The sequence below is a fragment of the Notamacropus eugenii genome, chromosome 5 (genome assembly GCF_028372415.1).
Source record: "Notamacropus eugenii isolate mMacEug1 chromosome 5, mMacEug1.pri_v2, whole genome shotgun sequence".
Lineage (NCBI taxonomy): Eukaryota > Metazoa > Chordata > Mammalia > Diprotodontia > Macropodidae > Notamacropus > Notamacropus eugenii.
In genome coordinates, this window is record NC_092876.1 from 1,792,601 (window position 1) to 2,046,585 (window position 253,985).

General features: G+C 40.6%; 3 protein-coding genes, 3 long non-coding RNA genes and 1 pseudogene across 17 annotated transcripts; 3 read left to right on the forward strand and 4 right to left on the reverse strand.

Moving 5' to 3' along the window:
- Positions 1-18,919: 18,919 nt before the first annotated feature.
- On the reverse strand, positions 18,920-31,056 carry LOC140508111 (sulfotransferase 2A1-like). Its single transcript, XM_072615881.1, has 6 exons — positions 30,117-31,056; positions 26,233-26,441; positions 23,378-23,504; positions 22,577-22,671; positions 20,432-20,612; positions 18,920-19,942 (listed from the first exon to the last, which is right to left on the reverse strand). The coding sequence occupies exons 3-6, from the start codon at positions 23,502-23,504 to the stop codon at positions 19,824-19,826; spliced, it is 522 nt and encodes a 173-aa protein (XP_072471982.1). The 5' UTR covers positions 26,233-26,441; positions 30,117-31,056; the 3' UTR covers positions 18,920-19,823.
- Positions 31,057-48,503: 17,447 nt separating this feature from the next.
- LOC140508093 (sulfotransferase 2A1-like) lies at positions 48,504-90,734 on the reverse strand. Of its 6 annotated transcripts, XM_072615852.1 has the most exons (9): positions 90,613-90,732; positions 81,604-81,773; positions 78,518-78,712; positions 74,656-74,864; positions 71,781-71,907; positions 70,983-71,077; positions 70,714-70,812; positions 68,847-69,027; positions 67,349-68,365 (listed from the first exon to the last, which is right to left on the reverse strand). In XM_072615852.1, exons 3-9 carry the CDS (start codon positions 78,657-78,659, stop codon positions 68,247-68,249), a joined length of 972 nt encoding a protein of 323 aa, XP_072471953.1. In that variant the 5' UTR covers positions 78,660-78,712; positions 81,604-81,773; positions 90,613-90,732; the 3' UTR covers positions 67,349-68,246. The 6 variants fall into 6 exon arrangements, with proteins under 6 accessions (XP_072471950.1, XP_072471953.1, XP_072471954.1 ...); XM_072615849.1 differs by lacking the exons at positions 67,349-68,365; positions 81,604-81,773 and adding an exon at positions 48,504-49,249 and having other exon boundaries at positions 90,613-90,733; XM_072615853.1 differs by lacking the exon at positions 78,518-78,712 and having other exon boundaries at positions 90,613-90,733.
- On the forward strand, positions 53,738-179,548 carry LOC140508122 (uncharacterized). 3 transcript variants are annotated; one of them, XR_011968303.1, is made up of 4 exons: positions 53,738-53,991; positions 177,739-177,869; positions 178,846-179,035; positions 179,210-179,548. It is a non-coding gene; the product is annotated as an uncharacterized lncRNA (long non-coding RNA). The 3 variants fall into 3 exon arrangements; XR_011968304.1 differs by lacking the exon at positions 53,738-53,991 and adding an exon at positions 173,660-176,819; XR_011968302.1 differs by lacking the exon at positions 53,738-53,991 and having other exon boundaries at positions 176,826-177,869.
- On the forward strand, positions 90,808-95,144 carry LOC140508126 (uncharacterized). Of its 2 annotated transcripts, XR_011968309.1 has the most exons (4): positions 90,808-90,975; positions 91,465-91,526; positions 91,622-91,701; positions 93,091-95,144. It is a non-coding gene; the product is annotated as an uncharacterized lncRNA (long non-coding RNA). The 2 variants fall into 2 exon arrangements; XR_011968308.1 differs by having other exon boundaries at positions 91,465-91,701.
- LOC140508119 (uncharacterized) lies at positions 101,223-173,368 on the reverse strand. The gene is made up of 4 exons (XR_011968297.1): positions 173,352-173,368; positions 171,159-172,355; positions 102,073-102,294; positions 101,223-101,338 (listed from the first exon to the last, which is right to left on the reverse strand). It is a non-coding gene; the product is annotated as an uncharacterized lncRNA (long non-coding RNA).
- LOC140508098 (sulfotransferase 2A1-like) lies at positions 130,101-161,402 on the reverse strand. Of its 4 annotated transcripts, XM_072615864.1 has the most exons (8): positions 160,772-161,047; positions 153,326-153,495; positions 150,228-150,422; positions 146,400-146,608; positions 143,509-143,635; positions 142,708-142,802; positions 131,080-131,260; positions 130,101-130,590 (listed from the first exon to the last, which is right to left on the reverse strand). In XM_072615864.1, exons 3-8 carry the CDS (start codon positions 150,367-150,369, stop codon positions 130,472-130,474), a joined length of 873 nt encoding a protein of 290 aa, XP_072471965.1. In that variant the 5' UTR covers positions 150,370-150,422; positions 153,326-153,495; positions 160,772-161,047; the 3' UTR covers positions 130,101-130,471. The 4 variants fall into 4 exon arrangements, with proteins under 4 accessions (XP_072471965.1, XP_072471963.1, XP_072471964.1 ...); XM_072615862.1 differs by lacking the exons at positions 153,326-153,495; positions 160,772-161,047 and adding an exon at positions 161,266-161,402; XM_072615863.1 differs by lacking the exon at positions 153,326-153,495.
- A 13,398-nt stretch (positions 179,549-192,946) lies between the features above and the next one.
- On the forward strand, positions 192,947-208,601 carry LOC140504289 (proline-rich protein 11 pseudogene; annotated as a pseudogene).
- Positions 208,602-253,985: the final 45,384 nt, after the last annotated feature.

A 253,985-nucleotide genomic window follows, 5' to 3' on the forward strand; every position in this document is an offset into this window, starting at 1 on the left:
TTCCTTACTAGACACAGCTCATTCTGACCTTTAGCTGTTCTTGAAATTGTTTTGAAAAAACATGCCACACTTCTTTATCCTTCCTCTCTCCCCTGCCTTTGTTTCTATCTTCCGAATGTGTCTTTTAAGAATCTAATTTGGGAAATGATTTTGTCTCGTCTCAATATCAGTCTATTTAGAATAGACAACTGCTATTTTCCTCCAGCATTGCTTTTCTTTGTAGATTCTGTGTTTCATTCTTGAGAGCATCATTCCTTCCTGGCTGCATTCTCTCTAGAATTTTATTCCATTAGATGGTAATAAACTTGCCTGCGTGTTCTTTGAAGTCTGCTCTTTCAAATTATAGGGCTTTAGGGTTCATGTCAGCTTTCTAATCTGTTGGTATTTCACCTTGCCTCGGGGCCAGCACTTGGGTTGAATGAGAATATTTAGCTAGGACTGGATGTCTATGATCAGTCCAGCCCTCTGCACCACACATTATCTCCATCAATCTCACATCCCATACATCTCTTCACTTTACAATGGTAATATCTGTTATATGACAATGTTTGCTGTGAGGGTGTATCCACGAAGTTTTATTGAATTTAGGTACATGGAAGACAGTGTTGGTGATGAGACACACAAGTCTTCAGTAGCAAGTGACCATTGTAGTTGCTGTTTCCAACTCTATTTCTCCCAAGAAATCCCTGTCATGTCTAGTTGTCTGTGCTTGCCCTGGCATGAAAGTCACCCAGAATTATAAGGTTGTGCTTTTTTGGCACATTGATTATGATTGTCTGCAGGTCTTCATAAACACTTTTCCTTGAACTTATCAGTGTTTATCACGTGGGAGTTTATGTACTGATGGTGGTGGTATGGTGCTTCCCTGCAAGTGGCAATTGCATGGCATGAGCCTGTATTTCATATCTATTAGTTGGAATGGAAGCCTGTTGACTAACTTAGTTTTGATTGCAAAACCTACATCAGCTTCCCAGCACTTCTTATCACTGTGGCCACTTGAAATAAATGTGTATCCAGCTCCAACTTCATTAAGCTGGCCTTCCTTCACCAGTCTTGTTTCACTCAGGGCTGCTATTTGGATGTGATGCCTGCTGAGTTCTTTCATAACAAAAACTGTTTGTCCTTCAGGTCTACTGATTTTTGTGCTGTTCATAAATGTGCACACATTCAACATATTGATAGTGAATGGAAATCTCATTGCAAAAGGTTCTGTACATTTGTTTGTGTTTCAACTGCAGGGTGGGATCCTCACCTACCACTGTAAGCAGACCAGTGCAAAGTGAAGCATACAATTTTTAGGCCATTTTTCCAGCCCCTTCTTCATGCCAGGAGGTGCTTATTATAGTCCTTCAGTATGCAGCTCAGACACCGAAAGAGCTGCCAAGTCCCACTACTGCTTCTCTCCAGTGAGATGATCCTATGACCAAGGTCTCCTGTGTTGTGGCTACAGCTCCCAACTCAGGAAGCATTAGCCAATTGCTTTGTGTGTTAGGAGCAATTTCCTATCCCTTCTCCTTTTGCCAGTTAGGCTAGTTTTTCCTTACCTCTGGTAGCTAACATCAGCCACTTGTCTGCAGGCCCTGATATGCACCTGGGAAAAGGAAACTGCACTAGGCTGAATCAACTCAACAGGTACTTCCTAGGTAAAGTTTTATTTATGGTTAAGTGAAACTTCATTTGTAACCTACTGAATAGCCAGCACATGTCTCATCTTGTTCCAACCCAGAACCTAATCTTCTAAGACAGCAGACTGTGTCAACCTCCAGACACCCTCTAATTCCACTCCCTAACATGGTGGCTTTCCTATCCACTATTCCCTTCTGATTATGTGTCCCCCATTAGAATGTAAACTTCTTCAGCTTATGACCTGTCTTGCTTTACATATTTGTAACTCCAGCACTTAGCACAGGTACATAGACTGAGTACTTAAATTAACATTCATTAGTACTTCTTTTTATCCAAGTTTTATCCCTGATATTAGGCTCTCTAGTTTATCATCTTGATATCTCCACTTTAAAAAGTTATCTATAGGCATTTGAAGGTATAGGTTTCACTCCTTTCTTGGATTTTGTTTCCTGTAAACTCCTGAGTGTCTCATCTCTAGTATTTTTCATACATTTGAGCTAGAACTAGATCCCAATTAGTGCAAACAAAGAATCCTATGAAGTGGTCTCATGCATTTCAACTTTCAGTATTCAAAGTTATCATTATGTAAAATATAGCCATTGGATGCAGCCCAATGGAAATATCCAATCCGAATTTGGACCATCTGCACTCTTTATAAGATTCACACTAACCAGGACTTGTCTGTAATTCTCTATAGTCTCTACTTTGGCCAATACAGGTAGACAGTTTCCCCCTTCACCCTTCCTTTCCCATTTTAAATTCTTCAGATTGCAGAACTCATTTGTTGGGAGATTATTATTTTGTTATTTTAAGCAACAAATGGTCAAGAAACCAATGGACCAATAGTGACAGTAAGTGTATATCATTTTGAAAAGTATTCAGCATGACCAGATTGGAGTCATTGCATTTATTTCAGAGAATGAAACATTGTTGGAAGTTATATAATTTTTTATCATTATTAATTTAGTGAGCAATTATTACAATAACCATTATATCAGCAGTAAGAAAATACCTACCACATTCAGCTTTCATTTATGTCTGGCATACTCAAAATCACAAGTTTAAAAGGACATTCCACAATAACATGCAAAGTACATCTGTCAAATATACCACCAGCACATTGAACAATGGACCCCACTGGAAGCATTCCTTTGGAAAGAAGCATGGAATGCTCTGAAATCTCTCACATTACATTTCCTTGTGCTAGCTCTAGCAATGAAAGTAGAGAATGGAAAGTTCGGGAATGGGGATAGAGAAGCGAAGCCTGAATTCTCTTTATCTGCAGATCATATATGGGTGTATGAGAGAACACCGGATCTTCCCCAGCTCATCTCAGCATCGATTCCATGGGAACAGGTCCTGGTCCAGCCCTTTCATCTTCTCTAGGTATAACTGGTTATATGTTTCCATCTGGGTCACTGTGAAGTAGTTTTTCCAGTCTCCACAGATTTCTGTCACATGTGGAATGAGGACAACCGGTTCTGGGGACAGATCTTTAGTGATCATCGTTTTCCATAACATTCTCCCTCCTTCTATAACCCAGAAGAAGGCACTTGGTGGACCTTTAGTGACTGACATTTATGGTACAGCACCTTCCCTGCAACCAGAGAACGCTTCCCTCCATCGTTCATCATTCACGCAGTATGGACAATGAGTCTGCCTGACCTTAGCTATTTCTCTTACTCCTCCTTTTCTCTGACACAGGAAAACCTGGTGGAGGTTTTCTTGCATTCCATACGTACTATGTCTGAGTGCATCGTTGCATTGACATCTGCTACTGTCTATTACACAGATGGAGCAATGCCTTTGGCCGCCTTCTTTCTGTCCAATTCTTTGTGATTCACACCTTCTCTTTATGATGCCTAGATATTAGCTTGAGGGGAAGCGAACCACTTATTTCTCTCCCTTGGGACCATAGACCATTTATCCTCACTTTTTCTCATTATCATTATTTTGAAAGGTTCCATGTTTTCTATTGGTATAGCTTCATTGTTTTCCAGGATGTGGGTTTTCATAGTCTGGAAAGAGGCATTCTGGATGACTGAGCTGATTTCTTTCTCACTCAGCTCCTTGCCCAGGAACTGACAAATCTTCTCCACATTGGCCTTAAGATCCTAGTGGGAAAACGCAGCCTATAGGGATGCCAAAGTCATAGAAAAAAGAAAAGGAGGGAAAGAGGGAGGCCAAAAGTCAGAAGGAAGATGAGGGAGAGGATACAGAAGAAGCAGAGAAAGAAGAGTTGAGTGAAAATATAAGAGTAACAAAAGCAGAAACAGAGATTGTAGGAAAAGAGAGAAAGTAATGCCTGAAGTGAAAGATCTTAGAGGAAGAGAGAAAGGACTAAGTACAGGGAGAAGAAGCATTGGAGAGGAAGCAGGAGGGAGTGGGTGTTGCAGGGAGGACAGGATCTGAAGCAGGAATGTGAGGAGATTAGAAGAGAATTTGGAGGTCCAGTGAGGAAGAGGAATAGGAAGTGAAATAAGAAATTACAATGAATGGATGAAGAGTTGGTGCAGGAGGTGGAAGTACAGAGAGAAAAGAAGAAAAAGAACTGGAAAAAAATGGGAGAAAAGGAGAAAGCAGGAAGAAGATATGGAGATAAAGGAAAAGAAAATAGATGTGATAGAGCAAAGATAAGAGAAAACAAAGTAGAAATGGAGGGAAAGAGAAATGAAGAGACAACAGATAGGAGAGAATGAAAGAATGAAATGAAAGGAAAATAGAAAGAAGAGCAGATGACAAAGAAATGAAGCAAGAGAAAACAGAGAAGAGATAGCAAAAAAGTGAAGGGAAATGAAAACAGGAAGAAGAAATGAAGAGAAAGAAAGTAAAACTCAAAGATGAAATGAAGGGAAAGAAAAAGGAAGAGAAAACAGAAAGAAGAGTTGGAGCAAAAAGAAAAGGAAAATAGGAAGGAGAAATGCAGGAGAAAATAAGAAAAAGAGAGAGAGAGAGAAAAAAAGAATATAAGGACAGGTGAAAGAAAAGAAAGGAAGAGAAAATGAAAAAAGTGAAAGGGAAAGAAAAAGGGTGAGAAAACAGGAAGGAGAGATTGAGAGAAAGAAAGAGAAAACAGGAAGAAGTAATGAATGAAGAGAAAAAGTAAGCTAAAAGAGCTGGATGGAAAGGAAGTAATGAAGAGAAAACAGAAAGATGAGATAAAAGAAAATAAAGAAAGGAAAGGAAAAAGAAGAAACAGAGGGAAAGACAAGGAAAGAGCAAATAGAAAGAAAGATGAGAAAGAAATAAAAAAGAGAAAATAGGAAGAGGAACTTGAGGGAAAGAGGAAGAGAAAAGAATTAGATGAGATGGAGAGAAAGAAAGGAAGGGAAATGGAAAGAAGAGATGGACAGAAAGAAAGAAAAAGAAGAAGAAGTTGAATGAAACAGAAAGGAAAAGAAAACTGAAAGAGAGATGAATGGAAGAAAAATAAAGACATGAAGTGAAGAAAGGAAGAGAAAAGCTGAAGAAGAGATGGAATGGGGAAGTTGAGGATGATAAGGGGATGGGAAAAGGGAGAGTCACCCAATTAGGAGGAGAGAAGGTGGAGAAAAAGAAGGAGAGAGGCAGACGAATTACAGAAATTGGGGAAAGGAAGAGCAATAAGGGAAGGATGTATGGAAGAAGGCAAGAGAACTCTAAGTAAGTAACAAAAGAGGTAAAAAATGAAGAGGGAAGAAAAGTACCTGGTCAGAGAGGCAGAACAGTCAGGAGAAGAAAGAGAAAAGGGAGGAACAAAACCAGAAAGACAGAGTAAAAGTGGTGGCGGAGCCAAGATGGCATAGTACAAGCACGTATCTGCTCGAGCTCTCCCAGAAAAGCCCTTAAAATGCCTATAAAAATTACTCCAAAGAAATTCCAGAGGAGCAGAAGCCACAAAATGACAGGATGAAACAAATTTCCACCCCAAAACATCCTAGAAGGCCAACAAGAATGATCTTTCATACCAGGCTCAGAGCATACCCCAACATGGGCTGTGTGGCACAGATAGGAGTACATCATGGGCAGCTGCTGTGCTTTCCAGATTTCTCAATCCACAATCACCAAAGACATGTTCAAAGGTCAGTGAGAAAGCTCTTTCACTTGGCTGAGAGGGGAGTGAGGTCTGCACCCAAGCCCAGCTCCAGACACAGCCTCAGGGCTGTGGTAGCCATTGCTGCATTAGCAACAGGTTCTGGAGCTCTAGCACTACAGATATTGGGGGAATCAAGGTGCTGGTATTGGTCTCAGTCCTCAGTGGTGGTGAGGAGGAGGACTGACATGGCAGAGGTGGTGGCAGCTGTGGAGAGGAAATACTACTCGCAGTTCCAGGGCAGAAAAGAGTACTTTCAGTTGCTCAAAGACCAGAGAACAGGCAAGGAGAGTAGGAAATACCTCTCCTCTGACTATCTCACTTTGGAGGAACTGAGAACTTACAATTCTCTAGAGATATCTAAGAGAACAGGTGCACAAAACCTCTGAAGTTTGGGGTAGTATGCCCTCCACTTGACAAAGGACTCAACAGTCAAGTCATTGGCTGGGAAAATGTCCCAAAAGGGGAATAAATAAGACAAAAGAAAGTTACTTTCTTGGTAAAAAGAAGTATTGATTTCCCTCCTTGCAGATGAGGAAGAGGAGAGAATATAAGTAGAAGACCAAAGCATACAACTGGAGGAAGAAAGCAAGGTCAAGGCTTTTATACCCAAAGTCTCCAAAAAATAAGCAATAGTCTCAGGACATGGAAGAGCTCAAAAAAGAATTTAGAAAATCAAGAAAGAGAGGTGGAGGAAAAATTGGGAATAGAAGTGAGAGTGATGCAGGAAAATCATGTAAAATGGGTCAACAGCTTGCTAAAGGAAACTAAAAAAAAAAAAACCACCCCAAAAGTACTTCAGGAATAAATGGGATTTCAATGAAATAGAGGACTTCCAAGCATTCTTATTCTCCAGAGACCAGAATTGAATAGAAAATTTGACTTTCAAATAAAAGAATCAAGAGAAACATGAAAAGGTAAACGGGAAAGAGAACCCATAAAGGGTTGAATTAAAGTTGAATTGTTTACATTCCTTTATTGAAAGATGAAGTTTGCAACTCCTGTGACCTTTTTAAGTATTATGGTGGTTTGAGGGAATGTATAAATGTACGTATGTGTGGTGCTGATAGAGCACCATGTTTTCGTGGTGTAAATTATTAGACCGAAGTTTGCACAGGTAGCAGAGAATTGATCCATACTTTGTTGCATCTCAGTTTCAGAGGACGCACTGAGTGCGCAGTCGTCTGCAAACAGAAAATCATGTATCAGCACTCCCTCCATTTTGATCTTGGTCTGTAGCCTTTTCAAATTGAAGAACTTACTATATGGGTGATGTCTTTTGATTCATGTGTAAATTATATTGCAGAGTTGAATGAAGTCATGAAGTCCTCAGCCTCAATCACTCCTTCAGAGTCATCATAGTCCAATGCGAGGACAGTGTCAAGAGGACTGGAAATAGCCCAGGATACAGTGGACGACCTTGGTGTCTTCGGTGTCTAACCAAGCTATAAGCCCTCTACATTGCCTCTTTCATCTGCCTTCAAGGCTTTTGAAACAACTTGTTCTCATTCACCCATTCCACCAAAGGAAGTCTTCACATGCTTGGGGTAGACACTTCAGGGAGGACCAGTACCAGTGCCAGTACCTTTGGTGTGATGGCTGCCCAGCCCTTTTCAGGGCTCTTTCCACCTTTGGTGTCCACCTGTTCCACCTAACTCTCACCTGTGGCTCCAAGAAGTTGCAACATGAGCAGTGACCACACCCCGGTAAACCGTTTTGGCAGATGGGACAAACGGTAACCCCTTGGTGAGTTAGGGGGGTGTCTACCCCAAGCATGTGAAGACTTAATCTGGTGGGATGGATGGATGAGAGCAATTGGTTCCAATGGCCATGAAGCAAGAGACGTGGAGTGCTTAGAGCTTGGTTAGACACTGAAGACGCCAAGGTCATCCATCCACTGCATCCTGAGCCATCGCCAGTCATCTGGACTCTGTCCTGCCACTGGACTATGATGACTCTGCAGGAGAGAGTGAGGCTGACTTCGTACAACTCTGCCTCACTTAAATTCAATTTAAGCACGAATCAAACGATAGACAAGTGATGAAGCAGCAGGTACGGATATACTGTGAGCTGTAGTCACGACCCTGCACAGAGGAGACCCAGGCCATAGGGTCATTTGTCACTGGAAGCAGCAGGGGCCTCGGGAGCCCCCTGGGTGTCTGGGCAGCCTTTAAAGGATTGCCTGCTCACCTCCTGGTGTGAGGAAGGGGGTTTCAAAAGGTGCCCTAAACATTGCCTGCTTACCCGACCCTGGCCTGATTGCCAGCGGCAGGTGGAGAATTCCACTATGAGGTCGAAACAAATAAAAATGTATGAAAACATCTGCAAAGATGATTCCACTCACCATCAGCACAGGGAACGTGCACACACTAATAGACAACACAAAATCCAGTCGACCTGAAAGAAGAACTGCTCTTGTTGCAAGAGAACTCAACAGGTATCACATCCAAATAGCAGCCCTGAGTGAAACAAGGTGGGCAAACGAAGGTCAGCTTACTGAGGTTGGAGTTAGAAAACCTTTTTCTGGAGTGGGTGCAGTGAAGGGAGCGCCATGAAGATGGCGTGGGTTTTGCAATCAAAACCAATCTAATCAGTAAGCTGGCATGCCTGCCAAAAGGAGTGAATGACAGGCTCACGACAATGCAATTGCCACTCGCAGGAAAACTCGCAGGATGATGCCATCATCATCAGTGCCTATGCTCCCACCATGACAAACTCTGATGAAGTCAAAGAAAAATTTTATGAAGACCTAGAGACCCTTATCGTCAATGTGCCAAAAGAGGGTAAGCTTATCATTTTGGGTGACTTTAATGCTAGAGTAGGCTCAGACTACCAGACTTGGCAGGAAGACCTAGGGAGGAATGGAGTTGGAAACAGCAACAGCAGTGGTCATTTACTGCTGAAGATTTGTGCATCACATGACCTTCCCATCACCAACACTGTCTTCCGTTTACCTAAACTCAATAAAACCTCATGGATGCACCCTCGCAGCAAACACTGGCGTCTAATAGATTATGTGATTGTAAGAAGAAGAGATAGACAAGATGTGAGAGTGACAAAGGCAATGTGTGGTGCAGAGTGCTGGACTGATCATTGACTTATTCTTTCCAAGCTAAATATTTGCATTCATTAAAAGCGCCTCCCCCAAGGAAAAATGACTACCAGGAGAATTAATGTCAACAAATTAGAGCTCTTCTCTGAGTGTGAACAGTTTGCTGTTGACTTGGAGGGAAAGTTGAGCTAACACACAGTTGGCAACAGTGGAGTAGAAAAGGAGTGGGCAGTGTTCAGAGATGTGGTGTACAGCACTGCATTTGCTCATCTGGGTCAGAACACTCGCAAACACCAAGACTGGATTGATGAAAATGATGGGAAAATTCAGAAACTGCTAAATGAAAAACGACAGGATTTACCAGCAGGATTGTTTATTCACCTCTAAGAAGGCAGCTTTTAATTCCATCAAAAGCAAAGTACAAGCAAAGCTTAGAGAGATGTAGGATTCCTGGCTCAATAAGAAGGCAGATGAAATGCAGTTTTATGCTGATAGTAACAATGCAAAGCTCTTTTATGATTCTCTGAAAGTTATTTATGAACGAAAAACCTATGGTGCATCACAACTACTCAGTGCTGATGGAGCCACATTCATTAGTGATAAGGACAGGATTCTAGAGAGATGGGCTGAACACTCCGTAGTGTTCTCAATAGACCATCATTAATCAAAGCTGAGGCCATTGACTGTTTACCTCAGGTTGAAATCAGTTCCTCCTTAGCTGAACTTACATCTGAAGAAGAGATTTTGAGAGAGATTAGGCTCCTTTCAAGTGGCAAAGCAACTGGTGCTGATTCTATTCCACCTGAGATTTACAAGGTAGGGGGACCACTGCTCATACAAAACCTGACTGAAATTTTTCAGGTTATATGACAAGAGGAGATTATCCCCAAGGAGTTCAAGGAGGCCTCCAATGTCCATCTCTATAAGCGTAAAGGGAATATATTGTCCTGTGACAATCAAAGGGGATCTCTGTCTTAGTTATTGCTGGAAAAATTCTTGCTAGAATCCTCCTTAATAGGCTGGTACTTCACCTGGAAGATAGTTATATACCTGACAGAAAGTGTGGCTTCAGAAAGGACCAAGGAACAGTCGATATGGTGTTTGGTGCCCGACAACTCCAGGAGAAATGCCAGGAGCAAAACAGACGTCTGTACACAACGTTTGTAGATCTGACCAAGGCCTTTGACACTGTTAGTCGTGAGGGCTTATGGAAAATTATGTCAAAATTTTGTTGCCTGGAGAATATTGTACATCAATTTCATGATGGCATGTTTGCCTGGGTTCTGGATAGTGGACAAAGTTCTCGTGCCTTCCCAGTCACCAAGGGAGTGAAACAGGGCTGTGGGCTTGCTCCCAAGCTTTTTACCATGCTTTTTTTCAGTCGTGTTGACAAATGCTTTCAATGAGGATCAACACGGTATCAAGTTCGAGTACCGTACTGATGAAAAGTTCTTCAATTTGTAAAGGCTACAAGGCATAACCAAAGTGGAGGGAGCGTTGGTGCATGATTTTCTGTTTGCAGAGATTATGCACTCAGTGCAACCTCTGAAGCTGAAATGCAACAAAATATGGATCAATTCTCTGCTGCTTCTGCTAATTTGGGCCTTATAATTAACACCAAAAAAAAAACAAAACAAAAAAAAACCAAACCAGGTGCTCCATCAGCCACCACCACACCATCGACATGTGGAACCTTCAATTACAACAAATGGAGAAGTTTTGAATGCTGTGGATTAATTCACTTACCTTGGTAGTGTGCTTTCCAGGGATGTACACATTGACAATGAAGTTGATGCATGTATTGCCAGAGCTAGTTCAGCGTGTGGGAAGCTCTGAAAAAAAGTTTGGGAGAGAAGAGGTATTAGACTGACTACCAAACTGAAGGTCTACACAGCCACTGTGCTGACCTCATTGTTGTATGCCTGTGAAACATGTCCACCAGCGCCATGCCAGGACACTGAATCGTTTCCACTTGAACTGCCTTAGGAAGATTCTAAGGATCATCTGTCAGGATAAAGTACCAGACCCTGAAGTCCTTGCTGGAGCTGAACTGCCAAGTGTTCAAACTGTGCTTCAGAGAGTGCAACTCTGATGGGATGGCCCCGTTTTTCAAATGCAAAATGTACGCTTGCCAAAAAGACTATTTTATGGAGAACTTCCATAGAGAAGGCGATCACATGGTGGCCAGAAGAAACGATACAAGGACACTCTCAAGAACTTTGGGTTTGACTATGCAACATGGGAGACACTGGCACAGGATCGTTCAGCATAGGGTGCCCACATAAGAAAAGGTACTGTGCTCTTTGAGCAAAGCAGAATTGAGACAGTGCAAAGAAAATGCAGGATGCTCAAATTGGGGATATTCACCCCAAATATTCACACAGACTATCTGTGCCCAACCTGTGGTAGAGCATTCTGAGCTCTTATTGGTCGGATCAGCCACAGTGGGACACACTGAAATTTCACTTGACAATGGTGATGTCATTTCGGTCCTCTTGGAAGATGAAGGACAACAACCAACCAACCAGCCAACTACTAGGGCTATATCTAAATGAGAGAAAAAGGGGAAAAGAACTTGTGCGTACAAAGTTATTTATAATGGCTCTTTTGAGGGTGTCTAGGAATTGGAAATTAACGAGATGCCCATCAATTGGCAAGTAGATGAACAATCTATGATGTATGATTGTAATGCAATATTATTGTGCTATTAGAAATGAGAAGTAGGATAATTTCAGAGAAGCAGGAAAAATTTACATAAACTGATACAAATTGAAGTGAACAGAACCAGAAAACATTGTACACAGTAATAACAATATTGTATAATGAAGAACCGTGAATGACTTGGCTCTTCTCAGCAGTACAATTATACAAGAGAATTTGGAATGACTTATGATAAAAAAAATGGTATACACATCTATAGAAAGAACTGAGTTTTTAAAATACATATTGAAGCATAATATTTTCTTCCTTCCTTTCTTCTTTCATTCTACTTCTTCCACAAAATGAAAAATAAGGGAATTTTTTACATGATTACACATGTTTGACCTATATTTATTTACTACCACCTCAGGCAGTATGTGGTGGGGAGGTAGATAGAATTTGGAACTGAAAACTTCTGTTAATATGAAGTTAAATTGTTTTTGCAGGGGAGATGGCATCAAGATGCCAGAGTAAAGGCAGGGACTGACCTATTATCTCCCCCAAATCCCTCCAAATAACTTTAAAAATATGACTGTAAACAAATTCTAGAACAGGAGAACACGCAAAAAGATGAAGCGAAAGAAATTTCTAACCCAAGGCAACTTGGAAGGTAGGCAGAAAAGGTCTGTTGCACCAGGGTAGGAGAGGATTGCAGTCCAGCACAGCTACACCAGCCCAGCCTGGGCCAGTAAACCCGGAGCAGGCCTCAGGGTGAAGGAATCAGTGGCAAAAGTGGCAGTTTTCAGACCACTCAGTCCACACACACCAAAGTCAACTTGGAATGACAGCAGGAAGACTCTGCTGCACCTGGGTTAAGAGTGGAGCACAGTGCAGAGCAGGCTCCATCAGCACAAGCTGGCTCTAACTACCAAGGAGCAGGCCTTTGGAGCAACTGAGTCAGCAATACCAGCAACAGGAGCTGATTCTGAATCTCTGAGGGCACAGACAGTAAGGGGGGGGGTGTCAAACAACTAGTCAGAAGGAGATTACAGGAGTCTTCCTGCTAGCACTGAGGCAGTATTCTGTTGCTTTGCCCATACTCGATCTGGGTTGCACTCCTGAGTGGCAGTCTAAGGGCAAGGGGGCACGCTGGTGTAGCAGAGCTTGTGGAATCAGTAGAGGGGGTACCCTTTTCACACTTTCATGGTAGAAAAGAGTGCTTGTATTCACTCACAAACCAGAGAGCAGATCAGGAGGCAAGAAAACACTACTCCTTAGTTGACCCCACCTTGGAAGAACTGAAAATTCGCATATCATTAGAAGTATGTCTGAAAACAGCTGGACAGAACCCCTGAACCTTGGGAATGTGTACCCTCCACCGTGGAAACAACTCCCTATTTTAACAAACAGTTAAAAACCAAATAATTGGCTGGGGAAACGAGCTAAAAACAAGGGAAAAAATCTGACTACTTAAAATGACTATGATGACAAAGGAGATTAAAACAGACTCAGAAGACAACAAAGTCAAAGCTCCTACATTCAAAGCCTCCCAGAAAAATATGGGTTGGTGTTAGGCCATGGAAAAGATCAACAAGAATTGTAATAATCACGTAAGAGTAGTAGAGGAAAAACTGGAGAGAAAAATGAGAGTGCTGCAAGAAAATCGTGAAAAATGAGTCAATGGCTGGGTAAAGGAGACATAAAATTAATGAAGGAAACAGCACCTTAAAATACATACTAAGCCAAATGATAAAAGGAGTTCAAAAGACCAATGAGGAGAAGAATGCCTCATGAAGCAAAATTGGCCAAATAGAAAGGGGGATCCAAAAGCTCACTGAAGAAAATGATTCCTCAAAAATTAGAATGGAGGAAATGTAACATAATGATTTTATGACAAATGAGGAAACAACAAAACACAACTGAAAGAATGAAAAAATACAAGAGAAAAATAGAAGAAAAGAAAAAATACAAACCCAACTAACCAGGAAAATAAATGTAGGAGAGATAATTTTAAAATTCTTGGACTACATGAAAGCCTTGTTAAAAAAATGAGCCTAGACATCATCTTTTAAGAAATCGTCAAGGAAAAGTGCCCTGATACTGTAGAACCAGACATTAAAAGAATCCACTGATCAACTCCAGTCAGAGAGCCCAAAAGGAAAACTGCCAGGAATATTATAGCTAAATTCTAGATTTCCCAGGTCAAGGAGAAAATACTGCAAGCTGCCAGAATTCTTCTGAGGGCAGAGACAGAGCTAGACTAAGAGAAATGGATTTTAGTTGCAGCTCAAACTTGGACTTTCCATGTGTCCTAGGGCAAGTCACTTCTCTCCTCCAGGCCTAGGGTGATAGCCTCTCCATTGACACTAGGTGGTGGGGAGGAGGGTACACAAATTAAAAGTCTCTGGATATTATAAGTGGTCACTGACTGCTTTGTGAGAGGTCATGGTGATTCATCATCTAGAACTTTTATGTCTATTGAGTGACAGGGTGATTGTGCAATATTCAAGAAATTTTCAGTGTTTCATCTATAAACACTGACATCTACGACCTGTTCATGGCCTTGGAAGTCACCAATTAGTTCATAGTGACAGGACTTTGCAAACAGTAAAGTGTTTTTAAAATGGTCATGGAGTTTTGCCCACAGAGACAGGAGTCTGCACAGGATAGCCCTGAGCAGATTGTAAGAGGGTGTTGTACACTATAAAGTGCTTCATAGGTGCATATTAATGGCCTCTGTAGATGACACTGGGCTTTGAACCACGTGGGTCTTTCAGCACTGTAGAAGGTTAGCAGACTTGCTTCAGACAGAGGAAAGGGGTTGGCAAACACTGGAGATGTAGCTGGGACCGTAGATGGCATTGGAACATCACAAATTCTAAAGTGCTGTGCATACTGTCATCTGATTTTCATAAAAAAAATCTGTTTTCATCCCAGGCCTCTTAGGATGTGCCCAGCAGGAGCCTAAAAAAGCTTCTGTCCTAGGTGGGAGGAGGGAAATGGGGGAAAGGTGTGAGCAGCCTCTGGATCAAACCTTGTAATGTTCCTTTTCATCCTTGACTTTTGCTTCTGAATCTGGATTTAAATTTAGATCTTTCTGAATCCAGACAAACTACTGCAGGTATTGTGGCATTTTCCTCATGGCCTCATGTACCACTCAGCTCTTCACTTCATTAGAATCAGACCTACTTATTCTGAGTCATACAACAAGAAAGTATTCATTGCACAAAGTAATTTTTTATACCAGCTACTGCTCTTCCCCAGTGATTCTCATGGCACACTACTAGACCCCCATTCAGCCATCCCTTCTGTTGAGGTGAAAGGCATGTTTCATGCTGTTGTCTCAAAAGAATTCAGACTCAGATTGTCTCCAAACCAAGTAAATGTGTTAACTTGTGGTAAGGCACCCAGTTGCCTCTTCTTCAGAAGGGATGCAGCAAGGCAACTAGGAAAAGCTAGGGGTTTATAAAGAGAAATACTGCCATGTTGGCAGGAAGATGAAGTAATTAGGGAGAGGCAGGAAAGAGGCTGAAGCTCAGAGATCCATGCTTGGGAATTCCCAGCATACAGTACCATTCCCCTGGGGAAAGGTGGGCCATTGCAATGTACATGAAATGCTTATGAGCCAGGGTCACTGAACTGTGATTAAAGAGCAGTAATGCACAGGTCCCAAAGTGGGGAAAGTGCTTTCCTCAGTTTCATGGTCAACATCCTGTTTAGACCACGTATGGACATTACAGGTTTATTGCTTATCTTGTGTCTGTCACAGGAGATTACTGTCTTCCTTGATTGGGGCCCTCTCATATAATGGGTCCATACCAACAACATAGTGTTTTACTGAGGTCCAGACACATTACTCGCCACCTTTGGCTTTGAAAGAGTAACCAAATTTGCCTTAATTTTACTGGAAAGCAAGTATCAGCCAAGCATGGATGTTGTAGGAGCAACTCCCAGTCCCTAGTCCTCATACAAGTTGTTCATTTAAATGTCTTGAGTCTATTTTGGTGGCTTGGATGGCTCTGGTAGCTGAAATCACTTCCTGTTTACTGAGTTATACCCAAAAGATGCTCTGGACATGCGTGCGTTCTTGACTATAGACCATGATGGGTAAGTGGAAGAAGGAAGCTTTACTCAGCTGAATCAACTCTGGGAGTTCTCAGTCCCTCTCCTTGATAAATATACTTCTATGAAAAGTTTTATTTATAGCTAAATAAAGATCCTTTTCTTAACTGTTGAACACTCTATCAGTGGCCCAAGTCATTCAGACCCAGAACATAAGAAACCATGATAACAGCCTGAGTTAGCCTGCTCCAAACACTTTGCTTCTCCACTTGCCTCCTGTGTGTCTCCCCTAACCCCCACTCTCCTCCAACTATGTCTTGCCCCACTGAAATGCAAACCCGTCCAATAATGGAAATAACATTATCTATTTGTAGCTCCAGCACTTGGCATGGTGCCTGACATAATAAATATTTCAATTCTCATTCATTCATTGTTCTACATTCTTTTTTATTTCAGTGTCACTCCTTGTTTTAGACTCTCTGGTTCATCTTCTCACTACCCATACTTTAAAATTTCTCTCTAGACATCTGAGGGTTCAGGTTTTACAACTTTCTTGGATTTTGTTTCCTTTCAAATACTGAGTGTCGATCCTTCTCTTATCATTTGAACTACAAATGTGTCCCAATTAGTGCAAATAAAAAGTAGCATAAAGTGGCTTCATGGACTTTGTCATTACTGAATACTATAATTTTGTAAAATACTGCCTTTGCTTCCACCACAATTGAAATATTCAACATGAATTCGAATTATACAGCTCCTTTAAAACAATAATGTTTCAAACTGACCAGGATTTGAATACTTTTCTGTTATCTCTACCTTGAACAATATAGATAGTTTCCTCTTTCCATCTTTATTTCCAAGTTACAGCTTTTCAGATTACATTTGAAATAATCAAGAAAAAAAGCATTCCTGAAATTCTTTTTGAAGTGTAATTCAGCCCTTGTTGGGAACTTGATGTTTGGCTATTTTAAGGCAGAAAGGGAGAAGAAACCAGTGGATCAATTTCAGCCAATTCAGTTCTGTCAAATTCTTCATGATTCCATTTGGGGTATTCTGTTTTTATGCACATTTATTAATTTTAGTTTTAATAGATAGAATAAAACAAGCATTCCCTAACAGTGTATTATAAAAAGAGATGCTTGCCCATGAAACTGTAAAAGTCTTATGTACATTTTGCTATTCCTTTTAAACATATAGCAAAATTGTCATGTAAATTTGTTCCTTCCTTTCCCATACTGCTGAAAAGATGGCAACCATTAGACATAAATAAATATATGCATGTACAATTATTCTATACATACATTTATTTACCCATTTTTTCTCTGCATGTAGACCGTGTCTTTCATCATATGTCCTTTATACTTAGTTAATAAATAATAGTCAACATGCAGTATTTGTTCAAAGACATTCTTAAAACAGTATTGCTGTTATGCTATACAATGTTGTCTAGGCCCTTCTCATTTCATCAGTTGCTCCTGGGTGAACCAAGCCAATATAATAGAAACGAAAATTATACCTAATTTAATTTACTTATTCAGCGCCATACCAAAGTATCAGAAAATTATTTTGGAGAGCTAGAAAAGTTGATATCAAATTCATCTTGAAGAACAAAAGGTCCAGAATATCAAGGGAACTAATCAAAAGAAATGCTAAGCAAGGTGGCCTAGCTCTATCAGATCTCAAATTGTATCATAAAGCAGCATTTATCAAAACCACTTGGTATTGGCTCAGAAACAGAAGGGTAAGCAAGTAGAATATGTTAGGTGCTCAAAACACAGTAGTTAATGAATATAGCTATCTACTGTTTGATAAACCTGAGGACCCCAGCTTCTGAGACAAGAACTCACTATTCCACAAAGTTGCTCGGGAAATCTGGATAATAATGTGGCAGAAACTAGGCATAGACCAATGCCTGATACCGTACACAAGAGTGAACTCCAAATGGGCACATGATCTAGATATAAATATTGATACTATAAACAAATAAGTGGAGCAAAAAATAATATGTTTATCAGATTTGTGGAGAATGAAGAAATTTATGAACAACAAGAGATAGGGAACATTATGAAGTGCAAAAATGGATAATTTTGATTGCATTAAGTTGAAAAGTTTTTGCACAAACAAACCCAACGGAACTAAGATTAGGAGGGAAGCAGAAAACTGGAAAAGAATTCTTTCAACTAGTGTCTGTGATAAAGGCCTCATTTCTAAAATACATAGAGAACGGAGGCAAATGTGCAAGAATACAAGTCATTCCCCAATTGATAAATGGTCAAAGGATATGAACAGGCAGTTTTCAGAGGAAGAGATTAAAGATACCTATAATCATACGAAAAAATGCCCTAAAACACTATTGATTCGAGAGATGCAAATCAAAACAACTCTGAGGTACCACATCACACCTATCAGATTGGCTAACATGACAAAACAGGAAGATGATAAACGTGGGAGAAGATGTGGGAGAGTTGGAACACTAATTCATTATTGGAGGAGCTGTGATCTGATCCAACATTTCTGGAGAGCAATTTGGAACTATGCCCAAAGGGCTATAAAAATGTGCATACTCTTTGACCTAGCAATACCCCAAGGTATTATAAAAAGGGGAAAGGGTCTCACATGTACAAAAATATTTATAGCAGTTCTCTTTGTGGTGGCCCAAAACTGGAAATGAAGGGGATGCACATCAATTGGGGTACGGCTGAATAAATTTTAGTATATCAATGTAATGGAATGCTATTGCTCTATAATAAATGATGAACGAAGACTTCATAAAGGCCTGGAAAGATTTATATGATCTGATACTGAGTGAAAGGAGCAAAACCAGAAGAACTTTGTACACAGCAAAAAACACAATGTGCGAGGATTTTGTCTGGTAGATTTAGAACTTCATGGCAATGCAGGGACCTAAAAAATTCCCAAAGGTCTTTTAAGGCAGAATGCCTTCCACATCTAGAGAAATAACTATGAAATTCAGTAGCACAATGTAGGAGATCATCTTCTTTTGTATTACGTTGTGGTTTATTATATGATTTCTCCCATTGATTTTAATTCTTCTATGCAATATTACTATAGTGAAAATGTATTTATAAAATTATATGCTGCATCAGGGAGGTAGGGGGCAGCGAGGGGAGAAGGACAAGGAGGGAAGGAAAAAAGTCTAAGTTATATGGTAGTGATTGTAGAATACTGAAAATAAAAAAAAATTCAAAAATTAAAAAAAGAAAAACGGAAGACTATATATATATATGTATATATATATATATACATATATATATATATAATAAAGCAAGTATTCCCTAACAGTGTATGATAAAGAGGATGATTGCCTGTAAATGACACTGTAAATCTATGATGTACAACTTGCTATCCCTTTTAAATGTGTGATAAAATTGTCATATATATTTGTTTCTTGCTTTCCCTCTTGCTGAAGAGATGTCTACCATTAGACACAAATAGATGTACGGATGTAAAATTATTCTATACATGCTTTTATTTATCCATTCTTTCAATGGATGTAGATAGTGTCTTTCAACATTCATCCTTTATACTTCGTTTATAAATGATAGTCAACATGAGGTATTTGCTCAAAGACATACTTAAAACAATATTGCTCTTACTGTATATAATGTTCTCTTTGACCTCATTTAATTCTTCATTATTTTATGCAAATTTTTCCATATTTTTCTAAGATCACTGTTGGTTTTACCTATTGAAACGGTGTGCCATTTCTTTGTCTGGATCATTTTATAAATTTGGAAACTGAGGCAAATTTGGTCAAGAGATTTTCCCCGGGTCACTCAGCTAGTAAGGATCTGAGACCATATTTGAAGTCGAGGATTTCTGACTTGAAGTCCGGTGCTCCATTCAATGAACCACTTAGCTCCCCCCATGGATCAGTGGATCAGTTGCTCGTTCAAAAATATGGCATTGTCAGAACATTTGCCCCTGACCTCTTTGGTGTTATTGCAGTTATCTCTGGGATACAAAAAATGTTTAACATTATAGAAATTCAGCATAATAAATTTAATGAAAGGTGATTACAATCACCATTACAGTAGTAGGCAGAAAGAGGCTTATCACATTGAGCATTGATTTCTGTTTGAAATAGTCAAAAGCACAAGATTAAAAGAAGCCTTCTACAATAGCCACCAAAGCACGACATTCAAGGGAGAATTAGCGGGATCAGTAATGGGACCACCCCTAGAAATTTTCCTAGAGCATGGATGCTCCAAGTCTCACACAATACTATTTTTTTCTGTGAGCCATACAAATGCGAGAAAGAAAAAGAAAGTAGGAGAATGGCGATAGGAAAGTGGAGGCAGAATTCTCTCTATCTGCCTATCATATATGGGTGATCTTCCACAGCTCATCTCAGCATTGATCCCATGGGAAGAGGTCCTGGTCGAGCCCTTTCATCTTGTCTTGGTACACCTTGTTGAATGTTTCCATCTGGGTCACTGTGAAGTAGTTTTTCCAGTCTCCACAGATTCCTGCAACATGTGAAGTGGGGGAAACATATCCTGGGGACAGTTCCTTTGTGATTGTGTCCTTCCATCCTATTCTACTCCCCTTTACCCCAGGAAGGAGACATTGGGTGGTTTCTATTGATGGACTTGTGGTCAGGTTACCTTTCCCTGAAAGCAGGGCAATCTTTCCTGCCTGTCTCATTCACAGAATGTGGATGCTAAATCTACCTCACCTTACCATTTCCCCTTACTCCCTGACTTCTCACTTTTGCTCTGAAGCATGAAAACCCAAGAAAGGTTTCCAAGGACTCTGGGGCATCCTATCGCTGAGCAGGTCACAGCAGAATCATCTTGTACTGTCTATAGTGGAGATGGAGCAAATTCTTTGACTGCCTTCGATCTACTTTGAGATTCACACCTTCTCTGATCGTATTTCTGAGACCTAGGTTTCAGTTGGACTGGAGGGAACTCTCCTGTATAACCCTCTAATCGCCCTAACCCATTCCTCCTTACCTTTTCTCATTATGATTGTGTTGAGAATCTCCATGTTTTCCACTGGTCTAACTTCCTGTTCTTCAATTATGTGTTTTTTCATGACTTGGAAGGAGGCATTCTGTGCAACTGAGCTGATTTCTTCCTCACTCAGTTTCTTGTCCAGGAATCGGCAAATCTTCTTCACACTGGCATGAACATCCTAAGAAAGAATAGCAAGGGGACGCACCAGCTCAAGGGACACACAGAAAGAAGGTGCCAACGGTGGGTGGGAGCATGCAGATGACAACACCTATGCCTATGTGCAGTATTCATGTTCTAATTTAGTTTGGGAATTCCTCAAGGTAATTCCTGTCCTTTACCTTTCTTTGGATCTTCAGTGCTGGGTGCAGAGTAAGTTGTTAATCATTCTCACTGACTGAGGTTAGAGGCTGAACTGGAGGTCATGTCTGAGATGAGGTATTAGGTGTGGAAAAGGCTTTGTGGAAGCTGTGGCTTCAGGAAAGCCAGGAAGCAAAATAGAGAAAAGGGGATGATTCCATATACGGAGCAGCAGCAAGTAGAAAGGAACAGATTGTGGAGACAGAGTCACATGTCAGGAACATTAAATGGGATGTAGGAAAGGGGACAGTTGTGTATTAAGAAGCTACTGTGTGCAGGCAAAGGCTCAGAGCTTTACGATTATTAACTCATTTGATTCCCATGACACCTATATGAGGTGAGTGCTATAAGCCTCATTTTACACCCTTTGAAATTGAGGCAGATGGAGGTGAAGACTTGTCCAGGGTCACACAGCTAGGAAGTGTCTGAGGCCAAATTTGAATGAAGGTCATCCAGACTCCAGATTCAGCACTCTGTGCTACTAGGTGCCTGGGAGACCAGCACCTCTGGATGAAAGATTGCATGGGGAGGGGGGAAGGTGTTGGAAGACTGGAAAGGGAAAGGGGCTAGGTTGTAAAGGGCTCTGTATAGCAAGGTGAGTATTTTCAAGTTGGTTTCAGAGGCAATAAGGAGTCACTAGACTTTATTGGGTAGGGGAAAGATGGGGCCAGATCATAGTTTTAGGAAAATCCTTTTGTTGGCTGAATGCAGATTGGACTGGACTGGGAGAGACCTGAACACCACCCCACCTCCCACCCCTGCCAGGAGACTATGGGGGTATTCCAGGTGGGAGGTGATGAAAACTCTGATCATGTTACCCTCCTACTCAGTAAACTGCAATGGCTCCCTATCACCTCCAGGATCCAATGAAAAATCAACTGTCATTCAAAGCCCTTTCACAATCTCCACCCATCGTGCCTTTCAAGTCTTCTTATACTTGACTCCCAAATATATTACCCGTGATCCAGTGACACAGCCCTCCTGCTGATTCCCCAAGCAACATTTTCCATATGTGACTCTGGGCACTAGGTCTGACGGTCCCTCATGTTGGGAATGCTCTCCCTCCCCTGCTCTGACTACTGACTTTCCTAGCTTCCTTCAGGGAACAGTCAGGTGGCAGAATAGATAGAGTGCTGGCCCTGAATTCAGGAAAATTCATCTTCATGAGTTCACATCGGGACTCACACACTTCCTTTCTTTCTGATCCTGTGCGAGTCTCTTGACTCTGCTTGCCTCAGTTCCTCATCTGCAAAATGAGCTGGAGAAGAAAATTGCAACGCACTTCAGGATCTTTCCCAAGAAAACCCCAAATTGGGTCACACAGAGTAAGACGTGAGTGAAATGACTGAACAACAAAAGCCCAGTTGCTACAGGAAGCCTTCCCTGACCACTCTACAGTCCGTTGCCCTCCATGTGGTGAATGCATCCAATTTATCACATACAAAATGCATACACAAAGATATGTACATACATATACACACATATGTTTGCTGATACACATACAAACCATGCATACGTATGGTTTGTATGTTGTGTACACATTTAGTCTGTGAGCTCTTTTAGGGCAGGGAGTGTCTTCTACCTTTCTTTGTATTCTCAGTGCTGAGTTCAGAACCTGGCACAAAGTACATGCTTCCTAAATCATTATTGACTGAGAAAACATGCAAACAACTTTACAGAAACAAAATTTACACAAAATAATTGAAGGTAACTGAGGGAGTGAAGTCACTAGTGTTAATGAGGACCCCTGAGAAATATGAAAAAGAAAACAGAGAGGAAGCTTGCCTGATGGAGTTCCTCATAGGTTAGGAGCAACAACTTCTCTGAATCTCTCCAGGACAGCCATCCTTTGATGTGGTCAAACCAAGATCCATAATTCACTGGAAGAGAATTGGGAAAGACAGATGGGATGAGGTCATTTCTCTTTCAGACATTCATAAAGTGCTTATTCAGTCTCAGATGCCGGCCAAAATGGCAGTCCTGGAGATAGAAGTAAGTTTTTCCCTGACGTGACAGTCTAGGGGAGAAGGGCGTGGTTCCCAGACCCAGAGAAATACTACCCTAAAAAATGCTGGTAGGGGAAAAGCCATAAGGCAGTCACGGGGCAAGTTTGGGTAGGTGGAGTCCTCAACCCTGGGGATCTTGCCAAGGATGGTAGAACTTAATGAAGATGTCTAGTTGAGTTCCCCTGTGAAGGTGACATTAGAGTGCACCAACAGGAGATGATCTGTATTTCAATCAAGGACCTGAGGTGGTCTCTTGGGACTCTGCCCCTTGGAAAGCACTAATCTTAGATTGAAAAGACATGGGCTCAAATACAGGTCAGCTCTGCAAATTTCTTGGTAACATAAGTTTGGGAAACTCACATCCCCAATTGTTCCCCCATCCCTCTTCCCTAACATGGGGCTGACAGCCCTTTCACAGTCTCTTTCCCTGAACTACTGAAAGAAATGTGCGTCCTAGTGAATGAAAGGACACCTTCAATACAGGGGATTTCATTATACTGTCAGGGAGTATGAAGAGGAAGAAGAGAGAGGGGAGAAAAATGGGAGTAGAATCTGGTTCCATCATTCCCCACTCACTCACAATGTCCTTGCAGGAAGTCCACAAATAAGTGTTCAAATGTTGACGGTTTCGAATAAAATGGTAACTGATTGTTGAAATGGTAAAGAGATGTAGTGACATCTTTCGGATTCCTGGCAACATAGATCATCTGAAAAAGAAAATGGAACAGTAAGAGTTTGGCACAACCATTTTTTTTTTCAGAAAGCCTCTAGGATAGAGTGCTCTTGCAGCTACTCTTACTCACTCCTTGTATGCCATCTGTTCAGTTCTGTGCCTGAAATTTAGTAGGTGCTTATAAAACGTTTATTAATTGATTGACGCTTGAGAAGAAATGGGTACAAATATCAAAATAAGTAGATGAGCATTCTTTGGAATGCACTGCATAAAAGCCTTTTATGAATATTCAGATGATGGAAGAGGACACAGAGAATGCATACCAGCCCCCAAAATGAGAATGAGTAGCATGTTCAAGGAAAATGGAGGGCAAAGGACTAGTCAGGGGAGCCCAATCAGAGTGAGGTCTTCAACCTCCCAGAAGAATGGGTTTAGAGATGGTCCTGTGAGAGCCTCGGTATCTCCGCAGATGTGCTAGATATCAAGAGGGCCCTCCGTGAGAGTAGACACAATGGGTGAGATCCTCGACCTGCCTCTTTTTACAGCTTCAACCTAAGTCCTTCTGCTCCTCTTCCCCTCCAGTCCTCCAGAAACATTAGAAAAGTATTGTGAACCACTAGAAAGCAATTAAATTGTAGTTCTCAGGTGCTGGCCAATCTATGAGACTAACATTAGGATTATGCTTTCAACCCCATGAATATTTCACAAAAAAGGTCTTGGTGAAGATGTCGATAATTGTCAGACCCAGATGATTCAGATCTTCACTTCTGTGATGGAGCAAAAATCAGGAGTTGCCCAGGGTGTCGGGTACAATGGGGAGAAAAGGTCAATTTGCAAACTATTAAGAAAAACAGAGAAACAAACACCATAGGACAATGTGAATTTTTATGTGAACTCTTTCCAAATGGTTTTCTTCCATTCAGTTTTTTCACCTCCTGAAGTATCTCAGACATCAGATCTGGATGATAATTATGCAGATTTCCAAATGGTCACCTCTCACCTTAGCTTCTGTGGGATTCGAAGACTACTATCACATCCTATAAGAGAAGGGAGCAGGAGGATAAAAATGATAATGATGTTGAAGATGATGAAAAAAAGGAAACTCCAAGGAAGAAAAGAAGTAGGAGGATAAAAAGGTGGAGGAGGAGGAGAATTAAGTAAAGGAGAAATAGAACGAAAAGGAGAAGGGAAGGAGAAGGCAGTGAAGGGGAAAAGGGAAGAGGAAGGAAAGAAGAGGAGAAATGAGGATTGTGATGAGGAAAAGGAAGGAAATGAAGACATGGTCCATAAAATGGATGGAAGAAATGGAAAGAAGATCAAAACCCAGTGGTACATAAGGAGCACAGTGTGGATGTAGCCTGGAGCACTGTCTACATTGAAATAGTCTGAATAAACCTCTTAGCTACACAGGTGTCTTTTTATTTTCTTGGTGAAATCATGGAAATAATTTTTTTTTCAAAAAGGGGGCGAAGATAAAATGAATATTGAAGAACCAGTTCAGTATTTGACCTCCTTTTATCTCACATTTTAATGTGATGATTTCCTGCCAGATGAGTGGAGCACAGAACATCCACCAGATTACATCTGTTGTGACATCATGTTGCTCTACTGAAGTCAGGTATCCATTAGACGGTTGCTATGAAAATTATTGATACTGTTCAATGAGATCAATTTGGAAAAATAAATCCCTCTGAAGAACTGAACGTGGTATTGTTTTTGCACGGGACTTGAAATGGCTTATGTCTGCGAGTAGCAGTGTCTTCTTTGTTAAAGAAATGAAGTGACTTATACTAACTAGGAGACATGATATATTTGGAAGTTTCATTGTAGAAGAGACTAGTAAATGGCTAAGAATTTCCAGGAAGGAAATTTCTGATATTCCTGTCTGAGTGCTGATGGATTTTTGAATTTAAATGAGACATAGAGATCTGCAAATAAATTTAAACATTATGCTAACTTTATAGTTTATCACTGCAGTGTGAAAAGAAACTAGTATTTCGGAAAAAGAAGAATAGTCACTAGGACATCTGCACAAATGGCTTCCCAGCTTCTGTCTAAGACAGACAGACAGAGAGAGAGAGAGAGAGAGAGAGAGAGAGAGAGAGAGAGAGAGAGAGAGAGAGAGAGAGATTCCAGTACCTCTTGAGGAAGACCACTCCATTTTCTGAGAGCTCCAGTTTTTAGGAAGTAGTTCCTGACATCTACTCTCAACTGACTCCTTTGGAACTTTCCCTCATCGCCACTGAAACTCTCCTCTCAGAGCTAGGCATGATAAATCAAACCTCTCTTCCACATGATGACCTATCAGATATTTGATAAAGACATTTTCAGTCTCCCTTAACTCCCTCACTACTACTCCTTATTTTTCAGCAAGCCTCCTCAGTTCGTCCCAGATTTGCCCTTCTCCAGTTCAGTCTCTGGCCTCCTTCGAAAGCCATCCAAATCAGCTTCATACTTCCAACTTCTTCCCTTTGACCTTCTAATTTTTCACATTCTTCTCCCAACTTTCTCCACAGGACCTTTGTCCTTGCTTGTCAGAAGTGAGAGTGAGCAGTGACATGATCAGAGGGGACATTAAGAAGGTGGTTAGGGGTGTGCAGAAAATGGGGAGCAGAGAGATTTCTCTGTCTGCCTCCTCCCTTCCCTGAATTCCTATGTATAATGAATCAAGAATGTAGAGCCAGCTTCTCTCTTTTCCGTCATCCCTCCAAATGCTTGTTATCTGTTGCTTTCACTTCTTATCAGAGGCCTCCTGTACTCACCTTGGACTTGCTAGTGAAATAGGACTTAGAGAAGAGCTAGATTGGGAGATGGGAAGTGAGAATCCGTGGGTCTGACTGATTCTTGATGATTTCACTCTGATTTGTAAAATCTATCCAGGGAGAACGTTTCCAGTAGGGGACATATCTGACCCAAAAAGAGTCCCCTTTTGAGTAGATCAGGCTGAGAATATCTATCATCCAGTGGGTTCCTATAAGTAATAAAAAGGAAGGAGAGGTCTCATGAATATTTCATCCACAGAATGACAGACCCTCAGAGGTAGGAGAGATCTCACAGGTATCAATCCTGCCAATACTGGAACAAGCCAATGAAAGATTTCCAGGCAGCGAGGCAAGAAAGACTGCTCAGCTCTACTTGAGACAGTGCTACTTGTCAATATTTCTGTGACATGAAGCTCAAATGTGCCTGAAGGTTTGAATGACAGCACCAAAGAGTGTCAAGTCATTCGACAAATATCTCTCGTGCACTTACTGGATGCCAGGCTCTGTGCCGAATGATAAGGATTCAAAAGAAGGCAAATGCACATTACCGTCCCAATTGAAGCTCACAGTCTAAGCCAACTTTTAAATAACTCAGTTCATATAAGTGTCATAGGAAATGGAGGAAAGAAAGTCTGAGAGAATGAGGCACTGGTCATTGTGACCTTCCAGGAAGGCGATTTAATTTAATCTGGCAGGAATCCAGAGTATCTAAGAGGTAGAGGTGAGGAGAGAGCCCTCTTGGCACAGGGAACACAGCTAGTGATGTGAGAAAGACTTCATTTGCACCTCTGTACTTTTGAAATCAGTATTAATCAGTTCACTCTGATTCCATAGGCTTGTGATTATAATTATGCATATGCCTGTGAGCTGTGAACTGAACAGTGAGCTGTGAGCTGTGAAGCTGAAGATTGTAAGTTAACTGCTTATTCATATGAAGTTAACTGGAGGCCCTCCACCCTTGCTTTTTCTTCTCATGATGACCAAGCCTAGTTTGGCACGAGGCACTCAATTACACGGAAAGTCCTCCAGTGTATTTTTCTACTTCTGGGCCATTCTCTCTTGTCCAACATGAGCAGGTGCCCATCTTACAACCACTTAGTGAAGATGCCCCATGGCTCACTGAACCTGAGACTGTCCACTGCCCCACTGCAGACATACTCTTTCAAAATGATATGTCATTTCTTGACACTTGAAGCAAGATATATCAACTAATAAGACTCTTTTCTTTGTATAGTGTCTTTATAGAGCTCAGGTATGAAATATATCATCAAATCTTGTAAAATTAATGACCTGGAAGAAAAGGGCTTCTCAGATCATGAGGAAGATCAGGGATTCACTTCATGGGAGGGGACCCTGGACTCTTTAAGAAGAGTCCTCTTTAATAAGGCCCTTGTTCTGAGCCCTGCCCCAGTCTCTTTTATTGAAGATTGCCCAGTTTTAATAGTCATGGTGCAAAGGTTATGGTTTCAGAGCTGTACTGTGCTTAGAACTGGAAAAAATCAGCTTGGGGTGCCTGATTTCTTGTTGTTCACAATCATGCCTGAGGTGGGCCTTCGGGTGAGACTATGTGAAACTTACCCAGCAACTAGACCTGCATGGAAATGTTGATGAGACATGCAAGAAGGAGGAAGTAGGAATGGTTATGTTTCATCTCTGATGGGATAGGAAGGACAAGAAAAGAATTCTGGAGTCATGAAAGCTGGAAAGTGCTTTATCAGAACGATGGGAAGAAAAGGGTATGTTTTTGCCTCGGGGGACACCATAACCAAAGACATGCAAGGAGTCTGGCAGGGAACTTTTCCAGTGTTGGGGGAATAGAAGTTCAGTGCCTAGCCCATGTGCAAGAGGCAGCTAAGTCCTCTACCTTGTGGGTCCAAGGACTTGAGTTCTAATCCCTGCTCTATAATTTCCTTAAAAGCTAGGTTCCCTTGAAGATTTCTTGGGTGCTGAAGTTAACAAAGAATGAGATGTGTAGTTAGGAGAACCTAGATCTGACTCTTGGTTTACATGATTCATTCTGTGGCAGATTTTCTAGAGTCCAGACAGTGCCAACTGCTATTGCCACTAAGAAAAGCTCAGGGGAGAAGCATTCAGAAGAAGACATCTGGAGGTTTCCAAGGAAACTCAAGAGCCATACAGAATCATGGTTAAGGATCATTACCCTTGTTGGCATCCATTCTTATTTACAGGGACTGCAAATATTTAATTGGTGGGAAGATTTTGAGGGTGGGGTAATCAATTTAATTGGATCATATATGATGGAAGACTGTGTCCACAGCTGAGAACAGGACTGCATCGTTCCATAGAGGACATCTTCATGTCCACATCTAACATATATCTGATTTCAGAACTTATTTGAATAATTTGGAATAACGTGGTATTTCCCTCCCAAAGGAATTGTATTTAGACAACTGCAAGTGTTTCCTGCATTAGGCTCCATTGTTGATGGTTTCTTCTGAGTCCCCCGAAGTTTTGCTGTGGTCTCTATGAGATGAACTCAAGGTTTGCTCATTTCAATAAAGAGTTTCACTCAAAGCTGTTTACTGAGCAAATCCTACATCAGCATCTAATGAGTCAAAGCATGATTGTGGGGGCATATTCTTGAAGAGATTCTGTCTGAGGAAGGCCAGAGATGGGAGGGCTGAGCCTTGGGTTAGGTTAACAAGGTCAGTTATTCCACAATGGGGCAGCAGGCCTTGACAAGTCATGAATTCCCCATCACTGGGGAATCTCTGACTGGAATGACATGTGTTCAGAGATCTTGTATGTTCTAGGGGATACCTGCTAATGTAGGGACAGCGTTAAATGACTCCTAATTTATTTCTTCCTTGGAGTGTCTGTGAATCTCTCTCCATGTCCTTCATTCTCCTGACACCCTCTCTGCAGAGAAGGAAGGGAGAAGATTTAGAAGAAATAGAGAGCTAAGCAAGGATGTTAAAGGATATTGAGGTGGTGGATGTAAGAGCAGTGAGGCAGCATTATGTGTTTTAGGGAGGGTGTTTGGGTTCAAACCCTGCCTAAGTGTTTTATAGTTCCTTCACTACTACTGGGATAGAGTCTCCTCATTTCAAAGTGAAAGACAATACTCACAGAACACATCTCAAATGTTTGTTGGGAGAGCTGAAAGCACTTGGTGGTCTTCAAACATATAGAAAAATGGGAATGTCACTAGATTAAGAATAACCTTCCCGGGAAACTCTGCTGTGTCACTTATAGCACTTGTCCCCAAGTCTTACTAGTTCACCTGCCAGGAACTCTGCCTCTGAGACTCACCCATCATTATTCTAAAGCTTAGTACTGCCATTTTCTCTAATGCTTTCCATGTGGTACATTTCCTTGTTCCCTTGAAACAGGAGCATGAATCCTACTTGACTCCAGTGGGGTGGCCTGAACATTTCTTCCTTCAAAGAGGACTGAGGGCACAATAGTAAGATCAGTGTTGGGGTTCCAGTTCTACAATGTCTATAACCTCTAGTCATACTTTTCCCTTCTGGGGGCTCAGAGATTCTGTTCATACCTGGGGTTCTTACCCTGGAATTCGTGGACCTAGAGAATTGACTGTGAAGTTATTTCAGGAGATCCGTGAACTTGATGGGGGTGAAATTATATCTTTGTTTTCTCTAACTTCTTACTGAATTCAGCACTTCTTTCAGTTATTTAAATTCTTATTTGATAAGGGGTCTGTGTGCTTCATTAAATTGTTTCCCAGATGGGACAGGACACACTAAAGGTTGAATCTTGACTCTCCAAGAAGGAGCCTGGGCCAAGTGGAGATTCAAGTCCTTTTCTTCTCTCAACACTAGGGACAAGCATGTGAAGGGACAGCAGAAATTTCCTATTTTAACCCTCTTCCCCCCCTCTGAGTTGCCAACCGTGTTCTTTACCTGACTTGCAGTAGGTCACTATAATGACATCTTTGTCTCGAAACTGAAACTCATTCCGCATCCTTTCAATGGCCTCTACATCGTACATTTCAGGAAGGAAGGGTATCCCCTTCAAAACCTTAAACTTTTGGGGATTCTTCATGCAGGTAGATCTCTTCAGGTTGAGTGAGTGTTGTCTTCTGCCACGAGGAATAGGTGAGCATGAACACATATGACAAGAACGAGAAGTATTAGCTGAAAAAGAACACTTTCCAGACTGACTGCATAGAATGCGTATATCTTCAAGACTGATGGATAACTGTCATGGAGAAGAGAGATTACACATGGTTATTTTGGCTCCAGGGGCAGAGTGGGAGGACACTCCAAAGGCTGACTTGGGGTAGATGTCAAGAAGCACTTTGTAATGATTAGATCTATGGCTGTTAATTATCACTGATAATCATCTCTGATTAACTTTCACAAAGGAATAGTTCCTGAGAAGATACGATGTGAGCAGAATTACAAACATGCCCATGAAATGGGACACACTCTCTCCTCTAAAACCTTCACCCTTAGGTAGAGTGGGCTTCAGGGTACCCTTGCTGCTACCTAAATTTCCTCCCACCAGGTTCACTTCTGAATGTCACAGAGCTAAACGGAAAGACAATTTAGCAACAGAAGTTCCTTTGCTCTGCTATTCTTGGTGGATCGACTGTCTTGTACTACTGGACTCATAAGTTTAGACAAAAAGCAATTGTATGACCATGTATCCTTGGTTCAGTAGCAATGAAGGTCCAGAAACAAGCAAGATACTGCTTTTTCTAAGACCGTATTGTGAAAGGCTGTTCTGAGGAACTTGGAGCTGTGTTATATTTCTTTGTCCTTTGTTCTAGAATAGGACCAGGGACATAACAGCGTGTCTTGTCTTGTGCATGAATTTGATTTAGAAGAGACAGACTTACAAAGAAATGGCACAAGAGAAAACTGAGAAGAGGAAGCAGTAAAGACAAGGGAAAAGAAAATAGGTGGAAGAAACAGAGAGAAAGAAAGTAAAATTTGAAGATGAGATGGGGAAAGAAAAAGGAAGAGAAAACAGAAAGAGGAGTTGGAACCAAAGGTAAAAAGGAAAATATGAAGGAGAGATGGAGGGAAATAGAAGAAGAGAAAACAAGAAAAAGTGAAGGAAAGGAAAGAATATAACAATGAGAGATGAAAGAAAGAAAATATAAAAAGCTAGAGGGAAAGAAAAGGGATAAGAAAAGAGGAAGGAGAGATTGATGGATAGAAAGAGGTAACACAAATAAGTCATGAAAGGAAAGGAAATGGAAATGAAAAGAAGAGGTGGAGGGAAAGGAAAAATGAAGAAGAGTTTGAGAGAAAGAAAGGAATGAAGAGAAAATCCAAAAATTCGATTAAAGGAAGTAAACAAAGGCAAATAACAGAGGGAATGAGAAAGGAAGAGAGAATAGGAAGCAAAGGTGAAAGGAAAATAGAAAAAAGAAAGAAGAGATGGAGGGAAAGAGAAAGGAAGAGAGAAGAGGAAAATGAGATGAGAGAAGGAGAGGAAGAGAAAATATAAAGAAGAGTTGGAAAGAAAGAAAGAAAAAGAGGAAGAAGTTACAGGAAAGCGAAAAGAATAGATAACTGAAAGAAGAGATGGAACAAAGAAAGGAAGGAAGACAAATAAAAAGAAAGATGAAGAGAAGGATAAAAAGGTAGAGAAAAGCTGATGGAGAGTTCTAATGGGGAAGTAAAGGGATGACGAGTGGATAAGAAAGGGCACAATCACCCAATTAGGAAGAGAAGAAGTGGTGGAGGAGAGGAAGGAGAGAAGGAAGAGGAATTATGGGAAATGATGAAAGGAAGAGCAGTAAGGAAAAGATGTAGGGAGAAATGCAAGAGGACTATGAGGAAGTGAAAAAGAGAGGTAAGAAATGAAGAGGGAAGGAAAGGACTAGGTCAGAGAGGTAGAACAGTAAGAAGAAGAAAGAGAAAAGGGACGAATAAAACCAAAAAGAGCAAAAGAAGAAAAAGATCGAAAGGGAAGAAAAGTAGACATAGAGAATGAATAAAGGAAAGCCCAAGAGATTCTTGGGGAAGAGAAAGGAGGTCATTCTCCCTGAGGAATGTGAGAGCTCCTCCTCACGAACTCACAACCAAACTGGAGGAAATCAGCCTTGTGTGCCTGTCGCAGGGAGAAGCTTCTGACAGATATGGAAGCATCCTGTAAAGAACGCTGGACAAATGCAAGGATCTTTCCATGGAAAGGAGATTCAGAAGGAGGGGAGCTGACTGGAGCAGAGGATGGATCCGAGACCAGTGCTGGTATAGACTCTTAAGTACACATACTGTTTTTAAAAATAACTTGCCACATTATACCCTGATACCTTCAGAAACAAGAACTGGCTTATGAAGTCTGACTAAATATGATTCATTACTCCTGGCTATTTATCAGCCCGTCTGTTAATGGATAGGTTGACAAACTGACTTGATAATCGAGCTTTCTCGCTGGGACAGGTGGTCCATCCAATTCCCAGTTGTTTTTGTCTGCTTTACCCTCCTTCTTGACCCAGCAGCAGCTTACTGACTATTCACTGAACAAGACCCTTCAAATTTCGCCTTTCCCCCATTCTTGGAATGCCTTCTCTCCTCCATTCTGACTACTGACTTCCCTGGCTTCCTTTAAGTTTTAGCTTAAATCCTACCTCCAGAAAGTCTATCCCAACCCATCTTGGTCCTAAGGCCTTTCTTCTGTTGAATATCCCCAATTTATCACGTAAACACACACACACACTCACACACACACACACACACACAGTCATGCATTCTTGTTTCTACAAAATTGTTTGCATGTTATGTTCCCCATTAGACTTTGTGCTCCTTGAAGGCAGGAACTGTCTTTGGCCTCTTCTTGTATCCCAAGCTCTTAGCTACTACCTGACACATGATAGCTCCTTAATGGACGTTTGTTGACCTACAGATACAACATACAACTGTACAATCAAGATACATATATATGAGAAATTGGGAACAATTGAGAGAGAGAAGGCAGTAGAATTAATGGGATTCCTTGGAAAGATGAAAAAGCAAAGGAACAGGCACCATACCTGATGAAGTTCCTCATAAGTTAAAAGCAAGAACTTCTCCGAAATTCTCATGGGCAGCCATCCCCTGATGTGGTCAAACCAGTACCAAAACACAACTTGAAAGGAAATGGCAAGGAGCCCAGGTCGTCTGTTTCATAGATTCACAAAGTGTTCACTTCTCCACGGATTTGCTGAGAAACAGTCATGGAGAAAGAAGCAACTTCTGCTCTTACGTGACTTTGAAAATCATTTCAGATCATTTGAACACCAATAAAGACCAAAGCCTGAACTAATCAACCAGACACTCGTTAATTTGCTCTAAAATTGCCCTTTCCTGTGTCAGCAGCTTTAAGACCAGGTCAGGGTGACCAGGGATATTCTTCCGGTTTGTAATGACTGAAGTACAGGATGCCTGGAACCACATCTAATCTTGAATAATGAGACTTCTCTTATCTTGGTATCCTATGGATATCCTGGAATTATAATTTCAGTGTACACTGTCGAATGTCTTGTTTTATTTTATTTGCAATTTATTCAACTAAGAGGATTCCTTCTTATGATATGGTTGAACATATACGGACATGATCAGTCTCAGGGAAACAGATATCCTGAGTTGGGATTGTCCTAAAACATATACACAGGCTTGTCATTTTTTTTATCAGGCAGTCAGATTTTACCTGACTACCAACAGGCTTGTATTCTGTTAGCTCTAAGGGAATTAAACAGTATGAATTTATATATCACCTACTCTGTCTGCCTCTTTACATCAAAGTTTCAGGTCAAGAGATACATTCTGGAATGGGAATGGGACATGCTTCCCAGTCACAGAGCAATGTCACCCAACAGAAGCCTAGCTGGGTTAGGGTCATGAGGAAGTCACTGGAAAACTTGGGCCAGATACTGTTCTCAGCCTGAGGGATCTTGGCAAAGATGGTGGACCATAAGAGAGATGTCAGATTGACTTCAGTGGTGCAAGCAGCAATTAAATTTTACCGTTGAGGAGGTTGGTGAACGAGTAATGCACATTTCAGTCCAGACCCCTGAGCTGGTCTCTTGACACTATGCTTTTCAGAAGGAGCTCTGGTTTTAGATACAGAAGGTGTGGGCTCCAATGTGGGACAAATCTGCAATTTCTTGGTTATATAAGTTTGGAAAAGCCACTTTCACAGTCTGTATCCTCACCCCTCTTCTCTAACATAGGGGATACAGTCCTAGTCCTGTCTCTAACACTAAGCTATTGGGAGGAATGTGCCCCCCACCAAATGGATGGGAATCTATCAAATAGAAACTTTCATTATGATGCCAACAGAAGGAAGGGAGAAAGTAGAGAAAAAGGATAAGGAAGGGAGGTAGGATGTGGTTCCACCATTTCTTCTTCACTCACCATTTTCCTGCACAAATTTCTCAAGGAAATTCTCAAAACCTGAACATGACTGAATAGTGAAATCTTATTTCTAAAATGGTACGAACAACAAGGACATCCCTTGAATTCCTGGCAACTTAAATAATCTGAAAGAGAAATAGAAACTTTCGGAGGTCAGCACATCCATTTTCCTTCCCCATGAAGCTTCTCTGGTAGGGAAATCATTCCACCTGCTCCTTGAAGCTGTTGTCTCCTTGCACTCCTTACATGTCCAGTGTTTAGCCCAGTTCTTGGCATGTAGCATTTATTGACAGACTGACTAAATGATTTCTGGCAGTCGTTGCTAATGGGCAGATTCTTCTAACTGTGCCTCATCTGCATGTAACTGCTGAGTAAAGTGGACCACCCGTGTTGGGAATATTTCATCCTTCTCCTACAGGCATTAGGACACCTCCTCACTTTCTGGGCTGGCTTTCCTTTCCCGAAGTGCTCTCTCAATGGGAGTTCCCGGTTCCCAGAGAAAAATCACTTTGGAATTAGGATTACACTTAGATTCTGTCAGAGTCCTAGGATTGATCCTTTTCCAGGGAAAATAGTTCTCTCACTTAACGCTTTAGTTCTCAAATCTCTACCAATGTATTTCCATTAATACAAAGCCGCTATTCACAATAATGTCACGATTAGGTATTACATATGCTCATTTACTTAGCAATAAAGAAAAGGAAGGGAAAGGAAAGCAATAAGCATTTACTAGACAACATCTTAAAATAAACGAATGACACCACCCTGCCTGAAGACAGTGTTCACTTAAAGGAAAGATAAGAATGTATCTGTCAGGGCTCTTGAAACTCAAATCAAAATAATTTTCAACTGAAAAGTAGGATTGGGGTGTGGAAGCGGTAGGTAGGAAGTAACAGAAGGGACTCTTATTCTAAAAGGAGTTAAAATTATAAAGAAATCCTGGAGGCACAAAGGGAGAGAATTCTAGGGACAAATTGAGTGCTTATCAAATGCTTTGTGATTGATTGACTACTGAGAAGAAAAGGAAATATTCATCACAAGAAGCAGATGACAATGCTCTGGAAACTTCTGTGATATTTTTTAAAAATATGTACAGAAAATGGAAACAAGGACAGATCATATAGAATGTACACTAATACTCAAAGTGAGGCTGCATAATATTATCCAGGTATATGGGAAAAAGCAAGTTGGGGAGGGGTAGAACATCCTAATATCTACAATTAGCCTGAAAAATTCATTCAGAGATCTCCCAGAGAGTACAGTTGTTCACAGCTCCTCAGGTACCTCAAATCTCAGAGTCCCCTGGAGGAGTGGGCAGACAAAGGATATGTGATGAGCTCGACTTCCTTTTTCCACTGTCAGTCTGAGTCCTGACTCCATCTCTTCTTCCCTTGGTTATTCACCACCTTCTCCTCCTCAAACCTTCTCCTGGATCCTATCTTTTCTTCCTTTAACTGAAATCCTCCTTCAAAGAACTCTAGCGTTACAGAATGGAAGAGATTGAAGGCACTACAGCAGCCACGAGGTAAAGCCCCTACATTGATGGAACATTTGTTCCTCTAGCGCCAACTCCTCATGATGATGCCCCCTTCTCTTCCTCTTGTTTCTCCTTTTCTCCTGTTCTAGTTCTGTGATTCACAGCCTGCATAGGAATATGGTTCAAGTACATGATCAACCTATTCTGAACTACCTGGAAGTATTAAAGCAAAGTTCTTAGATGCCGATCAACCCATGCATGTAATGTTATCATTTCATTCTGAAGCCACTGCATTGTGAAGGAATTAATGATGGCATATTGTTAGGGGTCAGAGCCACATGATTCAGATCTGCGCGATGAACCAAAATTTGAGGTTACTCAGAGCGTTGGGTGAACTGAAAACAAAGGTCACTTTGATGACTATTCAGGAAAACTGATGTATAGTCTGAACCAAAATGAAAAAACTGAAAATGCACCTAAATTAATGTATTTAGTGCCATACCAAAAAAATCATTTTTATAAAGCTCAAAAAAAAAAAATAACAGAATTCATCTAAAATAGTGGAAGATCAAGAATATGAAGGAATCAACGAAAAAATGTGAAGGAAGGTGGCTTTGCCATACCGGATCACAAACTGCATTATAAAGTGGTCATTGTCAAAAACAATTTGGTCCTGACTAAGAAGCAGACTGATGAATCAGTGGAATAGATGAGGTACACAATGCATTATAATACATGACCATAGTAATCTACTGTTTGAAAAACTCAAAGGTCCAAGCTTTTGAGACATGTTCATTATTTGACAAAAATTGCTGGGAAAATCCTAAAACAGTAAGGCAGAGACTAGGTATAGAGCAATATTTCACACCGTATACCAAGGTAAGTTAAGAAGAGTACATTATTTGCACCTAACGGGTGATACATATGCAAATTAGGAGTGCAAGGGAAACTTTACCTTCCAGATCTATGGACAAGGGAAGAATTTAGAATGAAACAAGGCATGGAGAGAAATACAAAATGTAAAATGGATAATTTTGACAAAATAAAATTGAAAAGGTTTTACTCAAACAAATTCAATGAAAACAAAATTAGAAATAAAGCAGAAAGCTAGGGAAAAAAATTATAGCAGGTATCTATGATAAAGGCCTCACTTGTCACATATAAATATAGACAAACGAGTTAAATTTCTAAGAATAGAAGTAATTCCCAAATTGCTAAATGGTCAAAAGATATGAAAAGACAGTTTTAAGATAAAGAAATCAAAGCTTTCCTCAGTCACACAACAAAGTGTTCAAAATCATTACTGATTTGATAAATACAAATTAAAACAATTTTCAGGTTCCATATTAACTTTATTGGATTGGCTAATAAAAAGAAAATAAAAATAAGAAACATTGGAGGGGAAACTAATGCTCTGTTGGTGGAGCTGTGAAGTGATCCGATCATTCTGGAGAGGAATTTATATCTATAGCTAAGAGACTAGGAAACTGTGCGCAGCATTTGATCCTACAATGACACTACTAGGGCAAAATCCAAAAGAGAAAATAGGGGAAAGAAATTGTGCAAAATTATTTATAACAACTTTTTTATGGGTATCTATGAATTGGAAATTAAGGGGATGGCCATCAATTGGCAAATGGGTGAGCAATCTGTGATAGATTGTTGTAATGGAATGTCATTGTCCTATAAGAAATGGCATGTATGATAATTTCATAAAAACAGGAAAAATTTTCACAAATGGATACAAATTGAACAAAACCAGGAGAAAATTGTACACAGTAATAATAACATTGTACAATGAAAAACTGTGAATGACTTGACTTTTCTCAGCAATACAATGATTCAAGAAAATTTGGAAGGACTTATAATAAAAATTGATATCCACATCTAAAGAAAGAACTGACTTTTTAAAATACGGACTATTTTTCTTTAATTTTTGTTCCTTTCTTCCTTCTTCTTTCTTTCATTCAACTTCTTGCACAAAATGTCAAATAGGGGAATATTTTACATGGTTGCACATGTTCGACCTGTATCAGATTTCTTACCATCTCAAGGAGTAGGGGAAAGGGAGACATGGATAGAATTTGAAACTGAAAATTTCCATTAAAAACTAAGTGAGTTAAAAAAATTTTTTTTTGCAGAGGAGGTGCAATTAATATGGTACAGTAAAGGCAAGGAGTGACCTGGGTTCTCCCCCCAAACCCTCTAAATACCTCCAAAAATATAAGCCTAAACAAATTCTAGAGCAGCAAAACATGCAAAAAGATGAAATGAAACAAATTTCCAACCCAAGACAAGTTGGAAAGGAGGGAGAAAAGGTCTGTTTCACCAGAGTAGGAAAAGATAGTAGTCCAGCACAGTTACATCACCACAGACCAAGGTCAGTGAACCTGTAATAGGTCTCGTGGTGACTGAATCAGTGGCAGAAGTGGCAATTTCCAGACCTTTCAGTCCATAGACACCAAAAACCACTTGAAAAGTCACCAGAAAGCCACTGCTGCACCTGGGAGACAGAGGAACACAGTCCAGTGCAGGCCCCATCAGCACAGCCCTGCACTTAATAAGGGAGAAGCTGGTCTTTGGAGCGATTGAATCAGCAGTAGTAGCAGCAGAGTTGCTTCTGAAACTCTCAGTGCACAGACAGTCATGAGTGTCAAACAAGTAGTCAGAAGGAGATTATAGTGGTCTTTGTGCTAGCACTGAGGCAGTAGTCTGCTGCTTTGCCCATACTTAATCTGGGTTGCACCCCTGAGTGACAGTCTCAGGGAAGGGGGAGAACTAGTGTGGCAGAGATTATGGCATCTGTAGAGGAGGTACCCTTGTAACACTTCCAGAAAAGGGTGCTTCTGTTCACTCACAAACCAAAGCAAGGCAAGGATAGAAGTAAATACCTCTCCTGAGATCCTGGCACCTTGGAAGAACTGAAAATTTACAGATCCCTAGAAGTATTGCTGAAAACAGCTGAACAAAACCCCTGAACCTTGGGAAAGTGCACAATCCACCATGAAAACAGAGCCCTATTTCAAGAAACAGTTAAAAGTCTAGCAATTGGCTGGGGAAATGACGAAAAAACAGAAAAAAATCTGCTGATAGAAAGTTACCATTGTGAAAAGGAAAATGAAAACAGACTCAGAAGAAGACAACAAAGTCAAAGCTCCTATATCCGAAGCCTTCAAGAAAAATATGAATTGATATCAGGCCATGGAAGAGCTCAGAAAGGATTTTGATAATCAGGTAAGAGAAGCAGGAAAAAGAAAAATGAGACTTCTGCAAAAAAGTCATACCTCAAAAGGCAGAATTGGCAGATCTCAAATTGTATTATAAAGCTGCAATTATCAAAACCACTTGGTATTGCCTAAGAAACAGCAGGGTAGATAAGTGGAATAATCTAGATACTCAAGACACAGTAGTCAATGAATATACCAATTTATTGTTTGATAAATCCAAGGACCCCAGCTTCTGGGATAAGAACTCATTGTTTGACAAAAATTGCTGGGAAAAGTGGATAACAGTGTGGCAGAAACTATAGATAGACCAATGCCTGACACCGTACACAAGAATAAAGTCCAAACGGGTACATGATATAGGTATAAGGATTGATACAGTGGACAAATTGGTGGAGCAAAGAATAGGATATATATCAGATTTGTGGAGACTGGAAAAATTTTTGACTAAAGAAGAAATAGAACGCATTTTGAAGTGCAAGATGGATAATTTTGATTACATTAAATTGAAAAGTTTTTGCACAACGAAACCCAGTGCAACCAAGATTCAGAGGCATGCAGAAAACTGGGAAAGAATTTTTGCAGTTAGTGTCTGTGATAAAGGCGTCATTTCTAAAATATATGGAGAATTGAGCCAAATGTACAAAAATACAAGTCATTCCCCAATTGATAAATGGTCAAAGGATATGAACAAGTAGTTTTCAGAGGAAGAAATTAAAGATATCTATAGTTACATTTAAAAAATGCTCTAAATCAATATCTATTAGAGAGATGCAAAGCAAAACAACTCTGAGGTACCACATCACACCTATCAGGTTGGTAAACATGATAGAACAGGAAGATGATAAATGTTGGAAGGTATGTTGGAGAGTTGGAACAATAAATCATTGTTAGTGGAGCTATGAGCTGAGCCAACCATTCTGAAGAGCAATTTGGAACTATGCCCAAAGGGCTACAAAAATATGCGTACCCTTTGACTCAGCAATACCGCTTCTAGGACTGTATCTCCCAGAGATCATAAAATTGGGAAAGCTCCCACATGTACAAACATATTTATAGCAGCTCCCTTTGTGGTGGCCAAAAACTGGAAGTCAAGGGGATGCCCATCAATTGGAGAATGGCTGAATAAATTATGGTATATGAATGTAATGAAATACTATTGCACTATAAGAAGTGATGAACAGGAAGACTGCAGAGAGGCTTGGATAGGTTTATATGATCTGATGCAGAGGGAAGGGAGCAGAATCAGGGGAACTTTGTGCACAGCAAGGACCACAGTGTGAGAGCTTTTTTCTGGTAGACTTGGAACTTCATTACAGTACAAGGCCTTGAAAAGATTCCCAATGGTCTTTTAAGGCAAAATGCCTTCCATATTCAGAGAAAGAGCTATGGTATTCAATAGTAGAAGGTAGCAGACCGCTTTCTTTTGTGTTACGTTTTGGTTTGTTATATGATTTCTTCCATTCATTTTAATTCTTCTACACAGCATGACTATAGTGAAAATGTTTTTTAATAGCAATGTATGTATAGAACTCATATAAAATTGTATGCCATCTCGGGGAGGGAGGAGGAAGGAGGGGAAAAAATCTAAGTTATATGGTAGTGATTGTAGAACACTGAAAATAAATAAAATGAATTTTAAAAAATTTAAAAAGAGAAGCAGAATTGGTCAAATGAAAAAGTAGATCCAAAACATCTCTGGAGAAAACAATTCGTTAAAGATCAGAGTGGAGCAAATGGAAGCTATGATTTTATGAGATGCTAAGAAACAATAAAAGAAAACCAAAAGAAATGAAAAATAAACGACAAAATATGGAGGAACAAAGAAAAAAATAGAAAAACAACTGACCAAGAAAATAAATGCAGGAAAGATGACTTTAAAATTCTTAAATACCTGAAAGTCTTGATAGAAAAAGCAGCCTAGCCATCATTTTTAAAGAAATTGTCAGGGAAAACTACGCTGATAAATTAGAAGAAGGTATTAAAAGAAACCACTGGTCAGCTCTAAAAAGATATCCCCAAAGGAAAACTGCCCGAACATGATAGCCAACATCCAGAATTCCCAGAACAAGGCGAAAATGTTGCAGGCAACCTGAATTCAAGCATGGTGGATCCACAGTCAGGATAACACAATATTTAGCAGCTTTTACATTAAAGGATAAGGAGACTTGGAATATTACATTCTGGATATCAGAGAAGACAGGAAGAGAATCAAGAATCTCCTACCGAGCAATACTGAGTATAATCCTTTGGGTGGGAAGGAGAATTCAAAGAGACAGAGGATGTTCAGTTATTCTTGATGAAAAGACTAGAGCTGAACAGAAAATTTGGATTTCAAATACAAGACTGAAGGGAAGCATAAGACTATAAACAGGAAAGGGAAATCATAAGCAAACTAATAATGTTAAAAATGAATATATTTCTACATAGGAAGATGATATTTGTAGTTCATGTGAAGTGGATGTTATCCTCGCCCTCCCCCCCCCCCCCCGAGCCCTGGGTTCAGAAATGTCTGTTGAGTTTCTAGGCAGCGTTGGGCCAAGCCACTTTCTTTTGTGCCCCCTTACCTAGCAGCGCCTAGTAGCCCCCACTCTCTGTTGTAGCAGGCACTCTCTGTTGTGCCCCTTTGCCTAGGCAGCCACTCTCTGTTGTGCCCCTTTGCCTAGGAGCCCACTCTGTTTTGCCCCCTTGCCTAGCAGCAACTTGGAGATATGTTTGCTGTCAAGGCTGTACTGGGAAGTGCCGAAATACTTAAAAGGCACGCACACACCTTGTTTGGGGCTGCCTCCTCTGGGTTTCCATGAGACAGCCAGTGGTTAATAAAGACGCTCCCAAATTTTCAGTTGACTCTTGCCTGTGCTTTGTCTCGGTCCGTCCATTTCACATGCAATGTTTCTTATTATTAGGGTAGTTAGTAGGAATATATATAGACAGAGGGCACAAGTGTGAGCTGAATATGGTGGATGATATGTAAAAAGTTAAATTAAGGGATGAGACAGAAATGCAAGGGAAGAAAGAGGAAGGAAGAAGTGGAATGGGGTGTAAGAGTAATTTAAAATGGAAAAGTTTTTCTATTTAATTAATAGGTTCATATGCTCTGCTTTCATCCCCTGGAAGCCTAGATCACATGTGGTGGGAGGAGCTTGCTGAAGGGGTGGAACAGAAAGCATGGGGAAGAACCAGGAGGAAAGAAGTAAGTGGGATCAGGTCAGAGGGGAAAGAATACAGGCCAACTGACACAGGCCCAAATGACACATTGTGACAGTTGACAATTGAGAAATCCCTGGCTGGGGGAGGGGAGGTTTGAGAACGACTTTACCTTTTGCAAAGAAGTTTATTAACTTCTTGTTCAACATGACGAAATTCGCTTTCTGGTTCTGGGATTTGACTTTCTAGTGCTTAAGTAAATGTTTTTCCTCCTCCTTGTATATGGAGAATCCTTTATTTTTTTTGTTTGAGAACTACACTGTCATGATCAACACCAGCGCTGTGAATATTATCGTGGCGATATGTTTGACATCACAAACAGGATCGCTAAGTCCCTATTTGGAGTCAGAAATGATTTAGAGGAAGACATTAATATAGTAGGATGGGAGAATTTTCTGTTTTCCTCACTAGCAAGGGAGTGGGCTGAAAGTACTGAACTGGACCTTGTGAAAACTGGGAGGAGAGGTTACAGTAGGGGGAACCTGGAGATTTGGAAAGATACTTGCAAAGAATACCAATAAGACTAGGGAATGAGTTGGCAGGAATAAGTAGTAGAAGCTGGATATTACTAACAGCTTAACATATTATGTGTAGAAACAGGGATCAGCTGCTTGAGGAAAAAAATCAGATAGAAAAAAGAGTACAAGAACAGTTTTGCGGGGTCTCAGGAAGAAGGAAAGGCTGCTGATTTCACTCAGAAAAAGCTGAAGGCTAACAAAAGTAATTCACATCTGATCTTTGTACAAACCCAGCCTAGTTGCTACAGTGGCAAAGGAAGTGAAATAATTTTAAAGGAAGAAGTTTCTCATTCAGAAGTATGCCCAATAGTGACACAGAAACAGGGGAACTAAGAAGGTAACCGTGTTTAGGGAAATAATTGAGGATTTTACTCAGCCGGAAGTCACAGAAATTTTGAGTACATTCACCCAAAGGACGGAAGAATCGTTAATATCTTGGATGGTGAGAACCAGTGATGAAGGAGTTGGAAGAATAGCTACTGATTCCATAGAGTGCGTGAAATTGATAAGTATTAGTTACAATCCTTTTGTACACAAACTTTTAGAGATTACAATATTCAAGGAGGTAGCAATACAATTAATCTGTTATCTTTGGCTGCAGAAGGCTGCAATAGGCAGTATCCTACTGACTCTATGTGCCCTAGTGGAGATGGACCCTGGTATTTACTTAGGGACTGTATAAGAAAGTTGAAGTAATGAAGACTGCCATAATGATCAGAAATGCAGCTGCATACTATGATATGCTTTTTTCAGTTTACCATAGCAATATAACAGTGAAAATGGCTCCTCCTACTTACAAGCACTTGATTTTAACTCTAACAATTGAGGAAATAGGGCACCCTCTTCAGAGGTGGTGGACAAGATGTCACAGTTAGGTGACTTAGGAGACTGAGAAAAAGACAATATTGTTAGAGAGAGAAGAGTAAATAGCCAGTGGATTCAAAATCAGAAAAAAATGACAAGGAGAGAATTGCTTACTGCTCTACTGAGATCAGGGGTAGATTGTAGAAGCATAGATGGTATTCCAACTCATGAACTATGAAGAATGTACCGAGAAAAGGGAGTTGATACTAGATGAAATAGGAAAGTAAGAATTAAACATATAGAAGCTGCTGAACCCTTGTATCCCATTTGTAGCACCTTCAGGGAGAATAGGAAGTTGGCCAAACCCCAGCTCAGATTACATTTAGCAGCTCGAGGAATGCATGTGTTGACTGGAGTGATTTATTCTAACTATCAAGGAGAAATTATTGTAACTTTCCAAAATTTAGATGATGGACCCGAATGGAGCAGGTGTATTTAGAAGACCCTCAGGGAGTAGAACAGGTATATTTAGTGAACACCTCTCAGGGGTCACTTTTGTCAGCTCCGTTTTTCTCACCGAATCCTGAGAAACCAAACAATAGAGATTCTGGTTTTTTTCTTAAAATTCTTTTTGTCCTACGAGATAGTCCTTGACAGAGACTACCTCTACTCACTTCCTTATCTCCTTTCCTAGACATTACTCAATGCTACATGACAGTCCTTCAACAGAAGTTGCTCGCTCCCTTACTCCCCCTTTTCTAAAAGCTACTCTTGTATACTTCTTCCTTGTTGTTGCGGTAGGTTTTCCATGGATAGATTGTACCTTAAAGGATCAGCCAATGGACTAAGAGGAAGGGGGTTAGGGTGGCGGCATTGTGCTCAGGGTCTATAAAAACTGCTGTGCAGGGCACACCCTGACCCTCCTCAGTCTTTGCCATCTTGAGCACAGGCGGGAGTGCCCTTTCTCGAGAAATCTGAATAAATATCTTTCCTCTTTACTTCTTTGATCAAGCCTAATTTTATTCAGGGAGTCATCCCACACAATTTTGGTGAGTTGGCCAGGAAACTTTCCTTTTCCTCGGAGTTTCTCTGATAGCAAGTAGGAGGCAGACACCACACCCGGTTTCCTGGTGGCTCGCAAGCCTGGTGCCTGGGGAATCCTCCCTGAGAAAAGAAAGTCCCTAAAAGAGTCCTTCACCCAGCAAAAACGAAATAGCGCAGCTCCAGAGATAGGAAAGATCAAGGCCACCAGATAAGAGTAAAACCAAGTCGGTATCGTGAGTTTGTGCACACAAAACCCCCCAGATAAGCCAGATCTGTGAGATTTGGCACTCTAAGTGGTTAGAGTCCGTAAAACTTCCTAGTCAACACCACTGAGCTCCTGGATAAGCCTCCCACCTAAGAGGTTAGAGTCCATAAAGTTTGGATAGGAATAGCCCTAAACTCCCACTTAAATGGTTAGAGTCCATAAAGATGGAGAAGACTAACTAAGGAGAGTGGTGGCAAGTTACCTGATGTGCAGGCTGATCGTCCTCTTGGGTCTCAACTTAGTAATTGGAATGAACTACCAAGTATAAGGGACAAGATAAGAAGAAAATGATTAAGTATTGTTGTTTAGTTTGGGCAGGTACTCAGCTTGGAGGAAATGTCTTCTGGCCAAAGGAAGAATCCTCCAAGGACTGGGACTGCCAAAAATTTATACCTATATGTACACTCTTGTTTTGTTCAATGTTTTGTCTGTATATGTTTTGTTGATATTTCTGTGTGAATGAAAGTCTGTGTCTCTATTTTATCTGACACTTTGTAAGGTTGTAAATTTAACCAGACAGCCAGCAAGAGCAGAAAGGCTGAGCTGGACTGTCCTTGATGGAGGGACAGGCAGGGAAGGAATTCAGCTTTTTCTCTCAGACCAAAGAAAGGCAGGCTAATCAGCACCTAACCATTTCCTCCCTTACCCAAAGGAGAAATTTGTGTGTAATGGGACACAACAGAAAGGTAATTGAATTCGTTCTGATCGTATTTGTAATTATGAAGAGGTGAAATGTGTCACTCTTAATTTAATGTTTAACATAGGGTATAATTTATGAAAGTCTGGTGGAAGTAAGTTGAAGATCAGCAAAGAAAAACATGTCACGCAGGCAACTTAGAAAAAGTGCTGAGAGTTTTAAATTTAGGTTTAATAAGGTCTTGAAGTTAAAGTTGGTACTTTATGTTCAAATTGGGTCAGTATAGCTGATACCAGACAATGGGTTTTAAATGGCAAAAATAAATAAATAATAATAAGAAGTTTTCTGGGGTTTTTTTAAGTGATTACATTAGGATAAGAAAATGGGTTTTTCTTTTATTTTATTTTGCAGAGGGGGAGGGTAAGAAATGTTACTTTCTTGAAAGTAAATTGATAGACATTTAACTCGCTCTAGTTTTTCAGGTTTGGGGTATGACAAAATTGTTAGGCATTTTATTTTTATTTGGAATATAAAGGAGAATAAAGGTAGTCTGAGTAAAAGCAAAGAAGAAAAAATAATGGTGTAAAAAACCAGGAGATGGGAGAACAACAAGCTCATGCGCTTTCAGTCACACCCATCCCCTTATCAGTTCAGAAGATTTGGGTATGCTGAGAAAACCAAAATTTGTGATTTGATTGGAAAACTGACAGAAAATTATTGTGTTTGGTTTTGGTTGTTGTTCTTCATCTTCGAAGAGTACCAAAATGACACCACCATTGTAAACTGAAAGTTCAGTGTGTGTGAATGTGGCTGATGAAACCAATACGAGCTTGGAATGCTCTACCGCAGGTTGGGCACAGAGAGTCTATGTAAATATTTGGGGTGGATATCTCAAATTTGGGCATCCTGAGTTTACTTTGTGCTTTCTCAATTCTGCTTTGCTCAAAGAGCACAGTACCCTTTCTGATGTGGGCACACCATACTGAGCGGTCCTGTGCCAGTATCTCCAGTGTTGGGCAGTCAAATCCAAAGTTCTTCAGAGAGAGACCTCGAGAGTGCCCTTGTATCATTTCTTCTGGTCAACATATGATCACCTGCCCCTTGCAAGCATATATTTTGCATTCGAAGAACATGGCCAGCCCATCAGAGCTGTGCTCTCTGAAGCAGAGGTTGAATACTCGGCAGTTCAGCTCGAGCAAGGACTTCAGTGTCTGGTACCTTATCCTGCCAGGTGATCTTCAGAATATTCCTAAGACATTTCAAATGGAAGTGATCTAGTTTCCTGGCATGGCACGGGTAGACTGTTCATGTTTCACAGGCATACAACAATGAAGTCAGCACAACGGCTCTGTAGACCTTTAATGTGGTAGTTAGTCTAATACCTCTTCTCTCCCAAACTTTTCTTCAGTGCCTCCCAAGGAGTGATCTAGCTCTAGCAATGCGTGCATCAATCTTATTGTCAGTGTGTACATCCCTGGAAAGTACACTACCAAGGTAAGTGAACTTATCCACAGCAGTCAAAACATCTCCATTTCTTGTAACTGATGGTTCCACGTATGGATGGTGTGGTGGTAGCCGATGCAGCACCTATGTTTTTTGGTGTTAATTATTAGTAAATTTAGTGTTAATTATTAGGCCAAAATTAGCACAGGCAGCAGAGAATGTGATTGGCAATTGTGAAAATTAAATGAATTATTGTTTCCAAGTTCCCTGCTTGGAGGGTAAGTCAAGTCCACCTTGTCAATATTGCTTCAGAATGAATAAGATCTCTTTTTACCAAGGCTAAAGACAGTTAACTTAAGCACATTAGAGGCTAACATAATTTTTAACTTTTTCAGATAGGGAAAAAGGTTTTTTACTCTATCTGATCAGGTGATAGAGTGTGCCCATGTGGTGGGAAAGAGATGAGTTATTGTGCAAAGTGATGTGAAAATGCATTCCCCTGAATGGGTTAATGTCTTTTTTTAAGTTTTAAGTAAACTTAAACAGATTTAAATTTTTAAGGAAATCTAAATGTTGTTATATTAAAAATGGCATTGTTAAATTAATGATGAACAGGGTAAAAAAAAAGCTATTAGAAATTCTGTGCAAGAGTTTCAGTGTTGTAGAATTCCTATTGACAAAATGAAGATCCTAAAAAAACCATATATTTTTATATATGAGTGTGATTTTCAAGCCAGTTCCATCTAAGTATATATTAAGTATGTTAAGAGGTGTAGGGTGTGTTCAAGGAGGACCAGCACTTTTGGAGTATTGGTTGCCGAGACTTTTTCGGGGCTCTTTCCACCTTTGGTGGTCATCTGTTTCACCTAACTTTCACCTGTGTCTCCAGGAAGCTGCACCATGCGCAGCGATCACATCACAGTATACCTTTTTGGCAGACAGGTCAAAAGACGTTGAGGGTAACCAAGGTTTCCCAAACCCATTGGGGAGGTTTGGAGGTGTCTACTACAAGCCTGTGAAGACTTTCCGTGGTGGAATGGGCAGGTGAGAACAATTTGTTCCAGCAGTCATCAAAGAGGCTGATGCAGGTACTGTGGAGAGGTGGAGGAAAAACGAGGAAGAAAAACGAGTGATGCAAGAAAATCATGACAAAGTAGTCAACAGCTGGCTAAAGAAAACCCAAAAAATGCTGATAATACTCCAGAGAAAATATGAGATTTCAATGAAATAGAGAACTTCCAAGCATTTTTGTTGAAAATACCAGAACTGAATAGAAAACTTGACTTTCAAATAAAAGAGTCAAGAGAAACATGAAGAGGTAAACAAGAAAAAGAAGCCATGAGGTATTTATTGAAGCTGAATTGTTTACTTTCCTACATGGAAAGAAGACATTGATAGCACCTGAGACTTTTTTCAATATTAGGGCATTTAGAGGGAATATATATGTATATGTGTGTGTTTGTATATACGTGTACACACACACACATATATATGAATATGTAGATATATATTTATATACATACACATGTGTGCATGTGTGTATACATGTGTGTGTATATATGTGTATATACATACACACACACACACATACACACACACACACATATATATGTAGTCTTCATCAGTAAATGAACATTGCTGTTTCCAACTCTATTCCTCCCCAGGACTCTCAGCTAAGTCTCATAGTCTGTGCCTACTCTAGTATTAATGTCACCCGGAATTATAAGCTTGTCCCCTTTTGGCACATTGATGATAAGGGATTCTAGGTCTTCATACCATACCCCAGTAAACCAATTAGGCAGATGGGACAAACCAGGTTGAGGATAATCAAGGGATTTCAAACCTATTAAAGAGTAAGGGGGTGTCTACCCCAAGCATGTGAAGGCTTCCCCTGGTGGAATGGACATATGCATACATTGTGTTCCAACCGCCATGAAGGCAACTGAAGGAGGTGATGTGGAGCTCTTAAAGCTTCGTTAAACACTGAAGACGCCAAGGTCATCCACTGCATCCTGAGCAAACACCAGCCATCTTGACTCTGTCCTGCCACTGGACTATGATGACTCTGGAGGAAAAAGTGAGGTTGATGACTTCGTGCAAACTCTGTCTCACTTAAATTCAATTTACCAACAAATCAAAAAACATCATCCATAGCATTTCAGTATTATGCCTCAAAGTCCTGTGGTCATAAGCAAGTGATGAAGCAGCATGTGTGGATACACTGGGAACTGTAGTCACAACCTTGCACCCAGACTTGCCAGGCCATATGACCATATCTCACTGGAAGCAACAGTGGGACTTGGCAGCCCCCTGGGTGTCTGGGCAGCCTTGTAAGGATCGGCACTGCTCAGGTCGTGCTGTGAGGAAGGGGCCTAGAAAAGGTGCCCTAAACATGGTCTATTTACCCAACCCTAGTCCGATAACCGCAGCAGGCATGGAATCCCCCCCCACACACAAAATGTATAAAACAAACGAAAACACCTGGAAAGATGATTCCATTCACCATCGGCACATGAAACATGTGCACACTAATAGGCAACACAAAATCCAGTACACCTGAAAGAAGAACTGCTTTTGTTGCAAGAGAACTCAACAGGTATCACTTTCAAATAGCAGCCCTGAGTGAAGCAAGGTTGGCAAATGAAGGCCAGGTTACTGAGGCTGGAGCTGCATTCCTAGAGGGGCGCAGTGAAGAGGAGCACTGTGAAGCTGGCGTGGGTTTTGCAATCAAAACTAGTCTAATCAGCAAGCTGCTATTCCTCCCAAAAGGAGTGAATGACAAGCTCATGACAATGTGACTGCCACGCGCAGGAAAATTCCATGCCACCATCATCAGTTCCTATGCTCCCACCATGACAAAGTCTGATGACGTCAAAGAAAAATTTTATGAAGGCCCAGAGGTCCTTATGGTTAATGTGTCAAAAGAGGAGAAGCTTATAATTCTGAGCGACTTTAATACTAGAGTAGGCTCAAACCACTAGCCTTGGCAGGAAGTCCTAGGGAGGAATGAAGTTGGAAACAGCAATAGCAATGGTCATTTACTGCTGAAGACTTATGCATTGTATGACCTTCTCATCACCAACACTGTCTTTCCTTTACCTAAATGCAATAAAACGTCATGGATGTACCCTTGCAACAAATATTGACATCTAATAGACTATGTGAATGTAAACAGAAGAGAGACAAGATGTGAGAGTGACAAAGGCAATGTTTGGTACAGACTGCTGAACTGATCATAGATTTCTCCTTTCTAAGCTAAATATTTGCATTCATCAAAAGCAAATTGCCCTAAAGGCAAAATGACTACCAGAAGAATTAATGTCAACAAATTAGGGCTCTTCTCTGAGAGTGAACAGTTTGTTGCTGACTTGGAGGGAAAGTTGAGCCAGCACACAGCTGGCAAGAGTGGAGCAGAAAAGGAGTGGGCAGCTTTCAGAGATTTAGTGTACAGCACTGTAGTTGCTCATCTAGGTCAGAACACTCACAAACACTAAGACTGGTTTGATGAAAATGATGGGGAAATTCAGAAGCTACTAAATGAAAAAGGAGAACTACGCAAGATTTACCAGCAGGATAATTCATCCACCTCTAAGAAGGCAGCATTTAATTCCATCAAAGTCAAAGAACAAGGAAAGCTTAGAGAGTTGCAGAATTCCTGGCTCAGTAAGAAGGCAGAAGAAATTCAGTTTTATGCTGATGGTAACAATACAAAGAGCTTTTATGATTGCCTGAAAGCTATTTAGGGATCAAGAACCTATGGCACATCACACCTACTCACTGCTGATGGAGTCCCATTGATTAGTGATAAGGACATGATCCTGGAGAGATGGGCTGAACACTTCCACAGTATGCTTAATAGACCATCATCAATCAATCCTTAGGCCAGTTTACCTCAGGCTGAAATCAATCCCTCTTCAGCTAAACTTCCAAGGCAAGTCAAAATTTCGAGTGCCATTAGGCTTCTCTCATGTGGCAAAGCACTTGGGGCTGACTCTATGCCAGATGAGATCTAGGAGGTAGGGGGACCATTGCTCATAGAAAAACTGACTGAAATTGTCCAGGTAATATGGCAAGAGGAAGTTATTCCCCCAGGAGTTCAAGGATGCCTCCGTTGTTCGTCTCCATAAGGGTAAAGGGAAGGGATTATCCTGCGACAATCACAGGGGGATTTCTCCCTTAGTCATTACTGGCAAAGTTCTTACTAAAGTCCTCCTTAATAGGCTGATCCTTCACCTGGAAGATCGTCATGTACCTGAGAGCCATAGTGGCTTCAGACAGGACTGAGGAACAGTCAACATGGTGTTTGCTGTCCAACAACTCCAGACAAAATACCAGGAGCAGAACAGATGTATGTACACAATGTTTGTAGATCTGACCAAGGCCTTTGACACTGTTAGCAGTGAGGGCTTATGGAAAATGATGTCAAAATTTGGTTGACCAGAGAAGTTCATCAATGTTGTATGTCAATTTCTTGATGGCACATTTGCCTGGTTTCTGGATATTGGACAATGCTCTCGTGCCTTCCCAGTCACCAGGGGAATGAAATAGGGCTGTATCCTTTAGAGGCCCATGAAGAATGGCCCATTTTGGGGACTTTAAAAATAAATATTATCTTATAGTTAGAGTTATACTGTGTGCCTAGAAGGAAAATGGGTAGAAGTTTCCTACATATTGTCCCTTATCGAGCTCTCAGAACATTGTTCTCAGGAGAAATTGTGAGATTCTTACAGTTAGAGCTGCCCCCCCCCCCATTAAAGAGCAATGGGGGTCAACTGGATTTGGCCTTCTCCCCCTCCCCTGGCCCAAGTATGTGTCTTGCTGATGTGTGACCCTCTGCAGCTCCTCCTCCTGAGGAGAAATCCTTTTAGGCCTCAAGTCCCTCTCCCACGGTACTCTCTCGGGAATCTCCCCTGTTGACCCCTATATTTCCTCAGCGAATCTTTCCAGATCCCTTCACCTTGCAGCCTAATCTGATCCAAGCAGCACTCCCCAGTCCCTTCCTCACAAGAATGGAACTTCCTATTCCCACAGTGCCCCCAGGGCTATTCCCCTGAGGGAAGTTCCTACTTCTAGTGGAAAAATTACGGCAAGGAAGTATCTAGGTTCGCATATAGCCACAGCCATGGATAGAGGGTGAAGGGGGATGAGTCGGAATGCAGAAGTCAGTCAGTCGCTGTCTGCACTTGGTAAGACAGCCCATTCTGACATGAAAATGCAATTGATTTCAACTGAAGTTTATTGTTCGTGTTTATGGCTAAAACAATTTGGTTATCACTTATGGAAATTGTAAGTTTGTTGTTTGTAGTTCTAATGTTAAAACCTAAAGTTGGTATACTGTGTGTGTATGTGTGGAAAGGAGGAGTGCTCAGGCTAGTCAAAAAGCACAGCCCCAGCAGCTAAGGAGATTGTATAAAAAACTTGCTTTGGAGGGAATTTGAATATGTGAAGAAATGATCTCCAGTGATTGACTGTTTCTGAGTCTGGTTGTAAAGTAGAGCAGATATCTATTTGGGTTCTTGTTTTTCATCTTTATGCCAGGTTCCTATAATCAAAGCAGATAGTTTAAGATGTAAGCACAAGGCAAGTAGTGCAATCTTACTGTTTTCAATTAATTGGGTAGATGGGTACTTGGGTGTGAATGGGACATTCTTTCTGAATGTTATAGGAATAATTAAGTAAAAGAAAGGAAGCTAAAGTATAAATGACATGTTGTTTCATTGTTCCACAGAGTAAGACTGAGATTTAAAATTAACTGTAACTGTATGAAACTGTTGAGGTTGGGGGTGCTTGTGATCTAAAAATGGTGACATGTGGAGTCCTGGTCAGATGAATTCAATCCAAACCTTCTTTCACCTAAGAAAAGGTCAAAGTTTGTTATCTTATCATCAGAGGAACTTAAGAGAGAGTCCAGAGGTGGCCCAAGGTGGTTCCAGGGATGATCTTGATGGGAGTGGACAGTAACCTGGAGATTTGGATTTATAGAATCCAAGATGGGAAATAGAACAGAGGTTTGGGCATAATGATAAGGAAGAATCTATGGGCCTCTAAAGAGACAGACTAAGTAGAGAAATCTAAGGAGTTTTCAAAGTGAGGTATTTCCAGGGCTCTTTTAGCCAAATGGAACTAAAACTCCTTTGCAGTAAGGGACAAATGTCCCAATTTGGAATATTGTCGTTACCTATTACAAAATGATGTAAAAGCAATTGGTATTAAAACAATTGACTGAATCAAATTACTGAGACTGAATCAGAGACAGCTTTAATTAGGGGGAAAGAATTTGTGTAGCTTAGAGGCAGGTAAACTCTGGTAATATTTGCCATTAATGGAAAATTAAATGTTTCTGTTTTGATTTGAATTCATTTCATGAACATAAGTTGAAGTTAGTGTTTGAAGGTCTATGCGTAGCTCATTCTTTTAGGATGAGCAGGGTTAGAAAGGTAGAGAGAAGCTTGGCAAACATGTAAATTTAGAACAATAACGTGGTTTAAATGATGAATTTGATTTTGATTGTTATCTAATCAGGAATTGGAACATGCAAACAAAGGCATGCAAGCGATTTAAGACTTGCTTCCAAAGATGTTCCTTAGCCAATGAGAGATTATAGTCATATCTGAAACTGATTATTGGAGTTTGCTATGTTAAGATTTTATGGGGTTATTAACAGACCATTCTACTGAGTCTAATTCCAGGTGTGGATAGCAAGAAACCATTGATCCATGATGCCACTGAGCCTGTGAGATGGGGGTATAAACTGCAAAGGTGATCTCATGGGAAGACTGGGGAAAGAACTGTTCAATCTGGGCTAAGGTAGGATTTTCCTGACTCAATTTCCCCACTGACACCTGGTAGACTTTAAGCCTGGCTGAATGCCAGTTGACAATCTACTTCTACCTAGGCTTGACATAAAATTAGGGAGAGGTTCCCCTGAAATATCCTTACTCTTAATGACAATTTCCTATAATCAAAAGTTTTGTAAGGGTAATATCTGATCTATGAAATAGTAGATTGTTGGGAGGGGAACATCTAAGGTTAAGTTCAAAAATTAAGCTATTAGGCTTAGGATTTTAGACCAACAATAATATGTTATAGTCTTTTAATTCTTAGTACTAGTATGGAGACAATCAGATAAAGGGATTGTGAGATTAGCATACGTAGTTATTATGTTGTCTCAGTTGGTTAATGTGAATTTCTTGAACGTGACAATTGACCAAAGTTCCAATTCTGATTTTGTAAGAATGGTAAGTGTATAAAGCTTAGGAATGATCATCTAAAATTATATTGTATTAAGGTCAGTTTTGTAGGAGAGTGGACATCTGGATTTCTACAAGAAAGCAAAGGAAAGAAGATGCTGAGATTCTGTGCTGAAGATGGCTTGAAGAAGCATCACATGACCAGAACTTGGAATTATTTCATGACGTGATATGTACTGTGTTAATAACGACTATTTAGTGTATTTGTCTAAGTACTGGAGTCTGTTATTGATTCCTTTGTGAAATTTCATGAAGGGGACTGCCCCTCGCCCTACTTCCATAATTTGTCAATGCATCAGTCAGACTCCTACTCGAGTGAAGGGACTGGTGCCAACTCCGACCCAGTGGACGGTGGCATCACAATATCCTGGAACCTTAAAATTTGAAGAAGGGGACTGAATCCTTCATGATGGAAAAGACTATTGTGGGTTTATTCTTCCTCTTCATTGTTAAACCTTTTCTTTGTTTTGCTGCAGGTATTTTAAAGTATACCGGAAATGGTGTGAGGAGTGTTTAACTGAAAAATAAATATCTTACCTTTCTTTTAAAAAAAAAAGAGGGATTGAGTGAAACAAGTATATTTAGTGAAGACCCCTCAGGAAGCAGAGTAGCTATATTTAGTGAAAATCTCTCAGGGCCCTTGTGTCAGCTACGTTTGTCTCACCCAGCCCTGAGAAACCGAACAATAGAGATTCTATTTTTTTTTCCTTAGAATTGTTTTTGGGCTATGAGATATTCCTTGACAGAGACTACCTTTATTCACTCCCTTATTTCCTTTCCTAGACCTTACTCAATGTTACGAGACAGTCCTTTAACAGGAGTTGCTCACTCCCTTACTCCCACTTGTTCTAAAAATTACTCTTGTACACTTATTTCTTGTTGCTGGGGTAGATTTTCCGTGGATAGACTGTACTCTAAAGGCTCAGTCAGTGGACTAAGAGGAAGGGGGTTAGGGTGGGGGGATATTGTGGTCAGGGTGTATAAAAGCTGCTGTGCAGTGAACACCCTCTCCCTCCTCAGCCATCGCCATCTTGAGCACAGGCAGAAGTGCCCTTTCTCGAGAAATCTGAACAAATATCTTTCCTTTGTACTCCTTTGGTCAAGACTCTAATTTTTTTAAGTGAGTTGTCCCACATAGACCCATATGGTTTTGTAAAAATGATAGAATATTTCAAGTGGTAATTATTTCTTATGAAACAAGACCACTTGTGACAACTAACCGTCCTCCTGAAATAACGAACAGAAGAACTGAAGAACTGAGTTCTACTCATAGAATAAAATCGGGAGCGAAATTATGGGTAAAACAGGAGCCAGATGATGTTCCAAAGGCAGCGGAAATTATAGCACGTGGGAAACATAATACCATAACTGTTGTTTTTCAGGAGAGGGTGATCACCAAATTGTACCCTTAAGTTATATATTCTACCATGATTGAGACTCCAGAATCACAGCTGAACCTATATCTACCCTGCTTCTGATTATTGTTTCCTTGTTTTGTTTATTTATTTGCTTGTCTTTTGTCTTTTCATCTGTTAAACCTGTGTGCTAGATTTTTTTCCTATAGGCTTAATACCCTCCACCTGCAGATGCCTGATCTTTTAAGAAGAATATCATGTTATATTCATGACATTGATGTGTCATCTCTGGACCTGAATTTGGCCAAACTTCAGATGCCAGCTAAAGAGCTGACCTCTCAAACGGGAACTCTTGAGGCATGGACAGCTCTACCTCTAATCTCAGCAGGAATTAGTAGTGGAAGAAGAGATCTTCGTGCCTTACTCCAAGATTTTGAACCCCATTTCTGGCGGAAAATCAGGGGGTCCTTGTAATACCAGTTGTCCCACCGACCTATGTAATAAATATGAAAGACCTTGGGGCCACATGTAACAATAGTTTAAAATGGAAAAATCTTTCTATTTAATTAATAGGCCCATATAATCTACTTGGATGCCCTGGAAGCCTGGGTCACATATGGTGGGAGGAGCTTGCTGAAGAGGTGTAATGGAAAGGGTAGAGTGGAACCAGGAGAAAATGAATGAGTGGGGTCAGGTCAAAGAGGAAAGAACACAGGCCAAGTGACACAGGTCAACTGACGCACTGTGACAGTTGACATTGAGAAAGCCCTGGCTGGGAGAGCGGAGGTTTGAGAATGACTTTGCCCTCTGCTGTGATCATGTTTATTAACTTCTTTATCACCACGATGTATTTTGTGTTCTGATTCTGAGAGCTGACTTTCTGGTGCTTAAATAAATGGTTTTATTCTGCCTTCTATACAGATAGTCTTTTACATTTTGTGATTGAGAACTACGTTGGAATATTCATAGTCACCACCAATGCTGTGAATATTGCCTTGGCAGTACATGGGGTGAATTATTTCATTTAAAAGAAGCATGAAAAAGTTTTTGCAGTGGAGGAGAAATGGGGATGGTGGAAGGGAATGAATGATCCTTACTCTCCTCAAAATTGGTTGAAAGAGGGAATAACATACACATGCAATTGTGTATAGAAATCTGTCTTAACCTACCAGAAAACAGGAGAGGAAGGAGAAGACTGGGAGTGAGAAAGGAGCACAGATTGGGGGAGTAGGTAGTGAGAGGAAAATATTTTTTAGGAGCGATAGGGTGAAAGGAGAGAGAAAACAGAATAAATAGGGAAGGAAATGATAGGATGTGGGGAAATAAGGTTAGCAATAATATCTCTGAAAAAAGTTTTAAGTAAGTTTCTCTGACAAAGTCTTCCTTTCTTAAGCATATAGAGAAATGAATCAAACTTATAAAAACAAGAGCCACTATCCAATTGATAAATTATCAAAAGATTTATCTTTGTAATATGAAAAAGTACTCTAACTCACCATCAATAGGCAGCATGCAAATTAGAACTAATCCAACGATTTTACAGGGCAATTTGGAATATACAAAGGGATATAATCCAAGCATACCCTTTGACATAGCAATACCACTAATAGGTCTGTATCCCCAAAGAGAAATAAAGCAAAAAGGGAAAGGATCTATATGAACAAAAATATTTATAGAAAGAGGGGGAAAACCATCAAACCCTATAGATATGACCTGAATAACATCACTTATGAATACAAATTGTGGGGTATGAATAGATTTAAGGGACTGGATCTAGGAGATACAATGCCTGAAGATCTATAGACAAAAAAATAGTGTCCAGAATGCAGCAATAACAAAAAAAATATTCTAAAGAAAAAGAAGGGCAAAAATGCAAAACGACTGTCTAATGAGGTTTTACAAATAGCTGAGGAAAGAAAGAAAAGAGGAAAAGAAAGAAGAAAGTGAGAAATATACCCAACTGAATGCAGAATTTCTGTGAATTGCAGGGAGATATAAGATTTTTCTCACATGAGCAATGCAAGGAAAGAGAAGAAAACAATAGAGTGGCTAAAAAAGAGATCTTTTAAAGAAACACCGAGCTATCAACGGACAGTTTTATGTTAAAATGGGCAAGACAAAAAACAAAAACAGTAGGATGTAAGTAAGGTGGCATGGATCCAATTCACAAGACCCTAGGATCAATCGCCATAGAAAATTTCACAGTCCTTGTCTATCATTATGTAGCCAAAATAAAATCAAACATTTGATTTTAACCTGTAAACACCCCCACAGTGCACTCCACGACCTCATTGTTAACATGTTCCCTTCTTTGTCTGTTTCTTTATAAATCAAATGAACGTTGGTCAGTGATTGTGGAATGTGAAAGCAGAAACTTTGTCTCAATACATCACCACTGAGAACTCGGGGCATGTCATAGTGGTGGATGCTACTATTCTTATCAGCCCCTGTGAGAATAATTAGACAGGTGCTGTAGGAACTCAGCTCCCCTATCTCCTCCCAACTTGCTACCATTGCTAAAAATAAAGTAAATTAACTTTATTCCACTGCTGTCTTTCTTTCTCCTTGGGTTCAGAGTAAACCTGCCAGAAGTTGGAGCCCAGGAGCTCCTGTGTTATATAGGAATTTAATCCACGCAGAAGAGATTAAGGATAGGTGTCAGGATTCAAGAAAAAAAAAGAAGTAGAGAAGAAAGATCTTAACTTGACCAAAAAGCAAGATTCTGTGATTACTGATCTAGAACTTGACAATCTCGAAAATGATAACAAGTGGGTCGTGCTAAAAAAGATAAGGGTAGCGATACTATTTTCACTTTTTTTTCTTTATTATGGTCTTTCCCTTTTGTTCTGATTCACCCTTCATAATATGACTAATGTGGAAATATGTTTAATGTGATTTACAAGTTATGCTCTACATGAAATTGCTTGCCGTCTTCGGGTGGGTAGTAGGGAGGGAGGGAAAGAGGAAAATATTGGAACTCAACGTCCTATAAAAGTGAATGTTGAAAGTTATCTTTACATTTGTTTGGAAAAAATTAAATACTACAACATGGGGAAAATTTTTAAAAAAATAAAAATCAGGCTAGTGAGGTAATGGAATTGCAGTCTGAACTATTTAAAATCCTAAAAAATGAAGCTGTTAAAATGCTGCCCTCAATATGCCAGCAAATTTGCAAAATTCAACATGGCTGCTAGGTTGGAAAAGATCAATTTACATCACAATCCTGAAGAAGGTCAGTGCCAAGGAATGTTCTAATCACCAAACAATTGCACTCATTTCACACGCCAGTAAGGTAATGCTTCAGATTCCACAAGATTCACTCCAGCAGTATCTGAACTGAGAATTACCAGAAGAGCAGGCTATTATTCAACAAGACAGAGAAACTAATGATCAAATTGCCAGCATTCACTGAATTACGGAGAAAGCAAGGGAGTTCCATAAAAACATCTACTTATTCTTCATTCAGTATTCTAAAGGCTCTGACTGTGTGAATCACAACAAAATGTGGCAAGTCCTCAAAGAGATGAGATTACCAGATCATCTTACTTGTCTCCTGAAGAACCTGTATGTAGGCCAAGAAGCCACAGTTAGAAGTGTACATTGAACAAATGATTGGTTTAAGACTGGAAAAGTAGTATGATAATGCTATATCTTATCACCTTATTTATTTAACTCATGTTTTGAGGACATCATGTGAAATATCTAGTTAGATGAACTGAAAGCTGGAAGAGTTAAGGTTGTTGGAAAAGATATGAAATCTCCTAAATGTAGACAATACTTCTCAGATTGAAGAAAGTGAAGAGTAATTAAGAAACATCTTGATAAGTGAAAAGTGAAAGATATAAAAGGTGGCTTGAAGCTCAAAATAATAAGGTCTTGACAACAGATTCCATCGCTTCCTGACAAATAGAGGAAAAAATGAAAGCAGTGTCTGATTTTATGTTCTTAAACTCGAAGATCATGGCAGACAGAGACACTGGCTTCTTGGAAGGAAAACTATGGCAAATTCCAACAGCATACTAAAAAGTAGAGACATCACCTTGAGAACAAGGGACTGTATAATCAAAGCTATGGTTTTTCCAGTTGCAGTGTATGGCTATGAGATTTGGAGTATAAAAAGGTGAGTGCTGAAGAATCAATACTTTTGAAATGTGGTGCTAAACAAAACTTTGAGAGTCATCCTTGACTTTTTAGAGTCACATCACTCAACAGTTAAAATAATCCAGGCTATTCACTACAAGGTCAAATACTGAAAATGACGTTTAAATGCTTTGACCATGTAATGAGAACATGGAATTTATGGGAAAAGAACTTGATGTTTGGAATCATTGAAGGAAAAGGAAAAGGGAATAGCAGAGGATCAGATGTATAGATAATATCATGGAAAGAATGAACATGAATTTGGAAGGCTTCAAAAAATAGTGGAGGATAGATAATAGCATGTCATTGTCCATGTGGTTATGAAAAGGCCAGCATGACTGCGTGGCTGAAAAACAAATGAGAAGTCTCAAGATTGGTATTATATCTTACAGGAAAAGGGATAAGGATGAAGACATAACAATGAAGAAGGAGGAAGAGGAGGAGGAGAAGGAAGAGGAAGAGGAGGAGGAGGAAGAGGAGAGAGAGGAGGAGAGAGTCTAATGAGAAAACTGATCAAGAAATTGAACTGAAGAAAGACTAAAACTCAGCAGTAGATGAGTAACGTTGAAGCTGTGTGGATGTAGCCTGGAGGATTCCTGTGTTGAAACAGCCTCAATAAAATCTTAGTCACCTAGGCATTTTTTGTCTTTCTTGGTAGAATCAAGTAAACGATTTTTGTTAATGAAAAAAATTAAGACTGAAGAAACAAATGAGGACCTTGTTGAATTCTAGTAAGTATTTTAATAGCACGATTTCCCACCCTATATGTAAAGCACAGAACATCCCCTGAAGCATGTCCATTTTGAAATCATATTGCTCTTGAGAAGTCATGTAGCCTTTAGACTGTTGCTTTGCATATTATCCAGACTGTCCACTGAGATCAATATTGGATTTAAAAATAGATTTTCTAAAGAATTGAACACAGTATTTTTCAATCAGGAGTTAAAATTGGCTATATCTGCTTACACTAGCAACATTATCATTCCTTCGTTATAAGAATGACGTGATTTATACTAACTAGCAGACATAATGTATTTTAATATTTCATTGGAGAAGAGACTAGCATATGCTTAAGAATTTTCTGGAACGGAGGACAGAGTTAAGATATCAGAGTAGAAGTAAAGACTTGCTACACATGTCCCCTCTAACTCAATGAAATATCTGTAAAAAAAAAAAAAAAACTCTAAGCAAATTCTGGAGCTGCAGAACTCACAGAATGATGGAGTGAAGAAAATCTCGAGCCCAAGACAACCTGAAAGACTGATGGGAAGTGTCTATCCCAGCACACTGGGAACAGAGCACACCCAATGCAGGGCATGGCAGCACAGACAGTACCTGACAGGGATCAGGGGAATGAATCTCTGGCACCTGTGGCAGCTTCCAGATTTCACAAACCCAAAATGCCAAGTGCAAATTTGAAGGTCACTGGAAAATAACCTGTTGGATCTGTGTGAGAGAGTATTGTAGTCTGGTCCCAGCCTCAGAGGGGGTGGAGGACCCGTGACTGTCACAGTAGGTGCAGAGCAGGAGCTGTTTTTGGAGCTCTAGTACCACATATTGCAGAGGGATTGAGAAGCTGACAGTACACGTTCTCATACCCACTGGAAGCAGAGAACTACCTCGAGGAAGAGCTCAAAAGTCAAGTAAATGCCTGGGGAAATGAGCAAAAATTGGAAAAAAGATTCAGACTACAGGAACTTACTTTGGTGACAGAGAAGACCAAAATATACAAACATCAGAAGGCAAGAAAGTCAAAGGTGTGAAACTATCTGCCAGATGAGCCAAGGCACACCAAAAGGTGGCAATCCCTAGTCTTCATTTATTTCCCATATAAAGTCCCTTTGTTGTCTGAGATATGAGCCCTGGAAGGTAAAGGAATAGCTTAAAGCTCATGTTTTCGACTCTCCCTCCCTTTCTCTTGTTTCCACACCCTGCTCCTTAGCTGACTTGGGCAGGTCAATACAAAGACATTTTTGTTCTGAACCTCAAATTCATCCTATATTCTTTTAATAGGTTCCACGTTGTGAAATCTGGAACCGAGAGAGATTCCCTTCCAAAACATGAATTTGCTGGCATTCTCCCAGCAAGAACATCTCATCTGATTTTCTAAGTGGCCTCTCCCAGACCCTTCTCACTGTTGCTCCTGTTCCTGCTTCCTTACCTTTGCCCATGTTGCATACACCACATCCCTTTTGAGTACCAAAGGTCAGTGTTGGCTCATTGAGAAGCTTTGGAAGCTGGGGTGCCTGGGATAAGAATGGTTAAGGCCAAGAAATCTGAATCCTAAGTTCTCCTTTGATAATGCAAAGTTGGAAAAGATAAAAATTTGCAGGTCCCTGGAAGTATTTCTGAAAGTAGCTACGTAGAACACCTGAAGCACTGGACAGCACACCACCACCATCTTCCCTAGAAGCAGAGAACTACCTGGACAAAGAGCTCAAAAATCTAGCAGTGATTGGGAAAATGAGCAAACAGAACAAAAAATGTTGAGCTATAAAATCATTCTGTGGTAAGAAAGATTAAAATATACAGCCAGAAGAACACAACAAAGTCAAAGCTCCTACATCCAAAGGCTCCAAGAAAAATATGAACTGGTGATAGGCCATGGAGGAGGCCAAAATAGATTTTGAGAATCAAATAAAAAAACTAGAGGAAATATTGGGAAAAGAAATGGGAAGAAAATCAGGAAAAAAGAGTCAACTGCTTATTAAAGGGGATCCAAAAATGCTGAAGAAAATAACACCTTAAAAAATAGACTAACCCAAGTGGCAAAAGAGACCCAAGTAGCCAATGAGGAGAAAATTGTCTTAAAAAGCAGAATAGACCAAATGGAAAAAGACGTTCAAAAGCTCACTGACGAAAATAAATCCTCAAAAATTAGCACGAAGCGGTTGGGAGTAAATGACGCTATGAGAAACTAAGAAATTAAAAAACAAAACCAAAAGAATGAAAAAATAGAAGACCATGTGAAACATCTCTTTGAAAAGCAATTGACCTAGAAAATAGATCCAGGAATGAGAATATCAAAATTATTAGACTACCTGAAAACCATGATCAAAAAAGGGCTTAGTCATCAGCTTTCAAGAAATTATCACGGAAAAGTGCCCTGATATTCTACAACCAGAGGGTAAAACAGAATTTGAAAGAATCCACCATCTGCCTCCTGAGAGAGATCTCAAAAGGAAAACTCCTAGGAATATTGCAGTCAAATTCCAGAAATCACAGTTCAAGTAGAAAAAATTGCAAGCATCCAGAAAGAAACATCTGAAGTAGTGTGGGACAAAAACAGGATAACACAATGGCTAGTAGTTCTACATCAAGATATTAGAGGGCTTGGAATATGATACTCAGGAGGTCAAATGAGCTAGAATGAAAACCAACTATTACCTCCCCAGCAAAACTGCGTATAATCTTTCGGGGGGGGGGGAAGCAGAGGGAGATGGACATTCAAAGAAATAGACCTTTCAAACATTCTTGTCGAGAAGAGCAGAGTTGAATAGAAAATTTTACTTTCTAATACAAGAATCAAGAGAAAAATGAACAGGACAGAAAAATCATAAGGGACTTACTAAAGTTGCACTGACTCCATTGAGAGTGTTCTCAGTATTAAGGTAGTTGGAGGGGAGATACATATATTAATATATATATACATATATATATATATTCACACACACACACATATATATATATATATGTATATGTGTGTTTGTCTGGATGTACATATATGTATGAATGTATGTATAGACAGAGAGCACAGAGTAAGTTGAATATGAAGGGATGGTATTTTAAAAATAAGATTAAAGAGTGAGAGAGAAATATAATAGGAGAAGGAGAAAAGGAGAAATACAACGGGGGTAAATTATATCACATTAATGAGGCAAGAAAAACTTTTACAGTAGTTGATGGAAGAAGGTGGAGGTGAAAGTGAATGAGTGAACCTTACCTTCATTGGAATTGGCTTAAGAAGGGAATAACATACCCAGTCAATTGGGGGAGAAGTCGATAAGAGGGAGTGATGATAAAAGGGAGGCCAGATTGGAGGAGGAGATGATCAGAAATAAACACTCCTGAGGAAGGAAAGAGTCAAAAGAGGAAATGAAATAAATGGGCGGTCGTATAGGATAGAGGAAAATATAGTTAGCCTTTCACAGCATGACTATTATGAAAGTATTTTTGCATGTTTGCCTTGTCAATGAGAGTGGGTGGGGAGGGAGGGAGGGAGAGAATTTGGAGATCAAAATTTTAAACACAAATGTAACATATAGCTTTTACATGCAAGTGGGAAATGAAAAGTACAAGGAATGGAGCATAGAAATCTTACTTTCCTACAAGGACGTGAAGGGGAAAGGGAAGAGAGAAAAGGGGTGTAATAGAAGGGAGGGAAGATTGGGGGAAGGGGTAATAAGAATGTATGTTGTCTTGGGGTGGATGGAGGGGAGACATGGGGGAAAATCTGGAACTCTAAATCTTGTGGGAGTGAATGTTGAAAACTAAAACTTAATTAGGTTTTAAAGAGGAAGAAAAAAGAGGGAGAAAAAACCCATCTTGCTGTCTTTGAAGTGGCAGTTTCTTGTAACTAAGCCTGCTTCAAGAGAGGCATCAGTCTCCATAAATGCCTGTACCTGGATTAGAGGTGGTCTGACTCTCAATTCTTTGACATGATTCTACCCAACGTATCATGAAACTCCACCAGTTTTTTGTTACCTTGGGTGGGTAGAGTTTAAAGCTCAGTTGTCTTTATTTGAAAGCAAAATGAACTGTTTTCTGTAAGGGGATAAACAACAAAACTTCCTAATAAAATTGGAAGTGAAACAAGGATTTCCAAAATTACCAGTATTATTTAGTCTTGTTCTCCAAAGTCTAGCTATAGAAATCGGACAACAACAAAAAAAAAGAAACTGAAAAAATAAAAACAGGCTGGAAAATGAGCAAACTACCAAAAAGAAAAGGTAATCATACGTAGCTACTATGGTGACAGGGAAGATCAAGATGCAAACTCACAAGAAGCTATTGGTGTCAAAGCAGCTATGAGCAGAACATCAAAGAAAAATACAAATTCAACATGAGCCTAAAAAGAACTACAGGAGAAGATAAAGAAAGAAAATAAAAATGATATTTAAAAGCAAATAAGAATGGTGGAAGGAACATTGAGGAAATAAATGAAAGCAAAGCAAAAAAAAAAGACATGAAAAGAGAATTAATAACTTTCCCATAATGCTGAAAAGATGGCAACCATTAGACATAAATAAATACATGCATGTACAATTATTCTATACATACATTTGTTTACCCATTTTTTCTCTGCATGTAGACCGTGTCTTTCATCATATGTCCTTTATACTTTGTTAAAAAATAATAGTCAACGTGAGATATTTGTTCAAAGACATTCTTAAAACAATATTGCTGTTACGCTATACAGTGTTCCCTTGGCCCTTCTCATTTCATCAGTTGCTCTTGTGTGAAGCAAGCCAATATAATAGAAACGACAATTATACCTAATTTAATTCACTTATTTAGTGCCATACAAATCAAACTATCAGATAATTATTTTGTAGAGCTAGAAAAATTAGTATCAAATTCATCTTGAAGAACAAAAGGTCCAGAATATCAAGGGAACTAATGAAAAGAAATGCTAGGCAAGGTGGTCTAGCTCTACCAGATCTCAAATTGAATAATAAAGCCGCACTTATCAAAACCACTTGGTATTGGCTCAGAAACAGAAGGGTAGACAAGTGGAATACGTTAGGTACTCAAAACACAGTAGTTAATGAATATAACTATCTACTGTTTGATAAACCTAAGGACCCCAGCTTCAGAGATAAGAACTCACTATCCCACAAAGTTGCTCGAGAAACCTGGATAATAGTGTTGCAGAAACTAGGCATAGAGCAATGCATGATACCGTACACAAGAGTAAAGTCCAAATTGGTACATGATCTAGATATAAATATTGATAATATAAAAAAATAAGTAGAGCAAAAATTAATGAGTTTATGAGATTTATGGAGAATGAAGATATTTATGACCAACAAGAAAGAGGGAACATTATGAAGTGCAAAAATGGATAATTTTGATTGTATTAAGTTGAAAAATTTTTGCACAAACAAACCCAGTGGAACCAAGATTAGGAGGGAAGCAGAAAACTGGGAAAGACTTTTTGCAACTAGTGTCTGTGATAAAGACCTCATTTCTAAAATATATAGGGAACTGAGTCAAATGTGCAGGAATACAAGTCATTCCTCAATTGATAAATGGTCAAACGATATGAACAGGCAGTTTTCAGAGGAGGAAATTAAAGATACCTATAATCACATGAAAAAATGCCCTAAAACACTATTGATTCGAGAGATGCAAATCAAAACAACTCTGAGGTACCACATCACACCTATCAGATTGGCTAACATGACAAAACAGGAAGATGATAAATGTGGGAGAAGATGTGGGAGAGTTGGAACACTAATTCATTATTGGAGGATCTGTGATCTGATCCAACATTTCTGGAGAGCAATTTGGAACTATGCCCAAAGGGCTATAAAAATGTGCATGCTCTTTGACCTAGCAATACCCCAAGGTATCATAAAAAGGGAAAAGGGTCTCACATGTACAAAAATATTTAAAGCAGTTCTCTTTGTGGTGGTCAAAAACTGGAAGTGAAGGGGATGCCCATCAATTGGGGCATGGCTGAATAAATTTTGGTATATCAATGTAATAGAATACTATTACTCTATAATAAATGATGAACAAAGTCTTCATAAAGGCCTGGAAAGATTTATGTGATCTGATACTGAGTGAAAGGAGCAGAACCAGAAGAACTTTGTACACAGCAAAAAACACAGTGTGTGAGGATTTTGTCTGGTAGACTTAGAACTTCATGGCAATGCAAGGACCTAAAAAATTCCCAAAGGTCTTTTAAGGCAGAATGTCTTCCACATCCAGAGAAAAAACTATGAAATTCAGTAGCACAATGTAGCAGATCATCTTCTTTTGTATTACGTTGTGGTTTATTATATGATTTCTCCCATTGATTTTAATTCTGCTTTGCAATATTACTACAGTGAAAAAGTATTTATAAAATTATATACTGTCTCAGGGAGGTAGGGGGCAGTGAGGGGAGAAAGACAAGGAAGGAAGGAAAAAGTCTAAGTTATATGGTAATAATTGTAGAACACTGAAAATAAAAAAAATATTCAAAAACTAAAAAAACAAAAATGGAAGATAAAATACATATATAATAAAGCAAGTATTCCCTAACAGTGTATAATAAAAAAAGATGATTGCCATGACTCTGTGAACCTATGATGTGATGTACAACTTGCTATTCCTTTTAAATATATAGTAAAATTGTCATCTATATTTGCTTCTTCCTTTCCCTCTTGCTGAAGAGATGGCTACCATTAGACACAAATAGATGTACAGATGTAAAATTATTCTCTACATGCTTTATTTATCCATTCTTCCAATGGATGTAGATAGTGTCTTTCATCATTTATCCTTTATATTTCGTTTATAAATGATAGTCATCACGAGGTATTTGCTCAAAGAGATATTTCAAACAATATTGCTCTTACTGTTTATAATGTTGTCTTTGTCTTCATTTAATTCATTATTTTGTGCAAATTTTCCCATATTTTTCTAAGATGACTGTTGGTTTTACGCACTGAAATGTTGTGCCATTTCTTTCTCTGAATCATTTTATAAATGTGAAAACTGAGGCAAATTTGGTCCAGAGATTGGCCCGGGGTCACTCAGCTAGTAAGGATCTGAGACCATAACTGAACTCGAGTCTTTCTGACTTGAAGTCCGGTGCCCCATTCAGTGAACCACTTAGTTCCCGCCATGGATCACTGGAACAGTTGCTCATTCAAAAATATGGCATTGTCAGAACGTTTGTCCCTGACCTGTTTGGTATTATTGCAGTTATCTCTGGTATGCAAAAAATGTTTAACATTATAGACACTCAGCATAATAAATTTAATGAAAGGTGATTACAATCACCATTACAGTAATAGGCAGAAAGAGGCCTATGATATTGAGCATTGATTTCTGTTTGAAATACTCAAAGGCACAAGATTAAAAGAAGCCTTCTACAATAGCCCCCAAGCATGACATTCAAGGGAGAATTAGTGGGATCAGTAATGGGACCACCCCTAGAAACTTTCCTGGAGCATGGATGCTCCAAGTCTCTCACAATACTATTTTTTGTGTGAGCCATACAAATGCGAGAAAGAAAAAGAAAGTAGGAGAATGGCGATAGGAAAGTGGAGGCAGAATTCTCTCTATCTGCCTATCATATGTGGGTGATCTTCCACAGCTCATCTCAGCATTGATACCATGGGAAGAGGTCCTGGTCGAGCCCATTCATCTTCTCTTGGTACACCTTGTTGAATGTTTCCATCTGGGTCACTGTGAAGTGGTTTTTCCAGTCTCCACAGATTCCTGCCACATGTGAAATGGAGGAAACATATCCTGGGGACAGTTCCTTTGTGATTGTGTCCTTCCATCCTATTCTACTCCCCTTTACCCCAGGAAGGAGACATTGGGTGGTTTCTATTTGTTGTCAGGTTACCTTTCCCTGAAAGCAGGGCAATCTTTCCTGCTTGTCTCATTCACAGAATGTGGATGCTAAATTTGCCTCACCTTACCATTTCCTCTTACTCCCTGACTTCTCACTATTGCTCTAAAGCATGAAAACCCAAGAAAGGTTTCCAAGGATTCTGGGCCATCCTATCGCCGAGCAGGTCAGAGCAGAGGCATCTGGTACTGTCTATAGTGGAGATGGAGCAAATTCTTTGACTGCCTTCGATCTACTTTGAGATTCACACCTTCTCTGATCGTATTTCTGAGACCTAGGTTTCAGTTGGACTGGAGGGAACTCTCCTGTATAACCCCCTAATTGCCCTAACCCATTCCTCCTTACCTTTTCTCATTATGATTGTGTTGAGAATCTCTATGTTTTCCAGTGGTCTACCTTCCTTTTCTCCAATTATGCGTTTTTTCATGACTTGGAATGAGGCATTCTGTGCAACTGAGCTGATTTCTTCCTCACTCAGTTTCTTGTCCAGGAATTGGCAAATCTTCTTTACACTGGCATGAACATCCTAAGAAAGAATAGGAAGGGGACGCACCAGCTCAAGGGACACACAGAAAGAAGGTGCCAAGGGTGGGTGGGAGCATGCAGATGACAACACCTATGCCTATGTGCAAGATTCATGTTCTAATTTAGTTTGGGAATTCCTCAAGGTAATTCCTGTCCTTTACCTTTCTTTGGATCTTCAGTGCTGGGTGCAGAGTAAGTTGTTAATCATTCTCACTGACTGAGGTTAGAGACTGAACTGGAGGTCATGTCTGAGATCAGGTATTAGGTGTGGAAAAGGCTTTGTGGAAGCTGTGGCTTCAGGAAAGCCAGGAAGCAAAATAGAGAAAAGGGGATGATTCCATATACGGAGGGGCAGCAAGTGGAAAGGAACAGATTGTGGAGACAGAGTCACATGTCAGGAACATTAAATGGGATGTAGGAAAGGGGACAGTTATGTATTAAGAAGCTACTGTGTGCAGGCAAAGGCTCAGAGCTTTACGATTATTAACTCATTTGATTCCCATGACACCTATATGAGGTGAGTGCTATAAGCCCCATTTTACAGCCTTTGAAATTGAGGCAGACAGAGGTGAAGACTTGTCCAGGGTCACACAGCTAGGAAGTGTCTGAGGCCAAATTTGAATGAAGGTCATCCAGACTCCAGATTCAGCACTCTGTGCTACTAGGTGCCTGGGAGACCAGCACCCCTGGATGAAAGATTGCATGGGGAGGGGGGAAGGTGTTGGAAGACTGGAAAGGGAAAGGGGCTAGGTTGTAAAGGGCTCTGTATAGCAAGGTGAGTATTTTCAAGTTGTTTTCAGAGGCAATAAGGAGTCACTAGACTTTATTGGGTAGGGGAAAGATGGGGCCAGATCATAGTTTTAGGAAAATCCTTTTGTTGGCTGAATGCAGACTGGACTGGAGTGGGAGAGACCTGAACACCACCCCACCTTCCACCCCTGCCAGGAGACTATGGGGATATTCCAGGTGTGAGGTGACGAAAACTCTGATGATGTTACCCTCCTACTCAGTAAACTGTAATGGCTCTCTATCACCTCCAGGATCCAATGCAAAATCAACTGTCATTCAAAGCCCTTTCACCATCTCCACCCATGGTGCCTTTCAGGTCTTCTTATACTTGACTCCCAAATATATTACCCGTGATCCGGTGACACAGCCCTCCTGCTGATTCCCCAAGCAACATTTTCCATATGTGACTCTGGGCACTAGGTCTGACGGTCCCTCATGTTGGGAATGCTCTCCCTCCCCTGCTCTGACTACTGACTTTCCTAGCTTCCTTCAGGGAACAGTCAGGTGGCAGAATAGATAGAGTGCTGGCCCTGAATTCAGGAAAATTCATCTTCATGAGTTCACATCGGGACTCACACACTTCCTTTCTTTCTGATCCTGTGCGAGTCTCTTGACTCTGCTTGCCTCAGTTCCTCATCTGTAAAATGAGCTGAAGAAGAAAATTGCAACGCACTTCAGGATCTTTCCCAAGAAAACCCCAAATTGGGTCACACAGAGTAAGACATGAGTGAAATGACTGAACAACAAAAGCCCAGTTGCTACAGGAAGCCTTCATAAAACACTCTACAGTCCGTTGTCCTCCATCTGGTGAATGCATCCAATTTATCACATACAAAATGCATACACAAAGATATGTACATACATATACACACATATGTTTGTTGATACACATACAAACCATGCATAAGTATGTTGTGTACACATTTAGTCTGCGAGCTCTTTTAGGGCAGGGAGTGTCTTCTATCTTTCTTTGTATTCCCAGTGCTGAGTTCAGAACCTGTCACAAAGTACATGCTTCCTAAATCATTATTGACTGAGAAAACATGCAAACAACTCTACAGAAACAAAATTTACACAAAATAATTGAGGGTAACTGAGAGAGTGAAGTCACTAGTGTTAATGAGGACCCCTGGGAAATATGAAAAAGAAAATAGAGAGAAAGCTTGCCTGATGGAGTTCCTCATAGGTTACGAGCAAGAACTTCTCTGAATCTCTCCAGGACAGCCATCCTTTGATGTGGTCAAACCAAGATCCATAGTTCACTGGAAGAGAATTGGGAAAGACAGATGGGATGAGGTCATTTCTGTTTCACACATTCATAAAGTGCTGACCCAGTCTCAGATGCTGGCCAAAATGGAAGTCCTGGAGATAGAAGTAAGTTTTTCCCTAACGTGACAGTCTAGGGGAGAAGGGCATGATTCCAAGACCCAGAGAAATACTACCGTAAAAAATGCTGGTAGGGGAAAAGCCATAAGGCAGTCACGGGGCAAGTGTGGGTAGGTGGAGGCCTCAACTCTGGGGATCTTCCCAAGGATGGTGGAACTTAATGAAAATGTCTAGTTGAGTTCCCCTGTGAAGGTGACATTAGAGTGCACCAACAGATGACCTGTATTTCAATCAAGGACCTGAGGTGGTCTCTTGGGACTCTGCCCCTGGGAAAGCACTAGTCTTAGATTGAAAACACATGGGCTCAAATATAGGTCAGCTCTGCAAATTTCTTGGTAACATAAGTTTGGGAAACTCACATCCCCAATTGTTCTCCCATCCCTCTTCCCTAACATGGGGCTGACAGCGCTTTCACTGTCTCTTTCCCTGAACTACTGAGAGAAATATGCGTCCTAGTGAATGAAAGGACACCATCAATACAGGGGATTTCATTATACTGTCAGGGAGTATAAACAGGAAGTAGAAACGGGGGAGAAAAATGGGACTAGAATCTGCTTCCATCATTCCCCACTCACTCACAATGTCCTTGCAGGAAGTCCACAAATAATTGTTCAAATGTTGACGGTTTCGAATAGAATGGTAACTGATTGTTGAAATGGTAAAGAGATGTAATGACATCTTTCGGATTCCTGGCAACATAGATCATCTGAAAAAGAAAATGGAACAGTAAGAGGTTGGCACAACCATTTTTTTTTCAGAAAGCCTCTAGGATAGAGTGCTCTTGCAGCTGCTCTTACTCACTCCTTGTATCCCATCTGTTCAGTTCTGTGCCTGAAATTTAGTAGGTGCTTATAAAACATTTATTAATTGATTGACACTTGAGGAGAAATGGGTACAAATATCAAAATAAGTAGATGAGCATTCTTTGGAATGCACTGCATAAAAGCCTTTTATGAATACTCAGATGATGGAAGAGGACGCAGAGAATGCATACTAGCCCCGAAAATGAGAATGAGTAGCATTTTCAAGGAAAATGGAGGGCAAAGGACTAGTCAGGGGATCCCAATCAGAGTGAGGTCTTCAACCTCCCAGAAGAATGGGTTTAGAGAAGGTCCTGTGAGAGCCTCGGTATCTCCGCAGATGTGCTAGATATCAAGAGGGCTCTCCATGAGTGAGTAGACACAATATGTGAGGTCCTCGACCTGCCTCTTTTTCCACCTTCAACCGAAGTCCTCTGCTCCTCTTCCCCTCAAGTCCTCTAGAAACATTACAAAGGTATTGTGAACCATTAGAAAGCAATTAAATTGTAGTTCTTAGGTGGTGGCCAATCTATGAGACTAACATTAGGATTATGCTTTCAACCCCATGAATATTTCACAAAGATGGTCTTGGTGAAGATGTCAATAATTGTCAGACCCAGATGATTCAGATCTTCACTGCTGTGATGGAGCAGAAATTAGGAGTTGCCCAGGGTGTCAGGTACAATGGGGAGAAAAGGTCAATTTGCAAACTATTAAGAAAAACAGAGAAACAAACACCATAGGACAATGTGAATTTTTATGTGAACTCTTTCCAGATGGTTTTCTTCCATTCAGTTTTTTCACCTCCTGAAGTATCTCAGACATGAGATCTGGATGATAATTATGCAGATTTCCAAATGGTGACCTCTCACCTTAGATTCTGTGGGATTCGAAGACTACTATCACATCGTACAAGAGAAGGGAGCAGGAGGATAAAAATGATAATGATGCTGAAGATGATGAAAAAAAGGAAACTCCAAGGAAGAAAAGAAGTAGGAGGATAAAAAGGTGGAGGAGGAGGAGAATTAAGTAAAGGAGAAATAGAATGAAAAGGAGAAGGGAAGGAGAAGGCAGTGAAGGGGAAAGGGAAAGAGGAAGGAAAGAAGAGGAGAAATGAGGATTGTAATGAGGAAAAGGAAGGAAATGAGGACATGGTCCATAAAATGGATGGAAGAAATGGAAAGAAGATCAAAACCCAGTGGTACATAAGGAGCAGAGTGTGGATGTAGCATGGAGCACTGTCTACATTGAAATAGTCTGAATAAACCTCTTAGCTACACATGTGTCTTTTTATTTTCTTGGTGAAATCATGGAAATAATTTTTTTCTCAAAAAGGGGGCGAAGATAAAATGAATATTGAAGAACCAGTTCAGTATATGGCCTCCTTTTATCTCACATTTTAATGTGATAATTTCGTGCCAGATGCGTGGAGCACAGAACATGCACCAGATTACATCTGTTGTGACATCATGTTGCTCTACTGAAGTCAGGTATCCATTAGACGGTTGCTATGAAAATTATTCATACTGTTCAATGAGATCAATGTGGAAAAATAAATCCCCCTGAAGAAGTGAACATGGTATAGTTTTTGCCCAGGAGTTGAAATGGCTTATGTCTGCGAATAGCAGTGTCTTCTTTGTTAAAGAAATGAAGTGACTTATACTAACTAGGAGACATGATATATTTGGAAGTTTCATTGTAGAGAAGACTAGTAAATGGCTAAGAATTTCCAGGAAGGAAATTTCTGATATTCCTGTCTGAGTGCTGATGGATTTTTGAATTTAAATGAGACATAGAGATCCGTAAATAAATTTAAACATTATGCTAACTTTATAGTTTATCACTGAAGTGTGAAAAGAAACTAGTATTTCAGAAAAAGGAAGAATAGTCACTAGGACATCTGCACAAATGGCTTTCCAGCTTCTGTCTAAGACCGAGAGAGAGAGAGAGAGAGAGAGAGAGAGAGAGAGAGAGAGAGAGAGAGAGAGAGAGAGAGAGAGAGAGAGAGAGAAAGGGGGATACTCCAGTACCTCTTGAGGAAGTCCACTCCATTTTCTGAGTGCTCCAATTTTTAGGAAGTAGTTCCTGACATCTACTCTCAACTGACTTCTTTGGAACTTTCCCTCATCGCCACTGAAACTCTCTTCTCAGAGCTAGGCATGGTAAATCAAACCTCTCCTCCACATGATGACCTTTCAGATACTTGATAAAGACATTTTCTGTCTCCCTTGACTCCCTCACTACTACTCCTTATTTTTCAGCAAGCCTCCTCAGTTCGTCCCAGATTTGCCCTTCTCCAGTTCAGTCTCTGGCCTCCTTCCAAAGCCATTCAAATCAGCTGTATACTTCCAACTTCTTCCCTTTGGCATTGTAATTTTTCACAGTCCTTCTCCCAACTTTCTCCACAGGACCTTTGTCCTTGCTTGTCAGAAGTGAGAGTGAGCAGTGACATGATCAGAGGGGAGATTAAGAAGGTGGTTAGGGGTGTGCAGAAAATGGGGAGCAGAGAGATTTCTCTGTCTGTCTCCTCCCTTCCCTGAATTCCTATGGATAATGAATCAAGAATGTAGAGGCAGCTTCTCTCTTTTCCGTCATCCCTCCAAATGCTTGTTATCTGTTTCTTTCACTTCTCATCAGAGGCCTCCTGTACTCACCTTGGACTTGCTAGTGAAATAAGACTTAGGGAAGAGCAGGATTGGGAGATGGGAAGTGAGAATCCGTGGGTCTGACTGATTCTTGATGATTTCACTCTGATTTTTAAACTCTATCCAGGGAGAACGTTTCCAGTACGGGACAGATTTGACCCAAGAAGGGTCCCCTTTTGAGTCGATCAGGCTAAGAATATCTATCATCCAGTGGGTTCCTATAAGTAATAAAAAAGAAGAAGAGGTCTCATGAATATTTCATTCACAGAATGACAGACCCTCAGAGGTATCAATCCCGCCAAAACTGGAACAAGCCAATGAAAGATTTCCAGGGAGAGAGGCAAGAAAGGCTGCTCAACTCTACTTGAGACAGTGCTACTTGTCAATATTTCTTTGACATGAAACTCAAATTTGCCTGAAGCTTTGAATGACCTTATCAAAGAGGGTCAAGTCACTCAATAAATTTTTCTCGTGTACTTACTGGATGCCGGGCTCTGTGCCGAATGATAAGGATCAAAAGAAGGCAAATGCACAATACCTTCCCAATGGAAGCCCACAGTCTAAGCCAACTTTTAAATAACTCAGTTCATATAAGTGTCATAGGAAATGGAGGAAAGAAAATCTGAGAGAATGAGGCACTGGTCATTGTGAGCCTCCAGGAAGGCGATTTAACTTAATCTGGCAGGAACCCAGAGTATCTAAGGGGTAGAGGTGCGGAGAGAGACCTCTTGGCAGAGGGAACACATCTAGTGATGTGAGAAAGACTTCATTTGCACCCCTGTACTTTTGAAATCAGTATTTATCAATTCACTCTGATGCCATAGGGTTGTGATTATAATTATGCATATGCTTGTGAATTGTGAACTGAACAGTGAGCTGTGAGCTGTGATGCTGAAGATTGTAAGTTATCTGCTTATTCATAGGAAGTTAACTGGAGGCCCCCCACCCTTGCTTTTTCTTGTCATGATGACCAAGCCTAGTTTGGCACAAGGGACTCAATTACAAGGAAAGTCCTCCAATTTATTTTTCTACTTCTGGGCCATTCTCTCTTCTCCAACATGAGCAGGTGCCCATCTTGCAACCACTTAATGAAGATGCCCCATGGTTCACTGAACCTGAGACTGTCCACTGCCCCACTGCAGACATACTCTTTCAAAATGATATGTCATTTCTTGACACTTGAAGCAAGATATATCAACTAATAAGACTCTTTTCGTTGTATAGGGTCTTTACAGTGCTCAGGTATGAAATATGGCATCAAATCTTGTAAAATTAATGACCTGAAAAAAGGGGCTTCTCAGATTATGAGGAAGATCAGATATTCACATCATGGGAGGGGACCCTGGACTCTTTAATAAGAGTCCTCTTTCATAAGGCCATTGTTCTGAGCTCTTCCTCACTCTCTTTTATTGAAGATTGCCCATTTTTAATAGTCATGGTGCAAAGCTTACAGTTTCTGAGCTGTACTGTGGTTAGAACTCGAAAAAATCAACATAGGGTGCCTTATTTCCTGTTGCTCACAATCATGCCTGAGGTGGGCATTGGGGTCAGACTATGTGAAACTTACCCAGCAACTGGACCTGCATGGAAATGTTGATGAGACACGCAAGAAGGAGGAAGTAGGCATGGTTATGTTTCATCTCTGATGGGACAGGAAGGACAAGAAAGGAATTCTGGAGTCGTCAAGGCTGTAAAGTGCTTTATCAGAGAGATGGGAAGGAAAGACTATGTTTTTGTCTCGGGGGACACCATAAGCAAAGACGTGCAAAGAGGCTGGCACGGAACTTTTCTAGTGTTGGGGGAATAGAATTTTAATGCCTAGCCCATGTGCAAGGGGCAGCTAAGTCCTCTACCTTGTGGGTCCAAGGACTTGAGTTCTAATCCCTGCTCTATAATTTCCATAAAAGCTAGGTTCCCTTGAAGATGTCTTGGGTGCTGAAGTTAGCAAAGAATGAGATGTGTAGTTAGGAGAACGTGGATCTGACTCTTGGTTTACATGATTCATTCTGTGGCAGATTTTCTAGAGTCCAGACAGTGCCAACTGCTATTGCCACTAAGAAAAGCTCAGGGGAGAAGCATTCAGAAGAAGACATCTGGAGGTTTCCAAGGAAACTCAAGAGCCATTCAGAATCATGGTTAAGGACCATTACCCTTGTTGGCATCCTTTCTTATTTACAGGGACTGCTAATATTTAATTGGTGGGAAGAATTTGAGAGTGGGGTAATCAATTTGATTGGATCATGTATGATGGAAGACTGTGTCCACAGTTGCGACCAGCACTGCATTCTTCCATAAAGGGAATCTTCATGTCCGCATCTTACATATATCTGATTTCAGAACTTATTTGAATAATTTGGAATAACATGGCTTTTCCCTCCCAAAGGAATTGTATTTAGACAACTGTAAGTGTTTCCTGCATTAGGCTCCATTGTTGATGGTTTCTTCTGAGTCCCCCGAAGTTTTCCTGTGGTCTCTATGAGATGAACTCAAGGTTTGCCCATTTTAAAAAAGACTTTCATTCAAAATTGTGTACTGAGTAAATCCTACATCAGCATCTAATGAGTCAAAGCATGATTGTGGGGGCAAATCCTTGAAGAGATTCTGTCTGAGGAAGGCCAGAGATGGGAGGGGTGAGCCTTGGGTTAGGTTAACAGGATCAGTTATTCCACAATGGGGCAGCAGGCCTTGACAAGTCATGAATTCCCCATCACTGGGGAATCTCTGACTGGAATGACATGTGTTCAGAGATCTTGTGTGTTCTAGGGGATACCTGCTCACGTAGGGACAGCGTTAAATGACTCCTAATTTATTTCTTCCTTGGAGTGTCTGTGAATCTCTCTTCATGTCCTTCATTCTCCTGACACCCTCTCTGCAGAGAAGGAAGCTAGAATATTTAGAAGAAATAGAGAGCTAAGCAGGGATGATTAAGGATATTGAGGTGGTGGATGTAAGAGCAGTGAGGCAGCATTATGTGTTTGAGGGATGGTGTTTGGGTTCAAACCCTGCCTAAGTGTTTTATAGTTCCTTCACTACTACTGGGATAGAGTCTCCTCATTTCAAAGTGAAAGACAATACTCACAGAACACATCTCAAATGTTTGTTGGGAGAGCTGAAAGCACTTGGTGGTCTTCAAACATATAGAAAAATGGGAATGTCACTAGATTAAGAATAACCTTCCCTGGAAACTCTGCTGTGTCACTTATAGCACTTGTCCCCAAGTCTTACTAGTTCACCTGCCAGGAACTCTGCCTCTGAGACTCACCCATCATTATTCTAAAGCTTAGTACTACCATTTTCTCTAATGCTTTCCATGTGGTACATTTCCTTGTTCCATTGAAACAGGAGCATGAATCCTACTTGACTCAAGTGGAGTGGCCTGAACACTTCTTCCTTCAAAGAGGACTCAGGGCACAATAGTCAGACCAGTGTTGAGGTTACAGTTCTACAATGTCTATAACCTCTGGTCATACTTTTCCCTTTTGGGTCCCAGAGATTCTGTTCATACCTGGGGTTCTTACCCTGGAATTCATGGACCTAGAGAATTGACTGTGAAGTAATTTCAGGAGATCCGTGAACTTGATAGGGTGAAAGTATATCTTTGTTTTCTCTAACTTCTTACTGAATTCAGCACTTCTTTCAGTTATTTAAAATCTTATTTGATAAGGGGTCTATGTGCTTCATTAAATTGTTTGCCAGATAGGACAGGACACACTAAAGGTTGAAGCTTGAATGTCCAAGAAGGAGCCTGGGTCAAGTGCAGATTCAAGTCCTTTTCTTCTCTCAACACGAAGGCCACGCATGTGACGGGACAGCAGAAATTTCCTATTTTAATCCACTTCCCCCTCTGTGAGTTGCCAATCGTGTTATTTACCTGACTTGGGGTAGGTCACTATAATGACATCTTGGTCTCGAAACTCAAACTCATTCCACATCCTTTCGATGGCCTCCACATCGTAGATTTCATGAATAAAGGGTATCCCTTTTACAGCCTTGAATTTTTGTGGATTCTCCATGCAGGTGGATCTCTTCAGGTTGAGTGAGTGTTGTCTTCTGCCACGAGGAATAGCTGAGCATGAACACATATGACAAGAACGAGAAGTATTAGCTGAAAAAGCACACTTTCCATACTGACTCTGAATGGAATGCGACTATCTTCAAGACTGATGGATAACTGTCATGGAGAAGAGAGATTAGACATGGTTATTTTGGCTCCAGGGGCAGAGTGGGAGGACACTCCAAAGGCTGACTTGGGGTAGATGTCAAGAAGCACTTTGTAATGACTCGATCTATGGCTGTTAATTATCACTGATAAACAAACATCTCTGATTAACTTTTGCAAAGGAATAGTTCCTGAGAAGATACGATGAGAGGAGAATTACAAACATACCCATGAAATGGGACACACTCTCTCCTCTAAAACCTTCACCCTTAGGTAGAGTGGGCTTCAGAGTACCTTTGCTGCTACCTAAATTTCCTCCCACCAGGTTCACTTCTGAATGTCACAGAGGTAAAGGGTAAGAAAATTTAGCAACAGAAGGTCCTTTGCTCTGCCATTCTTGGTGGATCGATTGTCTTGTACCACCTGGCTCATAAGTTTAGACAAAAAGCAATTATCTGACCATGTAGCATTGTTTCAGTAGCAATGACGGTCCAGGAAGAGGCAAGATACTGCTTTTCTAACACCATATCGTGAAAGGCTGATCTGAGGAACTTGGAGCTGTGTTATATTTCTTTGTCCTTTGTTCTAGAAGAGGACCAGGGACATAACAGCGTGTCTTGGCTTGTGCATGAATTCGATTCAAAAGAGGCAGATTTACAAAGAAATGACGCAAGAGAAAACTGAGAAGAGGTAGCAGTAAAGACAAGGGAAAAGAAAATAAGTAGAAGAAACAGAGGTAAAGAAAGTAAAATTGGAAGATTAGATGGGGAAAGAAAAAGGAAGAGAAAACAGAAAGAGGAGTTGGAACCAAAGGTAAAAAGGAAAATATGAAGGAGAGATGGAGGGAAATAGAAGAAGAGAAAACAAGAAAAAGTGAAGGAAAGAAAAGAATATAAGAATGAGAGATGAAAGAAAGAAAATATAAAAAGCTAAAGGGAAAGAAAAGGGATAAGAAAAGAGGAAGGAGGGATTGATAGAAAGAGAAAACAAAAACAAGTCATGAAAGAAAGGAAATGGAAATGAAAAGAAGAGATGGAGGGAAAGGAAAAATGAAGAAGGGCTTGAGAGAAATAAAGGAATGAAGAGAAAACCGAAAAATTAAATGAAAGGAAATAAATAAAAGCAAATAACAGAGGGAATAAGAAAGGAAGAGAGAATAGGAAGCAAAGATGAAGGGAAAATAGAAAAAAGAAGAAGAGATGGAGGCAAAGAGAAAGGAACACAAAATAGGAAAATGAGATCAGAGAAGATAAGGAAGAGAAAATAGAAAGAACAGTTGGAAAGAAAGAAAGAAAAAGAGGAAGAAGTTACAGGAAAGAGAAAGGAATAGAAAACTGAAAGAGGAGATGGAGAAAAGAAGGAAGACAAATAAAAAGAAAGATGAAGAGAAGGATAAAAAGGTAGAGAAAAGCTGATGGAGAGTTGTAATGGGGAAGTAAAGGGATGACGAGTGGATAAGAAAGGGCACAATCACCCAATTAGGAAGAGAAGAAGTGGTGGAGAAGAGGAAGGAGAGAAGGAAGAGGAATTATGGGAAATGAAAGGAAGAGCAGTAAGGAAAGGATGTAGGGAGAAATGCAAGAAGACTATGAGGAAGTAAAAAAGAGAAGTAAGAAATGAAGAGGGGTGAAAAGGACTGGGTCAGAGAGGTAGAAAAGTAAGAAGAAGAAAGAGAAAAGGGAGGACTAAAACCAAAAAGATAGAGGAAAAGAAGAAAAAGATCAAAAGGGAAGGAAAGTGGACATAGAGAATGAATAAAGGAAAGCCCAAGAGATTCCTGGGGAAGAGAAAGGAGGTCATTCTCCCTCAGGAATGTGAGAGCTCCTCCTCACCAACTCACAGCTAAACTAGAGGAAATCAGCCTTGTGTGCCTGTCGCAGGGAGAACCTTCTGACAGATATGGAAGTATCCTGTAAGGAACGATTGACAAATGCAGGGATCTTTCCATGGAAAGGAGATTCAGAAGGAGGGGAGCTGACTGGACCAGTGGATGGACCCGAGACCAGAGCTGGTATAGACTCTAAAGTACACATACTGTTTTTAAAAATAAGTTGCCACATTATACCCTGACACCTTCAGAAACAAGAACTGGCTTACGAAGTCTGACTAAATATGACTCATTCCTCCTGACTATTTCTCAGCCCCTCTGTTAATGGATAGGCTGACAAACTGACTTGATAATCCAGCTTTCTCGCTGGGACAGGTAGTCCATCCAATTCCCAGTTGCTTTTGTCTGCTTTACCCTCCTTCTTGACCCAGCATCAACTTACTCACTATTCGCTGAACAAGACCCTTCAAATTTCGCCTTTCCCCCACTCTTGGAATGCTCTCTGTCCTCCATTCTGACTACTGACTTCCCTGCCTTCCTATAAGTTTTAGCTTAAATCCCACCCCCAGAAAGTCTATCGCAACCCATCTTGACTCTAAGGCCTTTCTTCTGTTGAATATCTCCAATTTTTCACCTAAACACACACACACATTCACACACACACACACACACACACACACTCATACATTCTTGTTTCTACAAAATTGTTTGCATGTTATGTTCCCCATTAGACTTTGTGCTCCTTGAAGGCAGGAACTGTCTTTGGTCTCTTCCTGTATCCCAAGCTCTTAGCTAGTACCTGACACATGATAGCTCCTTAATGGATGTTTTTTGACCTACAGAGACAACATACAATTGTACAATCAAGATACATATATGTGAGAAATCCGGAACAATTGAGAGAGAGAAGGCAGTAGAATTAATGGGGATTCCTTGGAAAGATGAAAAAGCAAAGGAACAGGCACCATACCTGATGAAGTTCCTCATAAGTTAAAAGCAAGAACTTCTCCGAAATTCTCATGGGCAGCCATCCCCTGATGTGGTCAAACCAGTACCAAAACACAACTTGAAAGGAAATGGCAAGGAGCCCAGGTCGTCTGTTTCATAGATTCACAAAGTGTTCACTTCTCCATGGATTTGCTGAGAAACAGTCATGGACAAAGGAGCAACTTCTGCTCTTACGTGACTTTGAAAATCATTTCACATCATTTGAACACCAATAAAGACCAAAGCCTGAACTAATCAACCAGACAATCGTTGCTTTGCTCTAAAATTGCCCTTTCCTGTGTCAGCAGCTTTAAGACCAGGTCAGGGTGACTAGGGGCATTCTTCCGGTTTGTAATGACTGAAGTACAGGATGCCTGGAACCACACCTAATCTTGAATAATGAGACTTCTCTTATCTTGGTATCCTACGGATATCCTGGAATTCTAATTTCAGTGTACACTGTCGAATGTCTTGTTTTATTCTATTTGCAATTTATTCAACTAAGAGGATTCCTTCTTATGATATGGTTGAACATATGCGGACATTGTCAGTCTCAGGTTAACAGATATCCTGAGTTGGGGTTGTCCTAAAACATATACACAGGCTTGTCATTTTTTTTATCAGGCAGTCAGATTTTACCTGACTCCCAACAGGCTTGTATTCTGTGAGCTCTAAGGGAATTAAACAGTATGAATTTACATATCACCTAGTCTGTCTGCCTCTTTTCACCAAAGTTTCAGGTGAAGAGATCCACTCTGGAATGGGAATGGTACATGCTTCCCAGTCACAGAGCAATGTCACCCAACAGAAGGCTAGCTGGGTTAGGATCATGAGGAAGTCACTGGAAAACTTGGGCCAGATACTGTTCTCAGCCTGAGGGATCTTGGCAAAGATGGTGGACCATAAGAGAGATGTCAGATTGACTTCAGTGGAGCAAGCAGCAATTAAATTTTACCGTTGAGGAGGTTGGTGAACGAGTAATGTACATTACAGTCCAGACCCGTGAGCTGCTCTCTTGACACTGTGCTTTTCAGAAGGAGCTCTGGTTTTAGATACAGAAGGTGTGGGCTCCAATGTGGGGCAAATATGCAATTCCTTGGTTATATAAGTTTGGAAAAGTCCCTTTCCCAGTCTGTGTCCTCACCCCTCTTCTCTAACATGGAGGATACAGTCCTAGTCCTGTCTCTTTCCCTAAGCTCTTGGGAGGATTGTGCCTCCCAGCAAATGGATGGGAATCAATCAAATAGAAACTTTCATTATGATGCCAACAGTAGGAAGGGAGAAAGTAGAGAAAAGGGATAAGGAAGGGAGGTAGGATGTGGTTCCAACATTTCTTCTTCACTCACCATTTTCTTGCACAAATTTCTCAAGGAAATTCTCAAAATCTGAACATGCCTGAATAGTGACATCTTATTTCTAAAATGGTATGAACAACAAGGACATCCCTTGAATTCCTGGCAACATAAATAATGTGAAAGAGAAATAGAAACTTTGGGAAGTCAGCACATCCATTTTCCTTCCCCATGAAGCTTCTCTGGTAGGGAAAACACTGGACCTGCTCCTTGAAGCTGTTGTCTCCTTGCACTCCTTACATGTCCAGTGTTTAGCCCAGTTCTTGGCAAGTAGCATTTATTGACAGACTGACTAAATGATCTCTGGCAGTCGTTGCTAATGGGCAGATTCTTCTGTCTAACTGTGCCTCATCTGCATGTAACTGCTGAGTAAAGAGGACCACCCATGTTGGGAATATTTCTTCCTTCTCCTACAGGCATTAGGACACCTTCTCACTTTCTGGGCTGGCTTTCCTTTCCCCAGGTGCTCTCTCAATGGCAGTTCCCGGTTCCCCGAGAAAAATCACTTTGAAATTAGGATTACACTTAGATTCTGTCAGCGTCCTAGGATTGATCCTTTTCCAGGGAAAATAGTTCTCTCACTTAACACTTTAATTCTCGAATCTCTACCAATGTCTTTCCTTCAATACAAAGCTGCTATTCGCAATAATGTCACGATTAGGTATTACATATGCTCATTTACTTAGCAATAAAGAAAAGGGAGGGAAAGGAAAGCAATAAGCACTTACTAGACAATATCTTCAAATAAATGAATAACACCATCCTGCCTGAAGACAGTGTTCACTTAAAGGAAAGATAAGAATGTATCTGTCAGGGCTCTTGAAACTCAAATCAAAATAATTTTCAACTGAAAAGTGGGGATGGGGTGTGGAAGCGGTAGGTAGGAAGTAACAGAAGGGATTCTTACTCTAAAAGAAGTTAAAATTATAAAGAAATCCTGGAGGCACAAAGGGAGAGAATTCTAGGGACAAATTGAGTGCTTATCAAATGCTTTGTGATCGATTGACTAGTGAGAAGAAAAGGAAATATTCATCACAAGAAGCAGATGACAAATGCTCTGGAAACTTCTGTGATATTTTTTAAAAATATGTACAGAAAATGGAAACAAGGACAGATCATATAGAATGTACACTAATACTCAAAGTGAGGCTGCATAACATGATCTGGGTATATGGGAAAAGGCAAGTTGGGGAGGGGTAGAACATCTTAATATCTTCAATTAGCCGGAAAAGTTCATTGAGAGATCTCCCAGAGGGTACAGTTGTCCGCAGCCCCTCAGGTATCTCAAATCTCAGAGTCCTCTGGAGGAGTGGGCAGACATAGGATATGTGATGAGCTCGACTTCCTTTTTCCACTGTCAGTCTGAGTCCTGACTCCATCTCTTCTTCCCTTGGTTATTCACCACCTTCTCCTCCTCAAACCTTCTCCTGGATTCTGTCTCTTCTTCCTTTAACTGAAATCCTCCTTCAAAGAACTCTAGCGTTACAGAATGGAAGAGATTGAAGGCACTACAGCAGCCACGAGGTAAAACCCCTACATGAATGGAACATTTGTTCCTTTAGCTCCAACTTCTCACTATGATGCCCCCTTCTCTTCCTCTTGTTTCTTCTTTTCTCCTGTTCTAGTTCTGTGATTCACAGCCTGCATAGGAATATGGTTCAAGTACATGATCAACCTATTCTGAACTACCTGGAAGTATTAAAGTGAAGTTCTTAGATGCCAATCAATCCATGCATCTAATGTTATCTTTTCATTCTGAAGCCACTGCACTGTGAAGGAATTGCTGATGGCATATTGTTAGGGGTCAGAGCCACATGATTCAGATCTGTGTGATGAACCAAAATTTGAGGTTACTCAGAGTGTTGGGTGAACTGAAAACAAAGGTCACTTTGATTACTATTCAGGAACACTGATGTATAGTCTGAACCAATATGAAAAAACTGAAAATGCACCTAAATTAATCTACTTAATGCCATACGAAAAAAATCATTTTTATAAAGCTCAAAAAAAAATAACAGAATTCATCTAAAATAGTGAAAGATCAAGAATATGAAGGAATCAATGAAAAAATGTGAAGGAAGGTGGCTTCGCCATACCGGATCACAAACTGCATTATAAAGTGATCATTGTCAAAAACAATTTGGTCCTGAGTAAGAAGCAGACTGATGAATCAGTGTCATAGATGAGGTACACAATGCATTATAATACATGACCATAGTAATCTACTGTTTGAAAAACTCAAAGGTCCAAGCTTTTCAGACATGTTCATTATTTGACAAAAATTGCTGGGAAAATGACAAAACAGTAAGGCAGGGACTAGGTATAGACCAATATTTCACACCGTATACCAAGGTAAGTTAAGAAGAGTACATCATTTGCACCTAAAGGGTGATACATAAGCAAATTAGGAGTGCAAGGGAAACTTTACCTTCCAGATCAATGGAGAAGGGAAGAATTTAGAATGAAACAAGGCAGGGAGAGAAATACAAAATGTAAAATGGATAATTTTGACAACATAAAATTGAAAAGGTTTTGCTCAAACAAATTCAATGAAAACAAAATTAGAAATAAAGCAGAAAGCTAGGGTAAAATAATTATAGCAAGTATCTATGATAAAGACCTCACTTGTCATATATATATATATATATATATATATATATATATATATATATATATATATATATATATACAAATGAGTCAAATTTCTAAGAATAGAAGTAATTCCCAAATTGCTAAATGGTCAAAAGATATGAAAAGACAGTTTTAAGATAAAGAAATTAAAGCTTTCATCAGTCATATAAAAAAGTGTTCTAAATCATTACTGATTTGATAAATACAAGTTAAAACAATTTTCAGGTTCCATCTTAACCTTATTGGATTGGCTGATAAAAAAATAAAAATAAGAAACATTGGAGGGGAAACTAATGCACTATTGTTGGAGCTATGAAGTGATCGAATCATTCTGGAGAGTAATTTAAATCTATAGCCAAGAGACTAGCAAACTGTGCATACCATTTGATCCAGCAATGCCGCTACTAGGGCAATATCCAAAAGAGAAAATGGGAGGAAAGAAGTTGTGCAAAATTATTTATGACAGATCTTTTGTGGGTATTTAAGAATTGGAAATTAAGGGGATGCCCACCAATTGGCAAATAGATGAGGAATGTGTGATATATTATTGTAATGGAATGTCACTGTCCTATAAGAAATGGCATATATGATAATTTCATAAAAACAGGAAAAATTTTCACAAACGGATACAAATTGAGCAGAACCAGGAGAATACTGTACAAAGTAATATTAATAACAACATTGTACAATGAAAAACTGTGAATGACTTAACTTATCTCAGCTATACAAAGATTCGAGAAAATTTGGAAGGACTTACAATAAAAATTGATATCCACATCTAAAGAAAGAACTGACTTTTTAAAATACAGACTGAAGTATACTATTTGTCTTTCAATTATGTTCCTTCCTTCGTTGTTCTTTCTTTCATTCAACTTCTTGCACAAAATGTCAAATAGGGGAATATTTTACATGATTGCACATGTTTCACCTGTATCAGATTTTTTACCAACTCAAGGAGTAGGGGAAAGGCAGACATGGATAGAATTTGAAACTGAAAACTTCTATAAAAAAGTAAGTGAGTTAAAAAATTGTTTTTTGCAGAGGAGGTACAATTGACATGGTACAGTAAAGGCAAGGAGTGACCTGGGCTCTCCCCCCAAACCCTCGAAATACCTCTAAAAATATGACCCTAAACAAATTCTAGAACAGCAGAACATGCAAAAAGATGAAGTGAAACAAATTTCCAGCCCAAGACAAGTTGGAAAGTAGGGACAAAATGTCTTTCACCAGGGTAGGAAAAGATTGCGGTCCAGCACAGTTATATCACCACAGACCAAGGTCAGTGAATCTGTAGCAGGTCTCGTGGTGACTGAATCAATGGCAGAAGTGGCAGTTTCCAGACCTCTCAGTGCATAGACACCAAAAACAACTTGGAAAGTCAGCAGAAAAGCTCTGCTGCACCTGGGAGACAGAGGAACACGGTCCAGTGCAGGCCCCATCAGCACAGCCCTGCACTTAATAAGGGAGAAGCTGGTCTTTGGAGCGATTGAATCAGCAGTAGTAGCAGCAGAGTTGCTTCTGAAACTCTCAGTGCACAGACAGTCATGAGTGTCAAACAAGTAGTCAGAAGGAGATTATAGTGTTCTTTGTGCTAGCACTGAGGCAGTAGTCTGCTGCTTTGCCCATACTTAATCTGGGTTGCACCCCTGAGTGACAGTCTCAGGGAAGGGGGAGAACTAGTGTAGCAGAGATTATGGCATCTGTAGAGGAGGTACCCTTGTAACACTTCCAGGGTAGAAAAGGGTGCCTGTGTTCACTCACAAACCAAAGCAAGGCAAGCATAGAAGTAAACATCTCTCCTGACATCCTGCCACCTTGAAAGAACTGAAAATTTACAGATCCCCAGAAGTATTGTTGCAAACAGCTGAACAAAACCCCTGAACCTTGGGAAAGTGCACAGTCCCCCATGAAAACAGAGTCCTATTTCAAGAAACAGTTAAAAGTCTAGCAATTGGCTGGGAAAATGACGAAACAACAGAAAAAAATCTGCTGGTAGCAAGTTACCATTTTGAAAAGGAAAATGAAAACAGACTCAGAAGACAGCAAAGTCAAAGCTCCCATATCCGAAGCCTCCAAGTAAAATATGAATTGATTTCAGGCCATAGAAGAGCTCAGAAAGGATTTTGATAATCAAGTAAGAGAAGTAGGGAAAAGAAAAATGAGACTTCTGCAAAAAAGTCATGCCTCAAGAAGCAGAATTGGCAGATCTCAAATTGTATTATAAAGCTGCAATTATCAAAACCACTCAGTACCGGCTAAGAAATAGCAGGATACATAAGTGAAATAATCTAGGTACTCAAGACACAGTAGGCAATGAATATACCAATCTACTGTTTGATAAATCCAAGGATCCCAGCTTCTGGGATAAGAACTCATTGTTTGACAAAAATTGCTGGGAAAACTGGATAACAGTGTGGCAGAAACTAGAGATAGACCAATGCCTGACACCGTACACAAGAATAAAGTCCAAACGGGTACCCGATATAGGTGTAAGGATTGATACAATGGACAAATTGGTGGAGCAAAGAATAGGATATTTATCAGATTTTTGAAGACAGGAAAAATTTTTGACTAAAGAAGAAATAGAACGCATTTTGAAGTACAAGATGGATGATTTTGATTACATTAAATTGAAAAGTTTTTGCACAACCAAACCCAGTGCAACCAAGATTCAGAGGCATGCAGAAGACTGGGAAAGAATTTTTGCAGTTAGTGTCTATGATAAAGGCCTCATTTCTAAAATATATAGAGAACTGAGTCAAATGTGCAAAAATTCAAGTCATTCTCCAATTGATAAATGGTCAAAGGATATGTACAGTTTTCAGAGGAAGAAATTTAAGATATCTATAGTCACATTAAGAAAATGCTCTAAATCACTATCGATTAGAGAGCTACAAATCAAAAAACTCTGAGATACCACATCACACCTATCAGGTTGGTAAACATGATAGAACAGGAAGATGATAAATGTTGGAAAGTATGTTGGAGAGTTGGAACAATAAATCATTGTTAGTGGAGCTGTGAGCTGAGCCAACCATTCTGGAGAGCAATTTGGAACTATGCCCAAATGGCTACAAAAATATGCATACCCTTTCACCCAGCAATACTGCTTCTAGGACTGTATCGCCCAGAGATTATAAAATTGGGAAAGGTCCCACATGTACAAATGTATTTATAGCAGCTCTCTTTGTAGTAGCCAAAAACTGGAAGTCAAGGGGATGCCCATCAATTGGAGAATGGCTGAATAGATTATGGTATATGAATGTAATGGAATACTATTGCACTATAAGAAGTGATGAACAGGAAGACTTCAGAGAGGCTTGCAAAGATTTATATGATCTGTTGCTAAGGGAAGGGAGCAGAATCAGGGGAACTTTGTGCACAGCAAGGACCACAGTGTGAGAGCTTTTTTCTGGTAGACTTGGAACTTCATTATAGGACAAGGACTTAAAAAAATTCCCAGTGGTCTTTTAAGGCAAAATGCCTTCCATATTCACAGAAAGAGCTATGGAATTTAATAGGAGAAGGTAGCAGACCGCTTTCTTTTGTATTACGTTTCGGTTTGCTATATGATTTCTTCCATTCATTTTAATTCTTCTACACAGCATGACTATAGAGAAAATGATTTTTAATAGGAACGTATGTATAAAACTCATATAAAATTGTATGCCATCTCGGGGAGGGAGGAGGAAGGAGGGGAAAAAATCTAAGTTTATGGTAGTGATTGTAGAACACTGAAAATAAATAAAATTAATTTTAAAAAATTTAAAAAGAGAAGCAGAATTGGCCAAATGGAAAAGGAGATCCAAAACATCTATGGAGAAAACAATTCGTTAAAGATCAGAGTGGAGCAAATGGAAGCTAGGATTTTATGAGATGCTAAGAAAAAATAAGAGAAAAACAAAAGAAATGAAAAATAAAAGACAAAATATGGAGGAACAAAGAAAAAAATAGAAAAACAACTGACCAAGAAAATAAATCCAGGAGAGATAATTTTCAAATTCTTAGATACCTGAAAGGCTTGATACAAAAAGCAGCCTAGCCATCATTTTTAAAAAAATTGTCAGGGAAAACTACCCTGATATTTTAGAACAAGGTATTAAAAGAAACCACTGGTCAGCTCTAAAAAGATATCCCAAAAGGAAAACTGCCCGAACATGATAGCCAACTTCCAGAATTCCCAGAATAAGGAGAAAATGTTGCAGGCAACCTGAATTCAAGCATGGTGGATCCACAGTCAGGATAACACAATATTTAGCAGCTTTTACATTAAAGGATAAGGAGACTTGGAATATGACATTCTGAATATCAGAGAAGACAGGAAGACAACCAAGAATCTCCTACCCAGCAAAACTGAGTATAATCGTTTGGGTGGGAAGGAGAATTCAATGAGATAGAGCATATTCGGTTATTCTTGATGAAAAGACTAGAGCTGAACAGAAAATCTGGATTTCAAATAGAAGACTGAAAAGAAGCATAAGACGGTAAACAGGAAAGGGAAATCATAAGGAAACGAATACTGTTAAAAATGGTTATATTTCTACATAGGAAGATGATATTTGTATTCATGTGAAGTGGTCATCATCTCCCCCTTCCTCGCCCCCCCCGCCCGGAACTACGGGTTGAGAAATGTCTGTTGAGTTTCTAGGCAGCGTTGGGCCCAGCCACTTTCTTTTGTGCCCCCTTGCCTAACAGCGCCTAGTAGCCCCGCCCTCCCCCGTTGTAGCAGCCACTCTCTGTTGTGCCTCTTTGCCTAGGCAGCCGCTCTCTGTTGTGCCCCTTTGCCTAGGAGCCCACTCTGTTGTGCCCCTTTGCCTAAGAGCCCACTTTCGGTTGTGCCCCCTTGCCTAGCAGCAACTTGGAGATATGTTTGCTGTCAAGGCTGTACCAGGAAGTGCCGAAATACTTAAAAGGCACACACACACCTTGTTCGGGGATGTCTTCTCTGGGTTTCCATGAGACAGCCAGTGGCTAATAAACACGCTCCCAAATTTTCAATTGACTCTTACCTGTGCTTTGTCTCGATCCGTCCATTTCGCTTGGAGGCCCCAGCGAGATAGCCTTTGGCTCTGTGCACAGGCACCTGTCTGTGCTTTTTCTTGGTCTGTTCAACGGAGACAGCCTTTGGCTCTGTGTGCACAGGCACCTGCCCGTGCTTTTTTTCGATCCGTTCAACCGAGACAGCCTTTGGCTCTGTGTGCACAGGCAAACCATCTGCCCTGGACTGCTGGACTGGGCTTTGACTTCGGGGGGGGAGGGGGCCACCGGGCTTGTTGTTCCCCGGCCTTGATCTCAAAGCACAGCCATGAGAACCAGGCTCCTGGTAGCAAAATTCCTCTGATCTGGCCATTTTGAGCGCCCTGTCTGTCTTGGTGAGTACTCTTGTAGAGTAAGTGGCCAGGCTGGACGCAGGGGAAATGCCCTTACTGACCTGCACGGGATGCCGCGTGAGAGTCCTGATCTGGCTCTCCTGTATTTTGGGTTTTTGAAAGTCCTGACTACTTGACTGACTCTGCATTCTGTATTCTGTCTGGCTCTCCTGTATTTTGGTTTCTGAGAGTCCTGACCACTTGACTGAGTCTGCATTCTGCATTCTCTCTGTCTCCTGTTTTGTGTTTTTGTTTGAGTCTGGACTGTCTAACTGAGCCTGTCCGTGCCTCTTGGTTTGTGTTTTCGTTTGAGCCCCAGTTTAATCGGACTTTGTGTCTTACTCTCCTTTCCCCGTCTCATGGGCCAAAAACAATCAGGTCCCGAGACCCCGTTGCAATTCATATTAAAATGTTTTAAACATTTCCAACAAACTGCAGCTGGTTATGGGTACGAAGTCTCCAAGGAAAAAATTAACTCTATTCTGTCAACAGGAATGGCCCAACTTCGGGGTGGATTGGCCACCAGAGGGGACTTCTGATAAATCCATTGCAGGGTGGGTGCAGATTTGATTCCCCGTCCTAACTCTAAGGTCTCTCTAAGGCCTCCCCACACACGGGTAAGACCAGTACTTCACTCTTTCCCCTTCAGCAGGTACCACCAGCCCCGGGGACCGTTCGCCCCTTTATGGTGTACGTCCATTTCTCTACTATATGGGATAAAACCAAGAGGTAATTATTCTGATCATAGTTTAAGTGAAACATGTCCCTCCTAATCGGATGTTTAAGACAGGTCAGAATTTGTTGTATTATTTGACACGAAGGCAAATTGGGAAAATGCGTAAATCTGAAAATGAAAAGAAGACACCTCAGAGATAAGGCTTTGAAACTCCCAAGTGGAAAGGAGGAGACTAGGCGCCACTGGACTTTGTTCCACAGCATCCCTCACTTCCACTTGCAGTTTCACAACTTTTTCTTTCAAAAACATTTATAAGGAGTGGACACAGATGCAAAATTTTCTTGAGTAAAAGTTAGAACCATCAAGATTTTAATTTTACTCTATAATCCAGAAATGGTGTTAGAGAAAGCAATTTGTAATCTGAATTTTGTTGAAACTAAAAGATGTTGGAAAAGTTGTGTAAAGTCAGTTATGTTATTTAGAAAACCAGGTATTTTCATATTTGCCTGTTAAAGAAGTTACAGCTAAAAATTTGTTGTTTTAATGCTAAACCTGAAATTGTTAATGGATTACTATGTGTGGAAAGAAATGAATGGAGTAATAATTTATTGACACTGGTTCTGCCCATTCAGAACAGTCCTCCTGCACGTTTGGGGTTGGCAGGTATGGGATCCATGCCAATTCCTTTTATTTTGTAAAACTGCCAAGGCCCCTTTCATGTGGACAAGGTCATCAGTCCTAAGAAAATTGTTTGGCTTATATAATTCATAAACAATGAATGTGACTTGCTCAAAAGTTGTAATACATAGAAAGGATTTTTAACAATTGGCTTTTATATTAGGACAAGTTTTAAATTTGAGAAGGAAGGATCTTAAATGAAATCTCTTCTGTATGTGAGTCCTGTTAATCTTCATTGCTTATTTCAACTTCATGGGAATACAAATAACCGTATTTGGCTTTAAGTTGGGATTAGTGAAATTTGCTGTTTAAGGTAAAAGCATTTGGGACCATAAATATTTTTGTTTAAGTTTGAATTTGGGTATAGTTGTCTGCATTAAATCAGTATCTGAAAGAATATGCCACAAGTTACTCAGAGGGACTGTGATCCTGCATCCTGTATTGTTATCAGGTGAAATTTGTATCTAGAGAGGAAACACCGAGGGGACAATTCTGGACTCAGTTTAGGATGGGATCCTCCTGGTCAGTTTCCCCACTCTGTCCTTTTATAGAGGAATGTTTCCCACCTGAGTGTCCCTGAGTCTGGCTATAATCCAGATACTGCATGATTGGAAAACTTCACTCCTATCTGAATTCAAACAGAGTCAAAGATGTTTCTTAGCCAGTGTGAAATTATTGTCATATCAGAAACCTGATTATTGGAACTTGCTATTCTAAGATTTCATGGGACTTTTAACTGACTGTTTTTCTGAGTCTAACTCCAGGTATGGATAGCAAGAAAGGTGGTCTGAGCCTCTGATCCATGATGTCAGTAAGCCTGTGAGATGCTGGTATGAAGTGCAAGAAGTGATCTCATGGTAAAGGTGGGAGAACGGCTGTTCAGCCTGGGCTGAAGTAGGACTCTTCTGACTCAATTTCCCCACTAAGACGTGGTGGATTTTAAGCCTGACTGAATGCCAGCTGACAATCTGCTCCTGCCTGGAATTGTCATGAAGTTGACGAGATATTGTTTCCTTCCAATGTCCCTACTCTTAGTGGCAATTTCCTACAGTCAAAAGTTTTGTAAGATTAATATCAGATTTATGAAATAACACATTGTTGGTAGGGGAACATCTGAGGTTAAGTCTAAAATTAAGCTATCAGGTTTAGGACTTTAGACTTAAAAACAATGAATTAGGGTTTTTAAAAAATTTCTAGTAATAGTGTAGAGACCATCGGGTTAATAAGACTTGTGAGGTTAGCATACATAGTTAATCATTATTTTGTCTCAGTTGGTTAAAAGAAAAATGGTTTCTGGCCTATGTTATAAATGCTTTAAAAGATCTGAATGTTAGATGTAAATACTGGGTTCTAATGTGGATTTCTTAAACATGACAACTGGCCAAAGTCCCAGTTTTGAATTTATAGAATGATGAGTATATAAAGCTTAAGGATGGAATCTAAAATGGTAGTAAGGTCAGTTTTGTAGGAGATTGGACATCCGAATTTCTACAAGAAGATAAAGAATGTGCAGAGATGCTGTGCTGAAGATGGACTGAAGGAGCATCTAGATCAGAAAACCACATCAGATGATGTCCCTTCCCAGATGAGATGGAACCTCTGAATGGACAATTCATTGATCTACATTTGTATCTTAAATCTCTGTGTCTGTACTTATAACATGGGATAGTCCCCTTGTAAATGTATTCATATGAAGGGGATAGATGAAGGGAAGAATGTATAGGGGAAAGAATGTGAGGATTGTATTTAATTTTAGAGATTGTCCATGATTTTGTTCAAATTTGGTCTTCTCCTTTAAAAGTATGAAGGAGAAGAAGCAGTGGCATGAGAGTATGGAAAGTGAAGGAGATCAATTAACAGATAATCTGTATTAGTAGTGGGGTGGAAAGTCTCCAGAAAATTTCTCTTCCATGAGGCCTTTCTCCTTGGATACCTGAGTTTCAGGTATACGGGGCTTGTGGATGGTCATTTGGTATCCCCCCCGCTTACCAGCTACCAGCTTTCTTTGTGAAAGTGCTCTGGGCTGTAGCTGAAACTTGGAAGTTATTCAAATCTCTCCATTGTTTGTTGTACTGTTGCCACATCAGCACTACCAGTTCTTCCTTCTCCCCCTCCCCTCTTTTCTAAAGCCACATCACAGTTAAGTCAGATATTAGATGAGGTAATTGTATTGGGATAGGTGAGGATTTCCCTGGATTTGCCTAGTTTTTGGTGCTTAGATTGTGAGCCTGCCTCTGAGCCAATGGAGAGGTGGGATAGTGGGGAGGTGGGATTCTCTGCGTTAGGGTATACACCTGTCTCTCGGTCTTCAATATTTACGCCACCTGAAGAGACTGACCAGAGATCCCCTTATGTTGAAAAATTGTGCTCCAATTTCTGTATATCCCTTTGGCCTCTGATGAGTACCCCATTTACATGAAAAGGTGGGAGTGAAGTGGACATCATCGCCCCCGCCCCGAGCCAGGGGTTGAGAAATGTCTGTTGGGTTTCTAGGCAGGGTTGGGCCCAACCACTTTCTGTTGTGCCCTCTTGCCCAGCAGCTCCTAGTAGCCCCCTCTCCCCCCCCCCCCCGTTGTAGCAGCCACTCTCTGTTGTGCCCCTTTGCCTAGGAGAGCACGCTGTTGTGCCCCTTTGCCTAGGAGCCCACTCTCTGTTGTGCCCCTTTGCCTAGCAGCAACTTGGAGATGTGGTTGCTGTCAAGGCTGTACCAGGAAGTGCTGAAATGCTTAAAAGGCACACACAAACCTTGTTCGGGGCTGCCTCCTCTGGGTTTCCATGAGGCAGCCGCTGGCTAATAAAGATGCTCCCAAATTTTCAATTGACTCTTGCCTGTGCTTTGTCTCGGTCCGTCCATTTCACTTGCAATGTTTCTTATTATTAGGGTAGTTAGTAGGAATATATATAGACAGAGGGCACAAGTGTGAGTTGAATATGGTGGATGATATGTAAAAAATTAAATTAAGGGATGAGAGAGAAATGTAAGGGAAGAAAGAGAAAGGAAGAAGTGGAATGGAGTGTAACAATAATTTAAAATGGAAAAGTCTTTGTATTTAATTAATAGGCTCCTATGCTCTGCTTTGATCCCCTGGAAGCCTAGGTCACATGTGGTGGGAGGAGCTTGCTGAAGAGGTGGAACAGAAAGCAAGGGGAAGAACCAGGAGGAAAGAAGTAAGTGGGGTCAGGTCAGAGGGGAAAGAATACAGGCCGACTGACACAGGCCCAAATGACACATTGTGACAGTTGACAATTGAGAAATCCCTGGCTGGAGGAGGAGAGGTTTGAGAACGACTTTACCTTTTGCAAAGAAGTTTACTAACTTCTTGGTCAACATGATGGACCTTGCTTTCTGGTTCTCGGATTTGACTTTCTACTGCTTAAGTAAATGTTTTTCCTCCTCCTTGTATATGGAGAATCCTTTATTTTGTTTGTTTGAGAACTACACTGGCATGATCATAGTCAATACCAGTGCTGTGAATATTATCGTGGAGATATGTTTGACGTCACGAACAGGATCGCAAAGTCTCTATCTGGAGTCAGAAATGATTTAGAGGAAGACATTAATATAGTAGGATGGGAGAATTTTCTGTTTTCCTCACTAACAAGGGAGTGGGCTGAAAGTACTGGACTAGGTCTTGTGAAAACTGGGAGGAGAGGTTACAGGAGAGGGGACCTGGAGATTTGGAAAGATATTTGCAAAGGATACCAATAAGACCAGAGAATGAGTTGGCAGGAGTAAGTAGTAGAAGCTGGATTTTACTAACAGCTTAACATATTTTGTGTAGAAACAGAGATAAGCTGCTTGAGGAAAAAATCAGATAGAAAAAGAGTACAAGAACAGTTTTGCGGAGTCTCAGGAAGAAGGAAAGGCTGCTGATTTCACTCAGAAAAAGCTGAAGGCTAACAAGAGAAATTCACATCTAATCTTTGTACAGACCCAGCCTAGTTGCCACAGTGACAAAGGAAGTGAAATAATTTGAAAGGAAGAAGTTTCTCATTCAGAAGTATGCCCAATAGTGAGACAGAAACAGGAGAACTAAGGAGGTCACAGTGTTTAGGGAAATAATTAAGGATTTTACTCAGCAGGAGGTCACAGAAATTTTGAGTAAATTCACCCAAAGGACGGAAAAATCGTTAATATCTTCAATGGTGAGAATCAGTGATGAAGGAGTTGGAAGAATAGCTATTGATTCCGTAGCCTGCCTGAAATTGATAGGTATAAGTTAGAATCCTTTTGTACACAAACTTTTAGAGAGTACAATATTCGAGGAGGTAACAATACAATTAATCTGTTAGCTTTGGCTGCAGAAGGCTGCAATAGGCAGTATCCTACTGACTCTATGTGCCCTAGTGGAGATGGACTCTGGTATTTAGTTAGGGACTGTATAAGAAAGTTAAAGTAATGAAGACTGCCATAATGATCAGAAATGCAGCTGCATACTATGATATGCTTTTTGCAGTTTATCATAGAAATATAATAGTGAAAATGGTTCCTCCTACTTACAAGCACTTGATTTTGACTCTAATAATTGAGGAAATAGGGCACCCTCTTCAGAGGTGGTGGACAAGATATCACAGTTAGGTGACTTAGGAGACTGAGAAAAAGACAATATTGTTAGAGAGAGAAGAGTAAATAGCCAGTGGATTCAAAATCAGAAAAAAATGACAAGGAGAGAATTGCTTACTGCTCTACTGAGATCAGGGGTAGATTGTAGAAGCATAGATGGTATTCCAACTCATGAACTATGAAGAATGTACCGAGAAAAGGGAGTTGATACTAGATGAAATAGGAAAGTAAGAACTACACATATAGAAGCTGCTGAACCCTTGTATCCCAGTTTGTAGCACCTTCAGGGAGAATAGGAAGTTGGCCAAACCCCAGCTCAGATTACATTTAGCAGCTCGAGGAATGCATGTGTTGACTGGAGTGATTTATTCTAACTATCAAGGAGAAATTATTGTAACTTTCCAAAATTTAGATGATGGACCCGAGTGGAGCAGGTGTATTTAGCAAAGACCCTCAGGGAGTAGAACACGTATATTTAGTGAACACCTCTCAGGGGTCACTTTTGTCAGCTCCGTTTATCTCACCCAATCCTGAGAAACCAAACAATAGACATCCTGTTTTTTTTCTTCAAATTCTTTTTTGTGCTACGAGATAGTCCTTGACAGAGACTACCTCTACTCACTTCCTTATCTCCTTTCCTAGACATTACTCAATGCTACATGACAGTCCTTCAACAGAAGTTGCTCGCTCCCTTACTCCCCCTTTTCTAAAAGCTACTCTTGTATACTTCTTCCTTGTTGTTGCGGTAGGTTTTCCATGGATAGACTGTACCTTAAAGGATTAGCCAATGGACTAAGAGGAAGGGGGTTAGGGTGGCAGCACTGTGCTCAGGGTCTATAAAAATTGCTGTGCAGGGCACACCCTGGTCCTCCTCAGTCATTGTCATCTTGAGCAGAGGCGGGAGTGCCCTTTCTCGAGAAATCTGACTAAGTATCTTTCCTTTTTACTCCTTTGCTAAAGCCTAGTTTTATTAAGGGAGTCGTCCCACACAGTTTTGGTGAGTTGGCCAGAAAAATTTCCTTTTCATTGGAGTTTCTCTGGTATCAACTAGGAGGCAGACACGACACCCGGTTTCCTGGAGGCTCTCAAGCCTTGTGCCTGGGGAATCCTCCCTGAGAAAAGAAAGTCCCTAAAAGAGTCCTTCACCCAGCAAAAACGAAATAACGCAGCTCCAGAGGTAACAAAGATCAAGGCCACCAGATGAGAGTGAAACCAAGTCGGTATCGTGAGTTTGTGCACACAAAACCCCCCAGATAAGACAGATCTGTGAGATTTGACACTCTAAGTGGTTAAGAGTGCGTCAAACTTGCCTAGTCAACACCACTGAGCTCCTGGATAAGCCTCCCACCTAAGAGGTTAGAGTTCATAAGGTTTAGGTAGGAATAGCCCTAAACTCCCACTTAAGTGGTTAGAGTCCATAAAGATGGAGAAGACTAACTAAGGAAAGTGGTGGCAAGTTACCTGCTGTGCAGGCTGATAGTCCTCTTGGGTCTCAACTTAGTAATTAGAATGAACTACCAAAGTATAAGGGAAAAGACAAGAAGAAAATGCTTAAGTATTGTTGTTTAGTTTGGGCAGGCACTCAGCTTGGAGGAAATGTCTTCTGGCCAAAGGACGGATCCTTCAAGGACTGGGTTTGCCAAAAATTTAAACCTATATGTACACTCTCGTTTTGTTAAATGTTTTGACTGTATATGTTTTGTTGATATTTCTGTGTGAATGAAAGTCTGTGTCTCTATTTTATGTGACACTTTATAAGGTTGTAAATTTAACCAGGCAGCCACCAAGAGCAGAAAGGCTGAGCTGGACTGTCCTTGATGGAGGGACAGGGAGGGAGGGAATTCAGCTTTTTCTCTCAGACCAAAGAAAGGCAGGCTAACCAGCACTTAACCATTTCCTGCCTCACCCAAAGGAGAAATTTGTGTGTAATGGGACACAACAGAAAGGTAATTGAATTCGTTCTGGTCCTATTTGTAATTATGAAGCGGTGAAATGTGTCCCTCTTAATTTAATGTTTAACATAGGCTGTAATTTATGAAAGTCTGGTGGAAGTAAGTTGAAGATCAGTAAAGAAAAACATGTCACGCAGGCAACTTAGAAGAAGTGCTGAGAGTTTTGAATTTAGGTTTAATAGGGTCTTGAAGTTAAAGTTGGTACTTTATGTTCAAATTAGGTCAATATAGCTGATACCAGACTATGGGTTTTAAATGGCAAAAATAAATAAATAATAAGAAGAGGTTTTCTGGGTTTTTTTAAGTGATAACATTAGGATAAGAAAATAGGTTTTTATTTTATTTTATTTTGCAGAGGGGGAGGGGAAGAAATGTGACTTTCTTGAATGTAAATTGAGAGACATTTAACTCGCTCCAGTTTTTAAGGTTTGGGCTACGACAAAATTGTTAGGCATTTTGTTTTTATTTGGAACATAAAGGAGAATGAAGGTAGTCTGGGTAAAGGAAAGAAGAAAAAATAATGGTGTAAAAAACCAGGAGATGGGAGAACAACAAGCTCATGCGGTTTCAGTCACACCCTTCGCCATATCAGTTCAGAAGATTTGGGTATGCTGAGAAAACGAAAATTTGTGATTTGATTGGAAAACAGACAGAAAATTATTGTGTTTGGTTTTGGTTGTTGTTCTTCATCTTCGAAGAGGACCAAAATGACATCACCATTGTAAAGTGAAAGTTCAGTGTGTGTAAATGTGGCTGATCAAACCAATACGAGCTTGGAATGCTCTACCACAGGTTGGGCACAGGGAGTCTGTGTAAATATTTATGGTGGATATCCCAAATTTGGGCACCCTGAGTTTACTTTGTGCTTTTTCAATTCTGCTTTGCTCAAAGAGCACAGTACCATTTCTGATGTGGGCACACCATACTGAGCGGTCCTGTGCCAGTATCTCCAGTGTTGGGCAGTCAAATCCAAAGTTCTTCAGAGAGAGACCTTGAACGTGCCCTTGTATCATTTCTTCTGGTTAACATATGATCACCTGCCCCTTGCAAGTTCTCCGTAAAATAGTCTTTTTGGCAAGCGTACATTTTGCATTCGAAGAACGTGGCCAGCCCATCAGAGCTGTGCTCTCTGAAGCAGAGGTTGAATACTTGACAGTTCAGCTCGAGCAAGGACTTCAGTGTCTGGTACCTTATCCTGCCAGGTGATCCTCAGAATCTTCCTAAGACATTTCAAATGGAAGTGATCTAGTTTCCTGGCATGGCACGGGTAGACTGTTCATGTTTCACAGGCATACAACAATGAAGTCAGCACAACGGCTCTGTAGACCTTTAATGTGGTAGTTAGTCTAATACCTCTTCTCTCCCAAACTTTTCTTCAGTGCCTCCCAAGGACTGAGCTAGCTCTAGCAATGCGTGCATCAATCTTATTGTCAATGTGTACATCCCTGGAAAGTACACTATCAAGGTAAGTGAACTTATCCACAGCAGTCAAAACATCTCCATTTCTTGTAACTGATGGTTCCACGTATGGATGGTGTGGTGGTAGCTAATGGAGCCCCTATGTTTTTTGGTGTTAATTATTAGTTAATTTGGTGTTAATTATTAGGCCAAAATTAGCACAGGCAGGAGAGAATGTGATTGGCAATTGTTAAAATTAAATGAATTATTGTCTCCAAGTTCCCTGCTTGGAGGGTAAGTCAAGTCCACCTTGTCAATATTGCTTCAGAATGAAAAAGCTCTCTTTCTACCAAGGCTAAAGAGAGTTAACTTAAGCACATTAGAGGCTAACATAATTTTAAACTTTTTCAGAAAGGGAGAAAGGTTTTTTACTCTATCTGATCAGGTGATAGAGTGTGCCCATGTGGTGGGAAAGAGATGAGTTACTGTGCAAGGTGATGTGAAAATGCATTCCCATGAATGGGTTAATTTTTTTTTTAAGTTTTAAGTAAACTTAAACAGATTTAAATTTTCAAGGAAATCTAAATGTTGTTATATTAAAAATGGCATTGTTAAATTAATGATGAACAGGTTGAAAAAAGCTGTTAGAAATGCTGTGCAAGAGTTTCAGTGTTGTGGAATTCCTACTGACAAAGTCAAGATCCTAAAAAAAAATCATATATTTTTATATATGGGTGTGATTTTCAAGCCAGTTCCATCTAAGCATATATTAAATATGTTAAGAGGTGTAGGGTGTGTTCAAGGAGGACCAGCACCTTTGGAGTAAAGGTTGCCGAGCCTTTTTCGGGGCCTTTTTCGGGTCACCTGTTTCACCTAACTCTCACCTGTGGCTCCAAGAAGCTCCACCATGTGCAGTGATCACATCACAGTATACCATTTTGGCAGACAGGTCAAAACAAGTTGAGGGTAACCAAGGTTTCCTAAACCCTTTGGGGAAGTATGGAGGTGTCTACTACAAGCCTCTGAAGACTTTCTGTGGTGGAATGGGCAGGTGAGAACAACTTGTTCCAACGGTCATCAAAGAGGCTGATGCAGGTACTGTGGAGAGGTGGAGGAAAAACGAGGAAGAAAAATGAGTGATGGAAGAAAATCATGACAAAGTAGTCAACAGCTGGCTAAAGAAAACCCAAAAAATGCTGATAATACTTCAGGGAACATATGAGATTTCAATGAAATAGAGAACTTCCAAGCATTTTTGTTGAAAATACCAGAACTGAATAGAAAACTTGACTTTCAAATAAAAGACTCAAGAGAAACATGAAGAGGTAAACAAGAAAAAGAAGCCATGAGATATTTATTGAAGCTGAATTGTTTACATTCCTACATGGAAAGAAGATATTGATAGCACCTGAGACTTTTTTCAGTATTAGGGCATTTAGAGGGAATATATATGTATATGTGTGTGTTTGTATATACGTGTACACACACATATATGTGCATATACAGATATATATTTATATACATACATATGTGTGCATGTGTGTATACATATGTGTGTGTATATATGTGTATATACATATACATACACACACACATATATGTAGTCTTCATCAGTAAATGAACATTGCTGTTTCCAACTCTATTCCTCCCCAGGACTCTCAGCTAAGTCTCATAGTCTGTGCCTACTCAAGTATTAATGTCACGCGGAATTATAAGCTTGTCCCCTTTTGGCACCTTGATGATAAGGGATTCTAGGTCTTCATACCATACCCCAGTAAACCAATTAGGCAGATGGGACAAACCAGGTTGAGGATAATCAAGGGATTTCAAACCTATTAAAGAGTTAGGGGGTGTCTACCCCAAGCATGTGAAGGCTTCCCCTGGTGGAATGGACATATGAATACATTGTGTTCCATCCGCCATGAAGGCAACTGAAGGAGGTGATGTGGAGCTCTTAAAGCTTCGTTAGACACTGAAGACGCCAAGGTCATCCACTGCATCCTGAGCAAACACCAGCCATCTTGACTCTGTCCTGCCACTGGACTATGATGACTCTGGAGGAAAAAGTGAGGTTGATGACTTCGTGCAAACTCTGTCTCACTTAAATTCAATTTACCAACAAATCAAAAAACATCATCCATAGCATTTCAGTATTATGCCTCAAAGTCCTGTGGTCATAAGCAAGTGATGAAGCAGCATGTGTGGATACACTGGGAACTGTAGTCACAACCTTGCACCCAGACTTGCCAGGCCATATGATCATATCTCACTGGAAGCAACAGTGGGACTTGGCAGCCCCCTGGGTGTCTGGGCAGCCTTGTAAGGATCGGCACTGCTCAGGTCGTGCTGTGAGGAAGGGGCCTAGAAAAGGTGCCCTAAACATGGTCTATTTACCCAACCCTAGTCCAATAACCGCAGCAGGCATGGAATCCGCCCCCCCCCCCCCCCACAAAATGTATAAAACAAACGAAAACACCTGGAAAGATGATTCCATTCACCATCGGCACATGAAACATGTGCACACTAATAGGCAACACAAAATCCAGTACACCTGAAAGAAGAACTGCTTTTGTTGCAAGAGAACTCAACAGGTATCACTTTCAAATAGCAGCCCTGAGTGAAGCAAGGTTGGCAAATGAAGGCCAGGTTACTGAGGCTGGAGCTGCATACACCTTTTCCTAGAGGGTCACAGTGAAGAGGAGCACTGTGAAGCTGGCGTGGGTTTTGCAATCAAAACTAGTCTAATCAACAAGCTGATATGCCTGCCAAAAGGAGTGAATGACAGGCTCATGACAATGTGATTGGCACGCGCAGAAAAATTCCATGCCACCATCATCAGTTCCTCTGCTCCCTCCATGACAAAATCTGATGACGTCAAAGAAAAATTTTATGAAGACCCAGAGGTCCTTATGGTCAATGTGTCAAAAGAGGACAAGCTTATAATTCTGAGCGACTTTAATACTAGAGTAGGCTCAAACTACTAACCTTGGCAGGAAGTCCTAGGGAGGAATGAAGTTGGAAACAGCAATAGCAATGGTCATTTACTGCTGAGGACTTATGCATTGTATGACCTTCTCATCACCAATACTGTCTTCCCTTTACCTAAATGCAATAAAACTTCATGGATGTACCTCTGCAGCAAATATTGATATGTAACAGACTATGTGAATGTAAAGAGAAGAGACAGAGTAGATGTGAGAGTGACAAAGGCAATGTGTGGTACAGACTGCTGAACTGATCATAGATTTCTCCTTTCTAAGCTAAATATTTGCATTTATCAAAAGCAAATTGCCCTCAAGGCGAAATGACTACCAGAAGAATTAATGTCAACAAATTAGGGCTCTTCTCTGAGAGTGAACAGTTTGTTGCTGACTTGGAGGGAAAGTTGAGCCAGCACACAGTTGGCAAGAGTGGAGCACAAGAGGAGTGAGCAGCTTTCAGAGACTTGGTGTACAGCACTGTAATTGCTCATCTAGCTCAGAACACTCACAAACACTAAGACTGGTTTGATGAAAATGATGGGGAAATTCAGAAGCTGCTAAATGAAAAAGGAGAACTATGCAAGATTTACCAGCAGGATAGTTCATCCACCTCTAAGAAGGCAGTATTTAATTCCATCAAAGTCAAAGAACAAGGAAAGCTTAGAGAGTTGAGGGATTTCTGGCTCAGTAAGAAGGCAGAAGAAATTCAATTTTATGCTGATGGTAACAATCCAAAGAGCTTTTATGATTCCCTGAAAGCTATTTAGCGATCAAGAACCTATGGTACATCATACCTACTCACTGCTGATGGAGTCCCATTGATTAGTGATAAGGACATGATCCTGGAGAGATGGGCTGAACACTTCCATAGTATTCTTAATAGACCATCATCAATCAATGCTTAGGCCAGTTTACCTCAGATTGAAGTCAATCCCTCTTCTGCTGAACTTCCAAGACAAAGCGAAGTTTCAAGGGCCATTAGGCTTCTCTCATGTGGCAAAGCACTTGGGGCTGACTCTATGCCAGATGAGATCTAGGAGGTAGGGGGACCATTGCTCATAGAAAAACTGACTGATATTGTCCAGGTTATACGGCAAGAGGAGGTTATCCCCCAGGAGTTCAAGGATGCCTCCGTTGTTCGTCTCCATAAGGGTAAAGGAAAGAGATTGTCCTGCGACAATCACAGAGGGATTTCTCCCTTAGTCATTACTGGCAAAGTTCTTACTAAAGTCCTCCTTAATAGGCTGATCCTTCACCTGGAAGATCGTCATGTACCTGAGAGCCATAGTGGCTTCAGACAGGACTGAGGAACAGTCAACATGGTGTTTGCTGTCCAACAACTCCAGACAAAATACCAGGAGCAGAACAGATGTATGTACACAATGTTTGTAGATCTGACCAAGGCCTTTGACACTGTTAGCAGTGAGGGCTTATGGAAAATAATGTCAAAATTTGGTTGATCAGAGAAATTCGTCAATATTGTATGTCAATTTCTTGATGGCACATTTGCCTGGTTTCTGGATATTGGACAATGCTCTCGTGCATTCCCAGTCACCAGTGGAATGAAACAGGGCTGTCTGCTTGCTCCCATGCTTTTTAACATGATATTTTCAGGCATGTTGACCAATGCTTTCAATGAGGATGAACATGGCATCAAGGTCCACTACAGTACCGATGGCAAGTTCTTTAATTTGAGAAGGCTACAAGCAAAGACCAAAGTAGAGGGAATGTTGATGCATGATTTTCTCTTTCCAGACGATTGTGCACTCAATATAGAGTCTGAAGCTGAGGTGTAACAAAGTGTGGATCAGTTCTCTGCTACCTGTACAATTTTGGCCTGTTTAACACCAAGAAAACACAGATGCTCCATCAACCACCGCTACACCATCCATACATGAGATCATTGCTTATAACAAAAGGAGAAGTTATGAATGCTGGAGATAAGTTAACTTACCTTGGTAGTGTACTTTCCAGAGATGTACACATTGACAATGAGGTTGATGCAAGCACTGCCAGAGCTAATTCAGTGTTTGGGAGGTTCTGAAGAAACGTTTGAGAGAGAAGAGGTATTGGATTGACTCTAAAACTGAAGGTCTCAGAGCCGTTGTGCTGAAGTCATTATTTTATGCCTGTGAAACATGAACAGTCTACCCATGCCATGCCAGGAAACTGAATCACTTCCATTTGAAATGTCTTAGGAAAAATCTGAGGATGACCTGGCAGGATAAGGTACCAGACACTGAAGTCTTTGCTCGAGCTGAACTGCCAAGTGTTCAACCTATGCTTCAGAGAGCACAGCTCTGATGGGCTGGCCACGTTGTTCGAATGCAAAACGCACGCTTGCCAAAAAGACTATTTTATGGAGAACTCGCATGGGGCAGGTGATCCCATGTTGACCAGAAGAAATGATACAAGGGCATTCTCAAGGTTTCTCTCAAGAACTTTGGATTTGACTGTCCAACATGGGAGATACTGGCACAGGACTGCTTAGTGTGGCATGCCCACATCAGAAAGGGTCCTGTGCTCTTTGAGCAAAGCAGAATTGAGACAGCACAAAGTAAGCGCAGGATGCCCAAATTTGGAATATCCACCCCAAGAATTCACATGGACTCTCTGTACCCAACCTGTGGTAGAGCATTCTGAGATCATATTGGTCTCATGAACTGCAGGTGGAGACACTGAAATCTTGCTTTCTCCTGGTGATCATTTTGGTCCTCTTCGACGACGAAGGACAACAATCATACCGAGTGCATTAAAAAATTTATTTCTGGGATTAAGAAGAAAGTTTGAAGTAAAATCTTTTTTGCTATGAATCAAGCATTTACAAAATTATGTTTGTGAATGGAAGCTTGTGGGCAAATGTGAAAAGGCCTTGGTTTTTAGATCTTTTGTAATTTTTGCCAATTAGGTTCATGAGGGTCTTGTGATAAATTGCAATCTGTTCTTAAAAGAGAAAGATATTTTTGTCTGAAGTAATGCTTTGTAAAATCTCTTGTATGATTTTTGGAAGGCTTACCCAATTCGTTTTTGTGAGGTAATTTGTTCAGTTCCCAAAAGTTCATCTTTTACAAAATTGGGAGGAATTTAGTTTCTCTGAAGAGCTTAAAAAGAAAAGGTTCATGTTCTTTTGCATCACTGTTTGGCCTCAGTATCCTCTGGAGGGCCATGAAGGATGGCCCATTTTGGGGACTTTAAAAATAAATATTCTCTTACAGTTAGAATTATACTGTGTGCCCAGAAGGAAAATGGGTAGAAGTTTCCTACATATTGTCCCTTATCGAGCTCTCAGAACCCTGTTCTCAGGAGAAATTGTGAGATTCTCACAGTTAGAACTGCCCCCCCCCCCCCATTAAACAGCAATGGGGGTCAACCGGATTTGGCCCTCTCCCCCTCCCCTGGCCCAAGTATGTGTCTTGCTGATGTGTGACCCTCTGCAGCCCCTCCTCCTGAGGAGAAATCCTTTTAGGCCTCAAGTCCCTCTCCCACGGTACTCTCTCGGGAATCTCCCCTGTTAACTCCTACATTTCCTCAGGAGATCTTTCTCGATCCCTTGACCTTGCAGCCTAATCTGATCCAAGCAGCACTCCCCAGTCCCTTCCTCACAAGAATGGAAATTCCTATTCCCACAGTGCCTCCAGGGCTTTCCCCCTGAGGGAAGTTCCTACTTCTAGTGCAAAAATTACGGCAAGGAAGTATCTAGGTTCACATATAGCCACAGCCATGGATAGAGGGTGAAGGGGGATGAGTCGGAATGCAGAAGTCAGTCAGTCGCTGTCTGCACTTGGTAAGACAGCCCATTCTGGTATGACAATGCAATTGATTTCAACTGAAGTTTATTGTACGTGTTTATGGCTAAAACAATTTGGTTATCACTTATGAAATTTGTAAGTTTGTTGTTTGTAGTTCTAATGCTAAAACCTAAAGTTGATATACTGTGTGTGTATGTGTCGAAAGGAGGAGTGCTCAGGCTAGTCAAAAAGTACAGTCCCAGCAGCTAAGGAGATTGTATAAAGAACTTGCTTTGGAGGGAATTTGAACATGTGAAGAAATGATCTCCAGTGATTGATTATTTCTGAGTCTGGTTGTAAAGTAAAGCAGATATCTTATTTGGGTTCTTGTTTTTCATCTTTATGCCAGGTTCCTATAATCAAAGCAGATAGTTTAAGATGTAAGCACAAGGCAAGTAGTGCAATCTTACTGTTTTCAATTAATTGGATAGATGGGTACTCTGGTGTGAATGGGACACTCTTTCTGAATGTTATAGGAATAATTAAGTAAAAGAAAGGAAACTGAAGTATAAATGAAATGTTGTTTCACTGTTCCACAGATTAAGACTGGGATTTAAAATTAGCTGTAACTGTATGAAATTGATGAGTTTGGGGGTGCTTGTGATTTAAAAATAGTGACATGTTTAGTCCTGCTCAAATGAATTCAACCCAAGCCTTCTTTCACCTAAAAAAAAGGTCAAAGTTTGTTATCTTATCGACAGAGGAACTTGGGAGAGAGTCCAGAGGTGGCCCAAGGTGGTCTGAGGGGACCACCCTCAGACCTGATCTTGATGGGAGTGGACAGTAACCTGGAGATTTGGATTTATAGAATTCACCATGGGAAATAGAACAGAGATTTGGGCATAATGATAAAGAAGAATTTATGTGCCTCTAGAGAGCCAGACCAAGTGGAGAAATCTAAGGAGCTTTCAAAGTGAGGTATTTCCAGGGACCTTTTAGACAAATGGAACTAAAACTCCTTTGCAGTAAGGGACAAATGTCCCAATTTGGAATATGGTCTTTACCTATTACAAAATGATGTCAAAGCAATTGGCATTGGAACAATTGACTGAATCAAATTACTGAGAATAAATCAGAGACAACTTTAATTAGGGGAAAAGAATTTGTGTAGCTTAGAAGCAGGTAAACTCTGGTAATATATGGCATTAATAGAAAATTAAATGTTTCTGTTTTGATTTGAATTCATTTCATGAACATAAGTTGAAGTTAGTGTTTGAAATTCTATGCGTAGCTCATTCTCTTAGGATGAGCGGGGTTATAAAGGGACAGAGAAGCTTGGGAAACATAAATTTAGAACAATAACATGGTTTTAATGATAAATTTCATTTTGATTATTATTTAATCAGGAATTCGAACATGTATACAAAGGCATGCAAGCTATTTAAGACTTGCTTCCAAAGATGTTCCTTAGCCAATGAGAGATTATAGTCATATCTGAAATTGATTATTGGAGTTTGCTATGTTAAGATATTATGGGACTATTAACCGACCATTCTAGTGAGTGTAATTCCAGGTGTGAATAGCAAGAAACCATTGATCCATGATGCCACTGAGCCTATGTGATGCTGGTACAAACTGCAAAGGTGATCTCATGGGAAGACTGGGGAAAGAACTATTCAGTCAGGGGGCAAAGCCAAGATGGAGGAGTAGAAAGATGCACATACACATAGCTCCGAACCCACAACCCATAGAACATCTGTAAATAGCAACTCACTGAGAATTTTGCAGTACCAGAGGCCACAGAACATTGGAGTGAAGGAGATTTCTGTTCAGGAGGGACCTGCAGACCTCTCGCAGAAGCTCCTTTGCGGCCGCGGACTGGGCTTCTCGGACTGGGGGCCAAGCACAGCCCTGCCGCGGCCATGGCACCAAGAGAAGCAGATCCGAGCAGGCTTCGGGGACGGGATCTCCAGCGGCCACACCGGTCCCTCCACCCACAGGTGACGGGGGTCAGCGAGAGGGACTCTTTGGTGGGTTGAAAGGGGAGTGGGGTGCCCCCATGACTCGGGCCCCCTGGGAGGGCAGTGGCGGAGGTGGGAGCAGACTGGGGCTCCCCAAGCAGGCAGGAGCATGGATCCATTGTTGAAAGTCTCTGCATAAGCCCCATGAGGGAACTGAGCCTGTGAGGTGGCCCTGCCCAAACCTGAGCACCTGAACTTAATCTCACACTGAATAGCAGCCCTGCCCCCACCAAAAGCCTTGAGGCTGGTAAGCAACATTTGAATCTCAGACCCCAAGAGCTGGCTGGGAGGATCTGGAGGCCAAGTGGGTGTGAAGAGAATATTCAGAAGTCAAGTCACTGGTGGGGAAAATGCCCAGAAAAGGGAAAAAAAATAAGACTATAGAAGCTCACTTTCTTGGTGAACAGGCATTTCCTCCCTTCCTTTCTGCTGAGGAAGAACAATGCTTACCATCAGGCCAATACACAGAAGTCAAGGCTTCTATATCCCAGCCCACTCAATGGGCTCAGGCCATGGAAGAGCTCAAAAAGGATTCTGAAAATAAAGTTAGAGAGGTGAAGGAAAAGCTGGGAAGAGAAATGAGAGACATGCAGTCAAAGCATGAACAGCAGGTCAGCACCCTGCTAAAGGAGACCCAAAAAAGATGCTAAAGAAAATATCATCTTGAAAAATAGGCTAACTCAATTGGCAAAAGAGGTCCAAAAAGCCAATGAGGAGAAGAATGCTTTCAAAAGCAGAATTAGCCAAATGGAAAAGGAAATTCAAAAGCTCACTGAAGAAAATAGTTCTTTCAAAATGAGAATGGAACAGATGGAGGCTAATAACTTTATGAGAAACCAATAAATCACAAAACAAAACCAAAAGAATGAAAAAATGGAAGATAATGTGAAATATCTCATTGGAAAAACAACTGACCTGGAAAATGGATCCAGGAGAGACAATTTAAAAATTATGGGACTACCTGAAAGCCATAATCAAAAAAAGACCTTAGACATCATCTTTCATGAAATCATCAAGGAAAACTGCCCTGAGATTCTAGAACCAGAGGGCAAAATAAGTCGTCAAGGAATCCACAGAACACCGCCTGAAAGAGATCCAAAAAGAGAAACTCCTAGGAACATTGTGGCCAAATTCCAGAGTTCCCAGGTCAAGGAGAAAATATTGCAAGCAGCTAGAAAGAAACAATTCAAGTATTGTGGAAATACAATCAGGATAACACAAGATCTAGCAGCTTCTACATTAAGGGATCGAAGGGCATGGAATAGGATATTCCAGAAGTCAAAGGAACTAGGACTAAAACCAAGAATCACCTACCCAGCAAAACTGAGTATAATATTTCAGGGGAAAAATTGGTCTTTCAATGAAATAGAGGACTTTCAAGCATTCTTGATGAAAAGACCAGAGCTGAAAAGAAAATTTGACTTTCAAACACAAGAGTGAAAAGAAGCATGAAAAGGTAAACAGCAAAGAGAAGTCATAAGAGACTTTACTAAAGTTGAACTCTTTACATTCCTACATGGAAAGACAATATTTGTAACTCTTGAAACTATTCAGTATCTGGGTACTGGGTGGGATTACACACACACACACACACACACACACACACACACGCACACACACACATAGAGACAGAGTACACACAGTGAATTGAAGAAGATGGGCTCATATCTTAAAAAAATGAAATCAAGCAGTGAGAGAGAAGTATATTGGGAGGAGAAAGGGAGAAATGGAATGGGGCAAATTATCTCTCATAAAAGAGGCAAGCAAAAGACTTATTCGTGGAGGGATAAAGAGAGGAGGTGAGAGAAAAACATGAAGCTTACTCTCATCACATTCCACTAAAGGAAGGAATAAAATGCACACTCATTTTGGTATGAAAACCTATCTTACAATACAGGAAAGTGGGGGATAAGGGGATAAGCAGGGTGGGGGGGATGATGGGAGGGAGGACATGGGGAGGAGGGAGCAATTTGAGGTCGACACTCATGGGGAGGGACAGGATCAAAAGCGAGAATAAAAGACAGGATAGGATGGAGGAAAATATAGTTAGTCTTATACAACACAACTATTATGGAAGTCATATGCAAAACTACACAGATTTGGCCTATATTGGATTGCTTGCCCTCCAAAGGGAAGGGGTGGGGTGGGAGGGAGGTAAAGAAGATGGAACTCAAAGTGTTAGGAACAACTGTCGAGTAATGTTCTTCCCACTAGGAAATAAGAAATACAGGTAAAGGGGTATAGAAAGTTATCTGGCCCTTCAAGACAAAAGAGAAGATGGAGACAAGGGCAGGAAGGGATGATAGAAGAGAGAGCAGATAGGTCATAGGGGCAATTAGAATGCTTGGTGTTTGGGGGGGGAGGGGACAAAAGGGTAGAAAATTTGGAACCCAAAATTTTGTTAAAATGAATGTTAAAAGTTAAATTAATTAATTAATTAAAAAAAAAAAAACTGTTCAGTCTGGGCTAAGGTAGGATTTTCCTGACAATTTCCTCACTGACACCTGGAAGGCTTTAAGCCTGACTGGATGCCAGTTGACAATCTACTCCTGCCTAGGCTTGACATGAAATTAGGGAGAGGTTCCCCTGAAATATCCCTACTCTTAATGGCAATTTCCTATAATCAAAAGTTTTGTAAGGATAATAGCTGATCTGTTAAATAGTAGATTGTTGAATGGGGAACATCTAAGGTTAAGTTCAAAAATTAATCTATTAGGCTTAGGATTTGAGACCAACAATAATAAGTTATAGTCTTTTAATTCTTAGTACTAGTGTGGAGACAATCAGATCAAGGGATTGTGAGATTAGCATACGTAGTTATTATGTTGTCTCAGTTGGTTAATGTGAATTTCTTCTCCTCACACCCACCTCGCCTCCTGGTCCTTCCAGCCAGTGCTTGGGGTCTGAGATACAAATGCTGCTTCCCAGCCTCAGGGCTTCCGTGGGGGCAGGGCTGCTATTCAGTGTGAGATTAAGTTCAGGTGCTCAGGTGGGGGCAGGGCCACCTCACGGGCTGAGTTCCCTCAGGGGTTTTATGCAGAGACCTTCAACAATGGATCCAGGCTCCTGCCTGCTTGGGGAGCCCTGGTCTGCTGCTGCCTCAGCTGCTGAATCCCAAGAGGGCCTGAGTTATGGGGGCACCCCACTCCCCTCTCGACCCACCAAAGAGACCCTCTCACCGACCCCCGTCACCTGTGTGTGGAGGGACCTGTGCGGCCACTGGAGATCCCATCCCTGAAGCCCACTCGGATCTGCTCCTCTCAGTGTCGGGGCCGCGGCAGGGCTGGTTTTGGCTCCTCGTCCACAGTGCAACAGGCCTTTTGCGAGAGGTTTGCAGGTCCCTCTGGAACAGAAATCTCCTTTGCTCCATTGTTCTGTGGCCTCTACTGCTCCAGAATTCACCGTGAGTTCCTTTTTACAGATATTCTATGGGTTGTGGGTTCGGAGCTATGTGTATGTGCTTCTTTCTACTCCACCATCTTGGCTCCACAGGTTAATGTGAATTTCTTGAACGTGACAATTGACCAAAGTTCCAATTCTGATTTTGTAAGAATGGTAAGTGTATAAAGCTCAGGAATGGTCGTCTAAAATTATATTGTATTAAGGTCAGTTTTGTAGGAGAGTGGACATCTGGATTTCTACAAGAAAGCAAAGGAAAGAAGATGCTGCGATTCTGTGCTGAAGATGGCTTGAAGAAGCATCACATGACCAGAAGTTGGAATTATTTTATGACGTGATATGTACTGTGTTAATAATGACTATTTAGTGTATTTGTCTAAGTACTGGAATCTGTTATTGATTCCTTCGTGAAATCTCATGAAGGGGACTGCCCCTCGCCCTACTCCCATAATTTGTCAATGCATCAGTCAGACTCATACTCGAGTGAAGGGACTGGTGCCAATTCCGACCAAGTGGACAGTGGCATCACAATATCCTGGAACCTTAAAATTTGAAGAAGGGGACGGAATCCTTCATGATGGAAAAAACTGTTGTGGGTTTATTCTTCTTCTTCGTTGTTATACCTTTTCTTTGTTTTGCTGCAGGTATTTTAAAGTATATGGGAAATGGTGTGAGGTGTGTTCAACTGAGAAATAAATATCTTACCTTTCTTTTAAAAAAAAAAAGAGGGATTGAGTGAAACAAGTATATTTAGTGAAGACCCCTCAGGAAGCAGAGTAGCTATATTTAGTGAAAATCTCTCAGGGCCCTTATGCCAGCTACATTTGTCTGACTCCTCCCTGAGAAACCAAACAATACAGATTCTATTTTTTTTCCTTAACATTGTTTTTGTGCTATGAGATATTCCTTGACAGAGACTACCTTTATTCACTCCCTTATCTTCTTTCCTAGACATTACTCAATGTTACGAGACAGTCCTTCAGCAGGAGTTGCTCACTCCCTTACTCCCACTTGTTCTAAAAATTACTCTTCTACACTTATTTCTTGTTGCTGGGCTAGATTTTCCTTGGATAGACTGTACTCTAAAGGCTCAGTCAGTGGACTAAGAGGAAGGGGGTTTGACGGGGGTCGGTCCTAGGCGCCTGGGCGGATAGGGGCCTCCCCGGGAGTGGCAGCCCACCAATCCGAGGGAGACACGGCTCCCATAGAGGAGTTGTGAGCCCACGGGATTGGTCGGGTGGGCTGGATCCAATCGGGTGGTAGGCCTCGCCCTCAGGGCGGGTTAGGATGGCAGCCCGGAAGAACCTCCCTATATAAGACAACGCCCTGAACTGCTCGGGGGACTCCTCCATGCAATAAAGCTATGAACCTCCTGCGCATTGCCTGATTATTGCCTGCCGCCGTGTCCCCCAGGGTAGGTCCGGAGACGTCCGAAGCGGTGCCCACCGAAGGGAGATTCTCACTCGAAGGTCCCGGGGACAGACCCGGGACAGCTGGGGCCCGAACAGGGACTGCAGCCCCCGCCGAGTGAGGTGAGTATAACCCTACCCAGTTAAGGGTAGAAGAGTCAGGCAACCTAGATAGTCGGGGCTATCTAGAGGAAACATGGGCTCTCAGATTTCCAAGGGAATGGAACCCGAGGATGCAGGAGTTCTCGCCTGCCAAGTGTACAAGATATGTAAGCAGGTGGGAATAAAAATACACATAAAGGATTGTAGACAGTGGGTGCAGAAAATTCTAACAGTATCCCCGTGGTTGGCTCACACAGGCTTGGATCATGACTGGAACAGACAAGCGAAGATTTATGCAGAAGCCAATCACCCCAATGATGTAGAGAACACCATTAATCAGCTCACAGGGTTTGGAGACTATGCCGAGTTCCAACAGCAGTTAGCCCTCCCTGAACCTATAATTCGAGCTGTCCAGGAAGTATCCATGAAGGCTCTAGATGCCCTTGCAGCGCGCACTCAAACCCTTATAAGTCACCTAAGGCAGAGACAGAGTGAATCAGCATTGGAATTTATGACTAGGGTGCAGGAAGCGGTATGGAAAAGGTTTGGGAAGGGAGGTCCCTCATCGCAACTCATAGTTCAGCTGTTCAAGGAGGGACTCACTAAGTCGAGGGGAATACTCTCCACCCTGCCCGCAGACCCCTCTGTAGATAAAATAGTTGATAAGTGTCTGGATGAGGGCGGTGGAGCAGACCCAAAACTGGTGGCAACACTAACTTCCGCCTTCCAAGCCTTCCAATTGTCCACAAGCTCCAAAAAGGGACATTATGAGCCGCCTCGGGATGAAGCTATCAAATTTTAGTAAGGGCCATTGCTGTTGTACTGGAGTCCCCACCCTTGAATTGGAAGTCAGACACCCCGATTTGGGTGGAGCAATGGTCTCTGACTTCAGAAAAACTCCAGGCATTACAACTATTGGTTAAGGAGCAATTAGCACCCTGGAATGCTCCTGTGTTTGTTATAAAGAAAAAATCTGGAAAAGTCAGGTTCCGTACAGATGTTAATGAAGCATTTGTAAGCACCTGGCAGCAGCTATACCTAAGTAAAGAGCCAGTATGCATTCTTATCAATCTTACCTTGAAGGCGATCCTCGCTAAACAAAGAAGGGGAAAAGGTCGCCTAATACAATCAGAGCTAAGATCAAGAGGCCTAATACAATCAGAGCTAAGATCAAGAGGCCTAATACAATCAGAGCTAAGATCAAGAGGCCTAATACAATCAGAGCTAAGATCAAGAGGCCTAATACAATCAGAGCTTGATACAGCTGTCTCAAAAAGCGCACATACTACTCCAGCTATGAGACATTTTGTGACTTTTCCAAGACAACCCCGCAAGGAAAGTAATACCCAGGCTGGATATAAAGACACATGGGCCATGGTAAAGGATATGGCCTCAGGGAAATGGAAAGGTCCGTATAAGATACTAATATGGGGTCCAGGGTATGTTTGTGTCTCCATAGGAAAAGGTCATGCGTGGATTCCCATTAGAAGGATCCGTAAGTGGGAACCGATGTCGGAGAGCCCGGAGACCCCGGAGAAGGATCATACACCACCTGAGCCTGCTGCTGACAGCTTTAACCTTGCTGCCCAGAGAGGAAGCAGCCCTCATCACAACCGCAGACACTGCTGCTGACAGCTTCAATCTAGCTTTCTACCCAGTGGAAAGATCCCCTACTCCCCTCTACCCCTCTGCGTGCCTACACCCAATATGTTCATTGGTATGCAAGTTTGTTCCACAGGGCATGCAGTAATGGGACAGCAGTGGAACGACACCCAGCAGATCTACTTCATGGATGGAGCGCCAGGACCGTATTATGCAGCTCCAGTGTCCCACGTCCTGGCGAGAAATGGGAGCGTAGTCATCCAAAGCCATCTCTGGAAAATGGCAGCGGCCTTTGGAAACATCACCCACATGACAGACAATAGTGGGCCGCTGACGGACAATGACACCATCCGCTCCCAATGGTGGGACCTCATCATGAAGAAAGGATTTACCTGCCACGAGGGTCAGGTCTCTGGACACTGCAATCGTTTCTCCCTTTCAGTCCAGACCCTGAAAAGGACTGATATGTTTCTAATCTGTAGGGAAGGGAACATTACTCAGACAGGGGGCAAAAATACAATGTATCCTGCTCCAATGGGACCCTCTCTAACACCTTGACGCCCAATGATGTACATTCCAATACCACCTTTGTCATACTTCTATCCATTCCCCCAGTTACCTTTCTCCCTGTTGGGTCCGATGAGGCATTTGCCGACTCTGATTTCCTTAGGGCTGTGATGGTCAGGGAGAAGAGGGGCTTGGAAATATCCGCCATAGATATGGTAGGGTTAGTGGCTAACCTTTTAGAGCAGGTGGAAATCTCTGCCATGCAGCGGCAGGTCTACATGATGGCTGCCGACCTGTCAGATTTCATGGCAACGTCCGCTCGGGCATGGGCACTGCAACAGCAAATTAACAGGCGGGTAGCCCTAGAGCTCAGTGCGCTGACTGATGCTATACAGGCGATCTCGACACTCCTTCGAGTAAACGCCATATTGGAGGGACTCCCATGTCACGTCGGGCTGGCACGGCCCCTGTGCATGACGGCGCTCAGACTGAACGCCAGCCAGGAGCTGGACGATGCGATCCGGCGATTGCAGGACCACAGAAATCTAGAGGTCTATATAGAGCACCTAGATGACATTGTAAGACAGATTAGGAATGTAACTGAGATATATAAGAGGGACTTGGAGAAACAACATGGGACATTTCCTGACTGGATTTCCAGATTATATTTTACCACATTTCTGCATACCATTGGGGTTGCTGCTGGAATGGTTGTGATAGTAATACTCTTGTGTGTGCTGCTTCCCTGCCTTATTTCTTGCACGATAAAACTTTGGAAGAGGGTCCTAGAGCAGGTAAAGGCGGATGTCCTTATAATAAATCAAAAAGGGGGAGTTGACGGGGGTCGGTCCTAGGCGCCTGGGCGGATAGGGGCCTCCCCGGGAGTGGCAGCCCACCAATCCGAGGGAGACACGGCTCCCATAGAGGAGTTGTGAGCCCACGGGATTGGTCGGGTGGGCTGGATCCAATCGGGTGGTAGGCCTCGCCCTCGGGGCGGGTTAGGATGGCAGCCCGGAAGAACCTCCCTATATAAGACAACGCCCTGAACTGCTCGGGGGACTCCTCCATGCAATAAAGCTATGAACCTCCTGCGCATTGCCTGATTATTGCCTGCCGCCGTGTCCCCCAGGGTAGGTCCGGAGACGTCCGAAGCGGTGCCCACCGAAGGGAGATTCTCACTCGAAGGTCCCGGGGACAGACCCGGGACAGGGGTTAGGGTGTGGGGTATTGTGGTCAGGGTCTATAAAAGCTGCTGTGCAGAGTATACCCTCGCCCTCCTCAGCCATCACCATCTTGAGCACAGGCAGAAGTACCCTTTCTCAAGAAATCAGAACAAATATCCTTCCTTTGTACTCCTTTGGTCAAGACTCTAATTTTTTTAAGTGAGTTGTCTCACATAGACCCATATGGTTTTGTAAAAATCATAGAATATTTCAAGTGGTAATTATTTCTTATGAAACAAGACCACTTGTGACAACTTATCATCCTTCTGAAATAACTAACAGAAGAACTGAAGAATTGGGTTCTACTCATAGAATAAAATCGGAAGCTCAATTATGGGTAAAAACAGAAGCCAGATGATGTTCCAAAGGCAGCAGAAATTATAGCACGTGGGAAACATAATACCATAACTGTTGTTTTTCAGGAGAGGGTGATCACCAAATTGTACCCTTAAGTTATATAATCTACCATGATTGAGACTATGACGTGGGCTCATGAATTCCAGAATCACAGCTGACCCTATATCTACCCTGCTTCTGATTATTGTTTCCTTGTTTTGTTTATTTATTTGCTTGTCTTTTGTCTTTTCATCTGTTAAACCTGTGTGCTAGATTTGTTTTCTATAGGCTTAATACCCTCCACCTGCAGATGCCTGATCTTTTAAGTAGAATATCATGTTATATTAATGACCTTGATGTGTCATCTCTGGACCTGAATTTGACCAAACTTCAGATGCCAGCTGAAGAGCTGACCTCTCAAATGGGAACTCCTGAGGCATGGGCAGCTCCACCTCTAATCTCAGCAGGAATTAGGAGTGGAAGAAGAGATCTTCGTGTCTTACTCCAATATTTTGGGCCCCATTTCTGGCAGAAAATCAGGGGGTCCTTGTAATACCAGTTGTCCCACCGACCTATGTAATAAATATGAAAGACTTTGGGGCTGAAGGTAACAACAGTTTAAAATGGAAAAAATCTTTCTATTTAATTAATACGCCCATATAATCTACTTGGATGCCCTGGAAACCTGGGTCACATATGGTGAGAGGAGTTTGCTGAAGAGGTGTAACGGAAAGGGTAGAGTGGAACCAGGAGAAAATGAATGAGTGGGTCAGAGGGGAAAGAACACAGGCCAGCTGATACAGGTCAACTGACACACTGTGACAGCTGACATTGAGAAAGCCCTGGCTGGGAGAGGGGAGGTTTGAGAATGACTTTGCCCTCTGCTGTGATCATGTTTATTAACTTCTTTATCACCATGATCGATTTTGTGTTCTGGTTTTGGGAGCTGACTTTCTGGTGCTTAAATAAATGGTTTTATTCTGCCTTCTATACAGATAGTCTTTTACATTTTGTGATTGAGAAATACGTTGGAATATTCATAGTCACCACCAGTGCTGTGAATATTGCCTTGGCAATACATTGGGTGAATTATTTCATTTAAAAGAAGCATGAAAAAGTTTTTGCAGTGGAGGACAAAAGGGGATTGTGGAGGGGAGTGAATGGTCCTTACTCTCATCAAAATTGGCTGAAAGAGGGAATAACATACACATCCAATTGTGTATAGAAATCTGTCTTAACCTCCCAGAAAACAGGAGAGGAAGGAGAATGAATCAAACTTATAAAAATAAGAGCCACTATTCAATTGATAAATAATCAAAAGATTTATCTTTGGCATATGAAAAAGTACTCTAACTAACCATCAATAGGCAACATGCAAATTAGAACTAATCCAACGATTTTGCAGGGCAATTTGGAATATACAAAGGGATATAATCCAAGCATACCCTTTGACATAGCAATATCACTAATAGGTCTGTATCTCCAAAGAGAAATAAAACAAAAAGGGAAAGGATCCATATAAACAAAAATATTTATAGAAAGAGGGGGAAAACCATCAAACCCTATAGATATGACCTGAATAACATCACTTATGAATACAAACTGGAGGATATGAATAGATTTAAGGGATTAGATCTGGGAAATACAATGCCTGAAGATCTATAGACAAAAAAAATAGTGTCCAGGAGTCAGCAATAACGAAAAAAAAAAATTCTAAAGAAAAAAAGGGCAAGAATGCAAAACGACTGTCTAATGAGGTTTTACAAATAGCTGAGGAAAGAAAGAAAAGAGGAAAAGAAAGAAGAAAGTGAGAAATATACCCAACTGAATGCAGAATTTCAGTGAATTGCAGGGAGATATATGATTTTCTCACATGAGCAATGCAAGGAAAGAGAAGAAAACAATACAGTGGGAATAAAAGAGATCTTTTAAAGAAGCATCGAGCTATCAAGGGACAGTTTTATGTTAAAATGGGCAAGAGAACAAACAAAAACAGTAGGGTGTATGTAAGGTGGCATCGATCCAGTTCACAAGACCCTAGGAGCAATGGCCATAGACAATTTCACAGTCCTTGCCTATCATTATGTAGCCAAGATAATGCAAACATTTGATTTTAACCTGTAAACACCCCCACAGTGCACTCCAGGACCTCATTGTTAACGCGTTGCTTTCTTTGTTTCTTTATAAATCAAATGAGCATTGGTCAGTGATTGTGGAATGTGAAAGTAGAAACTTATGTTTGTCTCAACACATCACCACTGAGAACTCGGGGCATGTCCTAGTGGTGGATGCTTCTATACTTATCAGCCCCTGTGAGAATAATTAGACAGGTGCTGTAGGAAGTCAGCTCCCCGATCTCCTCCCAACTTTCTACCATTGCTAAAAATAAAGTAAATTAACTCCTCCACTGCTGTCTTTCTGTCTGCTTGGATTCAGAGTAAACCTGCCAGAGGTTGGAGCCCAGGAGCTCCTGTGTTATATAGGGATTTAATCCACGCAGAAGAGATTAAGGATAGGTGGCAGGATTCAAGAAAAAACAAAGAAGTAGACAAGAAAGATCTTAACTTGACCAAAAGCCAAGATTCTGTGGTTACTGATCTAGAACTTGACAATCTCGAAAATGATAACAAGTAGGTCGTGCTAAAAAAGATAAGGGTAGTGATACTATTTTCACTTTTTTTCTTTCTTATGGTCTTTCCCTTTTGTTCTGATTCACCCTTCACAATATGACTAATGTGGAAATGTGTTTAATATGATTTACAAGTTATGCTCTACATGAAATTGCTTGCTGTCTTCGGGTGGGTAGTAGGGAGGGAGGGAAAGAGGAAAATATTGGAACTCAACGTCCTATAAAAGTGAATGTTGAAAGTTATCTTTACATTTGTTTGGAAAAAATTAAATACTATAACGTGGGGAAAATTTTTTAAAAAATAAAAATCAGGCTAGTGAGGTAATGGAATTGCAGTCTGAACTATTTAAAATCCTAAAGAAAGAAGCTGTTAAAATGCTGCCCTCAATATGCCAGCAAATTTGCAAAATTCAACATGGCTGCTAGGTTGGAAAAGATCAATTCACATCACAATCCTGAAGAAGGTCAGTGCCAAGGAATGTTCTAATTACCAAACAATTGCACTCATTTCACATGCCAGTAAGGTAATGCTTCAGATTACACAAGATTCACTCCAGCAGTATCTGAACTGAGAATTACCAGAAGAGCAGGCTATTATTCAACAAGACAGAGAAACTAATGATCAAATTGCCAGCATTCACTGAATTACGGAGAAAGCAAGGGAGTTCCATAAAAACATCTACTTATTCTTCATTCAGTATTCTAAAGGCTCTGACTGTGTGAATCACAACAAAATGTGGCAAGTCCTCAAAGAGATCATCTTACTTGTCTCCTGAAGAACCTGTATGTAGGCCAAGAAGCCACAGTTAGAAGTGTACATTGAACAAATGATTGGTTTAAGACTGGAAAAGTAGTATGATGATGCTATATCTTATCACCTTATTTATTTAACTCATGTTTTGAGGACATCATGTGAAATATCTAGTTAGATGAACTGAAAGCTGGAAGAGTTAAGGTTGTTGGAAAAGATATGAAATCTCCTAAATGTAGACAATACTTCTCAGATTGAAGAAAGTGAAGAGTAATTAAGAAACATCTTGATAAGTGAAAAGTGAAAGATATAAAAGGTGGCTTGAAGCTCAAAATAATAAGGTCTTGACAACAGATTCCATCGCTTCCTGAGAAATAGAGGAAAAAATGAAAGCAGTGTCTGATTTTATGTTCTTAAACTCGAAGATCATGGCAGACAGAGACACTGACTTCTTGGAAGGAAAACTATGGCAAATTCCAACAGCATACTAAAAAGTAGAGACATCACCTTGAGAACAAGGGACTGTATAATCAAAGCTATGGTTTTTCCAGTTGCAGTGTATGGCTATGAGATTTGGAGTATAAAAAGGTGAGTGCTGAAGAATCAATACTTTTGAAATGTGGTGCTAAACAAAACTTTGAGAGTCATCCTTGACTTTTTAGAGTCACATCACTCAACAGTTAAAATAATCCAGGCTATTCACTACAAGGTCAAATACTGAAAATGACGTTTAAATGCTTTGACCATGTAATGAGAACATGGAATTTATGGGAAAAGAACTTGATGTTTGGAATCATTGAAGGAAAAGGAAAAGGGAATAGCAGAGGATCAGATGTATAGATAGTATCATGGAAAGAATGAACATGAATTTGGACAGGCTTCAAAAAATAGTGGAGGATAGATAATGGCATGTCATTGTCCATGTGGTTATGAAAAGGCCACCATGACTGCGTGGCTGAAAAACAAATGAGAAGTCTCAAGACTGATATTATATCTTACAGGAAAAGGGATAAGGATGAAGATATAACAATGAAGAAGGAGGAAGAGGAGGAGGAGAAAGAAGAGGAGGAGGAGGAGGAAGAGGAGAGAGAGGAGGAGAGAGTCTAATGAGAAAACTGATCAAGAAATTGAACTGAAGAAAGACTAAAACTCAGCAGTAGATGAGTAACGTTGAAGCTGTGTGGATGTAGCCTGGAGGATTCCTGTGTTGAAACAGCCCCAATAAAATCTTAGTTACCTAGGCATTTTTTGTCTTTCTTGGTAGAATCAAGTAAATGATTTTTGTTAAAGAAAAAAATGAAGATTGAAGAAACAATTGAGGACATTGCTGAATTCTAGTACGTATTTTAATAGCATGATTTCCCACCCTATATGTAAAGCACAGAACATCCCCTGAAGCATGTCCATTTTGAAATCATATTGCTCTTGTGAAGTCATGTAGCCTTTAGACTGTTGCTTTGCATATTATCCAGACTGTCCACTGAGATCAATATTGGATTTAAAAATAGATTTTCTAAAGAATTGAACACAGTATTTTTCAATCAGGAGTTAAAATTGGCTATATCTGCTTACACTAGCAACATTATCATTCCTTCGTTATAAGAATGAAGTGATTTATACTAACTAGCAGACATAATGTATTTTAATATTTGATTGGAGAAGAGACTAGCATATGCTTAAGAATTTTCTGGAACGGAGCACAGAGTTAAGATATCAGAGTAGAAGTAAAGACTTGCTACACATGTCCCCTCTAACTCAGTCAAATATCTGTAAAAAAAAAAAATAACTCTAAGCAAATTCTGGAGCTGCAGAACTCACAGAAGGATGGAGTGAAGAAAATCTCGAGCCCAAGACAACCTGAAAGACTGATGGGAAGTGTCTATCCCAGCGCACTGGGAACAGAGCACACCCAATGTGCGGTATGGCAGCACAGACAGGACCTGACAGGAATCAGGGGAATGAATCTCTGGCACCTGTGGCAGCTTCCAGATTTCACAAAACCAAAATGCCAAGTGCAAATTTGAAGGTCACTGGAAAATAACCTGTTGGATCTGTGTGAGAGAGTATTGTAGTCTGGTCCCAGCCTCAGAGGGGGTGGAGGACCCGTGACAGTCACAGTAGGGGCAGAGCAGGAGCTGTTTTTGGAGCTCTAGGACCACATATTGCAGAGGGATTGAGAAGCTGACAGTACACATTCTCATACCCACTGGAAGCAGAGAACTACCTCGAGGAAGAGCTCAAAAGTCAAGTGCCAGGCCTAGAGGCCTGTGTGGGCTACCCGAGTCTTTCTTACCTCACCTCCCGAGGTCTTCGGCTGGCCACGCCGGATGCACATATGAGAGAAAGGACGTTCCAGAGTCGAACAAGGGTTGAGCTTTATTTCAGGGTCTAGTTATAAGTGCAGGGGGGTCTTCCTTAGGAGGAAGAGGGGGAGATTTCCTAAGGAGGCTAGGATCTTAAGGAATTGGAAGTAGAAGTACAAGCGGGGAGAGAGGGGGAGGGGAGAGAGGAAAGAAAAGAAGCGGAGCCTACTGTCCTCTTGGCTCCTCACGTGCTAAGAGAGCTTTCAGGCTTCCTCAATCCTACTTAACCTTCAGCCGCACAGTTTGCATCTCAATACCGTGCTGTTAGATAACAATAGTGTGCCCAGATCCCGGACCATCTCGAGGGCGGGGAGATCTCTCTCCCATCACGTTTCTCACGGGAAGAGGCAGAATTACTCGAGATAGCTCAGTTCACCTCTATTCCCTGCCGTTTCCTGGGAGGGTCTCATGAGAGCTCTAAGATTTAGAAGCTCCCACCTTTACCCGCCCGAGACTGTCTACATGGAATTGAGCTTCCAATCCCAACAGTCAAGTAAATGGCTGGGGAAACAAGCAAAAACTGGAAAAAAGATTCAGACTACAGGAACTTACTTTGGTGACAGGGAAGACCAAAATATACAAACAGCAGAAGGCAAGAAAGTCAAAGGTGTGAAACTATCTGCCAGATGAGCCAAGGCACACCAAAAGGTGGCAATCCCTAGTCTTCATTTATTTCCCATATAAAGTCCCTTTGTTGTCTGAGATATGAGCCCTGGAAGGTAAAGGAATAGCTTAAAGCTCATGTTTTCGACTCTCCCTCCCTTTCTCTTGTTTCCACACCCTGCTCCTTAGCTGACTTGGGCAGGTCAATACAAAGACATTTTTGTTCTGAACCTCAAATTCATCCTATATTCTTTTAATAGGTTCCACGTTGTGAAATCTGGAACCGAGAGAGATTCCCTTCCAAAACATGAATTTGCTGGCATTCTCCCAGCAAGAACATCTCATCTGATTTTCTAAGTGGCCTCTCCCAGACCCTTCTCACTGTTGCTCCTGTTCCTGCTTCCTTACCTTTGCCCATGTTGCAGACACCACATCCCTTTTGAGTACCAAAGGTCAGTGTTGGCTCATTGAGAAGCTTTGGAAGCTAGGGGGCCTGGGATAAGAATGGTTAAGGCCAAGAAATCTGAATCCTAAGTTCTCCTTTGATAAAGCAAAGATGGAAAAGATAAAAATTTGCAGGTCTCTGGAAGTATTTCTGAAAGTAGCTACGTAGAACACCTGACGCACTGGACAGCACACCACCACCATCTTCCCTGGAAGCAGAGAACTACCTGGACAAAGGGCTCAAAAATCTAGCAATGACTGGGAAAATGAGCAAACAGAACAAAAAATGTTCGGCTACAGAATCATTCTTTGGTAAGAAAGATTAAAATATACAGCCAGAAGAACACAACAAAGTCAAAGCTCCTACATCCAAAGGCTCCAAGAAAAATATGAATTGGTGATAGGCCATGGAGGAGCCCGAAATAGATTTTGAGAATCAAATAAAAAAAGTAGAGGAAATATTGGGAAAAGAAATGGGAAGAAAATCAGGAAAAAAAGAGTCAACTGCTTATTAAAGGGGATCCAAAAATGCTGAAGAATATAACACCTTAAAAAATAGACTTACCCAAATGGCAAAAGAGACCCAAGTAGCCAATGAGGAGAAAATTGTCTTAAAAAGCAGAATAGACCAAATGGAAAAAGACGTTCAAAACCTCACTGAAGAAAATAAATCCTCAAACATTAGCATGAAGCAGTTGGGAGTAAATGACGCTATGAGAAACTAAGAAATTAAAAAACAAAACCAAAAGAATGAAAAAATAGAAGACCATGTGAAATATCTCTTTGAAAAGCAATTGACCTAGAAAATAGATCCAGGAATGAGAATATAAAAATTATTAGACTACCTGAAAACTATGATCAAAAAAGGGCCTAGTCATCAACTTTCAAGAAATTATCACGGAAAAGTGCCCTGATATTCAAGAACCAGAGGGTAAAACAGAATTTGAAAGAATCCACCATCTGCCTCCTGAGAGAGATCTCAAAAGGAAAACTCCTAGGAATATTGCAGTCAAATTCCAGAAATCACAGTTCAAGTAGAAATAATTGAAAGCTTCCAGAAAGAACCATCTGAAGTAGTGTGGGAAAAAAACAGGATAACACAATGGCTAGTAGTTCTACATCAAGGTATTAGAGGGCTTGGAATATGATACTCAGGAGGTCAAATGAGCTAGGATGAAAACCAGCTATCATCTACCCAGCAAAACTGTGTATAATCTTTCCGTGGGGGGGGGGGGGGGGGAGGCAGAGGGAGATGGACATTGAAAGAAATACACCTTTCAAACATTCTTGTCGAGAAGAGCAGAGTTGAATAGTTGAAAATTTTACTTTCTAATACAAGAATCAAGAGAAACATGAACAGGACAGAAAAATCATAAGGGGCTTACTAAAGTTGCACTGATTCCATTGAGAGTGTTCTCAGTATTAAGGTAGTTGGAGGGGAGATACATATATTAATATATATATATATATACATATATATATATATATATATACATACACACACACACATATATGTATATGTGTGTTTGTCTGGATGTACATATATGTATGAATGTATGTATACACAGAGAGCACAGAGTAAGTTGAATATGAAGGGATGGTATTTTAAAAATAAGATTAAAGAGTGAGAGAGAAATATAATAGGAGAAGGAGAAAAGGAGAAATACAACGGGGGTAAATTATATCACATTAATGAGGCAAGAAAAAACTTTTACAGTAGCTGGTGGAAGAAGGTGGAGGTGAAAGTGAATGAGTGAACCTTACCTTCATTGGAATTGGCTTAAGAAGGGAATAACATACCCAGTCAATTGGGGGAGAAGTCGATAAGAGGGAGTGACGATAGAAGGGAGGCCAGATTGGAGGAGGAGATGATCAGAAATAAACACTCCTGAGGAAGGAAAGGGTCAAAAGAGGAAATGAAATAAATAGGCGGTAGTATAGGATAGAGGAAAATATAGTTAGCCTTTCACAGCATGACTATTATGAAAGTATTTTTGCATGTTTGCCTTGTCAATGAGAGTGGGTGGGGAGGGAGGGAGGGAGAGAATTTGGAGATCAAAATTTTAAACACAAATGTAACATATAGCTTTTACATGCAAGTGGGAAATAAAAAGTACAAGGAATGGAGCATAGAAATCTTACTTTCCTACAAGGACGTGAAGGGGAAAGGGAAGAGAGAAAAGGGGTGTAATAGAAGGGAGGGAAGATTGGGGGAAGGGGTAATAAGAATGTATGTTGTCTTGGGGTGGATGGAGGGGAGACATGGGGGAAAATCTGGAACTCTAAATCTTGTGGGAGTGAATGTTGAAAACTAAAACTTAATTAGGTTTTAATGAGGAAGAAAAGAGAGGGAGAAAAAACCCATCTTGCTGTCTTTGAAGTGGCAGTTTCTTGTAACTAAGCCTGCTTCAAGAGAGGCATCAGTCTCCATAAATGCCTGTACCTGGATTAGAGGTGGTCTGACTCTCAATTCCTTGACATGATTCTACCCAACGTATCATGAAACTCCACCAGTTTTTTGTTACCTTGGGTGGGTAGAGTTTAAAGCTCAGTTGTCTTTATTTGAAAGCAAAATGAACTGTTTTCTGTAAGGGGATAAACAACAAAACTTCCTAATAAAATTGGAAGTGAAACAAGGATTTCCAAAATTACCAGTATTATTTAGTCTTGTTCTCCAAAGTCTAGCTATAGAAATCGGACAACAAAAAAAAAGAAACTGAAAAAATAAAAACAGGCTGGAAAATGAGCAAACTACCAAAAAGAAAAGGTAATCATAAGTAGCTACTATGGTGACAGAGAAGATCAAGATGCAAACTCAGAAGAAGCCATTGGTGTCAAAGCAGCTATGAGCAGAACATCAAAGAAAAATACAAATTCAACATGAGCCTAAAGAGAACTACAGGAGAAGATAAAGAAAGACAATAAAAATGTTTTTGAAAATCAAATAAGAATGGTGGAAGGAACATTGAGGAAATAAATGAAAGCAAAGCAAAAAAAAAAAGACATGAAAAGAGAATTAATAACTTTCCCATAATGCTGAAAAGATGGCAACCATTAGACATAAATAAATACATGCATGTACAATTATTCTATACATGCATTTATTTACCCATCTTTTCCCTGCATGTAGACCGTGTATTTCATCATATGCCCTTTATACTTTGTTAATAAATAATAGTCAACATGAGATATTTTTTTCAAAGACATTCTTAAAACAATATTGCTGTTACACTATACAATGTTCTCTTGGCCCTTCTCATTTCATCAATTGCTCTTGTGTGAAGCAAGCTGATATAATAGAAAGGACAATTATACCTAATTTCATTTACTTAATGGTGCCATACCAATCAAACTATCAGATAATTATTTTGTAGAGCTAGAAAAATTAATATCAAATTCATCTTGAAGAACAAAAGGTCCAGAATTTCAAGGGAACTAATGAAAAGTAGTGCTAGGCAAGGTGGCCTAGCTCTACCAGACCTCATATTGTATCATAAAGCCGCACTTATCAAAACCACTTGGTATTGGCTCAGAAACAGAAGGGTAGACAAGTGGAATACGTTAGGTACTCAAAACACAGTAGTTAATGAATATAACTATCTACTGTTTGATAAACCTAAGGACCCAAGCTTCTGAGAAAAGAACTCGCTATTCCACAAAGTTGCTCAGGAAACCTGGATAATAGTGTGGCAAAAACTAGGCATAGAGCAATGCATGATATCGTATACAAGAGTAAAGTTCAAATGGGTACACGATCTAGATATAAATATTGATATTATAAACAAATAAGTGGAGCAAAAAATAATATGTTTATCAGATTTATGGAGAATGAAGAAATTTACGACCAATGAGAGATAGGAAACATTATGAAGGGCAAAAATGTATAATTTTGATTGCATTAAGTTGAAAATTTTTTGCACAAACAAACCCAATGGAACCAAGATTAGGAGGGAAGCAGAAAAATGGGAAAGACTTTTTGCAACTAGTGTCTGTGATAAAGCCCTCATTTCTAAAATATATAGAGAACTGAGTCAAATGTGCAAGAATACACGTCATTCCCCAATTGATAAATGGTCAAATGATATGAAGAGGCAGTTTTCAGAGGAGGAAATTAAAGACACCTATAATCACATGAAAAAATGCCCTAAAACACTATTGATTCGAGAGATGCAAATCAAAACAACTCTGAGGTACCGCAGCATACCTATCAGATTGGCTAACATGACAAAACAGGAAGATGATAAACGTGGGAGAAGATGTGGGAGAGTTGGAACACTAATTCATTATTGGAGGAGCTGTGATCTGATCCAACATTTCTGGAGAGCAATTTGGAACTATGCCCAAAGGGCTATAAAAATGTGCATACTCTTTGACCTAGCAATACCCCAAGGTATCATAAAAAGGGAAAAGGGTCTCACATGTACAAAAATATTTAAAGCAGTTCTCTTTGTGGTGGTCAAAAACTGGAAGTGAAGGGGATGCCCATCAATTGGGGCATGGCTGAATAAATTTTGGTATATCAATGTAATAGAATACTATTACTCTATAATAAATGATGAACAAAGTCTTCATAAAGGCCTGGAAAGATTTATGTGATCTGATACTGAGTGAAAGGAGCAGAACCAGAAGAACTTAGTACACAGCAAAAAACACAGTGTGCGAGGATTTTGTCTGGTAGACTTAGAACTTCATGGCAATGCAAGGACCTAAAAAATTCCCAAAGGTCTTTTAAGGCAGAATGTCTTCCACATCCAGAGAAAGAACTATGAAATTCAGTAGCACAATGTAGCAGATCATCTTCTTTTGTATTACGTTGTGGTTTATTATATGATTTCTCCCATTGATTTTAATTCTGCTTTGCAATATTACTACAGTGAAAAAGTATTTATAAAATTATATACTGTCTCAGGGAGGTAGGGGGTAGCGAAGGGAGAAGGACAAGGAGGGAAGGAAAAAGTCTAAGTTATATGGTAATAATTGTAGAACACTGAAAATAAAAAAATATTTAAAAACTAAAAAAACAAAAATGGAAGATAAAATACACATATAATAAAGCAAGTGTTCCCTAACAGTGTATAATAAAGAAGGATGATTGCCATGACACTGTGAACCTGTGATGTACAACTTGCTATTCCTTTTAAATATATAATAAAATTGTCATATATATTTGCTTCTTCCTTTCCCTCTTGCTGAAGAGATGGCTACCATTAGACACAAATAGATGTATGGATGTAAAATTATTCTATACATGCTTTTATTTATCCATTCTTCCAATGGATGTAGAAAGTCTTTCCTCATTTATCCTTTGTACTTCGTTTATAAATGATGGTCAACATGAAGTATTTGCTCAAAGAGATACTTCAAACAATATTGCTCTTAGTGTGTATAATGTTGTCTTTGTCTTCATTTAATTCTTCATTATTTTGTGCAAATTTTCCCATATTTTTCTAAGATGACTGTTGGTTTTACCTACTGAAATGGTGTGCCATTTCTTTCTCTGAATCATTTTATAAATGTGGAAACTGAGGCAAACTTGGTCCAGAGATTGGCCCGGGGTCACTCAGCTAGTAAGGATCTGAGACCATAACTGAACTCGAGTCTTTCTGACTTGAAGTCCGGTGCCCCATTCAGTGAACCACTTAGCTCCTGCCATGGATCAGTGGATCAGTTGCTCATTCAAAAATATGGCATTGTCAGAACGTTTGTCCCTGATCTGTTTGGTGTTATTGCAGTTATCTCTGGTATGCAAAAAATGTTTAACATTATAGAAACTCAGCATAATAAATTTAATGAAAGTTGATTACAATCACCATTACAGTAATAGGCAGAAAGAGGCCTATGATATTGAGCATTGATTTCTGTTTGAAATACTCAAAGGCACAAGATTAAAAGAAGACTTCTACAATAGCCACCAAAGCATGACATTCAAGGGTGAATTAGTGGGATCAGTAATGGGACCACCCCTAGAAACTTTCCTAGAGCATGGATGCTCCAAGTCTCTCACAATACTATTTTTTGTGTGAGCCATACAAATGCGAGAAAGAAAAAGAAAGTAGGAGAATGGCGATAGGAAAGTGGAGGCAGAATTCTCTCTATCTGCCTATCATATGTGGGTGATCTTCCACAGCTCATCTCAGCATTGATCCCATGGGAAGAGGTCCTGGTCGAGCCCGTTCATCTTCTCTTGGTACACCTTGTTGAATGTTTCCATCTGGGTCACCGTGAAGTGGTTTTTCCAGTCTCCACAGATTCCTGCCACATGTGAAATGGAGGAAACATATCCTGGGGACAGTTCCTTTGTGATTGTGTCCTTCCATCCTATTCTACTCCCCTTTACCCCAGGAAGGAGACATTGGGTGGTTTCTACTGATGGACCTGTGGTCAGGTTACCTTTCCCTGAAAGCAGGGCAATCTTTCCTGCCTGTCTCATTCACAGAATGTGGATGCTAAATTTGCCTCACCTTACCATTTCCTCTTCCTCCCTGACTTCTCACTATTGCTCTAAAGCATGAAAACCCAAGAAAGGTTTCCAAGGACTCTGGGCCATCCTATCGCCGAGCAGGTCAGAGCAGAGGCATCTGGTACTGTCTATAGTGGAGATGGAGCAAATTCTTTGACTGCCTTCGATCTACTTTGAGATTCACACCTTCTCTGATCCTATTTCTGAGACCTAGGTTTCAGTTGGACTGGAGGGAACTCTCCTGTATAACCCTCTAATCGCCCTAACCCACTCCTCCTTACCTTTTCTCATTATGATTGTGCTGAGATTCTCTATGTTTTCCACTGGTCCAACTTCCTTTTCTCCAATTATGCGTTTTTTCATGACTTGGAAGGAGGCATTCTGTACAACTGAACTGATTTCTTCCTCACTCAGTTTCTTGTCCAGGAATCGGCAAATCTTCTTCACACTGGCATGAAGATCCTAAGAAAAAAATACCCCTCGGATGTGATGGGGTAATTTCAGGGAGAAAAGACAAATCGAAATTGGAGGGAAGAAAGAGAGAAGAACAAAAAGAAGGGATAGGAGAGAGAAGAGGCAGATAAATAGCAAAGAGAGGTGGGAGAAAGAGTTTGAAAGAAATGTCCAAGAAAATGAGATGCAGGGTGAAGGGATTCAGGAGTAGAGAAAGGAGAAACTGAGGAGAAGAGAGAAAAGACAGAGTGCGGATAGGAGAGGATTTGGAGGAGAAGCAGGGGATGGAGTAGGAATAGGAAGCAGGGAGTGAGGATAAGATCTCAAGCAGGAGTGGGAAGTGACTCAAACCAGGAAGCTGAGTAAATGAAGTGAGGATTTGGGGAGAGACAAGGGAAGATTAAGAAGAGTTGAAAGTAGAGGCGACAGTGAGTGAAGAAAGAGCTGGGGGGGGGGCAGGTGGAGAGAGAGAGAAAGGAAAATAAAACAAGAGGAAACAAAGGAAAAGAGAGAAAGAAAAAGAAAACAGGAAAATGAGGTGGAGAGAATGAGAAAGAGGACATAGAAAGAAGAGATGGAGGGAAAGAAAGAAAAGAAGAGAAAACAACGAAGAACTGGTGGAGGGAATGTAAGGTTTGGTGAGTCGATGAGTAAAGGGGAAAGTCTATAGTTGGTAATTGAGGAAGTGTTTGGGGAGGGGAAAGACAGAGGGAGAGAGAATTAGAGAAAATAGGGAAAGCAAGAGCAGTCAGGGCCATGGAGAGGGGAAGGCAAGAGGACTCTAAGGAGCCTAAAAAGAAATGAAGAGGGAGAAAAGCCCTAGGAGAAGAGGGGGAGGAAGACAGTCAGAAGAAAGAGAAAGGGAGGAACAAAACTGTAAAGAGAAAGGAAAGGAAGAAAAAGATGAGACAGGAAGGAAAACAGACGTGGAGAAAGCCTGAGAGTTTCCTGGGGAGAAGAAAGAAACTTCTTCTCCCTCAGGATTTTGGGAGCTCTTCTCACCAGCTCATAACGGAGGAAATCAGCCACATGTGGCTGGCACAGGGAGAAGCTTCTGATAGATATGGAAATGTCCTAGAAAGACTTTTTTTTCTCTCTTTATGGAAAGTTTTTTTTTTTAATTTAACTCTTAACATTTATTTTCACACAATTTTGGGTTACAATTTTCTCCCCTTTTCTCCCCTCCCCCCCCAGACCCAAGCTTTCTAATTGCCCCTGTGACCTATCTGCTCTCTCCTCTATCCTCCCTCCCTTCCCTTGTCTCTGTCTTCTCTTTTGTCCTATAGGGCCAGATAGCTTTCTTGACCCCTTAACCTGTATTTCTTGTTACCCAGTGGAAAGAACATTACATTTGGTCCTAACACTTTGAGTTCCAACTTCTTTAGCTCCCTCCCTCTCTACCCCTTCCCCTTGGAAGACAGGCAGTTCAATATAGGCCATATCTGTTTAGTTTTGCAAATGACTTCCATACTAGTTGTGTTGTATAGGACTAACTATATTTCCCTCCATCCTATCCTGTCCCCCATTACTTCTATTTTCTTATGGTCCTTTCCCTCCCCATGAGTGTCGACCTCGTATTGCATTCTCCTCCCCATGCCCTCCCCTTTATCCTCCCCCCCACCCTGCTTGTGCCCCTGTCTCCCACTCTCCTGTATTATGAGATAGGTTTTCCTATCAAAATGAGTGTGCATTATATTCTTTCCTTTAGTGGATTGTGATGAGAGTAGACCTCATGTTTTTCTCTTGCCTCCCCTCTTTATCCAACCACTAATAAGTCTTTTGCTTGCCTCTTTTATGAGAGATAATTTGCCCCATATAACTTCTGCCTTTCTCCTCCCAATATTTCTCTCTCACTGCTTGATTTCATTTTTTTAAAGATATGATCCCATCCTCTTCAATTCACTCTGTGCACTCTGTCTCTATGTATGTGTGCATGTGTGCACGTGTGTGTGTGTGTGTGTGTGTGTGCTCCCACCCAGTACCCAGATACTGAAATGTTTCAAGAGTTACAAATATTGTCTTTCCATGTAGGAATGTAAACAGTTCAACTTTAGTAAGTCCCTTATGACTTCTCTTTGCTGTTCACCTTTTCATGGTTCTCTTCATTCTTGTGTTAGAAAGTCAAATTTTCTTTCCAGCTCTGGTCTTTTCATCAGGAAAATTTGAAAGTCCTCTATTTCATTGAAAGACCATTTTTTCTCCTGAAGTATTATACTCAGTTTTGCTGGGTAGGTGATTCTTGGCTTCAGTCCTAGTTCCTTTGACTTCTGGAATATCCTATTCCATTCCCTTCTATCTCTCATTGTAGAGGGTGCCAGATCTTGTGCTATCCTGATTGTATTTCCACAATACTTGAATTGTTTCTTTCTAGCTGCTTGCAATATTTTCTCTTTTACCTGGGAATTCTGTAATTTGGCCACAATGCTCCTGGGAGTTTCTCTTTTTGGATCTCTTTCATGCGGTGTTCTGCGGATTCCTTGAATATTTATTTTGCCTTCTGGTTCTAGAATTTCAGGGAAGTTTTCCTTGATAATTTCATGGAAGATGATGTCTAGGCTCTTCTTTTGATCATGGTTTTCAGGTAGTCCCAGAATTTTTACATTGTCTCTCCTGATTCTATTTTCCAGGTCAGTTGTTTTTCCAATAAGATATTTCACATTATCTTCCATTTTTCGAATCTGCGTGGTATGTTCTGAGATATCTGTCTTTCTCATAAAGTCCTTAGCTTCCATCTGTACCATTCCAGTTTTGAAAGATCTATTTTCTTCAGTGAGCTTTTGAATCTCCTTTTCCATTTGGTTAATTCTGCTTTTGAAAGCATTCTTCTCCTCATTGGCCTCTTGCACCTCCCTTGCCAACTGAGTTAGGCTAGTTCTCAGGGTGCCAATTTCTTCAAGATTTTTTTGGTTCTCCTTTAGCAGGGAGCTGATCTGCTTTTCATGCTTCTCCCTCATCCCTCTCATTTCCCTTCCCAGTCTTTCCTCCACCTCTCTAACTTGATTTTCAAAATTCCTCTTGAGCTCTTCCATGGCCTGAGCCCATTGGGTGGGCTGGGACACAGAATCCTCGATTTCTGTGTCTTTGCCTGATGGCAAGCATTGTTCCTCCCCATCAGAAAGGAAGGGAGGAAGTGTCTTTTCTCCGAGAAAATACCCTTCAGTGGTTTTATTTCTTTTCCCTTTTCTTGGCATTCTCCCCAACCAGTGACCTGACCTCTGAATGTTCTCCTCACACCCACCTCGCCTCCTGGTCCTCCCAGCCAGCGTTTGGGGACTGAGATTCAAATGCTGCTTCCCGCCTTAGGGTTCTTGGCGGGGGCAGGGCTGCTATTCAGTGCGAGAATTAAGTCCAGGTGGTCAGGGGCAGGGCTGCCTCTCTGGCTCAGTTCCCTCAGGGGGTTTATGCACAGACCATTCACAATGGATCCAGGCTCCCGCCCGTTTGGGGAGCCCCTGTCTGTAGCCGCCTCTCAGCTTCTATCTCCTGGGGGGGCCCGAGCCATGGGGGCACCCCACTCCCCTCTTGACCCGCCAAAGACTCTCTCTCACCTATCCCCGTCAGTCACCTGTTGGTCGGGGGGCTAGTGCCGCCGCTGGAGATCCCGTCTCTGGAGCCTTCTCGGATCTGTACCTCTCCGAGCCTCGGCCGCCGCTGCCGCCGCAGGTCCGGGCTGGGCTCCGTGTCTGCAGCACGACGGACCTTTTGCGAGAGGTTTGCAGGTCCCTCTGTGGGTGGGGGGACCCGCGTGGCCGCTGTAGATCCCGTCCCCGTAGCCCTCTCGGATCTTTTCCTCATGGTGTCGTGGCCGTGGCAGGGCTGCCCTCTGCTCCCCGTCCCGGCCCCCAGTCCACGGCCCGAAGGACCCCCCGCGAGAGGTTTGCAGGTCTCTCCAGAACATAAATTTCCCTCGCTCCAATATTCCGTGGTCTCTGGGTGCAGAATTCGCCCTGGGTTAGTCCCCTCTAGCCGTTCTGTGGTTTGTGGGTTCGGAGCTATGTGTATGTGCGTCTTTCTACTTCGCCATCTTGGCTCCGCCCCCCGGAAAGTTTTTTTTTCACTTTGAATACTACTTTCATTTTTTGAAATACTTTCTCTGTGGATAAGCAATTTAATATGGGTTACATATGTGCAATCATGTAAAACATATATAGATATTTGCCTTTTTGTTAAAGAGGAAACAAACTGAAAGAACACACACAGACACACACACACACACACCGAGAAAGAAAATGAAAATTGGCTGCTTTAGTCTGCATTCTGATGCCATCACTTCTTTCTCTGGAGGTAGATAGCATTTTCCATCATCACAACTTTAGAATTGTCTTGCATCATTATATGACTGAAAATACTTGAGGAGTCATAATTAATCATGACTCAATGTTGCTGTTACTGTGTACAATGTTCTCCTAGTTCTGCTCTCCTTGTTGTCTATCGGTTTATGAATGTCTTAGCAGATTTTTTGAAATCTGCCTGCTCATAACTTCTTATAGCACAATCATTTTTCTTCCTTTTTTCTGATTATATTTTATTTCAATCACAAGTAAAGATAGTTTTCAATATTCATTTTATAATATTTTAACTTCCGAATTCTTCTCCCTCCCCGCATCCCTTCTGACATCCTAAAGACAACTAGTAATCTGATATAAGTTGTACGTATTCAATCATGTCAAACCTATGTCCACATTAATCATGTTGTATAAGAAGAAATAGAACAAAAGGGAAAAACCCTGAAAGAAAGAGAAATTAGTATGCTTCAGTCTTCATTCAGACTCCACAGTTCTTATTCTGGTTGGATACATAACAGTGACGAGCTCTTGCTAAACTCTAGAACTGCAGAATGGAAGAGAGATTCAGAATGAGGTGACATGACTGAACTTGAGGTTGGACCCAGGGCCAGAGCTGGCAATGACAGAGTTTTTTGGAAAGTACCACATTCTACCCGGGTATCTTCAGAGCCAAGTACTGGTTTATGGGGTCTGACGTCCCTGAGTTGTAACCGTTCCGCCTTGCTCCTTGTCAGCCCCTCTCTGGATGGATGTGTTGTCAAGCTGGCTTGATAGTCAAGCTTCCCCTTGTGGCATTTGGCCTCTCCTGTTCCCTATTGCCTGCGTCTGCTTTCCCCTCATTCTTTGGTTCCAGTTTCCCTTGGATATCTTTAGCCTGACTTGTTCACTTTTCAGGCTTATCTAACTCTTCATAAATGCATTGAGCTTTCTCTTGGCAAAGATACTGCATCGATTTTCCATTTCCTTCTTCAGCCCCTTTAACAGAGGAGAAAACTGAGTCAAATAACCTTAAGTGACTTGCCCAAAGTCACACACATGGTGGATATCTGAGGTCAGATTGGAGCACAGGAAAAGGGATCTTCCTGACTCCAGATCCAGTACTCTAGTCACAGAACCATCTATCTCCCCATCCCCAGCTCCCCAGGCACCTGCATTTAGATATCTTCAGTCTCTACACAGTGGATGTTACAGGGACCCAGGCTCTTTCCCTGAGCAGAACAATCTCCAGGGTGGAAAGGATCGATTCCTTTTTTAAAAAAAATTTTTCAATTTAGACAAATGCAGAAAGAAATGCATTATAAGAAAAGAAAAAGAAGCATTGAAAATTTAAATATAAAATAAGGAAAGACAAAAACTACGTGATGTTCACAACAGAACATGGGAGAGGATTCAGGTTATATAGAATAACTTCTCGTTTCAAGAAAGCGTATATGTTAAATACCTTGTGTTAAGCTGAAGTCTGTCCATCATTTCCTCTGCTTCCTTGTAGGTTTCCTTTTTTTCTGTGTTGTACACTTTTTATTTTCCTCTTTTTCTCCCCTTACTTCCCTCTACTCACCACCCGAAAGCTACAATTAAGTATGGATATATTTATATATAGGTATTGTTATATCCATACTCATATGCATAAAAACAAGCATATCTAGACATATACTTACCCCAGAGATTCTACTCCTAATCTGTGATTTTATGTTTGTGTCTGTCTCTTTTTCCTATCTCTCCTAACTTCTCTACTTTACTTCTGCCTGCTACCTTACACTTCTATTTCTTAACCTACTCCAGTAATCCTTCCCTTTTCCTCCTATTTCCCTAAATCTAAACATCCTTTCTTACACCCCTTTGACTTCTTCTGTCACTCACCCCTCTACAGCACCCTCAGCTGTCATCAGCCCCCTCTCTATCCCATTAAAGTTTGTTTTTTTAATTTAGAAGATTTTTATACTCTTCTAGATGTGTATGTATTTTCCCTCTTAAAGTCATTCCCCATGAACGTAGGTTTCCAGAACTAACAGCACTCTTCCCCAATCTAATTCTTCTTTACTAGTTCTTCCTCTGACACTTCATTTGTATAAGATAATAACTCTTTTAGCAATTCTTCAATGGTTTTACTTTTTGAAGTCACATCATGTTCTGATCTACCCGATATGTCTTCGCAACAGTCTTAGACAGGGGTTTGACATGTTTGATACATAAAAGTTAAACTTTCTGTCCCTCTTGAGTCCTTTGTCACTGGTCATTGGTACGTACCTTATATTTCTTTTGGCTCTTGTTTGTCCAATTTTCTATTGAATTCAGGGTTATTTGTTTTGTAAACTCAGAAATAAAAGTTTTAGGGTTTGTCAAATGTCCATTTCTTTTTCATTCAGAATGATGCTTAGCTTTTCCGGGTAGGATATTTTCAGCCAGAGGCCAGTTCTTTGCTCTTCTACATATAGTATTCCAATAACTGAAGTCTTTTAGTGATGCCAAAGGTCTTGTGTGACTCTAACTGTGGCAGCCATCACATGTAATTTTTTCTTTGTTACTTGCAATATTTTGTCCTTGATCTGGGAGTTTTAGAATTTAACTATACTATTTCGGTGAATTTTTCTTCTAGGATCTCTTTCAGGTGGTGATGAGTAGATTTTTCTATTTCTACGTTCCCCTCTTGTTCTAATGCTTCAGGATAATTTTCTGTAATGATTTATTGTATTATTGTATCAAAATACTTTTTTGATCAGAAGTTTCAGATAGTCCCATTATTCTTATGTTTTCAATTCTTGATCTGCTCTCCACATCAGTTCTTTTTCTCATGAGTTGATTTACATTCTTTATCTTTTGATTTCTTCATCTCTTTTAACTTTGTATCTTCCTCTTACCCAATTTTGATTTTCAAGGAGTCATTTTCTTTAAGATTCGGGATGTCTTCTTGTAATTGATTGACATTTTTTTCATAATCTTCTCATTCTTTGTATTCTTCTTTATTTGTCTTTTTAAATTTTTGTTCAATCTCTCATGAGATTCTTAAAGTCTTTTAAACCCTTCCATGAATTCTTTTTGGGCAGGTGATCATGTGATATTACTCTTTGGGGTACAAAAGGATTCTTTGTTTCAGTAGCCTCCTCTGAAGATGACGCCAGCCCTCTCTATTTCCATAGTAGCCCTCTATGGTTGGATTCTTTCTCGTTTGCGAGCCCATTTTGTTTTTTGGCACTAATTTAGTTTTTATAATCACTTCTAGTCCTGGAGAATTGGGATTGTTATGGCCTCTGATCCTCTTCAATTCTCCCCTCTGACCTGGAACTGAAACCAAGACTTGCAGCCTCCTGTAAATACACGGAGAGAGGAATGTCCCTGCCCAGCTGCTTCTACACTCACCTGGAGTGTTCTTCTTCTTTCTTGTTCCCACTGCTCTCCACAGCACAGGTGGTCTGGTGTCCCTTGTCAGCAGAGGTACTCTAGATCATCCCCAGGTAAGTCGCCCAATTGCCCTCACTGTTCTGGGGGGGAGGGGTGGAAGTTCCAGTAGCAAGGATGAGACAGACTCCCAACTCAGCTAATGCTTGTTCTATCTTCATCCAGAGGTTCTATTTTATCTCTTTTGTTGAGGAAAATCTTGAGAGTTTTCTTTGAATTTTCTTGATTCTTGAGAATCTTGAAATTTTCTGACCTATTCTACCGTCTTCCCAGAATCCACTCAGGAAGGGTCAACTGGGTTTCAAGTCCCCTTCCCTTACTGAAATGCATTCTTCTCTAGCATACTTAGTCCAGCCTGCTCAAATTTCTCTCCTTCTCCTTCACATGGTCAGGAAGAATCAGTATCTGTTGCTTCTCACAGGGCTATGGCATGCACAAAGCAAATCACTGTGTTGAGGGAGAGGCAGTACAGAAGAACATGGCTCCAATTGAAGACAAAGCCTACCAGAAGGCTTGGAATTAGTGCTCCTGGCTCCAAGATTTGTTTAGAAAGTGGAGTTTATGAGGGGGAGCCCTAATGGTTTCCTTTCTTCAATGTTATTCCATATTTTTCAAACCTTGTACAGTATTTGCTGTGTTCTTCTCCCCTGTTCGAGTGCCTACCTGGAACATTTGAAAGAGAATTCTTTTGGGGAGGGTTTTGGGTTGGAGAAATCTGTGGAATACCACTACTTCATTATCAGGATCATCACATGATCCCTCACAAAGGTGAGGAAGATATGATGGAAACTACTTTGGCAGATGACATTTTGACCAATACTACGGACTTGGTCATGGGAGGAAGAACAGTGGGAAGTGGAGAGGTGGCCATTCGATCTGTAGATTGATGGTACAAGAGGAGAGGAAAACCATTAACAGTTTCACATGAACCTTGGCTTCTGACAGGGAAGATTCGAAAGAGTCTGAAGTGGGAGACCATGGCCTGCAAAGGAACTGAGGAAGGTAGTCTAGACTGGACAAGAAGTTCTCAGTCATGGAACGAAGAAGACAAAAGAGAAATCATCTCAACAAGCAGAATAATGGAGGTTTCTCTAAAGAGAAGGGTTTGGATCTAAAAAGGAGAGTTTGCTCAGCATCATCTACTTTGAGAAGCCTTGTACAGTAAATAGAAGTGAGAGAAGATTTCAAGTGTAATGTGATCTTATAATTGAATTGTCAGGAACACCAAAGGTCCCGTTAAGCTAACACTGACTTCTTGTAGTGAAGGCAACAGATGGATTTTGTGTGATGAGTGAAATAAGGAGCAGCCTAAAGGAAGAGCAGGACTATGATTTGGAGCTAGCTGGCACTATGATAATCACCTACAGAGAACAAGGTGATCTGGGTGCTCCGTTCCTTCTTTATTTCTTTTTTCTGCTACCAGGAATGATCTTTGTGACTGGAATTCAGAAAGCAACTCAGAGGAAAAATAATGCAAGTGTCTGTTACTGGCCTGTGTGTGCAGAGAGCACACACTGTAAAGGGTTTGGCAGAGCTGTGTGGGAGTGGTAAAGGTGTGAAGGGAAGATTGATGGGAGGGACACTGGGTGCTCATGAGAACGATTCAAAAATGGAATTGGAAGCCTTGAAGGTCAATCAGGTCTCCCATCCCCCCAGAGGCCTTCAAGTCTTGCCTGGTTGAGGACATGAAAGGTGGCTTTCTTTTCTCCCTCCAAGTTGGAGGAGATGGCCGTGGAGCACGTTTTCATTGACACCGAGTGATTCTATGCCCTGTAGTCTAGAGCAGGGAGTTTCACCCACCCTTCGGAGAGGTAATGTCACCAAGCCAGAGGACGCACCAGCTCAAGGGACACACAGAAAGAAAGTGCCAAGCATGGGTGGGAGCATGCAGATGACAACACCTATGCCTATGTGCAGGATACATCTTCTAAGTTAGTTTGGAAATTCCTCAAGGTTATTCCTGTCCTTTACCTTTCTTTGGATCTTCAGTGTTGGGTGCAGAGTAAGTTGTTAATCATTCTCACTGACTGAGGTTACAGGCTGAACTGGAAGTCATGTCTCAGATCAGGTATGAGGTGTAGAAAAGGCTTTGTGGAAGCTGTGGCTTTAGGAAAGCCAGGAAGCAAAATACAGAAAAGGGGATGATTCCATATACGGAGGGGCAGCAAGTGGAAAGGAACAGATTGGGGAGACAGTCACATGTCAGGAACATTAAATGGGGATGTAGGAAAGGAGACAGTTATGTATTAAGAAGCTACTGTGTGCAGGCAAAGGCTCAGAGCTTTACGATTATTAAGTCATTTGATTCCCATGACACCTATATGAGGTAAGTGCTATTAGCCCCATTTTACAGCCCTTGAAATTGAGCCAGACAGAGGCGAAGAGTTGTCCCGGGGCACACAGCTAGGAAGTGTCTGAGGCCAAATTTGAATGAAGGTCATCCAGACTCCAGATTCAGGACTCTGTGCTACTAGGTGCCTTGGAGACCAGCACCTCTGGATGAAAGATTGCATGGGGAGGGGGGAAGGTGTTGGAAGACTGGAAAGGGAAAGGGGCTAGGTTGTAAAGGGCTTTGTATAGCAAGGTGAGTATTTTGTACTTGTTTTCAGAGGCAATAAGGAGTCAGTAGACTTTATTGGGTAGGGCAAAGATGGGGCCAGATCATAGTTTTAGGAAAATCCTTTTGTTGGCTGAATGCAGATTGGACTGGACTGGGATAGACCTGAACACCACCCCACCTCCAACCCCTGCCAGGAGACTATGGGAGTATTCCAGGGCTGAGGTGATGAAAACTCTGATCATGTTACCCTCCTATTCAGTAAACTACAATGGCTCCCTATCACCTCCAGGATCCAATGCAAAATCAACTGTCATTCAAAGCCCTTTCACAATCTCCACCCATCGTGCCTTTCAAGTCTTCTTATACTTGGCTCCCCAATATATTACCCGTGATCCAGTGACACAGCCCTCCTACCGATTCCCCAAGCAACATTTTCCATATGTGACTCTGGGCACTAGGTCTGACGGTCCCTCATGTTGGGAATGCTCTCCCTCCCCTGCTCTGACTACTGACTTTCCTAGCTTCCTTGAGGGAGCAGCCAGGTGGCAGAATAGATAGAGTGCTGGCCCTGAATTCAGGAAAATTCATCTTCATGAGCTCAAATCAGGACTCACACACTTCCTTTCTTTCTGATCCTGTGCGAGTCTCTTGACTCTGCTTGCCTCAGTTCCTCATCTGTAAAATGAGCTGGAGAAGAAAATTGCAAGCCACTCCAGGATCTTTCCCAAGAAAACCCCAAATTGGGTCACAGAGAGTAAGATATGAGTGAAATGATTGAACAACAAAAGCCCAGTTGCTACAGGAAGCCTTCCCTGACCACTCTACATTCCGTTGCCCTCCGTCTGATGAATGCATCCAATTTATCACATACAAAATGCATACATAAAGATATGTACATACATATACACACATATGTTTGTTGACACACATACAAACCATGCATACGTATGGTTTGTATGTTGTGTATACATTTAGTCTGTGAGCTCTTTTAGGGCAGGAAGTGTCTTCTACCTTTCTTTGAATTTCCAGTGCTGAGTTCAGAACCTGGCACAAAGTACATGCTTCCTAAATCATTATTGACTGAGAAAACATGCAAACAACTCTACAGAAACAAAATGTACACAAAATAATTGGAGGTAACTGAGAGAGTGAAGTCGCTAGTGTTAATGAGGACCTCTGGGAAAAACGAAAAAGAAAATAGAGAGGAAGCTTGCCTGATGGAGTTCCTCATAGGTTAGGAGCAAGAACTTCTCTGAATCTCTCCAGGACAGCCATCCTTTAATGTGGTCAAACCAAGATCCACAGTTCACTGGAAGAGAATTGGGAAAGACAGATGGGATGAGGTCATTACTCTTTAACACATTCATAAAGTGCTGACCCAGTCTCAGATGGTGGCCAAAATGGAAGTCTTGGAGATGGAAGTAAGTTTTTCCCCGACATGACAGTCTATGGGAGAAGGGCATGATTCCAAGACCCAGAGAAATACTACCCTAAAAAATGCTGATAGGAGAAAAGTCATAAGGGAGTCACAGGGCACGTTTGGGTAGGTGGAGGCCTCAACCCTGGGGATCTTGCCAAGGATGGTGGAATTTAATGAAGATGTCTAGTTGAGTTCCTCTGTGAAGGTGACATTAAAATGCACCAACCAGAGATGACCTGTATTTCAATCAAGGACCTGAGGTGGTCTCTTGGGACTCTGCTCCTCGGAAAGCACTAGTCTTAGATTGAAAAGACATGGGCTCAAATATAGGTCAGCTCTGCAAATTTCTTGGTAACATATGTTTGGGAAACTCACATCCCCAATTGTTCCCCCATCCCTCTTCCCTAACATGGGGCCGACAGCCCTTTCACTGTCTCTTTCCCTGAATTGCTGAGAGAAATGTGCCTCTTAGTGAATGAAAGGACACCTTCAATACAGGGGATTTTATTATAATGTCAGGGAGTATAAAGAGGAAGAAGAGAGAGGGGAGAAAAATGGGAGTAGAATCTGGTTCCATCATTCCCCACTCACTCACAATGTCCTTGCAGGAAGTCCACAAATAATTGTTCAAATGTTGACGGTTTCGAATAGAATGGTAACTGATTGTTGAAATGGTAAAGAGATGTAAGGACATCCTTCGGATTCCTGGCAACATAGATCATCTGAAAAAGAAAATGGAACAGTAAGAGGTTGGCACAACCTTTTTTTTTCAGAAAGCCTCTAGGATAGAGTGCTCTTGCAGCTGCTCTTACTCACTCCTTGTATCCCATCTGTTCAGTTCTGTGCCTGAAATTTAGTAGGTGCTTATAAAACGTTTATTAATTGATTGACACTTGAGAAGAAATGGGTACAAATATTAAAATAAGTAGATGAGCATTCCTTGGAATGCACTGCATAAAAGCCTTTTATCAATACTCAGATGATGGAAGACGACACAGAGAATGCCTACTAGCCCCCAAAATGAACATGAGTAGCATGTTCAAGGAAAATGGAGGGCAAAGGAGTAGTCAGGGGATCGCAATCAGAGTGAGGTCTTCAAACTCCCAGAAGAATGGCTTTAGAGATGGTCCTGTGAGAGCCTGGGCATCTCTGCAGATGTGCTAGATATCAAGAGGGCCCTCCATGAGAGTAGACACAATGGGTGAGATCCTCGACCTGCCTCTTTTTACAGCTTCAACCTAAGTCCTTCTGCTCCTCTTCCCCTCAAGTCCTCCAGAAACATTACAAAGGTATTGTGAACCACTAGAAAGCAATTAAGTTGTAGTTCTCAGGTGCTGGCCAATCTATGAGACTAACATTAGGATTATGCTTTCAACCCCATGAATATTTCACAGAAAAGGTCTTGGTGAAGATGTCGATAATTGTCAGACCCAGATGATTCAGATCTTCACTTCTGTGATGGAGCAAAAATCAGGAATTGCCCAGGGTGTCAGGTACAATGGGGAGAAAAGGTCAATTTGCAAACTATTAAGAAAAACAGAGAAACAAACACCATAGGACAATGTGAATTTTTATGTGAACTCTTTCCAAATGGTTTTCTTCCCTTCAGTTTTTTCACCTCCTGAAGTATCTCAGACATCAGATCTGGATGATAATTATGCAGATTTCCAAATGGTGACCTCTCACCTTAGCTTCTGTGGGATTCGAAGACTACTATCACATCGTACAAGAGAAGGGAGCAGGAGGATAAAAATGATACTGATGCTGAAGATTATGAAAAGAGGAAACTCCAAGGTAGAAAAGCAGTAGGAGGCTAAAAAGGTGGAGGAGGAGGAGAATTAAGTAAAGGAGAAGTGGAATGAAAAGGAGAAGGGAAAGAGAAGGCAGTGAAGGGGAAAGGGAAAATAGCGGGAAAGAAGAGGAGGAATGAGGATTCTGATGAGGAAGAGGAAACAAATGAAGACATGGCCCACAAAATGGATGGAAGAAATGGAAAGAAGATCAAAACACAGTGGTACACAAGGAGCACAGTGTGGATGTAGCCTGGAGCACTGTCTACATTGAAATAGTCTGAATAAACCTCTTAGCTACACAGGTGTCTTTTTATTTTCTTGGTGGAATTATGGAAATAATTTTTTTTCAAAAAGGGGGTGAAGATGAAATGAATGTTGGAGAACCAGTTCAGTGTATGGCCTCCTTCTATCTCATATTTTAATGTGATGATTTCCTGCCAGATGCGTGGAGCACAGAACATCCACCAGATTGCATCTGTTGTGACATCATGTTGCTCTGCTGAAGTCAGGTATCCATTAGACGGTTGCTATGAAAATTATTCATAATGTTCAATGAGATCAATTTGGAAAAATAAATCCCTCTGAAGAACTAAACATGGTAGTGTTTTTGCCCAGGAGTTGAAATGGCTTATGTCTGCGAGTAGCGGTGTCTTCTTTGTTAAAGAAATGAAGTGACTTATACTAACCAGGAGACATGATATATTTGGAAGTTTCATTGTGGAGAAGACTAATAAATGGCTAAGAATTTCCAGGAAGGAACTTTCTGATATTCCTGTCTGAGTGCTGATGGATTTTTGAATTTAAATGAGACATAGAGATCTGCAAATAAATTTAAACATTATGCTACCTTTATAGTTTATCACTGCAGTGTGAAAAGAAACTAGTATTTCGATAAAAGAAGAATAGTCACTAGGACATCTGCACAAATGGCTTCCCAGCTTCTTTCTAAGACCTTCAGAGAGAGAGAGAGAGAGAAAGAGAGAGAGAGAGAGAGAGAGAGAGAGAGACAGACAGACAGACAGACAGACAGACAGAGGGAGAGAGAGAACGGGGGGCGGAGATACTCCAGTACCTCTTAAGGAAGTCCACTCCATTTTCTGACAGCTCCAATTTTTAGGAAGTAGTTCCTGACTTCTAGTCTCAACTGACTCCTTTGGAACTTTCCCTCATCGCCACTGAAACTCTCCTCTGGGGGCTAGCCATGATAAATCAAACATCTCCTCCACATGACGACCTTTCAGATACTTGATAAAGACGTTTTCTCTCTCCCTTGACTCCCTCACTACTATTTCTTATTTTTCAGCAAGCCTCCTGAGTTCCTCCCAGATTTTCCCTTCTCCAGTTCAGTCTCTGGCCTCCTTCCAAAGCCATTCAAATCAGCTTCATACTTCCAACTTCTTCCCTTTGACCTTCTAATTTTTCACAGTCCTCCCAACTTTCTCCACAGGACCTTTGTCCTTGCTTGTCAGAAGTGAGAGTGAGCAGTGACATGATCAGAGGGGAAATTAAGAAGGTGTTTAGGCGTGTGCAGAAAATGGGGAGCAGAGAGATTTCTCTGTCTGCCTCCTCCCTTCCCTGAATTCCTATGTATAATGAATCAACAATGTAGAGCCAGCTTCTCTCTTTTCCGTCATCCCTCCAACTCCTTGTTATCTGTTTCTTTCACTTCTTATCAGAGGCCTCCTGCACTCACCTTGGACTTGCTAGTGAAATAAGACTTAGGGAAGAGCAGGATTGGGAGATGGGAAGTGATAATCCGTGGGTCTGATTGATCCTTGATGATTTCACTCTGATTGGGAAACTCTATCCAGGGAGAACGTTTCCAATAGGGGACAGATTTGACCCAAGAAGAGTCCCCTTTTGAGTAGATCAGGCTGAGAATATCTATCATCCAGTGGGTTCCTATGAGTAATAAAAAGGAAGGAGAGGTCTCATGAATATTTCATTCACAGAATGACAGACCATCAGAGGTGGGAGAGATCTCACAGGTATCAATCCTGACAATACTGGAACAAGCCAATGAAAGATTTCCAGGGAGCGAGGCAAGAAAGACTGCTCAGCTCTACTTGAGACAGTGCTACTTGTCAATATTTCTGTGACATGAAGCTCAAATGTGCCTGAAGGTTTGAATGACAGCACCAAAGAGTGTCAAGTCATTCGACAAATATCTCTTGTGCACTTACTGGTTGCCAGGCTCTGTGCCGAATGATAAGGATTGAAAAGAAGGCAAATGCACAATACCTTCCCAATTGAAGCTCACAGTCTAAGCCAACTTTTAAATAACTCAGTTTATATAAGTGTCATAGGAAATGGAGGAAAGAAAGTCTGAAAGAATGAGGCACTGGTAATTGTGAGCTTCCAGGAAGGCGATTTAACTTAATCTGGCAGGAACCCAGAGTATCTAAGAGGTAGAGGTGAGGAGAGAGACCTCTTGGCAGAGGGAACATAGCTACTGATATGAGAAAGACTTCATTTGCACCTCTGTACTTTTGAAATCAGTAGGAATCAGTTCACTCTGATTCCAGAGGGTTGTGATTATAATTATGCATATGCCTGTGAACTGTGAACTGAACAGTGAGCTGTGAGCAGTGAAGCTGAAGATTGTAAGTTAATTGCTTATTCATAGGAAGTTAACTGGAGGCCCTCCACCCTTGCTTTTTCTTGTCACGATGACCAAGCCTAGTTTGGCACAAGGGACTGAATTACATGGAAAGTCCTCCAATTTATTTTTGTACTTCTGGGCCATTCTCTCTTGTCCAACATGAGCAGGTGCCCATCTTACAACCACTTAGTGAAGATGCCCCATGGTTCACTGAACCTGAGACTGTCCACTGCCCCACTGCAGACATACTCTTTCAAAATGATATGTCATTTCTTGACACTTGAAGCAAGATATATCAACTAATAAGACTCTTTTCGTTGTATAGGGTCTTTACAGTGCTCAGGTATGAAATATGGCATCAAATCTTGTAAAATTAATGACCTGGAAGAAAGGTGCTTCTCATATCATGAGGAAGATCAGGGATTCACTTCATGGGAGGGCACCCTGGACTCTTCAGTAAGAGTCCTCTTTCATAATGCCCTTGTCCTGAGCTCTTCCTCAGTCCCTTTTATTGAAGATTGCCCATTTTTAATAGTCATGGTGCAAAGCTTACAGTTTCTGAGCTGTACTGTGGTTAGAACCGAAAAAAATCAGCATGGGGTGCCTGATTTCTTGTTGCTCACAATCATGCCTGAGGTGGGCCTTGGGGTGAGATTATGTGAAACTTCCCCAGCATGGAAATGTTGATGAGACATGCAAGAAGGAGGAAGTAGGCATGGTTATGTTTCATATCTGATGGGACAGGAAAGACAAGAAAGGAATTCTGGAGTAATGAAAGCTGGAAAGTGCTTTATCAGAGAGATGGGAAGGAAAGGCTAAGTTGTTGCCTCGGGGAACACCATAAGCAAAGACGTGCAAAGAGGCTGGCAGGGAACTTTTCTAGGGTTGGGGGAATAGAAGTTTAATGGCTAGCCCATGTGCAAGGGGCAGCTAGGTCCTCTAACTTGTGGGGCCAAGGACTTGGGTTTTAATCCCTACTCTATAATTTCCATAAATGCTGGGTTCCCTTGAAGATGTCTTGGGTGCTGAAGTTAACAAAGAATGAGATGTGTAGTTAGGAGAACCTGGATCTGACTCTTGGTTTACATGATTCATTCTGTGGCAGATTTTCTAGAGTCCAGACAGTGCCAACCGCTATTGGCACTAAGAAAAGCTCAAGGGAGAAGCATTCAGAAGAAGACATCTGGAGGTTTCCAAGGAAACTCAAGAGCCATCCAGAATCATGGTTAAAGACCATTACCCTTGTTGCAATCCTTTCTTATTTACATGGACTGCAAATATTTAATGGGTGGGAACATTTTTAGGGTGGGTAGCTGAGAACAGCACTGCATCGTCCCATAGAGGACATCTTCACGTGCACATCTTACATATATCTGATTTCAGGACTTATTTGAATAATTTGGAATAACATGGTATTTCCCTCCCAAAGGAATTATATTTAGACAACTGCGAGTGTTTCCTGCATTAGGCTCCATTGTTGATGGTTTCTTTTGAGTCCCCCGAAGTTTTCCTGTGGTCTCTATGAGATGAAGTCAAGGTTTGCTCATTTCAAAAAAGAGTTTCATTCAAAGTTGTTTACTGAGTAAATCCTACATCAGCATCTAATGAGTCAAAGCATGATTGTGGGGGCAAGTTCTTGAAGAGATTGTGTGTGAGGAAGGCCAGAGATGGGAGGGCTGAGCCTTGGGTTAGGTTAACAGGGTCAGTTATTCCACAATGGGGCAGCAGGCCTTGACAAGTCATGAATTCCCCATCACTGGGGAATCCCTGACTGGAATGACATGTTTTCAGAGATCTTGTGTGTTCTAGGGGATACCTGCTAATGTAGGGACAGCCTTAAATGACTCCTAATTTATTTCTTCCTGGGAGTGTCTGCGACTCTCTCCCCATGTCCTTCATTCTCCTGACACCCTCTCTGCAGAGAAGGAAGGGAGAAGATTTAGAAGAAATAGAGAGCTAAGCAAGGATGATAAAAGATATTGAGGTGGTGGATGTAAGTGCAGTGAGGCAGCATTATGTGTTTGAGGGAGGGTGTTTGGGTTGAAACCCTGCCTAAGTGTTTTATAGTTCCTTCACTACTACTGGGATAGAATCTCCTCATTTCAAAGTGAAAGACAATACTCACAGAACACATCTCAAATGTTTGTTGGGAGAGCTGAAAGCACCTGGTGGTCCTCAAACATATAGAAAAATGGGAATGCCACTAGATTAAGAATAACCTTCCCTGGAAACTCTGCTGTGCCACTTACAGCACTTGTCCCCAAGTCTTGCTAGTTCACCTGCCAGGAACTCTGCCACTGAGACTCACCCATCATTATTCTAAAGCTTAGTAGTGCCATTTTCTCTAATGCTTTCCATGTGGTACATTTCCTTGTTCCCTTGAAACAGGAACATGAATCCTACTTGACTCCAGTGGAGTGGTCTGAACACTCCTTCCTTCAAAGAGAACTCAGGGCACAGGAATAAGACCAGTGTTGGGGTTACAGTCCTACGATGTCTGTAACCTCTAGTCATATTTTTTCCCTTCTTGGGTCCCAGAGATTCTGTTCATACCTGGGGTTCTTACCCTGGAATTCGTGGACCTAGAGAATTGACTGTGAAGTAATTTCAGGAGATCCGTGAACTTAATGGAGTGAAATTATATCTTTGCTTTCTCTAACTTCTTACTGAGTTCAGCGCTTCTTTCAGTAATTTAAAATCTTATATGATAAGGGGTCTATGTGCTTCATTAATTTGTTTGCCCGATGTGACAGGACACATTAAACGTTGAATCTTAACTGTCCAAGGAGGAGCCTGGGCCAAGTGGAGATTCAAGTTCTTTTCTTCTCTCAACACTAAGGCCAAACATATGAAGGGACAGCAGAAATTTCCTATTTTTATCCACTTCCCCCTCTCTGAGTTGCCAAACTTGTTTTTTACCTGACTTGGGGTAGGTCAGTATAATGACATCTTTGTCTCGAAACTCAAACTCATTCTGCATCCTTTCGACTGCCTCCACATCACACATTTCAGGAATCAAGGGAATCCCCTTCACAAACTTGAATTTTTGGGGATTCTCCATGCAGGTAGATCTCTTCAGATTGAGTGAGTTTTGTCTTCTGTCACAAGGAGTAGCTGAGCATGAACACATATGACAAGAACGAGTAATATGAGCTGAAAAAGAACACTTTCCAGATTGACTCTGCATGGAATGCGTATATCTTCAAGACTGATGGATAACTGTCATGGAGAAGAGAGATTAGACATGGTTATTTTCGCTCCAGGGGCAGACTGGGAGGACACTCCAATGGCTGACTTGGGGTAGATGTCAAGAAGCACGTTGTAATGACTAGATCTATGGCTGTTAATTATCACTGATAAGCAATCATCTCTGATCAACTTTTCCAAAGGAATCGTTCCTGAGAAGATACGATGTGAGCAGAATTACAAACATACCCATGAAATGGGACACACTCTCTCCTCTAAAACCTTCACCCTTAGGTAGAGAGGGCTTCAGGGTACCTTTGCTGCTACCTAAATTTCCTCCCACCAGGTTCACTTCTGAATGTCACAGAACTAAAGGGAAAGACAATTTAGCAACAGAAGGTCCTTTGCTCTGCCATTCTTGGTGGATCGACTGTCTTGTACCACTTGACTCATAAGTTTAGACAAAAGGCAATTGTATGACCATGTATCCTTAGTTCAGTAGCAATGACGGTCCAGGAAGAGGCAAGATACTGCTTTTCTAACACCGTATTGTGAAAGGCTGATCTGAGGAACTTGGAGCTGTGTTATATTTCTTTGTCCTTTGTTCTAGAATAGGACCAGGGACATAACAGCGTGTCTTGGCTTGTGCATGAATTCAATTTAAAAGAGACAGACTTAAAAAGAAATGGCGCAAGAGAAAACTGAGAAGAGGTAGCGGTAAAGAAAAGGGAAAAGAAAATAGGTAGAAGAAACAGAGGGAAAGAAAGCAAAATTGGAAGATGAGATGGGGAAAGAAAAAGGAAGAGAAAACCGAAAGAGGAGATGGAACCAAAGGTAAAAAGGAAAATATGAAGGAGAGATGGAGGGAAATAGAAGAAGAGAAAAGAAGAAAAAGAGAAGGAAAGAAAAGAATATAAGAACGAGAGATGAAATAAAGAAATTATAAAAAGCTAGAAGGAAAGAAAAGGGATAAGAAAAGAGGAAGGAGAGATTGATAGAAAGAGAAAACAAAAACAAGTCATGAAAGAAAGGAAATGGAAATGAAAAGAAGAGATGGAGGGAAAGGAAAAATGAAGAAGGGCTTGAGAGAAATAAAGGAATGAAGAGAAAACCAAAAAATTAGATGAAAGGAAGTAAATAAAGGCAAAAAATAGAGGGAATAAGAAAGGAAGAGAGAATAGGAAGCAAAGATAAAGGGAAAATAGGAGAAAAAAAGAAGAGATGGAGGCAAAGAGAAAGGAAGAGAAAAGAGGAAAATGAGATCAGAGAAGGAGAGGAAGAGAAAATAGAAAGAACAGTTGGAAAGAAAGAAAGAAAAAGAGGAAAAAGTTACAGGAAAGAGAAAGGAATAGAAAACTGAAAGAAGAGATGGAACAAAGAAAGCAAGGAAGAAAAATAAAAAGAAAGATGAAGAAAAGGATAAAAAAGTAGAGAAAAGCTGATGGAGAGTTGTAATGGGGAAGTAAAGGGGTGACGAGTGGATAAGAAAGGGCACAATCACCCAATTAGGAAGAGAAGAAGTGGTGGAGGAGAGGAAGGAAAGAAGGAAGAGGAATTATGGGAAATGACGAAAGGAAGAGCAGTAAGGAAAGGATGTAGGGAGAAATGCAAGAGGACTATGAGAAAGTGAAAAAGAGAGGTAAGAAATGAAGAGGGGTGGAAAGGACTGGGTCAGAGAGGTAGAACAGTAAGAAGAAGAAAGAGAAAAGGGAGGACTAAAACCAAAAAGATAGAGGAAAAGAAGAAAAAGATCAAAAGGGAAGGAAAGTGGACATAGAGAATGAATAAAGGAAAGCACAAGAGATTCCTGGGGAAGAGAAAGGAGGTCATTCTCCCTCAGTAATGTGAGAGCTCCTCCTCACCAACTCACAGCCAAACTAGAGGAAATCAGCCTTGTGTGCCTGTCGCAGGGAGAACCTTCTGACAGATATGGAAGTATCCTGTAAAGAACGGTTGAAAAATCCAAGGATCTTTCCATGGAAAGGAGATTCAGAAGGAGGGGAGCTGACTGGACCAGAGGATGGACCCGAGACCAGTGCTGGTATAGACTCTAAAGTACACATAGTGTTTTAAAAATTAAGTTGCCACATTATACCCTGATACCTTCAGAAACAAGAACTGGCTTACGAAGTCTGACTAAATATGACTCATTCCTCCTGACTATTTCTCAGCCCCTCTGTTAATAGACAGGCTGACAAACTGACTTGATAATCCAGCTTTCTCGCTGGGACAGGTAGTCCATCCAATTCCCAGTTGTTTTTGTCTGCTTTACCCTCCTTCTTAACCCAGCAGCAGCTTACTGACTATTCACTGAACAAGACCCTTCAAATTTTGCCTTTCCTCCATTCTTGGAATGCTCTCTGTCTTCCATTCTGACTATTGACTTCCCTGGCTTCCTTTAAGTTTTAGCTTAAATCCCACCTCCAGAAAGTCTATCCCAACCCATCTTGACTGTAAGGCCTTTCCTCTGTTGAATATCTCCAATTTATCACGTAAACACACACATTCACACACACACACACACACACAAACACACACAGTCATACATTCTTGTTTCTACAAAATTGTTTGCATGTTATGTTCCCCATTAGACTTTGTTTTCCTTGAAGGCAGGAACTGTCTTTGCCCTCTTCTTGTGTCCCAAGCTCTTAGCTACTACCTTACACATGATACCTCCTTAATGGACGTTTTTTGACCTACAGGGACAATATACAAACTGTACAATCAAGATACATATATATGATAAATTGGGAACAAGTGAGAGATAGAAGTCAGTAGAATTAATGGGGATTCGTTGGAAAGATGAAAAAGCAAAGGAACAGACACCATACCTGATGAAGTTCCTCATAAGTTAAAAGCAAGAACTTCTCCGAAATTCTCATGGGCAGCCATCCCCTGATGTGGTCAAACCAGTACCGAAACACAACTTGAAATGAAATGGCAAGGAGCCCAGGTCGTCTGTTTCATAGATTCACAAAGTGTTCACTTCTCCACGGACTTGCTGAGAAACAGTCATGGACAAAGGAGCAACTTCTGCTCTTACGTGACTTTGAAAATCATTTCACATCATTTGAACACCAATAAAGACCAAAGCCTGAACTAATTAACCAGACAATCGTTGCTTTGCTCTAAAATTGCCATTTCCTGTGTCAGCATCTTTAAGACCATGTCAGGGTGACCAGGGACATTCTTCCTGTTTGTAATGACTGAAGTACAGGATGCCTGGAACTACACCTAATCTTGAATAATGAGACTTCTCTTATTTTGGTATCCTACGGATATCCTGGAATTCTAATTTCAGTGGACACTGTCAACTGTCTTGTTTTATTCTATTTACAATTTATTCAACTAAGAAAATTCCTTCTTATGATATGGTTGAACATATACGGACATGATCAGTCTGAGGGAAACAGATATCCTGAGTTTGGATTGTCCTAAAACATATACACAGGCTTGTCATTTTTTTTATCAGGCAGTCAGATTTTACGTGACTCCAAGCAGGCTTGTATTCTGTGAGCTCTAAGGGAATTAAACAGTATGAATTTACATATCACCTAGTCTGTCTGCCTCTTTTCACCAAAGTTTCAGGTCAACAAATACATTCTGTAGTGGGAATGGTACATGCTTCTCAGTCACAGAGCAATGTCACCCAACAGAAGCCTAGCTGGGTTAGGATCATGAGGAAGTCACTGGAAAACTTGGGCCAGATACTGTTCTCAGCCTGCGGGATCTTGGCAAAGAATGTGGACCATAAGGGAGATGTCAGATTCACTTCAGTGGAGCAAGCAGCAATTAAATTTTACCGTTGAGGAGGTTGGTGAACGAGTAATGTACATTTCAGTCCAGACCCCTGAGCTGGTCTCTTGACACTGTGCTTTTCAGAAAGAGCTGTGGTTTTAGATACAGAAGGTGTGGGATCCAATGTGGGGCAAATATGCAATTTCTTGGTTATATAAGTTTGGAAAAGCCACTTTCCCAGTCTGTGTCCTCACCCCTCTTCTCTAACATGGGGGATACAGTCCTAGTCCTGTCTCTTTCCCTAAGCTCTTGGGAGGATTGTGCCTCCCAGCAAATGGATGGGAATCAATCAAATAGAAACTTTCATTATGATACCAAAAGGAGGAAGGGAGAAAGTAGAGAAAAGGCATAAGGAAGGGAGGTAGGATGTGGTTCCACCATTTCTTCTTCACTCACCATTTTCCTGCACAATTTTCTCAAAGAAATTCTCAAAACCTGAACATGACTGAATAGTGACATTTTATTTCTAAAATGGTATGAACAACAAGGACATCCCTTGAATTCCTGGCAACATAAATAATGTGAAACAGAAATAGAAACTATGGGAGGTCAGCACATCCATTTTCCTTCCCCATGGAGCTTCTCTGGTAGGGAAAACATTGGACCTGCTCCTTGAAGCTCTTGTCTCCTTGCACTCCTTACATGTCCAGTGTTTAGCCCAGTTCTTGCCATGTAATATTTATTGACAGACTGACTAAATGATCTCTGGCAGTCGTTGCTAATGGGCAGATTCTTCTGTCTAACTATGCCTCATCTGCATGTAACTGCTGAGTAAAGTGGACCACCCATGTTGGGAATATTTCATCCTTCTCCTACAGGCATTAGGACACCTTCTCACTTTCTGGGCTGGCTTTCCTTTCCCCAAGTGCTCTCTCAATGGGAGTTCCCGGTTCCCAGAGAAAAATCACTTTGGAATTAGGATTACACTTAGATTCTGTCAGCATCCTAGGATTGATCCTTTTCCAGGGAAAATAGTTCTGTCACTTAACACTTTACCGGATCACAAAAGGCATTATAAAGTGGTCATTGCGAAAAACAATTTGGTCCTGACTAAGAAGCAGACTGATGAATCAGTGGAGTAGATGAGGTACACAATGCATTATAATACATTACCATAGTAATCTACTGTTTGAAAAACTCAGAGGTCCAAGCCTTTCAGACATGTTCATTATTTGACAAAAATTGCTCCGAAAATTCTCAAACAGTAAGGCAGAGACTAGGTATAGACCAATATTTCACACCGTATACCAAGGTAAGTTAAGAAGAGTACATCATTTGCACCTAAAGGGTGATACATAAGCAAATTAGGAGTGCAAGGGAAAGTTTACCTTCCAGATCAATGGAGAAGGGAAGAATTTAGAACGAAACAAGACAGGGAGAGAATTACAAAATGTAAAATGGATAATTTTGACATCATAAAATTGAAAAGGTTTTGCTCAAACAAATTCAATGAAAACAAAATTAGAAATAAAACAGAAAGCTAAGGTAAAATAACTACAACAAGCATCTATGATAAAGGCCTCACTTGTCATATATATATACATATATGTTTACATATATGTATATATATGTGTGTATATATATATGTGTATATATATATATATAGACAAATGAGTCAAATTTCTAAGAATAGAAGTAATTCCCACATTGCTAAATGGTCAAAAGATATGAAAAGTCAGTTTTAAGATAAAGAAATTAAAGCTTTCATCAGTCATATGAAAAAGTGTTCTAAATCATTATTGATTTGATAAATACAAATTAAAACAATTTTCAGGTTTCATCTTAACTTTATTGGACTGGCTAATAAAAAGAAAAGAAAAATAAGAATCATTGGAGGGGAAGCTAATGCACTGTTGGTGGAGTTGTGAAGTGATCCGATCGTTCTGGAGAGCAATTTTTATCTATAGCTAAGAGACCAGAAAACTGTGCATAGCATTTCGTCAGACAATGCCACTACTAGGGCAAAATCCAAAAGAGAAAATAGGGGAAAGAAATTGTGCACAATTGTTTATAACAACTTTTTTGTGGATATCTATGAATTGCAAATTAAGGGGATGGCCATCAATTGACAAATGGGTGTGATATATTTTTGTAACGGAATGTCATTGTCCTATAAGAAACGGCATGTATGATAATTTCATAAAAACAGGAAAAATTTTCACAAACGGATACAAATTGAACAGAACCAGGAGAATACTGTACACAGTAATATTAATAACAACATTGTACAATGAAAAACTGTGAATGACTTAACTTTCCTCAGCAATACAAAGATTCAATAATATTTGGAAGGACATACAATAAAAATTGATATCCACATCTAAAGAAAGAACTGACTTTTTAAAATACAGACTGAAGCATGCTATTTTTCTTTCAATTATGTTCCTTCCTTCGTTCTTCTTTCTTTCATTCAACTTCTTGCACAAAATGTCAAATAGGGGAATATTTTACATGGTTGCACATGTTTGACCTGTATCAGATTTCTTACTATCTCAAGGAGTAGGGGAAAGGGAGACATGGATAGAATTTGAAACTGAAAATTTCCATTAAAAACTAAGTGAGCAAAAAAATTGTTTTTTTGCAGAGGAGGTGCAATTAATATGGTCCAGTAAAGGCAAGGAGTGACCTGGGCTCTCCCCCCAAACTCTTGAAATACCTCCAAAAATATAACCCTAAACAAATTCTAGAGCAGCAGAACATGCAAAAAGAGGAAGTGAGACAAATTTCCAGCCCAAGACAAGTTGGAAAGGAGGGAGAAAAGGTCTGTTTCACCAGAGTAGGAAAAGATAGTAGTCCAGCACAGTTACATCACCACAGACCAAGGTCAGTGAACCTGTAGCAGGTGTCGTGGTGACTGAATCAGTGGCAGAAGTGGCAGTTTCCAGACCTTTCAGTCCATAGACACCAAAAACCACTTGAAAAGTCAGCAGAAAGCCACTGCTGCACCTGGGAGGGAATGGAACACAGGCCAGTGAAAGCCCCATCAGCACAGCCCTGCACTTAAAAAGGGAGAAGCTGGTCGTTGGGGTGATTGAATCAGCAGTAGCAGCAGCAGAGTTGCTTCTGAAACTCTCCGTGCGAAAACAGTAATGAGTGTCAATCAACTAGTCAGAAGGAGATTACAGTGGTCTTTGTGCTAGCACTGAGGCAGTAGTCTGCTGCTTTGCCCATACTTAATCTGGGTTGCACCCCTGAGTGACAGTCTCAGGGAAGGGAGAGAACTAGTGTAGCAGAGATTATAGCATCTGTAGAGGGGGTACCCTTGTCACACTTCCAGGGCAGAAAAGGGTGCTTGTGTTCACTCACAAACCAAAGCAAGGCAAGGATAGAAGTAAACACCTCTCCTGAGATCCTACCACCTTGGAAGAACCGAAAATTTACAGATCCCCAGAAGTATTGTTGCAAACAGCTGAACAAAACCCCTGAACCTTGGGAAAGTGCACAATCCACCATGAAAACAGAGCCCTATTTCAAGAAACAGTTAAAAGTCTAGCAATTGGCTGGGGAAATGATGAAAAAAGAGGAAAAAATCTGCTGATAGAAAGTTACCATTTTGAAAAGGAAAATGAAAACAGACTCAGAAGAAGACAACAAAGTCAAAGCTCCTATATCCGAAGCCTCCAAGAAAAATATGAATTGATCTCAGGCCATGGAAGAGCTCAGAAAGGATTTTAATAATCAGGTAAGACAAGTAGGGAAAAGAGAAATGAGACTTCTGCAAAAAAAGTCATGCAGAAGAAGCAAAATTGACAGATCTCAAATTGTATTATAAAGCTTCAATTATCATAACCACTTGGTACTGGCTAAGAAACAGCAGGGGAGGTAAGTGGAATAATCTAGATACTCAAGACACAGTAGTCAATGAATATACCAATTACTGTTTGATAAATCCAAGGACCCCAGCTTCTGGGATAAGAACTCATTGTTTGACAAAAAATTGCTAGGAAAACTGGATAACAGTGTGGCAGAAACTAGAGATAGACCAATGCCTGACACTGTACACAAGAATAAAGTCCAAACGAGTACACGATATAAGTGTAAGGATTGATCCAATGGACAAATTGGTGGAGCAAAGAATAGGATATTTATCAGATTTATGGAGACAGGAAAAGTTTTTGACTAAAGAAGAAATAGAACGCATTTTGAAGTGCAAGATGACTAATTTTGATTACATTAAATTGAAAAGTTGTTGCACAACCAAACCCAGTGCAACCAAGCTTCAGAGGCATGCAGAAAACTGGGAAAGAATTTTTGCAGTTACCATCTGTGATAAAGGCCTCATTTCTAAAAAATATGGAGAACTGAGTCAAATATACAAAAATACAAGTCATTCCCCAATTGATAAATGGTCAAAGGATATGAACAGGCAGTTTTCAGAGGAAGAAATTAAAGATATCTATAGTCACATTAAAAAAAATGCTCTAAATCAATATCTATTAGAGAGATACAAATCAAAAAACTCTGAGATACCACATCACACCTATCAGGTTGGTAAACATGATAGAACAGGAAGATGATAAATGTTGGAAAGTATGTTGGAGAGTTGGAACAATAAATCATTTTTAGTGGAACTGTGAGCTGAACCAACCATTCTGGAGAGCAATTTGGAACTATGCCCAAATGGCTACAAAAATATGTGTACCCTTTCACCCAGCAATACCACTTCTAGGACTGTATCTCCCAGAGATCATAAAATTGGGAAAGGTCCCACTTGTACAAACAGATTTATAACAGCTCTCTTTGTGGTGGCCAAAAACTGGAAGTCAAGGGGATGCCCATCAATTGGAGAACGGTTGAATAAATTATAGTATATGAATGTAATGGAACACTATTGCACTATAAGACATGATGAACAGGAAGACTTCACAGAGGATTGGAAAGGTTTATATGATCTGATGCAGAGGGAAGGGAGCAGAATCAGGGGAACTTTGTGCACAGCAAGGACCACAGTGTGAGAGCTTTTTTCTGGTAGACTTGGAACTTCATTACAGTACAAGGCCTTGAAAAGATTCCCAATGGTCTTTTAAGGCAAAATGCCTTCCACATTCAGAGAAAGAGCTATGGAATTTAATAGTAGAATGTAGCAGACCACTTTCTTTTGTATTACGTTTTGGTTTGTTACATGATTTCTTCCATTCGTTTTAATTCTTCTACACAGCATGACTATAGTGAAAATGTTTTTTAATAGGAATGTATGTATAGAACTCATATAAAATTGTATGCCATCTCGGGGAGGGAGGAGAAAGAAGGGGAAAAATCTAAGTTATATGGTAGTGATTGTAGAACATTGAAAATAAATAAAATTAATTTTAAAAAATTTAAAAAGAGAAGCAGAATTGGCCAAATGAAAAAGGAGATCCAAAACATCTCTGGAGAAAATAATTCGTTAAAGATCAGAGTGGAGCAAATGGAAGCTATGATTTTATGAGATACTAAGAAACAATAAAAGAAAACCAAAAGAAATGAAAAATAAAAGACAAAATATGGAGGAACAAAGAAAAAAATAGAAAAACAACTGACCAAGAAAGTAAATTCAGGAGAGATAATTTTCAAATTCTTAGATACCTGAAAGCCTTGATACAAAAAGCAGCCTAGCCATCATATTTAAAGAAATTGTCGGGGAAAACTACCCTGATATTTTAGAACAAGGTATTAAAAGAAACCACTGGTCAGCTCTAAAAAGATATCCCAAAAGGAAAACTGCCCGAACATGATAGCCAACTTCCAGAATTCCCAGAATAAGGAGAAAATGTTGCAGGCAACCTGAATTCAAGCATGGTGGATCCACAGTCAGGATAACACAATATTTAGCAGCTTTTACATTAAAGGACAAGGAGACATGGAATATGACATTCTGGATATCAGAGAAGACAGGAAGGCAACCAAGAATCTCCTAAGCAGCAAAACTGAGTGTAATCCTTTGGGTGGGAAGGAGAATTCAACGAGATAGAGCATGTTCAGTTATTCTTGATGAAAACACTACAGCTGAACAGAAAATCTGGATTTCAAATTCAAGACTGAAGAGAAGCATAAGACTATAGAAAGGAAAGGGAAATCATAAGGAAACTAATACTGTTAAAAATGGTTATATTTCTACATAGGAAGATGATATTTGTAGTTCATGTGAAGTGGACATCATCCTCCTCCCCCCCCCCCGGGAGCCCCGGGTTGACAAATGTCTGTTGAGTTTCTAGGCAGCGTTGGGCCCAGCCACTTTCTTTTGTGCCGCCTTGCCTAGCAGCGCCTAGTAGCGCCCCCTTCTGTTGTAGCAGCCACTCTCTGTTGTGGCCCTTGGCCTAGGAGCCCCTAGTAGCCCCCCTCTCTGTTGTGCTCCTTTGCCTAGGAGCCCACTCTGTTGTGCCCCTTTGCCTAAGAGCCCACTTTCGGTTGTGCCCCCTTGCCTAGCAGCAACTTGGAGATATGTTTGCTGTCAAGGCTGTACTGGGAAGTGCCGAAATACTTAAAAGGCACACACACACCTTGTTCGGGGATGTCTTCTCTGGGTTTCCATGAGACAGCCACTGGCTAATAAACACGCTCCCAAATTTTCAAATGACTCTTGCCTGTGCTTTGTCTCGATCCGTCCATTTCCCTTGGAGGCCCCAGCGAGATAGCCTTTGGCTCTGTGCTGCCTGTGCTTTTTCTTGGTCTGTTCAACTGAGACAGCCTTTGGCTCTGTGTGCACAGGCACCTGCCTGTGCTTTTTCTTGGTCTGTTCAACCGAGACAGCCTTTGGCTCTGTGTGCACAGGCAAACCGTCTGCCTTGGACTACTGGACTGGGCTTTGACTTCGGGGGGGGGGGGGGGGCCCACCGGGCTTGTTGTTCCCCGGCCTCGATCTCAAAGCACAGCCATGAGAACCAGGCTCCTGGTAGCAAAATTCCTCTGATCTGGCCATTTTGAGCGCCCTTTCTGTCTTAGTGAGTTCTCTTGTAGTGGCCAGGCTGGACGCAGGGGAAACGCCCTTACTGACCTGCATGGGATGCCGCGTGAGAGTCCTGATCTGGCTCTCCTGTATTTTGGGTTTTTGAGAGTCCTGAGTGCTTGACTGAGTCTGCATTCTGCATTTTGTCTGTCTCCTGTTTTGCGTTTTTCTTTGAGTCTGGATTGTGTAACTGTGCCTATCCGTGCCTCTTGTTTTGTGTTTTTGTTTGAGCCCCAGTTTAATCGGACTTTGTATCTTACTCTCCTTTCCCGGTCTCATGGGCCAAAAACAATCAGGTCCCGAGACCCCGTTGCAATTCATGTTAAAATGTTTTAAACATTTCCAACAAACTGCAGCTGGTTATGGGTACGAAGTCTCCAAGGAAAAAATTAACTCTATTCTGTCAACAGGAATAGCCCACCTTCGGGGTGGATTGGCCACCAGAGGGGACTTCTGATAAATCCATTGCAGGGCGGATGCGGATTTGATTCCCCGTCCTAACTCTAAGGTCTCTCTAAAGCCTCCCCACACACGGATAAGACCAGTACTTCACTCTTTCCGCTTCGACAGGTCCCACCACCCCTGGGGACCGTTCGCCCCTTTATGGTGTACGTCCCTTTCTCTACTATATGGGATACAACTAATAGTTATTCTGATCATATTTTAAGTGAAACATGTCCCTCCTAATCGGATGTTTAAGACAGGTCAGAATTTGTAGTATTATTTGACACGAAGACAAATTGGGAAAATGCATAAATCAAAAAATGAAAAGAAGTCACCTCAGAGATAAGGCTTTGAAACTCCCAAGTGGAAAGGAGGAGACTAGGCGCCACTGGAATTTGTTCCACAGCATCCCTCACTTCCACTTGCAGTTTCACAACTTTTTCTTTCAAAAACATTTTTAAGGAGTGGACACAGATGCAAAATTTTCTTGAGCAAAAGTTAGAACCATCGCGATTTTAATTTTACTCTATAATCCAGAAATGGTGTTAGAGAAAGCAATTTGTAATCTGAATTTTGTTGAAACTAAAAGATGTTGGAAAAGTTGTGTAAAGTCAGTTATGCTATTTAGAAAACCAGGTATTTTCACCTTTGCCTGTTAAAGAAGTTACAGCTAAAAATTTGCTGTTTTAATGCTAAACCTGAAATTGTTAATTGATTACTATGTGTGGAAAGAAATGAATGGAGTAATAATTTATTTAGACTGGTTCTGCCCATTCAGAACAGTCCTCCTGCATGTTTGGGGTTGGCAGGCATGGGATACATACCCATTCCTTTTATTTTGTAAAACTGCCAAGGCCCCTTTCATGTGGACAAGGTCATCAGTCCTAAGAAAATTGTTTGGCTTATATAATTCATAAACAATGAATGTGACTTGCTCAAAAGTTGTAATATACAGAAAGGATTTTTAACAATTGGCTTTTATATCAGGACAAGTTTTAAATTTGAGAAGGAAGGATCTTAAATGAAATCTCTTCTGTATGTGAGTCCTGTTAATCTTCATTGCTTATTTCAACTCCATGGGAATACAAATAACTGTATTTGGCTTTAAGTTGGGATTAGTGAAATTTGCTGTTTAAGGTAAAAGCATTTGGGACCATAAATATTTTTGTTTAAGTTTGAATTCGGGTATAGTTGTCTGCATTAAATCAGTATCTTAAAGAATATGCCACAAGATACTCAGAGGGACTGTGATCCTGCATCCTGTATTGTTATCAGGTGAAATTTGTATCTAGAGAGGAAACACCGAGGGGCCAATGCTAGACTCAGTCTAGGATGGGATCCTCCTGGTCTGTTTCCCCACTGTGTCCTTTTGTAAAGGAATGTTTCCCACCTGACTATTCCTGAGTCTGGCTATAATCCAGATACTGCATGATTAGAAAACTTCACTTCTATCTGAATTCAAACAGAGTCAAAGATATTCCTTAGCCAATGTGAAATTATAGTCATATCAGAAACCTGATTATTGGAACTTGCTATTCTAAGATTTCATGGGACTATTAACTGACTGTTCTTCTGAGTCTAACTCCAGGTATGGATAGCAAGAAAGGTGGTCTGATCCTCTGATCCATGATGCCAGTAAGCCTGTGAGATGCTGGTATGAAGTGCAAGAAGTGATCTCATGGTAAAGTTGGGAGAACGGCTGTTCAGCCTGGGCTGAAATAGGATTCTCCTGACTCAATTTCCCCACTGACATGTGGTGGATTTTAAGCCTGGCTGAATGCCAGCTGACAATCTGCTCCTGCCTGGAAATGACACGAAGTTAGGGAGATACTGTTTCCCTGCAATGTTCCTACTCTTAGTGGCAATTTCCTATAGTCAAAAGTTTTGTAAGTTTAATATCAGATTTATGTAATAACAGATTGTTGGTAGGGGAACGTCTGAGGTTAAGTCTAAAATTAAGCTATCAGGTTTAGGACTTTAGACTTAATAATAAATTAAGGTTTTTTTTTAATTTCTAGTGATAGTGTAGAGACCATCGGGTTAATAAGGCTTGTGCGGTTAGCATACATAGTTAATCATTATTTTGTCTCAGTTGGTTAAAAGAGAAATGGTTTATAGCTTATGTTGTAAATGCTTTAAAAGATCTGAATGTATGATGTAAATACTGGGTTCCAATGTTGATTTCGTAAACATGACAATTGGCCAAAGTCCCAATTCTGAATTTATGGAATGATGAGTATATAAAGCTTAAGGATGGTCATGTAAAATGGTAGTAAGGTCAATTTTGTAAGAGACTGGACATCCGAATTTCTACAAGAAGGTAAAGAATGTGCAGAGATGCTGTGCTGAAGATGGACTGAAGGAGCATCTAGATCAGAAAACTGCATCAGATGATGTCCCTTCCCAGATGAGATGGAACCTCTGAATGGATAATTCATTGATCTACATTTGTATCTTAAATCTCTGTGTCTGTACTTATAACATGGGATAGTCCCCTTGTAAATGTATTCATATAAAGGGGATAGATGAAGGGAAGAATGTATAGGGGAAAGAATGTGAGGATTGTATTTAATTTTAGAGATTGTCCATGTTTTTGTCCAAATTTGGTCTTCTCTTTTAAAAGTACGAAGGAGACGAAGGAGTGGCATTAGAGTATGGAAAGTGAAGGAGATCAATTAACAGATAACCTGTATTAGTAGTGGTTGTGGAAAGTCTTCAGAAAATTTCTCTTCCATGAGGCCTTTCTCCTTGGATACCTGAGTTTCAGGTATCCAGGGCTTGTCGATGGTCAGTTGGTATCCCCCCCGCCTTACCAGCTACCAGCTTCCTTTGTGAAAGTGCTGTGGGCTGTAGCTGAAACTTGGAAGTTGCCCAAATCTCCCCATTGTTTGTTGTACTGCTGCTACCTCAGCACTACCAGTTCTTCCTTCTCCCCCTCCCCTCTTTTCTAAAGCCACATCAGCAGTTAAGTTAGATATTAGATGAGGTAATTGTATTGGGATAGGTGAGGATTTCCCTGGGTTTCCATAGTTTTTCGTGCTTAGATTGTGAGCCTGCCACTGAGCCAATGGAAAGGTGGGATAGTGGGGAGGTGGAATTCTTTGCGTTAGGGTATACACCTGTCTCTCGGTCTTCAATATTTACGCCACCTGGAGAGACCAACCAGAGATCCCCTTATGCTGAGAAATTGTGCTTCAATTTCTGTATACCCCTTTGGCCTCTAATGAGTCCCCCGTTTACATGAAAAGGGGGAAGTGAAGTGGACATTATCCACCACCACCCCCCCCCAGAGACCCAGGTTGAGAAATGTCTGTTGAGTTTCTAGGCAGGGTTGGGCCCAGCCACTTTCTGTTGTGCCCCCTTGCCTAGCAGCAACTTGGAGATATGTTTGCTGTCAAGGCTGTACCGGGAAGTGCCGAAATGCTTAAAAGGCACACTCACACCTTCTTTGCGGCTGCCTCCTCTGAGTTTCCATGAGACAACTGCTGGCTAATAAAGACGCTCCCAAATTTTGGATTGCCTCTTGCCTGTGCTTTGTCTCGGTCCATCCATTTCACATGCAATGTTTCTCATTATTAGGGTAGTTAGTAGGAATATATATAGACAGAGGGCACAAATGTGAGTTGAATATGGTGGATGATATGTAAAAAATTAAATTAAGGGATGAGAGAGAAATGTAAGGGAAGAAAGAGAAAGGAAGAAGTGGAATGGGGTGTAACAGTAATTTAAAATGGAAAAGTCTGTCTATTTAATTAATAGGCTCATATGGTCTGGTTTGATGCCCTGGAAGCCTAGGTCACATGTGGTGGGAGAAGCTTGCTGAAGAGGTGGAACAGAAAGCATGGGGAAGAACCAGGAGGAAAGAAGTAAGTGGGGTCAGGTCAGAGGGGAAAGAATACAGGCCAGCTGACAGAGGCCCAAATGACACATTGTGACAGTTGACAATTGAGAAATCCCTGGCTGGGGGAGGGGAGTTTTGAGAACGACTTTACCTTTTGCAAAGAAGTTTATTAACTTCTTGGTCAACATGATGGACTTTGCTTTCTGGTTCGGGATTTGATTTTCTAGTGCTTAAGTAAATGTTTTTCTTCTTCCTTTTATATGGAGAATCCTATATTTTTTTCTTTGAGAACTACACTGTCATGATCATGGTCAACACCAGTGCTGTGCATATTATTGTGGCGATATGTTTGACGTCACGAACAGGATCGCGAAGTCTCTATCTGGAGTCAGAAATGATTTAGAGGAAGACATTAATATACTAGGATGGGAAAATATTCTGTTTTCCTCACTAACAAGGGAGTGGGCTGAAAGTACTGGACTAGGACTTGTGAAAACTGGGAGGAGAGGTTACAGGAGGAGGAACCTGGAGATTTGGAAAGATATTTGCAAAGAATACCAATAAGATCAGGGAATGAGTTGGCAGGAGTAAGTAGTAGAAGCTGGATTTTACTAACAGCTTAACGTATTATGTGTAGAAACAGAGATGAGCTGCTTGAGAAAAAAAATCAGGTAGGCAAAGAGTACAAGAACAGTTTTGCTGGGTCTCAGGTAGAAGGAAAGGCTGCTGATTTCACTCAGAAAAAGCTGAAGGCTAACAAAAGAAATTCACGTCTGATCTTTGTACAGACCCAGCCTAGTTGCCACAGTGACAAAGGAAGTGAAATAATTTGAAAGGAAGAAGTTTGTCATTCAGAAGTATGCCCAATAGTGAGACAGAAACAGGAGAACTAAGGAGGTAACAGTGTTTAGGGAAATAATTGAGAATTTTACTCAGCAGGAGGTCACAGAAATTTTGAGTAAATTCACCCAAAGGATGGAAGAATCGTTAATATCTTGGATGGTGAGAATCAGTGACGAAGAAGTTGGAAGAATAGCTATTGATTCCGTAGCCTGTCTGAAATTGATAGGTATTAGTTAGAATCCTTTTGTACACGAACTTTTAGAGATTATAATAATCAAGGAGGTAACAATACAATTAATCTGTTATCTTTGGCTGCAGAAGGCTGCAATAGGCAGTATCCTACTGACTCTATGTGCACTAGTGGAGATGGACCCTGGTATTTAGTTAGGGACTGTATAAGAAAGTTAAAGTACTGAAGACTGCCATAATGATCAGAAATGCAGCTGCATACTATGATGTGCCTTTTGCAGTTTACCATAGGAATATAATAATGAAAATGTCTCCTCCTACTTACAAGCACTTGATTTTGACTCAAATAATTGAGGAAATATGGCACCCTCTTCAGAGGTGGTGGACAAGATGTCACAGTTAGGTGACTTAGGAGACTGAGAAAGAGACAACATTGTTAGAGAGAGAAGAGTAAATAGCCAGTGGATTCAAAATTAGAAAAAAATGACAAGGAGAGAATTGTTTCCTGCTCTATTGAGATCAGGGGTAGATTGTAGAAGCATAAATGGTATTCCAACTAATGAACTGTGAAGAATGTACTGAGAAAAGTGACTTGATGCTAGATGAAATAGGGAAGTAAGAACTACTCATATAGAGGCTGCTGAACACTTGTACCTAAGTTTGTAGCACCTTCAGGGAGAATAGGAAGTTGACCAAACCCCAGCTCAGATTACGTATAGCAGCTCAAGGAATACATTTGTTCACTGGAGTGATATATTCTATCAAGGAGAAATTATTGTAACTTTCCAAAATTTAGGTGATGGACCTGAGTGGAGCAGGTATGTTTAGCAAAGACCATCAGAGAGTAGAACAGGTATATTTAGAAAACATCTCTCAGGGGTCCCTTGTGTCAGCTCCGTTTGTCTCACCCAATCCTGAGAAACCAAACTATAGAAATTCTGGTTTTTTTCTTGAAATTCTTATTGTGCTACGAGATAGTCCTTGACAGAGACTACCTTTACTCACTCCCTTATCTCCTTTCCTAGACATTACTCAATGCTACATGACAGTCCTTCCACAGAAGTTGCTCGCTCACTTACTCCCCCTTTTCTAAAAGCTACTCTTGTATACTTATTCCTTCTTGCTGGGGTAGGTTTTCCATGGATAGATTGTACCTTAAAGGATCAGGCAATGGACTAAGAGGAAGGGGGTTAGGGTGGCGGCACTGTGCAAAGGGTCTAAAAAAATTGCTGTGCAGGTCATACCCTGGACCTCCTCAGTCATTGCCATCTTGAGCACAGGCGGGAGTGCCCTTTCTCGAGAAATCTGAATGGATATCTTTCCCTTTTACTCCTTTGGTCAAGCCTAATAATATTAAGGGAGTCGTCCCACGCAGTTTTGGTGAGTTGGCCAGGAAACTTGCCTTTTCATTGGAGTTTCTCTGGTACCAACTTGGAGGCAGACACCACACCCGGTTTCCTGGTGGCTCGCAAGCCTGGTGCCTGGGGAATCCTCCTTGAGAAAAGAAAGTCCCTAAAAGAGTCCTTGACCCAGCAAAAACGAAATAACGCAGCTCCAGAGGTAACAAAGAAGTCATCAAGGCCACCAGATGAGAGTGAAACCAAGTCGGTATCGTGAGTTTGTGCAAACAAACCCCCACAGATAAGCTAGATCTGTGAGATTTGGCACTCTAAGTGGTTAGAGTGCGTAAAACTTGCCTAGTCAAAACCAGTGAGCTCCTGGATAAGCCTCCCACCTAAGAGGTTAGAGTCCATAAGGTTTGGGTAGAAATAGCCCTAAACTCCCACTTAAGCGGTTAGAGTCCATAAAGATGGAGAAGACTACCTAAGGAAAGTGGTAGCAAGTTACTTGATGTGCAGCCTGATAGTCCTCTTGGGTCTCAACTTAGTAATTGGAATGAACTACCAAAGTATAAGGGAAAAGATAAGAAGAAAATGATTAAGTATTGTTGTTTAATTTGGGCAGGCACTCAGCTTGGAGGAAATGTCTTCTGGCCAAAAGAAGGATCCTCCAAGGACTGGGTTTGCCAAAAATTTAAACCTATATATACACTTTTTTTGTTGAATGTTTTCTCTGTATATGTTTCGTTGATATTTCTGTGTGAATGAAAGTCTGTGTCTCTATTTTATCTGACACTTTGTAAGGTTGTAAATTTAACCAGCTAGCCAGCAAGAGCAGAAAGGCTGAGCTGGACTGTCCTTGATGGAGGGACAGGCAGGGAAGGAATTCAGCTTTTTCTCTCAGACCAAAGAAAGACAGGCTAACCAGCACTTAACCATTTCCTGCCTCACCCAAAGGAGAAATTTGTGTGTAATGGGACACAACAGAAAGGTAATTGAATTCGATCTGGTCGTATTTGTAATTGTGAATAGGTGAAATGTGTCACTCTTAATTTAATGTTTAACATAGGCTATCATTTATGAAAGTCTGGTGGAAGTAAGTTGAAGATCAGCAAAGAAAAACATGTCACGCAGGCAACTTAGAAGAAGTGCTGAGAGTTTTGAATTTAGGTTTAATAAGGTCTTGAAGTTAAACTTGGTACTTTATGTTCAAATTGGGTCAATATAGCAGATACCAGACAATGGGTTTTAAATGGCAAAAATAAATAAATAAGAAGAAGAGGTTTTTCTGGGGTTTTTTAAAGTGATTACATTAGGATAAGAAAATAGGTTTTTATTTATTTTATTTTGCAGAGGGGGAGGGGAAGAAATGTGACTTTCTTGAATGTAAATTGATAGACATTTAACTCGCTCTAGTTTTTAAGGTTTGGGGTACGACCAAATTGTTAGGCATTTTATTTTTACTTGGAATGTAAAGAAAAAGAAAGATAGTCTGAGTAAAAGCAAAGAAGAAAAAATAATGGTGTGACAAAACTAGGAGATGGGAGAACAACAGCCTCATGTGCTTTCAGCCAAGCCCTTCCCCATATCAGTTCAGAAGGTTTGGGTATGCTGAGAAAAAGAAAATTTGTGATTTGATTGGAAAACTGACAGAAAATTATTGTGTTTGCTTTTAGTTGTTGTCCTTCATCTTCAAAGAGGACCAAAATGACATCACCACTGTAAAGTGAAAGTTCAGTGTGTGAATGTGGCTGATCAAACCAATACGAGCTTGGAATACCCTCCCACAGGTTGGGCACAGACAGTCTGTGTAAATATTTGGGGTGGATATCCCAAATTTGGGCATCCTGCGCTTACTTTGTGCTGTCTCAATTCTGCTTTGCTCAAAGAGCACAGGACCCTTTCTGATGTGGGCATACCATACTGAGCGGTCCTGTGCCAGTATCTCCAGTGTTGGACAGTCAAATCCAAAGTTCTTGAGAGAAACCTCGAGAGTGCCCTTTTTCATTTATTCTGGTCAACATATGATCACCCGCCCCTTTCAAGTTCTCCATAAAATGGCCTTTTTGCAAGCATACATTTTGCATTCGAAGAACGTGGCCAGCCCATCAAAGGGGTGCTCTCTGAAACATAGATTGAATACTTGACAGTCCAACTCGAGGAACGACTTCAGTGAATGGTACCTTATCCTGCCAGGTGATCCTCAAAATCTTCCTAAGACATTTCAAATGGAAGTGATTTAGTTTCCTGGCATGGTACGGGTAGACTGTGCATGTTTCACAGGCATACAACAATGAAGTCAGCACAACGGCTCTGTAGACCTTCAATTTGGTAGTTAGTCTAGTACCTCTTCTCTCCCAAACTTTTCTTCAGTCCCTGCCAAGGACTGAGCTAGCTCTAGCAATGCGTGCATCAATCTTATTGTCAATGTGTATATCCCTGGAAAGTACACTACCAAGGTAAGTGAACTTATCCACCGCAGTCAAAACATGTCCATTTGTTGTAACTGATGGTTCCACGTATGGATGGTGTGGTGGTAGCTGATGGAGCACCTATGTTTCTTGGTGTTAATTATTAGTTAATTTGGTGTTAATTATTAGGCCAAAATTAGCACAGGCAGGAGAGAATGTGATTGGCAATTGTTAAAATTAAATGAATTATTGTTTCCAAGTTCCCTGCTTGGAGGGTAAGTCAAGTCCACCTTGTCAATATTGCTTCAGAATGAGTAAGATCGTTTTTTACCAAGGCTAAAGACAGTTAACTTAAGCACATTAGAGGCTAACATAATTTTAAACTTTTTCAGAAAACGAGAAAAGTTTTTTTACTCTATCTGATCAGGTGAAAGAGTGTGCCCATGTGGTGGGAAAGAGATGAGTTACTGTGCAAAGTGATGTGAAAATGCGTTCCCCTGAATGGGTTAATGTTTTTTTTTAAGTCTTAAGTAAACTTAAACAGATTTAAATTTTTAAGTAAATCTAAATATTGTTATATTAAAAATGGAATTGTTAAATTAATGATGAACAGATTTAAAAAAGCTGTTAGAAATTCTGTGCAAGAGTTTCAGTGTTGTAGAATTCCTACTGACAAAATGAAGACCATAAAAAAAATCATATATTTGTATATATAGGTGTGATTTTCAAGCCAGTTCCATCTAAGTATGTATTAAATATGTTAAGAGGTGTAGGGTGTGTTCAAGGATGGCCAGCACCTTTGGAGTAAAGGTTGCCGAGCCTTTTTCGGGGCTTTTCCACTTTTGGTGGTCACCTGTTTCACCAAACTCTCACCTGTGGCTCCAAGAAGCTGCACCATGCGCTGCGATCACATCACAGTAAACCATTTTGGCAGACAGGTCAAAACAAGTTGAGGGTAACCAAGGTTTCCCAAACCCATTCGGGAGGTATGGAGGTGTCTACTACAAGCCTGTGAAGACTTTCTGTGGTGGAATGGGCAGGTGAGAATAATTTGTTGCAACGGCCATCAAAGAGGCTGATGCAGGTATTGTGGAGAGGTGGAGGAAAAACGAGGAAGAAAAATGAGAGTGATGCAAGAAAATCATGACAAAGTAGTCAAGAGCTGGTTAAAGAAAACCCCCAAAATGCTGATAATACTTCATGGAAAATATGAGATTTCAATGAAATAGGCAACTTCCAAGCATTTTTGTTGAAAATGCCAGAACTGAACAGAAAACTTGACTTCCAAATAAAAGAATCAAGAGAAACATACAGAGGTAAACAAGAAAAAGAGGCCATGAGGTATTTATTGAAGCTGAATTGTTTACATTCCTACATGGAAAGAGGATATTGATAGCACCTGAGACTTTTTTCAGTATTAGGGCACTTAGAGGGAATATATATGTATATGTGTGTGTTTGCATATACGTGTACACATACACATATATATGAATATATAGATATATATTTATGTAGATACATACACATGTGTGCGTATGTGTATATACATAATATATATGTGTGTGTATGTATATGTGTATATACATACACACACACACACACACATATAGTGAGAGAGAGTCTTCATCAGTAAATGAACATTGCTATTTCCAACTCTATTCCTCCCCAGAACTCTCAGCTAAGTCTCATAGTCTGTGCTTACTCTAGTATTAATGTCTCGCGGAATTATAAGCTTGTCCTCTTTTGGCACCTTGATGATAAGGGATTCTAGGTCTTCATACCATAACCCAGTAAACCAATTAGGTAGATGGGCCAAACCAGGTTGAGGATAATCAAGGGAATTCAAACCTGTTAAAGAGTTAGGGGGTGTCTACCCCAAGCATGTGAAGGCTTCCCCTGGTGGAATGGACATATGCATACATTGTGTTCCAACTGCTATGAAGGCAACTTAAGGAGGTGATGTGGAGCTCTTAGAGCTTCGTTAGACCCTGAAGACGCCAAGGTCATCCACTGCATCCTGAGCAAACACCAGCCATCTTGACTCTGTCCTGCCACCGGACTATGATGACTCTGGAGGAAAAAGTGAGGTTGATGACTTCGCGCAAACTCTGTCTCACTTAAATTCAATTCACCAACAAATCAAAAAACATCATCCATAGCATTTCAGTATTATGCTTGACTGACTGAAATTGTCCAGGTTATATGGCAAGAGGAGGTTATCCCCCAGGAGTTCAAGGATGCCTCCGTTGTTCATCTCCATAAGGGTAAAGGGAAGAGATTATCCTGCGACAATCACAGGGGGATTTCTCCCTTAGTCATTACTGGAAAAGTTCTTACTAAAGTCCTCCTTAATAGGCTGATCCTTCACCTGGAATATGGTCATGTACCTGAGAGCCATAGTGGCTTCAGACAAGACTGAGGAACAGTCAATATGGTGTTTGCTGTCCGACAACTCCAGACAAAATACCAGGAGCAGAACAGACGTATGTACACAATGTTTGTAGATCTGACCAGGGCCTTTGACACTGTTAGCAGTGAGGGCTTCTGGAAAATTATGTCAAAATTTGGTTGACCAGAGAAGTTCATCAATATTGTATGTCAATTTCTTGATGTCACATTTGTCTGGTTTCTGGATATTGGACAATGCTCTCGTGCCTTCCCAGTCACCAGTGAAATAAAATAGGGCTGTATGCTTGCTCCCATCCTTTTTAACATGATATTTTCAGGCATGTTGACCAATGCTTTCAATGAGGATGAACATGGCATTAAGGTCAACTACAGTACGGATGGCAAGTTCTTGAATTTGAGAAGGCTACAAGCAAAGACCAAAGTGGAGGGAATGTTGATGAATGATTTTCTCTTTGCAGATGATTGTGCACTCAGTCCAGAGTCTGAAGCTGAGATGTAACAAACTGTGGATCAGTTCTCTGCTACCTGTACAATTTTGGCCTGTTTAACACCAAGAAAACACAGATGCTCCATCAACCACCACTACACCATCCATACGTGGGATCATTGGTTATAACAAAAGGAGAAGTTATGAATGCTGGATATAAGTTAACTTACCTTGGTAGTGTACTTTCCAGAGATGTACCCATTGACAATGAGGTTTATGCACGCATTGCCAGAGCTAACTCAGTGTTTGGGAGGTTCTGAAGAAACGTTTGGGAGAGAAGAGGTATTAGATTGACTCCAAAACTGAAGGTCTACAGAGCCGTTGTGCTGAACTCATTATTGTATGCCTGTGAAACATGAACATTCTACCCATGCCATTCCAGGAAACTGAATCACTTCCATTTGAAATGCCTTAGGAAAAATCTGAGGATGACCTGGCAGGATAAGGTACCAGACACTGAAGTCTTTGCTCGAGCTGAACTGCCAAGTGTTCAGCCTATGCTTGAGAGAGCACAGGTCTGATGGGCTGGCCACGTTGTTCGAATGCAAAACGTACGCTTGCCAAAAAGACTATTTTATGGAGAACTCGCATGGGGCAGGTGATCCCATGTTGACCAGAAGAAATGATACAAGGGCATTCTCAAGGTTTCTCTCAAGAACTTTGGATTTGACTGTCCAACATGGGAGATACTGGCACAGGACTGCTCAGTATGGCATGCCCACATCAGAAAGGGTCCTGTGCTCTTTGAGCAAAGCAGAATTGAGACAGCACAAAGTAAGCACCAGATGCCCAAATTTGGGATACCCACCCCAAATATTCACACGGACTCTCTGTACCCAACTTGTGGTAGAGCATTCTGAGATCATATTGGTCTCATCAACTGCAGGCGGAGACACTGAAATCTTGCTTTCTCATGGAGATCATTTTGGTCCTCCTCAAAGACGAAGGACAACAATCATACCGAGTACATTAAAAAATTTATTTCTGGGAGTAAGAAGAAAGTTTGAAGTAAAATCTTTTTTGCTATGAATCAAGTCTTTACAAAATTATGTTTGTGAATGGAAGCTTGTGGGCAAATGTGAAAAGGCCTTGGTTTTTAGATCTTTTGTAATTTTTGCCAATTAGGTTCATGAGGGTCTTGTGATAAATTGCAATGTGTTCTTAAAAGAGAAACATATTTTTGTCTGAAGTAATGCTTTGTAAAATCTCTTGTATGATTTTTGGAAGGCTTACCCAATTTGTTTTTGTGAGTTAATTTGTTCAGTTCCCAAAAGTTCATCTTTTACAAAATTGGGAGAAATTTAGTTTCTCTAAAGAGCTTAAAAAGAAAAGGCTCATGTTCTTTTGCATCACTGTTTGGCCTCAGTATCCTCTGGAGGACCATGAAGGATGGCCCATTTTGGGGACTTTAAAAATAAATATTCTCTTACAGTTAGAATTATACTATGTGCCCAGAAGGAAAATGGGTAGAAGTTTCCTACATATTGTCTCTTATCGAGCTCTCACAACCCTGTTCTCAGGAGAAATTGTGAGATTCTCACAGTTAGAACTGCCCCCCCACCCCATTAAAGAGCAATGGGGGTCAACAGGATTTGGTCCTCTCCTCCTCCCCTGGCCCAAGTATGTGTTTTGCTGATGTGTGACCCTCTGCAGCCCCTCCTCCTGAGGTGAAATCCTTTTAGGCCTCAGGTCCCTCTCCCACGGTACTCTCTCGGGAATCTCCCCTGTTGACCCCTGTATTTCCTCAGCGGATCTTTCCCGTGCCACCCAATCCCTTGACTTTGCAGCCTAATCTGATCCAAGTACCACTCCCCAGTCCCTTCCTCACAAGAATGGAACTTCCTATTCCCACAGTGCCCCCAGGGCTTTTCCCCTGAGGGAAGTTCCTACTTCTAGTGGAAAAATTAAGGCAAGGAAGTATCTAGGTTCGCATATACACGCAGCCATGGATAGAGGGTGAAGGGGGATGAGTCGGAATGCAGAAGTCAGTCAGTCGCTGTCTGCACTTGGTAAGACAGCCCATTCTGACATGAAAATGCAATTGATTTCAACTGAAGTTTATTGTTCGTGTTTATGGCTAAAACAATTTGGTTATCACTTATGGAAATTGTAAGTTTGTTGTTTGTAGTTCTAATACTAAAACCTAAAGTTGGTACACTGTGTGTGTGTGTGTGGAAAGGAGGAGTGCTCAGGCTAGTCAAAACGTACAGCCCCAGCAGCTAAGGAGATTGTACAAAGAACTTGCTTTGGAGGGAATTTGAATATGTGAAGAAATGATCTCCAGTGATTGATTATTTCTGAGTCTGGTTGTAAAGTAGAGCAGATATCTATTTGGGTTTTTGGTTTTCATCTTTATGCCATGTTCCTATAATCAAACCAGATAGTTTAAGATGTAAGCACAAGGCAAGTAGTGCAATCTTACTGTTTTCAATTAATTGGATAGATGGGTACTTTGGTGTATATGGGACATTCTTTCTGAATGTTATAGGAATAATTAGGTAAAAGAAAGGAAACTAAAGTATAAATGAAATGTTGTTTCATTGTTCCACAGAGTAAGACTGGAATTTAAAATTAACTGTAATTGTGTGAAATTGTTGAGATTGGGGGGGCTTGTGATTTAAAAATAGTGACATGTGGAATCCTGCTCAAATGAATTCAACCCAAGCTTTCTTTCACCTAAAAAAAGGTCAAAGTTTCTTATCTTATCGACAGAGGAACTTAGGAGAGAGTCCAGAGGTGGCCCAAGGTGGTCTGGGGGTTCCGGGGATGATCTTGGTGGGAGTGGACAGTAACCTGGAGATTTGGATTCATACAATCCAAGATGGGAAATAGAACAGAGATTTGGGCATAATGATAAGGAAGAATTTATGGGCCTCTAGAGAGCCAGACCAAGTAGAGAAACCTAAGGAGCTTTCAAAGTGAGGTTTTTCCAGGGACCTTTTAGATAAATGGAACTAAAACTCCTTTGCAGCAAGGGGCAAATGTCCCAATTTGGAATATGGTCCTTACCTCTTATAATATGATGTAAAAGCAATTGGTATTAAAACAATTTACTGAATCCAATTACTGAGACTAAATCAGAGACAGCTTTAATTAGGGGAAAAGAATTTGTGTAGCTTAGAGGCAGGTAAACTCTGGTAATATTTGGCATTAATGGAAAATTAAATGATTCTGTTTTGATTTGAATTCATTTCATGAACATAAGTTGAAGTTAGTGTTTGAAGGTCTATGCGTAGCTCATTCTTTTAGCATGAGCAGGGTTATAAAGGGAGAGAGAAGCTTGGCAAACATGTAAATTTGGAACAATAACGTGGTTTTAATGATAAATTTCATTTTGATTATTATTTAATCAGGAATTCGAACACGTATACAAAGGCACGCAAGCTATTTAAGACTTTCTTCCAAAGATGTTCCTTAGCCAATGAGAGATTATAGTCATATCTGAAACTGATTATTGGAGTTTGCTATGTTAAGATTTTATGGGAGTATTAACTGACCATTCTACTGAGTCTAATTCCAGGTGTGGATAGCAAGAAACCATTGATCCATGATGCCACTGAGCCTGTGAGATGCTGGTATAAACTGCAAAGGGGATCTCATGGGAAGACTGGGGAAAGAACTGTTCAGTCTGGGGTAAGGTAGAATTTTCCTGACTCAATTTCCCTACTGACACCTGGCAGACTTTAAGCCTGGCTGGATGCCAGTTGACAATGTACTCCTGCCTAGGCTTGACATGAAATTAGGGAGAGGTTCCCCTGAAATATCCCTACTCTTCATGGCAATTTCCTATAATCAAAAGTTTTGTAAGGGTAATACCTGATCTATTAAATAGTAGATTGTTAGGAGGTTAATATCTACGGTTAAGTTCAAAAATTAAGCTATTAGGTTTAGGATTTGAGACCAAAAATAATAAGTTATAGTCTTTTAATTCTTAGTACTAGTATGGAGACAATCAGATCAAAGGATTGTGAGATTAGCATACGTAGTTATTATGTTGTCTCAGTTGGATAATGTGAATTTCTTGAACGTGACAACTGACCAAAGTTCCAATTTTGATTTTGTAAGAATGGTAAGTGTATAAAGCTCAGGAATGGTCATCTAAAATTATGTTGTATTAAGGTCAGTTTTGTAGGAGAGTGGACATCTGGATTTCTACAAGAAAGCAAAGGAAAGAAGATGCTGCGATTCTGTGCTGAAGATGGCTTGAAGAAGCATCACGTGACCAGAAGTTGGAATTATTTTATGACATGATATGTACTGTGTTAATAATGACTATTTAGTGTATTTATCTAGATACTGGAGTCTGTTATTGATTCTATCGTGAAATTTCATGAAGGGGACTGCCCCTCGCCCTACTCCCATAATTTGTCAATGCATCAGTGAGACTCACACTCGAGTGAAGGGACTGGTGCCAACTCCGACCCAGTGGACGGTGGCATCACAATATCCTGGAACCTTAAAATTTGAAGAAGGGGACGGAATCCTTCATGATGGAAAAAATTGTTGTGGCTTTATTCTTCTTCTTCATTGTTGTACCTTTTCTTTGTTTTGCTCCAGGTATTTTAAAGTATATGGGAAATGGTGTGAGGAGTGTTCAACTGAGAAATAAATATCTTACCTTTCCATGAAAAAAACAAGAGGGTTTGAGTGAAACAAGTATATTTAGTGAAGACCCCTCAGGAAGCAGAGTAGGTATATTTAGTGAAAATCTCTCAGGGCCCTTGTGTCAGCTACATTTGTCTGACCCAGCCCTGAGAAACCGAACAATACAGATTCTATTTTTTTCCTTAAAATTGTTTTTGTGCTATGAGATATTCCTTGACAGAGACTACCTTTATTCACTTCCTTATCGCCTTTCCTAGACATTACTCAATGTTATGAGACAGTCCTTCAACAGGAGTTGCTCACTCCCTTACTCCCATTTGTTCTCAAAATTACTCTTGTACACTTATTTCTTGTTGCTGGGGCAGATTTTCCGTGGAGAGACTGCACTCTAAAGGCTCTGTCAGCGGACTAAGAGGAAGGGGGTTAGGGTGGGGGGATATTGTGGTCAGGGTGTATAAAAGCTGCTGTGCAGTGCACACCCTCGCCCTCCTCAGCCATCGCCATCTTGAGCACAGGCAGAAGTGCCCTTTCTCGAGAAATCTGAACAAATATCTTTCCTTTGTACTCCTTTGGTCAAGACTCTAATTTGTTTAAGTGAGTGGTCCCACATAGACCCATATGGTTTTGTAAAAATGATAGGATATTTCAAGTGGTAATTATTCTTTATGAAATAAGACCACTTGCGACAACTTACCGTCCTTCTGAAATAACTAATAGAAGAACTGAAGAATTGGGTTCTACTCATAGAATAAAATCGGAAGCTCAATTATGGGTAAAAACAGAAGCCAGATGATGTTCCAAAGGCAGCGGAAATTATAGCACGTAGGAAACATAGTACCACAACTGTTGTTTTTCAGGAGAGGGTGATCACCAAATTGTACCCTTCAGTTATATAATCTACCATGATTGAGACTATGACGTGGGCTCATGGACTCCAGAATCACAGCTGACCCTATATCTACCCTGCTTCTGATTATTGTTTCCTTGTTTTGTTTATTTATTTGCTTGTCTTTTGTCTTTTCATCTGTTAAACTCGTGTGCTACATTTGTTTTCTATAGGCTTAATACCCTCCACCTGCAGATGCCTGATCTTTTAAGTAGAATATCATGTTATATTAATGACCTTGATGTGTCATCTCTGGACCTGAATTTGGCCAAACTTCAGATGCCAGCTGAAGAGCTGACCTCTCAAATGGGAACTCTAGAGGCATGGGCAGCTCTACCTCTAATCTCAGCAGGAATTAGTAGTGTAAGAAGAGATTTTCATGCCTTACTCCAATATTTTGGGCCCCATTTCTGGCAGAAAATCAGGGGGTCCTTGTAATACCAGTTGTCCCACCAACCTATGTAATAAATATGAAAGACCTTGGGGCTGCAGGTAACAACAGTTAAAAATGGAAAAATCTTTCTTTTTAATTAATAGGCCCATATAATCTACTTGTATGCCCTGGAAGCCTGGGTCACATATGGTGAGAGGAGCTTGCTGAAGAGGTGTAACGGAAAGGGTAGAGTGGAACCAGGAGAAAATGAATGAGTGGGTCAGAGGGGAAAGAACACAGGCCAGCTGATGCAGGTCAACTGACACACTGTGACAGCTGACATTGAGAAAGCCCTGGCTGGGAGAGGGGAGGTTTGAGAATGACTTTGCCCTCTGCTGTGATCACGTTTATTATCTTCTTTATCACCATGATCGATTTTATGTTCTGGTTTTGGGAGCTGACTTTCTGGTGATTAAATAAATGGTTTTATTCTGCCTTCTATACAGGTAGTCTTTTACATTTTGTGATTGAGAACTACGTTAGAATATTCATAGTCACCACCAGTGCTGTGAATATTGCCTTGACAATACATGGGGTGAAATATTTCATTTAAAAGAAGCATGAAAAAATTTTTGCAGTGGAGGAGAAAAGGGGATTGTGGAAGGGAGTGAATGACCCTTACTCTCATCAAAATTGGCTGAAAGAGGGAATAACATACTCATGCAATTGTGTATAGAAATCTGTCTTAACCTACCAGAAAACCGGAGAGGAAGGAGAAGACTGGGAGTGAGAAAGGAGGACAGACTGGGGGAGTTGGTAGTCAGAGGAAAATATTTTTTAGGAGCGATAGGGTGAAAGGAGAGAGAAAACAGAATAAATAGGGAAGGAAATGATAGGATGTAGGGAAATAAGGTTAGCAATAATATCTCTGAAAAAAGTTTTGAAGTAAGTTTCTCTGATAAAGTCTTCCTTTCTCAAGCATATAGAGAAATGAATCAAACTTATAAAAATAAGAGCCACTATCCAATTGATAAATGATCAAAAGATTTATCTTTGGCATATGAAAAAGTACTCTAACTCACCATCAATAGGCAACATGCAAATTAGAACTAATCCAACTATTTTGCAGGGCAATTTGGAATATACAAAGGGATATAATCCAAGCATACCCTTTGACATAGCAATACCACTAATAGGTCTGTATCCCCAAAGAGAAATAAAGCAAAAAGGGAAAGGATCTATATGAACAAAAATATTTATAGAAAGAGTGGGGAAACCATCAAACCCTATAGATATGACCTGAATAACATCACTTATGTATATAAACTGGGGGGTATGAATAGATTTAAAGGATTAGATCTGGGAGATACAATGCCTGAAGATCTATAGACAAAAAAATAGTGTCCAGGATGCAGCAATAACAAAAAAAAATTCTAAAGAAAAAGGAGGGCAAAAATGCAAAACGACTGTCTAATGAGGTTTTACAAATAGCTGAGGAAAGAAAGAAAAGAGGAAAAGAAAGAAGAAAGTGAGAAATATACCCAATTGAATGCTGAATTTCAGTGAATTGCAGGGAGATATAAGATTTTTCTCACATGAGCAATGCAAGGAAAGGGAAGAAAACAATAGAGTGGCTAAAAAAGAGATCTTTTAAAGAAACATCGAGCTATCAAGGGACAGTTTTATGTTAAAATGGGCAAGACAAAAAACAAAAACAGTAGGATGTAAGTAAGGTGGCATGGATCCAATTCACAAGACCCTAGGATCAATCGCCATAGACAATTTCACAGTCCTTGTCTATCATTATGCAGCCAAGATAAAATCAAACATTTGATTTTAACCTGTAAACACCCCCACAGTGCACTCTAGGACCTCATTGTTAACACGTTGCCTTCTTTGTCTGTTCCTTTATAAATCAAATGATCATTGGTCAGTGATTGTGGAATGTGAAAGCAGAAACTTTGTTTGTCTCAATACATCACCACTGAGAACTAGGGGGATGTCATAGTGGTGGATGCTTCTATACTTATCAGCCCCTGTGAGAATAATTAGACAGGTGCTGTAGGAACTCAGCTCCCCGATCTCCTCCCAACTTGCTACCATTGCTAAAAATAAAGTAAATTAACTTTACTCCACTGCTGTCTTTCTGTCTGCTTGGATTCAGAGTAAACCTGCCAGAGGTTGGAGCCCAGGAGCTCCTGTGTTATATAGGGATTTAATCCACGCAGAAGAGATTAATGATAGGTGGCAGGATTCAATAAAAAAAAAAGAAGTAGACAAGAAAGATCTTAACTTGACCAAAAGCCAAGATTCTGTGGTTACTGATCTAGAACTTGAAAATCTCGAGAATGATAACAAGTGGGTCGTGCTAAAAAAGAAAAGCGTAGTGGTACTATTTTCACTTTTTTTTCTTTCTTATGATCTTTCCCTTTTGTTCTGATTCACCCTTCACAATATGACTAATGTAGAAATATGTTTAATATGATTTACATGTTATGCTCTACATGAAATTGCTTGCCATATTCCGGTGGGTAGTAGGAAGGGAGAGAAAGAGGAAAATATTGGAACTCAACGTCCTATAAAAGTGAATGTTGAAAGTTATCTTTACATTTGTTTGGAAAAAATTAAATACTATAACGTGGGGAAAATTTTTTAAAAAATAAAATCAGGCTAGTGAAGTAATGGAATTGCAGTCTGAACTATTTAAAATCCTAAAAAATGAAGCTGTTAAAATGTTGCCCTCAATATGCCAGCAAATTTGCAAAATTCAACATGGCTACTAGGTTGGAAAAGATCAATTCACATCACAATCCTGAAGAAGGTCAGTGCCAAGGAATGTTCTAATTACCAAACAATTGCACTCATTTCACATGCCAGTAAGGTAATGCTTCAGATTACACAAGATTCACTTCAGCAATATCTGAACTGAGAATTACCAGAAGAGCAGGCTATTATTCAACAAGACAGAGAAACTAATGATCAAATTGCCAGCATTCACTGAATTACGGAGAAAGCAAGGGCGTTCCATAAATGCATCTACTTACTCTTCATTCAGTATTCTAAAGGCTCTGACTGTGTGAATCACAACAAAATGTGGCAAGTCCTCAAAGAGATGAGATTACCACATCATCTTACTTGTCTCCTGAAGAACCTGTATGTAGGCCAAGAAGCCACAGTTAGAAGTGTACATTGAACAAATGATTGGTTTAAGACCGGAAAAGTAGTATGATAAAGCTGTATCTTATCACCTTATTTATTTAACCCATGTTCTGAGGACATCATGTGAAATATCTAGCTAGATGAACTGAAAGCTGGAAGAGTTAAGGTTGTTGGAAAAGATATGAAATCTCCTAAATGTAGACAATACTTCTCAGATTGAAGAAAGTGAAGAGTAATTAAGAAACATCTTGATAAGTGAAAAGTGAAAGATATAAAAGGTGGCTTGAAGCTCAAAATAATAAGGTCTTGACAACAGATTCCATTGCTTCCTGACAAATAGAGGAAAAAATGAAAGCAGTGTCTGATTTTATGTCCTTAAACTCGAAGATCATGGCAGATAGAGACCCTGGCTTCTTGGAAGGAAAACTATGGTAAACTCCAACAGCGTACTAAGAAGTAGAGACATCACCTTGAGAAGAAAGGACTGTATAATCAAAGCTACGGTTTTTCCAGTTGCAGTGTATGGCTATGAGATTTGGAGTATAAAAAGGTGAGTGCTGAAGAATCAATACTTTTGAAATGTGGTGCTAAACAAAACTTTGAGAGTCATCCTTGACTTTTTAGAGTCACATCAGTCAACAGTTAAAATAATCCAGGGTATTCACTATAAGGTCAAATACTGAAAATGACGTTTAAATGCTTTGACCTTGTAATGAGAACATGGAATTTATGGGAAAAGAACTTGATGTTTGGAATGATTGAAAGCAAAGGAAAAGGGAATAGCAGAGGATCAGATGTATAGATAGTATCATGGAAACAATGAACATGAACTTGGACAGGCTACAAAAAATAGTGGAGGGTAGATAATGGCATGTCATTGTCCATGTGGTTATGAAAAGGACAGCATGACTGCGTGGCTGAAAAACAAATGAGAAGTCTCAAGATTGTTATTATATGTTACAGGAAAAGGGAGAAGGATGAAGATATAACAATGAAGAAGGAGGAAGAGGAGGAGGAGAAGGAAGAGGAGGAGGAGGAGGAGGAAGAGGAGAGGGAGGAGGAGAGAGTCTAATGAGAAAACTGATCAAGAAATTGAACTGAAGAAAGACTAAAACTCAGCAGTAGATGAGTAACGTTGAAGCTGTGTGGATGTAGCCTGGAGGATTCCTGTGTTGAAACAGCCTCAATAAAATCTTAGTCACCTAGGCATTTTTTGTCTTTCTTGGTAGAATCAAGTAAATGATTTTTGTTAATGAAAAAAATTAAGACTGAAGAAACAAATGAGGACCTTGTTGAATTCTAGTACGTATTTTAATAGCACGATTTCCCACCCTATATGTAAAGCACAGAACATCCCCTGAAGCATGTCCATTTTGAAATCATATTGCTCTTGTGAAGTCATGTAGCCTTTAGACTGTTGCTTTGCATATTATCCAGACTGTCCACTGAGATCAATATTGGATTTAAAAATAGATTTTCTAAAGAATTGAACACAGTATTTTTCAATACAGGAGTTAAAATTGGCTATATCTGCTTACACTAGCAACATCATAATTCGTTCGTTATAAGAATGAAGTGATTTATACTAACTAGCAGACATAATGTATTTTAATATTTGATTGGAGAAGAGACTAGCATATGGTTAAGAATTTTCTGGAAGGGAGGGCAGAGTCAAGATATCAGAGCAGAAGTAAAGACTTGCTGCACATGTCCCCTCTAACTCAGTCAAATATCTGTAAAAAAAATAACTCTAAGAAAATTCTGGAGCTGCAGAACTCACAGAATGATGGAGTGAAGAAAATCTCGAGCTCAAGACAACCTGAAAGACAGATGGGAAGTGTCTATCCCAGCACACTGGGAACAGAGCACACCCAATGTGCGGTATGGCAGCAGAGACAGGATCTGACAGGGATCAGGGGAATGAATCTCTGGCACCTGTGGCAGTTTCCAGATTTCACAAACCCAAAATGCCAAGTGCAAATTTGAAGGTCACTGGAAAATAACCTGTTGGATCTGTGTGAGAGAATACTGTAGTCTGGTCCCAGTCTCAGAGGGAGTGGAGGACCCATGACAGTCACAGTAGGGGCAGAGCAGCAGCTGTTTTTGGAGCTCTAGGACCACACATTGCAGAGGGATTGAGCAGCTGACAGTACACATTCTCATACCCACTGGAAGCAGAGAACTACCTCGAGGAGGAGTTCAAAAGTCAAGTAAATGGCTGGGGAAACAAGCAAAAACTGGAAAAAAGATTCAGACTACAGGATCTTACTTTGGTGACAGGGAAGACGAAATATACAAACAACAGAAGGCAAGAAAGTCAAAGTTCCTACATCCAAAGCCTCCAAGAAAAACATAAATTGGTCTCATGCCATGAAAAACCTCAAAAAGGATTTTGAAAATCAAGAAAGAGAAACAGAGCAAAAATTGGGAAGAGAAATGAGAGGGATGTAAGAAAATCATTAAAAATGAGTTAAGAGCTTGTTAAAGGAGACCCCAAAAATTACTGAAGAAAATATAACTTTAAAAAAAATAGGGGTCGGAGCCAAGATGGCAGAGTAGAAACACACATATACGCTAGCTCCGAACCCACAGCCCATAAATTATCTGTAAAAAAGCAGTCCCAACAAATACTGGAGCAGCAGAAGCCACAGAACAACAGAGCAGACGAGATTTTTGTTCCAGAGAGCCTGAAAACTTCTCGCAAAAAGTCCATCGCTCCCTGGACCCAGAGCAGAGCCCAGCCCTGCACTGGCAGCGCCGCGCCGAGAGGAGCAGATCCTAGTGAGCTACAGGGAAAGAATCTCTGGCGGCCGCACGGGTCCCTCCACCCACAGGTGACAAGGGTCGGTAAGAGGGTCTCTTTGTCGGGTCGAGAGGGGAGTGGGGTGCTGCCATAACTCAGGCCCCCTCGGGATGCAGCAGCTGAGGCGGGAGCAGAACCAGGCTCCCCAAGCAGGCAGGAGCCCAGATACATTGTTGAAGGTCTCCACATAAACCCCTTGAGGGAACTGAACCCGTGAGGCGGCCCTAACCCCACCTCACCACCTGAAATTAATCTCACACTGAATAGCAGCCCTGCCCCGCCAGAGCCCTGAGGCTGGGAAGCAGCATTTGAATCTCACACCCCAAGCGATGGCTGGGAGGATCTGGAGGCCAAGTGGGTGTGAAGAGAATACACAGAAGTCAAGTCACTTGTTGGGAAAATGCCCAGAAAAGGGAAAAGAAATAAGACTATAGAAGGTTACGTTCTTGGAGAAGAGATATTCCCTCCCTTCATTTTTGATGAGGAAGAACAATGCTTACCATCAGGGAAAGACACAGACGTCAAGGCTTCTTTATCCCAGCCCACTCAATGGGCTCAGGCCATGGAAGAGCTCAAGAAGAATTTTGCAAAACCAAGTTACAGAGGTGGAGGAAAAACTGGGAAAAGAAATGAAAGACATGCAAGCAAAGTATGAAAAACAAATAAATACCCTTCTAAAGGAGACCCAAAAAAATGCTGAAGAAAATAACACCTTGAAAAATAAGCTAACTCGATTGGCAAAAGAGGTTCAAAAAACCAATGAGGAGAAGAATGCTTTCAAAAGTAGAATTAGCCAAATGGAAAAGGAGATTCAAAAGCTCACTGAAGAAAATAGCTCTTTCAAAATTAGAATGGAACAGATGGAGGCTAATGACTTTATGAGAAACCAAGAAATCACAAAACAAAACCAAAAGAATGAAAAAATGGAAGATAATGTGAAATATCTCATTGGAAAAACAACTGACCTGGAAAATAGATCCAGGAGAGACAATTTAAAAATTGTGGGACTACCTGAAAGCCATGATCAAAAAAAGAGCCTAGACATCATCTTTCGTGAAATTATTAAGGAAAACTGCCCTGAGATTCTAGAACCAGAGGGCAAAATAAGTATTCAAGGAATCCACAGATTACCGCCTGAAAGAGATCCAAAAAGAGAAACTCCTAGGAACATCGTGGCCAAATTCCAGAGTTACCTGGTCAAGGAGAAAATATTGCAAGCAGCTAGAAAGAAACAATTCAAATATTGTGGAAATACAATCAGGATAACACAAGATCTAGCAGCTTCTACATTAAGGGATCGAAGGGCATGGAATAGGATATTCCAGAAGTCAAAGGATCTAGGACTAAAACCAAGAATCACCTACCCAGCAAAACTGAGTATAATACTTCAGGGGAAAAATTGGTCTTTCAATGAAATAGAGGACTTTCAAGCATTCTTGATGAAAAGACCAGAGCTGAAAAGAAAATTTGACTTTCAAACACAAGAGTGAAAAGAAGCATGAAAAGGTAAACAGCAAAGAGAAGTCATAAGGGACTTTACTAAAGTTGAACTCTTTACATTCCTACATGGAAAGACATTATCTGTAACTCTTGAAACTATTCAGTATCTGGGTACTGGGTGGGATTACACACACACACATGCACACACACACGCACACACACATAGAGACAGAGTGCACAGAGTGAATTGAAGAGGTTGGGATCATATCTTTAAAAAATGAAATCAAGCAGTGAGAGAGAAATATATGGGAGGAGAAAGGGAGAAAGGGAATGGGGCAAATTATCTCTCATAAAAGAGGCAAGCAAAAGACTTATTAGAGGAGGGATAAAGAGGGGAAGTGAGAGAAAAACATGAAGCTTACTCTCATCACATTCGACTAAAGGAAGGAATAAAATGCACACTCATTTTGGTATGAAAACCTATCTTACAATACAGGAAAGTGGGGGATAAGGGGATAAGCAGGGTGGGGGGGATGATGGAAGGGAGGGCATGGGGAGGAGGGAGCAATTTGAGGTCGACACTCATGGGGAGGGACAGGATCAAAAAAGAGAATAGAAGACAGGATAGGATGGAGGGAAATATAGTTAGTCTTATACAACACGACTATTATGGAAGTCATTTGCAAAACTACACAGATTTGGCCTATATTGAATTGCTTGCCTTCCAAAGGGAAGGGGTGGGGAGGGAGGGAGGAAAAGAAGTTGGAACTCAAAGTTTTATGAACAACTATCGAGTACTGTTCTTGCCAGTAGGAAATAAGAAATACAGGTCAAGGGGTATAGAAATTTATTTGGCCCTACAGGACAAAAGAGAAGATGGAGGCAAGGGCAGAGAGGGATGGTAGAAGAGAGAGCACATTGGTGATAGGGGCAATTAGAATGCTCGGTGTTTTGGGGTGGGGGGAGCGGACAAAAGGGGAGAAAATTTGGAACCCAAAATTTTGTGAAAATGAATGTTAGAAGTTAAATAAAGAAAGAAAGAAAGAAGGAAAAAAATTTTTTTTTACAATATTCCTAGGAGATTTCCTCTTAGGATCTCCTTCAGGAGGTGACTGAGGGATTCTTTCAATATTTATTTTGCCTTTTGGTTCTAAAATATCAGGGCAGTTTTCCTTGATAATTTCTTGAAAGATAATATATTGAAAGATGATAGCTGCTGGGGTGGTTTGCCATTTCTTTCTCCAGCTCATTTTACAAATGAGGAAACTGAGGCAAATTAAGTTAAGGAATTTGTCCAAGTTCACTCAGCTAATAAGTGTCTCAGACTAGAATTGAACTCGTCTTTCCGACTTGAAGACTGGTGTGCTATCCACTGTACCACTTGGCTGCCTCTATAGATCAGTGGATCAGTGTGAATTAAAAAATATGGCATTGTGAGAACTTTTGTCCTTGACCCGGTTGGTGTTATTCCAGTTATTTCTTGGATACAAAATTTGCTGACATAATATAATCTCTTAGCAGAATATATTTAAGGAAGACTGATTACAATCACCATTTCATGAAGAGGCAGAAGAGGCCTACTATATTTACCATTCATTTCTGTTTGAAATACTCAAAATCACAGGATTCAAAGGACCCTTCCACAATACCCTCCAAAAGAAGACATTCCGGGGAGAGTTTGTAGGATCACTAATGGGCCCCTGTAAATGAAGAGGTATTACTCTGACTACCAAACTGAAGGACTACAGAGCCATTGTGCTGACCTCACTGTTGTTTGCCTGCAAAATATGGACAGTTCACTAGCACCATGCCAGGAAACTGAATCACTTCTGTTCGAGCTGTCTTAGGAAGATTCTGAAGATCACTTGGCAGGATAACGTACCAGACACCGAGGTCCTTACTTGAACTTAACTGGCAAGCATTCAAACTACGCTTCAGAGAGCACAACTCCTATGGGAAGGCCACGATGGAATGCCAAAAATATGCTTGTCAAAAACAGTACTTAATGGAGAACTCACATGTGGCACACAATCACATGGTGGTTAGCAGAGGCGATACAAGGACACTCTCAAGAACTTTGGATTTGAATATGTCACGTGGGAGACACTGGCATAGGATTGCTCAGCATGGCGTGCCCACATCAGAAAGGGTGCTGTGCTGTATAAGCAAAATGGAATTGAGAAAGCACAAAGGAAATGTAGAATGTGCAAATTTGAAGTATCCACCCCAAATGTTCATGCGGACTATCTGTGTCCAATCTGCGGTAGCACATTCTGACCTCCTATTGGTCTGATCAGCCACAAGTGGACACTTTGAAACTTGACTTTTCATCATGGTGATGTCATTTTGGTCCTCTTCAAGAACGAAGGACAACAACCAATCAATGAGACCTCCACTAAAAGCTTTCCTCTGTGAAGGAGCATGGACGTCCCAAGTCTCTCACAAGACTATTTCTTTGCGTGAGTCATACTAATGAGAGAAGGGAAGAACAAGTAGGGGAAATAAGGAGGCAGAATTCTCTCTATCTGCAGATCATATATGGGTGAAACAGAGAACACCAGATCTTCCACAGCTCATCTCTGCATTGACCCCACGGGAAGAAATCCTGGTCCAGTCCTTTCATCTTCTCTTGGTACACCTTGTTGAAAATGTCCATCTGGGTCACTGTGAAATAGTTTTTCCAGTCTCCACAGATGTCTGCCCCATGTGGAAAGGGGGAACACATCCTGGGAACAGTTCCTTTGTGATCATGCCCTTCCATACTATTGTCCCTCCCTCCTTGCCCCAGGAAAGAGACATTGGGTGGACTTAAGTGACGTCCATTGATAGGGTTGAGGTCAGGTGTCCTTCCCCTGCAACCAGGGAGCTCTTTACTTCCTCACTCCTCATTCACAGAATGTGGATGCTGAATCTGCCTCACCTTACGTTTTCCTCTTACTACCTGACTCCTCACTTTTCTAATACATGAAAATCCAAGGGAGGTTTCTGTGGCTGCTGGGCATTCTATCCCTGAGTGGGTCACAGCAGAGGAATCTGTTACTGTCTACGAGGGAGATGGAGCAAATTCTTTGGCTGCCTTCTATCTGCTTTGAGATTCACACCTTCGCTGATTCTATTTCTGAGGCCTAGACTTCATTGGACTATAGGGAACCCACTAATATAAACCCCTAATAGACCTAGACCATTCGTCCTCACCTTTTCTCATTGTGCTTATTTTAAGGATCTCTATGTTTTTCAGTGGTGCTAGTTCCTTGTCATGCAGGATGTGTTTTTTCATAACTTGGAAGGAGGCATTCTGTATAGCTGAGCTGATGTTGTCCTCACTCAGCTCCTTGCCTGGGAATTGGCAAATCTTTCACACTGGCCTTAAGATCCTAAGAAAAAAGTACCAGACTCCCAGGGAGGAGGGTGTCAGAGAGCTAAGGAAAATGGAGGGGCCAAAAGTGAGAAAAACAAAGAGGAGGGGTAAGATAGGGAAGAGGCAGACAAGTAGCAAAGAGGGGTGGGAGGAAGAGTTTGAAAGAAAAGTCCAAGAAAAAGAGATGCAGAAAGAAGGGATTTAGGAGGAGAGAAAGGAGAGTCTGAGGACAGGAGAAAAAGGAATAAGTGCAGAGGGGAGAGGATTTTGAGGGGAAGAAAGGCGTGGGGTGGGAATAGAAAGCAGGGAGTTTGAATAAGTCCTGACTCAGGAGTGAGAAGTGAATCAAACCAGGAAGTGGAGTAAATGAGGTGAGGATTTGGGGAGAGACAAGGGAAGAGAAAGCAGAGGTGAAAGTAGAGGTCATGGTGAGTGAAGGAAGAGTTGGTGAAGAGGTGGAGAGAAAGAGAGAAAGGAAGATAAAAGAAGAAAAAAATGAGAGAAAGAAAGAGAAAATAGGGGAAAGATGAAGGGAATGAGAAAGAGAAAATAGAAAAAAGAGATGGAGGCAAAGAAAGAAAAAAAGAGAAAACAAAGATGTGTTGGAGGAGGGAATGTAAGGTTTGGTGAGAGGTTGGGAAAATGGGATGTGTACAATCAGTAGTATAGAATGTTGTTGGGGAGCAAAAAGAGAGAGGGAAAAGGAATTAGAAAAAAATAGGGAAAGGGAGAGCAGTTGGAGTCATGTAGAGGGGTAGGCAAGAGGACTCTAAGGAGTCTAAAAAGAAATGAAGAGGGAAAAAAGCCCTAGGAGGCGAGGGAGAGGAGGACAGTCAAAAGAAGAAAGAGAAATGGGTTAGATTCCAAAGACAAAAGTAATGGGAGAAAATATGAGACAGGATAAAAATTGACATGGAGAATGACTAAGGAAGAGTCCAAGAGGTTCCTGGGGAGGAAAAAGAAGCTTCTTCTTCTTCAGGATTGTGGCAGCTCCTCCCACTAGCTCACAATAGAGGACATCAGCCCCATGTGCTGGCACAGGGAGAAGCTTCTGACAGATTTGCAAATGTCCTAAAAAGAGCTTTTTCTTTTTTTTTTTTTTTTGTCTTTATGGAAAACTTTTTCTTTTTGAATAGTATTTTACTTTTTCCAAATGCATGCTAAGATGATAAGCAATTTTATATGGGTTACGTATGTGCAACTGCGTAAAACATATTTCTATATTAGTTATTTAGTGAAAGAAGCACACTAAAGGAAAATTCTTACACACAGAGAACGAAAGAAAGGAAGAAAGGAAGGAAGGAAGGAAGGAAGGAAGGAAGGAAGGAAGGAAGGAAGGAAGGAAGGAAGGAAGGAAGGAAGGAAGGAAGAGAGAAAATGAAAATGTAATGCTTCGATCTGCATTCAGACTTCATTAGTTCTTTCTCTGGGTGTGGATAGCATTTTCCATCATGAGTCCTTTGGAGTCACCTTCCATCATTGCATTGCTGGAAAGAGCTAAGTATTCATAATTGATAATGACACAATGTTGCTGTTACTGTATGCAATGTTCTCTTTGTTCTGCTCTATTTTTTATTAGTTCATGAAAGTCTTTCCAGAATTTTCCGACATCTGCCTCCTCATGACGTCTTATAGGGCAATAGTATCATTTTTGTGATTTTTTTCCTGAATTGTATTTTATTTTTTCTGATTACAAATAAAGATAGTTTTCAATATTCATTTTATGAGATTTTGACCTCTAATTTTTTCACCCTCCCTGCCTCCCTCCCCACCTGCTAAGGACAACAAGTAATCTGTTATATGTTATACATGTTGAATCACATCAAACCTATTTCCACATTAATCATATTGCGAAAGGAGAAATAGAACAAATGGGAAAAGCCATGAAAAAAGAGAAATTAGAAACACTTCGCTCTGCTTTCAGGCTCCACAGGTCTTTCTCTGGATGTGAATGTAAAAGTGTCTTGAAAGAGCTCTTGACAAACTCCCGAATCATTCTATGAAAGAGAGATGCACAGTGACCTGACTGAACCAGTGGATGGACCCAGGGCCAGCTCCGGCAATTACTTAGTATTTTTTGGAAGGCACCACATTCTACCAAGGTATCTTGAGAGCCAAGCACTGGCTTATGAGGTCTGACCTCTCTGAGTTGTAGCCATTCTGCTTTACTATTTATCATGCCCCCCTTCTTGATTGAAATGCTTGCAAGTTGACTTGGTAATCAAGTCTTCTCCTTGTGGCATTTGGTCTCTTCCATCCTCCACTGCTTGTGTCTGCTTTCCCCTCATTCTTTATTCCCAGTTCCCCTGGGATTTTTTTAACTTCATTTGTTCAGTCACTTTTCAGTCCTATCTGATTCTTTATGACAGTATTGGGGTTTTTCTTGGCAAAGACACTGGATTTATTTGCCATTTCCTTCTCCAGGTCACTCTATCCATGAGAAAATTGAGTCAAAAAGGGTTAAGTGACTTGCCCAGGTTTACACAGCTGGGAAGTGTCTGAGGCAGTCCCTGCACCACCTAACTGCCCCCAAAACCCCTAGTCACCTAACTTTAGATATATTGAGTCTCTACACACTGGTTGTTATAGGGCATCAGGCTCTTTCCCCGAACAAAGGAATCTCTGGGCAGGAAAGGATCAACCTCAGCCAGGTTTTCAGTCCCTTTCCTTTGGCTGCTAAAATGCTTTCTTCTCTCTCCCACTGAGTCCAGCTTGCTCCAATTCCTCTTCTTCTCCTTCACATGGTTAGGAAGAATCAATGTCTGTTGCTTCTCATAGGGCTATGCCATGCACAGAGTAAATCACTGTGTTGGAGAGGGGGCTGGTATAGTAGACCATGGCTCCAACCGAAGACAAAACCTACCAGATGGCTTGCATTTTCTGCTCCTGGCTCCCAAGTTGCTTTGGGAAATGTAGTTTCTGAGGGGGAGCCTCAATGGTTTCCTTTCCACAATGTTATTCCTTTTTTTTTCAAACCTTGTACAGTACTTATTGTGTTCTTCTCCACAGCATGAATGCTTACCTGGAACATTTGGAACAGAATTCCTATTGGAATGGATTTGGGTTGGAGAAATCTGTGGAAAATAAGTACTTTATTATCAGGATCATCACATGATCCTTCAGAAAGGTGAAGAAGTAGTGATGGAGGCTACTCTTCCAGACGAGATTTTGGCCAATACTAAGGACCTGGTCATGGGAGGAAAAATGGTGGGAAGTGGAGAGTTGGACATTCAATCTGAAGACATGGTACGAGAAGAGAGGAAAACCATTAACAGTCTCACATGGGAAGATTCCCAAGGGTCTGGTGGGAGACCGGGAAGGTAGCATAGACTTCATAGGAAGTTCTCAGGCCCAGAATTCAGAAGACAAAAGAGAAATCATCCCAATGAGCAGGATAATGTGGTTTGCTCTAAAGAGAAGAGTTTTGATCCAAAAGAGATAGTTTGCTCAGGATCATTTACTTTGAGAAGTCTTATAAAGGAAATAGGAGTGAGAGAAGATTTGAAGTGTAATTCAACTACAATTGAATTGTCAGAAACACTGAAGGTCACCTTCACCTAAGGTTGGCTTCTCGTAGTGAAGGTAACAGATTGATTTTGTGTGATGAGTGGGTTAAGAAGCAGCCTAAAATAAGATGAGGACCATGGCTTGGAGTGGCTGGAACTATAATAATGACCTACAGGGAACAAGGAGACCTGGGTGCTTGGCTCTTACTTTATTTCTTTTTTCTGCCACAGAAAATGATCTTTGTGACTGGACTTTGGAAAGGAGCTCAGATGAAAAATAATGCACGTGTCTGTTACTGGCCTCTGTATGTGTAGAGCACACCCTGTAAAAGATTTGGCAGACCTATGTGGGAGTAGTGAAGGTGTGAATGGACGCAAATAGAAAGGACATTGGGTGCTCATGAGAACTATTCAAAACCGGAATTGGTGGGTTTGGAGAACAACCAACTTCCCCCTCCCAGGGGCCTCCAAGACTGCAGAGACAAGATGGCAGGTTAGAAGGGTGATCCTTAAGAGTTCTCTCCCCACAACCCACAAAATACCCGTAAAAATGACTCAAATTCTAGAGCAGCAGAAGCCAGAAAAATGACAGAGTTAAAGAGATTTTCAGCCCAAAGCAGCCTGGAAGGCTAACAGGAAAGGTCTACCACACTGGGCATGGAGCAGAGAGCAATCCATCCTTCAATGTGCAGTACCACAGGGACAGATCAGGAGCAGGCTTCAGGTTCCACAGCCAGCAGCTGCAGTTCCCAGATCCCTCAATCCATAAACTCCAGAGACAGCTTCAAAGGTCAGTGAGAAAGCTCTTTCACCTGGGTGAGAAGGGAACAGGGTCTTCCTCCCCTAGGCCCGGCCCCAGAAGGTGGCAACAGTAGCGTCCATTTTTGGAGCCCTCAGCCTAAAGACTCTGGGATAATTGATCTGCTGATCTTCATCTGGGCCCTGAGTGGCAACCCTGGGGTGCGGAGGAATGCTGGCTGGTGGATGCTCTGGAGAGGGAATTCTACTCACAGATCCTGGACAGAAAAGTTTGTGGTAGCTCCTGGACTAAAGCACAGGCCAGAAAAGGAGTAAGATCCTCTCCCTTGATTTTGTCACCTTGGAGAAACTGAGAATTTACAGGTTCCCAGAGTATACCCTCCTGTTGACAAAGGACTAGAAAGCCAAGTAACTAGCTGGGAAAATGCCCAAAAAATTGGGGGGAAAAGACTATAGAAGGTTACTTTCTTGGTGAATAGGTATTTTCTTCCATCCTTTCAGATGAGGAACAACAAAGCATACCACCAGAAGAAGATATAAAAGTAAAGATTTCGGCATCCAAAACACCAAAGTAAATATACAATGATCTCAGAACAGGGAAGAGCTGAAAAGGGATTTTAAAAATCAAGTCAGAAAGGTGGAGGAAAAATTGGGAAGAGAAATGAGAGCAATGAAAGAAAATCATGAAAAACGAGTCAACCACTTGCTAAAGAAGATCCAAAAAAAAATACTGAAGAAAATAGAACCATTAGAAATGGACTAACTCAAATGGCAAAAGAGGCCCAAAAGGCCAATGAAGAGAATAATGCTTTAAAAAGCAGAATTTATCAAATGGAAAAGGAGGTTCAAAGGCTCACTGAAGAAAATAGTTCTTTAAAAATTAGAAGGAAGCAGATGGAAGAGGATGACTTTAAGAGAAACCAAGAAATTATAAAACAAAACCAAAAGAATGAAAAATAGAAGACAATGTGAAATATCACATTGGAAAAACAACTGACCAGGAAAATAGATCGAGGAGAGAAAATTTAAAAATTATGGAACTACCAGAAAGCCATGACCAAAAAAAGAACCTAGACATTATCTTTCATGAAATTATCAGGGAAAATTGCCCTAACATTCTAGAACCAGAGGGTAAAATAAATATTGAAAGAATTCACTGATTGTCTTCTAAAAGAGATCTGGAAAGAAAAACTCTTAGGAATATTGTAGCCAAATTCCAGAGTTTCCAGGTCAAGGAGAAAATATTGCAAGCATCTGGAATGAAACAATTAGAGTATTATGGAAATACAATCAGAATAACACAAGATCTAGCAGCTTCTACATTAAGGGATCGAAGGGCGTGGAATAGGATATTCCAGAAGTCAAAGGATCTAGGACTAAAACCAAGAATCACCTACCCAGCAAAACTGAGTATAATACTTCAGGGGAAAAATTGGTCTTCAATGAAACAGAGGACTTTCAAGCATTCTTGATGAGAAGACCAGAGCTGAAAAGAAAATTTGACTTTCAAACACAAGAATCAAGAGAAGCATGAAAAGGTAAACAGGAAAGAAAAATTATAAGGGACTCACTAAAGTTGAACTGTTTACATTCCTACATGGAAAGATAATATTTGTAACCCTTAAAACTTTTCTCAGAATTTGGGTAGTTGGAAAGATTGCACACACACACACACACACACACACACACACACATACATATAAATATATACTTACTTACATACATATATATAGACAGATGGCACAGGGTGAATTGAATAGGAAGGGATGATATCTAAAAAAATAAAATGAAGGGGTGAGAGAGAAATATATTGGGAGGTGAAAGGGAGAAATGGAATGGGACAAATGATCTCTCATAAACGTGGCAAGAAAAAGCTTTTTCAATGGAAGGGAAAAACGGGGAGGTGAGAGGGAATAAGTGAAGCTTACTCTCATCACATTTGGCTTAAGGAGGGAATAACATGCACACTAAATTTGGTATGAAAATCTATCTTACACTAGGGGAAAGTAGGGGAGAAGGGGATAAATGGGGTGGGAGATGATAAAAGGGAGGGCAAATGGGAGGAGGGAGTAATTAGAAGTAAACACTTTGTGGCTGGGACAAGGTGTAAAGAGAGAATAGAATAAATAGGGGGCAGGACAGGATGGAGGAAAATATAGTTAGACTTTCACAACATAACCTTTATGGAAATCTTTAGCAAAACTACACATATATAGCCTATATTGAATTCGTTGCCTTCTCAGTGGAGATGGGTGGGGAGGGAGGAAGGGAGAGAAGTTGAAACTCAAAGTTTAAGAAATGAATGTTAAGAATTGTTTTTGCATAAAAAGGGAAAATAAGAAATACAGGTACTGGAGTATAAAAATCTATCCTGCCCTAAAAGAAGAGAGAAAAGTTGAGAATAAGGGAAGGGAGGAGGTATGATAGAAGGAAGGGAAGATTGGGGAAAAGGGTAATCAGAATGCACAGTGTTTTGGGGTGGGTAGAGGGGAAAGATGGGGAAAAAATTTGGAACTCAAAATCTTGTGGAAATTAATGTTGCAAACTAAAAATAAATAATTTAAGAAAAAACTGTGTCAACTGGTCAACAGTGGGGTAGCTGACCTTGACAAGGCATCACTTCCCCATCACTGGGGGAAGGAAAATTTTGGCTGGAATGACATGTTCCCAGAGATCTTGTGTGTTCTAGGAAAAACCTGCTCATATAAGGACAGCCTAGAATGATTCCTAAGTTACTTCTTACTTGCAGAGTCTGAGATTCTCTCCCCATGACCTCCATTTTCCTGACATCCCCACTGAAATGAAAGAAGGGAGAAGAGTTAGAAGAAAGACAGAGGAAAACAATAATGATAAAGCAGACTGAGGTGATGATGTTAAAGGAGTAGGTCAGCATTGTGTATTTGAGGGAGAATCTTTGAGTTCAAAGCCTGTCTGACAATTTTATAATCCCTTCAGCTCCCTGCGACCAATGGTTTTTGCTTTTTATTTTCATTTCTAAGTTAAGGATAATTCCTTTAATATGTCCCTTCACGGTTTGTTGGGAGAGCTGAAGGTGTTTGGTTGTCTTTACACAGCTAGGAAAATAGGATTGTCATTACATCAAAAATAACCTTCCTAGGAAACTCTGCTGTCTCTCCTACAGCCAATGGTCCTCAGTCTTTCTTGTTAATCTGGTAGCAAAACGGCCTCTGTGACTCACTCATCATTGTTCTGAAGCTCGATGTTGCCATTTTCTCTGATGTTTTAATTGGGGTACAATTCATTGTTCCCCTGGAAGAGGAGCACAAATTCTGCCTGGCCACACTGAAATTTCCTCAACACCGCTTCCTTCAAAGAGGACGCAGGACACAATGATGGATTCATAGTGTCAGTATTACAGTTCTATTATGTCTATGTTTTGATAACCTTAGGGCCTCTTGTCAATTTCCTGCCTTTTGGGGACCCAGGCATCCTGTTTGTACCAGGGATTCTTAACCTGCAGTCCACGCACCTAAAGCATAGATTGTGTAGAAATTTCAGGATATCCATAAATTTGATGAGGTGAAATCAATCTTTGTTTTCACTAACCTCTTACTGAAATTTTCCACTTCTTTCAATTATTTAAAAATCTTATTGAGATAAAGGGTCTGTGTGCTTCATTAAATTATCTGCAGAGGGGACATGACACACTAAAGGTTAAGAACCTTCGCTCTCCAAGGAGGAACCTGGGCTAGCTGGAGTCTCAAATGTTTTCCTTCTCTCTAATCTAAGACTAAACAAGTGCAGAAACAGCAGAAAGTTCATATTTTCTACCCACTTTCCCCCTCTCTGGGTTGTCCATCCTGTTCTTCACTTGACTTGGGGTAGGTCACTATAATGACATCTTTGTCCCAAAGCTTAAATTCATTCCACATCTTTTTGATTGCTTCCACAGCATAGATTTTGAAAAGGAAGCTTATCACCTTCACAAACTTGAATTTGTTGGAATTTTCCATGCAGATAGACTTCTCCAGGATGAGTGAATGTTCTCCACTGGATCCCTCTAAATGCTGCTTCTGTTTTTTTGGTTCTGCCTAACTTCTACTGAACCTCAGACATGTTCATTAGATCAGAGGGGGATCATTAAGAAACTGTAGTGTATCTTTGATAAGGATGGTCAAAGTCAAAGAATCTGAATCTCTGAGGGTTTCTGGCACCAAGGAACAGCTAAGCATGAACACAAACGACAAGAACAACAAATACTAGCTCAAAGAAAACACTTCCCTGACTAAATATGCATAGTATGCATATATATTCAAAACTTTTGCAGGAATGTCAAGGAGAAGAGAGACTAGATATGTTTTTTCTCGTTCCAGGGGAAGAGTGGGAGGATGCTTCAAAGGCTGATTTGCGGTTGATGTCAAGAAATACTTTCTAATAACTAGAACTATGACTATTGATTATAACTGATAAGCAATCATCACTGATTGACTTTTGCAAAGGAATAGTTTCTAAGAAGATATAGAAATATCAGTAGTATGACCACATCCACCTGAACTGGGACACACTTTCCCCTCCAGAACCCTCAATCTTGGGGAAGTGGGCTCCAGGTTACCTTAGCTCCTACCTACATTTCCTTCCACCAGCTTCACTTCTAAATGTTGCAGAGCTAACAGGCAAGGCCATTTAGCAACAGAAGTTCCATCTTGGTGAAGAAACAATCTTGTACCACCTAACCTGTAACTCTGGACAAAAAGTAATTATAAAACCCTGTATCCTCAGTTCAGTAACAATGAAGATCCCAGAAGGGGCAAGATACTGCTTTTCTCTGATCGTTTTCTGAGGGGATGCTCTGAGGAACTCAGAGCTGTGCTCTTGTTCTTTGTCCTTTTGTTTGAGAAGAAGACCAGTGATATGACAGGTGATGTCTTGACTTGTGCATGAATTGAATTTAAATGAGACAGACTTACCCCAAGTTACAAGCCTATCTTTTCTTCCAGAGTCATTTAAATTGAGAGATAAAACTAAAGTCAGGTCACTGAGATGACATTACATGGAACAGATGTCCTGGGTCTCTTTCATGTCTGCCCAGTCTCTCAAATAATCCATGGAACCTGCTTCAGATACCTTCAAATCCATCGTAATCAATTGTTCTCATCCATCCATTCCACTCATGGAACTCTTCACATGCTTGGGGCAGGCACCCCTATAACTCATCAAAGGGTTTGAGGACCATGAGTGACACTGAGCCTGGCTTACTCCATCTGCCAAGACAGTTTTTCAGAGATGTGGCCATTGTGCAGGCTACAGCTCCTTAGAGCCACAACTGGCAATTGCGTGAACCAGGTAGACACTAAAGGTGAATGAGTAGCCCTGAAAAGAGTTTAGCAAACCCTCATCCCAGAGGGGCCAGTAGTACTTAACACTCTATACAACCCCAAATTGTAAGTATCTGAGGTCAGTCTTGAACTCAGTTCTTCCTGACTCCAAGCCCAGCACTCTAATCACTGCTGTACCTACCTTCTCTAGATTTCTAAATACCTAGTAGTCACTCATTCTGGCCATCCATCTTCTCTCAGCCTGGTCTCTCCACAGAGAACTACAGAAACATGGACTTTGAGGGCCAAAGGGGAGAGATTAATGAACCATTTACATTTTAATGAACCATCTACATGAGGCTTTCCAGGACTGAATGTATCTTATTTGGGGCCCTATTTGAAAGAGGCAGACTTGGACTGTGAGCATTTTCCCTCAGAAGTGAAGTACATTTCTTGACTTTTGTCCTTGACTTAATGACCATTCGAACAGATATGCCTGCATCCACTACTCAAAGCAAATCAGTGACTGACCCATGGGCTTCTACTTCTCATCCTGAGTCCTAAAATCTACAACTTGTAGGCAGGTTACAGTTGTTATTCAGCTTAATAGCAAAAGTAACAAGTTCATAATCCATAACAATTGGTATCAAAAGGTTTCATTTGATTAATTTTTTGTTCTTCGTTTAACACATTCTGATGCAAAAAATTCACACTAGACATGAAGGAAATTATCACCGTCTAGTGACTTTCACATAAAGTGAGTAATGCATGATATAGCTTGAAAACTCAGGAGGTCCCAGGTTACAGTTAGCCTGGAGAGCTTAAGATGCTGCTTAGTATCAACCCCCAGGGCCAACGTGGAAATCTTCAAAACTGGGGCCAATTGAACCAAGCTTGATTTACAGGTGTGACTTGGACAAATGCTAGAGGAGGAACAATGGATCCCATTAGTTTCCACAGATGCCTTAATCAATAGTCAGAAAACACTCTATATGAAGCATTTTACTACCCAATAGGCAAACCTTGAAGCCAGTGAGTGTGTAAGTGTGTGAGTGTGTGTGCATACGTGTCTGTCTGTCTGTATAGTCTTGGGTAGAAATGACCTGTTCTCATCATCCATGCAGAAATCCCTGTGGCTGTTTCTCTCCCAGAGCACAGAAGGCTTTGTGCTTTCAACAATGTAGAACATTTCATTCTCCCCATTCTTGTCTGGCACTGAGACTTCCCACCATCTCTCGTACCTTTCCACAATCAATGAATGACATTTTGCTTTTTTCAGAAACCCAAATGTACCTAATTCAATCCTTCAGTCTGTCTTTAACCAGGGACACTTGGTCATCCAAACAAATGTCTCCAATAAGTGATGTCTCAAAGTTACAAAATCACAACTTTGGGGCTGAAAGAGGAGCTCACCTTCTCATCTACATAATCAAATAATAATAAGGACATTTAGACACACACATGTATGACTTTGTAAAGATTTTATAGTTATTTTCTCATTATATTCTTATCATAACTTCAGAGGTGGCATAATTTCAATCCCCACTTTACATATAAGGAAACTGAGGGACACAGAGGTTAAGTGCATTCTTTTCTTCAGCATTTTTTTGGGTCTCCTTTAGCAAGGTGTTGACCTGTTTTTCATAATTTTCTTGTATCTCTTTCATTTCTCTTCCCATTTTTCCTCCACCTCTCTTACTTGATTTTCAAAATCCTTTTTGAGCTCTTCCATGGCCTGGGACAATTGAATATTTATTTTGGATGTTTGGGATACAGAAACCTTGACTTTTATGTCTTTCCCTGATGGTAAGCATTGTTCTTCCTCATCAGAAAGGATGGGAGAAGATATCTGTTCACCAAGAAAGTAACCTTCTATAGTCTAATTTTTTTCCCTTTTTTGGGCATTTTCCCCATCAGTTACTTGACTTTTGGGTCCTTTGTCAAGAATAAGGTATACTATGGGGATCTGTAAGATCTCAGTGTCTCCAAGGTGGCACAGTAAAGTGTGTACACTGGTCTGGGAGTAGGGAAAAATTTTTGTTTCTAGAATCTTAGCAAAGTTTCCTCTTCACAGCCACCTGGCCTCCAGTTCTGCCAAGCCAGCACTGGGGGCTGAGATTCAGATAAGCTGCATGGGCACACCCGCCATTCAATGTGAGATAAAGATCAGCTGCTGCAGGGCCTCTACACAGGGCTGAGGTAAGAATCAGCTCCTCAGTGCCCCCAGGGGTTTTACGATCCAACAGTGGATGTGGGCAGCTGTAGGGGCTGCTGTGAGAACTGCTGCTGCCTGCCCAATGTGGCCTCTGCAGCTGCTGCCTAAGGCCAGAGCTATGGGAAGGCCCTTCTCCATTCTCTGACAACTGAAAAAACCCTGTCACTGACCTTTGGCGCCTGTGGATGAGGGATCTGGGAACTGCTGCTGCTGCAATTGGAGATTCTGCCCCGAGGTGTCCTCCTGCCAGAGATGCGCTGCACAGCCAAGGTTGGGCTGGGCTCTGCTCTGGTATCCAGTACGACAGACGTTTCTCATTGCCTTTTCACATCACCCTGGGCTGGAAATCTCCTCCACTCTGCTGTTCTCCACTTCTGCTGCTCTAGAATTTGTTGAGACTCTTTCTTTACAGGTATTTTATGGGGTGTGGGGTGAAAGCCAGCATATGTGTGTCTTTCTATTCTGCCACCTTGGCTCCGTTCCCCCCCCCCCCCGTTAAGTGCATTCCTAAGTGTCACACACACAGCAAATACATTACGGGACAGACAGGTAGTGCAGTGGAAAGGCCACTATCCCTGGAAACAGCAGGGTCTGAGTTCAAATTCAGTCTCACACACTTCCTAGCTATCTGGCCTTCTTGGCTCCATTCCTCCTCATCAGGAAAATGAGCTGAAGAAGGAAACTTCAAATTTCTTTAACATCTGTGTTGATGACAGCCCAAATTAGGCAATGGAGAGACTGACTCCACTGTTATAATTCAACATCCACAACAACAAATACCATTTGGGGGAAGAATTTGAGTTCTTCCTCCCTCCAGGCTGAGACTTCCAGTCACTAATAGTATAAAGGCTTCACACTGTAGTATCAATCATGGCAGCACACCTGAGGACTGCTGCTGTGAATGATTTTAAGTATCTAAACAAATAATATAATGAACTCTATTTATTTAGCAATCAACAAAATATTGTTCAATAAAGAACAATATTCATCCAGTATCCTTAAGCAATATAATTAAACTCAGTATGTGATATGGCACATAGCATATAGCATTGCACCTCCAAAGTCAGGGTGTCCCAGGCTAGGGTCTTCCCTCGCACGATGCATCCTTAAGGGGTAGTGGAAAATACCACACCACTCACCACTAGATAATTGTAAGAACAATCTTCTTAATCAATACACAGTGTTCGAGTAAAGTCCTCTCTCATCTTGACTCAAGGCTGAATTCCAAATCCCAGGACTCCTCCTACATGGGCCAACTGCTCTCAGCTCTTGCCTGGGTTTACATGCTGCTCTGCTCCTGTTCCTTGTCTGAGCTCCTGGGGACTGTTCCACTCCAAAGTGTTCCTACTTCTGCCTAGCAGCAGATTCTAGGTTGGGAGGGGATAAATGGGTGAGATAACAGAAGGGATGGCATATTGGGAGAAGGGGTAACCCTTTGGTAGAGGGACAGGTCAAAGGAGACAATTGAATCAACATAGGGCAGGACAGGGTAGAGGGAAATATAGTTAGTCTTTCACAACATCACTGTTACGGAGGTGTTTGCATGACGACAAATATATCACCTTTATCAAGTTGTTTGCCTTCTCAATGAGGGTGGGGTGGTAGGGGAGAAGGGAGAGAATGTGGGACTCAAAGCTTTAAAAATGAATGTTGGAAGCTGTTTTCCTGCAACTAGGAATTAAGATATGTAAGCAATGGGGTATAGAAATCTATCTTACCTTACAGGAAAATAGAAGAGAAGGGGATGTGTGTGTGGGGGGGGAGGTGATAGAAGGGAGGGCAGATTGGAGGAAAGGGCTAAAAGAATACATGTTATCCTGGTGTGGGGGTAGGTAGGATGTGGGGAGAAAATTTTATATTCAAAGTTTTGTGTGTCAATATTGAAAATTGCAAATAAATAAATTTATGTGAAGAATGAAAAAAGTAGAAGAAAACATAATATATATCATGGGAAAAAGAACTGACTTGGGAAATAGAACCAGAAGAGAAAATCTAAGAATTGTTGGTCTACTGGAAAGTCATGATGAAAAAAAGAGCCTGGACAGTATCTTCCAAGAAACTATTAAGGAAAACTTCCCTGAGGTCCTAGGTCCAGAGGGTATAATAGACATTGAAAGAATCCACCTATCACCTCCTGAAAGGGCTCCCAAATTGAAAACTCCAAGGAATATTTTTGCCAAATTCCAGAATCATGAAGTCAAGGAGAAAATCCTGCAAGCAGTCAAAAAGAAACAATCCAAATATCGAGGAACTCTAGTCAGGATCACATAGGATCTTGCAGCTTCTACATTAAAATATCAGAGGGATTAGAATATGATATTCTATAAGATAAAGAGCTTGGACTACAGCTAAGGATCAACCACCCAGCAAAACTGAGCATAATCTTTCAGGCAAGGAGATAGACATTCGATGAAATAAGGGATTTCCAGAACTTTCTGATGAAAAGGTCAAAGTTCAATGGAAAATTTCATGTTCTAATACAAACTCAAGAGAGGCATAAAAAAGTAAACAGGAAAAAAAGAAAAAAAACTTGCTATTCAGTAAGGGCAAACTGTTTATATTCCTATATGGGAGGATGATACTGAATAATCTTGAGAATTTTATATTTATTGCACCATTTACATAGAAGGTGTGGGTATAAATTAACTGATGAGATAATAAAAAACTAAGGAGTGTGAAGGCATTTTCATGGAAGGAGAGAAAAGAAGGAGAGAGAAAAGGATAAATTACATCACATGAAGAGGCACAAAAACATATTACAGTAGAGAGAAAAAAAGGGAGGTTGATGAGCATTGTTTGAGCTTTACTCTCATCAGATTTGATTCAAAGAGGAAATAACATAATCAGTTAAGTATAGAAATCTAAGTTGTCCTACAGGCAGTAGGAGAGAAAAGGGGAAAGAAAAGGGAGGGGTGGTTAGAAGGAAGAGAAGAAGAAGTAAGAGAAAGGGGAAAGAAAGGGGAGGTGGCCTGATAGAAGAGAGGAAAGATTGAGAGAGGTGGTAGTCAAAAGTAAAACTCTTTTGAAAAAGTGAAGGAAGAAGAGAGAAATAAAACCATAAGCAGGAGGGGAAATAGAATGGGAAGAAAGATATACAGAGTAATCATAATTGTGAATGTGAATGGGAAAAACTCTCCCATAAAAGGGAGACTGAGAGCAGAATGGATTTTAAACCGTAATCTTAAAATATGTTGTTTACAAGAAACACTTTTGAAACAGAGGCATACACACAGAGCAAAGGTAAAAGGCTTCAGTATAATCTATTGTGCTTCAGCTGAAGTAAAAAAAAAATCAGACGTAGTAATCCTAATCTGAGATAAAACAAAAGTAAAAATAGATCTAATGAAAAAAGATAAGGCAGGAAACTATATGCTGCTAAAAGGCATCATAGAAAATGAAGTAATATTATTGTTAAACATATATACACCAAATGGTAAAGTATTCAAATTCTTAGAGAAGTTAAGAGAGTTACAGGAAGAAATAAACAGAAAAACTGTACTAGTGGAGGACCTCAACCTCCTCCTCTCTGACCTTGATAAATCTAACCTCAAAATAAACAAGAAAGAAGTTAAAGAGATAAATAGATTTCTGGAAAAGATAGATATGATAGACCTCTGGAGAAAACTGAATAGGGATAGAAAGGAATATATCGTTTTTTCAGCAGTACATGGCACAGACACAAAAATTGACCATGTACTAGGGCATTAAAATCCTGCAGACAGGCAGAAATAGTCAATATATCCTTTTAAGATTAAGAAACAATAAAAATTATATGTAATAAAGGGCCAATCAAAGACAGGCCAAAAACTGATTGGAAATTAAATTATCTAATTCTAAAGACCGAGTGAGTCATACAACAAATAATAGAAACAATCAATAACTTCATTCAAGGAAATGACGATAATGGGAAAATGTAATGAAACTTATGGAATGCTGTGAAAGCAGTTCCTAGGTGAAGTTTTACATCTCTGAATAGTTACATGAGTAAACTAGAGAAAGAGGAGATCAATGAATTGGGCATGCAACTGGAAAAGCTCGGGGGGGGGGGGGGCGGAATTCAAAGTACGGAATTAAATAACAAATTGGAAATACTGAAAACAAAAGAAGAGATGAATGAAATTGAAATTAAGAAAACTGTTGAACTAACAAATAAAACTAAGAGCTGGTTTTATGACAAAAACAATAAAATTGATAATCCTTTGGTCAGTTCAATTTCAAAAAAAAGAAAGAAGAAAACCAAATAATCAATATCAAAAATGAAAAGGGTGATTTCACCTCCAATGAAAAGGAAATTAAACCAATAATTAGAAAATGTTTTGCCCAATTATATGCCCATAAATTTGACAATCTTAGTGAAATGGCTGAATATTTACAAAAATATGAATTGCCCAGATTAAGAGAAGAGAAAGTAGAATACTTAAATAAAACCATCGCCAAAAAAAGAAATTGAACAAGCCACCAATGAACTCCTTAGGGAAAAAACTCCAGGGCTAGATGGATTTAAAATTAATTCTTCCAAAGATTTTAAAAGTAGTTAATTCCAATCCTATATAAACTATTTGGGAAAACTGGTGAAAGAGTCCTTCCAAATTCTTTTAATGATACAAGTACAGTACTGATATCTAAACTGAGAAGGACCAAAACAATAAAAGAATATTATAGATCAATTTCTCTAATGAATATAGAAGCAAAACTTTTAAATAAGACATTAGCAAAAAGATTACAGCAACTGATCATGAGAATAATATGCTTTGATCAGGTTGAATTTTTACCAGAAATGCAAGGCTGCTTCAATATAAGGAACACTGTCAGCATAATTGATCACATGAAACCGTATGATTATCTCAATAGATGCAGAGAAAGGTTTTGGAGAAATACAACACACATTCCTACTGAAAACACTGAAGAACATAGGAATAAATGGAACCTTCCTTAAAATGATAAGGAGCATCTACCTAAAACCATCAACAAGCATTATATGTAATGGGGATAAGCTACATGAATTTCCAGTAAAATTGGACGGGAAACAAGGATGTCCATTGTCACTACTGTTATTCAATATAGTACTAGAAATATTAGCTTTAGCAATAAGAGAAGAAAAATAAATTGAAGGAATTAGAATAGGCAAAGAAACTAAGTTATCACTCTTTGCAATCAATATGAAGATATACATAAAGAATCCTAGAGAATCAAGTAAAAAATACTTGAAACAATGAACAACTTTTGCAAAATTGCAGGTTATAAAATGAACCCATGTAATTCATATGGTTTTCTACATATTACCAGCAAATCCCAACAGTAAGAGATAGACAAGAGAAATCCCATTTAAAGTCACTGTAGACACTCTAAAATATCTGGGAGACTTGCAAAAACAAACCCAAAGACTATATAAACACAAGTACAAAACACTTTTCTTTTCTTTTCTTAATATTAATTTATTTGTTTTGAGTTTTCTACAGTCACTTCCACAATTTTTAGATTTTCTTCCCCTCCCTCCCCCCTCAATTCCTCCTTCCTTCCCTAATTGGCATATAATCTTATATGAGTCCTACTCATACATTCTTATTAAGCTCATTGGTCATGTTGCATAGAAAAATGAAAATCAATGGGAGAAACCATGAAAAAGACGAAACAAAATACAGCACAAGAGAAAATATTCTGCTTCATTCTGTGATCCAGTTCGATAGTTCTTTCTCTGGATGTGGAAGACATTTTGCCTCAAAAGTCCATTGGGAGAGGACATTGCCCAGACTCTGTTTACCTCCCGGGACTCTTATACTATTTCTCCACAGAAAAAAATAACCAAGCACAAATGCCGGAGAAGAAGGAAGTGGTGAGTCAGAACCAAAATGTTCACCAAAAAAAGAAAAGCTGTTCTCTCTGATCCTATTGCTTCTCCTCTTCCTCCCTCCTCTCCTTCCTCTCCTTCATCTCCAACTCTACCTCCACCTGAAAGAATAATAGATGTCTCTCTCACAAACACATGTTGTAGCCAAAGTTATCCAAAATTAGCCTGGAGCAAAACATTTCCCAGCATGAAGAATCTAATGAAATTCCTAGCAAAGGGAGTGTGGTCTTTCTATTGGTGTTGCCAGAGCAGTATTATACAGAATTTAGAGATCTTGAAAGACTTCCTATTTCCATCCTGTATGTACTTCATGGAACTCAGCCTGATCAGACAGCAGGTGGACAAGCTGGAAAATGAATTCTACAAGCTCCAGGAAGCACTGAAGATCTCTCAGACCTGTGCCTCAGAGTGTTCTTCTTGCCAGGACTACCTTAAAACATGTCACTTGAAGTCTCAACTTCCAGAGGACCTTGCTCAAGCTCAAACCGCTATTAGAGAATTAGCATCCATACTTCCACCTGTGATACTGCAGCCTATGGTTCTCCTTCCTCCTCCTCTTCCTCTACCTCCTCCATCCCCTCCACCACCTCTTCCTCCTCCACTCAGCTCAGCACCTTTGTTGCTCAAAAAAGCTGATAGTACCAAAGCACTTCAGACTATACCATCAAAACAAGATGTGCCCCTGCATATAACTGTTAAAGATCTGCTCACTGTGAAGTTAAAGAAGACACAGAGTTCTACCAGTAGCAGTAAGATTCTGCCTTCACAGAAGAAACGAAAGCCACTGGTGACAGTCTCTGATCTTCAGAGTATCTCCTTGAAACCTCAGTCCAAATCTTCGTCAACTCACATCAAAAATGTGATATTCACTCCCAGAAAAGGCCAAATGGATCTGAGGAAACTTCTTAGAAAAGTCAACATAGATAGGAGCCCAGGAGGTACCCCTCTCATCAATAAAGAAAATGTGGAAACTGGAACAGGGTTGACGCCAATCATGACTAAAGCTTTGCGGCAAAAGTTTCAGCTGGCTCATCCAAAGAGCCCTTCCCAAGCTCCATTACTTTCTGCAAACAGCTTTGATGAATAAAATTGATGTCAATGATGGATCACATTTGAAGATAAAATATTAAACAGATGTACTCAAATGTCATTTTTAAGAATTCTAAAATGCCATAATTCATCCATAGTGTATCTGCACAGCCAAAGGTATAGATTTAAATATTGTCCACTTGTTTCAATTAGTAAATATGTCCAGACAGGATTTTAGGTTTTTTGCCTTTGGTTGTCGAGATGATCACGCTTAATTAAATTTCTATCATATCCTTTCTTTAATTTGCCATGATAGGATATTTTCAGTGACTGGCTTAGATCCCAGTCATTGTAATTGTCACATTTGACACCTAACAAATAAATAGATAATAAGGTAGCAGCCCTGCGTATCTTTATCTGAACAAGTAAGAGATAGGAGCCTGATGGCTTCAAGAGGTAGAACACACCTCTTCCACTATCTTGGGTAGCCATTGCTAGCTCACCACCATACCCAGGCATCCCCTTACTTTTCATATTCTGTATTCAAGAAGCCAAAAGGAAATGTCATGGACAGCCTTGATAGGCACTATGTTTCTTCTACTGCGTCTCCTCCCAAGAGCTTCATGAACTCCAAAGCTGGCTCTGGGCACAAGCTCCTCTCTCCTGTACTTCGAGCCATAGAGCATAGGGAGCTATTATTAAGCATAAAACCAGGTCTTGAGGTCTGCTCCTCTAAGAATGAGGACAGCAGTCAGTGAATCAATGAGGACAGCAAAGGTAGGAAGGATAGGGCCATAAAACCTCAGTAAGCTTACTGTTTCTGGGGAAAACTGCCATATGAGACAAATATAGGATCCTTGGAAAGTCACAAGTCAAAAATCTAGTTTAGAGAGTTTCCTAAAATACTTAGTAATGTTCAAACCTTGGTCCAAGTACAATGGCCCTAGGAAATTCCCATGTGAGCTCTGAGGCTGTCTATTCAATATGGGCCCTATTTTTGAGAGACACAAGCAGACGTCTTAATGCTCACAATGGATAAATACAGAAGCAATAGTAAGACACATGCCAGAAATGAAAGGTATTATAAAAAACCAAACCAAACCTGTTGGCTGTTCTTGTAAAAGTCTAGAACTAAGGTAACGCTCATGGAGGAAACAGTTTATTTCTTGTTGAATGGTGTTTTACAAGGCATAAATGAAGTTTACAATAGCTATATACTGTGTTCACTTTATAAATAACTTGATAATTCACAAAGGATGAATACTGTTGTACCTCTTTGGTTACCAAAAAATTGTAAAGGTTCTACAGTAGGTATTCAGAGGGAAGGTTCTGTAGGCATCTGATAACTATATAGGTATATGCAAATACATAAAGCTGCTATGGCCATCATACCAGTATTAAGAAATATTTCATGCTCCCCAAGTTTACTTTTCAACTTTTACTAAGCCCTCGTCACAGCTTACTTTGTATTTTTCATAATTCTGCAAACCTAGGGCTCCTTAAAACCACTATGTACTGTATGCTTTGTTATTAAAATTTTAATGATAACAAAATCAGGCCAGAATTCTTAGCCACTTAGCTATTTTTTAACTATAAAATTTTTATAATAAAAAAAAGAGTCCATTGGGAATGTCATAGGTCCTTGTATTGCTGTGAAGGGCTAAGTCTACAAGGAAAATTCCTCACATACTGTGGTTGTCACTGTGAACAATGTTCTCCTGGTTCTGTTCCTTTCATTTAGCATTAGTTCATGTAAGTCCATCCAGGCCTTTTTGAAGTCTTCTTGTTCATCATTTTTTGTATCACAAGAATATTCCATCACATTCGTATACCACAACTTCTTCAGCCATTCCCCAATTGATGGACATCTCCTAGATTTCCAGTTCTTGGTCACTACAAAGAGAGTTGCTCAAAATATTTTTACATATATGGGACCCTTTCCCATTTCTTTTTATCACTTTGGGATACAGCCCTAAAAGCAATATCAAAGGGTATGCACATATTTTAACCCTTGGGACATAGTTCCAAATTGTTCTACAGAATGGTTAGATCAGCTCACAACTTCACCAACAATGAATTACTGTTTCAACTGTCCCACATCTTCTCCACCATTGATCGTCTCACTGTTTTGTCATGTTAATCAGTCTGATAGATGTGATGTGGTACCTCAGAGTTGTTCTGCTTTGCATCTCTCTAATCTCTCAATAGTAATTTAGAGCATTTTTTTATGACTACAGAAAACTTTAATTTCTTCCTCTGAAAACTGTCTGTTCATATCCTTTGACCATTTATCAATTGAGGAATGACGTGACAGGTGTCTGCACCCTGGGCAGATAGTAGGACCTTGTTGTAGATTATAAAGTGCTTAATAGGTACATATAAGTGGTCTCTCTAGATGACACTGGGCTTTGGACCACATGTGTTCTTAAGCACTTTGCAGAAGGTTAATAGGCAGAAGGTTAGCAGGTTTAGAAACAGGAAAGGGGTTGGCAAATGCTGGAGATGTAACTGGGTGTGTAGATGGCATCAGACCATCACAAACTCTAAATTGTGGTGCATCCTGTAGTCTGATTTTCATTGGATGGACTGTTCCTGTCCCAGTCGTCTGAGGATGTCCCCAGGAGGAGTCTAAGAAAGCTCCTTTCCCAGTTGGAAGGGGGAAAGAGGAGGAAGGGTTTGGGTAGAGAAGCCTCTGGATCAGAACTTTCAACGTTCTTCTTCATCCTTGACTTTTGCCTCTTAAACTGGATTTGGACTCAGGTCTTCCTGAATCCAGACCACGTGTTGCATGTATTATGGCACTGTCCTCACAGCCTTTTGTACCACTTAGCTCTTTGCTTCATTAGAATCAAGCCTACTCATTCTGAGTCATATAACAAGAAAGTGTTCATTCCACAACGTAATTCTCCATGCTAGCTCCAGTCTGGGGCCTGGATTACTGATTAATGAGCTTTCACCATAACCAGCCCTATCAAGATTCACCACACTGCTGCGCCTCCCCGCATTCTCACAACACACTACCAGATCCACATTCACCCATCCCTTCTGTTGAGGTGAAAGATGTTTCATGGTGTTGTCTCAAAAGAATTCAGACTCAGACTGTCTCCAAACCAAGTAAATGTGTTTATTCGTGGTAAGGCACCTAGCTGGCTCTTCTCCTGAAGGGATGCAGCAGGTCAACCAGGATCAGCTAGGGGTTTGTGAAGAGGAAACGACCATGATGGCAGGAAGATGAAATAATCAGTAACAGGTAGGCAAGAGGCTATAGCTCAGAAATCCATGCATGGGAATTCCCGGCATGTAGTCCAATTCACCTAGGAGAGGGTGGATCTTTGCAATGTAATGAGATGCTAATAAGCCTAGGATCACTGAAGGGTGATTAAGGAGCAATAGTGCCCAGGCCACAAAGTGGGCAAAGTACCTTCCTCAGTTTCATGGTCAACATCCTGTTTGGACCATGTATGGGCACTGCAGGCTTACTGCTCATCTTGTGCCTGCCACAGGAAATTACTGTCTTGCTGGATTGAGACCCCCTCAGATATTGGGTCCTTGACAACAACATGGTCTTTAACGGAGGTCTAGACACATCATCCTCCACCTTTGGCTTTAGAAGAGTGAGCAAATTTACCTTAACTTTCCTGGAAAACAAGCATCAGCTGAGCATTGGTTTTGTAGGAGCAATTCCCTATCCCCAGTCCTCGTACAAGTTGTTCATTTAAATGTCTTGGCACTATCTTTGTCTCTTGGTGTATCGCCAAGGCAGTATTCACAGCACTGGTGGTGACTACGAATACACCAGCATAGTTCTCAATCGCCAAGTATAAAAGACTCTCCATACAGAATACAGAAGAAAAACATTTCTTTAAACACCAGAAAGCCAAATCCCAGAACCAGAAAGCAAAATCTGTCATGATGACCAAGAAGTTAATAAACATGATGACAGCAGAGGTCAAACTTATTCTCAAAACTCCCCTCCCCTCACAGGGCCTTCTCACCATCAATTGTTACAATGTGTCTTCAGTTGGCCTTTGTTCTTTCCCCTCCGATGTGACCCCACTCACTTCCCCTGGTTCTGCTCCACCCTTCCTGTTCTGCCTTTTCAGCAAGCTCCTCCCACCACATGTGACCCAGACTTCCAGGTGATTTAAACAGATCATATGGTCCTATTAATTAATGAGAAAGATCTTTCCATTTAAATTACTATTACATTTGGCTCCAAGATCTTTCATATTCATTACATAGGTTGATGGGGCATTGGGTATTACAAACACCCTAACATTCCTCTTCAACAAATGGGCCCCAAAATCCTGAGGAAAGGGGCGAAGGTCTCTTCTTCCACAACTACTTCCTGCTGAGATTGGACATAGAGCTGTCCGTGCTCCAAGGTTCCCATTTGAGAGATCAGTTCTTTAGCTGGCTTCTGGAGTTTGGTCAACTGTAGGTCCAGAAATGACACATCACCATCATGAATAAGAGGTGACATCCGGCTTAAGTGATCAAGCGTCTTCAGGTGGAGGATAGTAAGCCTATAGGAAACAAATCTAGCAAACAGGTTTAACAGGTGAAAAACCAAAAAACAAACAAACAAAACAAGGAAACAAAAACCAGCAGGGTAGATATAGGGTCAGCTGTGGTTCTGAGGTCCATAAACCCACTATCACAGACTCATTCATGGTAAAATATGTGAGTTAAGGGTACAATTTGGAAATCATCCTTTCCTGAAAAAATAACAGTTACAGTATTATCTTTCCTATGTGATATAATTTCCACAGCCTTTGGAAAATCATCTGGTCTCCATTTACCCATACTTTAGCTCCTGATTTTATTGTATTAATTTAATCCAATCCTTCAGTTCCTCTGTTAGTTATTTCAGAAGGAGGGTAAATTTTGACAAGTGGTCCTGTTTCACAAGGAATAATGACCACTTAAACTATTCTATCATTTTTACAAAACTGTATGGGTTCATCACCTAAATTTTGGAATGTTACAATAATTTCTCCTTGATAATTAGAATCTATCACTCCAGCCAATACATGAATTGCTCGAGCTGCTAATCCTAATCTGGGCTGGGGTTTGGTCAATATTCTCCCTGAAAGGGTTCAGCAGTATCTGTAGGGGCGATTCTTAACATAAAGAAGAGTTGGTGGAGGGAATGTAAGGTTGGTTTGGTGTGTGGATGGGAAAAGGGGAAAGTCTGTAATTAGTAGTAGAGAAAGTGTTTGATTAGAGGAAAGAGAGAGGAGAAAGGAATTACAGGAAATAGGGAAAGGAAGAGCAGTCAGAGCCATGGAGAGGGGAAGGCAAGAGGACTCTAATGAGTCTAAAAAAAATGAAGAGGAAGAAAAGCCCTAGGAGAAGAGGGAGTGGAGGACACTTAGAAAAAGAAAGAGAAAAGAGAGGAATAAAACTCAAAAGACAAAGGAAAGGAAGAAAAAGATGAGATAGGAGGAAAATAGACATGGAGAATGACTAAAGAAAAGTCCAAGAGATTCCTGGGGAGGAGAAAGAAGCTTCTTATCCCTCAGGATTGTGGGAGCTCCTACCATCAGCTCACAACAGGAAATCAGCCTCATGTGGCTGGCACAGAGAGAAGCTTCAAACAGATATGGAAATGTCCTGGAGAGAGCTCTGGTTTTTTCTATTTATGGAAAATTTTATTTTGAATACTATTTTATTTTTTCCAAATAAATGCTATGAGTATAAGCAATTTGCTATGAGTTATATATGTGCAATCGCGTAAAACAGGTTTCGACATTAGTCATTTTGTGAAAGAGGAAATAGACCAAAAGAACACACACACACACACTGAAAATATGTCTCTTTGATTTGCATTCAGACTCCATCACTTCTTTCTCTGAATGTGGATACAGTCGTATCTTGAAAGATCTCTTGACAAACCCCAGGATACCTCAGGAAGAAAGACTCAGAGTGAAGTGGCATGACTGAACCTGCGGATGGAGCCAAGGCCAGAGCTGACAATGACTTAGTGTTTTTTGGAAGGTACCACATTCTACTCGAGTATCTTCAGAGCTAAACACTGGCTTGTGGGATCTGACCTCTCTGAGTTGTAGCCATTGCCCCTTGCTCTTTATCAGTCCCTCTCTTGAAGGATATGCCAGCAAGCTGGGTTGACAGTCAAGCCTTTTACTTGTGGCATTTGACCTCTCCTATTCCCCATTTCTTGTATCTGCTTTCCCCTCACTCTTTGGCCCCAATTTCCCTGGGATGTCTTTAGCTTGATATGTTTAGTCACTTTTTAGTCCTATCTAATTCTTTATGAATACATTGGAATTTCTCTTGGGAAAGATATTGAATTGACTTGCCATTTTCTTCTCCAACCCATTTTACAGATGAGACACTTGAGACAAAAAGGGTTAGGTGACTGGCCCACAGTTACATAGCTAGTAAGTATCTGAGGCGAGACTGGAACTCAGGAAGAGGGGCTTTCCTGACTCCAGGCCCAGCACTCTATTCATTGCACTTCCTAGCTGTCCACCCAAAACCCTTGTCACTTATATTTAGATATCTTGAGTCTCTACACACTGGTTGTTACGGGGACCCAAGCTCTTTCCCTGAGCAGAGCAATCTCTGAGGTGAAAAGGATCAATTTTTTAATTTTTTTCTTTTTTAGGCAAATACTGAAACAAATACATGATAATATAAAAGAAACATTACAAACTTATTTATAAAACTTAAATGTAAAATAAGAAAAGACAAAAAAACAGGTGATGTGCATAGCAGAACATTGGAGGGGATTCAGATTATATAGCAGTAGTATATGATTTCAAGCAAGTCCATATATTAAATACTGTGTGTTAAGTTGAAGTCTCTCCATCTTTTCTTCTGCTTCTTTGTAGGTTTACTTTTTTTCTGTTCTTTTTGTTTTGTTCTTTTTCCCCTTTACTCCCCTCTGTTCACCACCTGAAGGCTACAATTGAGCATCGATATATTTATATATAAGTATTGATATATACATACACATACACATATATCCACATACAAAAATACATACACATATAAGCATATACTTTCCTCAAAAGATTCTACTAGTTATATTGTATTTATGTTTGTGTCTTTTGCTTTTTTTCTGTCTCTCCTAACTATCCCACTTTACTTCTACCTGCTACTTTACCCTCCTGTTACTTAACCTACTCCCATTCCAGCAATCCTTCCCTTATCCTCCCATTTCGGTAAATCAATACACACTTCCCTACATCCTTTTGACTTATCTTGTCCTCCACCCTTCTAAAACTCTCCTCTATCATCACCTCCTTCCTATTCCCTTAGAGTTTTATTTTTTTAATTGAGAAGACTTTTATGCTCTTCTAGATGTCTATGTATTTTCCCCTCTTAAAGACATTCTCCATGAACTTAGGTTTCCAGAACTAACAGACCTTCTCCCTCATCTGATTCTTCTGTACTGGTTCTTCCTCTGGCAGATCATTTGTATGAGATAATTTCTTTTTTAATAGTTCTTCAATGGTTTGGCTTTTGGAAGTCACATCATACTCTGGTCAATCTCATCTTTCTTAGCAACAATTTTAGACATAGGTTTGACATTTTCCATACATAAAAGGTAAACATTCTGTCATTATGTCAAAACTTCTATTGAGTTCAGGATTTTTTTTTAAAAAAGAGTTCAGAAAGTCTGAGAGTTGATGAAATGTCCATTTCTTTTTCATTCAGAATGATGCTTAGCTTTGCTAGGTATGATATTTTCAGCCAGAGTCCAGTACTTGTGCTATTCCATGTATAGTGTTCCAAGAACTGCAGTCTTTTAGTGTTGCCAAAAGTCTTGTGTGATTCTAATTAAGGCACCATCACATGCAAATTTTTTCTTATTACACATAGTATTTTGTCCTTGATCTGGAAGTTTTGGAATTTAAATATAATAATCCTGTGAGTTTTCCTTGTAGGATTTCTTTCAGGTGGTGATCAGTGGATTTATTTCTCTTTCTACTGTCCCCTCTTGCTCTAATGCTTCGGGATAATTTTCTTGAATTATTTCTTGTATTATCGTATTAACATTCTTCTTCTGATCAGAACTTTCAGGTAGTCCAATTTATGTTTTCAATTCTTGATCTGTTCTCCAAATAGGTTGTTTTTCTCATGAGATGTTTCACATTCTCTATTTTTCATTCTTTATCTTTTAATTTCATCATATCTGTTAACTTTGCTGTCTTCCCCTTATTCAGTTTTGATTTTCTTTATTAACATTCTGGATGTTCTACTCTAATTGGTTGACTTTCTTGCCATAATCTTCTCATTTTCTTGTATTATTCTTTATTTTTTAAATTTTTCCTCAATCTCTTGTGTGATTCTTAAAGTCTTTTAAATAATTTAATGACTTCTTTTTGGACAGGCGACCATTTGATATTACTCTTTGAGGTAGACAAGGATTCTTTGCTTCAGTAACCTCCTGTAAAGATGACTTGGGCCCACTCTATTCCCATAGTAGCTCTCGATGGTTGGATTCTTTCTCCTTTGCTTGCCCATTTTATTCTTTGGTATTAATTTAGTTTTTATAATCACCTTGAGTGCTGGGGAAAGGGGCATGTTTCAAGCCTCTGTTCCTCTTCAGTTCTCCCTTCTGACCTTGAACTCAAATCAAGACCTGAAGCCTCCTGTAAGTAGACAGAGACAGGAGCGTCCCTGCCCCACTGCTTCTACACTCACCTGACGTGTGCTTGTTCTTTCTCATCCCCACTGCACTGCACAGCACAGCTGAGTCTGGTGTCCCTTGTCAGCAGAGGTACCCTAGATCATCGCCAGGTGTGACGCCCAACTGCTCTCACTGTCCTGGGGGGTAAAACTTCCCATAGAAAGGATAAAACTGCTTCCCAACCCAGCTAATGCCAGGGCTTGCAACTTCTATATTCGCCCAGAGGTGCTATTTTATCTCTTATGTGGAGAAAAATCTTGAGAGTTTGAAATTTTCTGACCTGTTCTGCCATCTTCCCAGAATTCTCTCTGGAAGGATCAACCTCAACTGGGTTACCAGTCCCTTTCCATTAGCTGCTGAAATGCTTTCTACTCTAGCTCACTTGGTTCAGTCTGCTCCAATTTCTCTCCCTCTCCTTCACAGGGCTAGGAAGAATCAATATCTGTTGCTTCTCATAGGATTATGGAATGTACAAAGTAAATAACTGTGTTGGAGTTGGGGGGAGGTTGGTACAGACCTCCATGGCTCCAATTGAAGATAAATTCTATCAGATGGCTTGCATTTCCTGCTCCTGGCTCCCAGGTTGGTTTAAGAAGTAGAATTTGTGAGGCGGGGCCACAAAGGTTTCCTTTCCTCAATGTTATTCTATGTTTTTCAAATATTGTAAAATGTTTCCTGTGCTCTTCTCCCCAGTTTTAGTTTAGGAAAATTTAGAACACAATTGCTTTCTGGGGGTTTTCAGTTGGACAAATCTGTGCAAAACAACTACTTCATCATCTTGATCATCTCATGATCCTTCGAAGCATGAGGAAGTACTGATGGAGGCTACTCTTCCAGATGGGATTTTGACCAATACTAAGGACCTGGTCACAGGGAGGAGGAGGGGTAGGGAATAGTGGGAAGTGGAGAGGTGACTATTTGGTCTGAAGACTGATGGTACAAGAGGAGATAAGCACCATTAAGACTCTGATATGAACATTGACTTTTGACAGGGAAGATTCCAAAGAGTTTAAAATGGGAGACTATGGCCTGCAATAGAACTGGGGAAGGTAGTCTAGACTGGATAGGAAGTTCTCAGGTATAGAACTGAGAAGACACAAGAGAAATCATCTCAATGAGCAGGATAATGAGGTTTTCTCTAAAGAGAAAAGTTTTGATCCGAAGGGAGATTTTGCTCAGCATCTCCTACTTAGAGAAGTCTTGTACAGGTAATGGAAGTGAAAGAAGATTTCAAATACAATGCGGTATTATAAGTGAATTATCATGAACACTGAAGGTCACTGTGAGCTAAGGTTGATTTCTAGTAGTGAAGGTAACAGATTGATTTTGTGTTATAAGTAGGATAAGAAGCAGCCTAAAGGAAGATAAGGACCATGGCTTGGAGTGGCTGGGACTATGAAAATGAACTACAGGGAACAAGGAGACCTGGGTGCTTGACTTTTTATTTCTTTTTTCTGCCCCGGAAAATCTTTGTGATAGCAATTTGAAAAGCAGTTTAGATGAAAAGTAATGTAAGTATCTGTTACTGGCCTCTGTATGTGTAGAGCACGTACTGTAAAAGGTTTGCCCGAGATCTGGGAGTCGTGAAGGTGTGAATGAAAGGCTAACGGAAGGGACACTGGGTGCTCACAAGAGCTATTCAAAATGGAATAGGCAGCCTAGGAGGGCAACCAGCTTCCGCCTCCTAGAGGCCTCCAAGCCTCCCCTGGTAGAGGCAGGGGAGTTACTTTTTTCCCTGCAAGTTGGGGGATATGGCCATGGAGGGTCTTTTCACTGACACTGAGTGATTCTATGCACTGTAGTCTGCTGGAGGGAGTATTGCCTGCCCCTGAATGAGACATAGAGATCTGCAAAGAAATTGAAGCATTATGTTAACTTTAGTGTTTATCAGTAGGGTGTGAAAAAAAGCTAATATTTTCAGGAAAAAAAAGAAAGAAAAGCCACTAGGATATCTGCACAAATGGCTTACCAGCTTCTGTCTGAAAACTTCCAGGGAGAGAGATTCAACTACCTCTTCAGTCCATTCCCATTCTCTGATATCCCCAATTGTTAGCAAGTCGTTCCTGACATCGAGCCTCAACTGACCCCTTTGTAACTTCCCCTCAGTGCCACTGAAATTGTCCTCTGGGGACAGGCATAATAAACCAAACCTCTCTTCCACATGATGGCCCTTCAGATACTGGAAAAAGAGCTCTTCTGTCTCTCCTGACTCCATCACTACTACTCATTTTCCAGGAAGCCTCCTCAGATCCTCCCAAATTTGCCCTTCCCCAATTCAATCTCTGGGCTTCTTCCAACGCCATCCAAATCAGCTTCGTACTTTCATCTTCTTCCCTTTCTCCTTATGATTTTTCGCAGTCCTCTGGACTTTCTCCACAGGATCTTTGCTCTTGCTTGTCAGAGGTAGGAGTGAGCAGTGACATAGTGAAAGCGGAGATTAGGAAGGTGGTTAGGGTAGTGTGCAGAGAATCGGGAGCAGAGAGATTCCTGTGTCTGCCTTCTCCCTTTCCCGAATTCCTATGGATAATGAACCAGCAATACAGCTCCAGCTTCTCTCTATCCCATCCTCCCTCCAACTCCTAGATACCTGTTTCTTTCTCTTCTTATCAGGGGCCTCCTGTACTCACCTTAGCCTTGCTGGTGAAATAGGACTCAGGGAAGAGCTGGATGGGGAGATGGGAAGCGATAAGTCATGGGTCTGATGATTCTTGATTTCGATGTTGCTTTTCATCTCCATCCAGGGAGAACATTTCCAAAAAGGAAGAGAATTGACCCAAATGGAGTGCCTTTTTGAGCAGATCAGGCTGAGAATATCTATCATCCAGTGGGTTCCTACATGGAATAAAAAGGAGAGAGGGGTCTCATGCATATTTCATTGACAGCATTACAGACCCTCAGAGGTAGGAGAGATCTTAGACCTATCAATCCTGCCCATACTGAAACAAACCAATGAAAAACTTCCAGGGAGGGAGAAAAGGAAGAGTGATCAGCTCTACTTGAAAAGTGCTATTTGTTTAGATGTTTTTGACATGAAACTCAAATTTGCCTAGGTGTTTGAATGGCAACACCTACGTGTGTCTAGTCATTCAACTAGCATCTCCTGGGTACTTAAAGGATGACAGGCTCTGTGTTGAATATAAAGAATTCAAAAGAAGGCAAATGCACAGTCCCTTCTCCACTGGAGGTCACAGTCTAAGGTGAAAGTCAACCTGTAAATAACTCAGTTCATATAAGAGTCTTAGGGAATGGAGGAAAGTCTGAGAGAGAAAGGCACTGACATTTGAGGGTTTCCAGGAACTCAATTAAATTTAATGCGGCAGGAATCCAAGGAATCTAAAAGGCAGAAGTGAGGAGAGAGAACTCTAAGCAGAGGGAACACATCCAGTGATGTAAGAAAGATTTCATTAGGACCCCTATACTATTCCAATCAGTATTAATCAGTTTGCTATGATTCCACAGGGATGGTGATTATAATTCCGTATCTTAGGTGCCAGAACTGTGAGCTGAAGATTATAAGTTGGTCATTTAGTCATAGGAAGCTAGCTGGAGTTTCTCCACCCTTGTTTCCCCTTGTCATAGTGACCAAGCCCCATTTGGCACAGATGAATCAATTACATGGAATGTCCTCCAATTTATTTTTGTGCCTCTGGACCATCTTCTCTTGTCCCAAATGAGCAGGTACCCATTTTACAACCACTTATTTAGGGGAGATGCCCCATATACTACCCATCCTGAGATCCCTTCCTTCCATTGACATAGCATTTCTAACTGATCCATCATTTTATTGGCCCGCCAAGCAAGGTCTATCAACCAATAATATTCTGTACTTTGTATACCCTTTTCAGAATGTTCAGGTATGAAATCTGGTATCAACCTTCATAAAAATAACTCCCTGGAATGAGGCACCACAGATCATGAAGAAGATCAGAGGTCTACTTCATGAGAGGAGACCCTCGACGCTTTAATAAAGTGCCATTACTCAGAGCTCTGCCTCAGTCTCTTTTATTGTTGATTGTTCAGTTTTAATCCCAATGGTGTAAAGGCTAGGGCTTCAGAGCTGTGCTATGGTTAGAAATGGAAGAAATCAGCTTGGGGTCCCTGATTTCTTGTTGCTCACAATCATGCTTTGGGTTTGGTCTTAGGTTGAGATTCTGTAAAATTTACCCAATAGCTACACCTGCAAGGAAATGTTGATGAGACATACAAGAGAGAGGAAGTAGGCATGGGTAAGTTTGACCTCTCATGAGACAGGAAGGAAAAGGAATGTTTTTGCATCGTGGAACACCATAAGCAAAGACTTTCAAGGAAGGCAGCATAGAGCATTTCTAGGGTGGGGAAACAATGATATCTTTGTCCTTAAGCTCAAACTCATTGCACATCCTTTTGACTGCATCCACATCATAGATTTCAGGAATGAAAGGCATCCCTTTTACAACTTGAATTGATTTGGATTCTCCATGCAGGTATACCTCCCCTGACGGGGTGAGTGCTCTCCTCTGAATTCCTCTTGGCTCTGCCCAACTTCTGGACTTTTGCCAAACTTGTTCAATAGGTCAGAGTTCAAAGTAGAATCATGAAGAAGCTTTGTAGGCTGGGAGGTCTTTCATAAGGATGATCAAGATCAAAGAATCTGAGTCTCTGAGGTCTTCTGGCACGAGGAAAAGTTGAGCATGTACACTAAGTACAAGAACAACAAATATCTCAAAGAGAACACTTTTTTTTTATTTTGTAATGTTTAACAATCACTGCCATACAATTACGATTTTATCCCTCCCCACCTACTCCCCACTACCCCCCTCCCTCCCCACGACTGCATACAATTCTGTATAGATTCTACATATACTTTCCTATTGAGTATATTTTCACTATAGTCATGCTATGTAGTCAGACTAAGGTAAATGAAAGAAATCGTATAACAAATCAGAACATGATACACAAACACATACACATACACAAACATGATCTGCTACAATATGTGAGTGACTTCCATATTTCTCTCTCTGAGTGTGGCAGGCATTTTGCCTTGAGATCCTCCATTGGGATTTTTTTTTTTTTTTTGGTAAGAAGTTCTTGTGTTATTACAAAAATCTAAGTCTACCAGAAAAAACTCTCACACACTGTGGTTGTTGCTGTGCATAAAGTTCTCCTGGTTCTGCTCCTTTCACTCAGCATCAGGTCATATAAGTCCTTCCAGGCCTCTCTGAAGTCTTCTTGTTCATCATTTCTTATGGCACAATAGTACTCCATTACATTCATATACCATAATTTATTCAGCCATTCCCCAATTGATGGACATCCCCTTGACTTCCAGTTTTTGGCAACTACATAGAGTGCTGCTATAAATATTTTTGTACATGTGGGACCCTTTCCCATTTTTATGATCTCTTGGGGATATAGTCCTAGTAGCGATATTGCTGGGTCAAAGGGTATGCACATTTTTGTAGCCCTTTGGGCATAGTTACAAATTGCTCTCCAGAATGGTTGGATGCGCTCGCAGCTCCACCAACAATGAATTAGTGTTCCAACTTTCCCACATCCTCTCCAGCATTTATCATTTTCTTGTTCTGTCATGTTTGCCAATCTTATAGGTGTGATGTGGTACCTCAGAGTTGTTTTGATTTGCATCTCTCTAACCAATAGTGATTTAGAGCATTTTTTCATATGATTATAGATAGCTTTAATTTCTTCCTCTGAAAATTGCCTGTTCATATCCTTTGACCATTTATCAATTGGGGAATGACTTGTATGATTATACATTTGGATCAGTTCTCTATATATTCTAGAAATGAGGCCTTTATCCCCGAGCTTAGCTGTAAAAATTCTTTCCCAATTTACTACATCCCTCCGGATTTTGGTTGCATTGGGTTTGGTTGTGCAAAAACTTCTCAGTTTAATGTAACCAAAGTTATCCATTTTGCATTTCATAATGCATTCTATCTCTCCTTTAGTAAAGAATTCTTCCCTTCTCCATAGATCTGATAAATACGCTATTCCTTGCTTCTCCAGTTTATTCATGGTATCAATCTTTATACCTAAATCATGTACCCATTTGGACTTTATTCTTGTGTACGGTGTCAGGTATGGGTCTATGCCTAATTTCCGCCACACTGTTATCCAGTTTTCCCAGCAATTTTTGTCAAACAATGAGTTCTTATCCCAGAAGCTGGGGTCCTTGGGTTTATCAAACAGAAGGTTGCTATATTCCTTGCCTACTGCATCTTGAGTGCCAAGTCTATTCCACTTGTCTACCTCTCTGTTTCTTAGCCAATACCAAGTGGTTTTGATAATTGCTGCTTTATAGTACAGTTTGAGGTCTGGTAGCGCTAGGCCACCTTCCCAAGCATTTCTTTTCATTAGTCCCTTTGATATTCTGGACCTTTTGTTTTTCCAAATGAATTTTGATATTATTTTATCCAGCTCTAGAAAGTAATTGTCTGATAGTTTAATTGGTATGGCACTAAATAAGTATATTAATTTGGGTAGAATTGTCATTTTTATTATATTAGCACGGCCTACCCATGAGCAACTAATGTTTTTCCACTTACTTAAATCTGACTTTATTAGTGCAAAAAGTGTCTTGTAATTGTGTTCATATAATCCCTGGGTTTGTTTTGGCAGGTAGACTCCTAAGTATTTTATACTGTCTACCCTAACTTTAAATGGGATTTCTCTTTCTATCTCTTGCTGTTGGACTTTGTTGCTAATATATAGGAATGCAGAAGATTTGTGTGGGTTTATTTTGTACCCTGCAACTTTGCCAAAGTTGTTTATTAATTCTAGTAATTTTTTACTTGAATCTCTGGGATTCTCTAGGTAAATCATCATATCATCTGCAAAGAGTGATAACTTAGTTTCTTCTTTGGCTATTTTAATTCCTTGGATATCTTTATCTTGTCTAATTGCTACAGCTAACATTTCTAGTACCATATTAAATAATAGTGGTGATAATGGACAACCTTGTTTCACCCCTGATCTTATTGGGAATGCATCTAGCTTATCCCCATTGCATATAATGCTTGCTGAAGGTTTTAGATAGATACTGCTTATTTTTTTATGGAAAGTTCCCTTTATTCCTACTTTCTCCAATGTTTTTAGTAGGAATGGATGTTGTATTTTGTCAAAAGCTTTTTCTGCATCTATTGAGATAATCATGTGGTTTTTGTTAGCTTTGTTGTTGATGTGATCGATAATGCTAATAGTTTTCCTAATATTGAACCAGCCCTGTAGTCCTGGTATGAATCCTACCTGATCATAATGTATTAATCTCGTGATAAGATGCTGTATTCGTTTTGCTAGAATCTTATTTAAAATTTTTGCATCTATATTCATTAGGGAAATTGGTCTATAATTTTCTTTCTCTGTTTTGTCTCTTCCTGGTTTGGGTATCAAAACCATATTTGTATCATAGAAAGAATTTGGGAGGACTCCTTCTTCCCCAATTTTCAAGAATAGTGTATGTAGTATTGGAATTAACTGTTCTTTAAATGTTTGATAGAATTCACTTGTGAATCCATCTGGCCCTGGAGATTTTTTCCTAGGGAGTTCATTGATGGCTTGTTCAATTTCTTTTTCTGAGATGGGGTTGTTTAAGTATTCAACTTCCTCTTCTGTTAATCTGGGCAATTTGTATTTTTTAAAATATTCATCCATCTCGTTTAGATTATCGAATTTGTGGGCATAAAGTTGGGCAAAGTAGTTTCTAATTATTGTTTTAATTTCCTCCTCATTGGAGGTGAGTTCACCCCTTTCATTTTTAATATTAGTAATTTGGTTTTCTTCTTTCTTTTTTTTAATCAGATTGACCAAAGGTTTATCAATTTTATTAGTTTTTTCATAAAACCAACTATTGGTTTTATTTATTAATTCAATAGTTTTCTTAATTTCAATTTTATTAATCTCTCCTTTGGTTTTCAGTATTTCTAATTTGGTATTTACTTGGGGATTTTCAATTTGTTCTTTTTCTAGCTTTTTCAACTGCAAGCCTAAGTCATTGATCTCCTCTTTCTCTATTTTATTTATGTAAGCATTCAGAGATATAAAACTTCCCCTTATAACTGCTTTTGCAGTATCCCATAAGTTTTGGTATGTTGTCTCACTATTGTCATTCTCTCGAATGAAATTGTTGATTGTTTCTATGATTTCTTCTTTAACCCAACCCTTCTTTAGAATTAGATTATTTAGTTTCCAATTGATTTTTGGTTTCTCTTTCCATGGCCTTTTATTACATGTAATTTTTAATGCATTATGATCTGAAAAGGATGCATTGATTATCTCTACCTTTCTGCACTGGATTGTGAGATTTTTATGTCCTAGTACATGGTCAATTTTTGTAAATGTTCCATGTACCGCTGAGAAAAAAGTATATTCCTTTCTATTCCCATTTAATTTTCTCCAAAGATCTATCATATCTACCTTATCCAGAGTTTTTTTTTACCTCCTTAACCTCTTTCTTGTTTATTTTGAGGTTGGATTTATCGAGTTCAGAGAGGGGGAGGTTGAGGTCCCCCACTAGTATAGTTTTGCTATCAATTTCTTCCTTCAACTCCCCCAACCTCTCCTCTAAGAATCTGGATGCTACACCACTTGGAGCATACATGTTTAGTAATGATATTGCTTCATTGTCTATGGTGCCTTTTAGCAGGATATAGTTTCCATCCTTATCCCTTTTGATTAGATCTATTTCTGCTTTTGCTTTGTCTGAGATTAGGATTGCTACTCCTGCCTTTCTTACATGAGCTGAAGCACAATATATTCTGCTCCATCCTTTGACCTTTATCCTATGTGTATCCCCCCGTTTCAAATGTGTTTCTTGTAAGCAGCATATTGTTGGATTATGGCTTTTAATCCATTCTGCTATCCGTCTCCGTTTTATGGGAGAGTTCATTCCATTCACATTCACAGTTATGATTACAATCTGTGTATTTCCCTCCAACCTCTTTCCCACCATTTGTGCTTTTAGCTCTCCCGTCTCCCTTCCCCTCCTCAATAGTATTCACTTTTCTCCCCCTCCTCCTGCAGCCTTCCCCTCTTTCTTTTGACCCCCCTCCCTTTTAGTCCCCTTTACTCTTATTGCTTCTTTCCTCCCTTTTAGCCACCCTCCCCTTTCTTCCCCCTTCCCCTCCTACTACCTCTAGAGCTAGTTAGGCTTATCTACTTAAGATTATTGTTCCCTCCTTTGTACAAATCAGATGAAAGTACCTCTCAAACAATGCTCATCTCCCTCCCCTCCTTCCCTCTACTATAGTTTTGTACTTCTTCCTGTGATATAATTTGCCATTTTCTGCTTCCCCCTTTCCACACCTCCTATTACATTCCCTTCTCATACTTAAATCATATTTTTGACATGACATCATTTACTTTATGCCCGTTCCCTCTACATATATCCCTTTTATCATAATAGCTGCACAGTTCTCAAGATTAACAGGTATCATCTTCCCTTATAGGGAGGTAAACAGTTTGCCCTAATTGAGTAGCAAGTTTTTGTTTTTGTTTTTTCCCCTCTGTTTACCTTTTTATGATTCTCTGGAGACCTGCATTTGAAGATCAAATTGTCTATTGAGTTCTGGTGTTTTGGTCAGGAAGCTCTGGAAATCCCTTATTTCGTTGAATGACTTTCTCCTTGCCTGAAATGTTATGCTGAACTTTGCTGGGTAGTTGATCCTTGGTTGAAGTCCCAACTCCTTTGCCTTACGGAATATTGCGTTCCAATTCTTTCGATCTTTTAATGTAGAAGCTGCAAGGTCCTGTGTGATCCTGACTGTGTGTCCTTGATATCTGAATTGTTTCTTTCTGGCTGCTTGTAGTATTTTCTCCTTCACTTGATAGCTCTGGAATTTGGCAACTATATTTCTTGGGGTTTTGAGTTTGGGATCCCTTTCGGGAGGGGAACGGTGGATTCTTTCGATGACTATTTTGCCCTCTGAGTCTAGTACTTCTGGACAGTTTTCCTTGGTGATTTCCTGGAAGATATTGTCCAGACTCTTTTCTTCATCATGGGTTTCTGGCAGGCCAATAATTCTTAGATTTTCTCTCCTGGATCTATTTTCCAGGTCAGTTGTTTTTCCAATTAAATATTTTACATTTTCTTCTATCTTTTCATTCTTTAGATTTTGTTTGACTGATTCTTGTTGCCTCATTGAGTCATTAGTTTCTACTTGCCCAATTCTAATCTTCATCGTAGTGTTTTCTTCAGTTAGCTTTTCCATCTCCTTTTCCATCTGACCAATTTTTCCCTTTAAGGAGCTATTTTCTCCATTTAATTTTTGTACTTCTTTTTCCATTCGACCAGTTTTCCCAGTTAGGTTTTGGGTTTCCTTTTCCATCTGATCAATTTTCCCAATTAGGTTTTGGGTTTCCTTTTCCATTTGGTTAGCTCTTCCTTTTAGGGAATTATTCTCTCCAGTTAATTTTTGAACTTCCTTTTCCATTTCTTCAATTTTCTTTTTCAGGGTGATGTTCTCATCAGTGAATTCTTTTTTTATAGTTTTAAAATCATTGGCCAGTTTTTCTTTTATATCCTTCTTCAGACGTTCCAGGTAATCTAGTTGTGCTTGCGAGAAATTCATAGTCCCATCTGAGGTTTCAGATGGAAGTACAGTCTCAGCTCTAACCTCTTTGGTGTTTGTGTTTTGGTCCTTATCCCCATAGAAAGATTCTATGGTTTTTTCACTCTTCGTCTGCTTTTTCCAATTCATGATGTTGGCTGAGTGTTGTAGCTTTTGGTTCTTTCAGTCAGAAGGTACAGATCTTTAAGTTGAGCTGATGTGTGTCTAGGCTAAAAGCAGGCTTTTGTTTTTTGTTTCCCCGATCAACCCTGGAGTTAGCTTGTTAGGTGTGTGGGAGGGGTGGTCTGGTCTCAGGATATCTCCTCAGCTGACTTGAGGCAAAGGCAAGGTCAGGGGATGGTGATCCCAGCTTCCCTATTGTCTTCCCTTTTCCCCTGGAGGGCTGGGGCACGCCTAGAAGCTAACGCGTGTTCCCGCCCCTCCTGGGGCTCATCTCCCGGCTCTGAGGCTTGCCTGGGTCTCAGTGCGAATTTTCTCTGCCCTGGGTCGTCTGTCCCTCCAGCCGTCTCCGCCACCGTAGGAAGAATCCCCCTTTGCCACCTTTCCAGCCTCTGGTGTTATGAGACCACCCACCCCCTTCTGCTGTTCCCGCTGATCCAGGTTTAATCTGGGGAAGAATTTTATGCTTCCCTCACGGTCATCAGGGGGGAGGAGAGAGCACTTACTGATCACTCTGCCATCCCAGTTCCTGGAAGTTCAAGTAGTGACCCACCGAAGTCCGTCTTCAGGCTGAAGATTTCAAGGGCTGCTGCGCTGATGTCTGGCACTCAGCGGCTCTCACCGGCTCGGCCTGGCTTATCTCCTGCTCCGCTGGTCTCGCCCGCCACTCTCGGGCTCCTCTGGTCCCCTCCGCCCTGCCGCGCTGACCGCGCTGCGCTGTGCGCCGGGGTCTTACCCCCGCGGAACAGATCCCTCCCGTGGACCCTCCGGTCCAGCCTGGGCTCCGAATCCATCAAAGTCCGTCATCCACTGGATTCTACACCTCCCAAGTCTGGTCAGACTCTCCCCCCAGAGATATCCAGAGGAGTTTTTCCAGGAGCTTAGGTGAGTCGTTGCTTTCACTCCACCATCTTGGCTCCGCCCCCCGAGAACACTTTCTTGAACGAATTTGCATGGTATGCATATGCCTTCAAGACTGCTGGAGAACTGTCATGGAGAAGAGAGAATACACATGGTTATTTTGGCTACAGGGGCAGAGTGGGAGGGGTAAACAAAGGCTGATTTGGGGTAGATGTCCAGAAATACTTTCTAATTACTAGAACTATGGCTGTTGATTATCACTGATCGGCAATCATCTCTGATTACCTTTTGCAAAGTAATTCCTGAGAAGATAGAGCAAGCAGAAATACAACGACATCCCCCTGAACTGGGATGCACTCTCGCCTCTAGAACCCTCAGCCTTGGGAGGAGTGGGCTCCAGGATACCTAGCTACTACCCACAACTCCTCCCACCAGGTTCACTTCTGAATGTCAGAGAGCTAATGGGTAAAGCCATGGAGCAACAGAATTCCTTGTGTTCTGCCAATCTTGCTGGAGGGACTCTCTTGTACCACCTAACCCATAAGTATGGACAAGAAGTAATGATATGACTCTGCATCCATGCCATCATGAAATTGAGGTACAATACTGAGGAACTTCTGTGGGCACACAAATTTTGACATAATTTTCCCTAAGCCCTTATGACTAACAGTATCAAAGGATTTGCTCAGATCTACAAACATTGTGTACAGACCTCTGTTCTGCTCTTGACAGCTGTCAGGCAGCAACCACATATCTCTTGTTCCTCAGTCCTTTCTGAAGCCTCATGGGTTCTCAGATGGATGACTATCTTCCAGGTGAAGGACAAGCCTACTTAGGAGGACTCAGGCAAGAATCTTGGTAATAGTAACTAAGAGAGAGACCACCACCACCCTGCGCCCCCCCGCCGTGATTGTCACAGAACACTTAATTTCCTTTATCTTTATAGAGATGGGCAATGGAAGCATTCTTGAAATCCTGGGGAATAACCTCCTCTTTCCAAATAACCTAGAAATTTTCTGTCAGTTTTTGTGTGAGCAGTGCACTGCTTACCTTGTAAATCCCAGCTGCAATACAATCAGCACCAGGTGTTTTCTTACATGAAAGGATCCTAGTGGCATTAAAAACCTCTTCTTCATTTGGAGCTTCAGATAGACAGGGATTGACTTCAGCCTATCAAATGGTCAACGACTTCAGCATTGATTGATGATGGTCTGTTGAGAACACTATGAAAGTGTTCATCCCATCTCCCTAGGACCATATCCTTATCACTAATCAACGTGGCTTCATGAACACTAAGTAGTTGAAATGCACCATAGGTGCATAGGTCAATAAATAGCCTTCAGGGCAGCATAAAAGCACCTTGGATTGTCACTATCATCATAAAACTGAATTTCATTTGCCTTCTTGCTAAGCCAACTGCATCTCTCTAAGTTTTGCTTGTACTTTATTTCTGATGGCAGGGATGAAGGCAATTCTTAGACATGGATGAATTAACCTGATAGTAAACTGTGGAGTTCTCCTTTTTCGTTTAGAAGCTTCTGAATTTCCCCATCATTTTCATCAAATTTTTCCGAGTTTCTGTGTGTTCTAATCCAGTTGAACAAATGCAAACAGTTGAACAAATCTCTGAAAGTTGTCCACTCTTATTGGATAGATAGTATCATGCAAACAATGAACATAAACTTAGACTTCAAGACATAATGGAACATGGAAGGGTCTGGCATGCCATAGTCCGTGGGGTTATGAAGAGGTCAACATGCCTGCACATCTGAACAACAAATGTGAAGTCCTCAGATCAGTAATATATCTTACAAGAAAAGGGAGGAGGATGAAGACCATAATGATGAAGAAAAATAGAATAACAACAGCCAGAAGAAGGATGAAGGAAGAAGAAGAGAGTGGTGAAGAAAATGATCCATAAATTGAACTGAGGAAAGACTAACATCCAGCAGCACATAAGAAACTTTGAAGCAGTGTGGATATAGCCTGGAGAATTCCTGCATTGAAACAGCCTCAATAAAAATCTTTTGTTCCATAGAGTTTGGTTTGGCTTTTTTTTTTTTTTGGTAGAATTAAGAAACAATTTTTGTTAAAGGAAAAAAAGAGGATGAAATGAATGTTGAAGAAAACCGGTTCAGGACATTGGGCCATTCTTCCACATCTTTTAACAGTATAATTTCCTACCATATGTGTAGAGCACAGGACATCCCCTGAAACAAGTTGCAGTTCTGAAGTCATGTAGCCATTAGGCTATTGCTTTGAAAATTGTCCAGACTCTTCACTGGAATAAAAAATAAATCCTTCTGAAGAACTGATCAAAGTATTTTTTTCAGCTGAGTTGAAATGGGGTATATCTGCTCGCACTAGCTGAGCCTTCTTTCCTTCATTGACAGCAGTCACAATGTATTTTAATATTTAATTGGTGAAGCAACTAGTATATCACTAAGAATTTTCTGGAAGATCATATGTAATGTTCCTGTCTGATCAACCACTTGTTTTATTTTAATCCGACCAACAAGCCTATCAAAAAAAAAAGTTCATCATGTTAAGGATATTGTTTATCAATGGGATGTGAATAAAATGTAATATTTTTCTTTTTTCTCCTTTCTAAAAAATATGTATTTATTATTACATTTCATCTTTCATTTCCACAAGATTTTGTGTTCTAAATTTTCTCCCCATCTTTCCCCTCCCCCCCAACCCCGTCATTTCAATTATCTCTTCTCCCAGTGTGTCCTCCTTTCTCTCACCGACCCCTGTTATCCCCTTTCCACTTACTTTCTTGTAGGGCAAGATAGATTTCTATACCCCACTGAATGCACAACTTACTTCCCAGTTTCTTGTAAAAACAATTTTTAGCATTTGTTTTTAAAACTTTGAGTTCCAAATTCTCTTCCTTCTTCCCTCCCCACCCACCCTTATTGAGAAGGCAAGCAATTCAACATAAGCTATGCTTGGGTAGTCTTGCTAAACATTTCCATAATAGTCATGCTATGAAAGGTTTACTATATTTTCCTACATTTTACCTTGCCCCCAACTTATTCTTTTTTCTCCTTTGACCCTGTCCCTTTTCAAAAGTGTTTGCTTCTGACTGCCCCCTTCCCCAATCTGCCCTCCCTTCAATCATTCCCCACCCGTTATCCCCTTCCCCCTTATTTTTCTTTAGGGTAAAACACCAAATTGAGTGCATATGTTAGTATTTCTTTATGTCAAATCCGATGATATAAAGGTTCACTTATTTCCTCTCACCTCCTCTCTTCTCTTCCATTGTGAAAACTTTTTCTTCCCTCTTTTAAGTGAGAAAATTGATCCTATTCAATCTCTCCCTTTCTCCTTCTCCCAATATATTCCTCTTTCACACATTAGCTTCATTTTTAGCTATCATTCCTTCATATTCAAATCACTCTCTCTCCTCTACGTTTGTATGTATGTATGTATGTATGCACACATATGCACACATACACACCCACACACACGAACACACACACACACACACACACACACACACACATATATAAGTATAATGTATGTCTGTACATTTCCTCCAACTACCTTCATATTGAGAAAGGTCATGAGTTAGAAATATGATCTTTTTATGTAAGATTGTAAATAGCTCAAGTTTAATCAGTCTCTTATTATTTCTCTTTCGTATTTACCTTTTCATGTTTCTCTTGATTCATGTATTTGAAAGTCAAATTGTCTATGCAGCTGTGGTCTTTTCCTCAAGAAACCTTAAAAGTCTTATATTTCATGGAATTTCCATTTTTCCCCTCATGGATTACACTCAGTTTTACTGGACAGGTGATTCTCGGTTGTAATCTTAGCTCCTCTGAGCTCCAGAATGTCATATTCCAAGCCTTTCAGTCCCTTAATGTAGAAGCAGCTAGATCTTGTGTTATCCTGATTGTATTTCCACAATACTCCAATTGCTTCTTTCCGGTGGCTTGAGATATTTTTCCTTTCATCCGGGAACTCTGGAATTTGGTTACAATATTCCTAGGAGTTTTTCCTTGGGGAACTCTTTCAAAAGGTGATCAGTGCATTCTGTCAATTTCTATTTCCCTTCTGGTTAAAGAATATCAGGACAGTTTTCCCTGATAACTTCTTGAATGATAACAGCTAGGCTCCTTTTTTGATCATGCCATATCAGTAAACACCCCAACATACACAAGGAGGCCTACTACAACAGGTTATTAGGTCTGCCTTCATCAAAGCAAAACAACTTTAATCAAGCACATGTATAATTCTTTTCACCAAGTACGTATATCATTCAATTAATTCAGGGAGTCAACACCCTGCATTTCAAAGAAAATACAGAGAAATAAAAACGTCAACAGACATGATCTCCTCTGTCTGAATTCAACAGAGAGTTCCAACTGTCTGACCACAATTACTAGAGACAGAAGTATCTGAGTTTTCAAAGTCTGGGGGCTCCTTTAGTGGCTTCCCAGAGTCCCCATCTGGGACCCAAACCTTCTTGCAAAAAATAAGCCCTTGGACAAACTTGTTGAGCGCTAGAGAGAAGAAAATAGGATTTAGAGGGCAGAGCAAAGCTGGCTGAGTAACAGTATGCACTTTCTAGAGCACTGCCCCCAAGCCCAGTCAAATACCTGTAAAAAATGGATCTAAACAAATTGTGTAGTTGCAGAAGTCACAGAATGACAAAGTGGCAGCCTGGAAGGTCTCCGGAAAATCTCTACCATGTCACAAAGGGTCAGGGAGCAGTGAATTGTGGGCAATGCGGACACAAAGAGGACCTGAGGAAGCCCTGGGGAGATCGAATCATTTCAGCCTGTGGCAGCTTCCAGATTTCAGAAACATAAAACACGGAGGACAAATTGGAAGGTCAATGAGAAAAGCCTATTGGATCAGTGTGGGAGAGTGGAGTGGTTTTGCCCCAGAGCCTGGACAGCAGAGGGTGAAGGGGGCAGAGGAACCCACAACAGCCACAGTAACAGAGATAGCTACTATTTCTGGAGCTCTAGGCCCTCAAATTCTGGGGGAATAGAGTGACTGACAGTATATCCCCTCACCCCCTTTGGTAACAGAGATCTACCTTGACAATGAGCTCAAAAGTCAAATAAATGGCTGGGGAAATGAACAGAACCTGGAAAAAATCAGACTGTAGAATCTTACTTTGGTTACAAGAAAAACCAAAACATGCAAACAGAAGACAACAAAGTCAAAGATCCTCCAACCAAAGCCTCCAAGAAAAATATGAATTGGTCTCATGCCATGGAAGAGCTCAAAAAGGATTTTGAAAATCAAGTAGGAAAAGTAGAGGAAACACTGGGAAGAAAAATGAGAGCGATGCAAGAAAATTATGAAAAACAAGTCAACTCCTTGCTAAAGGAGAGGCCAAAAAGTGCTGAAGAAAATAACACTGCAAAAAACAGAGTAAGCCAAATGACAAAAGAGATCAAAAAAGTCAATGAGAAGAATGTCCTAGAAAGAAGTGGTCAGACAAAAAAGGAGGTCCAAAAGCTCACTGAAGGAAACAATTCCTTAAAGATTAGAATGGAGCAGATAGAAGCCAATGACTTTATGAGAAATCAAGAAATTGTAAAACAAAACCAATGGAATGAAAAAAGCAGACAATTTGAAATAGCTCAGTGAAAAAACAATTGACCTGGAAAATACATCCAGGAGAGATGATTTAAAAATTATGGGACTAGGATGAAGAGAAATATACTTAGCCTTTCACAACATGAATTTTATGGAAGTCTTTTGTATAACTGCACGTGTATATACGGAATTGCTTGCCATGTCAGTGGGGATGTGTGAGCAGAGAGAAAGGGAGAGAAGTTGGAACTAAAAGTTTTAAAAACGATTGTTAAAAATTGTTTGTACATGCAACTGGGAAGTAAGATATACAGGAAATTTGGTATAAAAGTCAATTTTGCCCTCCAAGAAAACAGAAGGAATGGGGAAAAGAGAAGGGAAGGGTGTGATGGAAAGGAGAGCAGATTGGAGGAAAGTGTAATCAGAATGCTTGGCGTTTGGGCATTGGGGAGGGGAGAGATGGGGAGAAAATTTAGAACTCAAAATTTTGTGGAAATGAATGTTGAAAACTAAAAATAAATAAACACATTAGAAGAAAAACTAAGACCTCAAGAAAAAATCTCACCATCCGAGTATTTATACCTTTTTTAGAGCCAGAGGCTATCCCAACCCTTGAAAACCAGTGCCTCATTAATAAAAGATGTGAGTGCTCCTACAAATCTTCTCTAATCAAACTCCCCTTGTTGGAGAAGCCCATTAATAGGTGGGGAAGATCTTTAATCACAATAACAATACAAATACATACACTATTTCTAGTTAAAGTAATTCTTGTTGCTGTACTTTAGTCCTAGTAAAGACTCTTGTTTGATAAAGGCAAGATTCAAGCAGGCACTTGTTTATACTAAAGTAAAAACAGCAAAAAATCCTACTGTGATTGCCATCACACATGCCTTTTAGGTAGTCCAGTAATTTTTAAATTGTCTCTCTTGGTTCTATTTTCCAGGTCAGTGGTTTTCCCAAGAGGATATTTCACATTGTCTTCTATTTTTTCATTCTTTTTGTTCTGTTCTGTTATTTCTTGATTTATCATAAAGTCATTAGGCTTCATTTCCTCCACTATAATTATGAAGAAATTATTTTCTTCAGTGAGCTTTTGGACCTCCTTTTCCATTTGACCCATTCTGCTTTTTAAGTCATTCTTCTCCTCTTTGGGTTTTTGGATCTTCTGTGCCTTTGGGTAAGTCTATTTTTAAGGTGTTATTTTCTTCAGTATTTTGGGGATTCACTTTAGCAAGGTGGTGACTCGTTTTCCATGATTTTCATGCAACACTCTCATTTCTCTTCCTAATTTTTTCTCCCCTTCTCTTACTTGATTTTCAAAATCCTTTCTGAGTTCTTCCCTGGCCTTTGACCAATTCATAGTTTTTCTTGGAGGCTTTGGATGGAGGAGCTTTGACTTTGTTGTCTTCTTCTGGTTATATGTTTTGACCTACTTTGTCACCAAAGTAAGATTTTATAGTCTAAGATTTTTCACACTGCTCATGTTCTCAGCCAAAAACTTGACTTTTTAACACTTTGTCAAGGTAGGACTCTGCTTCCAGTGGGGTTTAGGGTGGGAGTGGGAGTAAGGAAAGAGGTAGTACTGTCTGAGGCTTCAGGGATATTTTTATCAGCTGCTCAATCCCTCATTTTCTGTGTGCCCAGATCTAAGGTAGTAGCCACTGCTGCTGCTGCTGCTTCTACTGCTGCCACTGCCACCTACCCTAGGCTGGGGTTGGGACCAGACCCCAGTTGGACCATGCTCCACTTCCACCCTAGTCCCACAGAATTTTCCCTCTGACCTTCCATGCTATCTTTCTCATTTGCCGGTTGAGAAGTCTGCAAACTGCCACAGCCACCAGTGATTTGGTCCCCTGAGCCCTGCTCCAACACTGTCTGTGTGAACATGGCCCATGTCAGACTGTGCTCTACTCCCAGTCCAGTGTGATATACTCTCCCTGTTCACCTTCGAGGTTGTCTTGGGCAGGAGATGTGTTTCATTCTATCATTTTGTGGGGTTTGCTGCTTTAGACCTTGTTTAGAATCACTTGTAACAGGTATTTGGAAGAGTTTGGGAGAGAGCTCAAACATGTATCTGCTTTCACTCCACCATCTAGGCTCCACCTTTAAAAACTAATCTTTTCAGAAATAAAGAATGCTCTCTATTACATCCCAACAAATGGATTCCCAACTTTTGCCTGAAGATCTCCAGGTATGGGGAGAGGAAAGGCTCTTCCACTTTGTGATAGCTCCACGTATGGAGAAGTTACTCCTGATACTTGTCCTCAATTGGACCCTTTGAAACTTCCCCTGCTCCTGGCCATGTAATCTGGGGCTAAACATAAAAAATCAGAATGCTCCTCCACATGACAGCCCTTCATATACTTGAAGAAGACTTCTTCTGTCTCTCCTGACACCCTCCATTCTACTCCTCATTTTCCATTAAGACTTCTCAGTTCCTCCCAGATATTACCTTCTCCAATTCAATCACTGGCCTCTTTCCACAGCAAAACAGCTTTATACTTCCATCTTCTACCCCTTCCTTCTCCCTTTTTCTCATGCTCTTCTCATGATAATTCTCCACAGGAGTTTTGCCCTTGCTTGCCACAGTAGAAGTGAGCAGTGACATGGTCAGAGGGGAATGTTAGGAAGATGATTGCTGCAGTGTGTGGAGGATGGGGAGCAGAAACATTCTTCTGTCTGCCTCCTCCTTCCCTGAAGCTAGGTGGTGCAGTGGATAGAGCACCAATGCAGGAGTCAGCAGGACCTGAGTTCAAATCTCACCTCAGACACTTGACACTCACTAGCTGTGTGACCTTGGGCAAGTCACTTAACCACAACTGCCTCATCCTGGGTCATCTCTAATCATCCTGATAAATATCGGGTCATTGGATTCAGATGGCTCTGGAGGAGAACTGAGGCTGGTGACCTGCACAGCCCTCCCTCACTCAAAACAAAGTCAAGTGCAAGTCATGTCATTATTTCTCTGATGGCATGGTCTTCTTTGGCAACGGAGAATGAACACGACAACAACACACACATAGAATATCAACCAGAAATACAACTCCAGCATCCCTCCATACCATCCTCCTTCCAACTCCTGGATACCTGTTTGTTTCACTTTTAATCAGGGGCCTTGTGCACTCACCATGGCCTTGCTGGTGAAATAGAAGTTATGGAAGAGCTGGATTGGGAGATGTGAAGTGAGAAGCCGTGGATCTAGCTTATTCTTTACCACTTCAATGCTGTCTTGTCTCCATCCAGGGAGGACGTTTCCAGAAAGGCACATTCTTGACCCAAGTGGGGTCCCCTCTTGAGTAGATCAGGCTGACCATCTCTATAATCCGGTAAGTTCGTGAGTGGAATGAAAAAGTGGGAAGGGTCTCATGAACATTTCATTCACAGAATCAGAGACACTCAGAGATAAGAGACCTCGAAGGTTTCAATCCTGCCCATATTCGAATAGGCCATTGGAACCCATCCAGAGAGGGAGGGAAGGAAGACTGCCTATTTGTACTTGAAAGAGTTCATCTTCTCAAGGTTTCCCTGATATGAAGCTCAGATTTGTCTGAATAGTATCAACTCTTGTCCCTGTGGAGAGTGGGCTCCCACTTGCCTTGACAGTTACCCACTTTTCCTCCCACAAGTTTCACTTCTGAATGCGGCTGTTGTTTGTCCTTCATTCTCAAAGAGGACCATGATATCAGGAAGCTGATGCCATAACTTGCAAGTGAGGGAGGGCTTTGCAAGATCACTAGCCTCACTTTCTCTTCTAGAGCTACTTGGGTTCAGTGGCAAGATATGGATCAGGACAACTAGGGATACCCCCTGAATGTGGCAGAGCTAAATGGTGAATCTATTTAGCACCAGAAGCCCCCATGTTCTGTTTATCTTGCTGGAGGGTTGATCTTGCATTACACAACCCATAACAACGATCTCTGGAGCAGAACCAAGAGAACAGCAACATTGTTTCACGGTCAATTTTGATAGACTCAACTCGTCTAAGCAATACAATAATCTAGGACAATTTCAAAAAAATTCAGGATTGGAAATGGTATATACATCTACAGAAACAATTCTGGAGTCTGAATGCAGATCATAGCATTCCAATTCCTCTCTTTTTCTCCTTTCTTGCTTTTCCCCTTTTGTTCTGATTCTCCTTTTACAATGTGACTAATGTGGAAATATATTAAATATGATTGAACATGTATAGCCTATATCACATTGCATGTCGTCTTGGGGGTAGGGAAAGGGGATGAAGGGGAAAAATTTGGAACTCAAAATCTTATGAAAGTTAATGTTCAAAACTAAAAAAATAAATTTTTGAAAAGAAAAAAAACAAGAAACTGTGAACAAATGGCAAATATGTGATCTTGGGCCCTCTGTTCAGTAGCAACAAGGATCCAAGAAGAGTGAAGCCACTGCTTTTCAAAAGTGATTTACTGCGGGCCTGTTCTAGACTTGGAGTTCTCAAAGCCTTGGTATCTCACTCTAGTCAGTCATTTTCACTTAGCCTGATCTCGGCTCAGAGACCTCCAGAAAGAAGTGCTTTGCAGGTCAAAGGGGAGAGACAGAAGGACCATCTGCTTTAGGTCTCCCAGGGCTGAATCTAGCCTTTTCTAGCTATTCTTTCAAAAGGGAAACTTGGATTGTGAGCATTTACGCTCAAAGGCTGGAGTGCTTTTCTTCGCAAGTATTCTTACCCGGTAGAGGATTGACTTAACAGCCAAACACACAGAAATGCCTGCGTCTGTTACTCAAAGCAAATCAATGACTCTCTCGAGGGTTTCTCACATCTCCTTTTCCTCTGTCTACAACTCAGTGCAGGTCACTGTACATTTTCAGCTTAACAGTAAAAGTAGTAGGTTCACAATCATCCACATAGGGATAGCACCATACTGACTTGTGGAAAGTCTGTGCTTTCTCGGTGTTAGTTATTAACCCAGAACTGGCACAAGCAGCAAAGAATCCATCCATATTATCTCTCAGCAGCATCAGCCCCCATATCCAAACTGCTGCCAAGGCCTGTTGATTTCATTTTGCAGCATCTCTGAAATATGCCTCATTGTGTCCTTAGACATTGTCCTCACCCTTATGCAAACTGTCATTACCTCCCACCTGGTTGATTGCCATAGCCTTCTAAGAAATCAGCCAACTCCCACTCTCTCTCCACTCTCATTTATTCGCTGTTCCACCACTAAAGTGATTATTGTAAGAGCAGGGACAAACATTTCACCTCCTGCTATTGAATAAACCACAGCAGCTCCCTATTGCCTCTGGAAACAAATACAAAATACTATTTGGCATTCAAAGTCCCTCGTACCCCAGGTCTCACTCACCTTTCCAGGCTTCTCCCTCCCTTCTCTTTGACTCTTGCCTCCTGGCTGCACCATGAACAAGACACTCCATCAGAGCTCTAGGCCTTTGCTCTGGCCATCCTTCTAGCCTGGAATGTTCTCCTCCTTTTTCTCTACCTACTGATCTCTTTGGCTTCCTTTATATTTCAGCTGAAAGCCCACCTTGTACAGGAAGCTTTCCCCACCCCTCTTCAATTCCAGTGCCTTCTTTTTGTTGGTTATTTAATAAATACCCTGAATACGATTTGCTCTTTAGATATGTGTTTGAGTGGTGTATGCTCCAATAAACTTGAGGCTACTTGAAGACAGGTGCTCTCTTTTGCTTCTTATTGAATGCCCCGTACTTAGCATAGCGCCTGGAACATAGAAGATTCTTTAGAAAGGAGGGTAGATTGGAGGAAGGGGTAATCAGAACACTGGACCTTTTGGGGGAGGAGGAGAGGCGAGAAGGGGAGAAAATTTGGAACGCAGAATTTTGTGAGAATGAATGTTGAAAACTTAAAATAAATAGATAATTTTTTTAAAAAAGAAGTTAACTAAACAACAAGATGCTTTACCTGAAGGGAAAATTATCTAGGATCATTTTCTTTATACTAATTTATCCATACTGAGAGACAGAGATTGCCCTACATGTAGCAGCTACATACAGAAAAAGTTGCAAAATTGTCCTTCATTTTGCAATGATTAAAGAATAACATTTAACTTTTCCTATCAAACAAAGTATGCAAGGTTGTTTTGCGAGTTGTTGTTTTTGTTCTTAAACAGTGGAAATCCAATAATTTAGTGAAATATAAAGGTTAAACTTGAATGAGCCTGTCACTAATAGAGAAAAAGGATATTTTCACAGAATTGGTTTATTTTTACATTTCCCATCTCCATTTGACATTGATCAGAACATACCACAGACCATCTAGTCAAAAATAAATGTACATTAACCCTGTGGCCATGCACCTGTTACTTTATATGCAGTAAAAGGAATGGGGGAAGAGAATCAAAGAAGAGAAAAACCTGTACTGCAGTAGTCAGGATGTGGATGAACCAAATCTTGGTTTTCTAATTTTGAATTAATTGTTTCCCTTGGGGGCAGAGTTCTGGAGTTGAGTCATAGATTCTCATGTTAGTAAGCACCTCCTATCTTCTGCTGGAATAGATCAATTGTATGTTCATGCTCCATTTCCAACAGTACAGGCGTGTCTATTTCATTGAATGGTTGCCCATTAAATCAGAATCTGATCTGCCTCATCAACAAACCCTGTTGATCACAGTAGCCTTTCATTAGTATACTAAGTAGTGTGTGTCTCTTAATCTGAAATTCCACCAATGAACCATCTTGCCCTGCCATCTTCACACTAATTTAGGGTTAGTTAATGTGGTTTCTTTCCTTCTTGACTCCTTCCTTTGGCTTTTTGTCAGTCATGTTGAGTCCGGGGGTCTCTTCAGCCATCATTTCACATAACAGAAGCACCAGGGTGGTGAGCTTCAAAGGAACAGGGGAAGAAGCAGCAGGACTAGGAGCAAGAGCAGGAGGAGGAGGAAAGGCGGATGATGGTGGTGATGGTGAGAAAGAGGAGGAGGTAGGAGAGGAGGAGAACGAGGAGAGCTAGGAAGAGAAGAAGGAGGAAGTGGAAGAGGAGGCAGGAGTGGAGGTACTGAGCTGAGGCAAACATTTTAAAGAAAATATTAGCAAGGAAACTACAGCAGTACACTCCAAAATCACGCACTGTGACCAGATGGAGTTCATAGCAAGAATGCAGGGCTGGTTACATATTAGGAAAACTATCAGCATAAGTGATCACATCAGTAACAAAAACAACACAAATCGTATGATTATCTCAAGAGATGCAGGAAAAGTTTTTGAAAAAAAACGACACTTATTCCTATTTAAAACACTAGAAAACATGGGAATCCATGGAACTTTTCTCAAAATGGCAAGTAGTCTTGATTGACTCAATTCTAATAATACTAAATGAATAAATTCTTTAAAAATATTTTTAAAAGCTTCCTCCAGCCCCAGTATTCTAACTTCCTTATGGGCCCCACTGTACAGCAAACACAGTGCCTCTACCTCCCCCCGAACACACATTCAGTAGTTGAACTCCTTCATATATGTCTCACTGCCCACTAGAACAACAGATATGCTCTTGAATTCGTCTCTCACAAAAAAGAGCAGGTGTATCCATGTGATGGGATCCCAGCCACTGCCTCCAACTAGCCACTGCTCCTAGATCCATTCCGCATATTTCTCACAGAAATAGCAGGTGTGTCCATGCAGTCAAACGCAAGGACACCCATGTAGTCTCAGACAGGATCACGATACTAAGCCAAACGTAAAACGGCACCACCAGGATGCCCAAGAAGGATGTGGACCCCAAAACAATGGAAAGGACTTTCCCTAAGTAGGCACCTGTACAGTAATAGTAAATAACTGACACAGTGAACTTGTGGTGTAGAGAGGTTGATTATAATATCATTGTAATACATACATTCATACCCTCCTAAATGAGGCTTTCTGTATGCATTGACTGTAATTCCACGTGCAGTTTCACTGAGGCTAAGAACCTCTCCCCTATTACCTAATCCCTTACCAAACCCCTCCTGCCTTTTTAGTATTCAAACCCCTCCTGTAATGTAACTATATCTTTACCCTATAACAATCCGTCTTGGGGGGAGGGAGCCAAGATGGCAGAGTAAAAGCAGGGGCTTGCTTGAGCTCTCCCCCAAAAGCCTCCAAAATACCTGTAGCAAATGACTCAAACATATTCTAAAGCAACTGAACCCACAAAATGACTGAGTGAAACAAATCTGCAACCCAAGACAGCCTGGAAGTTCAAAAGGAAGTGTGTATAGTACCCGGCTTGCAGGAGAGCTCAGTACGGCATGAGGCACACCAGCAAAGACAGAGTCTGAGCAGGCCTCAGGGGACTGAATCACTGACAGTTATGCTGATTTCCAGAAGTCTCAGCCCCAAAGCGCCAACGACAACTTGGAAGGTCAGTATAAAAAGCCCATCAGACTTGTGAGAGAGTATCGTGGTCCAGCTCCAGCCCCAAGCTCATAGATGGGGTGGTGTAGCCTATGGTGGTTACAGCAGCAGCACCAGTGGCAGGGTCAGCTGTGTCTGGAGTTCTAGGCTCACAGATTGTTGAGTGATCAAGCAGATGATTAGATGATAATTGCATGGATCTCCTTGCCTCTACTAAGGTTTTGCCCTGCTTAAACCTAGGTCTCAGTTGATGAAGACGGTCCTTGGGTGTGAAGGAGTGTTGGCATGGTGGAAGTCCTGGCAGCAGAGGAGAGAGAATTCTCCTCATATTTCAAGGCAGAAAAGAGTGCTTGAAATCACACAGAAGACTGCAGACCAGGAGAGGAGTAAACAACTCTCCTTTGATGATACAATCTTGGAAAAGATAAAATATTGCATGTTCCTAGAAGTATTTCTGAAAATAGCTGCACAAAACCCCTGAAGTTTGGGACAGTACACCACCACCACCCTGCCTGGAAACAGAGAACTACCTTGATAAAGAGCTCAATAACCAAGTAATTTTCTGGGAAAATGAGGAAACAGAACAAAAGAAAATCAGCCTATAGAATCATATTTTGATTACAAGGAAGGTTAAACACACAACCAGGAGAAAATAAAAAAAATCAAAGCTCATACATCCAAAGGCTCCAAAAAAAAGTATGAATTGGTCACAGGCCATGGAAGAGCTCAAAATGGATATTGAAAATCAAGTAAGAGAAGTAGAGGAAAAATTGGGAAGAGAAATGAGAAGAAAATGATGAAAAAATGAGTCCACTACTTGCTAAAGGAGACACAAAAATGCTGAAGGAAATGACGCCTTAAAACAGAATAACCCAAGTGGCAAAAGACATCCAAAAAAAGATAATAAGGAGAAGAATGTCTTAAAAATCAGAATGGGTCAACTGGAAAAGGAAGTCCAAAAGCTCACTGAAGAAAACAATTCCTTAAAAATAAGCACAGAGAAGATCGAAACTAATGACTCTATCAGAAACCAAGAAGTTAAAAGATAAAACCAAAAGAATAAACAAACAGAAGACCACGTGAAATATCTCTTTGAAAATCAACTGATCTGCAAAGTAGATCCAGGAGAGAGAATTTAAAATCGTTACACTACCTGAAAGCCATGATAACAAAAAGAGCCTAGACATCATCTTTCAAGAAATTATCAAGGAAAAGTGCCCTGATATTCTAGAACCAGAGGATAAAATAGAAATAGAAAGAATCCACAAATTGTGCCCTGAAAGATATCCCAAAAGAAAAGTACTAGGAATATTGTAATCAAATTTCAGAGTTTCAAGGTCAACTACAAAATATTGCAGGTTGCCAGAGAGAAACAATTCAAGTAATGTGAAACAATCAGGATAACACAATATCTTCTAGCTTTTACATTAAGGTATCAGAGGACTTGGTACATGATATTCCAGAGGTCAAAGGTGATAGGATTAAAACCAAGTATCACCAGCTCAGCAAAACTGAGCATAATCCTTCATGGGGGAAAATGGACATTCAAAGAAATAGAGATCTTTCAAGCATTCTTGATGAAAATACCAGAACTGAATAGAAAATCTGACTTTCCAATTCAAGAATCAAGAGAAGCATGAAAAGGTAAACATGAAAGGAAATGATAAGATATTTACTAAATTTGAACTGTGATATTTCTACAAGGAAAGATGATATTTGTAACCCAGAGATAGACAGACAGACAGACCGATAGATAGACAGACAGACAGAACGACAGGACAGATGGACAGGTGGATAGATGGATGGCTAGATAGACAGACAGATAGACAGAGAGCACAGAGTAAGTTGACTATGAAGAGATGATGTTTTTAAAATAAGATCAAGGTGTGAGAGAGGAATATATTAGGAGAAGAAAAAAAGGGAGGAATAGAATGAGGGTAAATTATGTCACATAATAGAGGAAGAAAAAGTGTTTCCAATGGTGGTGGAAAGAGGGTGGAGGTGAGAGTGAATAAGGGAACCTTATTTTCATCAAAGTTGGCTTAAGATGGGAATAACATACACAATCAATTGGGTATGAGAACTATCTTACTCTACAGGAAAATAGGGGGAATGGTATAAGAAGGGATGATGATAGGAGGGCAGATGAGAGGAGATTATCAGAAATAAACACTTTTGACGAGGGACAACATCAAAAGAGGGAAAGAAATAATTTGTCGCAGGACAGGATAGAGGAAAATATACTTAGTCTTTCCCAACATGGCTGTTATGGAAGTATTTTTGCATACTTGCCATGTCAATGGGGCTGGGTGGTGACAGAGGGATGGAGCGAATTTGGAGATCAAAATTTTAAACACAAATATTAAATAATGCTTTTATATGCCAGTGGGAAATAAGAATTATAAGCAATGGGGTATAAAATATTACTGCCCCAACAAAAACACGAAGAAGTGGAAGAGATAAAGGGAATGTGTGATAGAAGGAGGGGCAGATTGGAGGAACGGCTAATAAAAACGTATGTTGTACCGGGGTGGGTAGAGAGAAGAGACAGTGGGAAAGTTTGGAACTCAAAATCTTGTGGAAGTGAATGTTGATAACTAAAAATTAATTAATTTTTTAAAAGAAAGAAAACAGAGGGAGAAAAAAGTTCATCTTGCTTTCTCTGAAGTTGCTGGTTTTAATCTCAATAAATACCTATACTTGCAATAGATGTGGTCTGACTCTGAATTTTTTGAGAGGGTTGAACTACGACATATCATGAAACAACATGTTATTGGTGTCCCTGGGTGGGAGGAGTTTAAACGTCAACAATCTTTATCTGAAACCAAGAGCAACCATTATCTATAGTGGGATAAAGTAGAAGCCTTCCTGATGAAGTTATATGTGAAATAAGGATTTCCACAATCACCACTAATATTCAGTCTAACTTTAGGATATCTACCTATATACACAGGAAAAGAAAAAGAAATTGGAAGAACAAAAACAGGCTGGAAAATGAGTAAACAATCAGAAAGAAAACGTGATCAAGACTAGCTACTATGGTGACAGGGAAGATTAAGATGCAGACTCGGAAGAAGCCACTGGAGGCAAAGCAGCTATGAGCAAAACATCAAAGCAAAATGCGAACTCAACCACAGTCTAAAGAAAACTGCAGGAGAAGCTAAAAAAAGAACATAAAAATGATTTTTAAAATCAAATAAGAATGGTAGAGGGAAAATTGGAGAAACCAATGAAAGCAAAGTGAAAAAAAGATATGAAAAGAGAATCGCTTGGGGAAAAATAGAGGTTCCAAAATACTGAATAAAATAACACTAAAAAAATAGGATTGACCAAATGGTAAATGAGGTATAAAAATTCAATGAAGAAATTTTTTTAATTAGAATTGATCAAGTGGAAGCTAATGACTCCATGAGAAACTAAGAAATAATTTAAGAAACAAAAAAGGATTTAAAATAGAAAAAAATGAGAAATGATTCTTCAGAAAAATAAATGACCTGGAAAAAATAGCAAGGAGAGAAGAAACTTGCAGAGCTCACTCACACTTGAGCCCAGGTCTTCTGAATCTAAGTCTATGGGATGTTTCTCAGGAGCAGACTCTCAAGAGACTGGCTTGGGCCTAGACTGAAATGCAGGTCATTCAAGTGCCTCAACTGTCTCCAGGGATCCCAATCAAATATGTCCCTCAGATCCTTGCTAAAATTGCTCAGACTGAGGTCAGCACCTGGCACGGTTTGCCCTTTGACTTCCTCATAGCCCTTCTCCCAGCTAGTCTTCTCTTGGGTGATATTCCTGTGGGTGTGGGAATCATGTCCTACCGTAGATTATCTGTCATATGAGAGCCAAAGTTACTTCTCTGTTCTGGACTCTCACTCTGACCACCCTTCAGGGCACAGTAAGCACCTATGGGTCTGTGAAACAAAATTGACCAGGAGTCCCATCTCTCCTTCCCAATGTCCCTTAAGTGCCCTAGGTTTCCTGGTTTGACCACATCAAAGAATGGCTGACCATGAGAAATTCAGAGACGTACTTGTTACCAGCCTATGGGGAAATCCGTCAAGTGAGGCCCCTATCCATTTCCTTTTTGATCTTTTCCAGGGAACCACATTAAAGTTAGCAGCTTCCCTTTGTCAATTATATCCATTTCATCTTGTGTGGATCTTGTTCATATAGATTTGTTTGCATGTTGTCTCAGTCAATAAACTATTTGCCAATTAGCTATGTCCAACTTTCTGTGACCTCATTTGGAGTTTTTGTGACAAAATATGGAGTGGTTTGCCATTTCCTTCTCAGTTCATATGACAGATGAGGAAACTGAGATCAAGACATGCATACATGTATATATATAAATACATACATATATGTATACACACATATGCATATATACATATATATCTACATAATTGTAGATATTCATGTATATCTGTATAACACACACACATATTTAACGGTATGTCTTGTATGAATATATTTATTTGTGTGTTGTCTCTCCCACTAGACTGAGTTCTTTGAGGGTAGAAACTTTGCTTGGCCTCTCTTTGTATACCCACATGCCTACTTGTAAGTATTTATGTATATATGCATGATAAAACTGGAGACATTCAAAGAGAGGAGGCACAGGAATTAGGGGAGTTGGGGAATGCTTCCTGTGTAAGACGGGATTTTAGCTGCGACTCAGAGGAAAGTCAGGGATATAAGCAGAGCAAAGAGATAATGTTGAAGTCCTGGGAAGATAGCCAGAGAGAATGCCTGGAGCCAGGAGATGGAGATTCTTCTTTATGAAATATTGAGGAGGCCACTGTCATTGGATCAATAATACGGAGTATACAATGAAACAACAAAAGAGTGGAAAGAGAGAGGGAGTGAGATTGCAAAAGGGATTTAAATGACAGAGCATTTTGCATCTCATCCTGGAGGTGATAGGGAGACATTGAACTTTACCGAGTAGGAGGGTGACTTGCTCAGATCCATGCCTTAGGACAATTCCTAACGTGGCTTAATACAGCGTGGATTGAAATGAGGAGAGACTTGAGGCAGGCAAAACCCACCTCACCACTTCTCACAGTAGTTCAGAATTGAAGTGATGCAGGACTGAAACAGGGTGCTCACAGTGTTAGGAGGAGGAGTATTGAGAGATGTTGCAGAGGTGAAGTTTACAGGTTTGGAAAACAGTGTGGATATAGGGGAGAGAAATAGAAAGGAATTCAAGACGACTCCTAGGTTGGGTGCCAGGTCGGGAGAATGCAATTGCCCTTTACAATAGGAGGAAAGGTAGGAAGTGGGGAACTTTTAGAGGAAAGATAATGGGTTCTGCTTGGGGCCTATTTAGATAAAGATGTCTACCGGATATGCAGTTCAAGATGGCTGGAAGGAAGCAGTGACAGGAAACAAGACCAGCAGACACAACAGGGCAGGATGGCTAGATTTGAGAATCATCCACATAGAGATGATAATTCAGTTCATGGCAGTTGACAAGATCACCAAGTGAAGTAGTATAGAGGGAGAAAGTAAGAGGGCCCAGGGCAGAACTCTGGGGGTTACCCATACTTAGAGAGCATGACCTGGATAAAGAGCCAGCCAAGGAGACAGACGAGTAGTTAGAGAGGTAAGAAGAGAAGCTGGAGAGAGTGGTGTTCCCCAGACCAAGAGAGAAGAGAATATTCAAGAGGAGAGAGACCAGGCAGCAGAGAGATCAAGGAGAAAGATGGAGGAAAAGCCATTGGATTGGAGCATTAAGAGATCATTGGTGACTTTAGACAGAGCAGTTTTGGTGGAATGATGAGGTCAGCATCTAGACTATGAGTAGATTAGAAAGGAGTGAAATTTCCTGTGAAGGTTCACCCACCACTCCCAGTCTGCTGTTCAAGTTCTCACCCCATGAAACCTGTTCTGCTCTGGAGACCCAAAGTGGAGTGGGTCTGAGAGGAGCCCAAGGCTGTTTCATTCTCTGACGATTCCACTGATCACTTCAAATTGAATATTACCTCCAGTCCTCTGCACACTAGACTAAGATGCTTTTCTGCACAGTAATTAGAATTCTCTGGAGTCATCAGTTCTCATATGTTAAGCAATCCGTGAGTGATACAGTTTAAATTTTTTCCCTGAACCAAACAAAACTAATCACGTCTCTGTGTTTGTGTCTGTCTGTCTGTCTGTCTGTCTGTCTGTCTGTCTGTCTGTCTGTCTCTCTCTCTCTCTCTCTCTCCTCCCTCCCAGTACTACATCCATCAATCTCCAGTGCTGAATAACATTTTTATTTCTCCAGGACTTATCAAAATTGATTTACCTGTTGATTTTGTCCACATAAAATTTCTTGTCTACATCCCTGTAACCTTCTTTCTCGACAACCTCCAGTTGCTCCCTATTGTATACAGGAAGAGGTAAAATGCTCTTTTTGCCATTCAAAGTTCACTGTAACCCAGCTCCCTCCTCCCCTTCATCTTTTTAGGTCTCACTCCTGGCCATGTACTGTTGCAAGCAAAGAGAATGATCTTCCAGGCTTCTGGTGGTGCACAATGCTTAACCTGGAGTCAGGAATACCTTAGTTCAAATTTGGTCCCTTTAGCTGGGGCTTTCTTTGTCTTGGTGACTCAAGTTCTCTGAGGTGTTACTCTGAATATGTCATAATACCATAAAAAGTAGCAGAACTAGATTCTTCCAAGCTACACAAAAGGGAGGAAGAGAAATAGAAACAGAGTGGATGAAGTGAGTTAGAGAAGAACTTTGTGAGCCAATGGAAAGGGAACTGGAAATCCAGCTGAGGCTAGTACTTTTTAGCAACGTTTACTCTATTTAACGATTTAGCCTGTGTCCCCATAACAACCAGTGTGTAGAGGCTGAGAGTATCCAAATGCTAAGGTCTAGGGGCACTGGAACCAAAGAATGAGGTCAAAGTAGACTCATAGAACTGGGAATGAGAGGCCATACTTCCTAAGGAGAAATCTTGAGTATCAAGCCAGCTTGTCAGCACATCCGTCAGCAAAGGGGCTGATAAAGACCAAGGAAGAATGAGTCACAACTTAGAGAAGTCAGACTCCAAATCAAAGCCAGTGTTTGGCTCTGCAGATACCAAGGCAAAATGTGGTGATTTTTAAAAAAAAAAAAACCCAGTAAGTCCTCTTCATGGTTACTGTCAGCCCTGACTGTGGGTCCATTCTCTGGTCCAACCAGCTCACCTTACATTGAATCTCTCTTCCATAGAAAGATCCTGACATTGGTCAACAGCCCTTTACAGGAAGTGTCCATATTTGTCAGAAGCTTCTCTGTGAGATGGCCACATGATGCTAATTTCTTCAGTGTGAGTTGTGAACTAGTGACAGGAACTCCTGCAGTCTGGACTGAGAATGACTTCCTTTCTCCTCCCTAGAAATCTCTTGGGTTTTCCTTTACCCTTTCCCCATGTCTCCTTTCCTTCCTGTCTGATATTCTTCCTTTCCTGTCTTTCTGATTGTGTTTCTCCCTTTTCTCTTTCTTCTTGAATGTCCTCCTCATCTTCTTTGCCTTTTGTTTTCCTCCCTTTTTACTTCTTAGCTCTTTTTCATCTTCCTGAGAGAGCACTTGCCTTCCCCTCTGCATCCCTCTGCTGCTACTCTTCCCTTCCTTATTTTCTCAAATTCCTCTTCCCTCTAATCTTCCTCTCCTCAGCCACTCTGGAATTTTATTCCATTAGATACTAATAAAATTGCCTGTGTGTTCTTTGAAGTCTGCTCTTATAAATTCTAGGGCTCTAGGGTTTATGTCAGACTTTGTATGCCTAATTTTCCTCCCCTCTACCTCAAAGATGGAGCAGTTACCTTTTCCTTTTGGGATCTCTTTCTGGTGGTGATCAGTGGTTTCTTTCCATTTATATTTTGCCCTCTAGTTCTAGAACATCAGGGAAGTTTTCCTTGACAATTTCTTGAAAGATGTTGTCTAAGCTCTTTTTTGACCACAACTTTCAGGTAGAGCAAGAACTTTTAAATGATCTCTCCTGGATCCATCTTCCAGGTCAGTGATTTTGCTAATGAGATATTTCACATTCTTACGTTTTTCCGTTCTTTTAATTTTCTTTTATCTTTTCTCGATTTGTCATAAAGTTATTTGCTTCCATTTGTTCATTCTAATGTTTAAGGAATTGTTTTCTTCAGTGAGCTTTTGGACTTCCTTTTCCATTGGGTCAGTTCTGCTTCTTAAGGCACACTTCTCTTCATTGTTGTTTCTTTTTTACTTGTTTTATCATTTCTCTTGGTCTGGTTTTTAAAACTGTTATTTTCTTCAGTCATTTTTGTGTCTCTTTTACCACGCTGTTGACTCATTTTTGATGATTTTCTTGCATCACTCTCATTTCTCTTTCCAGTTTTTACTCTACCTCTCTTATTGGACTTTCAAAATTCTTTTTGAATTCTTCCATGGCCTGACATTAATTCATATTTTTCTTGGAGGCTTTGGATGCCAGAGCTTTGACTTTGTTGTCTTCTAAGCATGTATTTTGATCTTCCTTATCACCATAGTAGTTTTCTACATTAGGAATTTTTTCCATTGTTTGCCCATTTTCCCAGTCTATTACCTGACTTTTAACTATTTGTTAAGGTAGGGCTCTGCTTTCAAGATGAAGAGCACACTATCCCAAGCTTCAGGGGTTTTGTCCAGCTGTTTTCACAGATACTATTAAGGACGTGTAAGTTTTCAGTTCTTCTAAAATGATATGATCTAAAAAGAAGTATATGCTACTCTCCTGACCTATGCTCTGGTCTGTGAGTACAAGTTCTCTCTTCTGTCCTGAAACTGTGATGAGGGTCATCCTGCATTACAGCAGCAAGCTCTGCCATGCTAATGCCCCTCCTTGCCATGGGACTGTCACTCAGGACTGAGAACCTGATGTAAATATGGGCAAAGCATCAGAGTGCTGTTTCAATACTAGCAAAAAGACTCCTGCAATTTCCTTCTGACAAGTTGTTTTACCCCCTTATCATCTGTCATCTGAGAGCTGCAGAAGGAGACAATGCCACAGCCACTGTTAATTCACTCCCAAGACATGTTCTTTGTTTGTTGGGGCCAAGGCTGTGCTGGTGAGACCTGCACTGAATTGTACTCCACTCCCACCCAAGTACATCACACCTCTCCTTCTGACTTTCTAAGTTGTCTTGGACATATGTGGGTTGAGAGATCTAGAAACTGTCACTGCTGCCAGTGATAGAATTATCCTTAGCCCTATACTGGGTTTGCTGGGACCTGGTCCTCACGGGCATGGCCTGAACTGGACTCTGCTCCTCTCTCACCCTGGTGAAACATATTTTTCCTGCTGACTTTCAGTGTTGTTTTCAGCTAGACATTTGTTTCACTCTACCTTTTTGTAGGTCAGCTGTTCTTTGGGGAGGAGCTCAGGTGAGTCCCTGGCTTTACTCTATCATCGTGGCTCAGCCACTTCCACTCATGCCTTTTTTGCTGCACTCTTGCCAACCATGTGTTGGTTTAGGTTTTCCTACAAGTTACCAATGAACTTTTCATGCTTGAGGAAGTTCTCTAATCTGTTTGTATTTCATCTTGCCTCAGGGCCAAGACTTTTTTTGAATGAGAATATTTAGCTTGGTGAAGATAAGTCTATAATCATTCTAGCTCTGCACCACACATTATCTCCATCCTTTTCACATCCTAAACATCTCTTCCCCTTACAATGGTATTATCTATTAAATGCCGATGGTTGCTGTGAGGATATATCCACGAAGTTTTATTGAATTTGGGTACATGAAAGACAGTGTTGGTAATGAGACATTCAAGTCTTCAGTAGCAAGTGGCCATTTCTGTTGCTGTTTCCAGTTCTATTTCTCCCAAGGATTCCTTGTCATGTCTGATTGTCTGTACTTACTCTGGCATGAAAGTCACCCAGAATTATACAGTTGTCCTCTTTGGCTTATATTGATTATGATGATTTCCAGGTCTTCATAAACGCTATTCCTTAACCTTGTTAGTATTTATCATGTGGGAGTTTATACTAATGGCGGTGGTGTGGTGTTTCCCTGCAAGTGGCAATCACATTACAGGAGCCTGTATTTCTCACCTATTAGTTAGCATGGAAGCTTGTTGACTGTTTTGGCTTTGATTGCAGAACCTACATCAGCTCCAGAGCACTCCTCATTACTGCGGCCACTCCAGATAAATATCTATCCAGCTCCAACTTCATCAAGCTGGCTTTCATTCACCTACCTTGTTTCAGTCAGGGATGCTATTTGGATGTGATACCTACTGAGTTCTTTCATAACAAAAACTGTTTGTCTTTCAGGTCTACTGACTTTTATACTTTTCATAAATGTGCACACATTCAACATATTGATGGTGAGTGGAAACCTCATTGCAAAAGGTTTTGTACATTTGTTTGTGTTTCAACTGAAGATGGGATCCTCACCTAACGTAGAAAGCAGACCAGTGTGAAGTAAAGTACAGAATTTTTAGGCACTTCTTCTATCTCCTTACTCATGCCAGGAAGTGCTTAGCATAGTCCTTCAAAATGTTGCTCAGATAAGGAAAGGGCTGCCAAGTCCCACTGCTGCCTCTCTCCAGTGAGAAGATGATCCTATGGCCCAGGTCTCCTGTGTTGTGACTACGGTTCCCAACCCAGGAAGAATTATCCAGTTGCTTTGTGTGGTTTGCCAGTTAGGCTAGTTTTTCCTTAGAGGGTTTTGAGACTATCCTTGTGACTTGATTGGCTCTGGTAGGTAACATCACTTCCTGGTCACATGGATATCAAATACTAGAAGGAGCCCCAGGCATGTGTGACCACTTGTTTGCAGACCCAGATATGCACCTGGGAAAAGGAAGCTGCAGTAGCTTGAATCAACTCAACATGTCCTTGTTGAATAACTTGCTAGGTAAAGTTTTATACATGGTTAAGTGAAACTTCATTTGTGACCTACTGAATAACCAGAACACGTCTCATTTGGTTCCAGTTCAGAACTTAGGCTACTAAGAGAGTAGCCTGTGTCAGCCTCCAGACACCCCCTAATTCCACTCCCTAACATTGTGCTTTTCCTATCCACCACTCCCTTCTGATTATGTGTCCCCCATTCGAATGTAAACTCCTTCAGCTCAGGAAGTGTCTTGGTTTACATATTTGTAATCCAGCACTTAGCACAGGTACATAGACTGAGTACTTAAATTTACAGTCATTAATACTTCTTTTTATCCAAGTTTTATCCCTGATATTAGGCTCTCCAATTCATCATCTTGATACCTACACTTTAAAAAGTTATCTATAGACATTTGCAGGAATACGTTTCACTCCTTTCTTGGATTTTGTTTCCTGTAAACTCCTGAGTGTCTCAAGTCTAGTATTTTTCACACATTTGAGCTAGAACTAGGTCCCAATGAGTGAAAATAAGGAATCCTAAGAAGTGGTCTCATGCATTTCAACTTTCAATATTCAAAGTTATCATTATGTAAAATATAG

Bases quoted from the DNA above. Each gene is read 5' to 3' on its own strand.
- LOC140508098 (XM_072615862.1), bottom strand. From the start codon at position 161,359: ATGCAGAATGCAGACTCAGTCAAGCACTCAGGACTCTCAAAAACCCAA. The intron at 143,636-146,399 runs GTGAGTGCAGGA...TTTCTTTTTCAG, and splicing joins ATTTCACTAGCAAGTCCAAG to ATGATCTATGTTGCCAGGAA. The intron at 142,803-143,508 runs GTGAGTGAGTGG...ATTCTCTTCCAG, and splicing joins GGACTTCCTGCAAGGACATT to TGAACTGTGGATCTTGGTTT.
- LOC140508111 (XM_072615881.1), bottom strand. From the start codon at position 23,504: ATGATCTATGTTGCCAGGAATCCGAAAGATGTCACTACATCTCTTTAC. The intron at 20,613-22,576 runs GCAAGCTTCCTC...ATTCTTTCTTAG, and splicing joins CCTATGAGGAACTCCATCAG to GATGTTCATGCCAGTGTGAA. The intron at 19,943-20,431 runs GTAAGGAGGAAT...CACATGTTGCAG, and splicing joins CACAATCATAATGAGAAAAG to GAATCTGTGGAGACTGGAAA.
- LOC140508093 (XM_072615847.1), bottom strand. From the start codon at position 90,637: ATGGACGGATCGAGACAAAGCACAG. The intron at 74,865-78,517 runs GTAAATAACACG...TATTACTTATAG, and splicing joins AGTGACCTACCCCAAGTCAG to GAACCCACTGGATGATAGAT. The intron at 71,908-74,655 runs GTGAGTACAGGA...TTTCTTTTTCAG, and splicing joins ATTTCACTAGCAAGTCCAAG to ATGATCTATGTTGCCAGGAA.